The 288,358-nt window shown below is 36.8% G+C and overlaps 11 protein-coding genes across 18 annotated transcripts in view; 8 read left to right on the top strand and 3 right to left on the bottom strand.

Annotated features, from left to right (window-relative positions):
- The window catches only part of LOC137020139 (uncharacterized), a 9,652-nt gene extending 8,910 nt beyond the window's left edge, over positions 1 to 742 (top strand). Inside the window, exon 3 of the mRNA XM_067385363.1 lies at positions 658 to 742. The gene's annotated coding sequence lies outside the window, so the exon portion shown is untranslated. The remainder of the gene's footprint in view (positions 1 to 657) is intronic.
- Positions 743 to 31,619: 30,877 nt separating this feature from the next.
- On the top strand, positions 31,620 to 33,564 carry c5h2orf50 (chromosome 5 C2orf50 homolog). Its single transcript, XM_067385362.1, has 3 exons — positions 31,620 to 31,852; positions 32,192 to 32,231; positions 33,367 to 33,564. Exons 1-3 carry the CDS (start codon positions 31,620 to 31,622, stop codon positions 33,562 to 33,564), a joined length of 471 nt encoding a protein of 156 aa, XP_067241463.1.
- Positions 33,565 to 35,685: 2,121 nt separating this feature from the next.
- rock2a (rho-associated, coiled-coil containing protein kinase 2a) lies at positions 35,686 to 86,345 on the top strand. Of its 4 annotated transcripts, none has more exons than XM_067386518.1 (31): positions 35,686 to 36,523; positions 59,592 to 59,673; positions 61,032 to 61,132; positions 65,238 to 65,375; positions 66,686 to 66,946; positions 68,686 to 68,830; positions 68,926 to 69,064; positions 69,183 to 69,274; positions 70,137 to 70,296; positions 70,429 to 70,489; positions 70,695 to 70,706; positions 70,813 to 70,941; positions 71,029 to 71,256; positions 73,075 to 73,321; positions 73,405 to 73,511; positions 73,743 to 73,902; positions 74,472 to 74,632; positions 74,757 to 74,941; positions 75,064 to 75,133; positions 75,416 to 75,519; positions 75,707 to 75,893; positions 76,001 to 76,094; positions 76,562 to 76,656; positions 76,768 to 76,959; positions 77,049 to 77,217; positions 77,535 to 77,605; positions 79,322 to 79,410; positions 79,543 to 79,621; positions 79,740 to 79,998; positions 80,883 to 81,096; positions 85,066 to 86,345. In XM_067386518.1, exons 1-31 carry the CDS (start codon positions 36,425 to 36,427, stop codon positions 85,067 to 85,069), a joined length of 4,134 nt encoding a protein of 1,377 aa, XP_067242619.1. In that variant the 5' UTR covers positions 35,686 to 36,424; the 3' UTR covers positions 85,070 to 86,345. The 4 variants fall into 4 exon arrangements, with proteins under 4 accessions (XP_067242619.1, XP_067242618.1, XP_067242617.1 ...); XM_067386517.1 differs by lacking the exon at positions 85,066 to 86,345 and adding an exon at positions 84,680 to 85,059; XM_067386516.1 differs by lacking the exon at positions 85,066 to 86,345 and adding an exon at positions 83,418 to 84,655.
- Positions 86,346 to 87,199: 854 nt separating this feature from the next.
- Positions 87,200 to 92,225, bottom strand: slc66a3 (solute carrier family 66 member 3). The gene is made up of 7 exons (XM_067386521.1): positions 91,978 to 92,225; positions 91,324 to 91,406; positions 91,174 to 91,243; positions 90,980 to 91,037; positions 88,775 to 88,895; positions 88,647 to 88,688; positions 87,200 to 88,569 (listed from the first exon to the last, which is right to left on the bottom strand). Exons 1-7 carry the CDS (start codon positions 92,121 to 92,123, stop codon positions 88,478 to 88,480), a joined length of 612 nt encoding a protein of 203 aa, XP_067242622.1. The 5' UTR covers positions 92,124 to 92,225; the 3' UTR covers positions 87,200 to 88,477.
- An 8,540-nt stretch (positions 92,226 to 100,765) lies between these two features.
- sobpa (sine oculis binding protein homolog (Drosophila) a) lies at positions 100,766 to 149,758 on the bottom strand. 2 transcript variants are annotated; one of them, XM_067385360.1, is made up of 9 exons: positions 149,422 to 149,758; positions 141,544 to 141,615; positions 139,435 to 139,570; positions 134,670 to 134,867; positions 128,309 to 128,460; positions 127,371 to 127,394; positions 110,228 to 110,311; positions 102,065 to 104,131; positions 100,766 to 100,939 (listed from the first exon to the last, which is right to left on the bottom strand). In XM_067385360.1, exons 1-8 carry the CDS (start codon positions 149,515 to 149,517, stop codon positions 102,077 to 102,079), a joined length of 2,817 nt encoding a protein of 938 aa, XP_067241461.1. In that variant the 5' UTR covers positions 149,518 to 149,758; the 3' UTR covers positions 100,766 to 100,939; positions 102,065 to 102,076. The 2 variants fall into 2 exon arrangements, with proteins under 2 accessions (XP_067241461.1, XP_067241462.1); XM_067385361.1 differs by lacking the exon at positions 127,371 to 127,394.
- Positions 149,759 to 158,519: 8,761 nt separating this feature from the next.
- Positions 158,520 to 200,867, top strand: pdss2 (prenyl (decaprenyl) diphosphate synthase, subunit 2). The gene is made up of 8 exons (XM_067385359.1): positions 158,520 to 159,069; positions 173,640 to 173,774; positions 183,114 to 183,312; positions 192,425 to 192,499; positions 195,151 to 195,312; positions 195,468 to 195,596; positions 197,399 to 197,434; positions 200,285 to 200,867. Exons 1-8 carry the CDS (start codon positions 158,843 to 158,845, stop codon positions 200,438 to 200,440), a joined length of 1,119 nt encoding a protein of 372 aa, XP_067241460.1. The 5' UTR covers positions 158,520 to 158,842; the 3' UTR covers positions 200,441 to 200,867.
- Positions 200,868 to 213,903: 13,036 nt separating this feature from the next.
- Positions 213,904 to 218,886, top strand: bend3 (BEN domain containing 3). 3 transcript variants are annotated; one of them, XM_067386514.1, is made up of 5 exons: positions 213,904 to 214,311; positions 214,516 to 214,988; positions 215,068 to 215,122; positions 216,285 to 216,439; positions 216,623 to 218,886. In XM_067386514.1, the coding sequence occupies exons 3-5, from the start codon at positions 215,071 to 215,073 to the stop codon at positions 218,882 to 218,884; spliced, it is 2,469 nt and encodes an 822-aa protein (XP_067242615.1). In that variant the 5' UTR covers positions 213,904 to 214,311; positions 214,516 to 214,988; positions 215,068 to 215,070; the 3' UTR covers positions 218,885 to 218,886. The 3 variants fall into 3 exon arrangements, with proteins under 3 accessions (XP_067242615.1, XP_067242614.1, XP_067242613.1); XM_067386513.1 differs by lacking the exon at positions 214,516 to 214,988 and having other exon boundaries at positions 213,905 to 214,311; XM_067386512.1 differs by having other exon boundaries at positions 213,905 to 214,311; positions 214,516 to 215,122.
- A 1,287-nt stretch (positions 218,887 to 220,173) lies between these two features.
- mtres1 (mitochondrial transcription rescue factor 1) lies at positions 220,174 to 223,437 on the bottom strand. The gene is made up of 4 exons (XM_067386515.1): positions 223,348 to 223,437; positions 220,927 to 221,363; positions 220,569 to 220,641; positions 220,174 to 220,356 (listed from the first exon to the last, which is right to left on the bottom strand). Exons 2-4 carry the CDS (start codon positions 221,352 to 221,354, stop codon positions 220,174 to 220,176), a joined length of 684 nt encoding a protein of 227 aa, XP_067242616.1. The 5' UTR covers positions 221,355 to 221,363; positions 223,348 to 223,437.
- A 490-nt stretch (positions 223,438 to 223,927) lies between these two features.
- Positions 223,928 to 228,280, top strand: matn3b (matrilin 3b). The gene is made up of 6 exons (XM_067385358.1): positions 223,928 to 224,099; positions 225,113 to 225,466; positions 226,609 to 227,184; positions 227,387 to 227,518; positions 227,953 to 228,054; positions 228,231 to 228,280. Exons 1-6 carry the CDS (start codon positions 223,928 to 223,930, stop codon positions 228,278 to 228,280), a joined length of 1,386 nt encoding a protein of 461 aa, XP_067241459.1.
- Positions 228,281 to 229,240: 960 nt separating this feature from the next.
- wdr35 (WD repeat domain 35) lies at positions 229,241 to 260,479 on the top strand. 2 transcript variants are annotated; one of them, XM_067385356.1, is made up of 29 exons: positions 229,241 to 229,470; positions 229,661 to 229,778; positions 229,935 to 230,006; positions 230,110 to 230,202; positions 230,588 to 230,716; positions 230,940 to 231,073; positions 231,760 to 231,925; positions 232,074 to 232,222; positions 234,330 to 234,455; positions 234,534 to 234,719; positions 234,862 to 234,894; positions 235,237 to 235,293; positions 235,399 to 235,459; positions 237,159 to 237,303; positions 239,033 to 239,102; positions 239,420 to 239,473; positions 239,555 to 239,664; positions 239,763 to 239,979; positions 242,044 to 242,124; positions 242,387 to 242,523; positions 244,780 to 244,983; positions 245,889 to 246,035; positions 246,498 to 246,630; positions 246,765 to 246,875; positions 247,814 to 247,978; positions 256,073 to 256,213; positions 256,503 to 256,659; positions 257,744 to 257,984; positions 259,959 to 260,479. In XM_067385356.1, the coding sequence occupies exons 1-29, from the start codon at positions 229,447 to 229,449 to the stop codon at positions 260,107 to 260,109; spliced, it is 3,612 nt and encodes a 1,203-aa protein (XP_067241457.1). In that variant the 5' UTR covers positions 229,241 to 229,446; the 3' UTR covers positions 260,110 to 260,479. The 2 variants fall into 2 exon arrangements, with proteins under 2 accessions (XP_067241457.1, XP_067241458.1); XM_067385357.1 differs by lacking the exon at positions 235,237 to 235,293.
- Positions 260,480 to 261,633: 1,154 nt separating this feature from the next.
- kcns3a (potassium voltage-gated channel, delayed-rectifier, subfamily S, member 3a) lies at positions 261,634 to 264,961 on the top strand. Its single transcript, XM_067385354.1, has 3 exons — positions 261,634 to 261,756; positions 262,728 to 262,780; positions 262,868 to 264,961. Exon 3 carries the CDS (start codon positions 262,958 to 262,960, stop codon positions 264,464 to 264,466), a length of 1,509 nt encoding a protein of 502 aa, XP_067241455.1. The 5' UTR covers positions 261,634 to 261,756; positions 262,728 to 262,780; positions 262,868 to 262,957; the 3' UTR covers positions 264,467 to 264,961.
- Positions 264,962 to 288,358: the final 23,397 nt, after the last annotated feature.

Genomic DNA, 288,358 nt, shown 5'->3' with positions numbered 1-288,358 from the left:
ATTTTTTTTCTTACAGTGCATTTGACAATAAATGCATACTGTTTACGTATTTAGTCAAAAATTAATTTTACCCCATAATCTGATGTAATGTTGTTTTAGAGGAAAATATATTTTGTTAAAGATTACAGAGACCATTCTGTTTAGATTAGCATGAACTGTGTATAAAAAAGTTCTGATAAGTTCTATGATAATCTTTACTTTGCAATGGATGATGCACATGCACTCTCTTGTTTTCTCTCTCACCCTCCATGTTGTTTGTTTCACATGATCTGTTAGAGGACAGCAGGTGAAACTGGATGGCTATTATATTTTGACCTTTACATGTCCTCATTCCCACCTCTGTCAGAATCTCCCTCTCTCCGTCTATAACAATATCCTTCACTCTCCTTCCCTTCTACCCTGCCTCTCTTTCCATTTAATTCCTCTGTTCAACAGCCTGGTGGCATTTGGAGTTTCCTGCTGGGCTGAGGAAAATGGAAAATGTTCAGAAAAGAGCTTTTCCCCCCCCTTTTCTTTCTTTCTTTCCTTTTTTTATTTTGAGAAAGGGTCTATATTTTGTGGCCTGTGCACTTTACATTGATCAATAATCCATGGGCTCAGTGGAGAGGTTGCTGAGTGTTTCAGTGAGAAAGATAACGGCTGAATTTTCCCTTGCAGATGGACGTGGGGAACAGCGGGAAGCCTTCTGCCAGTCCACTCAACCTTGGCACAATAATTTCTCTGTCTCACAGACAGATCCAGACGACTCAATTTACATGTTTTTAATATTTAGTGAGAGTTTACAGAGATATGCTGGTGGTTGCTGCAGCTTTTATAACATAACATGTACAGCAATGCTCTTAGCAGATGCATTCCTACTCAAATGTGCCTCTGTCATGTTTGTGAATATTGTGTGTGTTATGTTTTGGAAACACTCTGCAGGTCCAGTACTAAGAGTAAAACGTCCATGCTTATTTAGCTGATATACAATAGAAATAATAATAATAATAATAATGACATTTGCACTTGTTTACATTTTAGGAGACAATGGTATTTGAATTTATCTAAACTATGCACATTCCTGTATCTGCATGGCAGATTTCAACACACACACAAAAAAAATGTAAAAAATAAATTAATAAAAAAAATAAGTGTCAAGTTTTCCAGCTTGTGTTATTTAGCATTTTTTATTAGTTGTGACTAATTTATATTATACAGAATACAGATACTAAATATTAATTATTTGCAATTTATTGTGTTTTTCAATTATTTCAGTATCATATGGAAATGCAATTTATTTATTTGAGGCAAAAGAAGATTGAAACAACAATTGAAATTGCACTGCACTTCAACCGCGTCTGCTTACAGATCTAAAAAAAACAAAAACAAAATAACGACTTTTCAACAATATCTAGTGATGGCCGATTTCAAAACACTGCTTCGGAGCTTTACGAATCGAATCAGTGGTTTGGAGCACCAAAGTCACATGATTTCAGCAGTTTAGCAGTTTGATACGTGATCCTAATCTCTGAATTGAAACAAAAGATTAGTAAAGCTCAGAAGCAGCGTTTTGAAATTGGCCATCACTATATATGAAAAGTCGTTATTTTGGGGTTTTTATGGCACACAAAAAGTATTCTCGTCGCTTTATACAGATACAAACAGTAACAAAACACAGTACACCCCTCACATTTTTGTAAATATTTTATTATATCTTTTAATGTGACAACACTGAAGAAATTACACTTTGCTAAAGTAGTAATGTAGTGAGTGTACAGCTTGTATAACTGTGTAAATTTGTCCTCAACACACAGCCATTAATGTCTAAACCGCTGGCCACAAAAGTGAGTACACCCCTAAGTTAAAATGTCCAAATTGTGCCCAATTAGCCATTTTTTTAGCCCGGTGTCATGTGACTCGTTAGTGTTACAAGGTCTCAGGTGTGAATGGGGAGCAGATCTGTTAAATTAGATGTTATCGCTCTCACTCTCTTATACTTGTCTTTGGAAGTTCAACATGGCACCTCATGGCAAAGAACTCTCTGAGGATCTGAAAAAAGAATTGTTGCTCTACATAAAGATGGCGTAGGCTATAAGAAGATTGCCAAGACCCTGAAACTGAGCTGCAGCACAGTGGCCAAGACCATACAGCGGTTTAACAAGACAGTTAACCAAATAAGTTGAGTGCACATGTTCATCGTCATATCCAGAGGTTGTGTTTGGGAAATAGATGTATGAGTGCCCACAAACAGTTTGCTGAAGACAAGCAAACTAACGAGATGGATAACTGGAACCCTGTGCTGTGGTTTGATGAGACCAAAATAAACTTATTTGGTTCAGATGGTGTCAAGCGTGTGTGGCGGCAACCAGATGAGGAGTACAAAGACAAGTGTGTCTTGCCTACAGTCAAGCATGGTGGTGGGAGTGTCATGGTCTGGGGCTGCATGAGTGCTGCTGGCACATGGGGAGCTACAGTTCATTGAGGGAACCATGAATGAGCAGAGCATGATCCCCTCCCTTTGGAGACTGGGCCGCAGGGCAGTATTCCAACATCATAACGATCCCAAACACACCTCCAAGATGATCCACTGCCTTGCTAAAGAAACTGAGGGTAAAGCCGATGGACTGGCCAAGCATGTCTCCAGACCTAAACCCTACTGAGCATCTGGGGGGCATCCTCAAACAGAAGGTGGAGGAGTGCAAGGTCTATAACATCAACCAGCTCCGTAATGTCATCATGGAGGATTGGAAGAGGACTCCAGTGGGAACCTGTGAAGCTCTGGTGAACTCCATGCCCAAGAGGGTTAAGGCAGTGCTGGAAAATAATGGTGGCTACACAAAATATTGACACTTTGGGCCCAATTTGGACATTTTTACTTAGGGGTGTACTCACTTTTGTGGCCAGCGATTTAGACATTAATGGCTGTGTGTTGAGGACAGCAAATTTACACTGATATACAAGCTGTACACTCACTACTTTACATTGTAGTGAAGTGTCATTTCTTCAGTGTTGTCACATGAAAAGATATAATAAAATATTTACAAAAATGTAAGGGGTGTACTCACTTCTGTGAGATAATGTACATATTAAGGTAGAACCACTGAACTCACATGAACTGTTTTAAATATGTTCTTAGTACCTTTATGGATCTTGTGAGGGATTTAGTGACATTGATGTCAATGCAGGCCTCACTGAGCCATCAGATTTCATCAAAAATATCTTAATTTGTGTTCTGAAGATGAACGAAGGTCTTACAGGTGTGGAACGGCATGAGGGTGAGTAATTAATGACAGAATTTTCATTTTTGGGTTAACTTACCCTTTAACCCATTGCTGTTCTTTTACCTCATCCTGTGTTTTCCTCTCTTTCTGTTATCGCTGCCTAATCAGGTTGTTCCGATACTGACCTTGCTGCTGCCACAGTCCACAGCACAATCATCAATGGACACGAATCAGTAATTAAAGCACATAAACACAAACGGAAACGGCATCATTTAATGCTTATTAAACTTTTATGTGCGACATTCGTGATGTGGAAAGAGGACAAGAAATGAAGAGTACTGCTTACCGTCTCTCTCACACACGCACACACACACACCACACACCACACACACACACACACACACACACACACACACACACACACACACACACACACACACACACACACACACACACACACACACACACACACACACACACACAGAGACACAGAGTCAGAGTGGGAGGTGAATGACTCAACATCATATCAGACAGCTGTGACTTCAGAGGTCTGTAGTCATGTTGCTTTACTTGGCAGGGAGGTGATTTTTCAGCCCTCAATTATTACACAATAAAGGAGAGCTTATTACCATCCATTTTTTCATCCCTTCACCTTTAAGCTGCGGAGACCAGAATAGATGTAAATGGGGTTCAGAAGTCTGAGAGCACTGAAAACGCTTGTATTTTCCATTCTTCTATTACATATTTTTACATTTTAAATTAAAGTTACCAATTACCGTGAATGTCAGAATGTCTCAGTATGTTTTGTCCCTCTTTTGCTTTAATGACAGCAACACTCAATCTGCATGAACTCCACAAGTTAGAGTAAAATCTGATAATCATGTTCACCAGCATGATTTTACAATCATCCAAAGAGCATCTTGAGCTTCAATGGAAGCAAAAACCTTCTGTATAAAGAAAAAAGATATATTTTGTATAAAGAAGTTCACACAATTGAGCCGTCTATGACAAATGTGCAAAAACAAATGTTTTGCTTTTCAATTCATTTACAAAAAAAAAAAATTGTATTCCTATTCCTTTTTTTTTTTTTTAAATAAAAAACAAATCACATTTTCAGTGTTCTCTCAGACTTTTGGACACTATGAATAAAACACTGAGTGAAAGATTGTATGAATCAATGGATGCTTGAGGATAAAGATAAAAGTGTGTGAGAGAGAGAGAACACCAGAGCATTTAATAAGACTGTCTATTTTCAGTGAGCCTCAGTGAAGAAGAAGGTCTGCATGGTGAGAGGTTAATGAAGGAAGGGAAGACTTGTCTAAATTATTCACACCATCCCCACTCCTCTTTTTCATCAATATATCACTGACCTCTACCTCTCCTCCAACTGCCCACAGGTATTAATGCCTTCAACTGAAGAGTGGATGAGACTGCTTACTTTTTTTCATAATAGATGCTACTTGATTTCTCTTTGGTATAGAGTTTGTTCACTGCTTTTGTCTGTCAATTCAAATAAAACAAAGATGAGCGCTTCATGTTCAGTGTTCCATTTACAAGCTTAAAGTTTATTTTTAAACAAACAGGCCAAGTTTCAAGGGGAGATGAGATCTTTGAGCTGTGAGATTTGGGTGTGTAGATGGTGCATGTGTATTGAATCTGCTCTTCACAGATACTGATGTGCTTTTTCGAGCAGATTTTGTCCATATTTCCTGGAGTTTATAGACATTTATATGCCAGAGAAACAAGCACATACTTAGCAATCTTTAGAATTTTTAGAATACCGAACAAAACATGATGAGAGCAGTGCTGAAAAGGGGCAGGATAAGGTTTTTATGCCCCTTTTTGTAATATAAGTCACAGGTGTCCCCAGAATGTGTCTGTGAAGTTTTTTAGCTCAAAATACCACACAGATAATTTATTATACCATTTACACCGTTGTAAATGCCCATTTTTAAGTGAAAGGAAAAACAAGCTGTCTTTGTGCATGTATCTTTAAATGCAAATGAGCTGCTGCTCCCCAAAAAGGAGCTGAAACGTGTTTTTGAAATCATGCTGAGGAACGTTGTGGCTCGTGTCTTCAGACATGCGCGTCAATCTATCGCTTACTCTTCTTTCCAGGGAATGCACAAAATGCACACAAACATGTCCCTGCTCTTGATATACAAACATTAATGAACTTCTTTAAACTTAACGAGAAAAAGAAAACTATATGAGGGCAGATCTGAACCCATGAATATTAGAGCACGGCTGAACCTCTGACTCTATTAACAAAAATTCTACCACAAGACCATTAGAAAATACGAATACTAAGTGCGGATTTATCTATAATATAATAAAATATGGATGTAATGGGGCCTATGCATCTTGTATTAAACTGGTTTATCTTTGCACTTCAACTGTCAAATGCACACAAAGTTGGTTATGTCTGTGAAGCAGGGAAATCGCATATGTATAATAGATTAAAGTGAAAGCAGTGTCATATACAGTACCTACTGCTGTAAATGCTGTTAATATGAACCAAACAACAAAAGAAAAACAGAAAATCACTCACTGCTATTGACTGAATCATTTTAGTAGCTTTAATAAGAATACATTTCTTACTTGAATGCTGCTGTTAAATGCTCTGGCGAGGAGATAAACATAGTGGACTGTGTACAGCTCGCTGAGGGCAGGGTCTATGCTAATGGGCAGATTCCCTCAGTCACAGTTAATGTTCTTATGCAACAGCAGGGGGAAATAGACTCGCTCCTTTAGATATATTGATGATTTGTGGGGATTATAAAAAAAAGTAGTGGGTAGATCTTTACCTGGTTGTTTACACACATTGTGGACACACATCTGTGTTCAAACAACTTGTAAAAGTGAATTTTGCATATTAGGTCCTCTTTAAATACTCTTTCCTTTTAGATAACATAGGTACAATGGATAGCAGACTTCCTAATCTAGTGCCTACGTTTTATTATAATGTTATGTTTTCCCCTTTTTGTCCTCTTATAACTTTAGAGAATTTTACGTGCCACAATTGCATTTAAAGGTGCCCTAGATTCAAAAACTGAATTTACCTCGGCATAGTTAAATAACAAGAGTTCAGTACATGGAAAAGACATACAGTGAGTCTCAAACTCCATTGTTTCCTCCTTCTTATGTAAATCTCATTTGTTTAAAAGACCTCCGAAGAACAGGCGAATCTCAACATAACACGTAACAGTCGGGGTGTACGCCCCCAATATTTGCATAATGCCAGCCCATGTTCCCAACATTATGAAAGGCATTAAACAAGGGCAGCCAGTATTAACGTCTGGATCTGTGCACAGCTGAATCAACAGAATATGTAAGCAAGCAATAGGCGGATCTTTTGTGACGTAATTGTTTATGTTTGTCGCGTTGCATCATGGGAGTCGTGTGGCAAGAAACACCGCTAGATACCTGTAATTTGATTGTTTTGCACGTTTGGAGGAGGATTTAGAGAAGAGGATGGTTCACTCTTGCTGTGTGGTCGATTGTACGGCTCGTTGGGGACCTGATAAAAAGTTTTTGAATTCCCTCCGAAAAGGATAGCGAAAAACGAAAGAAATGGTTGCGTGCAATTAGGTGACTGAACCTGGACGCTCCGAATAAACCTGGATTCCTGCAGCTTCTGATCGAGTTTGTGAGGCACATTTTGTTCATGGTAAGTCTTAGTGACTATGTATTTATAGAAGATTAAATAAAAATAAATAAAAGAGTCAAATCAACCGAGTCATATGTTTACTCGTTCTGATTCAGGTGAATCAATTGAATTGGTACAACAGTCACTACATTTTCAATAAATAAGTAAATAAGAACACTGATCAATGAAGACTTACCCGGCTTTGCAGTCGCAGTAAGCAGTGATTATTTCGCCGTTCTCTTTGGCGATCGCCCACGGGAGATGCGAATCACGCTGTGATTCTGCTTGGCCAGGTCTAACCTCTGCTTTTAGCACGATCACTGCTTTCTGTTTGGCAGAAAAGATCGGTCCAACTTTGCGAGAAACAAAATAATCATAGGCCTCCAGACTTTTGAAAGCCTTTAATCTTTCATGAGTGAAGGGTCCAGGGGCGAGAGACACGGGCGAGTCGGACCAACGTTTTTTGTTATCCCAGATCTCATATGGGCTTTGAATAACTTAAATTTTGTCACCAATACAAATTTTGAGCTTCTCTCCAAACCTCCTCCGGTCTTCAGATGTTAAAGTGCTTATATATTGTGGATTTCGCCCACTAACTCTCTTGAAAGTGCTCGTCGCGTCTTTACAGCCCGCCATACTGTTTGTTTTGTTGCCACACAACCACTCCGCGCATGCGTACAAAGATGTCAACAAAGATCCTCCTATAACAGTAGCGGAAAATGGCAGATGGAGCGATAATAACTGACATGATCCATGATATCATGATATTTTTAGTGATATTTGTAAATTGTCTTTCTAAATGTTTCACTAGCATGTTGCTAATGTACTGTTAAATGTGGTTAAAGTTACCATCGTTTCTTACTGTATTCACGGAGACAAAACTGTTGTTATTTTCATTTTTAAACACTTGCAGTCTGTATAATTCATAAACACAACTTCATTCTTTATAAATCTCTCCAACAGTGTAGCATTAGCCGTTAGCCACAGAGCACAGCCTCAAACTCATTCAGAATCAATGTAAACATCAAAATAAACACTGTACTTACACGATTAGACATGCTGCATGACGAACACTTTGTAAAGATCCATTTTGAGGGTTACATTAGCTGTTTGAACTTTTTTTATGTTGTTTAAGGCAAGCACGAGCTCTTGGGGCGTGGAGCACCAGATTTAAAGGGCCACACACCCTGAATCGGCTCATTTCTAATTATGCCCCAAAATAGTACAAAAAATGAATAAAATGAATAAAAAAAAATCTATTGGGTATTTTGAGCTGAAACTTCACAGACACATTCAGGGGACACCTTAGACTTATATTACATCTTTTAAAAAAAGACGTTCTACGGCACCTTTAAAGGGTTAGTTCACCCAAAATAAATTATCATTAATTACTCACCCTCATGTCATTCCACACCCGTAAGACTGGTGTGGCTGCAGTGGTTCAACCTTAATGTTATGAAAGCGATGAGAATACTTACTTAATAACAACTTTATTCAACATTTTTTTTCTTTTGTGTCATTAATCTCATACTCTGTTTACGTCCAGCGCTTCCAGGTTCTGCGTCAGAATGCCAGCTCAGTATTTAACAATGTCTTCAGTATTTCTGGACCTTAAAAGTGACCTTAAATTGCTGTCTATGGACGAGTCAGATACCTCTCGGATTTCATCAAAAACATCTTCATTTGTGTTCTGAAGATGAATGAAGGTCTTTTAGATGTGGAACGACATGAGGGTGAGTAATTAATGCCAGAATGTTCATTTTTGGGTGAACTAACACTAATTCTTCATGACAGTTTCTCACCCTCTCTTTGACCTTTTTATTCAGCAAGGAAGCATTAAAATGATCAAAAGTGGCAGTAAAGAAATGTATAATGTCGCAAAAGATTTCTATTTCTTTTATAATTTAGGTTTTAAAGTTAAAAGGTTTCCACAAAAAAATTTTTTCAACATTGAAAATAAAAATGTTTCTTGAGCACCAAATCAGTATATTAATGATTTCTGAAGGATCACGTAACACTGACAATTCACCTTTGCCATCACAGGAATAAATTATATGTTAAAATATATTAAAACTGAAGAAAAGTTCTTCAGTTGCCTTTACTTGCCACTGAACTTGCATTAATTTTCCATCTTTTCTGGCTTCCTATAGTGCCTAGTTGACATTTGCCTTTTAACAGCATAAGTGACTTCTGAAAGGCAACACTGAAAATAACAGTTCACTTCTCAGCAGTAAGCTTCTAAATAGCTCTATTTAAGGGCTTCTGGAGTCAGACTGTGGTGCGAGTGAAGACCACATGTCTTTGTGCTACTTTGAGGAGTTTCCTTCAATCCATCTTTCTAAACATTGTTCCTGCAGTTTATAAGGGCACCTCTACACTTCAGTCATGGATATATTGCTCATAAACTAGTGCAGTCCCTTAGGCAGAAGTGGGAACATTTCAGGAAGGGTCTTTAAAGTTCCACTTTTCTTTACATTAAAAGGTAGTTTTGACTTTCACTTGACATGAAATCAATTCTGGTTTAGATTTCAGGTGTGAAATATAGCCTTGACAGCACCTACAGAAAAAAAACTGATTTATATAATATATCTAAATATAAAAATATATCAAATTACAGTAATTGAAAGTCTAGGCATATGCAATTACATCAGTGGCGTGCGGTCCATATAAGCTGCGAATGCTCTGCATACCCAAGCCATTTGTGGACTCTGCAATTAATATTAACATTATAAAAATTACTATTAAATTCCTTGTTTGAGGTGTACCATAAAGCCTATGTAGGGGAATTTTACAGTTAAAGACCCAAAAGACCATATATGATGAATATAGACCCAGAGTCAGAGTTTAAAAAAATAAATTGAAGAAAGTTTTACTGAAGAATAGTGTGCAGTTTCATCAGCAGAAGCCAGCTTCAAGTCTCACAACACTGTAAAAAAACAAATTCAGTGGTTTTTACAAAATTATTTTGGCAGCTGTGGTTGCCAGAACACATTTACAGAACAAACTGTAAATTTTACAGTATAAAACTGTAATTTACAAACAAGAAAATTTGAATGTAAACCAGTAAATTCAACAATGCACACTATACTAAAATCTGTTTTGTATGTTTAACATATACAGACAACCACCATTATAATGCAGGTGGTAAAAGAGAAAGCCACATAAAGAATCAGAGTTCATAACAAGTATAGCTTTTCATTGAGCTGAAGTATATTAAATTCAATTCAATTCACATTTATTTGTATAGCGCTTTTCACGATACATATCATTTCAAAGCAGCTTTACAGCGAATGCATGTTAACATTACAATTTAAAGAATGCAGTTAGCAAATAATGTAATAATTTAGACAATGAATTTACAATCACTGTTAGCAGTTTAACTGAAAGTAGAAGCAATGAGCTCCTGGAAAAATGAATTACATATTAACAATAATTATGATATATAGAAATTTGGGATTGTGCATGTTGATCCAGATGATTGCATCTTCTGAAGTCCTCGCAGGAGTTGGCACCGTCTCTTCATAGGTGTTGGTCATCTGAGGTCTTCTTAAGAGGCTGGATCCAAACTGAAGCTGATGTACTATCTATAGTCACCTTGGGACACCTGTCCTGAGGTAAAACAGAAAAGTAAATGGAGAAAAATTAGCGTAGCTGCTGTTCATAACATTAAGCAAAGATAGCCATGTGCAATTGATCTGGTATGAGATGCATTATGTGAATGCTTGGCTAAAGAGATGTGTCTTTAATCTAGATTTAAACTGGGTGAGCGAGTCTGAGCCCCGAACATTATCAGGAAGGCTATTCCAGAGTTTCAGAGCCAAATGTGAAAACGTTTTCCCTCCTTACTCCTCCAATACTTTATAATGGATACAGAACTTAATGGGTAACCAGTGTAGAGATGATAAAATTGGTGTTATATGATCATATTTTCTTGACCTGGTAAGAACTCTAGCAGCTGCATTTTGTACTAATTGTAGCTTATTTATTGCAGAAGCAGGACAACCAGCTAATAATGCATTACAGTAATCTAGTCGAGACGTCATGAAAGCATGAACTAACTTTTCTGCATCAGAAATAGATAACATATTCTGTATCTTAGCAATGTTTCTGAGGTGGAAGAAGGCTGTTTTTGTAACATATGAAATATGATTTTCAAAGGTTAAGTTGCTGTCTAATATAACACCCAGGTCTTTAACTGTCGAGGATGGAGTAACAGTACATCCATCTAAATGCAGATTGTAATCTGAAAGATTCTGTGTACAAGTTTTTGGCCCAATAAGTAATACTTCAGTCTTATATACTAATATAAAGAAGGTGCACAGAGTGATTCACGCAAACGCAAAACACCACCGTAACCACAACACGTTACATTCAACAACAGAAGATATAACATAAAACCATAAGAAACATGATTATTTAAACAAAATACTTTCAAATGTGGAGTGTCATACAAGGAATTGTGGGAACATCAGTTTACAGTTTTTGACTGTAGATTATACGTTGATTTGTTGTTTTTTACTTCGGTAAAATGTAAAAATGACATAAAATGTGTGGTAATATCTTTTACAGTTTTTCCCTCTATATAGTACTGGAACTTACTGTTAACCTATTTACAGATTTTTTCTGTTTTTACAATATTTTACCGTTAAAATCACATTCACATTCAAGGAGTTTGTAGGCTGCTCTGCGTACATTCATATTTCCACAATAGTTATACTCTAACAGAGTCAACTAACTACATCATTACTTCATGTTGAATGATTCTGATTGGCTAAGAAAAATAGACAAATTTGGTAATCTTCCACACATAGACAGATAGTCAGAAGCATATCTCCATTCGTCAGGATGGGAATAGGTACTGGATGTCCTTTTGGGGTCATAACATGGCATCTGTCTGTTCAGAGTGCCAGTTGTCCACCAGTACAAAGGTCCTGCACAAAACACTTAGCGCACATACACAGATACACATGATTCACAGCTTCTTCAAGGTTGAAGTTGATCTGAGCTCTGCTCTGAGCAGAAAACGTTCCCAAAACATACTGATAACATGTTCTTTTCTCTCAGTGAGAGGTACAGACTATATTCAAAATTTATTTTCTAGTGTTTGAAAAGAAAAAAAAGTCATTCAAATAATTTAACAGAAGGATAAATGTTGATTAATAACTTTCCAGAATCCACCTGCATGATTGCTCTCTGTAATTTATTCACTTGCCAAACAAGTGTGATTTTCTTTAAATCTGCCTGTTACGGAGACTTCCAGGTAAGCTGATCTACAGCAGCTTTTATTTGATTTAGATCTGTGTCCCAAACTGATACGTTTTAAGGTGAAGTATGTTGTTTGTGTGACACTAGCAGACTTACAAAAATACAGCTTATTTTTGCAAACGCACTTTCGCATGTTGCGCCTCTTATTTTATTGATGTTATGTTGATTCTTCAGTGCTGCTGTGGTTTTTGCGGTCCCTGAATGATATGTTAATTTATTTTATCATTGCATATATTTTTCCCTGCAGACAAGTGAAATCATGTTGAAAACAGAGCTTGATCTTATGGCCACTGGAACAAATGCTATATTTTGAAAGTGATTTCTAGACATCATTCATTCATTCATTCATTCATTCATTCATTCATTCATTCATTCATTCATTCATTCACTCACTCAAGTGAGAAGGCTCAATGCAGTAGGGAAAACAAAATATTAAAAAGGCTTTCTCACTTCTTTACAATATTATTATCCTAAAATCCCAAATTTATCTAATTTACTAAAACCTTTTCACTCTCTCTTCTTTCTCTGTGGTACATGAGGCTGTTGTGCAGCTTTCTAGGATTTGCAGCATAAGATCCTTGTGGTGATTAAAGTGATAAGTCTTGCTCTGAAATTGATTAACCTCAGTACCGTGCCCAGGGACAGCACACATTACACCATAAAAGTGCCGGCCGGGGACCAGGAGAACATGGATTAGAACGGATCAATACTAACAGAGATAAACTCACTTAAGAATAAAACATGAACTTCCAGCATGCTGCATTCATGCAGTCTTAGATAATCATGGGAGATTCTTCAGGGACCATGTATGAAGCTAGCAGATTGGGAAATAATATCAATTTCTTAACAGTTGCTCCTAGAATAACAACAATGCAGACTCGGACAGAAGAGAAAAAGAAAACCTTCAGGGAAAATTACCTTCTATAGGGAGTCTTTTACAAGATTTCAGTGGGTTGCATGCAGACAGTGCTGGGTTCAAGGTCAGAATAATTTAAGAGGAAATGACAAGTGTGAAACAGCCCCCAAAGTGATCATTAGGAAAAAGAGAGAGAGAAAGGAAACACATTCTTTGTGAACCCAGAGGAGATAACAGAGGTGAAAGAGGAGTTCTGTGCCTCTGGAGGCAGGGATGCTGTCACAGTAAGCTTTAAAGTGTTTGTTTATCCTTAGTAAATACACATCAGACTTCAGCTTCATGCAGCCAGACTGTAAGATCATAGTTTCTGGCAAGACTTAACATGACAAATTAGCATAGAAAGCAGTGAAGTGAAAAATCACTGCATGTTGAACTCTGCTTCTTTGTCTGCGTTTCATGTTTTTTTTTCTTCAATAGACTGAAAATTAAGACTACTGAAGCATAATAACTGATCATAATCATAATCAGTTGACTGATCACTGTTAGTTAATGCATTAACTAACATTAAAGGGTTAGTTCAGCCAAAAATGAATCTTCTGTCATTAATTACTCACCCTCATGTCGTTCCACACCTGTAAAACCTTTGTTTGTCTTCAGAACACAAATTAAGATATTTTCAATGAAATCTGAGAGGCATCTGACTCGTCCAGACAGCAATTTAACAAACACTTTCAAGGTCCAGAAAGGCACCAAGACATTGTTAAAACAGTCAACGTGACTGCAGTGGCTCAACTTTAAATTTATGAAGAGATGAGAATGCATTTTGAGCACAAAAACAAAACAAAAATAACGACTTTATTCAACTATTTCTTCTCTTCCCTGTCATTATCCTTACATAGTTGCTGCAGTAAGCATAGTGAAGGCTTCAGTGTTTACGTCCGAATGCTGGCTCAGTATTGGCCAAAGCTGATCACATGAGCAGCGCAACCCATGCGTGTGATGATGACGCAAGGAGCCGGCCAATAATGAGTCGGCGTTCTGATGTAGAACCTGGAAGTGCTGAATGTAAACAGTGTAGGAGAATGACACAGAAGAGAAGATATTGTTGAATAAAGTTGTTATTTTTGTTTTGTTTTTGTGCACAAAAGTATTCTCGTCGCTTCATAAAATTAAGGTTGAACCACTGCAGTCACATCGACCGTTTTAACGATGTCTTTAGTACCTTGTGAAAAAGGTGGTGAATATATTGTTGTCTACGGACGAGTCAGATACCTCTCGGATTTCATCAAAAATATCTTAATTTGTGTTCCAAAGATGAACGAAGGTCTTAGGTTTGGAACGACTTGAGGGTGAGTAATTAATGACAGAAGTTTCATTTTTGGGTGAACTAACCATTTAAATAAATGAACCTTATTGTAAAATGTTACCCAAATTATATTTGTAAGTCTCAAACTACTTAAAGAAAGGAATAGTTTAGAAAAACAAACTCATTTAACTCTGTTCCCCACACAGCGTATCAAAATATTTAAAGGTGCCCTAGATTCAAAAATTGAATTTACCTCGGCATAGTTGAATTACAAGAGTTCAGTACATGGAAATGACATACAGTGAGTCTCAAACTCCATTGTTTCCTCCTTCTTATATAAATCTCATTTGTTTAAACGACCTCCGAAGAACAGGCGAATCTCAACATAACACCGACTGTTACGTAACAGTCGGGATCATTAATATGTATGACCCCAATATTTGCATATGCCAGCCCATGTTCAAGGCATTAGAAAAGGGCAGCCAGTATTAATGTCTGGATGTGCACAGAATATTCAGACTAGGTAAGCAAGCAAGGAAAACAGCGAAAAATGGCAGATGGAGCGATTAATAACTGACATGATCCATGATATCATGATATTTTTAGTGATATTTGTAAATTGTCTTTCTAAATGTTTCGTTAGCATGTTGCTAATGTACTATTAAATGTGGTTAAAGTTACCATTGTTTCTTACTGTATTCATGGAGACAAGACTGTCATTATTTTCATTTTCTAAACACTTGCAGACTGTATAATTCATAAACACAACTTCATTCTTTATAAATCTCTCCAACAGTGTGTAATGTTAGCTTTAGCCATGGAGCACTATCAAACTCATTCAGAATCAAATGTAAACATCCAAATAAATACAATACTTACACGATTAGACATGTTACACGACGAACACTTTGTAAAGATCCATTTTGAGGGTTATATTAGCTGTGTGAACTTTATTTATGGTGTTTAAGGCAAGCGCGAGCTCTTGGGGCGTGGAGCACGAGATTTAAAGGGCCACACACCCTGAATCAACGCATTTATAATGATAGGCAGTTAAAAAAATGAATAAAAAAACCTATGGGGTATTTTGAGCCGAAACTTCACAGACACATTCAGAGGACACTTAAGATTTATATTACATCTTTTAAAAACATGTTCTTCGGCACCTTTAAAATATAATCATATGGACCACTGTAGGCTTTAAGGTGTATGCTTTGTAGGCTACATTAAGGTGTAGCCTACAGATGATGACAGTAGTTTAATTTTTCATATTTTTCTATTTCTTTTAATAAAGCAGATATACTCACTTCTGTGGCTTTTCCATTAGTACCTCACCTGTCAGTGGGAGTGTGTTACCCGCTTACTGCACCATAGGTCCTCTGTCTGCAGCTATACGGTCTGGATGAGTATCCTGAATGAATCAGACACTGATTCACCGATGCGAGCTGAACAGAAATGGGCATTCACAGAAAAACAGAGAATCACAATCAAAGATTATCAAGCATTTCTCATGATTCACAACATTTTTCAGACTGAAAGTGCAGATGACTTGTTCCCTTTTTGTTCCTGAGCTTTAAATAACAGCTCTTTACAAAGAGGTACGTGTATGGCTGCAGAGAGAGGGGTTGGGGGCCGTGTTGCCTGGACAACGCCATTTGAGGAGCCGTCACACGTCATTTTGGAGTGATTATACTCCTGCTGATTGTCAGTTAGATGCTGTGATTGGAGGAAAGAAGCAAGGTGGAGAATTTCTCCTCTGTTGTCTGGACAAAGTGCTCCCCTGTTCAGCTGTTTACAGCAAAGCTGGGTTAATTATATAAGTTCATGTGAGTTCGATAAACATCCTTAGGCAGAGAAATACTGTAGAATGTTTACACTTTTTAAAATAACTTAATATTATATTTAATATTGCATTTATACTTAATATTGCATTTTTGCAATATTTTCCTTTTAATAGACTAAGTTTTTAGACATCTGTCAAAAGTTTTACGCTCACCAATACACTTGTACTGAAGTCCTCTGAGGCCATTTTACTATGGTTGATAATTGCTTTGAGTTGCAATTAGTTTTTCTAAGTTGTGGTATGTGTGCTCAGCTGTGCAATACTGATCGCATATACTGCTCATGCCGTGTTTAACCAATCAAAATAAAGTTGTTGTTTTTTTTTTTAGTTATAGTATTATTATATTTTATTGGTTTATTTATAACTGATCATTTTAGCTCCTCCATCCATGGGCAAAATATAAAAAAATATACTTAAACAGAACCGAGAAAATATGTATCTGCAGATCTTCACTCTGAAGATGTTGTTCTCATTAAAGTTAGATGTGCTGCCTAGACGGAATTTACCAGAAGCTTCCCAGGTCCTATCAGGTCCTTGAAAGTTTTGCTCAGATAGACAGGCTTCTAAAATATTCTAAATAAAATAAAGAAATAAATACATCTGAGCAAAAACTGTAAACACAAATTCAGCTTGATAGCATCAAGAACAACATAAAAAGGTGCCCTCGAATGAAAAATTGAATTTATCTTGGCATAGTCAAATAACAAGAGTTCAGTACATGGAAATGACATACAGTGAGTCTCAAACTCCATTGTTTCCTCCTTCTTATGTAAATCTCATTTGTTTAAAAGACCTCAGAAGAACAGGCGAATCTCAACATAACACCGACTGTTACGTAACAGTCGGGGTGTACGCCCCCAATATTTGCATATGCCAGTCCATGTTCCCAACATTATGAAAGGCATTACACAAGAGCAGCCAGTATTAACGTCTGGATCTGTGCACAGCTGAATCATCAGACTAGGTAAGCAAGCAAGAACAATAGCGAAAAATGGCAGATGGAGCAATAATAACTGACATGATCCATGATATCATGATATTTTTAGTGATATTTGTAAACTGTCTTTCTAAATGTATCGTTAGCATGTTGCTAATGTACTGTTAAATGTGGTTAAAGTTACCATCGTTTCTTACTGTATTCACAGAGACAAGAGCCGTCGCTATTTTCATTTTTAAACACTTGCAGTCTGTATAATTCATAAACACAACTTCATTCTTTATAAACCTCTCCAACAGTGTAGCATTAGCCATTAGCCACGGAGCACAGCCTCAAATTCATTCAGAATCAAATGTAAACAATATAACAGTATACAATACTCACATAATCCGGCATGCATGACGAACACTTTGTAAAGATCCATTTGAGGGTTATATTAGCTGTGTAAACTTTGTTTATGCACTGTTCAAGGCAAGCGCGAGCTCCGTGGGCGGAGAGCACGAGAATTAAAGGGCCAGTATCTGAATCGGCTCATTTATAATGATGCCCCAAAATAGGCAGTTAAAAAAATGAATAAAAAAAATCTATGGGGTGTTTTGAGCTGAAACTTCACAGACACATTCAGGGGACACCTTAGACTTATATTACATCTTTTAAAAAAAAAAGTTCTAGGGTACCTTTAACATATTCAAAAAGTGTAATACTTAAAAAAAAAAAAGATTTTCAGATTTGTTAATTAAAAGATTACCGGATTATGTTTTACAAGAAAATACTATTTCAGTCTTTTTACTTTAAGGGTATGTTTACATAACACCATGTTCACACGGATCCGCAAAAACGATTAAAAATGCTGTATTATTCTGCCAGGCCAGTGGTTGGTGAACACACTTTGTAAGGAAACACTACACGCCTATAAACTCAACACGAAATATTACATTTACAACACGAAATATTTACATTTTTGTAGTTTACATAGAGACAACAATGGTATATTGTTTTCCCCCAAATCTCTGTTGACATGTAAATGAACAGCCAAACCGCATAAAAAGTTTTGTTTTTAGTTGAAAACGGTGTCATGTAAATGGCTCCTAATTCAATGACTTACTTGCTGTTTCCTTGTAATTATTAGTGAAATTTACTAGCAATTTCTGAGTGACATTTGTTTCAAAGCCATTTTTTTTTTCTTTTTTTTCATTTTTTCTTCTTTTAAATATTGAGAGACTAGAAGCCTTAGGAAGTTAGGAACAAACTTTCAGACTGTAGAGTAACAAGTTGTTGTTGTTCCAGGGCCTCCTGTGTGCAGAACAAAGCATGTAATGAATCTCAGACCTGTCAAGAGTTCTGGTTCACATCCTGCAGTTCACACATTCTGTCATCAGCCTGTCCAACACAGTATTTTAACAGTGTCCCATAATCAATGTACGTGGCGCTTGATAAGAATATCTGATGCATGAGATCAATTTATCAAACATGCTGACAGAAAGAGGTTTGTTGTGACACTGAACGGCATCTGGCAGTGCTGATACTCCCACAGGCCCTGTTCTTCAGGCTGCGCTGAGAGTGCTCTGCCAGGCTCTCTTGGAACATTTGCATACAAAATAATCGGCAGCGGGAAAGAAGTGGGAACTTTCTGAGCGACACACATTCAAACAGACCTTCTCTAAGAGAGCAAAAATTCCAGGGGCCTCATTTATAAAATGTGCGCCAAAGTTCGTATTTATAAAAACTTAGTGCCAAGTCGGGTTCTGAGCAGACGTACACGCTTTTCCTTGTGGCAGAGAGTTGGAGTACTGCAGGTATTATGAAATCTAATAATGATTGTTTTTGGGACAGTATAGTGACTCAGTGTTGCCATGTTGGGATCTTCAAACACACAGAGCATTGTTTTGAAAACACCATATGTTTACACTTTTCGGCGAACCAGTTACTTTATTTATTTATTTATTTTTGTAATTGTATGTGCTTTTTTCATTTTTATTTTTACTTTTTTCAGTTTAAGTTTTATTAATGTATTTTGGTTTCAAATTCAGTTCAATTTTAAGTTTTTCATCTAATATTTATATTTTATTTAATTGTAATCTTTATTTCATTTACTGAAAATAGCTTTAATCATACAACTTCATAAAAATGTAAAAATGTAAAAAAACAAACACACACACACACACACACACACAAAGAAAAAACCCATATGCTTTAAAATACTTCTAAAATACAAAATGTTTCAATAAGAGATTCATATATTTTTGTCCTATTGTTTTTCTGATGGGGAGTTTATAGTAACCATGTTGCCTCCCTCAGGAATCACATCTTTGACAGATTGTGCATTTTCCTGTATATTCCTCAAACACCTGCTTTGCTTATTTCAGTGAGAATCTCCACAGTCAGAATTACATAATCTTTCATGTTGTCCTGACCCACATAAACAAGCCCTCAAAATGTCCTTCAAGCCTATTGCTCTAAACAGCTCATAAAAAAAAAAAACCATTCCCTCGCTCCTCAGAATATTCTTTGTAAGTTTACTGTTCTGTTATCCTTCCATCTACAATCAGAACATCGCTTGCTTTCTCTTGTGGGTTAATCTGTTTGCTCTGTGTCTTGGGAAAGATTCTCTGTGTTTTGGAGAGATGGAGCCGAGCAGGGTCTGGTGTGGAGGTGATAACTCTAAAAGGATTAAATTCACAGAGACTGAGAGAGGAGAAAGAGACAGAGAGACAAGAGAGAGTGGGAGAGTCAGAAGAGAGCGATGAGAACTGGCCCGAGAGAATTAAACTGGCAATGTTAGAATAAGTCAAGGACAGTCTGGCTAGTTACTGGGCTGCTCAAATATACACAAACACCATATTATCAGAGTTAATTACATCTTTCTGTGCGCCAGAGCTCATGTGCCCCCTCTTTAACATGGAAAAACCCCATTTACTCCCAGTCTAGTCTGTAGTGCTTCTTTTCATTGGTGTATACAACAGTGAAGACGTTAGCAATTTTTGAGCACAATCAAGCATCCTGGCTTTTGTAATTATACCCTATCCATGAATGAAACTCAGTTTGTACAAATGCATATTCTTTTTGTTTCCACATTCATCTTATGTTGTTTTTCATTGACATTTTCCATCTTCTTAGTAGTGCCCTTGGGCAGTAACTAGTTACAATATTAATATTACTTTTTGCAGTAACTAGTAGTGTAGCTAATTACTAATAGGATTTCAGTAATAATATTACCATCCATAAAACAGCTCATTACGTTACTTTTGATGCCTCAACCCCAACTGATTTGAAATCCAACAATCCAATAATTCCTAGATTTATTTTCATAATTTTCATGACTCGCACAGGCAAATGAAGTCACCAGTGCAGAAAGCAAGCATGGAATATGGAAAAGCTTACATTCAGCAGAAGGAAATTTTGCCATTACATTGATTTTGTCAGGAGAAAAGAGAGGTTCTGTCACCTCGGCCTAGTGTGTTTCTTGGTTTTGTGACAGAGTCCTGACACTCCTGTATTCTCAAGTCTGTTCTTTGTTCTGTGTAAGCTCATGGCTAGTGATTGGTTATCACTGGTCATGTGCTTGTGTGTGATTTCATGTTTGATGTGAGCGCATGGCTTGTCTTGTTATGCTTTTCTGTGCCATGTGCTCTCCTGTCAAATGTCTTCTTATGTAAATCTCATTTGTTTAAAAGACCTCCGAAGAACAGGCGAATCTCAACATAACACCGACTGTTACGTAACAGTCGGGATCATTAATATGTACAACCCCAATATTTGCATATGCCAACTCATGTTCAAAGCATTAGACAAGGGCAGGACGTCTGGATCTGCACAGGTGAATCAACAGACTAGGTAAGCAAGCAAGAACAACAGCAAAAAATGGCAGATGGAACAATAATAACTGACATGATCCATGATATCATGATATTTTTAGTGATATTTGTAAATTGTCTTTCTAAATGTTTCGTTAGCATGTTGCTAATGTACTGTTAAATGTGTTTAAAGTTACCATCGTTTCTTACTGTATTCACGGAGACCAGAGCCGTCACTATTTTCATTTTTAAACACTTGCAGTCTGTATAATGCATAAACACAACTTCATCCTTTATAAATCTCTCCAACAGTGTAGCATTAGCCGTTAGCCACGGAGCATAGCCTAAAACACATTCAGAATCAATGTAAACATCCAAATAAACACTATACTTACACGATTAGACATGCTGCATGACGAACATTTTGTAAAGATCCATTTTGAGGGTTATATAAGCTGTTTGAACTTTTTTTATGTTGTTTAAGGCAAGCGCGAGCTCTTGGGGCGTGGAGCACCAGATTTAAAGGGCCACACACCCTGAATCGGCTCATTTCTAATTATGCCCCAAAATAGGCAGTTAAAAAAATGAATTAAAAAAAATCTATGGGGTGTTTTGAGCTGAAACTTCACAGACACATTCAGGGGACACCTTAGACTTATATTACATCTTTTAAAAAAACGTTCTAGGGCACCTTTAACTAGTTTTCTGAGTTATTTCCATGAAATAATCAGTATACTTATTACTTTTGGTACACTTTTTAATGTTTATAATAATAGGAAAAATTATGTGGTGGGATCTTTTGATTCCTTTTTTGATCAATATGACCATCTTTATTTGCGTTTTGAGTTTGACATTTCTACAGATCTTTGTTTTTATTTTATCTTTGAATCTATTTAAGTCTTTTCAGTACAACTGCTCATGTTTGGTAGCCACTTAAGATGTCAGTCAGACGGCCTCTATCTAAGCGGGAGATTCTCAGCCAGAATAAGCTGCAATAAGGACTATAGACCTCAAGCTGCACATCAAAAGTCTGGCTTTGTGAGATGAAGGTCAAACTCTCTCAGACTGGGACAGTGAACAGTGTTTCTTATAAAGGTGATTCATTGAATATAGATCTGATGTCTTGTTCCATTATTTCTGTTTCTTGAGAGTCAGGTGTACTGTACAGGATGCACAAGGAAAAGAAAAATGTTCAAACAAACAATCCTCAGGTCAACAAGATCCTTCAGACTGGAGCTCTTTTAGTTCGACTGCTTACTAATTAACTAAATAAATACCCTGGATGCATCTCATTTGGACAGATTAGCACCGTAATTAAGGATTTGGAACAGAAAATTAAGCTTTGTTTGTTCCATCTGAGGTGCCATAACTCTATGCCAATTTCCTAAAATAAGAGCACTGCTCTTCTGTGATGCATGACTTAATTCAGTAGCGTGAATGATTGGCGGTGTATTACCTTTGTGAGGCGATATGCAGCTTTATGGAAGGTTTATTTTTGCTCTATTATGGGGAAATAATGTTTATGTGATGTTGATTGAAGTATGAAAACTGGCTGGTCAGTGTGAGTGTTCCTTGCTATTACATGTGCATTTGAATGTTCTTATGATTTTGTTTTGGTTGCCTTGACGTCATCACTTCCCTAATTTTAGAGCGTAGTTGGTATGTTGTTGCTTGGTTACCAAGTCGTATGCTCAAGCTTCCTGTCGCCTGAAGAAACTTGAGGCGTTGGGAGAAAAATAAGGAGGAAAAACACAACACAGAGGCACAAAGGTAGAGAAAAAGAAAGCACTTAACGTATGACAATCTCTTTAAACAAAAGACAGTCTATAGTGCTTTTAAAGCGTTATACTGTCATTCTTATTGAAATCAAGGGGCTGCCCCTGTCTCTGTCATTGTCATCTCTCTCTTTCTCTCTGAAACTGGTTTTTAATTACTGTCTTCAACCATGTAAAAGCCCATAAATGCTGAATACAAACAGAGGCCCATGTAATTAAATGGCTGATTAGTTGTATCTAAGGGAAACCGTGAGGCAAGGGCTCAATTCAACTGCCACAAGTTATCAAACTGTACTTACAAACACACCCACACTAATACTTGCATCAATATGGGCACACACACCCTTCCATCTTTCACGTACACACAAATATATTTCATATTCAGTGGCTTTGCAAAAGTAATTGGTGAAATGTGTGAGCAAAGAATAAGAAAGGTACAGAATAAAACAGAAAGGGAATAAAAAACACCATTTCCTCTGCCAGGCGGGCAGCAGCCGTTTGTCTGCCCGTTTTGTCTGCTTTGCGGCAGGATAATTACAGTCATCATGCCTCCATCTCTCTGTGAAAAGGATGCAGGGAAAAATAGCAATTATATAACAGCTTTAGAGAGGGTCATTGGACTGTAACCCCGAGAGACGAGTTTGCTGTAAAAAGTAACCACGGAAGCCATCCCTGGTTCATTATCAGTCAGGGGTCAGCATGTTGTGCAGTGGAAGCCCCCCATTTTGTGGATGCGAAGAAGAATTAAGTAAAAATAAAAGGAAGAATGTCCTTATTTGACCCCTTTATCTGTGTTTTGACATTTCTGGGATTATTTTAAAGAGTTTCTTCTATTATTATTTGTGATTGTTGAGCACAGACCTTTGAAGGATATTTTTAGTTTTTTTTGTCTAGTGTAACTTGTCTGAATCTTTTCTGTAGTTTTTCTTGCTTGGAAGCCTTCTGTGCGCCTGGGCTTCATCAGAGATGAAGCGGAAAAGCGTTTGTGCTGCTAAAAAAAGCCAAGTGATTTCCAGTCAAGTGAGTTCTTGATTGCGAGACGATTTGTGTCAGTCTTTTGCACTTTCTCCTCATAGTTTAGCATTCTTGAAGGGCAAAAAGCAAGAATCTTGGATGGAACTGGAATCACTTGGTAGAATTTGTGTTCTTTGTGCAACTTTGAATAGAATATCTAAAGAAAACATGCATGCCATTGTTATTATCATTTACTGCGTATTATATTTTGGAAGACTGGGGCTAGTTTTCACATGAGGAACTTGTCAGGAGGGCTCTATTTCTGTAACTGTAAGGTTTTGAATCAAAAGTCAAATATGTGTTTCTTTAGCTGTGGTTTAATATATTGGTTAAAATTATCTAGTTCAAAATGTTCAGTGAATTCTTTCATTCAGACTAAAATTTTAATATCACATTCTTGATGGTAAATCAATAAACACAGTAAAACCACAGTTGCATACCGCAGGGTCAACTATAAGAGATTGAGGTTCTGTGTTCTCAGAAATAAACTGCCTTTCATAAAAGTCAGGTTGTAGCAATATAATTTATTAATTACTATATTTGTTTGCCAAAACAGTCTTTTGATATTTTTATGGTACCTTTTTTTAAAAAAAACATTTTTTTATTAGGTTCATAATTCTTTTACATTTAAATTATAACTATAATAAGCTATTCAGTGGCATTTATCCCATATACTGCGTCAACATGCCATTTATGCATGTTAAATGAACTACAGTGGGTAGCCTACGGAAAGTATTCAGACCCCTTAAATTTTTCACTTTTTGTTATATTGCAGCCATTTGCTAAAATCATTTAAGTTCATTTTTTTTCCTCATTAATGTACACACAGCACCCCATATTGACAGAAAAACACAGAATTGTTGAAATTTTTGCAGATTTATTATATTGCAGATTTTGCAGATTTATTATATTGAAATATCACATGGTCCTAAGTATAGAGAGTATGCACGTGACGTCACCGTCGACCGTTACGACTGCGGTCACGGCCACTGAGTGGCAAAAGACTGAAGGGGCTCGCACACCAAACGCGAAGCTCAGCGCCTCGCCACGTCCGAACGCATTGTTATGAGTGTACGCACACTGGCGGCGACATTCGGCGCCTGTCCACGGCGCCCAGCTACGACTCAGAAAAAAGTATAAAACAATGTGTTCAAATTTGAAAGACGTGTCGCGGCGCTGAGCTCCTTGAGCGGCAGCATTGGTTTTCAGCGTGAATGTCGCGAAAAATACACAAAACACATCCAAAACGGGAAAGAGCTTTGTGATTGACTGTACAAATAGCTTTGACACAAACCCTGAGGTATATATTTTAAAAAATGCAGAAAGCAACAGAAAAAAAGCAAATGGATCACTGCAATTCACAGAAACAGCTGGACTCCAGGCAGAGAAACATGGATTTGCAGTTATCATTTTGTGTCAAAATGTTGGATTTTGAGGTACCTGTCTATATAAGACCTTACAGCTCACAGTGCATGTCAGAGCAAATGAGAATCATGAGGTCAAAGAAACTGCCTGAAGAGCTCAGAGACAGAATTGTGGCAAGGCACAGATCTGGCCAAGGTTACAAAAAAATATCTGCTGCACTTAAGGTTCCTAAGAGCACAGTGGCCTCCATAATCCTTAAATGGAAGACGTTTGGGATGACCAGAACCCTTCCTAGAGCTGGCCGTCCGGCCAAACTGAGCTATCGGGGGAGAAGAGCCTTGGTGAGACAGGTAAAGAAGAACCCAAAGATCACTGTGGCTGAGCTCCAGAGATGCTGTCGGGAGAAGGGAGAAAGTTGTAGAAAGTCAACCATCACTGCAGCCCTCCACCAGTCGGGGCTTTATGGCAGAGTGGCCCGACGGAAACCTCTCCTCAGTGCAAGACACATGAAAGCCCGCCTGAAGGACTTCAAGATTGTGAGAAATAAGATCCTCTGGTCTGATGAGACCAAGATAGAACTTTTTGGTGTGGAGAAAACCAGGCACTGCTCATCACCTGTCCAATACAGTCCCAACAGTGAAGCATGGTGGTGGCAGCATCATGCTGTGGGGGTGTTTTTCAGCTGCAGGACAGGACGACTGGTTGCAATCGAGGGAAGATGAATGCGGCCAAGTACAGGGATATCCTGGATTAAAACCTTCTCCAGAGTGCTCAGGACCTCAGACTGTGCTGAAGGTTTACCTTCCAACAAGACAATGACCCTAAGCACACAGCTAAAATAACAAAGGAGTGGCTTCACAACAACTCTGTGACTGTTCTTGAATGGTCCAGCCAGAGCCCTGACTTAAACCCAATTGAGCATCTCTGGACAGACCTAAATATGGCTGTCCACCAACGTTTACCATCCGACCTGACAGAACTGGAGAGGATCTGCAAGGAGGAATGGCAAAGGATCCCCAAATCCAGGTGTGAAAAACTTGTTGCATCTTTCCCAAAAAGACTCATGGCTGTATTAGATCAAAAGGGGGCTTCTACTGTTTTTCTGTCAATATGGGGTGCTGTGTGTACATTCATGAGGAAAAAAAATGAACTTAAATGATTTTAGCAAATGGCTGCAATATAACAAAGAGTGAAAAATTTAAGATGGCTTAAGGGTGAGTAAATCATGGGATAATTTTCATTTTTAGGTGAACTATCCCTTTAAGATCACTTAAAATGTATTTGTAAACTGGTTCTTTCAGTCGAGAGCTTCCATTATCTTTTATGTTTGCATTTTACAGCAAAAAGTGACACTGCACCTTTTGTTGAGTTTTACATCTCTATAATTCACTGATTGTTGTAGCTAGTGTAATTTAATCAACAGGATGACTGACTGCTGTCAGATGTCATCACACTACAGGAAAAGAACCTGTGGGAGAATAACACAAAATCAAATGCAAACACGTAATTTTTGTGTATTCAATAGTAAACATCAGATTTATAAGTATAGATGATTTAATGAAAAGAAACACTGAAGTAGAATATATGAATAAAGTTTTTCTTAAGATCATTCAGGCATATACGGTTCATTAAAATGTGGTTATATGTAGGACTGTTTATGTCAGGTGTTGCCCTGGGACACAGTGTAATGTTTAATTAAAATTTCTGGGATATTAATGATACCAACAAAAACCACATCTCCCTCTAAACACCCACATGCAATTTCTCATGCCAGTGAACATTTCTTAGGCATATATATTTAAGTCTGTACACACACACACACACACACACACACTCACACACACACACACACACACACACACAAACTGACTCACTTGTAGATCATGCACACACACATATAGTACTCCATATACCTGTTTGCCTGCCTTTTTATGCAGATTTTTCTTTCTCACTGCCTCTCACAAATACCCTGGTCTGATACAGTGGGCATTAACATGATGTTTTCTCACCATCTGATAAAAATAAAGTCACTTTGTCAATGTGTAGGAGGTCCTTTGAGGAAATAGGGATAAACTCTTTCTAAGTTAATTAGCAGTCTCGAAAGACCAGATCAGAGAAGCAAAGCCCTGCTAGAACCGTGGATCTGCCAGTTTGAATTAAAGAAATAACAGTTTTTGATTGGTAAAACTGAAATCCTGAAATAGTCGTGTACCATTTAAGGAGGGATTTCATTTCCCTCACTCACTCTCTTGCTCTTCACCTTTTCCAACAATTTTGTCACCTTGAGTTAGGCTGATGGGAATGAGTGTGTGGGCGTCGTGCGTCAGGAATCGGATATCTATCCATAGGAAAAATTGCCTCTAATCGTTTCATTAAATGCGTTCATGGTGAAAGGCAGTAATTGGTTGGGGGTGATGAGTAAGCCTTGCTTAAAATGGGCGAAGATGATAGCACCCCACCAGGCTCTTGCAAATCAATATGGAGGTTGGTAGGATGTTTAAAACCTGAAATGTACGGACATCTCCCCCTGCTGTGGGTGTGACCATCTGACATGCCTGGGGTACCCATAACATTTTCGATAATGGTTATGAGATGCTGAGAATATATCAGTATTACACTTACACAAAAGGTCAAAACATTAAAAACTCATTTTCTATGAATAACTTAATATGTCTGACAGTTTCAGATATTAAATTACAATATTTCTAATCTTATACATCATATATCATCATATTATCAAGTTACTTTTTGTGGCGCGTTTTGTAATTGTGTGATATGCATTCAGTGTCTAATTTCTTCTAAATCTACTGTTTGTGTTTGCATGAATTTGCATGTATTTGTGTTTGTTTTTTACTAATAAATGCACATGACAGCACTGTGTAAACCCAATCATATTAAGATTCAGTTCCATTGAGTCAAGCAGCAGAGAAAACAACACTCTTCAAATGAATTCAGATGGGCTGCTCATGCTGGCTATACTGCTATGACACAAAGTTGGACATTCCTTTTACTGAATTAGATAAATTACCAGATATATGGTAAAGATCTGTATTATTCAAGTCCTGCCCAATGTGATGTTCTCTATCTGATGTGGACACTCTCATTTCCATTAGGTGTGCAGAACCGGACCTGTCTGACTTGCAGGTACAACATCATCTGCACCCCAAAAGCTGAAGTCAGAAGTACTGTCACAGTGAATCACAGGCTTTACTGGACTCAGCTAAATTATTTAATGCCGTGACATGTTATGTGAACTCCGTTCAGCCCACAGCCGAGAAAGAGAAATGCAGAAATTGCTCTCTAAGAATATGTCAGGAGAAACTGTTAAACTCATAGCATTTAATTATGGACTCAAAATTAAAATTATGCTTAAATTGTTCTTTTTACTTTCCTCTCTCTCTTTCATTTACATCTTTGTGATTAACCTGCTGCTGCTTATAAGTTGGCAAGCAAAATCTGGAGTATACTGCCCCCTTGGGGGCTACAGGAGAACAAGAAAAAACAGTCAAAGACTTCATAGTCATCCAAACAGACAGCTCCAATAATATTAAAGAAACATTCTGTAGTACTGAATATATTTTTAATACATTTATAATATTTTTCAGACACCAGATTTAAGCACCACACCCTCACACAAGAATCTCAGGAACTATGTCTGTACTTTGTAGGTCCATTTTTGGGTCCAGGCTGGTCAATAATCTCAGGTCAGGTGACTTTGTATAAAAACTATAGCATAAACTTAAGCTATAAGTAACATGACTGTGTGCTGGGAGCATAATTTGGGTCAAATATGAAACCAACCCAACCACTGGATTAAAATTTTTAATTAAATTTTTAACCCAGCATTTTTTTTTTTTTTTATTAAAATTTTAAACCAGTGGTTGGGTTTGTCCATATTTGGCTGAAATTTAGGTTGAAAACCTAGCATTTTTTGCTTTAAACTATACAACAATGAAAAATGTTGCCTTTGCAACTAGCTGAAATAAAACAAGTTTAAGTTTTTATATTTTATTTCCATTAATGTTTATTTCAATTAATGAAATTTTTTTTATGGTTTAGGTTTTAGTTAACAATAATTACCCTACAGGTTAAAGACATAGGCTTATTTTATGTTAAAAGTTTAGTTCACCGAAAAAAAAAAAAAAAAAAAATTCTGTCATTGATTACTGTAAGACCTTCGTTCATCTTCAGAACACAAATTAAGATATTTTTTGATGAAATCTGGAGGTATATGCTTTGTCCATAGGCAGCATTATAATCAACACTTTCATGGTCCAGAAAGGTACTAAAGACATTGTTAAAGGTGCCCTAGAATTAAAAATTGAATTTATCTTGGCATAGTTAAATTACAAGAGTTCAGTACATGGAAATGACATACAGTGAGTCACAAACTCCATTGTTTCCTCCTTCTTATATAAATCTCATTTGTTTAAAAGACCTCAGAAGAACAGGCGAATCTCAACATAACACCGACTGTTACGTAACAGTCGGGATCATTAATATGTATGCCCTCAATATTATATATATATTATGCCATATGCCAGCCCATGTTCTCAACATTATGAAAGGGATTACACATCTGGATCTGTGCACAGCTGAATCAACAGACTAGGTGAGCAAGCAAGAACAATAGCGAAAAATGGCAGATGGAGCGATAATAATTGACATGATCCATGATAACATGATATTTTTAGTGATATTTGTAAATTGTCTTTCTAAATGTTTCGTTAGCATGTTGCTAATGTACTGTTAAATGTGGTTAAAGTTACCATCGTTTCTTACTGTATTCACGGAGAGAAGAGCGGTCGATATTTTCATTATTAAACACTTGCAGTCTGTTTAATTCATAAACACAACTTTATTCTTTATAAATCTCTCCAACAGTGTAGCATTAGCCATTAGCCACGGAGCACAGCCTCAAATTCATTCAGAATCAAACGTAAACATCCAAATAAATACTGCACTCACATAATCCGACGCATGGATGCCGCATGCATGACGAAGACTTTGTAAAGATCCATTTTGAGGGTTATATTAGCAGTGTAAACTTTGTTTATGCACTGTTTAAGGCAAGCGCGAGCATTTAAAGGGCCGCAACCTGAATCGGCGCATTTCTAATTATGCCCCAAAATAGGCAGTTAAAAAAATGAATAAAAAAAAATCTATGGGGTATTTTGAGCTGAAACTTCACAGACACATTCAGGGGAAACCTTAGACTTATATTACATCTTGTAAAAAAAACGTTTGATGGCACCTTTAAAACAGTTGACATGACTGCAGTGATTCAACCTTTAATGTTATGAAGAGACGAGAATATATTTTGCGCACAAATCAATATAAAATATTCAACAATCTCTTCTCTTCCCTGTCATTATCCTTACGCAGGTGATGCAGTAAGCACAGTGAAGGCTTCCTTGTTTACGTCCGAACGCCAGCTCAGTATTGGCCAAAGCTGATCACGTGAGCAGCACGACCCATGCGTGTGATGATGACGCAGGAGCCGGCCAATAATGAGTCGGCGTTCTGATGTAGAACCTGGAAGTGCTGAATGTAAACAGTGTAGGAGAATGACACAGAAGAGAAGAAATTGTTGAATAAAGTTATTTTTGTTTTGTTTTTGTGCACAAAAGTATTCTCGTCGCTTCATAAATTTAAGGTTGAACCACTGCTGTCACGTTGACGATTTTAATGATGTCTTTAGTATCTTTCTGGACCTTGAAAGTGGTGAATATATTGGATTTCATCAAAAATATCTTAATTTGTTTTCTGAAGATGGTCTTATGGTCTTATGGGTTTTGAACGACATGAGGGTGAGTAATTAATGACAGATTTTTCATTTTTGGGTGAACTAACCCTTTAACAGAGTAGGATTGTGATCTAGTAACCTCTCAATTAGAGGTCAAATGTCACAATGAAACAATTAATTTTTGTTTGGAAAAAAGATTTTAAGAATCACTCGTCTCTAACCTCAGTGCAAATAAATCTTCTCTAAAGTCATACATTTTCAATAATAAGGCCTACATGTTTGTTCTCATATGCAGTTACCTGTCCAAAACTGCAGCTTTTGGATGAATTAACTACTGCCACAAACTTCATCAGGTTAGACTATTGTTTGCCGCATGTAATGGAGGATGTTATATAATAGTATAACAATGTGTTTTTCCCTTAAATGTTCTTATTTGAAGTTTTGGCTTAATAGCAGTGCTCTTTTATAGGCCTAGCCTACAGTACATGCACTGTTATGTCACCAACCTGTCAGTCTTTTGTTATACTCATTTGCTCTCATTGCCGCAGCGGATGTCTCGCCTCCTCGTGAATTAACAAAAGCGTTGAGAGGGTATCCCTGCATCGCCCTGCTGTCTCCCGGGGAAACGTCCCGGGTAAACAAGAGCGAATCTCCGCGCAACCGGGCGGCAGCAGCAGCAGCCCTCGTGTTGTGATTGCTGAAACTGGCGCGCGCGACACGTCCATCCACCTCAGAGCAAGACAGAGCGGCTTTCTAAAAAGAAAATCTCTTACATTGAGTAATCATTTTAAGTCAAGTGTCTAAATAGGTTAAATGAACTTTACAGTGGCTTAAAATATATTTGTGTTTGACTGACGAGCTCAAGGGGTGTGATGGATAGAAAAGGAAACATGCGGCGCGCCACTTCGGCTGGGTACCGTTTACCGGACCGACCCAATGGTCCTCTCGCCTCTCAGTCCTCGGTCTCAGTGTTCAGGCATTCAGTGAACAGGACACGGAACACCGGTGAGACACCGGCGCAAGACGATGATACCCGAGATCCGGTAAAGCAAGACCAGGTTTGGAAAGAGTTTGTGCGCGCGGAGCGAACCGGTATGAAAGAATGGTAAGAAAGAGAATTGAATTCACTTTCAGTGGAGTTAACTGTTTGTTACTCACTTTCCCTGTGGAGTTAAGTTACTAATCTTTTCGTTCCCCTCTTAAATGTGCCATTGTTTGACCCGTTATTTGATACGGGATGGATTGTGGTTGACCAAGCGCCCCCTGGACGGTGTGCGTTACGGTTACTCATCCTCTTTACCAACTAAATATACAGCCGTGGTTACTGTACACAGAACCTCCATCATTTAACAAAATGATGACGGCTTCGCGTCTAAATAATTTATTGCATCGTATCGTCTGGAGAATATCGCGTTGTAAATGCTTCATGGTTGTTTTATAACAGGGAGAAGAACTGGAGTTTCCTGATGAACTTTGACCAGCTGGTAAGAATCCCTCTTATCAGTGAGGCTCTTTGCCAACAACCTAGATCTGGTGCTGATAAGTCTTCTTAGAATATTGTTAAAATGTGAATATAATTTACTCTAGTTTTCAAAAGTGAGTAAGAATTTTAGAAAAAACAAATAGTCTGGATTAATTAATAAGGATGCATTAAATTGATCTAATATGACAGTAGGCCTATAAACATTTATGTTGCAGACGATTTCTATTTTAAAAAATGCTGTTCTTTTAAACTTTTATCCATTAAAAAATCTTGGAAAAATTCTATCACTTTTCCCACAAATGTAGGCTATTATGCAGCACGATGTTTTCAACATTTTCTGAGCACCAAATCAGCACATAACTGTTTTAACTGTAAAAAAATGCAGCTTTGGTGAGCATGAGAGACTTTCAAAAACATTAAACATCATACTGACCTCAAACTTTTGAGGTGGGATACGGGTAAGGTTAGGGAAATTTTGGTGGTATGGGTAGGTTTAAGATTAGGGTTAAGGGTCAAGGGATGGGTCAACAGTGTAATTATGAATGTAATTACAGAAATTAATTACAGATGTCATTACATGCAGGTGTTTTTAAAATATAAGTACAATGTAAAAACATGTATGTACACAATAAGTGCATTGTATCAAATGATTAATGTAAATGTAAGTACATAGTAGTTAAAGCCACTTAATATAAAGTGGGACCGTATCATTTATAATATGTATTAAAAGTATTTGCATCTCAATGTAGAAAAAGTTATTGCACTTTCTTATAAATTGTTACTTTGTGAACCAAACCAAATACTTTTGAGAAATATCATTAAAATGAGATGAAGGTCGAATATAACAGGCTTATTTTGTATGAAGCTTAATGTTCATGTGGCTAGCCTTATGCAATTCATGTTACTACTACTGATAATAACAATAATGATGAAAATACATTTATTTATAGTGCTTTCAGTCCATTCTCATTCTCAAGGTGCTTTACAAAGCATTTCATATTTTGTATATTAAATATATTATTTTTATTGACGCCATCATTTATCATTTATCGGTTTCATGATGGACATAAAGCCGCATTACTAGGCCTAAATGTTGTTGTTGTTAATTTGTTGTATTACCCTTGTCACTCTCACAGGGTCATCAGCGTACAGAAACTCCTCTCCCCAGCTCCGTGTCTTTATATTCAGATAGAGTCCCAAACACTAGTAACCAAATGATCGGCAGCGGCCTGTACTCTGAGCTGGGCAAGGAGATGATTCGCCTGGACAACCTGCTAATCCTGACAGCGAACCACCGCAAGGCCAAAAGGAATCCAGAGATGCAACCCTGCTGAGGTTTAACATGCACAGGATGTGTTAAAAACACTCTCTAGTGTATTAGCAGAGATTTGTTCTCTTCTCTAGAGACGTTCCCTTTGGATCTTGCTTCTCTTTTAACTCGAGAGTGTTCAGTGGGTAATAGATTGTTTTTTGGATGTATTTTTTTTCCTTTGGACAGCCCAAATCCCCGCTGCCAATCTGTGTATGTGTGTGTGTCTTTGCTGTATGTTTTGGCAGTGTATTGAGAGCTTTTGTTTTTATATTAGACCTTGTGTTGACATTAATACACATCTTTTAGAGTACTGTAATATGCAGGTGGAGGCAGTAAAGATGACCCTGTTTTTTAGAATAGACTATTTGCATATTCATTTTTTTAAGATGAGCACAAGTACTCTTCAGCGTATAAATGGAAATTAGCTACAGATTTGAATTAAAACTATTTTATCAGAGCTCTCTGGTATATTTTTCTGTACTTGTTGAAAGGGTTCGTTTTTGAAAGATTTGTTTGCATCTTAAGTGAAAAGAGGGATTAGATGTGTAAGTTTACATATAACCCTAGCCAATTGAGACATTTTATCCATGAAACATTAGGAGGAATAGAACTGGAATATTTTGCCAAGACCTATTACATTTATAATGTTTTTAAAAAGCTTGCCAAATTATATCCCAATAAAGTTTTTCTCCTTTTAAACAGGTATGTGTGCTTCTTTTTGGCTCTGGATGTGCAGTCTAAATAGATTCATATATTTTTTATTTTTTCCATTGAATTTTGAGAGAAAGAGGGGTGGAAATGGGATTGGGAAATGACAAAGGCCAGATCACTGCAGCTCCAAACAGTTTTTAAACTTTTATTTTTATTTTATGTGATGTGTAATAATTGTAACTGAGTTGAAATATGAGGGAGGTTATAGGCATGCAGAAAACATGGGGTGGGTTTAATCATGCTTGTGAGACCAAATACATATCAGGAAATATTAATAGAGTCAGGTTATTTCTTATGTATGTGCCATTAGAGATAAAACGCGCCCTCTAGTGGAAGAATTTGCTCTCAAACAATATCAACAAGTGAACATTTACTTCATGTAGTTGCACCGAAAAGAGGTCGCTGTTGCACCCCTTCATTGGGAAGTTAAGCTTCTTCAGTGTTTTCTCGCGCTACTTAAAATTATATTTAATTTAATAGCCTATTAATTTAATTTTAATTTTTAACATTTAAATATAATTTGAGACTAAATTCATAAAGGACTCCACCATTTTGCTAGAAAGATGGTTATTATGAATAACTCATTTTGTGAATAAACCATTAGGCCAGTAATGTAGACCAACAATGCATGTTAATTTAATTTGAAACCAGAATTCGGCTACCATATGCAATTCTTTCTCATATTCACAGAATAAATAAAAGGCCTAAATTTTAATGCATTAACTACGTGTACATCACTTTGCAGCAACATGATTCATTGTGGGTTTCAACATCCATCGTGTGTTCAGTCATCTCACATTTTGTTGGCCTAGGGCCTATTTAAAAATACTTTTGTTCAAACTGACGATTATAACAGCATAAACTTTATTCACACTCATTGTTTAGAAATTATGTTGAAGAAAACATTGCGACTAAAAGCCGAGTGACATGAACTGTGATTCCTCTGTAATAGGTGGTGGGTGTGAGAATGATAACCGCCGGAGGATATTTGCATTTCTCCCGTGTGCTGCTTCGTGGGCGAGACAGATACAATAGGGGCTTATGGGTAAAGACTGCTGTTATCGTCGACGTTGGTGATGGATTCATTTCAGCGGCGCGGCTCTTTTGAACAACTCATTCCAAAGAATCGTATACAAAAACGATTCAGCTATTCTTTCACGCCATGACGCAATTGCGCCATCACGTGCTCCTTGATATCCTACCACGGCATATTGCGTACTGTAAAACCTTTTTATAAAGCTATATTTAGGCACGTTTTAATGTTTACTTTTTAATTCAGTAATTCAAAACTTAAATGAATTCATTAATAGCTAATTTGAGAACCGTTCATGCGAATCGTTCTTGTGAGTCGGATCGAACGATTCATTTAAAAGATCCGAGTCAAAGGAACGATTCGCTCACGGATCGGACATCGCTAGTGGATGTCAGAAAAACGAACTCGAGGCTCGAGCTACCTGCTGGAATACCGAGGAACCGATCCGCGGAACTGGCATGAGCGACCTAATCCACTGGCGACATGCGGAGACACTTCATGAAAGCGCTTGGGAGTAACTTAAAATAATTAACTTTATCAGAAATATAGTAGGCTGAACATTAAACGCACTGGTTCCGTTTCACGTCGCAGTTAAGTGTGTTGCAGGAATGCGTTGGAGTTTTTGGTCTGGTCGACTCCAACAGATGCTCGCCTTTGAACAACAGCAGCGTTGTTTATGAACTGGGGAAGATTTGAAGTCAGGCTCAGCCAGTCCTGAGCGCCCGGGAGAGGGGGAGAGGAGACGAGGGGAGGGAGGAGAGAGGCGGGGAGGAGAGGAGAGGGGCGCCCAGAAAACGCCCTGCTGCTGAATCCTCTCAAAATTAAAACTTTATCGCGCCATTGACGGTACGCTCGCATGAAAGGATGGGAAGTTTGACCCCTCTCCGTTGTTTAAAGTAAACTCTTAATAGATTGTTTTGAGGGGGAAGTTTGGAAAGCCTCAGTCGTTCCCATTGGATTATTTTTTTTCTTGCTTTATTCTGGACAAGCCCGGGGTACTTTTTGGAGGGCGGCGAGTCGGAGGCTGTCTAGGCCCGCTGCTCGACAACTTGAAAGAAGATCTTATATCTTTATGTGAACCAGAAAAGTTGTGCAGATCGCTCTTCATTGCTCATACTGGCGCCAGGACAAGGTAAAAATGTCGCTAGGAGCGGAGAGAAGGATGGAAAACCGGCTGAGACAACTGGAAGCCATGATCAAAGAGCCGCGGTCTGCGATCAACTTGGAAAGTTTGCTGGTAAGTTCACCGTCATTTTTCATGAATACTTAATGCGCCTCGAAGATCCGTTTCCTAGTGACACGAAGGGGGGAAAGAAATAGCACGCGAACAGCTTAACCGCGATGATGCATTGCAGAAATGAGCGTTACAATGAAGACTGAGGAAGCTCAGGGTGCACGTTGATGTCTCTTTTAATATGCTCGGCATTCGTACACAAACATCGCCCCCACTTCCTACTTTCCTTGTCAGCTACTTGCGGGTAACCTCAAGTCCCAGTCTCCGCGTATAAAACTATTCTCATGTACACTTGCCATATTTGAATAACTCCGCTGCGTCAAGTTCTGAGTTCATCTGTTGCCTCGCTCCAAATATAGTAATATTGTTGGCCTGCAACATGACAATTTCGTAATTCCCCCTTCCTGCTGTTGAAGGGTTGTTTGGTTCTGGAAGTAGACTCTGCTATTAACTGGCCTACAGGTGAAGGTATTGGACACAAATTTGGAGAGCAGGGATATTCACTGGTTGATCTAATCTTTCCAAATCGAATGGGTTTTTGTCAACTGATAGATGTCTGATGTGTGTTTGTGTGTTTGTGGGCACATGTACAGCTCGACTAAGCATCAGAACAGTTGGAGCCAAATGATAATATCTGGCGAGCCTGTCAGTAGGTTTATTTCTGATTTAGCTTTTGCCGAAAAGTATTGCCTCCTTTTGGGGACATTATTATACAGAAAAGTACTTTTACATTACAAACAAATTATATATGTTCTGTAAATGAAAATTATTCAAAAAAGGTTCTTTATTTGCAAACAATAGAAGTCAATTGTAATGCTGTACTAATATTTTTATTTCAATGACTGACACTGTTAGAGCGTTACATGTTTATTTTATATATATATATATATATGTATATATGTGTATATGTGTATATATATATATATATATATATATATATATATATATATATATATATATATATATATAATATGTATGTATAGGAAGACTTCAGATGCAAAAGCCTCTAAGTGCCGTCTGAAATTTTCTTCTAAAATAAGCATTTTTATCAAGCTTGTATGTTTATGTTCAGTTATTTCACTTTAATGCTTATATTCATGCTATATAATATATATATATATATATATATATATATATATATATATATATATATATATATTGCGCACACACATTTTGGGGGTAGTAATGTTTTTTGAAAGAAATTAATACTTTTATTCAGCAAGGACATTAAATTGATCAAAAGTGACAGTAAAGACATTTATAAGTGGCAGAAGAGTTCAAATAAATGGTCTAATTTGAACTTTCTATTCATAAAAGAACCCTGAAAAAAATGTATCAGTTCACGCAAAAATATTATGCAGCAAAATGGTTTCGAACTTGATAATAAGAAATGTTTCTTGAGCACCAAATCAGCATATTAGAATGATTTCTGAAGGATCATGTGACACTGAAGACTGGAGTAATGATGCTGAAAATTCAGCGTTGTCATAAATTACATTTTAAAATATATGAAAATAGAAAAGTCATTTTAAATGTGAATAATATTTCACAGTTTTACTGTATTTCTGGTCAAATAAATGCTGCCTAGGTAAGCATTAGAGACTTCTTTAAAAAAATAAAAAAATAAAATAAAATTACCAGCCATTCATATTATCCTACTGAATGGTAGCAATATCAATTCACAAAAAAACAACAACAACCCCCCCCCCCTCCCCCAAAAAAATAAATATATATTGACAAAACTGGTTATTTGCTGATGCCAAACAGACACACAGAAAAGAAAAAGAAAAAGACACTCCTGTTCATCAACCATTGGTTGGACCAACAGATAGTCTTGGGCTGGTTGCGATGCATAAACTAAACTAGTCACAATTTGATAGCACAACAGTGTTCCCTGTTCAGGGAAACCAACCTTCTAATAGCTTACTTATTATTTTGGATAAGAGAATCTATTTGCATGCATAAAAGAAAGTATTTTAACATTAAAAAAAAAAATGAAATTAGCCTTAAGTATACGTATGCATGTTTGAACATCATAGCAGATGCATCAAGTTGGTGTAAAACTGACTGCTCATAGTAAGTGAAGTGATTCATATGAGGCAGTCGGGAGGCTGTTCTTTTGGTACTGGATGTTCTTGCATGTGTAAACTGTATGTAAAATGGCATGTCAGATCTGTTTGACTGATTAAAGTTAATCTGGTCCAAAACCAAACAAAACTCAGCAGATGCTTGATGAAGCATGATTTGACTCACCGTATCTGGGCCAGAGTTTGGTCTAAACTCTGAGAAGCTGTCTGAGAGAAAGATATGGGTCATTTTTTCTGAGGGAATCGGTGTGTGTTTATCAAGGAGGTGTGTGTGTGTGCTGTCCATTCTGTGAGTGTTGGTGACAGAGTTTCTCCACAGCTGAAGAATGTCTGTGTTTCCTGAGGAGGAGATGAGCAGAGGAGAAGTGGGAAGCAGTGAGTGGGAGTGAACAGGCCTCACTCTCTCTCTCTCTCTCTCTTTCTGTCTTTCTCTCTGCCATTTATAGCTCAAGTCCCTCTCTGGTTTAGCTCAGGGCAGGAGATAGCTCTGTGTGAGAGTGTTTAGCTGTAAGGAGATGCTTCTAGAAAATGCATCGCGCAGATATTTTTGTTTCTTCTTTCTCTCTTTTTGCTCTCACCCCCTCATGAACTCTTTAACTTGTCATTAATTCTAGCTCAAGCTGATTACTGTCAGTTATCCAGCATAATGCGATTGATTTCAGGCCTTTAAAACAAGCATTTCAGCCTGAGATTATACCTGCTTTGGCCAGTCTGTGTGTGTTTGGCGTAGTGCTGCCAAGTGAATCCATCAGGAATTTTCCAGGTATGGTTCCAAAGTAGTGTTGTCAGAAGTACCGAACACGATAATTCGGTACTGAGATTTTAAAAATGTGACACTTCGAGCTCTGTTGTTGAGCAGATTCATAAACACCTTCGATTGGCCTTTGTGTTCACGCGCTCATCAGATATGTCTGTGATTGGCTACAACGATCAATGCGTGAGAGTGTTTGAAAGCACATGGAAGTGTTTGAATTTGAAAGCATTTTGAAAGCGGGAGCATTCGAAATCAGTGCTCCTCTGTGCATTAGTGTAAACGCTCTGTGAAGAGCGTCATTGATGTCTATTTACAACATGTTTTTGAAGCGTTGATCATTGTAGCCAATCACAAACACATCTGATGAGTGCGTCAACACAAAGGCGGTCAACAACAGCGCTCAAAGCATCACATTTTTAAAATTTCAGTACAAACTTGGTATCGCGGTCGGTACTTTTGACAACACTATTCCCAAGGCACTTCTTCATATTTATGGTGTAATCTATGGATGCTCTGATCTGATTGGTGTCAGCCAATACTCATGTTCAACTCGTTCGGTAATCACTAAATTGAATTTGTAATCTCACGCACCGATCGCAATTTGATGACGTGAAACCGTAAAAAGTTGCTGCCTACGTGCATGTAAACAGTATACAGATGAGGCTTTTGCGCCACATTCTGTTTTGTAACTTTGTGAAACATTAGTAAGCCATAGTAAATCGCATATCTTTATTTAGAGCAGCTTGTCTCGATTCAAATGAGACAAACACACAATGTAACATGATGGATAGATCTTTAAAAAATCCTCACTGAGTAACTGAGCTATAGGACTTCCGGGATTTGTTGTTTTCCAACGTCATTTGAAAGTTCAACCAATGGAAAGCGATGTGTCGAGACCAATCAGTCAGACACTAATTTACAACTGGAGCACACTTGGATCGGATCGAACTCTTGGATTGACAGGTCTTGATTTACCAGGTGCCATAGAAACAGCGTTGCAAGATCAAACAGGATCCTGTTACTTGTTACGTATTCTATGTAATTATAAATATTTTTATGCTTTGTGGCATTTTCACATGCTAGTTCTTATGTTCAGTAAAACACTCAGAACACATGTTTTGAGATGTTTTTGGACTTTGTTTCAAATGACATAACTATTAATTGCTGTGAGATATCAACTCAAAATTTGGCCCAGAATGCAGTTGACATGATTGTGAACAAGCCCAAACTTGATTTTATGCCCTGTCATATATACTTTCTAATGGTCAGCATGAATAATAACAACCTAAATCAATAAATTGTATCACTTCTTCTGGGGGTTTCTTCTCAGCAGTGTTGTAACATAAGAATCTTCAAACATAATGAAAATATATTTTCTTTTAAAGATTTTCTATCAAATGAGACCATGTACTTGAATGATACCTTGATTCTGTAGAGTTATAAGCCATTACTTTTAAGTATGCCACTTGAAATCATGTGAAATCATTAAAAATGGGTGCAAGGCTTTAACAGTGACAGTCAACAGAGCTTACATATCACTTATATTAAACTTGAAAGATTGGGATCGGTATCAATCATGATGACAAGAAATTGGTTGCAAAATCCTGCAAAAATCCTGAATGGAGCCTCCCTATTGTAAGCTAAACCTCCTTTTTTACTGTGATTATTACATTGTAATAGTGCCACTTTGGCTCATTTTCACCCTGAACTTCAGTCCCACAAACCTGCTCCCAAATGATGGCTCCAAAACTTCTTGAATCAACCTGATTGCAGTCAGAATATAAGCATGTTATATACATACATAGGACTGCGCATGCGGATTGGCTGGTTCATCCAAATACAGCTCAATTTTTTGTCATGATGAGCATTTAGAAAAAAAAATGTATGAAACAGTTGTCAGATTTCATTAGTGATTTCAAATATGAAATTTATTCATAAACTTGGTGGAGCTTTGGAGAATTTGCTGTTTGCCCATTCAAAGAGATAGATGTACTTGCATGACTGAAGCCTCTCGTGGAGCTGGGTTTCAAAGATGGCCGCTGAGCGAAATGACTTTCCTTATAGAGACTTTGATATAGCGCAGTGCAGTTTGAAATCAAGGATTTAAACGTAACTTTCAAAGACTTGTTTAAATGATATAAATGCATATTTGCTGAATGGCGGCAATGTATGAAAAAGTGTGATAGCATTTGCATTGTAATTAGATGACACTTATCAGCCAAACAGAAATATCTATCTGCTCGTGCTGATAATTTGAAGTCTCAATGTTACGGAAGTAGCGACAGATCTTTTATTCTGTATTGTGATGTAGTGTAATGGATTCAACTGTAAAGGTATATCGAAAAGAAAAACAAACGTAGGGTGAGGTCTTTGTTCTATTCATCGTTGTTGATCGGATGGAGCCAGATCTGAATGCGAGCTTGCAGTGGATTGTACAGAAAGGGCGGGGTTTATGCTGACAAATTGATTGGAGAAGTCCAGCTAGAGTCACTACAGTGAAGTATGTAATTTCACTGGAAGATCAAGTAATGATATTTTGATAAAAATGATAAAGAAAAAATAAAAATAAACTTGTGCATGAACGAGAATCGTTCATTCACAATAAGATCAATACATTTAATTACGAATTATTATTTTAGTCTGACGGAAATCAAACTTTTAACATGCATTCAAACACAGTATTCTAATCCAAATGTGGTCTGTTGAAATGAAAATTCAGAAATGGCGTCTGCTCCTACATTCCAGAGAGCAGATTTCTCCACTCTACCTGAAGGTGATGTAATATTCCTGCTAAATTTAGAGGGCAGCAGTTGGACATGCAAACTTAGGTCACCAGTTAAACAGACCCACTATCTCTAGATGGATAAACTAATACTGACTTGAAGGTTTGCCACAATTTAACTCTTACATGTTTTAACTAGGGCTGTCAATCGATTAAAAATTTTAATCTAATTAATTACATACTCTGTGATTAATTAATCTAAATTAATCGCATACATAATTTTTGCTGTGAAAGTATTAAATATTTTAATTTAAATGAATCAATGCAGGGTTTTTCCTGGGTCAAAAATGGTCTTTAATGGTGACAGACATGGTCATCCACACAAACAGTAAAAAGTGCCCTACCCACGTGATCTGTGAGCCCGATTCAGACAATAAAGTACCCGTCACTCTCACTGTAATTCTTTCTTGCCCTCTTTGCAAAAAAAAAAGAATAAAAAAGTGATTTTATAGCTTTTGAGCTTTTATAATGCTTTTTTGCTAAACCTGAAAAGTATTAAAAAGTAGAATTTAGAAGTTATATTAACTAATATAATTTTCTACCATATACAATTGAATGCACCTAGCTAACAACAACTTGCTTTGTTCTGGTTTCACCTCACTTCAGTCTAAACTAACTGATTTTATAAGTAGGCCTAATTTACTACACATTGTCATTTAAATAACCTGAAAATATTGTGGATTATTAAGGCTAATTTTACTAACCACTCTTGCTAAATGGGGTAAGCACACTTATGTTCTCATTTCAGAGTTGTTCGAGTAAACGATTCATTATAGACCGTGTGGACAGATCAGTTGTTGTCATGATTCATTAAAATGAATCTGTTCAAATGTCATTCGGTCGCGAATCGGACATTAGCGGACGTTGACACGTTGCGTGCGAATCGCGACTGTTATTAGGACATATCAAAAGATTTGTCAACACAGAAAACACTTCACCACTTGATAGGATTTTCTTTTTATTAACTGAAAGTGTGGTTTATGTCAGCTGCACGTGCAGGGCGCCTGTCAGAGAAGATGAGGTGACGTTCTTTTGAGCACTATTCACACCCAGCGGATATTTAGGAAAAACATTCTCCGAATGTGCCTCGTGAAACATGGATTCGGTCTCACAAACTTTTAGCATTGTGTCAGTTGATTTAGATTATTATGTGTGAGGTAGAGAGAGTGCAAAGACGGTGCTTACTTTGAAGACAGAGAGAGTGGCTCCAGGTTCAAAGGTCAATACGGAATGGATTAATCTGCGTTATTTTTTTTTAACACGTTATTTGTTCTCAGATTAATTAATCGAAATTAACGCGTTATTTTGACAGCCCTAGTTTTAACAAATTATATTTCATACAGCAGCATGGTGGATGATTATTAAGCTGGTTCTATTGTACAGTTAAAATTGCTTCTTTAAGATAGCCAGGTGGCAGTGTGGTCTGAGAGAAAGGGCAAAGGTCAGGCTCAGCAGAGAAGGTTAATGAATAACCTGTCTGTCATTTATTTAGTGGCTGTCAGAGAGGCAACACTTACAAAATAATTGTAGCACACACAGTCCTGGGTTAACTGTAAAACCAGACTGCTATTCTTTATTCCTAGATACCAGGTCTCGTGTCATTTTGGATTGGGTCAAAGTGGAATGTTTCAGTTGCGGGTGTTTTTTTTAGACACTTAGTTTGCAACCCTGAGCTAAGATAACCGGCAGTCACGCTGTAGGCTGGAATGTTGATGGGCCTTATCTCTGTTCCCTTCTTTCCTTGAGGTGTGTGGATAGCATCTGCTTGTGTGTGTTTGTGTGGTTACAGTGGGTAGGAGATGCTGACCACAGTGTGCAAATTCCACTTTTGTTCCGCACATGCACATTAGACCTGTGTTTTGTAACTCAAAACTTGAATATAAGCAATTTTTTGTATGAACATTCCCTTTAATTAAAATTTCTCATGTTTGGAAATGTCCCAGGGATTTATTAGATTTCAAGATATTTATAGATTTTTCTTTTTGTTATAAAGATCATGTTAAAACTTTCTTGGAAGCTTTTCTTTATCATGCCTTCAATTTTCTCCCCTAAAATTTTAATTCCCTTTTATGTTTAGATTTTGTGTAACATTTTATCAGTCTTTACATCTTTCAAACTGTAACCCTAATAAAGTTTTATCAAAAATTAGTGTACTTGTTTACAACAGTGAACAGCAGTGTCAGCTTAAAGAGCTTGAGATGAAATATGAGACACGATGTGTGAAGAAAATCAAGAGAAATCAAAGTAAATATCACTTGTGATGAACCAATTGTTTTTTTATTGTGCATCCTTCTGTCATTTTAGCTGTATTTCTGCCAAATAATTATGCAAAAGGTTTGACAATATTGCATTTAGGATTCATATTGACAATGCTAATTTATTTTATTGCACAAAAATTTTATTCCAAAATGTCATTTCCATCACTGTCATTTCCACCACAAAATGCTATTGAACACAATGCATGTTTATGGAATTTTCATGACAAAAATGACAGAATTGTCCCTTGATACAAACTAAAACTATAGAGAGCATGACAAGTGTGGTTTTTTGTGTGTTCACACGACCAAAAGTACCATAGTTGAAGAAACACACCCATAACTTCCTGTTCAAAAAAAAAAGAAGACATATTTTGATGAATCTTCACATAGATTTTTTCCGTGCATATTCAAAAAAAAAAAAAAAAAAAAAAAAGTTTGTGGGTGTCAGTTAGCTTTTTTTAAGAGATAAATATGAATACTTTACTTCAGCAAGGATGGTTTAAATGCTGATCCTGAAATGTATCACAGTTTCCACCAAAATATTAAGGTGGCAACTCTTTTTTTTTTTTTTTTTTTTAATATTGATAATAAAATTAGATGTTTCTTGAGCACCAAATCAGTTTATTAGGATGATTTCTGTGACACTGAAGACTGGAGTAATGATGATGAAAATTCAGCTTTGCCATCACAGGAATAAATGACATTTAAAAATATATTGACATAGAAAATAATTATTTTAAATTGTAATATATATTTCACATTATTATTGTTTTTACTTTGGTGAGCATTAAAGGTGCCCTAGAATGTATCTGGGAAGTTTCAGCTCAAAATACCCCATAGATTTTTTTTAAATTCTTTTTTTTTAACTGCCTATTTTAGGGCATAATTAGAAATGAGCCGATTCAGGGTGTGTGGCCCTTTAAATCTGGTGCTCCATGCCCCAAGAGCTCGCGCTTGCCTTAAACAACATAAAAAAAGTTCAAACAGCTAATGTAACCCTCAAAATGGATCTTTACAAAGTGTTCGTCATGCAGCATGTCTATCGCGTAAGTGAAGTGTTTATTTTGATGTTTACATTTGATTCTGAATGAGTTTTGGGCTATGCTCCGTGGCCAACGGCTAATGCTACACTGTTGGAGAGATTTATAAATGGTAACTTTAACCACATTTAACAGTACATTAGCAACATGCTAACAAAACATTTAGAAAGACAATTTACAAATATCACTAAAAATATCATGATATCATGGATCATGTCAGTTATTATCGCTCCATCTGCCATTTTTTGCTATTGTTCTTGCTTGCTTACCTAGTCTGATGATTCAGCTCTGCACAGATCCAGACGTTCTGCCCTTGTCTAATGCCTTTCATCCAGACGTTAATACTGGCTGCCCTTGTGTAATGCCTCAATCATGGGCTGGCATATGCAAATATTGGGGGTGTACACCCCGACTGTTACGTAACAGTCTGTGTTATGCTGAGATTTGCCTGTTCTTCGGAGGTCTTTTAAACAAATGAGATTTATGTAAGGAGGAAACAATGGAATTTGAGACTCACTGTATGTCATTTCCATGTACTGAACTCTTGTTATTCAACTATGCCGAGGTATATTCAATTTTTGAATCTAGGGCACCTTTAAAAAAAGTTTACCGACCCCAAACATTTGAATGGTAGCGTAGGTTTAGAACAACATATTCTTTTAAAAAGCAAACCAGGCACCTCCAGTCTGAAACAGAAAGACATCTCTGAATCCTCACTATTACTGTAACTGTATCTATGTCTAACTGATCTCAGCTCCTGTACCTTACAGTAGTGTTACCCCTGGCACGTCTTCCACACTGAAGCAAAAACAGAGCTATAGTACAGATGGCGGCTCATCACTGTGACACAAGCACACACTCCTGTGAAAGCTGTTGTGTTTGTAAAGTTTATCCAGGAACATCTGGGATAAGCAGGAGTCCAGCTGGACCCTGATGCTGTTATTGTTTGCTGTCATTGTTGGATCTTATCACTCCGCAGCAGGTTTAATCTCATAAGGAGAAGATCTGTTTTGCAGTAGGAGAGATGTGATTTCATGGGGCTAACATCCATACCTGTCCTGTGATTTCCCCTGTATGCTCGGTATGGAATTTCATTGGATACTGTGCTGATGAGGCCTCCCCATATACTTGTAAACATTTTGTGTCTTGTATTGGTTGAGCTAGATATCGTATTGCTTTTGTCAACGCCATCAGCAGGTGCTACTGTTTTGCAGGAGAATCAGAGAAGTTCTGCTTCTGTTGTGTGTGTGTGTGTGTGTGTGTCTGGAGGCAAATGGAAAATGTCTCCGGAAGAGGGATTCATCCTCCTTAAAGTTTCTCTTTTTAGATCCGAAACTAGTCTCAAGAATGATCAGGTTTCTCTGACACCTGATATTGTAACATGTGGTATAATTTTACTATTATAAAACATTTAAAGGGATAGTGCACACAAATCGAATCAGCTGATCTGCTTTTCGATAAGTTGTTTGACTCACTGACAACTTATTTTGGTCTTTTCATTACACAATTGTACCAAAAAAATCTTAAATGTGTGATCCACTCATATGGACCACATTTTTGATTAATTTTATGATGATTTTGGATGCTTTTTGAAGCTTCACAGCCCTAGTCTTTTTCACTTTCATTAAGACTGAGACAGAGAAATTCTTTTTGGTTTGGAACAACAAGGATGAGTAAATGATGACAGAATTTTAATCTTTGGGTGAACTAATTTTTTTAATGAAAATCAACTTGTTCTAGTTTCTGAAATATGGTTTCTGTGAAAATATTGGGTTGTCAAAATGTCTCTCTGGACACCTCCTTCCTAGAACAGAAATGGTGACTGAAATGAAAGGTTTGGCCAGTGTGGTTTCTTTATACCCGACCTGTTGGTATATAACACCAGAATGCATCAACCACATCGAAAACTGCCCAGCAGTGGTTTCAGAAGTGATTTAAGGGGAAATGGTGCTTCAGAGCAAGCTGTATTTAATGCAGAGCTTCACAACCGGACAGCAAGATGCACAGTGACTGAACCTTGTTTTCTCTCTCTCATGTTTGTTAGGACCACAGCGTTATTTGTTTGTTTTTTTATGGCATGGTATTGTGCTGCTGAGAAGTTCCACACCCTTGTTGTGCATTGTCATTACGTTTCTGATCTGATTGCCGTGGTGGACGTGAGATGTGTCATCTTCAGGTGGTGTGTGTTTTGAAGGCCTCTTTCTAGCAGTGTTGAGAGAAAACCTTTATTATATAATTATTAAATTGTTTTCAAAAACTGTAAAATTTTGGGTCGGTAAGATTTTTTTTTTTTTCTTTTCTTTTCTTTTGAAACGTCACCGGCTGCATTTAATCAAAAATACAATAAGAACAGTAAATGGTAATATTTAACAGTAAAATATTACTAATATTTTTCTATTCTTTGATGCAAAGCTAGTCATTACTCCAGTCTTCAGTGTCACATGATTCTTCAGAAATCATCCTAATATGCAGATTTGGTGCTCAAGAAACATTTATTATTATCAATGTTGAAAACATAATTTTTCATGTTTTTTCAGGTTTCTTTGGTTAATAAAATGTTCAAAAGAACAGCAGTTGATTGAAATAGAAAGCTTTTGTAACATAAAGACTTTACTGTCTCTTTTGATCAATTTAATGCATCCTAGCTGAATAAAAGCATAATTTTCTTAACAAAACCGTCATGTATGTATACAGTATTTTGTAGATAATTGAGGTAACTGGTGTTGTCTGATCTGGTTTATTGAATCGTTTATTAAATGGTTTATTGATTGTTTATTAAATTTCACAAGCTGTTTCCCATTTTGACTTTGATTGTTATCAGTGTGATTTCTGAACAGATGTTTCCACTGAAATATTGTGCTTGTGGTCACGCACTCTGTGCGTTCACTTAATCTTGTCTCTGTGTGCGTTCAAGTAAGAGACGCGTTTTAACTGGACTAGTGGCATTAGCAAATTTGGCTAATTAAAACGTCTGACTATCTCATGAAGAATGCTGTTGAACACGCTTCAGCAATCTGTCAGGGCTGGTAAGTGATGCAGACCAACTTCTTGCTGTTGAGTTTACAGTTTCTTGGGAATCGGATATGATTCATGTTGTTTATTGCACTGGAAAACCACTGCTCTTCAGAAAGGAGCCTGCTGCATTAAATGTGTGTGTTAGGTGTCTTTAAAAAGCAGTGACCTATCATCACATTTCTATCAAGCCTGTGTACTTTGTATTCTGATATCTGAATCTTAGGGACGGGGCCTCTGCTGACTCCTGTAATCCAGCTTTAAATTGTTGATAAGCAGCTGTTTCTATAAATAATGAATAATTTTTTAGGAGTTACTGGATCTCTGCAGGGAAATGTGGCATCTCATTGGCTCTGTTCCAAAACCTCGTGAGTCACCTTTCTGTCTAGTGTCTACATAGGCTGCTGGCTTACGTCATATAGGATGCAACTTTTTGAATGGAAGAAAACAGGAAAAAATATATTATCATTTAAGACGCGCATCGATTTTCACTTGCACGTATCAGAGGATTACAGAGACAGCTGACGTTAATGTAGGAATTTGCAGCTTTACTCGCAAACTACAATTCTTGTTCATCAAAGGTGAGAATCAGACCCATTATAAACCCAAATACACTTGAATTAATTACATTAATTGAAAAGTGTTCTATCAAAGTAGTAATAAAGATGTTTGCCGTCGTAATGATGACAGCAGCGCACACAAAAGTAGTAGCTGTTCCGTGCTCTGGTACGGTTAGCGCTCACACTGCATGCGGTTCAGAGCACCTAGTGTGAGTACCATTACTTTAGCATGTACAAAATTTCTAAGCTAACAACTAGGGCTGACCGATATATCGCATGCGATTGTCACGCGCATCGTCAGTAAAGCCGGTTCCCTGATTACCGCTAAATCGCCATCACCTGCTTTCAAATGGAGCGGCATTTAATAGACAGAGCCGTAGATCACTGACAAGCTACGCAATATCGCGTTCATTATCGAAGGCGATTCATCTGCGATATGAACGCAATACTCTCACATATTAAATTTTTTAATAAATTTCCATTTGTCTTGTTTATTAAAGGGTTAGTTCACCCAAAAATGAAAATTCTGTCATTTATTACTTACCCTAATGCTGTTCCACACCCGTAAGACCTTCATTAATCTTCGGAACACAAATTAAGATATTTTAGTTGAAATCCGATGGCTCAGTGAGGCCTGCATAGGGAACAATGACACTTCCTCTCTCACAATCCATAAAGGTACTAAAAACATATTTAAATCAGTTCATGTGAGTACAGTGGTTAAATATTAATATTATAAAGCGACAAGAATATTTTTGGAGCGCCAAAAAAAACAAAATAAGACTTATTTAGTGATGGCCAATTTCAAAACACTGCTTCAGGAAGCATTGGAGCATAAATCATTGTTATCCTGTTATCATTTAAGACGCGCATCGATTTTCACTTGCAGGTATCGGAGGATTACAGAGACAGCAGTGTATTGAATCAGAGTGCCAAAGTCACGTGATTTCAGCCATTGGCAGTTTGACGCGCGATCCGAATCATGATTCGACACACTGATTCATATGTGCTCCGATGCTTCATGAAGCAGTGTTTTGAAATCGGCCATCACTAAATAAGTCGTTATTTTGTTTTTTTTGGCACACCAAAAATATTCTTGTCGCTTTATAATATTAATATTGAACCACTGAACTCACATGAACTGATTTAAATATGTTTTTAGTACCTTTATGGATCTTGAGAGAGGAAGTGTCATTGCTCCCAATAGAGGCCTCACTGAGCCATTGGATTTCAACAAAAATATCTTAATTTGTGTTCAGAAGATTAATGAAGGTCTTACGGGTGTGGAACGGCATGAGAGTGAGTAATAAATGACAGAATTTTCATTTTTGGGTGAACTAGCCCTTTAATGGACTAATCAACATCGTCATATTTTTTTTTTTTTTTTTTTAACTGAGCTGGTCGCACTACATTATGTGATTTGCTTTCCTAGATGGCTATATGATTTTTTTTTTTTTTTTTTTTTGTGATAAAAATTTAGATTTTTGTAAAAAGTATGTTTCACAGTAAAATAAAATAATAAAGTAATAAAGAAAATAAGAGTAACCCCCCCCCAAATACAACTGTGAAATTGCAATATTTATGTCTTAATTTCTTCATTTTCAAAAAATAAAATCAACAAGCTTTGGTGGATTTGGTGAAAAACTGCATGGAGATCATAAAGCATCTCTTTATAGGCGCTTCTCTTTGCAAGTTTTGGAAGATGGTTAGTGCAACAACAAAAACATTGTTTTTCACAGGTGGATATACTGGACTTCTCTTGTCATCGATTTGTGTCTGCGTGCATTCATTAGCCAAAGTGAGGAGCAGGAGCACTCTGTTCAATTCATCATCAGTACGTTTTAATCCACTAAATAGCCGCTACAGGATAGATCGTTTGATAGATGAGTGGAACACTTTATTTTTTTTTTTCAAGAGAAACCCCAAGTAGAAATACAAATAGTTTGCTCGACAATTACCAGATTACACTTCAAAGGCATGAGTTACAAAAAACATTTGTAGTTTTTGTGCTTGGAGAACAACTCTGACTTTGACGGATAGGAATGTGTATGGTCTGTTTTGACAGGTCACTTTGAAATCAAGTGGGAATGAAGCAGATTAAATTGTCATTGCATTGGTCAATGGATGCCTATATGAGAGAGATGCAGAGTAAACTAGTTAAGCTATCTAATTCATGAAAAAGCTTTGACATGGTTTGCACTTGCAGATTCTAAGACAGGTAAACCATTACACTGGTGTTTTACTGTGTATTGTACGTCATGTGTATGTGTCTCCAATGAGAAGGTGAATATATAGTTTTTAATTCTTTCCAGAGCTTATCAGGTCCCTCCCTCCTTTCATTTGCTCTCTCTCTCTCTCTCTCTGTGGGCAGATAGGAGAAACACTGCCATATAAGGTGGTGTGATAGTGGCCTTGTCCATTTTTACTCGGGAACAGCAGCTGTTCCTCTCGCCCCCTCAGTCAAAACAACCAGGAAACCTTTTCCCAACACTGTCTAAATGTTACAGAAATCTTGCCCTCTGACACTTTCTCTGTCGTCTATAGTTATTGACCAGGTCCATGAAATTGCCTTAGCATGGTAAAATCACTGCAATGCATGGTTTCTTGTGTTCTTTTTAAAACTGCATCAACATTATCTATAAATTTTATAACTTTGTTAAATTGTTAAATTTATTAATCAGAATAATCAGAATAAAACAATTTTGATTTTGTCATAAAGCTTTGAGGTTTTGATTTTAGCGTTGATCTTTTTGAGAAACGTGTTACAGGTTTCAGGAAATGAGACTTAGCAAGTGTGAAAAACTGTAAAAGCCTGTGGTGATACTGACACATTGACGTGTCTGTAAGACCGATTAAAAAAGCCTATTTTTTTTTTTTTTCATTTTGAGATTATCTGCATTGAAAAATGCTTGGTGGATTTACAGAAGTAGTTCCCTTTTTGTCTGTTGTAAAATAAACAAAATTAACTACAAAAACTTGAGAAAATGTTTTTTATGAGTAAATATTGTGCAACGTTGTGTCTCATTTGTTAATTGTTATCATAAAAGTTTATTTTGTATAAACATTGATTTTTATATCAGCCATCTGCCACCTTCTTATATAGATACTGGCATCAGCATCAGTACATTTGGAAGTGTTTTGACTTCCTTAACAGCTCTTGACTAAATACAACAGGATGTGCAACGGTGAGGAAGGATTACTGCAAAAGGTTGTTTAGATGCGACCAATTTCTCATTTCTACAAAAACAACATGCCAATTCTACAACACGCCAATGAACTTACCAAGTTGTCCCATTTATTCGGGCATGTTGTCAAATATTTTACATGATGTGATGTCACTAGGTGTGTTAAATGAATTGTTTCCTTTTTTCTGGGCAATAATGTTAGAAATATTCAACATATTCCACTTTCCTTAATATTTTATTTTATATATATCTTTATTTTCTCCCCATATTTTTGAGAGAATTTTTCAGGAAAACCTGGACTCAGTTGTTCAGACATCAGATTATCATATTGGCTGATGCTTATTTCAAATTGCTAAATATCTGTCAGCTAATCAACTTGTTATATCAGTGTACAACTAATTGTTACACACAGCTAATAAACTTAGGTTTTCAGCAACATGAGGGTGAAGGTGTGAGAATGAAAAGGAGTGTCAGAGCGAGAGGATGTCTGCGGGTTTAACTGAAGCGTGGATAATCATTTGTCATTATTGCAGTTAGTGTTGGAGGTTGTGTGTGTGTGTAGTTGGGAGTGACTCACAGTTTGTGTGTGTATGAGGTAATGTTAAAATGCAGAGATGCAGTATTTTTTAACTCCCACTCATGTTTCAGTGTTTTCATTTGTCTTTTGCATTCACTTAGGCATTTCATGCATCTTTCATAACAACCATGTTTTTTTTTTGTTTTTTCATTAATGTCTTAAAGTCTCTCATCTCAAAATGATAAACAGTATAATAAACAATAGGCCAATTCTAGAATTTTTATAATGTTTGCTCAGTGTAATAATGACAAAATCTTAAAGAAATTTATAAGAAGGGGTGCACAGATTCAAAAATAGTGATGTTAAAGGGTCATGAAACCCCAGAACACATTTTTTAAAGCTGTGAACAAATATGTTTAGGCTGCACATCATTGAAAACACTAAAGGTACTCATTAATTTTATTTAAGTTAAAATGTGTTATTTTTGCATTTTTCAGAGCGATTTTCTATGTTCTGGTTTGAAAAGCAAAGTCGGAGCAACGTTACAAAATCTGACGTCATTGTGTACCACCGGCAGGATTCGGAGTGCTGATTGGCTCCAAGTATGGGCTGGTCGAACATGCTGATGTCAACAGTTTCTGTATTTATTCTAAAGCTCATTCAGTCCAATCAGTGCACTGTAGTATGCATAAGATTATAATTGCTGTTTTATACATCAAGTATCACTTCTCTCGCCTCTGTCTCTTGTCATTCAGAGACATATCGTTGGTGTTCGTTACCTCAGTGCTACAACACAATGTGTTTTCCTGTGACGCGACCAGAGCAGAGGTTTGGGTGCATGTGGATTGTTTTTCTGTAATCTACCAGCACAAATGGAAAATATGTTCGCATGAGATCGCATTACAGCGGAGAATTCAAATTTAAAAAAATTGCGCCTCATTTACCTCTGCGTTCGGACACGCGAGCAGTGTGCATGTTTCCCCCAGCACAGCAGCACATGAGTGTTGTTAATATTTTGCCCACGATGCGTTATGATATACAGGCGTAGCGCGCATATGATCGGTTTCAGTGCGGAGCTTCGCGATGAGTTTAACAACACTAGCCACGTGGCTCATAGCTCATTCAGAATAAAGTATCCGTGTTTAAGGTTTCTATTTCACACATTCTCCTGCACCAAACATTAACCAGCACGGTGTACATATTTCATCAAGTCTTCTTCAAATGAATTATATGTGCAAACTGGACAATGATACAGTGGTGTAGCCTATCTGAACGCAACAACACGATTATTCTAATAGACAAGACTGATTTTGAGTGCAGTGCTTGTAAACGTAATCAATGTAGCCTATTATTAGCCCTATTAAATATTCTTTCTTGGAATTTCTTGGGAGTTTGTTGTCATTCTCTCTGTGCTCATATATTAATATTCATTATTCTGTATAATGAGTGTGTTCTATGTCTGTGTTTCATTGGTTGTTCTCTCCCCTCTTCCCCCCCTCTACACTCCCACTTTTCAAGAGCTTTACACGCCCATTTTTACAGACTTTTTTGAGCTTTGAGGTGTGAACGACCAGGGTAAAACAAGGGGGTTTCATGACCCTTTAAAGCAGGCTATGTTTGACCCTATAAATGACCTGTAGTTCAAGCCAGGTTTGGCAGGTTCGCACTTTTTCCCTACACCAAACATTAATTGTAGCGCGCCTCCAATCCAATAATCGCAAAAGGCTCTGTGCTTTGTTACTTCTGATAAGAAACAAACCCTCATCTTTCAAATTCTGTCAATTTTATGAAATGCAAACAATAAATGGCAATTTGATGCCGTTAAATGTGACTCTGTAGCGGCTCAGTCCAAGCCGCATTGTGGCTTTAATACAAGTTATAGCACAAAAAACATGCATGAACATCAAAAGGTATGTTGAAAGATAAAGTATAACATAACATGAGAAATGTGTTTTATCTGCAGAAAGATTTCAATAAAACAGCTTGTGAACAATGTCACTTAACTTTTCATTTCCCTCAGAAAAGTTATCCAATGTTCACAGTTCATTAGTTAGCTATAAAAACACTAGAGAGGAGCGCATTTACTAGGGGTGTAACGATTCTCTGTAAAAAATCAAACTGTACCATTCTCTACCCACGGTTCAGCATGCACTTGCACCGCGGTTAATCTCAAATCTGATCTATATTATGATTTGTTGAAAAAGACAACAATGCATAACACAGACTGTTAACGCATGTTTCTGTCGGACACGCTCTGCATGCGTGTCGCTGATATCACAGTTCCTCACGTGTTGCAGTTCAGCAAGGCAACCGGAGGAGACAAGCTACTGTTAGAGCCACTGCGTGCATCATATAAATCTCCTGTCTGGCTCTGGGAACATTCTGGCTTCCAAACACATTACAACAGGGATGTTCAAAGCGTCATTCTCTTGTAACTCTTTGTAAACTTTGTTCGTTGCCGTATGCTTTAATATGACCAGTCATTTATGGCGTTATGACCTGGGTGTTGATAGCACACAATCGCAGGTGAGACCAAAACAACACACGTTGCCTTCTGTGTTTAAACAGGCACTCAGTGCTAATTTAGACAGGCACAAAACAATAACGAAAGTGCTGGCCAGGGCTTGACAATAAGGACTGACCGATGGCCCAGGGCCAGCATGAAAAACTGTGATACAAGCCAAACCATGAGTAATGTGAACTGTTATACATCCTTAGTACTGTTAATTATATATAATACATTTGTCACGAAGACAAGTGTTTATGAAAACTACCTTATGTGCAAATGAGTTGTATACAAACATTTCAGTTTTTATTTGAATGTAATTATTATACCTGAAAATAAATAGCAGTTGTATTTAAAAGCACTGTTGTTAATTTTAACCTTTTAATATTATAGTAATGTACAAAAGGAGATGGTTCCCTGTATAGTTTACAGCATTAGTTAGGAGCGAAAATATATATAAATATATAAATATATATATTTATATATAATATATAATATATATATATTTTTTTCCCCCCTTAAGAACAACTGAGTATCAGTATCAGCTGAAAAAATTAGTAACAGGGCATCTCTATTTATATGTCAGTTGAACACTTCATTCATGGAGGAGAAGCAATCTTCACATCTCTGAATGACACAGCAAGGGTTTTCCCCACCGTCTCGGCAGGTCGTTTTTGGGCAACTCTCAAATACTTCAATGGTGCTTAGAACTGCAGGAAAACTATTGTGTTGCGCACACACTTACTATTATAAATAAATAATTGTGTAAGCTTAAACTTAATTAAACTTAATTTCTTTTATTTTGAATTGCCTGCACCCACTGGCCTCTGATTCTGGAATGACTGAGTGTATAGTAATAACAGAATTAATTCTTTTAAAGTCAACATAAAATAGTCTGTGCAACCCATATTGCTTTCAAAATTATTTTTATATTTTATTTTATCTTTTGCCCAGCCTGTGGACCTGAAATAAGATGTGGAGGCTGAAGGTCAAGTTTAACCTTTTTGCATGTCAAGTGGTTTGTTCAGCTCTGTAATAACTTTCAGTTAAAGGTTAGTGTTAAAATGCTTGTCTCAGGTTAATGTGCAAAATGGCACATGAGCGGTGCAAAAATGACACACATTCAGGTTAAAATTTAAGCAATGCAGAGAGTTGAAACTCTTCATGTATTGGATTGAAAATGGAGCTGCAGTGTTAACCTGAAGATCCAGTGTGGTTGACGTATGTTGGTGTTTGTACAGGTGGTCTACATGTGTGTTCATAGGTCATCTAGTAACGGTGGCCCCTTGTATTTCTGGACTGAGGAGTGGGATTTTCAGCACACCTCAGACCATCCTTATGTTTTAATGTTTACTTTGGCGTGTTTTGGTATGTTCTGTTTTATGTCTCTGATGGCTGTTTGGAGAGGGGGGCACAGGAATAAATGATGTCATCTCTAAACTGCACTGTGACACTACAGCAGTTTCACTAGAGCCTCTGGTGGCAGGTGTCATTTCCTGTCTGTGTGTGCTTAGAGATAAACAGTGTGTTTTTCCTTTAAATAGAAGTTTTATATTTGAACTAAGTAAATGCCCTATATCGTGAAACAGGGTGTTGATATAGTATGGTATAGTATGTTGATTTCGTATGGTTAGGTTCAAGGGTGAAGGGTAAACAGTGTAATTATTAATGTAATTACAGATTTAATTATATACAGGTACTATTTAAAAATAAGTACGATGTAAAAACTAGGGCTGCACCCTAATAGTCGGCCAAATGATAGTCTACAAGAAGAGACTTAGCCAATCAAATTTTAATTAGTTGGTTGGTTATAGAAAATAAAATAAAAAAAACTCCACAGGAATTGGCGAAGTCATGCATTTCCTGAAGGACAGATTGTTAACACGGCTGGTCAACTGATAACGTTTACAGTTTTTTTTTTTTTTTTTTTGTCCTCATGATCGGCCAATACCAATCCTGATTGCAATCATTCAAGCTTTATATAACTAAGTAATAATTAAAGGGTTAGTTCACCCTAAAATGAAAATTCTGTCATTATTTACTCACCCTCATGTCGTTCCAAACTTGTAAGACTTTCATTCATCTTCGGAACACAAATGAAGATCTTTGTGATGAAATCTTAGAGATGTCTGTTTCTTTATTGACTGCCTTTGCAAATGACAATTTGACGCATTAAAGAGATCGGAAAACTAATCCATTTGAATTCAGTGGTTTAGTCCAAATTTTCTGAAAAAATTTGATCGCTTTATATTACAAATAGATTTAATTTCGGCTTTTTTCACATGTAAACATTGATCAGCAAACATAAGCAGAAGCTCAACCGAATCTAAATGACGCACAAGAACAAACCTCTTCCGGAAGCTCAAACATACCGCATAACACACGAGAATGAACCTCAATGGTTACGCAGCACTTTTGAGCTTCCAGAAGAGGTTTGTTCTTGTGCATCATTCAGGTTAGGTTGAGCTTATCTGAGGACAAAAATAAACACTGCAACTGCTAAATGAACAAAATGAGAGTAGTCTGATACACAAAAGTGCTGAGTATCTGTGTCCTTCCTTCCTTCCTACAACCTACTTAAGTAGGAAAGGTGAGATTCTCTTTATAAATTTGAGCTTTTCTGCATTTTCGGGAGATAGTCTGTTCTTTTCATCCCAAACCTATGCGGCTGTACTGAATAGTCACTCATCATCAACGCTTGAGTGCTCAACTTTAAGAACTAGAAGTAGAAATACCACATAAATTGTATAAAGTAATCAAATTAGCGCAGTGATGTCATTTTTGCCTTGTGCACCTTCACGTTTGTGCGGACATGACGAGTATAAACCAAGCTTCAGGGAGCTTTCACACTTGGTTTGATTGGCTGGTCCGACCCAGAGTTCAATTGTGTGAGGACACACATAAACACAATTTTATCAAATCATACGGCATCAGGAGTGGTTCACTTCCCCGATTTAGTACGATTGCATTGAATCAGCAGCAAACCCTACTGGAGTTCACATGAACCGTACCCATGACTACCTTTTTAGGCAGACTTGGGTACGGATAACAGCATTCACATCATTCAAACAAACAAACTCTAAACCCGGGTGCGCACTAAAAGTGCTAGTGTGAAAGCACGCTTATTATGCTGGTACTCACAAATCATGACATGGAGCAAAATTGCGTACTGGTGCAGACTTTATGCGACTTAATGGCCTGATTTAAAAAGTGCACTAAAATTATCGCCATGTTCACAGTGTTGGTAATATCTGATATAGTACTAAAGAGTGAACTGAGAGAACCGATGCACTTAAGAAGAAAAAGAGATGTCCATAAGATTTCATACTCTGCAGTAAGGAGTAGAGAAATTTTGGAAGTTGAAGGCAGGGCAGGAGAGAGAGTGAAAATGGAGAGGAGGGGGAGAGGTGTGGCTGCTGGACATTCCGACTGCTTTTCCGGTAAGGGTTTCCAGCGAGACCATGCCTGGTATGTCGGTCACAACAGACCTGGTCTTGCTTCAAATCACTTTACAAGCACAGCAGTGCAGTAACCACCGGCCGTCACCTCAGCATGTGCAGGAACAAATCTATGGGCCTGGTGGTCTCAGCGTCTGCTTAATTGTTTTAAATGCATTTCCGTTCATTATATGCTACATTCCCTCAGGACAGGACATCATCCAGATGCCCAAAAAAGGTGAAGTGTATTCTGGGTAACAAAGGCAGTAATAATAAAAAAAGATGAATGACTTGTCAGGCTTCGTCAGCAGAAGTGAATGTTCTTTTATTATCTACTGACTTTTTGTAAAGCCTTGCTGAGTAATCAATGTTAAGATTACTTAAGGCTAGAAGTTCTGCCTTGCCATTTAACTTCCCGTCCTTGAAGTATGCGTGTTGCTCATTCCACTCAGGGCTTAAATAAGAGATATCTTTCGATAGCTCGATTGTTTTTGCCCATGTCTTTTCAGACTGATAGACATTTACAAAGCAGAAACCAGATGGGGTTAGTTTCCTAAATTGTTAATGTTGTACAGTTGTTGTTTTTTTTTTTTTTTTTATATATATATATATATATAATAAAATGCCTGTCATATTATGTACCAATTCTGATTCTGTATGAGATGCCAAGAGCACATGAACCACTATCTTTTGTGCTTCCACGAAAACTGGCCAAATGGCCTAAATCTATAACGGAGGTGCATCAGGTAGCAAGCAACAATTTTAGCATTATGTATGGTCAAAATAAATGAGTAGCATTGTGAAAATGAATGGAATCCATGAATGGAAATGTATAATTTCTAAGAAAAACAGACATGTTCACTTTGTATGAATACTTTTTGAATGGAGACCATTATTTTAATGTTTTACTCAGTGTTTGTATTTCTGTTTCAGGACTCCATGAATGCCCTGGTTTTAGATCTGGACTTTCCGGCCTTACGTAAAAATAAGAACATCGAGACCTTCTTGAACAGATGTGAGTATCTGCTTTTAAGAGATTGCAGATTTTGTTCTGTGTTATTCTGTGGTAAAAGGAAATACTTAATGGTAGCATCTTGTTTTACACTGAGACTGCTTCCTGCTACAATGTCAACAGCATTTATCTGAACTGAATTGTTTTGAGTGGCTCTTCCTAATTTGGTCCCCTCACTTTAAAACACAAGCTCATCACATAAATAATGAACTGTCAGCACATACAATGAAAACTTTTTCGTGTCTTTGGTCTGAAGAAATGGCATGCATGTGATGTCATGGTCATGGAGGACTTTAATGCAGTTTAATACAGGACACTTTTAGGAAATGTTTCTTGTTGTGGTTCATTTATAATGTAATGGTAAAATAATGTAATTTGTAATTATCTGCCAACATTGAGCTTATGGCTTTACAATCATGAGCCTTTTCTTGTAAGCTGAAGGTTTGGCTTGGTTAGTATTTTGATTGGAGACTGTCTGGAAATACTAGTTGCTGTAAGTTTAGCTCTGCCATGGACTGGCTATCCAGTCTTCCTGTCTACAGACCAATAAACCTTGGTTAGGCTTCAACATCCCTTCATCCATACATAGAACATGGATGATGGATGGTTTATCTAATTTGATAATTGTGGCTAATAATTTAATATTCAGTTTGTTGTCATAAGTGGTCTTTGATATTTGTTTAAATTCAGTGCTTTTGTGAATGCATCTGTGACTGTGTGCTCTATTCATGCGCTATTAAAGTTTTGACTAATTATCACATTCTGTCCCGATTTTGTTCCTGATTCTGCTTGTTGTCATGGAGACCATAGGGCTGTACGGACATTATAATGTGCGGTTTGGACGAGAGAGTGTGACTCAACAGTCCTCTCATCCAGACTGTGAACCCTCTCTACTGGCCTTTGATAATTGTCATTCCTGATGTTGATGTTCTCAATATTTTAATGAATAACTACAAAGCTTTACAGTATATACCGAAGATTTGTTAGGGTTTTTTTTTTTGTTGACAATGACAATGGAGCATTGTTTAGTAGTGGTACACCATTATGGGTTTTTCAGTTGCCAGAAGCTATGTCTTGAAAGCATTATGGTTATAGGCCAATTATAATGCAAATATGTTTGTGTATATGATAACATATAAATAATACAGATAATATATAGTACAATTTAATGATAGCAAATGAGATGTACACAGAATTTACTCAAAAATATTTGAAAACACTTCAGTTACTTTGACATGGATGCATATATATGGTAACCATCATTACCATTTACAGACCTGAGAGATCACCAGAAAGCAAATTCTAGTTCATCAATCATGATATGACCAAGGAAATGTGATTTTGATTTGTTTTGTGTATAGATGAGAAGGTTATGGGCCATATAAGGGAGCTCCAGATGAAGCCAGAGGATTTTGACCGAGTGAAGGTGATCGGTAGAGGAGCATTCGGAGAAGTCCAGTTGGTGAGTGTGTTTGTGTGAGATAACTTCAGGATAATATGTATGTATGAAATCAAAATTGACCCCATTTACTAGTGCACATTACTAGTCTTGTGGTAAACAATTCATCTGTGCAAGTTGATTCACAAAAACAACTTTTTTTGTCTTTGTAATCTTTGATCAAAATCTAAAAATATACTTTCCCTCTGGAATGGCCTTCCTTCTTTGATGATGTCAGTTTGACGACATGAGTAGAACATCCCCTCCAACGGTCAGCCTGCTGCGAACTTTGACAGCGAGCTGAATGGAATGCCCACTTTTTTAGATCCAATCAGTGGTTAATGGAAAAAAAAGTCACATCCTGTATTTTTCTCATTCAATATTCCATTTCACTTGGAATATATGTTAAATGTTGTTCAATTTAATAGTAATCCATTGACCTTATTTGACATCTAGCTGTATCTTTTTGTTCTGTTTGGTGTCATAATATTTTAGCTATTTTTATGACTACATAAATGCTAGGAGATCAGACCTAGATGGGACTTTTAACGGAAGTAAAACAGTGTCCCTGTGGGTCTTTTAAAAGTCTTAAAGGTCTTTGCGCACTGTGTCAGAAATTTCCGAACGTTAAAAAATAAATACGACCTCACGTTGTGTCAATAATGTTTACACACTGCCTCTGAAACTTTCATCCGTCATGAGAAATTTCGGATCAGGTTCAATTTTCTGCATTTTTCGCATCCGTGGCAAACATTTTGAGAGACGTTTTGACAATTCAGAGCCACCGTACAAGCTAACACCAAAATCCAGAGTGCCATCTGACAAGTTATTCATGTCGTCTTCAGCACAAAGCAGTAGCACTGTATGACAAACAAAGTGCGGAATACAAAGAGACAAAATATAAAGACAGATTGTGCCAGTATCTCTAGCAAATTGTCAATCTGAGCCACTGACATCCTGAAGTAAACTTTGAAACACTCGGGATAATCACTCAGCTCCTTGACGAGGTGGAACTCTCCTTCCTCTCTCTCTCTCTCTACGCAATCTCGGGATTGGATGGACCCACTATTTTCTATTTTTAAGAAGAGATGACAATTAAATCATTATAACTGCTTGAAGACTCCATTTTGTATTGTTTTGCAAATTTTTGTCGCAACAGAATCATTAATACACATCGGACTCAGTGTGCAAGGTCTCTGTGCATGATTAATTTTTTAGGATCAAGATTACGAAAAAAAAGCATACGGAAATTTCGGACTCAGTGTGCAAAGGCCTTAAGTCTTAAATTCAGATTGATCAAATTTAAGGCCTTAAAAAGTCTTAAATATCTTGGGTGGTATAAGAAGTATAATAATAAATTATTTAAAGAAGTCATGAGGTCTTAAATTTGATGATGAAAAAACAGGAATCACGATATGGCTTAATGTGATTATTAAATTTCCAAAGGCTATGATTTAATTAAATGTGAGTGCTGCATGTTCAAAGTAAATACATGTCGCTGTTGCGCGTTCTACAAGCGGTTTGCATTTGGTGGTGTTCTTAACTGGTGGATCGAAAAGAAGCAAATGTGCATTCTGAGGTTTATCATTTTACAAAACTTTGTTTCTGTCCAAACCTGTACTTGAACTGTAAAGTTGTTTGAATCATGGCTTTTACAGTCATTTTATGGTTTTTACCATAAACATGGTCCTACTCTGCTCATACGGCATTAATTTTATTTGTGCAGATCTTAAAAAAAGGTCTTAAAAGCCTTAAATTTGATTTTAATAACCCTGCAGATACTCTGGTAAAAGACATTCAAGAGTCTTTGTATGATGCAATTAAATTATCAAAGCTCAGTCATTGTATAATAGCACACATGAGTTACACAGTTAAATCAATTTGCAGCATTAATAGGACGTTGTATGGCCCTGAATGCATCACTTTTTGAAAGCACAAAATACATATTAAGGCAAATATGTGTAATTAAATACACAAGTGATATTAATTGCAATTACAAACCCGATCCCCAAAAAGTTGGGACACTGTACAAATTGTGAATAAAACAGAATGCAATGATGTTTCAAATTTCAATATTTTATTCAGAATACAACATAGATGACATATCAAATGTTTAAACTGAGAAAATGTATCATTTTAAGGGAAAAATAAGTTGATTTTTAAATTTCATGGCATCAACACATCTCAAAAAAGTTGGGACAAGGCCATGTTTACCACTGTGTGGCATCCCCTCTTCTTTTTATACAGTCTGCAAATGTCTGGGGACTGAGGAGACAAGTTGCTCAAGTTTAGGAATAGGAATGTTGTCCCATTCTTGTCTAATACAGGCTTCTAGTTGCTCAACTGTCTTAGGTTTTCTTTGTCGCATCTTCCTCTTTATGATGCGCCAAATGTTTTCTACGGGTGAAAAATCTGGACTGCAGGCTGGCCATTTCAGTACCCAGATCCTCCTTCTATGCAGCCATGATGTTGTAATTGATGCAGTATGTGGTCTGGCATTGTAATGTTGGAAAATGCAAGGTCTTCCCTGAAAGAGATGACGTCTGGATGGGAGAATATGTTGTTCTAGAACTTGGATATACCTTTCAGCATTGATGGTGCCTTTCCAGATGTGTAAGCTGCCCATGCCACACGCACTCATGCAACACCATACCATCAAAGATGTAGGCTTCTGAACTGAGTGCTGATAACAACTTGTGTTGTCCTTGTCCTCTTTAATCTGGATGACATGGCATCCCAGTTTTCCAAAAAGAACTTCAAATTTTGATTTGTCTGACCACAGAACAGTTTTCCACTTTGCCACAGTCCATTTTAAATGAGCCTTGGCCCAGAGAAAACTCCTGCGCTTCTGGATCACGTTTAGATATGGCTTCTTTTTTGACCTATAGAGTTTTAGCCGGCAACGGTGAACGGCACGGTGGATTGTGTTCACCGACAATGTTTTCTGGAAGTATTCCTGAGCCCATGTTGTGATTTCCATTACAGTAGCATTTGTGTATGTGATGCAGTGCCGTCTAAGGGCCCGAAAATCACGGGTATCCAGTATGGTTTTCCGGCCTTGACCCTTACGCACAGAGATTGTTCCAGATTCTCTGAAACTTTGGATGATATTATGCACTGTAGATGATGATAACTTCAAACTCTTTGCCATTTTTCTCTGAGAAACTCCTTTCTGATATTGCTCCACTATTTTTCGCCGCAGCATTGGGGGAATTGGTGATCCTCTGCCCATCTTGACTTCTGAGAGACACTGCCACTCTGATAGGCTCTTTTTATACCCGGTCATGTTGCCAATTGACCTAATAAGTTGCAAATTTGTCCTCCAGCTGTTCTTTATATGTACATTTAACTTTTCTGGCCTCTTATTGCTACCTGTCCCAACTTTTTTGGAATGTGTAGCTCTCATGAAATCCAAAATAAGCCAATATTTGGCATGACATTTCAAAATGTCTCACTTTCAACATTTGATATGTTATCTATATTCTATTGTGAATAAAATATAAGTTTATAAGATTTGTAAATTATTCCTTTTTTATTCACAATTTGTACAATGTCCCAACTTTTTTGGAATCTGGTTTGTATTTTAATCTATTTACAGACACACTTTAAATAAATGTAATGTGTAATTGTCTGTATGTATGTGTTGAGTGTGTACAGTTATACCAAGAGCTGCAAGCAGTTCTGTGTGCTTCCTCTTTAATGACCCCATATAATTGTATATTTACATGTCAGATGTATAAAAGATGGAGAGACCGTGTGTAGTTTTGTATTGTCGTCACTCTGGGTGTGTGTTCGTGATAGTCAGGGGAGAGATGCAGTGGGATGAGTCTGAACAAGCCTGCAGACAAAAACAACATGATTACCCAGTATTCTCTTCTGTCAGTTGTCTGACAGGGACGTGTGTGGGTGCGTTGCACCTAAAGCACAACAACAGAGGGTGCTTTAAAATGTGGCCATGTCTGTATTGAAGGCAAAACAGCCTCTCATAGAGTGTTCACTGATGTTATTTTTTAAATCGTTTTGGGAGTGAGGCACAAGAAATTGAAAATGTGGTTTGTGAGTGTTTTAGTAATGAATTAAGTCTCACAAAAGGTGTGTGATGTGGATTTGTTGTGATGTGTTTTTGTAGGTTAGGCATAAGGCCTCTCAGAAGGTGTATGCAATGAAGGTGCTCAGTAAGTTTGAAATGATCAAACGCTCAGATTCTGCCTTCTTCTGGGAGGAACGTGACATCATGGCATTTGCCGACAGCCCATGGGTCGTACAGGTAAGATGTGCCGACATAGCCCCCCCAAATCCACAAACATGTCTTGTGTGTGTACACATCCCTTGCATGTACAGCATTTGTTATTCACATACAAATAGCTGCTATGGTTTGATACGAGTAAAACGAATATGCTCTTTCCAGACATTAAATATCACATGACTATCTGTTTTTTTTTTTTTTTTTTTTTTTTAACTTTAATTCAGTAATTATGCATTAAATTGTTTAAAAGTGACAGTAAAGACTTTTACATTGTTACAAAGAATCCTAAAAAATGCATCATAGTTTCCACAAAACAAAAAATGTTTAAAACTGTTTTAAACATTGATGTTAATAAGAAATGTTTATTGAACACCACATTAGCATATTGGAAAGATCATGTAACATGAAGAAAATTCAGCTTTGCTTTCACAGTAATAAATTTCACTTTAAAATATATTAAAATAGAAAATAGTTATTTTAAATTTTGATAATTTCCCCAACATTATTTTTATTTTATTTTTTTACTGTATTTTATTCAAATATAGGCAGCCATGTTGAGCATAAGAGGCTTCTTTCAAAAACAAAAACAAAATTATTGACCCCAAACGGTAGTGGATTTTTTTTTTCTATTATGATTATTATGATCACATTTAAATAATAATGAAATGGGATGCTTTTAGTTTTTCAGCAAATTTAAAAACTCAAAAAAATGTAAAAATCGGTGACATTCAGATTTTAAACTTTTAAAGGGGTGGTTCAGTGTTTTTTTTTCTAGGCTTGAGTGCGTTTTTGGGGAGCAGTTTAACATGTCTTAATGCTTCGTTTTTTTTTTTTTTTTAATATATATATTTGACCTTTTATTCTACACCTCTGTTTCCATTGTCATTCGAACGGTTCTTTGACTTCCTGGTTCTATGAAGCCACTCCGCAATGTGCTCAGATTGGTTAGCTGGCCCAGTGTATTGTGATTCGCTGAAGCGTCCGGAAATGCCACGCCCCTTACCATTTGTTATTACATGTGCTTAGCAGATAACAGAACTATACATTTAAAAGACATGTACAAACAATATATACATGTATGTGTATATGTATGTATATATATATATATATATATTATATATATATTTATTATTGTTATTAATACTTATTATATATATATATATATTTTTTATTTTTTTTTTAAGTTCAATTATTTGTCATCTTTACTGGACCAGAAATATTATATCAGTGCATCGTTTAGAACATACACAATATCAGACTACAGAGATAAAAAACCTAAATATTCTCTTTTTTCCCCCTCTTTTCTTGATTCTTTCTCATCTTCTCCTCAGCTGTGCTGTGCTTTCCAGGATGATCGTTCTCTTTTCATGGTAATGGAATACATGCCAGGAGGAGATCTAGTCAATCTCACTAGCACATATGATGTTCCAGAGAAGTGGGCAAAGTTCTACACTGCTGAGGTTGTGTTGGCTTTGGACGCTATTCACTCCATGGGCTTTATTCACCGAGACGTCAAACCCGACAATATGCTGCTGGACCGCTATGGACACCTCAAACTTGCCGACTTTGGGACCTGCATGAAAATGGATGGGGTGAGGGGTCAAACAGTTATTGCAATACAAAAATTTCAGTTGTTCACAGGCTTTTGTCAAAACTGCAGGCTCTCTTTCTGAGCACAGGGATTTTTAGCTCACCATGGATGTAATTGCATGATAAATACCTTGAACACATGCCAGTTCTTGTCCAAAAAAAAAAAAAACCTCAGCCTTCCTTTCATTCCTTTAACTCTGAATGAGGAAGAGCTCAGGTGGGTTCAGAGGTCATAGGGTCATACTAGAGCTAAGAAGCTGTTGTATTTTAAAAACGGTCAGTTTGTGTTGATTAAAGATTAATTGTGGCAAGATCGACTTTTTCCTAATCTGCTCTAGTGTTATAGGTTGTCACTGATTTAAAATGGTAGCTCACTTGTATTTGCTGCATTGAAGGTAACTTTATGATCCTATTCTGTATGTTTTCTGCTATTGCTGTAATATGTGGTGATTATAGAGCATTAACTGTCAAATCTTTGTTTCAAGGGTCTTGGGATACTTAGACAAATGTTTTTTCTTAAACAACATTTTTGACTTGAAGGCTGCCTAATATCAATATTCAAATCCCCCCTATATAGGCTATAAATAAGGAAAATATTTTGGTAACAATTTATTTTGATAGTCCACTTTAGACATTCAGCTAACTACAACTAACTTTGCAACAACAAATCATTAAAGTATTAGTAGAGTGTCTGCTTAATATCTCCTAACACTTTATTTTGATGCTCCCCAACAGACATTCCACTGACTATAAGTAACTTTGCAACTCAAATTATTCTACTACTAACCCAAACCTAACAGCCTACTAATACTCACTCTATTGAGAGTTAGTTGACAAGTACTTTAAAAGTTATAGTTAGTAGAGTGTCTAAAGTGGACTATTAAAATGGTGTAACCAATATTTTGTTAGCATTTTAATTTAGAGTTCGATAATTTATTATTAATATATTAAAATAACTTTTTTAATAACTTGGAAGTTTGCTGAGCCCTCTTAGAACCACTGTCCTAAACTACCACCACATCAAATACAAAGGTAATCTTAAATGTGCAGAATATTAAAATTATATGATATAATAATTAAACACTTTGCTTGGGTACATTTGAAATAATTATCTGGTTGTTCTGGTAGTCTGCAGTTCTCTGTTGTCTATCAGCAGTGGATTTTGATTTATTTGCTGTATTAATTTTTAGATTATTGTTCACCTTTTGTGTTTTCATGGCTGGTTTTAGCTGTTTTTTTTTGTTTTTTTGTCTTTTAAATATAAACATGAGATATTACCACATTACGCATTAGTTATGTATTCAACATCAATGACCTCTGAGATTGTAGATACTTCATAGCTACTGTGTCTGCAGGGGCACTGAACTCAAAACTGCCACAATCCAGCCAATGAATCAAGGCATACTGCTTGTGGTATTACAGTGCCATCTAGAGTAGAGTAGCAGAACTACACACAGGAAATTTTTTTATTATTTTTAAATTGAAATATTTTTTTTAAAATTAGTGCCAGAATCAGTATGTGTGTTAAAACAGGTTGATACTTTCCAGATATAATGCATTGTTCTCTTCAGCATGAATAAATAAAATCAAAACAATTGATTTAAAATACAAAAATAATTTTTAAATAGTTCTATAAATTCACTTGGGTTCAGTGTAGACACACTGTGTGTACATTGTGTATATTGCTGTCTGATGTTTTTAGATATAACTTTACCTCATGGATTGGTTGATTTGATTATAGACGGGGATGGTTCATTGTGACACTGCGGTTGGAACCCCTGATTACATCTCGCCGGAGGTTCTCAAGTCTCAGGGAGGGGACGGATACTACGGGCGCGAGTGTGACTGGTGGTCGGTCGGAGTATTTATCTACGAGATGTTGGTTGGTGAGTCAGGAATATGTGTGTGTGTGTTTGTCTAAATTATATGTTTGTGGTATTAGTTTATTAAATGAGATAAATGTTTGTGTGTACGTGTATAGGTGATACACCATTCTACGCTGATTCTCTGGTGGGGACCTACAGTAAGATTATGGACCATAAGAACTCTCTTAACTTCCCTGATGACGTTGAGATCTCTCAAGAAGCCAAAAACATCATCTGCGCCTTCCTTACTGACAGGTGAGCTTTTACATCCACAGATAGACATACATGTAGTCCTCTGGTCCATATGGATGTTTAACAGGGTTCACATGTTTGACAATGTGTTTTTGTGTTTGTGAATGTTTACATTTGACAGGGAGGTTCGCCTGGGCCGAAATGGCGTAGAAGAAATTAAAAGACATCCTTTCTTTAGAAACGACCAGTGGACCTTCAGCACCATTAGAGAGAGTGAGTAAAACACCTGCTTCCCCCACCTCATTTCTGAAGATTTTAGAATTCAAATACATGATATAGACATTTCAATAGAAATGACATTAAAGTATATTTTAGTTTACAATATATGCTTCTCAGTACATTCAACAGTACAGTTTAACCATATTAAGTAATTAAGTATATTATTTGAAAGCAGGACTTGACATTAACTCTTTTGCTCACCAGCCACTGTAACTAGTGGATTTCCAAAGTTACTAGCCACTCAACATTTTCACAATTTTAACATTGATACCATGGAAAAAAATTGCCACATAGATGTTTTTAATATTATCTTATAATTTAAACTTTAAGAACTGACGCATCGATCCATTATACAGTTACACATGCGTTTTCTTTCTCAACTGTTTACATTCACTTAAAACATAACTGTTTACGTGAATATTCGCCAAGACCAGCATTTTGACATTATTTTGTGTCTATTTGACTGTGTAACAATATGAGCAGCGGAAAATAACTCAATTTAGTACTGAGAGGTGGCTTTATGTGTGCGCACTTTGGGTGTAAGCACACGGAAAATGAGTGTTGGAAACAATTCAGATATTTCAGTATCGATATGTATCACAAAATCAATATTTTTGACTACACTACATTGCTACAGTTTATATATAAAATAAAATATAAATGTTCCATAAATATAAAAACAGTGTTCATTACACATTCATATTTCTAGTATTGCTCAACCAAAACAAGCCAGTAAGCTGGACATAAATTTGTGAGCATTGTTACCTTCATCTCTACTATCAGTTCCCTTTACCTCAGCTGTTACAAATGTTACAAACATGCATAGTGAACCGTTTTTGTCCCGTTCTCTCCCCAGCTGCAGCCCCTGTCGTTCCAGAGCTGAGCAGTGACATAGACACCAGTAATTTTGATGAGATAGAAGAGGATAAAGGAGAAGTGGAGACCTTTCCTACACCCAAAGCCTTTGTTGGCAATCAGCTGCCCTTTGTGGGGTTCACCTACTTTAAAGAAGACCAGTAAGACATTTCTTTTTTGTCAATTCTGTACACTAAATTATTTCTGCTACTTTATTGGATTACCACTTGATGTTCTGAAGCAAAACCAGTTGATTACTACCGTGACACATAATCTGGTGTGTTTTTGTGCAGGTTGTTGAATGCTGTTAATAGTTCAGCAATGAAAAATGATCTCCCAGTATCTAAGAGAGAGGTATGGCACAGATACGCTTCTAATTTCGTATGCTTATATTTTAAATTTAACTGCTTTATGCTCTTTAGAGACCTCATACAGTAGTAGACCCTGTTTAGAGACTTCATATGAGCTTTTCAGAAGCAGGGCTAAACTGATTAGTGCTTCTTGCAACATTGGTTGTAACTAATCTCTTCATTCTTTTCTCTTTTTTTTTTACCCACAGGACAATTTAGCAGTAAGTGTTCACACTCTTAATAATGCTTAATACACAGCTTATTAGGTAGTTTATTATTTTAAGAGATTGATGACATTAAATGAAGATCGCTTTTTTTCCCACTCAGCTCCAGAAGAAACTACATTCCCTAGAAGAGCAGCTCAATATTGAAATGCAGGCCAAAGATGAGCTGGAGCAAAAATACAGAAGCAACTGTACCCGCCTAGAAAAGATCACCAAAGAGCTCGATGAAGAGGTGAGGGGGTGTTTCATCTTTGGAACTTCAGCAAAGTTGTGTGTAGGAATATACAGTGATCTTACCTGTTTGCACATGTGTTAATAGATAAATGGCAGAAAAGTGTTGGAGACGTCTCTGAGACAGCTAGAGAGAGAGAAAGCTCTCCTGCAGCACAAGAGCGTAGAGAGTCACCGCAGAGCGGAGAGTGAAGCCGACCGCAAACGCTGCCTGGAGAATGAAGTGAATAGTCTGAGGGATCAGCTGGATGAAATGAAGAAGAAAAACCAGAACTCTCACATCTCCAATGAGAAGAACATCCACTTGCAGAAACAGGTTTGTGGGTTGTGGGAAAACTTGCTATGTCTGTCGTTCAGGTTCATAATTGAATGTCAGGTAGATTTTAATTCAAGGACATATGGTCTTGATTATCCAATTTTTTGAAGACCATCAGAGGGGCTTCATTAGTTAAAGCGCTATAACGTGGATTTGATTAAGGTGTGTAAATCTCTTCACAACTACCAATGTCATGAGAAATGTAACAAATCATGTAAAGATTTATTTTTTGGAAAATTAAACATTTTATCAAACGTTGATAATTGCCTTAATCTTTTAAACAACTGAGAAGATAATGATCAAACTTCCCGAATCTATGCTTATGAGAGTCAATTATGTATTATGCATTAGGTACGTTATCATCTCTGACAGACAGCATGTTGAAGCCGCACAGGCATTTTCACCCTCTTCTCGAAAAAACGATGATGAAGTAGTCAAAACATCTGGTAGTGTGGGTTTTCCAGGAAATGCGTGTACTCCCTGGACCTCTGCTTCTCGTAAATACTACCATGTATTGTGCACGTTATTTTTTTGACAGACATCGATTTCGTGAAATTCAAATGATGTGGATTTGAAAACAGATGGATTGCAAGGTAATAATTATTTCTTAGCTGGCAAGTATTCAGTGGAGTGATTGATGTCCACGAGTGTGTTATGTCGATAATATTAGTTCTAATATTCCAACTGACAGCCAGCCTTAGTTTTTGACGGACGTGATAACGTGCATTAGGGGTGAACTTTGTTTGATTTTGGGGCCATTTTAAACGTGCTGGAGACGTTCAAAATGCTTTTTGCATAGTTCATTTTACTTATTTTACAGAATGAAGTTTATTTTGTGGCTTAAATCAAGATGCTGTTTTTTTTTTTTTTTTTTTTTTTTTTTTTTTTAACCAGGAATGGAGTGGTTTTAAAGTTTCTTATAAAGTTTCTTCTGTCTCTTATAAAAAAAAATCTTTTATTTAAACCCACAAAAATGCAGATCCTGTTTTTGGCTGTTCAAATAAGTTCTTTTTATAATTTTTTTCTTTTAAAGACATTAATACTGTTATTGAATAAAGATGTATTAATTTGATCAAAAGCAACAGTGAAGACATTTATGACACAAAATATTTCTTTTTCTAATATTCTTCTTTCATTCAGCAACATTTGTTTTTTCTTCATAAAAATATTAAGCAGTACAACTGTTTTTAGTATTGATAAAAAAAATACTTAAGCACCAAATCAGCATATTAGAATGATTTCTGAAGAATCATGTGACACTGAAGACAGGAGATGAAAATTCAGCTTTGCCATCATAGAAATAAATTACATTTTAAAATATTGTATAGAGAACAGTTATTTAAATATTAAACTAGTATATAAAAATAGAAGTTATTTTAAATTGTAATTATATTTCACAATATTACTCTTTTTACTGTATTTTTGATTAAATAAATGCAGCCTGCAAGACTTCTCAAAAACATTTTTAAAACATTTTTCACTTTCAGTGTATATAGTAAATACATTATGTGTGTTATATGCATAAATATTTATTTATTTGTTTATTTTTTTATGGTTTGACTGGCAAGTAAATAATTCAAGTATTTATGTAAATATTTTATACTGTTGCAACATTTTGTTGCAAAGTCTTAAATCAGAATAATACAGTGTCTGTTAAAAGCAACATTTAGTTTTCTTAAAAGTAAATTCCAAGAATTATGAGTCTGTATTTCTGGAGAAACCTGTGGCTATGTCTTTCTTATGTGTTATAAATGAACAGAATGATCGTAGTAGCATATTTTCATTTCCCTATGACAATCCCATGTCTCTCTCTGGCAGCTTGATGAGGCCAATGCATTACTGCGGGCAGAATCTGATGCGGCTACGCGGCTGCGTAAAGCTCAGACAGAGGCCTCAAAACAGCTGCAGCAGCTGGAGGCTCATGCAAGAGAACTGCAGGACAAATGCTGCATGCTGGAGAACAGCAAGCTCACACTGGAGAGGGAGAACATCACCCTGCAGGCAGCGCTGGACACAGAGAAACGAGAGCAAACCCAGGGCTCTGAGACTATCTCTGATCTACAGGGTAAGTGTGTATTCCTTCTTTTGGAAGTATCATATCAGTTCACAAGCAACAGTGTTCATCCACATTCTACCTCTTATCCATAGCACGAATCTCTGGTTTGGAGGAAGAAGTGAAACAGGTGAGACAAGCCCTATCTAAAGCTGAGACAGAGAAGAGGCAACTTCAGGAAAAGCTAACAGACCTGGAGAAGGTAAACAAATACTTTCTTTCTCATACTCATTCCCTCCCTTGTTGTGACATGCTTATATGCTATGGTTGTACCTTCCTCATTCCTAGCATTCACTGCTGAAGAAATGTACTCAGATGGCTATTAGAAAGCTACGAAGTTGATGTACAGGTGGTGTTTACTCTCTGTTTATTGCATTTTATGTCCAGCCCATCTTCTAATGTCCCACCCACTGTGTGTGTGTATGCCCAATAGGAGAAGAGCAATAACCAGATTGACATGACCTATAAGCTGAAGGTGTTGCAGCAGGGTTTGGAGCAGGAGGAGGCGGCACACAAGGCCACAAAAGCTCGACTTGCCGACAAGAACAAGATCAGCGAGTCCATTGAAGGAGCAAAATCTGAGGCTGTGAAGGGTATGAGAGCTAAGTGATTAAATATCATATGAAACGCACATTTTGAATGCAGTTTTCTTTCCTGTTTTGGCATATTTATTATTATAACAGGTAGTTTACGTAAATTAAATTCCTCAAAACTAACAGAAGTGGGCTAAAATCCACAAAACTCCCCCCCCCAAATTTTTTTTTGTCGATAGCCTTGTGGGCAGCGAGTCGACACATAGCGCGAGCTTTGGGCGACCTGAGATCAAGTCCTGGCTCGTGGACCTTCCCCCCTCTCTCTCCCAATTCGCTTCCTGTCAACTAACTGTCCTATCTCAATAAAAAAAGGCAAAAATGCCAAAAAAATCTTAAAAAGGGGAAAACTCAAATTTTTATTTCATTTTAAAAATAGAAAGCTACGAAGTTGATGACAGTGAAGTGCATTCTAAAGGTTGCAGTGGAGAACATGTTGGCTTAGATTAGGGCAGACAAGACAGAGCCCAGAGTTACATAGCAGAATTGATAAAAGGGTACATTTCTGGTTTTTGTAAACATAACAGGATTTTATTGCGTGTTAACATGTCTGTTTTTGTGTGTTCATCTAGAGCTGGAACAAAAGCTGCAGGAGGAACGTTCCTCTAAACTGCGTGTAGAGAACAGGTTGTTAGAACTTGAGAAGAAGAACTCCATGCTTGACTGTGATTATAAACAGTCATTGCAGAAACTAGAGGAACTGCGGCGACATAAGGAGAGACTCACAGAAGAAGTATGTGTAGTTTATAAATGTATTTTTGCTACACTAAAGCCAATCAGCAATATTAAAATGATTTCACATCACAGGAATAAAGCACACAGATCTACAGATTCTCCTGATCTTTCTCTTTGTCTAGGTGAAGAATCTGAGTCTGAAGATCGAGCAAGAAGTTCAGAAACGCACTTTGACTCAGAATGACCTGAAAGTTCAAAACCAGCAGCTCAGCACCCTCCGAACATCAGAGAAACAACTCAAACAGGAGATCAACCACCTGCTGGAAATCAAACGCAGCCTGGAAAAACAAAACGTGGAGCTGCGCAAGTATGCAACACACATGCAAATGAACTCATTGAATATAACACATCTTAATAGCTTTAAATTCTTTTTTTTTTTTCAAAAATATTCAAATCATTCATGTATTGGATAATTTTCTGTGTTTCTAGGGATCGTCAGGATTCGGATGGACAGATGAAGGAACTGCAGGATCAGTTGGAGGCAGAGCAGTATTTCTCTGTAAGAAGTCTAAACTCTTTCCCTTGCAGAAACAAATCGAACACTCAAGTCTAACAAGATTGTGTGTTCTTGGTAAACCCTACGTTATGGGGACAAATCATACAGAATTATGTTTTTTGAAAATGAAACAATGCAAGAAAATGTAAGAGTTTTCTGTGAGGATTGTGTTTAGGGGTATAGGGTTAGGGTATAGAATATACAGTTTGTACAATATAAAATCATTATGTCTATTGAAAGTTCCTATAATGGAAACCCAATGTGTGTATGCATGTGTGTGTGTAGACGCTGTATAAGACACAGGTGCGGGAGCTGAAGGAAGAGTGTGAGGAGAAAAATAAACTCTATAAAGACGTACAGCAGAGTCTACAAGAGCTACAGGAGGAAAGGTGAGATATAAAATAAGAGGTTTAGCCCACTGAATTACCAAAAAATGCATTACAACATTTTTATGTCATATATAAAACATTTCTGGGTCATAATCTCATACTGCAAATTTAAAGTCTAAATGTGTATATGTTTATATGTATATGTTTAATTTCTGTGTACCTTTTTTTTCTCTTGTCCCTTTTTTAGGGATTCTCTTGCAGCCCAGTTAGAGATCACACTAACGAAAGCTGACTCCGAGCAACTGGCACGCTCGATTGCAGAGGAGCAGTATTCTGACCTGGAGAAGGAGAAGATCATGAAGGAGCTGGAGATCAAAGAGATGATGGCCAGACACAGACAGGAGCTTGCTGAAAAAGACACCACCATCACCTCAGTGAGTTACATTGCATTTCAGCTATAAGCCAGAATCACAGAGATCACATTTAGTTTTGAAGCAGTCTTGAGGAACTTGTTGGGTTTAATTGTCCTGTCTCTATACAGTTAGAGGAAGCTAATCGCACATTGACAAATGATGTTGCAAACCTGGCCAATGAGAAGGAAGAACTCAACAACAAGCTAAAGGAGGCACAAGACTGTAAGTGGCTAAATATATTGACCTCAATATATATGTGTATTTATATTACATTACATTATATTATGTTATATTACTTATAGAACTTGTTCAAAATAACTATATTTTCAAAAATAAGTTAACAAATAAATTATTAAATAAATAAATTAACATTTTCAGAGCTGTTCACACAGGGATAATTTATTATCACAGCTTCAGTTGATATTCAGTACACATTCCAATTAATTTATCTCTGATTATTGAAATTCCAAGCTCTTTTCTACCTATTTTAATATGCCATCTGCATGGAACTTTTTTACAGCTTAGAACAAGCATTGACCCACAGTATCCTTAGCAAACTCATGATAATCAGAGGAAAACTGTTGGGGATTTTTCTGTAACTCCTGTTTCTAGCTGAGTAATAGGTCTCACAGTGGCTGCGAGTTTGGCTTTTTGTCTCTGTTAATACTGCGAGCATTTTGGATTTACAGACCTGCAGAATCTAAAGAATGAAGAGCAGTCCATCACTCAAGTGAAACTGGCCCTTGAGAAACAGCTGCAGTCAGAGAGAACTCTCAAAACACAGGTACACCATAACATTTTCCTTTGAGCAAATGAATAAATCAAACTCCCTTTGAGTCAGATTTGCTACATTATTTATTTTTCTCTTTTCTCTTGGCTCTTTTCCATCTATCAGGCAGTGAACAAGCTGGCAGAGATCATGAACAGAAAGGAGGTCAGAGGTGGTGGCAGTCGCCGTGGAAATGATACAGACGTGAGGAGGAAGGAGAAAGAAAACAGGAAGTTACAGCTGGAGCTTCGTTCTGAGAAGGAGAAGCTCAACAGCACCATCATCAAATACCAGAGAGAAATCAACGACATGCAAGCAGTATGACCGCTAATCAGTGTCTGAAGAATGCCACACTGCTCCACAGGTAGCCAGAATACTCGTTTCTTACTCTTGTTTATTTCCTGCAGCAATTGGCGGACGAGTCTCAGGTGCGTATCGAGCTGCAGATGGCCCTCGACAGTAAAGACAGCGATATTGAGCAGCTCCGCGGCCTACTGAACTCTCTCAACATCCAGTCGCTTGACTCGGCCAGTATGAGCAGCGGCCCTGACATGGACACTGACGAGTCACTACCAGGTACTGTTAAGTTCTTTTCCAATCTAAACTTTCATAACGTTTTCTTTTATTCACTTTCTTCTTTTTGTCTTTTTCCACATCGTTCTGCATCACCCTCCCTTCTTTCTGCTTAGTTTTGCTCCGATTTTCAGTTCAACTTTCACCCTTCACTTCACTGCAGAGCCTGACTGCACAGGTGACCTGCATGGCGTTCAGTGCATGACCTTTTGACCTCTTAAGTCTTGACTGGACATCATGCCTTCCCATAACAGGCTGTTTTCTGGTGTATTTTTATAAAGCTGCTCTGTTTTATTATACATGTCTTTTCTGTTGTACAGAAACAAGACTGGAGGGTTGGCTGTCTTTACCAGTGAGGAACAACACCAAACGCTTTGGGTGGGAAAGGAAGGTATGTATTTAGACAAGCATATTGCATTTTTTTTTTAAGTAAGCCATTAGCTAAGGATGCTGCGATGACATGTTTTTAAAAAATGCTATTAACATCAACATGACATCAAAATGGGCCAATCAATTAATCAGTGTTTCATTTTTTTCCCCAGATTATTCAAAACAAACGTCAAAGAAAATAAGTAAACTACAAAGAAACAAGTTATATATATAAAAAAAAACATAATAATAGTAGAACCAAGATGCTAATGAAGTAAACAGTGTACTGTAACTTATTGCTGTAGTTTTCATTGTATTAGCATTTAATTTAGATCTTATTAAATAGTATACTGATATGACATCAGGGTTGGATGTAAATGTGAATGTAAATTTAGTAGGGGTGTGACGAGACAGGTAGCTCACGAGACGAGACACGAGATTGAGTTCACGAGACAAGATTTTTACACACTGTTTTTAAGAAATCCTCCGATGAAATACATGATTAGAAAAATAATCTGCAGGTGTATTTGAAATGTTTTAACTAATCATCTTGTAATGAATGTCATTTCACTTCTACTTTCTGAGTGTGAATTATCATATGCAGTAAAAGACAACAATACTCAATCACTGAAAAACGTTTTCCACAAACTGGCTTCTCTCCTGTATGATTTCATACGAGTCTCTTCAGACCTTACTGTACGTGTTTTATGAGCTTCTACAACTTTTGACCTCCTAACTGAACTCCTTTCCACAAACTGATCATAGAAATAAAAACAGTATAAATAAAAATGGTAAAACTTTACAATAAGGTCTCATTTATTAATATTAATGTATTAACCAACATCAATAATGAGCAATATCTTTGCTACAGTATTTATTAATCTTTGTTAATGTTAGTTAAACATAAAAACAGTCATTCATGGTTAGTTCATGATAGTGCATTAAGTAATGTTAACAAATACAACTTTTGATTTTAACAATGTATTAGTAAATGTTGAAATTAGCATGAACTAAAATGGTGTGGAAATATTGGTCTTCCTTAGTTCAAGTAAAGTTAGCTAACGTTAACTAATGAAACCTTATTGTAAAGTGTTACCATAAAAATAAATAACAGTTTTCTTTTAGTCTTAAGTGAAATCAATAAGTGCAACGATGATGAAAGTACTCTCTCAATATTATCCAAGTTATCCAACGGAATTAAATGGTTTTTTATTTCTATAAAAAGCAAAATGACAGTGGAGGCATAATGTAAACGTAGCGATGGCATATTCTTTCCTAATTTCACCCTCACACTATCACGAGACTGCTTTTCGCCTAGAAATCTCGTCACAATTTAATCTTGCGAGATCTCATGACACGAGATCTCGTCACACCCCTAAAATTTAGTTTTTATTAAGCTCATTAAATGTGTGGTCAGCATTATTATCATTATCTAAAACTGTTAAAAAAAAACATTTTCAGTAATTGAAATAAATCTGAAATAATAGTGAGTAAATAAAATAAACCTGTTAAATTTGAATAATTAACCAATCTCATGTTGCATGTCTGCAACTACATGACAAATACTAATTACCAGGACTAGACCTCAAATGACTTTACAAACAAGAGCTAAAACACTAGAGCTGCGGCACTAGATAGTAGAGTCACATACAGTACCATGATACTTCTTTATCTGAAATCCCATCCAACTCCGTCATGCAGGATTCAGTGAGTCTTTTGTTTCTTTTCTCTCCTCTAGTATGTTGTGGTGAGCAGCAAGAAGATTCTCTTTTACAACAGCGAACAGGACAAAGAGCTTTCCAATCCCTACATGGTGTTGGACATAGAGTAAGTCCTTTCACCCTTCAAATCCATTTCTTTAAAACGAATAAGCTGGTCCCAGTGTTGTCCTGTATCATTTTTACTGACTTGTATCATCTGTCATCTTCTCTTTATCTTAATTTCTCTGGTATTCTCTAGTAAACTTTTCCATGTGCGTTCGGTAACTCAGACGGACGTTTATCGTGCTGACGCCAAAGAGATCCCCAGAATATTCCAGGTATAATGGCACACCACAGATAACAGGCAGGGTATCAGGGTACTTTGAAACTTGAAACCTGTGGAAGTTTTATAAGGCATTAGGATGACGGCTTATCACTTGTCATTGGTTCCTCCAGATCTTGTACGCAAATGAGGGTGAGAGCAAGAAAGAGCAAGAGCTGGAACCTCTTCCTGGGGACAAGTCCAGCTACATTTGCCATAAGGGTCATGAGTTCATCCCAACCCTGTACCACTTTCCCACTAACTGTGAAGCCTGTACCAAACCCCTGTGGAACATGTTCAAACCACCTCCAGCCCTCGAATGCAGACGATGCCACATCAAGTGCCACAAAGACCACATGGACAAGAAAGAGGAGGTCGTCGCCCCCTGCAGAGGTGAGAAGAGGCTTTTTTTATTACTACCTTAATGGTTTTAAGGTCATTTTAAATACATCTTGTGTTAAAATGTTCAGGAATTTTTTTTACATACATGTGTTTCTGTGTGCTTAGCATTAAAAAAAGTTCCCTGGGTCCTGGAAAACCTGGGAATATATTTTCAGTTCTAAAGTAATTACACAGGAAGAAATTAGCTATTGAGAGAGCTAAAGTACTATGAAATGGTGTAAAAAACAAAACAAAAAAACAACTATGTATTTGTACATATTGTTTTTTTTTTGTCCTTTATTCATCACACATTACTGGAAAAGTCATGGAAAAAAGTGGAAGGAATTTAATACTTTTCAGCAAGGACACATAACATTACTCAAAAGTGACAGTATAACATTTATAATGTTAAGAAAGGTTTCCATTTCAAATAAATTCAGTTCTTTTGAACTCTTTATTCATCAAAGAATCCTGGATAAAAAAGCATCATGTTTTCCACATAAGCTGTTTGCAACATTAATGATAACAATAAAAAATATTTCTTGAGCACCAAATAAGCATATTAGAATGATTTCTTAAGGATCATGTGACACTGAAGACTGGAGTAATGATGCTGAAAATTTAGCTTTGCATCACAGGAATAAATAACATAATGGCATGACAAAAATATATTAAAAGAAAGTTTTAAATTGTAATCATATTTTGTAACATTACTGTTTTACTGTATTTTTGATCAAATAAATGCATGCTTGGTGAGTATTAGAGAGACCATTTCAAAAGCATCAAAAACAATTCTTACCAACCCCAAATTTTTAGAACGGTATTATATATTTGAACTGATTTGTCCCATTCACTTGTTTGATTGACACTTCTGTGCTTACTGTCTCCATCCCCAGTGAACTACGACGTGTCCACAGCTAAAAATCTGCTGCTGTTAGCCTCGTCTCAGGAGGACCAGCAGAAGTGGGTTAGTCGGCTCATGAAGAAGATCCCCAAAAAACCTCCCGCGCCAGATGCCCCTCACCGCTCCTCTCCCAGAGTTCCTTCTAAAGTACAAAGCAGTCAATCCATGAGGAGACCCAGCCGACAAATACCTTCCGGCAAACCCAGGTGAGGAATAAGCCTTGACATGCTCATTTTTATGAAAAATTCTGTGCAGCTCTATCTTGTATCTTCATGTGAAGGTTTATGCTGTCAGTTCAAATACATTGCCCAGATTGTTATTCATCAGTGTCTGTCTCTAGAGTAAGAGGATTCAATAAAGGCCTGGTTTACATTCACTCCTGACCAGATCCTTTCAGACCAGTTTGTTCAAAAATGAAAACTGTCATCATTTACTCAACCTCACATCATTCCTGTGTCACAAAAGGAGAAGTTTAGCAGAATGCCCAATCCACTCATACATACACTACAAAACTATTGTATTTCTGTAGCATGATTAAAAACAGAACAGAGCACTTTCGAAGTGGTTTTGGAATTAATTTATTGTAAACACTTTAAAATTTATTCATTTTTACATGAATTTTAAATTATGTTTTGTTAACAGCATTTTGTTGTGGAAATTAAAAAAAAATGTTTTTTTTTTTTTTTTTTTTGTACTTTATTATTGGTACTTTTTTGTCGTTTTGGTTCGATATAATGTTTATGCAAATAATGCTGTGTTTGAGTGTTGCAGACCGTCGCACTGATGCCAGTGACAACCAAACAGATGAACGCTGCCATTTCTGTTGCATATGAGAAACATTAAACAGCGTATGTGCCAAAAGCGCAACGAAACAGAGCTGCTCGTTTGAACCGCGCCACACAAAAAGCAAATCAAATGCATTTACTTGCATCTCATTCACCTGACCACTAAACAATGCTGTGAGATCCAGTGAAATGCGCTCAAGTTCAATGCAAAGTTCTCCCATACAAACCAAAAATCAAATTCCTCGTGATTTAAACTAGTTTGCCAGATGAAACAGAAAACAGAAAACGGGAGAAACATTGAGCCACATCGATACATTCAGAAGGTTTTTCAATCCACAAGTCGCCAACATGATTTACTGTAGTAACACTAACTGAAACCATGGGATTGTGGCAGAAATGTAGGATATTCATATAGAATTTTATTATATTATTAATGTAGACGTTAAATGTATTAAAGGAGTAATGGAATACATTTACAGTATTTTTTGTTATTAAACTATAGCAGTTTTTGTGCATTTGTATTATACTAAATGTCTTTAGGCTATTTTTTTTTTTTTTTCATAACAAATACCATAGAAACAATATAGTTACTTTTTTACCATGGTAGTGAGGTGCAATGCTTGGTTTTACTTGTGGCTAACATGATCCAAATACTATGGAAGACCAAATTTTACCCTATAAAACAGTCATACTTGGGCATTTTGTAAAATATCTTCTTTTTGTGTTGCATGAAAGAAACAAAAGAATAGGTGAATGATGACAATTTACTTTCATTTTTGTTTGAACTGTATCCTTAACATCTTGTTATGTAAAGTCTGATTCCAAGATGGCTGTGCACAAAGTCAATGCAGAAGCTTTGGCACCGGTTACACACTAGAGTGCTACTCTATATGATACACAGGTTTGTGCACAACGTAAAGGAACCAACAGCATGTGCGGAGAAATCTGGCTTCGTCTACCACAAGGGTCATGAGTTTATCCCTTTGTTCTACCACTTCCCTGCCAACTGTGCCGCCTGTACCAAACCCCTGTGGAACATGTTCAAACCTCCTCTGGCTCTGGAATGCCAGAGATGTCAGATCAAATGCCACAAAGAGCACATGGACAAGAGAGATGAAGGTCTCAGACCCTGTGCTCCAGACCACTTCAACCCCCAGTTCAACGCTGGGTGAGAGGAGAACACAACCGACCTGGAAGTTGGATGGAGAAAGTATTGATGTTTATTGCAGACATGCTTCAGAAACATCATTCAAGAGCATTCACTGTTTAAATTGCGGTGCTTAAGTAGCACAGTAATATTTATGGTGGCTAGCCAGATGAAAAGCTTGAACAGTGTTGCGCTGGGCTACTTTTTTCAACTTGGGATGCAAGGTGACAGCTTGGGCATTAACAAGGCACTTTTTCTCTTTTGTATCTCAACTCAGGTATTTAATTGTGAATAGTAACATTGAATTTAAAGGCTAAATACTAAAAGTATTCATCAGAAGATTTCAAACTTCTCAAATAGAGAATATATATCTTCAACTTCATTGCACATTTAGCACCAAACTCAAAGATGCATAAAGATGGTTTCAAAGCTTCAGCAGTCATTGATCAGTCTTTCTTTTAGGGTAAAGTGGTTTAGTTCAGTTATAGTAATTACCTCTAATATGCCAAGATCTAGTTAGAGATCAACTTAGCAAACTACCTCACTGTAGGGAGACTGGTGAAGCTTGGCTGAATGCTCTCTCCTCCACCTGCAGGCCTCTGGATTTGGAGCTTCAGGACTGGCACTGGGCTCTGGATGACGTGGATGATGTAGATTATAACCATACGTTTAATTTCTGAGGAGCGTGTGTAGGGTTGAAACAGGGTAACCGCTTACATAGGGGCTCTGTTCCAAAACCTTGTAAGCCCCCTTGGTAGGCTGTATGTAGATTATTTGAGATGATCTAATACACACACTAAGGTAATCTTTAAAATCATTATTGATTTTATAAGATTAGAATGATCTTATAATGTGTATTATAATGTTGTGATGCCTTTTAATTTATTTAAACAAAATAATATAAAAATTTAATATCAAACATTTACCAGTAAAAAAGCACTATTATTCAAAAGTTTGTTTTTGAAAGAAGCTGCATTTATTTAATCAAAAATATAGTGAAAACAGTAATACTGTGATATATTATTACAATTTAAAATCACCTTTAAAAAAAAAAAAAATAATTAAAATGCAATTTATTCCTCTGATGGCAAATCTGAATTTTCAGAAAATATTACTCTTCAGAATCACATGATATGCTAATTTGGTGCTTTAGAAAATTTTTTTGTTATTGTTGAAAATGGTGGTGCTGCTTAAAAGCTGAAAAGACCAGCATTTATTTCAAAAAGATATCTTTTGTAACATTATAAATGCCTTTATTGTCACTTTTGATCAATTTAATGCTTTCTTGGTAAATAAAAATAGTAATTTCCTTAAAAAAACAAATAGTACTACCCTCAAACTTTTGAATGGTAGTATATGCCTAAAATAGTCAAAATCAAAAATGAGATGAATTATAAATGTCAGTGTTATTCATTATTAAATCTTATCAATGAAAACAGTTACATGAAATTAAAAATGGATTATTTTTTCCAATATTTGTATTTTTGTGATCTTTAGAGTATCGGGTCATTAATAAAGTGCTACACTAAACTCTAGGCTGCTCACTAGGTTTTGGAACAGTCGGAGTGCAGTGGGATTTGTTTGGTGTTGAAGCAAATTTAATCATGTTTGAGTGTGTTCATTCTTATTGGTGTGAAAGATTTGGCCAAGATAGGTTATGGCAAATTCTCCATATCCCATCAGAAGATTCTGTACCAATTCCTCTGCTCATAAACACCCTCTCCACCCTCCAAACCCACAGCTGAATAGTTTCTCCAATCCTTTCTCGTTTACTATCGAAGGAGAGGATGTTTGTTCAGAGAATTGGTATTTGGCCTGCTTGTGTTTCTTATTTGACATTTGACCCTCTTGCCCTAGTCCCCCTCGACTGGACACTCCAAAGATGAGGCGAGAAGACTCCACCAACAGCATTCTGAACAAATGAGTCCGTTGGCTTGCCGTGTTTACAAACTGTTTCTCAAAAAGACATTTCAACTGTACTGTAAACGGAAAAAGAATGAGAGAATGTGCATTAAAACAGTATTTTTATTTTAGGTCTTTGTTCCCTTTTGCAATAAAAGTTTGCAACTGTTGTGTGTGTTTGCAGGTGTATTAATCTGCTTCTCTTGAGCATGATGGCATGTACGCTGTGGTGCAGTTTTTATTATTACCGAAGGATTTTTTTCTGTCCTCTTGGGTTAGAATGTGGTGAAACTAACTTTCTCTTTGTCTTTCTCTTTCTCGATTTCTCCCTCTTTCTCTAGTTAACCTTATATTGGGAATCTGGTGCTGCTACATGGTGATTTGGGGTTCTTCCTGTCACATCAACAAAAGACCTTTGTCGTAACTTTTCGCACATTTTGGCAAATCCAAAAAAAAGTGAGAGATGCACAAATGTTGATGAAGGCTTTGCTGTCGTGATATGGCTTTTATTTTCTGGGCATGCGGTTGCTTCGACTTCAAGAGCACAACAGATCTACACAGAACTGAAGGGTCAGAGTCACACCAAACTTCTTATTCATTCAAGGCCAGAGTTGACCTGAACGCTAAGACTGAACCGGCCAGAGAATGTGGACGACAGCTGGGTCTGACCGTAGTTTTTTTTGTTTTTGTTTTTTTTTTTGGGGGGGGGGGGGTTGACTTTTTAATGGCTGAATATAGACAGTAGTACAACACACCACATACACGGCTAGAAAACACCACTACATATGTTTCTCATTCCTTCAGAAATGCAAGTGCAAGTGTTTATTGTAGAGTGTTTTTATCTTTGTTTACCCCACTGTGTGGTCAAAGTGTGATTTAACCCTCTTTGATCATGAATACATCCCATAATGCTCTCCTGGACACCTGTGCTGCTCACTCCCTAGTATGAGTTGATGGTAATCTGAGGAGGAACCTTTATTAACGAGTATGATTAACAGTGATCATCATCTAGATGTGAGCTGTGCATGTGGGCAGGAGTTTCTAAAATGTTTCCAGATTTGAAATTGATCTGCAGTCTGTTTTTGGCTGGCCTTATGAGTTTGATCATCAGCTGTTAAAAGTTGAGATTTTGAGTTTCATGCTATGACTTAAGACTAAAACTGATTCACCTTGCAAGCACATAACTGAAATGTTCATCAGATGGCGGAATGTCTAAAAACCATGTTTAAATTCACTAAAGAAATATTTCTTAGAATTTTTTTTTTTCGTGATTTGAAGTGGTCGATGTTTGTTTTTTGTGTATCTTCATCTTAGCAAACAGTGTGTCTCTGGGTGTGCTGTGAATGCATATCCGTGTTCTTTTACACGTTATAAAAATGAATATACAGCGTATATTTGACCTGCCATCTTACCAGTTGGTTTGCTATTTATACAGGTCTGGGCACTTTTTTTATTTTAAAGCGCTGCCTCCAGATTTGCATGTTTTATATTGATGTACTGTTTGACCATAAAATGAAAAGCATATGTAGCCGTGTTGTTTGGAGACCTTGTATAACATTTGCTTATTTTTGTAAACAATAGTAGTCAGTTAAATCAGTATATAGCTGTGAATGTAGTAAAAGGAAGTAAAGTTTTAATATAAACAATGTGTCATTCCTTTGTCTGCTTTCATCACAGGAATAATATATATACTTCATACAACTATGACATCTTTACTGATAGTTATTGCCTACACAACAATGATGCTTTTGTTTAAAGAAAAAAAAAAAGATTAAATTTCGAGAAAATGTTGTCATTAAATTAAGTCATTAAATTACGAGAACATATTTGTTATGAGAAAAATGTCGTTAAATTTCAAGAAAAAAGTTGAGATAAAATGTTGAGAATAAAGTCATTAAATGATGAGGAAAAAAGTTGTTAAATTACTCTCATAATTTAACGACTTTTTTCTTGTAATTTAATGACTTTATTAACATTTTATCTCGACTTTTTTCTCAAAATTTAACGACATTTTTCTCATAATTTAACAAATTTGTTAACGTAATGACTTTTTTCTCAACATTTTATCTCGACTTTTCTCTAAATTTAACGACTTTTTCTCATAATTAACATTTGTTCTCGTAATTTTACGACTTTTTTCTCGTAATTTAATGACTTTATTCTCAACATTTTATCTCGACTTTTCTCTAAATTTAACGACTTTATTCTCAACATTTTATCGACTTTTCTCTAAATTTAACAACTTTATTCTCAACATTTTATCGACTTTTCTCTAAATTTAACAACTTTTTTTTCTCATAATTAACAAATTTGTTCTCGTAATTTAACAACTTTTTTCTCGAAATTTAACACATTTTTTCTCGAAATGTAACTCTAATCTCAAGATGGTTTTTATTTTTTTATTATTGCTTGGCCCTAATCCTCTTCCGTAGATTACCACAAAAGAATGGCTCTGAAAATTATTTTTAAAAATGATCATTTTTATTTTCTAAATATGTAATTAAAAAAAAACATTTCCACATAAAAGGAATGTTTATTGATTTATAAAATACAAAAGACCTATTAAAGTACTCAGGAAAGAGACCGTTGTGCTTTAGATATTGAAATCTTCATGAACATTTTCTTAGTAATCTTGTACTTGAACATTGCTTGATCTGAGTGACCAGAAGAGTCCTGTTTTTTCTTCTTCAATAATATTATAAAGTGAATAAGCTTAACACAACATCAGTAATATATGAAAGGTATCCAGTTCAGAAAACCCTGCCTTCATTATATCAGCATATGATACAGCTCAATATAAAACATTGCATATTTCAGCGTATGTAAACATCATCCCTGTGTGAACTACAGTAAACAGTCTGATCAGCAGCCTGATATCATTGATCAATTTTAACATTTCTTTAGCTGAAAACTGGTCACAAACTATTTGCCTTTCTGTGAAGAAAAAGAAAATGACCAAACTACTAACTTAAAAAACCATAACAGTATATCTGTAACATGTACAAGTGAAGGAACTTGAAACAACAGTTCATGGAAGAAACCTCACTGGAATTCTAAGGAACAGTGCAAGAATGAGGGGAGGATACTAGGAATGTATGTTTCATAACAATTTGGTCAAACATCTGATGTGACAAATGTAATTCATGAATTTAGGTTCCACAACATTCACATCTGAGATTCAAAGCAATTGAGAGTAGAAAACTTCTCTATCCTACATCTCAAAACACAAGATTCACATATCCTGAATAAAATACCAATGCTTGCAAGGCAGCAAAATAAATGTGTAGAAAATTTTAAAGTTTAAGATATGTCAAGGTGGCTAAAAATGATGCAAGGAAGACGAGACCAATCACAATTCAGTATTCAAATAGATTTATAAAAAAAAAAAAAAAAAAAAAAAAAATTGCAATTCAGTATGCAAAAATTATCACTGTTGCATTTGGAATTGAAGATTTTCAGAATGTAATAAATTTCTTAAGTACTAAATCTACAAAAAAATAGATTAGCACACCTTATATTAAAATTCTCTGCAAAAAAAGTATGAATGGTGCCTTGCAAGCACTAATTAAATCATATGGAAAGCATTGTGATAAAAAGGTTTTTGGCTGTAGTCAGTATATCTCAACATCTTTTACATTGCAATATAGAAAGTGCTACATCCAATAGCAACTGACCTGAATCCAGTTCATTTCTTTAAAAAAAAACTCCACACTTTACACATAAAATGTATTCTCTAGATGTGGGGTTGAAGTCTTAGTCCCGTTTTACTGCATGGGGTTTGTAGTAGATCACTGTAACCGTAACCCACAAGTTCAGAACGGTCATGATGACAAACCGAATGAGGACTGGAGAGAAAAAAAAAAGAGAGGAAAGGTAAAGATGACATCTTAACCAAACAATCAACACTTGAGCTCTTACTGACCTTGTGTGTCTCCTGTGGTGACGACGGTGGTGAAGATCCGTGCTGAGAAAGAGAGCAAACACTCAATATCAACATGACAGACTGGAGAAGTGCATTGTGTTCCTTTTGTGTGTGTGTGTGTCACTTACCCAGGCATGTGTATGTGGCCAGACCCCAGGTAAGACTGCTGACCTGTCTAGAGTCCTTTGAGCGCCACAGACACTGAAGCTGTGCCAGTTTACTGCTGGCGCTGATGAATGTGCACAGACTCTGAGAGAGAATGGCAAAAATCATATTTTTTAATATTAATGCCATTCAAAAGTTTTGGTTCAGTAAGATTTTAAAGAAATTGCAAGGATGCATTAAATTGATCAAGCGTGACAGTAAAGACATTTATAATGTTTTTAAAAAATTCTATTTCAAATAAATGCTGTTCTTTTGAACTATTCATCAAAGAATTCGGAAATGTATCATGGTTTACAAAAAAACAAAAAATTAAGCAGCAACTGTTTAAGCATTAATAATGTTTCATGAGCACCGAATCCACATATTAAAATGATAAAGGATTATGAGACACTGAGGACCGCTGAAAATTTAGCTGTCATCACAGGAATATTATTAGATTTTAAAATATATTCAAATAAAAAAATTATAACAGAATTATAATTATATATATTTTTTTATAATATTTCACAAAATTACTGTTTTTACTGCATTATCAAATAAATGTAGCCTCTGTGAGTATAAGACACTTCTTTTAAAAAAACATTAAGAAACCGACCCCAAACCTTTAAATTGTAGTGTATCTAAAATATTTAATAATCAAATTGAGCAGTGTATAATTTCTGTACCACTAAATGTTCTCTTTCTCTCTCCCTCTTTTTATTTATTTATTTTTTAGCATGACTGGGCTAGACAACATTGGCTCGAACAATGGTGCGAGTTTGGGGCATGACCGAAAACAGAATTTTTCTCAATTCTGTTCAAACAAATAAAGTGAAAGTGACATGACATGCAGCCAAGTATGGTGTCCCATACTCGAAACTTGGGCAGCCATTTTTGCTGTGGTGCCCGGGGAGTGATTAGGGGTTAAAGGTGCAATATGTAAGAATTTTGCAGTAAAATATCCAAAAACCACAAGGCCAGTGTAATATATTTTGTTCACTTGAGTACTTATAACATCTAAACTATTTGTAAATAGTGAGAAAATTGCAATTTTAACCAAGACTCCGGGACGTTTGAGGAGTCGCCTGTCAATTGCGTCATACCCGCGTTACTCTCGGTTTCTGGTTTTATTTTGTAGAAACCATGGAAACACCAAAGATGCTTTAATATAATACATGTTTTAATAGACAAGGGAACAACTTTTTTGATATATTTATAGACAGAAAACTAATTATTGTTATATAGCTCAACACGTTTAGTCTTATTGTTTAAATCTATTTTCTTGATTTTTTGCGAGTACCATGCTTTACCATGCCTCAGAGAAAAACACTATTTTGTCAAGTAGCTAACATAGCATAATCAGATTTAGTAATACAGAATTTTCTTTATCATACAATACGTTTTAAAATTAATTCCATGCCATTTATCAACACAAGCCATCCAGCATTTAATATGATATTCTAAAATCGATCTAGCTTACTGCAGTTTGCAACATGTCTCACAGCAGCCACCGAGCAAACGCACAGAGTAACATTATAACATAATTTACAAAACACTCAAATGTATCTAATATGATAAACAGAGCTGCGTTACCTCATACTCATGACCGGAAAAGCGGAAACGGCGCCGGTGACTGCGGCATAATAAAAGTTACGCTGATCACGGCGTGTGTTGCGCAAATGCTCCAGCGTTCAGCTCCAACAACACTCGGTCCTGCTCTGCTTTATACTACAGTAACGTTAATAATTGCGTTCATGGACATGATTTCTGCCCGAGTCCTATCCCGATTCTTTTCCACCGGCCGTTGAGGTGAAGACTACATGCCCCAAGATTCGGCGCTCAAACTTGGCGTGATCAAGCTAAGCTTTTGTATTGAATAGGCCTCTAGCAGACAGAAAATATTACATATTGCACCTTTAAGTGCCTTGTTCAAGGGCACCTCAGTTTTGTGTAATGAGAGTGGAAGATAGCGCTGTTCATTCACTCCCCTACATGTCCTGCTGGTACTGAGACAGTACTTTGGGTTACAAGTCTGACTCTCTAACCATTAGGCCCCCCCATATAATGTTAAATAATATAAATAATGTTGCAAAAAGACACTTTAATCTCAATCTATTATGTTCAAAATAGGATCAAATAACTGTAAATTTGACACTAATGCAAAAAGAACAGTAATGGCATGTTCTCACCATGGCCAGATCAATCACCCACTTCTGTACTGTAAGCAGCTGCCATCCACCCACAAACCTGATTCTTGCAGTAAAGGAGATGGAAAACTATCATATTTTCAAAACTATCAATATTTTTTGTTTTATTGGGCTTTTTTTTTTTACTCTGTGCCCAGAAAAATAGCATAACCTGACATCATGGGCTTGAAGGATACAGTGCTGCATATATGAGGCTGTGCTTCAGGTTTCTGTTGTAGTGCAGGATCAACAGGAGCACAATGACATCTGTGGACACACAAGGCTTGAACATAAACCCTCAGAATCCAAAGTGTCACTCGTGATTAAGCGTCAGAATGTCGTCTCACCTTGTGCAATGAGGATGGGATACTCCAGGTATGTGAGGGGCGGGTAGTCATAGTACATCTGATAGGACATAAACACTAGAAACCTACACACAGGGAGAAGAGGAAGAACAGAGTTGGAAACTTTTTGCCATTCATATAAAAAACACATACATTTGATATTGAACACCAGAGTCCAAAGATTATTGTTTGATCCTAAAAATCTGATACAGAGTTGAGTATCATCATCAATATTATAGTTTTTTCTAATATTTTGAATGATATTTTCTGTTTTAACTCATTTTAGTTAAATTTTAAGTAAATTTTTGACACGTCTACCTAGTTTTATGAAATTTTATTTATAATTTTTAGTATTTACTTCAAAGTTATACCGGATGAAAATGAGAAATGGTGGCAGCTAGCTGAAATAAAATATGTTGCATTTGATAGATACAATATAATTTGACTTAAATGCATGGTGAAAAGTGAAAATTAATCTACAGTATACAAGGCAACACCCGAACATATCAATCACTTCTTCATATGCATCCATGCATGCACGAACGTCATGTCAGTGCCACTTTGATGCAGCTCATTCCGGATGTCTGCATCTAGCCTTTCATGTGGCAGTCGTTAAAAGATTAATTTCAATTAATGTGAAAGCAGTGAAGTTCTTACCCGACCAGCTCCAGCAGCAGACTGTTCAGACTGACTCCAGCGGTCGCTCTGGCCCGCATCAGCACGAATATCTGCGGGAACTTCAGCACCATACACACGAAGAGAGTGCTGAAGTTGGCCAAATTTAGCGTCAAATTACCGTCCATCTCTGTACACTTTTGGTCCTATAATTACCCTCTATGAGCCACTTCAGCGTTCCTGGAACGAAGCGTCTCCAGTTGTTAATATCTGATGGAGTAGCACTTCCGCACACATCAGCCCGCGAGATTTGACCCTCCACAGCGCCCGTAGCTCACAGCTTCAGCTTTGCTCTTGAGTGATGGAGTGCCATTACCAGGACATCGTGAGCCAGGTCATTCGCAATACATTTATATAGTATCAGTACATATAAAGCAATTGTTACATTACACATTTTATACATTCCCTAGATGTAAATTTTTCTGAAACAAATGTTTTTTTGACAGTATTCACTGGAAGAGAGCATGGTTACTCCCTGAAAAATATTGTAGACTTCCAAATTTTACATAATGTTTACCCAACCAACTCCCAAATTGCCTATTTTGTTGATTTCTCTGACTTAAGTGTATTTTGCAAAGTTGAGGAAGAAACTTTGCTTCACTTATTCTACCATTGCAATCATGTTAAATCTCTTTGGGAAAACTTAGGTTATCTTTCTCCTTTTATCAAATGTGATTTAAACTTTTCTTTGAAGGATATATTCCTTTATTTTTCTAGGAGTGACTATGCTATTGATCTTGTTGTTAATTTCTTTGTGTTGCATTGTACATTTTTTATTCACAAAAACAAATTTCTTAAGACTTTGCCTAGATTTGATGTCTACATTGCTGAGATTTCCTGTTAAATCTCTTAAACTCATTGATAACAAGAACAGCAAGTTTCTTAAGAACTATGACCATATTTTCCTTACTGGTTGAAGTGCCATTATTTGTCTGTATGTCCCCCCATTTATGTTAATGTATTTAACACAGTGCTGTTTGTTTTCTTACAATAATATATATAGATGCAAAAAGCCTCTAAGTGCCGTCTGAAATTTTCTATCAAGAATTTTCTCTGTTTAGGTTCAGTAATTCCACTTTAATGGCAATTAATAGGTCCTTTTCATTGCCATTAAAGTGAAATAACTTTTAGAAGAACATTTCAGATGGTACTTAGAGGCTTTTGCATCTGAAATCTGAAATCTTCATATATATATATAATATACACACACAGGTGCTGGTCATATAATTAGAATATCATCAAAAAGTTGATTTATTTCACTAATTCCATTCAAAAAGTGAAACTTGTATATTATATTCATTCATTACACACAGACTGATATATTTCAAATGTTTATTTCTTTTAATTTTGATGATTATAACTGACAACTAAGGAAAATCCCAAATTCAGTATCTCAGAAAATTAGAATATTGTGAAAAGGTTCAATATTGAAGACACCTGGTGCCACACTCTAATCAGCTAATTAACTCAAAACACCTGCAAAGGCCTTTAAATGGTCTCTCAGTCTAGTTCTGTAGGATACACAATCATGGGGAAGACTGCTGACTTGACAGTTGTCCAAAAGACGACCACTGACACCTTGCACAAGGATGGCAAGACACAAAAGGTCATTGCAAACCTGTTGCAAACCTGTTGGCTGTTCACAGAGCTCTGTGTCCAAGCACATTAATAGAGAGGCGAAGGGAAGGAAAAGATGTGGTAGAAAAAATTGTACAAGCAATAGGGATAACCGCACCCTGGAGAGGATTGTGAAACAAAACCCATTCAAAAATGTGGGGGAGATTCACAAAGAGTGGACTGCAGCTGGAGTCAGTGCTTCAAGAACCACTACGCATAGACGTATGAAAGACATGGGTTTCAGCTGTCGCATTCCTTGTGTCAAGCCACTCTTGAACAACAGACAGCGTCAGAAGCGTCTCGCCTGGGCTAAAGACAAAAAGGACTGGACTGCTGCTGAGTGGTCCAAAGTTATGTTTTCTGATGAAAGTAAATGCTGCATTTCCTTTGGAAATCAGGGTCCCAGAGTCTGGAGGAAGAGAGGAGAGGCACACAATCCACATTGCTTGAGGTCCAGTGTAAAGTTCCCACAGTCAGTGATGGTTTGGGGTGCCATGACATCTGCTGGTGTTGGTCCACTGTGTTTTCTGAGGTCCAAGGTCAACGCACCCGTATACCAGGAAGTTTTAGAGCACTTCATGCTTCCTGCTGCTGACCAACTTTATGGAGATGCAGATTTCATTTTCCAACAGGACTTGGCACCTGCACACAATGCCAAAGCTACCAGTACCTGGTTTAAGGACCATGGTATCCCTGTTCTTAATTGGCCAGCAAACTCGCCTGACCTTAACCCCATAGAAAATCTATGGGGTATTGTGAAGAGGAAGATGCGATATGCCAGACCCAACAATGCAGAAGAGCTGAAGGCCACTATCAGAGCAACCTGGGCTCTCATAACACCTGAGCAGTGCCACAGACTGATCGACTCCATGCCGCATTGCTGCAGTAATTCAGGCAAAAGGAGCCCCAACTAAGTATTGAGTGCTGTACATGCTCATACTTTTCATGTTCATACTTTTCAGTTGGCCAAGATTTCTAAAAATCCTTTCTTTGTATTGGTCTTAAGTAATATTCTAATTTTCTGAGATACTGAATTTGGGATTTTCCTTAGTTGTCAGTTCTAATCATCAAAATGAAAAGAAATAAACATTTGAAATATATCAGTCTGTGTGTAATGAATGAATATAATATACAAGTTTCACTTTTTGAATGGAATTAGTGAAATAAATCAACTTTTTGATGATATTCTAATTATATGACCAGCACCTGTCATTTCTGTCATTTTTGTTACACTTTCATTGGTGTTACATCACAAAATGTTGACTTTCTGACTTTTAAAATTAGTTCTATTTCAGTTCATGTTTGTGTTATTGAATTAAAATTAATTAATGGTATATTGTATTGATTTTAGTCTGCTCTGTGGTGTTTTGAAATGTTATTGTTGCCATCTATTTTTCAAGTTAGAAAGCCAACATTGTTTGAGAATGACCCAACTACAAATGAATTAATTAAGCAATCAGAATAAAAATGAAGAGCATTCTTGGAGAAATGAGAATTGGAGTGTGCCTCTATTTATTTGTTTTTAATAAGCAATTCACTGGGTTAAACAAATACTGTTACAACACAAAAATGATACATTTTAAAGCAACAAGTTTTATAACAACTTCATAATCAAAAGACAAGTTTATCTTTTTTCTTTTCTCTTTCCATGTCCTTCCTTAATTTAAAAAAACAAAAAAACAAAATCAGACATACTTTTCATTGAGCAGCTTTGCTGCCTCTTGCTACCCTGTTCAAAGAACCATCTCTCTTGCTTTTTATTATTTGCAAATGCAAAGGCTTGCCAGTAATAAATAATACTATAAAATGTTCTGCAAGTACACAAAAAAGATTGAGAAACAACAACAAGCGTAAATGTACAAGGTTTCAGGGTGATGGGGTGGGACGAGTGGGCAAATTTAGCAAAATCTCAGATTCATACAGGACAGACAAAGCATCTATACATCCATACTAGCCAGATAACAAAGTTGATTTTATTATTCATGTGTGTGTGTTTTTACAAAGTGGGTTTTTTTTTTTTTTTTTAAACAAGCAGGCGTCGTTAATTACAGAGCACAAAGAATTAAGGCAGCTCAAATGTTCACCTCAAAAAAGTTTAAACATTAGATCCTTAAAAACTGCAGTTTGCTCTTGTTATTTTACACAGACATAGTGCCTCTCACACAGAGTGTAGAAATAAGAATTTGTTGTTGCATAATTCTGGCTGTTGACAAAACCATCCTCTTAATACCACCAACAGGAATGATGGGGAAACATTTTTTTTAAATGGCTACAGGAGAGTTATTGTGATATTACTGACCCCTTTGTCACATACTGTATAAGATGAAAACTCACAACTAAGCTGCCTCTCAGCTTTTCCAGTTTTCTTGATTTTACATCATTACAATAGAGCTGACATTGCTGCGATTGTTGTTTTGTTTGAGTTGTTTAACACTGCTCGATGTGGGATGCACTGATTGATTGGTTTTGCTGGTATTTTAGTTAGGGTGTATGAGTTTCTGCGTCTCCGTATTGTAACTGTGCATGTGGCTGATCTTTCACCACAGCAGTGCTTATGTTCCCCCGTCTGATTAATCAGAAGCCCTCCAAACATTTCAAACTTACTAATTTTGGTGAATGAAAAAGCCAAATGCTCTTTCTGTACCCAGCCTCAGGGCTGAAAGACAATTTGGCCACTAAAACAGGCGCCTCTCTAGTAAATCCTTTGAAATGCTCTTGGATTACAGTATTGCACTCAAGCTCTACGGTTTGTTATTTCAGTTCATTTTAACTCCTTGGGTCTCTCATCTGTCCTGCTTTGCGCTTGCTGACAGAGCACACAATTCATGTCCCTCTAGTGGACCAATGTTGCTATGTCCTTAAGAAATGTTTCTTGAGCACCAAATCAGCATATTAGAATGATTTCTGAAGAATCATGTGACACTTAAAACTGCAGTAATGATGCTGAAAATCCAGCTTTGCCCTCACAGGAATGAATTACATTTTAAACCGACCTCAAACCTTTGAACGGTAGTGTATTTTGGAGAGATATGTTGCTTATTTTGGGCTTGTTTTATCAGACCAGCTTGAGTTTTTTAAAAAGATCTGGACACACTGTAATGGACACTGGATATTTCTCACTGTGGAAATTCAGGATCGCCATCATGTCATTTAGAAAGCACAGGAAAATGGTTAAATACATTTTTTTTAACTACTTTTTGTGACCATTTATAATTTTACAGTATTTACCATACGTGCGGTGACTATCTCTTCCATACATTGTACACATACACACACAGTGTCTCCCTGCTGTTGTCAAGGACAGCTTAATCTGCTATGTCCCACACACACACACACACACGCACGCACACACGCGTTTTTGCTGGTGTCATTGTCTTGTCTGCGTGGGACCGCAGACACTACAACAGTGTTGAGTTTCAGGGCTATATCTGTCCCAGCCCAGTCTGTGCTGCTCTGGTTACAACAGCAAGGTCACACACGCACACATACACAGGGAAGTGATCAAAAAAATCATATTTCATGTCTGTGAGATAAGCAGTAATGGGTGTTTGGTTGGTGTGTGCAGCTATATGAAGAGTGATTTCTTTAAGATGTGACCTTAAAATGTCCTTCATATACCCTATCAATCAACATCTGTAACAGCTTCTTTTAAGAGCAAATCATTATAGAAGTAAATTTGAAAATGGGAATAAAATTGTATAGGTCAGAGTGAATAATTTAATCAGCCTTTAGGACATCTGGACATCGGAATAAAAAAATAAAAAGGTAATTGCAACTTTCTGAAATTTTAAATCTTGTAGTGTGACTATACTGTATCTTGCCATTGCAACTTTGGTTTTGCTAAATTGTTACAACATTATGCAAATCACGTTTTTCCTTTGGGTTTTTCACGTACAGACGTTCACAGGGATCCGCGAAAACGACTAAAAATGCTGTATTATTCATGCCAGGCCAGTAGTTGGCGATGTCACTTTGTAAAGAAAAACTGTAGATTGAACATGTAATGCGCATGGCGTCACCGTTTTCACAAATTGCATTTTGAAACCCGTTTTCAAAAGTTTGTCTTTTCAGACCCCCAAAATGCCATTGTTGTGTAAATGAACGATCAAAAGTTTTCAATTTTTTTCAGTTGAAAAAGTTGTCGTGTAAATGGCCCTCAATCTTGCAAATCTCATAATTGTAACTTTATATCTCACAGTGTGACTTAATTTCTCACAATGTGATTTATGTTCTTATTTTAAACTTTATCGCACAATTAATTTTTTAATTGTGAAAACAGGCTTCCATAGGTAGAGTATTTGAAATACTAACTTAGAGAAGTAAAAGAAAACAAATAAGGAGGGAGAAGTAAAAGGGCTAAGTATGAAAGAGGAGGAGGAGGAGGAGAGAGAGAGAGAGAGAGAGGGAAAAAGCGAGGAAATTTGAGTCAATAATGAGAGCGACATATGATGCTGTTGCTGGCTCCTCACGACCAATCCAGACATGTAATGTACATTTGGTTACACCGCACACACAGTATCAAGAATCTCAGATCAACACTGAGATTCACTGTTTCTCCTTTGCACTCATATAAACACACCAAACACAGTGACTGAACGTGTACTTTGGGTGTGTGTGTGTGTGTTTGTGCTTTTTGCCCTTTTATCAATCTGTTCTCTGTAACACCTCAATCCAGACGGAGGGTCAGCCAGCCGTATCAGGACTGACAAAATAAATCTGACACAGGAATGTGTGTGTGTTTAAATCTGACACTGGAATGAGACTCCGCCACATACAAACCCCAGAGAGAAATCAAGTCCTTACTCTAACCAGTCACAATTAGACCTCTGAGCCTACTCTTAAAAAAAATATACCACTGTGAAACTGAATCCTGCAGCAAAAAGTACAGAGGGATAGGGTAGGATTGCACTCCTCTTTGTACATCGTCCAAGAGCAGAGAGGAAAAAAAGAGGGGGGAAAAGAGCAAGAGAGGAGTGGTAAAGGTTGAAGGCAAGAGAGGGGATATTTGGGTCAGTGTTTGACAGTTAAAATCAAAAAGAACAAAAAAGCAAACAAAAAACAAACAAAAGAAGAAAAACTAAATAAAAACAGAAAACAAACGAAACAAAGATAAAAAGAAAATAAAACAAAAAATAAACAAAAGCAAAACAGAAAAGGTAAATAAACAGTAAAAAAGGCAAAGAAAAAACAAACAAAACAACTGTCTTATCTTAAATTCAGCTCTCAAAAAAAAAAAAAAAAATAGTTTGAATGGAAAAGGAAATGGTTAGGTCTAATTCCTCTTTTCATGTATAACTGAAATTTCTGGCATTCATAGTGTATTCATCAGTATTTTCAAATCACCCATCTGGGTCATTTGTTATTTTATCCTCATTGTGATTTCTATCACCTTGCAGGACAAATTTTTGACTTGAATTTTAGAACTTCTCCCAAAATAAATTGGCAAACTTGAATGTTTTGTCAAACTGAACTCTGTTTTGGCCAGAAATATGATACATCTTCACACACACATACACACAAACACACACACACATGCATGGCTTTAAGGTTCACTCCGCCACTTTAGTCAAAACAAATAACCTGTGCACTCAGGTGCTTAACCCTGCATTCAGATCTTACAGTACTCTATGTAACTAAAATCATTTTGGCTCTACGTCCATCTAGCCAACTCAAAATGTTCTTGGCATCTGGTGTAAGTGAACTCAACTCTGAGGCAGCTTGGAACTAACTGCAACTGTTCCTGTAACCGTAGCTGGAAAGGAAGTGATGAACATAATTTAGCACTGATTGGGATTTGGCAAAAAATAAAGCATAAAAAACACGAATGAACCTCAGGAATGCACCCTTGACACCAGCTCACACTGCTGGCCGAAACACTTACTGACCTCTCCACTGGTTTTGATTGTACTCTGATAGGAAACCCAGGGGGGATTTTTCTTAAATAAGAGCACCGCAATAAGATGGATAATGATATAAATAATGAGAAATCCAACCCAAATGCCCCTGTGGACACATATTTCAATCCAGCCATCTGATACGTCAGGATAGTGTGTATACAACCCACCAGCAGTGTTAGACAAGACTCTTGGTTGAGCCATGAAGCATGGCAATGAGCGCGTGTGATTGAACAGACTGGGTGGGACAGTCTCCAAGCCAATGGCCACAAAGCTAGCAGCCACTTTAACAGTTCGCCAAAATGCTTGGTGAGGCCTGTACCCTGTAATCCTCAAGTCAAATCGGTGAGTAAATGAATTTTCATTGCACAATAAACCAGCAAACAATCCATCAACACTTTTCTCCAGTAGCGCAGACTACTTATCTTCGAGTTTTCTTCTCCAACGGTGGATGAGTTTCCAGCATCTTCCCAGGGATGAAATGAAAGTTCACTCCATCCTTCTGTTTTTGTGCTCCCGCTGTGATTTTTGTACACCCTCCAGGTTGTGTACATTTCTCTCTTCCTGTCTTTTTTTGGTGTCCAGTTCCAGAACACCTCTCCATCAGAAAGGAGAGAAAGGAAAGAGGTTAAGAAAGACTACAGAGTGTTTTGCTGGTGTTGCAGATACTGATACACATAGTCAGAGGAAGTGAGGGGGAGAGCGAGAGAAATATTTGAGTGGAGAGACTATTCAGAGAGATTTCTGTCCATCTTTTAAAGCGGCTCTGCATCTGTATTAGTCTTTCTAACTGAAGCTATTGAATCGCTAGCATCAGACCACAAACGTACAGACAGATTAAACCGAGCTTCTTTGAATGCACACACAAAGCAGAAAACTGGTCCATCCATCTGTGGCAGGATTTGTCTGGCCCTGTTCCAATTTCAGTTATTCATGAGCTTGTTTGATTGGCAGCCTGGTAGACCTATTGTGTTTGGATTAAGCTCCGCCTTCTTGGAAATCTGTATATGTACACCATAGACTTGCACTGCGATACCGCCTCCAACCAGTAGGGGGAAAGTCCTCTCAACAACAAGACATAGATGGAGGGGTCGAGTGAAGAGGATAGGAAATATCTCTTTCATCAACAAGTTGACTGAGAACAGACTATGCCTGAAGACATCGTAAGTGAGGTCAAACATCACAGCCGATCTACTTCTCAGATTAACACTTTGTGTCAGTCTTTGTTTAGCCGAAAGGGGTGGAGATAGAACTGGCTTCTGCCCAATCCGGATGATCTGTGTGCATATTAAGTCAGAACGTGTATGTGCGGGTTTGGAAGGGTTGAGAAAACAAGACTGACATCTTGATTGGCTGGATTGTGGAGTCTGTGGACAGCTGATGGTCTCTGCTGTAGTGCAGTCCTCTTTATCCCTTTGGTGAGATGTTAATATCTATGAAAGAGAGGTGGGGGAAAATGAAGAGAAAAGAAGTGGGAGTAATGGGTAAATTATTGCATACAGCCTTGTTGGTCTTCTTGGATCAGTTTGAATGGTTCATGGGGCTAAAGGAACAATTCATAGATATATTTATCATGAGTTATCTGTGTATTATAGGGATAGAGTATTAAACAATGAATTGGTTGATCCAATTTAAAAACCAGACTAAATGCCATTCATGAATCTGACTGATCCACTTCTTGGGTTCAACTCACCGAATCCATGTTGGAGACACAGCAGTTAACCCACTTGAGTGGAATATTTCCCATGTATTGTATAATAATGTCGTTGTTATTGTACAAGACTATATATACTGCACAATATACTACTATTCAAAAGTCAGTAATTTTTTTTTTTTTTTTTTTTTGAAGGAAATCACATGGATAAATTACATATTAGATATTAAAACAGAAAATGGTTGTTTTAAATTGTAATAATATTTTACAATATTACTGGTAAGCATAAGAGACTTATTTTTCAAAAAAACATGAAAAAAAAAATCTTTACTGACCTCAAAATTTTGAGGGGTAGTGTATGACAAATTTATTTTAATATTTTATATATGTGCTGCATCCGAAATCACATGAGTAGGTACTATTTTAAATAAGTAATTACTTTGTGGCCACTAAAAAAGTATGTTCTATATAATATAAACATATAGTATACCCCAGTTGCGTCGCATCACTACCATTTACAAATCCTCTCCCGTGGCCTCATGGGATAGTAAAGTTTCCATCGCATGCGCACTTCAAAATCTTGCCGGAAGAAGAGGGTCATCCGGGTACTTTTTGCCTACTCTTTTATGAGTACTGTGAATTCTTACTTCTTTTGTGACATACTGTTTTTCGCGTGCTACTGTATAAAGTAGGGAAGTATGCGATTTCGGATGTAGCCATGGACTCTCCTGTTTGCATCTATATGAAAGGACCAGTTCCTTGTTTAGTTGCATGGAATAAGTGATAAACTACATCTACTACAAAACCAAGCACAGAAATATCTGTAATGCTTAAAGTAATCATAGTGTGAAAGAAGACCTAAATCTTGTGATTACTAAGAAAGTTGACAAAATCTGATTCTCACCTGTCCTCCATTTCACTTGTTCTGATTGCGGATACGCAGACACCTTCTCTTCAGCGGAGGCTCCATTTCCATTGGAACGGTTCCTGTTAATGGGGCTGTCAAGCCACAGGGCAAGATGGCAACAGTTTTGTCAGCAGGTTTGGGCACGGGCTGAATGACACAGCCAGGTTTGGGCATTAGGGGCAGGGCATAAGCATGGTCCTCACCAGATGGGGCGTCTTCAGGGCTCTGAGGTTTGTCCTCCCCTGTTCCAGCGGTAATGGCAGACTGGTCATTTGAGCTTCTCTTACCTGCCAAGTCTCTTTCTGTGGCCAAGCAGCTGTTCTCTTTCAGGTCCTCTCCTTCTAGATCTGCCCCCGCAGGCTCGTCGCACACAGCAGCAGTCCTGCGGCAGGGGTCCACCAGAGGGCGCGGCTCTAACGGGGGCGTTCTGATCGAACTCTCTGCTGGAGGCACATTACAGCTCCCATTAACGATCACATTGCAGGGAGTAGCAGAGCCAGGCTCAGTTTTAGCTGTGGTAGTGTTGCTAGAAATAGTGGAGGTGCTGCACGTGATTGGCTGAGAAAGTGGCGGCGTGCCACTGCAGTAGGACGGGTCAGCACAAGGCAGAGCCACACTAGCCAATGGGCTTTCAACATGTCTGTCTCTGTTGTTATCTTCTATCGTACCTATACTAGTACCAGCTGACCCATCCACCTCAGTTTCACTTAAAAGTGCAGGTGGTGGGCTTAAACCGGGCTCTGCTTTTACCTGCACACAGGATACAGCCCTCTGGATCACTAGCTGTTGCCGGGAACGACGACTGGTCGTTAGATCAATGACTCCATCTGCTGGTGTGTCTTTATGGGAGTGTCCATAGCTTTTGTTACCAGAGTTTTCTGTTTTAACCAACAAATCCGCCATGTTTGTCCTGCCCTGGTCCATCTGTTTGGAAAATCTTGGCGAGAGTGTATTTGAGGTGGGAGGGTCTTGGTGAAAGTCCCTCTCTTCCCCTCTGGAGGAGCTGGGAGAAAATGACGGCGGTGCTTTTGAATCGCTTCGCTCGCTCGCAGCATTCGGAAGCATTCCATCATTTCCTGGTCTGTCACCTGATGCCTGCGGACTGAACGGTATGGGCACCGGAATGGGAATGGGGACTGGTAATGGCACAATCACTGGATAGGGCACTAATAATGTTGGTGGTGGCACTAGGGGGGCCAGGGAAGGCATGCCAATATTCATAATGGGTGGAACTGGGATGTGTCCAGCTGGCATCATGTTAACTGGGGGGAAAGGCAAGGCTGGCATGTGGCTGCCGGGGTGAGGGGGCATCATACCTGGAGGGTTCCCAGGAAGGGTTGGGGTGGAGGACGGGTGTATGTGGGGGGAAAGGAGGGGGCGGTGCATGGGGCTTGATGGAGGGCCCAAAGTCCGAGGAGGTAGTGGCGGTCCAATGCCAGGAATCATGGGATTGGAATGAGGGCTGTTGGGTCCTTGGGGACGTAGGAACGGAGGACGAATCTGCTGCATCATCTGGTGCTCCATAAATAGAGGGAGAGGGACCGGGCCACGGGGTGTCATGACCATTGGCGGGCTGCCAGGTGGCACACCCAGAGCTGGATGTAAACCTGCTATAGGTGGTGGAGGAGGTGGTGGTAACGCAGGGCTTTCATGTGGCCGTGGTGTGGGGATTTTCGTTGATGATGATGACGAGGATGACGAGGACGAGGAGGAACACACAGTTCCGGCTTCAGATGGTGACCCTGATGTGGATCCAGAAGGTCCGGCTACAGTGGTGGCACCCCCTGGTGAAGGTACCTTGCGACTGCGGAGCTCGTTTAGAGGTGCACTCCAGGACTCAGGTGTAAGGAGCTGTACACCTGTTCCACTCTCTGATTTTGTATCACTCGTGGGGTGAGGAGGGTTACACAGACCCCCTGGCAGTGCGGCCTGAGTCTCTTTATAGAATATGTCCATCTTATATTGGTTCAGACACTTTGCACTGCAGAATTGGAGCCGCCTCTCACCCGCTCCAAAATCCAGGTATTCCTTAGTGTGGCGGATGTGTTTGCACCAATCGCAGACCTGCAACATGAACAACCACAAAGTGAACAATATAAACTAGAGCTTAATTCTTCAAATGTCTATTTTAAGTATACAAATTCTAATCCAAACACTCTCTGTGGACTAAGACCTCATTAAAAGAGTATGGCTTATCCTTCTTTATGACTTAGAGAGCCATCTAACACACAGTATGCAGAGTGAGTTAGTGTGTGTGTGTGTGTGTGTGTGTGTGTGTGTGTGTGTGTGTGTGTGTGTTGTAACGTGTCAGATCTATGTAAGATTATAGGGTTTATGGGATAAAAGAATTAGCATTAAATATAACAATCCAAGTGTGAAGAGAAATGTGGTTTATGTCATGAAATATTAAAATCAAACAAAGCCCTCAGATTATAAAAAATATATGAATAATAATACTATAATAAAACATAATCATAATGAAATTAAATATTTAAATGATAAATATAAGAATAAAATACAATAATAAATACAAAAATGCTAAAGGTGAGTGTAATTTTTTAAATTATTTCTTCTGTACGTTCTCTAACTCTTCCTAACACATTGTCTCTCTGTATTTTTAACACACACATCCTCACACACACAGACACACTCATTACAAGATGTCAGGAGTCAGCTGCCCAAGGCAAGCTGCAGGGTCAAACTGACAGCCACGACTAAAAGGTTTTCCCTTCAAGGGGCAATTATGCATGTGGATTCTGAGTGTGAGTGTGTGTGTGTGTGTGTGTGTGTGTATCTGTGGCACAGCAGGTGACACTAACTGAGGAAGACAGTGACAACAGACTGAGATAGACAGGAACGAGGGGCTCAGACCTGGTTTGCGTGTGCACGTATAAGCACGACAGAATAGTAAGCGAGAGGGAACTTTGAGTAATTAAAGGATATGACGTGTTCTGATAAGACAAAGAATAGAGTAATTTAACGGGGGATAGACAGGCCAAACATGTTTTGTGCCACAGATAAACATATCCATGAATATCCTATAAGAAAGAAATACTACTAAATGATTAAACACTTGTTCTGTCTCTCTTTTTTTTTTCTGACACTCTTTCTGCCAGGATAGTCCTGTCTGTCTAACCACTCAACAAAAGTGTTGATAAGGCTGTCAATCTCCAGAGAGGAGGTCAGTCGAAGTAGTTGAGTGCAGATAGAGAAAAATTTGCCTCAGGCCTGGAGAGTAGAGTACATAGAAAGAGATTTTCAAACATTGGCTTGTCAAAAAGACAGACAAGTAGACACAGACAGGCCTGGCAACACAACTAACTGCAGACAGAAGAGGGAATTCACAGGAAATTAATTGCGTAGTTTATTTGTAGGCCTGCACAACGATTAATCGCGATTAATCGTTTGCAAATTAAAAGTCTGTGTTACGTAATATATGTGTGTGTTCTGTGTATAATAATTATGTATATATATATAAATACATGCACATACATGTATATATTTAAGAAAAAAATTATATTTATATATAAAATATTTATATGTAATATAAAATATATATAAATATGTATATTTATTTATTTATACATGTATATATTTCTTAAATTTATACATGTATGTGCATGTATTTATATATACATAATTATTATACACAGAACACACACATATATTATGTAACACAGACTTTTATTTTGCAAAAGATTAATCGCGATTAATCGTTGTGCAGCCCTATTTATTTGCATGCACTTTTTGAGAGGCTTTAGCTCCCAATTCACTAAAAGATTTTTGCAAGTGTCACGAACGTAGGCCTGTAAGAGCTGTATGTGTAAACCTCACTCTGCTGATCTCAAGAGGCACTTTAGCGACAGACTGACTCCTTGTTAGAGTGCTCGACTCCCATGCCGGTGGACCCAAGTTCGAGTCCCGCTTGGAGAAGGGTTACACAAATTAAGTAATGGTGCAAACACACCCCAATACCTGAAATTCTCCATCTTGTGAGTCGATTCTGAGTGCTAGATTGTTGTATCTATAATTATTATTATTATTATTATAGCTACCCATAACAAGCCTAATTATTATAAAAAGAGGCATGTTTTGCATTAAAATATGCTAAAGTGCTGCAATGGTAAATCTGCCCCAAAATCAGGTAGAAACAAAATTATTCTTCTTAATCTCATGCCATAACTACACATATACTGAACACAATGGAAATTTAATAGCTATAAACTCCTATGCCTGCTTATTTTGATATATGTTGTGTTCAAAGGTGTTTACTGTTTACTAATGCATTGGCAACCTTAAACCTTTGATTTTAAAACCAACAATGCTTTTTTTTTTTAATAAAAATGTGAATATGATTTGCCTCAGGCCTGCCTGAGAAATCTGCAGAGACAGAGATTTCTCTTAAGACTAGTGAATTGACTGCCAAAGCCAGAGTTCCACTGAAGATAATGAAGGCATTTATCATATGCCACTATTGTCAATGATGGACATTCATCACATGGATAAAGAGAGAGAGAGAGAGAGAGAGAAGGAAGGAAGTTAGGAAGGATGCAAGAACTGGATCATGTGAAATCACTGGCTTGGAGTAGACATGCTCACATATTCACACAGACTACTTCCATCCCCTAAAATATTTTCATAATCCAGTAAAAAAAAAAAAAAAAAAAAAAAAAAAACCATACTTAAAACAAAATTAATTTACTGCTTAATATAAGATTCATTTTCCCAATTCGAAATAAAGTTTTTTTTTTCTTTTCTTGTTGTATGCACAGCTCTGCTTTATTTTATGAGTTTTATTAAGTGTTAACAATGAGATTATGTGGTTTTTATAATCAATTAACTGCTTTTTTCATTTTTTACAAGTTGGACAAAATTTGTCACCAAAAAAGTCATTCGGTTTAACCAAAATTTTGGTTAAGACACTTTTGGTTATACTGAATGATATTTTCAAACAATGCTAACAGGCTGATATTTAACCAGCTAGCTAGTTAGCTTGCTAGCTACCTAGCAAAAGGACAATCGAACATTTTATATTTAGTACAAGTTTTTAAAATATTACAACATTTTCCATGTTTTATAGCGGTTGTCCCGATTGACCTGATTTTTTCAGGACATGCGTATGAGCAAGTGAAAGCATGAATTTTTCAAAGAGTTAAAAGAGAGTTCTTCATGACCATGTGGTTCTTTGCAGGTATCTGAATGATGTCCCATCCTGTCACATGATATTGACTGCATAACTTAAACGGACATTCTTTCTCATTCTTTTCACAAAGCAATGACTTCTAAGGATAATTGTAATACCATTTTGCTCTGTGTTGATAAATAATGTTATAAAATCAGAGTAAAAAAATATATAAATTTATTACATTTTAAGATATTTTATTCACAAAATAAAATGGCTGTATTGACCTTTAGACGGTTAAACCGAATGACCTTTTGACACTTCAAAATATTTAAAATACCTTTACATGTAGCAAAATATAATTACAACCTTTTGGATTCTAGATCTAGTTGTACTGCCTTACATACTTTGGATGTAATATCTTTGTTTTTTAATATTATTAAGGCCTTTGGACAAAAAAAATGACCCGTCATGTCTTTGACCCTTTATGCAATGAGGTTTTTGCTTAAAATAAATTGGGTAACTTCAAGATACATTCTTTGAAAAGTCTTATTATATTACTTTAGCTTTTTGACAACATTATTTATAGTTTTAAGGATTTTTAGGTGTTTTTTTCTGTAAAATACATTATTTTTAGTTGAAATTTTTTGTATAAGAATCCATTTAGAACAAATACATTTTAGCACGACATACAGCAACTGAGGAGATCAAATCAGTATGAATCATTAGACAATCAATAATCCAATCTTATTTGAATTGGCTCGATATGAAAGAAGCTGGCTCCCGCAGGATGATGGCTGACAGATGCCACTCATTCATGAATCGATGTGATTTTCTAATGATGTTTTAAGTTTTAAATATGGAAGCTCTAACCATGCCAGTTAACAAGCACAAACCAGCTCGAGGCGAGCCTGGATATTCTCAATTATAAATGATTTTCATATTTCCTGAGTTTAAAAAGCGAGACAGATGGAGACCACTTAACGAGTCACGGCTCTCTAAGAGAAATTTTACTGCACATTACCCTAATGGACTTCTTTTCTCTCTCTCTCTCTCTTTCTCTCAATCCACTGTATCTCACTTTCTCTTAATCTTTCACTCACCCATATTTTCCTTTGCTCTCTCTCTCTAACATGGTTGAGAGGTAATTACTGTCATTTACTTCTGCTGTAGCCGTTAAGCCGATGTCCGTGACCATGCTGCGAGTAGCTGTACGCTCTTTTACTGTAATTACCTGCTAACGTATGGCTGCCAACTCAATGTTAGAATAGAAGATCTGTGCTAATGCTTTTCTTTTCCCATCACACACACCCTCTGTCCCCAAAATGTGTCTGTTCTCGACCAGCCATATGCTGATTTTATACACACACTCACACACACACACGCACATATCCCACTTGTCCATTCATGTGGCAAACAGTAGCATACAATGCAGATTGACAATGTTTAAATAAAAACATGAAAAATGGAATGTCAGAAATGTATAACAAACTGTTTTTACAGCTAATAAAATAGAAAAGCAGAACACCTCATGACCTAGTCTTGAGTTAACAGAGCATGTGTGATTTGACCAGTCTGGTGTCAAGTGCTAAGTCTTAAACAACAGAAGCTAAAACAATTTTGCAATGTTGTTTTTGCACTATAAAATAATGGCAAGGAATTTCTGGGTCATATTTCACTCCAAAAAAAAAAAAAAAACCACAATAACATTGACATTAGTCTCATCACTGTAATGCAAAAAATATAAACAAATAAAAAAATTTAACTGACAAAGATTTGTTTTTATTATACTGATAATTAGCATAAAACTTAGGGATATACACTGTAAAACTTAACGCTCAAAAATAATCAATTGGTTTGAATAGGGCAAACTCAAACGAAACAAATTTGTTCAGTTAAATTAACTTTTCTGAGCATTTAGAACTTTCTTGTTCTTTTGAGTTCACAAAACTGACATATTTTTAGTAATCTGAATTGTTTCACTGTTTGAGTTTTATGAACTGCAGTCTGAGATTTTTCCTCTTTGTCGCCATCTCTGTTTGAAACCTGCAATTGCAGTCATATGCAGAACAGTTATCTGTACGTGCGTTACGGACTGCAACTTTAATTTAGACAAACTTAAATTTACCTGAAACTGGGCTGGGATTTCTATTTCTCATGAGCAGTGCGCCGACATATAGCGCCATTGTGCTTTGGGCAACCCGAGTAAAAAATAAATCTGCCAGTTCTGCTTACTTAAACATTGATTTTCTTAACTGAAGGAATTTGATGTAACTGATTACCTCAATTACCTCATTTGTTACAGTATATATTAATCTTTGTTAATGTTAGTTAATAAAAATCCAGCTGTTCATTGTTTGTTCATGTTAGTTCACAGTGCATTAACTAATGTTAACAAATACAACATTTGTATATTTATTGTAAATTCTTAGTTCATGTTAACTAAAGTAGCTAACTAATGTTAACTAATGAAACCTTATTGTAAAGTGTTACCAAGTTAATATTTATTAAAGATAACCATTAAAAACACTTATTTAATCATTTAATATCACTGCAAAATATACCTTTTAAAATACTGTATATAGTCATACGGTGTGTATATATATATATATATATAAAATCGCTAAATTCATCTGTCTTGATTTTAGTTAAAATCTTACAGATTTTAGTTTTTAGTGCTTTTTTTCATACATTTCTTTATGGAATTTTTATATCGACCATTAACGGTTTATCAGCCATAACATAAAAATAATTTTTGGTTTATCAGTATCGGTTAGGATTTAAATATTGCTGCATACCTAATAAAAATAATGTCACAATACAAAAAAAAGTGCTTCCAAAACATATTAACAACAACAACAAAAAACTATAATAAACAGGTCAAAAGTTTTGTTCACACCATATTTCAGAATTAAGACTTAAGACTTTCAGACATGGTCACAATCACACCATTCTTCTAAAATCTAAATCATTTAATCAATATGCATATGCTGTTTCTACATCTCTAATTTTGGGGTGTTAAATGGTTTATATCTTACAAGCACATCGCTGTTTGTCTTGAGGACAAGTCTGGGCGTGTCTTTGGACAAGCTGTGGTGTGGAACGCCCTCCTCCTCTCTGGCCTAAAGGAAAAACATAATGTCCCTTTTTATGCATGGCCAAAACTGAAAATAAACACATACATAACAGATGTAGAAAAGAAAGAAAGAATGATGTGAACGAGGGAATGAAGTGAGAGAATAAAAACAACATGTGCTGACCTGAAGAGACACATATAGAGAAAAGAGACATTCTGTGTGTGAGTGTGTGCTTGTGTGTGTACAAAATCTGTCTGTAATCCAAGGTTATACTGTGTAATAGTATGGCAGATTGAAACTAGAATTCTTTTCAATTATATAATGTACTTGAACACCTTGAAATATAGCAAAAGCAGAAAAAAAAAATGAATTCAGAAATATTCTAGAAAATTGGGGGGAAAGCAGTGCTACAACACAACACTATTGAATAAAATAAAATTTACTGTCATAAAATAACACTGAAAACTGATCTTAAAAGAAAACAATGTGGTTTACTGTGTATCCTTCATATTCTCAATGATTTATTCTCTCTGAGCTGTCTGAGTATCAATGCCACTGCTGACAAACACCTCACACACAAAAACATCAGTCTGCGCATACACACACTTGTGCCATCTTCAGGCTTTATTTTATGTAGTAGTGTCTGTGACCCCTCTGGACTTGAGCCAACTCATTTACATATAGCACTAATGAGGCTGCATACTCTTTCTCACACACACACACACACACACACACACACACACACACACACACACACACACACACACACACACACACACACACACACACACACACACACACACACACACACACACAGGAATGGCATATCCGCAGTCTTAATGACTTGAGGCATGATGTTGCTCCAAGAAATAACCACACACAGCATTCATTTACACTCTGAAGCCTCTTTCATACACACAATCACACTGATAAAGCCACATGCAGACACACAAAACTCAGTGTACCTGACGTCTTACTAAGTAACTAAAACTGCAGAGCTGCAGAGATGGATAGTATAGACAACTCTGTGTCTCCATATTGTAAAACATGCCCCAAATTGTAGCAGTTTGTGTGTGTTATGCCACCTGGGCTTTAGCATTTCAACCACATCTCTGCCAGCCACCATCTGGGCATCACATAACCCAGCCCAGGTGTGTGTGTGAGAGAGAGTTTTGCACATTGCTAGGTAGAATGTACTTCTCCAAGGAAATGGACGGGAACACATATGAGGCACATTCTGGAACGCAAATTAACACACATTGGGTTTTTGGGTTTTAGGAGGAGTTTTATTCTGAACATATCAATCAATCAATCAGTCAGTCAGTCTATCAATCAATCAATCAATCAGTCTATCTATCTGTCTATCTGTCTGTCTGTCTGGTCACAGTGGTTTTGGCAAGTATCACTTGAAAAAAATGTTGTTTTTTACTTTTACTGTTGTTAGTTTCATTCAATGTATCCTTGTTCACATTACTTAAAAACTCATGTAACTACATGAACTTTATTTAACTGAGTTGTTTCTACTAAAAATTAGTATTGTCAGCATTGTTCAGTGAACTTAACATTGCTGAGTAAAACGCACAAATGAATGTTGACATAACTAACTGGGCAGTGGATCAGTAGTTGCCAGCATGCTTTGCAAGGGACTGGGAGAGTAAATTTAGAGATTAAAGTGTAATTTTATGTGTTTTACAGTAAGGGAAAGATGTTGTTAGTTTAAGTTAGTGTTTAATGTTTAATTATGTTGGACATTGAGTTTCTGTAATATTTTTGAATTTTGTGGTTATGCAGAAGAGTGGTGCCTGTGTTTTGGCTGTGAGTACTTATATACATGTTTATAGGATGGTATTCCTGCTCTCAATTAAATTGAGTTTGTTCAACGAGTTACTTTTTGAGTGCATTTTGTAGAGAAAATAGTTAATTTAATTAAGTTAATTAAGTCAATGTGTAAACTGCACATATAAATATTATGTGACAAATTCAAATGATTTGTATTTACTCAAAGAATTGTTGTCAGCTTTACTTGAATTTCTTTTGTTCATACAACTAAATTGTTATTTGTACAAACTCGATTTAGTTGTATGTAACAATTTAACGCTGCTTTTTCAAGTAAATCAAAACAATTAATTTTTTTTTTTTTTTGTGTAAGACATGTTTCGAGATCAACATCTTTTGTCAAAAATCACACTTATCCCTACCCATAACTTATCCTTAAAATCAGAGAGAAATGATAGGTGAAATAGAATGGTGTAGAAGCACCTAACCCTTGTTGTAAGACTGTCCCTCAAATCTGATTGGTTGATTGGAATGTTGTTCCAGGATCGACACAGATGTTCTATTTGGTGAAATCACATTCACTCTATCGGTCTGTCTGTCTATCTATCTGGTTTTACTATGTTATATTGGTAAAGCAATGCATTTGGCAGTTAACTCCTTAACTCTATATAAGCATTTCTCCACTGCTCTGACATGTTGCCCAGGGTGCGTCCACTAATACGTCCACTAATATGTGTAAGTCTATGGATGAGTGTGAGAGTGATTTCAGAGAGTGTCTGTTTGTTCTCTTGGCTAGCAGCTATGAAATAATCACCCTGCACCATGAGTCACAACGCCATGGCAACAAGACCTCAGGAAGCAGAGGCCCAACAGCTTCCAACACGCACACACAGACACATTGTTAAAGAGTTTGTTTCAGAGACAGAGAAATTGTATTCCAATGTTCAAAACCACTGAACATTTGTTAGTCCTGCAGTAACTACGTTAATGGTTATAGATGCATGTTCGCATTTGTTATGAGTGTAGTAATGAGATCTGTGAATATAAATCAACATCATCGTTTACTGGCTGATAATTTACGCTCTGTCAGATTTTAACACTGTAATCAAATTTAACATTTAAAAGAGTTAGAATTTCTCTAACACCTGACACACACAGGCACACACCGAAGGATAAAAGCACAGGCAGAATGAAGCATGAATGGATCAGATGAAGAACACAATGAGAAACTCAAGAAAGGGATGTTGTGGATTTAGAATAAATTAACCGGTAAAAATGCAGACAACAAACACAATGAATTGTTTCTATATTGACCTAATGATATTTTGTGTCCCATAAATGAAAGACCTAACACTCACACAAACGTTTTGCATTTTTATACTTTTATAAAGACATTATGTTTTCGACACTGACTGTTCCCACAATGTAGATAATTCTATCCTTCTTCAGGTTTTACTATCTTTCATATTCCCAGTGTTTTGTTCTCTCTTTATCTGAGCTTAACATCTTTCTGTATGCTGACACACACACACACGTTTGTTTTTGTGAATTGTGGGGACTTTCCATAGGCTGCAATGCATTTTATACTGTACAAACCGTACTTTCTATCCTCCTACCCTACCCCTAACCCTTAACCTAACCATCACAGGAAACTGTGCACACCTTTATTTTCTCACAAAAACATCATTTAGTATATTTTTAAATTAATTTACAATGTGGGGACCGGTGGCTGGTCCCCACGATGTAGGTGAACTCAGGTTTATATTACATCGTGGGGACATTTGGTGTCACACACACACGTTTGTTTTTGTGAATTGTGGGCGTAATGGTTTTTATACTGTACAAACCGTATTTTCTATCCCCCTACCTCTAAACCTACCCATCACAGGAAACTGCACATTTTTACTTTCTCAAAAAAACTCATTCTGTATGATTTAGAAGCCTTTTGAAAATGGGGACATGGGGTAATGTCCTCATAAGTCACCCTCTCCTTGTAATACCTATGTGATACCCATGTCATTATACAAATTAGTGTCCTGATATGTCACAAAAACACACACAGACAGAGCATATGGTCATTCAGTCTACATCTTTTCTCTTGCTCTTATTGGCAGAGCTGCATTTAATTCTGTTTTATGGCATGAAGCACAAACTGGTCTGACTGTCTATCTGTGAGTCCATCTGCTAGGCTGTTTGAAAAGGGTAGTTTTGCCCAGATGTTCAAGTTCATTTGTACATGTTTTCTTTAATGACTCTTTCTCTCTTTAACACTAACATTTACATGTCTACACTAATGATAACACCGTATTTTTGAAAACAATGTATTTTGATTTATACAATGATACTTAATTATTACCATTATCATTTACTTAAGCAAAAAGCAACTCAAGGCCATGTATTATAGTGATTGTACTATGGGTAAAGGATTCCTAAATGGTAAAGTCACTGTAATGCAGCTTGTTTTTATAAAATGGTGCCAACTGCATTATGATAAAAGACTCCAATGTTTAGTAAATAGTTTAATTTAGAGCTTACAACGCCTAGTTTTACTGTGCATTATGTCATCTGCATATCATTTCCATGCATATTCCCATTCATGTGACACCATATTTAACATTAGGAAAATATGACAATAAATTTTGTCACATTACATTGCTAAAAATCATTCACTATCCTTGTCTTGTTCTACAAAAAAATAATAAGAATTGTATAAAATACTGTTCAGAGAAAGTTTTCAATGAAGTTTTAAACAAATCAAATTTATGCAATTTTGCCTATAAGGAAAACATATATTTTAGGATGTTTATATATTTTTAATATAGGATAGGCCTTATTTTGCCATGTAAATAATTGTCTGACTCAGCGTGTCACTGACAAAACATTTTAAAAATAAAACGTGCATATCTTACTGTTTCCTTCAAAATCTATCCTTCAAATACACAGGTATTTTTCATAATATTGGAAAGACCACAAAAAGTGTTATCTTTAGGCTACTGTCTGTCTGTGCACGAGACCAACAGCACAACTGTGTTCAGCAGAGGTTGTACAGTACTGTGTACAGTAGCTACTGAGTGATCCCTGAGTGTCTGTCATTATGCCATGATGTAGCTAAGCTATCTGCTTAGACAAAGTGCACATCATTGATCATTATTCATGTGAAAATATTTTCTGTGGCTGCTATTGAGTTCTACATGAGTTCTGCTATTTAGAACATAATTTAAAGCAGAATTACAGTGCACCAAGCAATCCTTGCTGTAGTTAAAACATTAAAACACAGCATGCCATTAAGGAGAGTGGCACAAATGTGGAAATTGAGATGTTCAAATGGAAAACATGGAAATCATTCTACTTCATAACTTCACTCACTCCAGTAAAAGAGTGCGTACGCATGGTCTAGAGATCCCGTACGGTGAGCACATATTTATGCTAAGTATATTTTTTATAAATCCCAATATGTGCGTGGAAAATCGCAACGTTTCGTACACAACGTTTATACATCAGGCCCTATAGGTACATCACAACTATTGCATGTCTGCAAACTGTAGTAACTCACCCAAAACATTTAATTTAATTGCTTCTAAACCTAGTTATTGTTTCAGAATATTGACCAATGCCACCAAAATGAATTTTTTTTTTATGTCATCGTGTGAGCCGTACTGTTCAAAATGTTTTTTTTTCACCATGTCAGTCCTGGAAATACTAAAAGTGTGAAAAATTAGGTACAAGTTTCATCTTTGTTTTATTTATTTATTTATTTTGATGTCACTGACTGTCAGTTTTGTCTAGCTGAATGTTCTGGTGTATAACTATGAGTTATTTAGATACAGATTTCAAGAAGGTTTACTAGGAAAAATCAATAGTTCACAGGAAATGCACATTTATATAAAGTACATTTATTTCTGTAGCAATGTGTTACATTAGTGTAAACAGAAAACTTTACATGCCATAAATATTTATGGAATATACATATGTCTGACAGATTTTGATAACTGAATGATCATTTTGCATGTGCTGGCTCACAGGATGAAATTATATTTATAAGTTGTGAAGAGTATGACAATCTCACTGAGAATCAACAGCAGTTTTCATCAGCAAGCCAATGAACTTACTATTTTGTGCACGTGCCAAACAAAAAAACAAACAAACAAACATAAAATGTGCAATTTGCTTAACCAAATAAGAAATTCAAATCTTGTGTGAACAAGAAACAAAATGTTTGGAGATCTGAACTTAGTGTTTTGAGAAAAAAAAAATCAAATTTGAGAATTGATCCAAAGAGGTTCAGCAAAACTTTAATAAGAAATGCTCCTTAAAGTGTTAGTTCACCCAAAAATGCAATTTCTGTCATTATTTACTCATCTTCATGTCATTCCACACTCGTAAGACTTTCATTTATCTTCGGAACACAAATTAAGATTTTTGATGAAATCTGAGAGGTTTCTTATCCCCATAGAAAGCAACGTAATTACCACATTCAAGGTACAGAAAAGTAGTAAAGACATCATTAAAATAGTCCACATGACTACAGTGGTTAAACCTTAAGGGGAGACGCTACAGGCAAAAACACTTTTTTCAGACACCTGCAATTTTGAGATTTTGCACTTTTTGGCTTTTCATAAAGTGTTTTTTCAGACTGGTGGAAAGAAAACATCCAAAATACACTTTTAAGTGTATATTTTATAGCACTTTATCTATTTGCATCTATAGATTTCAATTACAGTAAATATCTTTAAAGGCCGTTTTCTCAAAATGAGTTTTTTTCTCCTGGTCTGAGTCAGAAATGTCCACTTCAGCAGAACTTATATACACCAAACTTTACAGTTTTATTCCTATTTATATTCTGAAGGTTTTTACAGAGGGATTTGTTGATATATAATTTGCCTGATTTTATACAACATTTTACTCCTGGCTGTTGATAGTATTTTCTAATTTATGGAGTGATAAAAAGAGATATCCAAAATTCCCTCTGTAAAAACCTTTGAATTTATTATGTCCAAAAAATTAAACAAGAATTTTGAACCTGACGTCGTCCAATATTCAGATTTTTGTTCTAGAAATGTATGCAAATGAGCACATATTTAATTAGATAATGCCTCATTTGCATATTTAAACATTACATTTTAGAAAACTTGAAATACAAAAAATGTTTGCAATTTTTAATGTAATCAATCACCTGGGGTAGTATGGTGATATCTATTATTCATTTTTTTCTATTCACATGGGGTGTCTCGCCTTAATGTTATGAAGCGACGAGAATACTTTTTGTGCGCAAAAACAAAACAAAAATAACAACTTAATTGAGTCGCCGTTCTGATTTAGAAGCCGGCATTCTGGAAGCGCTGCAATGTGTCTACAATGTAAACAGCATAGGAGACTGACAGGGAAGAGAAGAAATTGTTGAACAGAATCAGAAACCTCTCAGATTTCATCAAAAATATCCTTAATTGTGTTCTGAAGATGAACGAAGGTCTTACAGGTGTGGAACGACATGAGTACATAATGACAGAAATTTCATTTTTGGGTTAACTAACACTTAAAGCACCAAAACATAATAATAGAATAATTTCTGAAGGATCATGTGACACTGAAGTCTGGAGTAATGATGCTGAAAATTTTCAAATTCCATTAAATTCATTAATTCTGTTAAATTCCATCAAATTAATAATTACATTTTAAAATATATTAAAATAATTAATAAATTGTAATAATATTTAATAACATTACAGTTTATTTGGTCAAATAAATGCAGCCTTGGTGAGCATGAGAGACATCTTTCAAAAACATTTAACATATATATTTTTTACAATATATAAAGCGTGGCTTCAAACACATTATTGCTTTTACAACGACAACAAAAAGGCTACTCCAATAAAATATTAAGGACACAAATGTTTATTAAAATGTATTTTAATTAGTGAATTTGTAAAGTCTGAACTGTTTTATAAAATGGTATTTTACATGGTACTTCAAAGTCCTGTACTTAAAAATACCAAGTTCAAAAGTCACTACAATTGTGATTTCCTAATGCCAAATGCCACTGAAGATCTACAAGAAATGCTATCTGCAACCGAGTTAGAGTGACCAAAGTTCTTTCTACTTATTCAGCCTTGTTTCCTTGTTTCAGTCCAGAACAAATCACCATATATGGACACACTTCTCTGTATTCCAAATATTCTGTTACTCTAAGGTTTCATGAGGCTAAAAATATCTTGTCAAAATTCATTAGCTCAGCACCTACACACACACACGCACACAAATCTGAGGATTTGGGCACCGTAAAATGAGCCCATCGTCTGACACAATAAACACAATACAGTAACAATACTGTTTTTGTGTGCGTGTCTGACAGAGGTTTACCACATTTCCTCTGAGGAGGTCACTCCTTATTCACATACAAAACAAACACACACGCACCTTTAATGGGGTGGAATTATAATCACCTGAAGCAGCTGGTGTGAGGATGTTTCACTACCCAAGGTGGGCCGGTGGGAGGATAGAGAATAAAGATACGTATGCACGTGTAATATGCTTTCTCTTTTTCCGTTTTGAGTTTTGCAGATGTAGCAGCTGCAGGTATTCACTGCAGTAACATCAGACCCACCGCCCCACAGCCCCTCCCAGTGTCTCATTTCACACACACATACTCAACACCGCTTATCTTTGCAGCTGACCTTGTGGTGGAAATGACAAAATGGAAAGAGAAAATGTTTATATAATCTTAGAGCGTAATAAAGTTCCCCCACCTAATGAATTATAGAAATAAAGGTGGAGTCGCAGTGGTGGCAGAACGCCAGGAGAACCGTCAAAGGAGCGAAGTAAACAGCTTTATGATTGGTGGGATGAAATGAACGTGCTCCTGCCAGACGTTCGTTTGGCATTCCACAGACGTGTCTCCTCAGAGAACCAGATACGGCATCCAAATGTCTACAGACGTGCCAAAACGACCTCACAGTTTACACTATAATAATCACAGGCTACACTGATCGTATCACATGATGTCATCCGGCACTCACTGTTCTCTTCGTTATATGCGAGTAAATAAATGACGGAAATCTGGACTCTAATAACATTTAATGACTCTAAGAAATCTAATAACATTTTTCTGATAAAAACACAGACAATGAAAATTAGAAAGCAGATCACACATCAACCCGTTCAGGTGAATCTCACAAAAACATGTCCAGGCCACATTCCTCCAATGACTTCCTCTACAGAAGTTGAAAGAGTTTGCACGAACTGTTGACTATGTAAATGTATAAAAGGATGAATCTCTTAAAGGTGGGGTAAGCCATATTTCAAAAACACTGATTGGAAGTTAGCCAATCAGCATTAGGGGGCGTATGACGATAACGAGCAAGAGGGAGATTTGAAGAAAGGCTGCAGAAAGAGAGATGAGACAATACAAAACAGCTCACAACGAACTCTTGTTTGTGTTTACTCTTGTGTACTGTACATTCAATTTTTGTGTTTGCCTGTCATTCGTTCATCATCTGCGCTTTATTTATCGTGAAGCGTTATTTCGTTGCGCGACAGCTGTGATAAACAGACATCCACTGGCATTGCGTGTGTAACAGTGGCCAGATAGTGAGAGTTTTGCTGTTAACCCACTGTACACTGACGACCGCTAGAGAATGAGGTGTTTAGCGCCATTGTTAGTGCACTTGCCTCGCATGCCAGCAGCGATCGGGGTTTGAGACTACCTGTGTCCCAATTCAGGGGCCGCGCACTTTGAAGTGCATGAAAGAGGTGGGGTTTTGGCAGAGGTGGGTAGAGTATCCAAAAACTGTACTCAAGTAAAAGTACAAGTACTTATAGAAATATTTACTCAAAGTAAAAGTGAAAGTAATAATCCTAATAGTTACTTGAGTAAGAGTAAAAAAGTATCCAATAAAAATCTTACTCAAGTAGCTTGTTAGTTACTTTTATTATATATATATATGGGTCAATATATAATTGAGGGAGTTTTCATGTCCATGAGATTTATCTCGCAAACATGATTATTAAAATAAAATTTTAAAAGTCTTCAGTGTTCTTCATGATCTTGTCTTTACAAATTTCATAGTTAATTATTATGGAAATAATCATATATTTATAAAAATTTACTAGATATCCCTAAAATGTCAACTAAATAACCGTCCGAAATGAATTACAACCACAATCTCATTACCTAAAAAAACATTTAAAAAACTTATTTAAAAACAGTTTTAATTATATTATTTACATTAAGTTGAAGTAATTGTGAACAATGTGTCTTTTTGGGCAATATGTCACATTTTCAATAGAAATTGACAAATTGAATATATGTCCGAGAAGTCGCTGTCATCTAAGTTACCCATAGCAAATACACCCCTCAAGGAAGAGTGTGCTTTCCAAATCACATGACCTGCTCCACATGATGTCATTTCCTCCTGAAAAGAAAACTAGCAAGACTCCAAGGTATGTTCTCCCTCCACATTTTCAGTTATTTCACCTAAAGTAGTGCTTAGGGCAAATGTGTACTTATCATATGTCAACAATGTTACTACAATGAATTCATAAATAACTTTGAATTTCAATTCAACTCAGTTGTACATATACTATTTAGAAGAACCTCTCTGTAAAATGCCATGTGGTGTCTGGTGCTAGGCAACCATTTTGATTTTATCCCTAAAAACAGCAAAAATGTCAACTAGGTTACCAGTCACCTATGTTACTCTGCAAAGGTAACTTAGTTGACCAAGAGTAACATAGTTGACATTCATGACATGTTCTTATAGTTTTCAGGAGTTCATTTAATATTCTAATTGTACAGTAACTATAAAATACTTTGCAATAAATATTATAAAAGTAAACTTGTTTTCAGGCAAATGCCACGATTATCTGCTGCAGAAAAGATGTGCTCAGGTTGATTCCTGCCCCACAGCACGTGACAGCATGTCATGTTGAAATAAAAAGAGATGTGTGGGAAGATATTGCCAAATCATATCTTACAGTTTTTCTCCATTGGTTTGGCTCATTTCTTGAAACAGAAATTACATTCTCAAAACTACATGGACAAACCTCTAAACCACTTGGCAATTGTTCACAACAGAATTGAATTTCTCATTCATTTTGCAAATTGCAAATGTCTAAGTACATGTCTCAATGTCTCACTACATCTTTGGGAATGATTAAGTACAGGTAGCCTACATTTAGCACAATTTCCAAGTGAATAGATCTTGTTGATCTAAACTGATTGTCGATTCTCAGTCTAATGGTTGTTTGCTCCAAAACGTGTCAGCGTCATTTCATTGTATAAGTCATCACACGCACAATAGTTTGTTCAATTGTCAAAATTAGTCAAGAACATAATACCATGAATACCATATATGAATCCTTGGAACATTTGATAAATTATTACAGCAATTGACAATCAGGTGAAACTAGAACTTGACTAACATGTAACATGTAAGTCAGTTACTGGTTGTCCATCATTATAACTTTTTTACAATTAAGCAGTTGTTCCCAAACTTGTTTGGCTTCAGTACCCACTTTACCTCATTTGTGTATCCAGGTAATCCAGGTATGAAAGTATTTGACTTATCTGACTTCAACATTTTGCCTAAAAACTGCAGCTTACTGTATGATGCAATTATCATTATAATCCTTATTTTGAAGAATATAACATACAATAAGAAAAAGGGTCAAAGAGCTGCAATTAGTGCCTCCCATGTAAATCTAATACTCTGGGTTTTACTGTAACATTTCAGTAAGTCTAGTCATTGATGATTTTCCCCCTCCCCTTTCTGTCAAATACCCCCTGTAGTACCTCTGCATAGGGGTACATGTACCCCAGGTTTGGAACCACTGGAGTAGTGGCCAGTAGTATAATGAAGTTGTGGAGAACATAGAACATTCCTATGTAATTGTCTGTAATGTAGTGTATGACTCTTCTGTATGACTGATTTGATGTTTTCTTTTTTTACGCTATTGTAGAGAATAATGGCATTGGAAGGAAACGAGCGACCAGTGAAGAACTGTTAGTTGTGAAACTCCAGCTTTATTTACAGCACTATAGGCTGCATATAATTTTCATTATTTTTTGTTTGTGTGTTTATATTACAGTATATTATGCTGTATACATTTTCCTTTTACTCTGATGTATGGAAGTTACTTTATGTGTGTGAATGATAATGGTTACAATTTCCTTGGCAGTATGAGTGCAATATATGATGTCAAACCTTGGAGGCTACTCTTACCCTAAAATCCTGTCTTTTTTCAGTTTTACACACAATTGTATTCCGTTAGCTAGACAAAAACTGTACAGTAACCATTGTCAGTGAAGGACTGGACTAAGACTGAAAGGTGGACATGAGGGATATTTGCCATAGTGACAAAACATCTAAACATTTTGACTTGCAGTGCTTACACAATGCCAAAGGAACTAAGCATTTTGGGGGCACTGACTGTTTAAATGAGAAGGAAATTTAGTTTTGACACAAACAGTTTAAACTGATGTGCGTCTGTATTTCTCCTTTATGTCATGAAATATTCAACAGGTCTTGATTAAATGCAATAAAAGATTAGCTAACATATAATAATTGATATAGTTTAGGATTGTGTTTGTTAAATACATCATCCTACTTTGTCATGTCCAGTCAACTATGTTACTTTTGTCAACTATGATACTGGGCTGTCAATTAAGTTACCATTATGTTTTTTTAAAAAATATATGTATTTCAATGGTTCCCTAATCTCCAAGTAAATATTTAGAAACTGAGTAGCTGTCAAATATATACCTCAGCCTAATTTAATCAAGAAAATTATCATGAATCAAGCAGTTTGGAAACAAAATATACAGACTGGTTACTTCAGTACTTGAAATTTGGGGTTTCAATTGAACAAAATGTGTATTTTCTTAATTAATTGGGTATTTTAATTGAAAAGGTAGGTAAATAGACACATATTCTTCCAAGAGTAATGATTTTTTTAAATGTCTGCCATTTACATAAAGTTAAAACTTATAGGTTTTGTCCGTAACATAGTTGACCAAATAATGAGTAAACTTCTTGTTTTTAAAACTAAATATCTGAAATCAATTATGCCTGAGCTTGGCAATTACTAAAAACAAAATATTTCAGGGATAATTTATCAGGGAAGATAATAATATTTTGTAAATAAATATATTTTTTCCCAGAATTATTCAAACTCAAAATCTCCCACAATTATATATTGACCCATATATATATATATATATATATATATATATATATATATATATATATATATATATATATATATATATATATATATATATATATATATATATATATATACACACAATAGCATGTTATTATTTAATGTTTATTATTTAAATATTTAATTTATCATAATTAGATATCTTTGCAACAAACAAACATAGAAGAGATAAGCATTATTTCTAGCATCTGTAACCCGAATGTATCGTTACTATAGCTATTAATAACGTATACAGCTAACATTACATTTTAAAGAAGAGAGAAAACTCTTTACATGTGCTCGCGCTCATATCTGAACTTGACACAAACAATGATCAAATACACATCGACGGATCTTCTTCGGTCTGTTCTCCAAAATGTAATCAAATGTATGTTTCAGCAGGCGCGTGTAAACTGCTTAACTGTGTCAACGCAAAGCGTTCATTTTCAAGATGAACAGGTCGCTGGCGCCGCCATTGCGCAATAGTATATGTATAAATTAATGTATAAATTAAGATATATGCCCATAAAAACGGTAAAGAAATACTACATACTTTTGTTATAGTGACGTAATAATCTGTTTGGTTATAAAGTGTCGGCTATTGGCTGTATCATGAAGTAAAATCAAATGAAATCGATAGGCCTAACGTTACCTGTGGAATTGTTCACAGACAGCATACGCAGCTCAACTAATAAAGGTCTTCATCATTGGCAAACAATTGGACCCATTTGCAGATTTGCTTTTAGTTGACTGTAGGTCCACTGCCACTTCATCCGCTCCGAGTGAGAAACCGCTTCAAACGATTGAGAGCGTGCAGGAACTGAACAAATCATTCAAACTGATTCGCGAATCAATTTAGACAGCTTTACCAACTTGTTTGATCAAGTCTTTAAACAGAGTCGACTCAAAATAGTGATTCATTTGTGAATGGGGCATCGTTCATGAAAAAGAGACAGCGCGCTTAGAATAAACTACGCATTTCTTAACATTTACAGTATTGAATTAAAATAAAGTAACGGAACGTTGCCCATTGTAGCGAAGTAAAAGTACAGATTTTTCATTACAAATGTACTCAAGTTAAAGCAAAAGTACCCACATTTTAATCTACTCTAAAAAGTACAAATTTTCCAAAAAAACTACTCAAGTACATGTAACGAGGTAAATGTACTTAGTTACTACCCACCTCTGGGTTTTGGAGTGGAGGGTTGCCAGGTCTGCGCAACAAAACAATCCCAAAAGTAGTGTAATCACAGCACAAGTGCAAAAGTAGAGACAGATAGAGACAGTTGACGTTGATGTGTGCATTTTAAAGTTTATGACTTTCTATTGGGTTTTGACATGCTTCACTGCCGGCGACGACGGGACACTGAACCAAAATATGTATGGTTAAACTATGTAATGTTAGTTTTATATCGTTAGCAACTAGTTAACCTTGTTTGTTTGTTTATTATGTTAAATTTATGTTAACTGTGAAAATATATACATTCATATTTATACATTTACTCTGTATTTAAGTCTGAATTTAAAGTACAGTACTTTAGGATTTTATTCAACTGCACTCCATCTCAGTTGTTGTTTATGATGTTCAACCTAAGTTCTGTTGTAAATGGTTGTAAAGATACTTTATGTAATGTATAGAACGATGTATTTTAATGTAAAAAATATTTAATTTACATGATGAAAAAATGATTGTATATGTTGCATATGTATAATGTTTCATGTAAAATTATAAGTTGCATAAAAGAAATAAACAATGAACAGAACAATTCTTTTATTTACAATAAATTTAAAATGAATTATCGAACAGAAATTATAGTAACAGAAATTACTCTGGCTCATTTACAAATAAAGTACCTTACAAATATAATGTATACAACTTATGCATTTCATTTTTAACTTACATCACAAAAATAAGCTGTACAGAAATTAGGCTGTTTCATTGACAAAGTGACATTTAAATAATATTTATATCGACACATTTTATGCACTATTCTGTTCTTGAGAAAAGTGGGGGAAAGCAGCCTTTGAAGTGCGATTCACCGCGGCGCGAGGAGGGATGACGTAATTCGAGAGCGACTTCAAGCGCACCCTCTCCGTTTCCCAGTGGAATGAAGCGCCGATTTCAAGACACTTCGCGGTCTACACTATCCCACAATACATTACGCGCCAGTGACGACAGGAGTTCTGTGTGAATTCACATAAATGTAAGCAATGCCCCGTGTTCACCAATATCTAAATCAAACTGTAATATCTGTTTTTCATAAATACAATATTTGTCTCTAAGATGGAGTGCAGTTGAATAAAATCCTAAAGTACTGTACTTTAAATTCAGACTTAAATACAGAATAAATGTATAAATATGAATGTATATATTTTCACAGTTAATATAAATTTAACATAAAAACAAACAAACAAGGTTAACTAGTTGCTAACGATATAAAACTAACATTACATAGTTTAACCATACATATTTTGGTTCAGTGTCCTGTCGTCGCTGGCAGTGGAGCATGTCAAAACCCAATAGAAAGTCATAAAGCTTTAAAATGCACAAATCAACTGTCTCTGTCTGTCACACAGCCACTAGACATGTAATGACGCTCAGCTCATTGTTGCCATGTCTGGGATTGGGATACTTTTACACTTTGCTGTGATTACGCTACTTTTGGGATGGTTTTGTTGCGCAGACCTGGCAACCTTCCACTCCAAAACCCCACCCCTTTCATGCATTTCGCAGTGAGCGGCCCCTGATTTGGGACACAGCTACTGACTCGGAACAGGGTGGTTAGGATTGGAGGGTGCATTTTGGAGGCGGAGCAATGAAGAGAGAGGTGTGTTTGTTTGGGTTGATTTCAAATATCAACAATGTCCAACAGCGTTTTTGAAATATTGCTTACCCCACCTTTAAAGCCCAGGTTACATTCCACCACAAAATCAACAACAAAATAAATAAACAAAAAAAATCATACTGATATTTTTTTTTTCATTACATGTTAGCACATTTTCCCCACAAAAATCTGTTTCCCATAATATGTCCAGGTATTTTTGGGTAAATTTCATTAGATTATCATTATTGATGTACAATGAATTCAAGGCATAAATACTACCATGATGTATAAATATTTTACAGTTTAAATGAATTGTTTTACAATGAGAATGAGACTTTTTTCACTATGGTAATTATCATAATTGGGGTGCTTAATTACTGCTCAACTGTCATAAAATGTCAGAATTAATGGTTAATTAAAATAGATTTCATTTTTTAGGACCATTAATTTTTCAACAACAAAAAAATCTTTTATTTATTTTTTTATTTTGGGATGAAATATAACCCAAAACTATGAAAATGGCTTTACTGTTGTTGTTGTTGTTGTTGTGAATTCATGGAATTCAAAGTCCTTTTGTGTTTGTGTACATTTTTTCCTGCACTTTTACTTACTTCTGTCTGTCTCTCTTTCATTTTCTGACTGTTTTATTTCTTTTTTAAAGCAAGGAGGTGGTTTTCAGTAACACAATATATGTGTACATATACATCTCTGTCTGTAAAAGTCATGTTTTAAATTCAGCTGTGTGAATGATATGTCTTTTACACATTTCACGCAGTGTAATATTAACATAGACGTCTATGGTTTGTACAGTCAAGAAAAATTTGTTTTGCAGATCTATGAGTCTCTATGTCCCTGGGCTTCTACACTGCTCAACAATTCATATAAATTGTTTGTGTCTGTTTTGTGTATTCACCTGTTTTTGTGTGTATGCATTGTGTGTGGTAGCGTCAGTGAAGCTCTGGTCATGTTTGCTCTTCATGCTGTCCACTCTATCCTCAAACACACCACACACTAAGCGAGGGGTGGCTGTGAACAAACATGCATGCATGTGGGAGTGTGTACGCATGCATGTGAGACTCTTGTGTGTGTACGTATGCATTATAGTGTATTTGTGTGTATGCTTTTCTATGCATGTGTTATAGTGTATTTGTGTGTATGCTTTTCAATGCATGTGTATGTGCATAATAATATGTAAGTCCGGGAGTGTGTTTTCATGCGTCCATGATATTATGAGTTCCATCAGTGTGTGAATAAGAGAGTCTCTAACACACACGAGGAGAGGAGAAATCCAAACACAGTATACTTACACTGCAATTCCTCACATATCCAAGCTTAGATAGAAAAGAAAACACACAATCAATATCCGTCTCACTCTGATGGCACAAGGTCTAAATCTAAATGAGGTTCATTGCTGTTATGCTGTACTTTGCTATACTTTTTCAGCTCTGTAATAAAAAAGACAATATTCTTGTGTTGTACTTTAAGTAAATCAGACTTTCAGAAATATGCTCTGGTAAATTTCAGGCACTTACACATTATTAATCATAGCTTAATTATTAACAGAATTGCAAGAAAATTAACAGGATGGACTTAAAGTTAGCAATTGCTCTGTGAGGGATTGAGAGTTAGTTTATTATTTCTGTAATTTTATCAAACAGGGTGAAGTGATGTGGTGTTGGTGTTGTTTTTCCACCCAAAATTATTGCATTTTCTTAGTTAAAAGTAATATATTCTGTAAATAATGTAAAAAACTAAAACGATGTAAAGTGACATATGATAAAAGAAAACTAACCAATATCTCCATCTTTAAAATTGTGAGATTAATATGCAGTTATGTTTGATGGGGACATTAAAATGTACTAGGAATAACCCATGCCATCAGCTTGTCTTCGTGAGCCAACCATGTTCAAAAGTATCAGTGAAGTACAAATACTAATAAATGAAAAAAAAAAACATATTTAGTGTACCATCTGATCAGAAAAATAACCTAATAAAACATAGGCTAGTGGAAAAATTATTAGAACTGTTATGAGTGAGCAGCTGTGTCTCTGATTACTAAAGATATGTGTGTAAAATCTACAGGAAAAAAAAATGTCTCATTTAACAGAGTAAGAGTTATTTAAAATTTTGAGCCAAAGAATTTAGTAACACTGAACAAGGTTAAGGCAGAACAAAAGAAGTGACATCAGACAAAAGGAGCCTGATTGGCTGAGGGGACAGGAAGAGGCGGAGACTGGTCATTTACCTTGTTGCGTTTGAAGTAGGCACGTCGACAGGCAGCGAAGCATTTCTCACTACAGAAACTCTTCAGTTCAGAGCCCATACTGAGAGAATAACGCTTCACTCCCACCTTCTGACACCATGCACACATTATCTGAACATTAGAAGTGTCCTCCTCTGAGAGAGAGAGAGAGAGAGAGAAATAAATAAAATATAAGGATCTGTTTGAAACATAGTCAAATGTTAGATAGCCTACAACATACATTGATGTTGACTGAATCACAGAATTTGTTTTCTTTCTGTTTTTATGCAACTAAATATACCACAAATTTAAGTACATCACACTCTAAAAAATGCTGGGTTAAAAACAACCCATGTTGGTTTGAAAATGGACAAACCCAGTGATTGGGTTGTTTTGACCCAGTGGTTGGGTTAAATGTTTGCCCAACGTGCTGGGTAGTTTTATTTAACTCAACTGTTGTATAAAAATTACTGTATTGCTTGCTTAAAATGAACCCAAAATATGCTGGAAATTAATATTTATTAATATGTTTAATAAGTGAGCATTTATTAATAAGATAATGAATAATAAACAATAAACATTTATTAAATTGCTTATTAATAAATGTACACCTTTTGATTATTATTGTTGCCTCTAGTAATTATGTGTCTGATTTTTAATTTCTCACCTATTTTGGATTCATTTTAAGCCAGCCGTATAGTCATTTTTAATCGGGTTAAATAAAACTACCCAGCACGTTGGGCAAACATTTAACCCAACCACTGGGTTAAAACAACCCAATTGCTGGGTTTGTCCATTTTCAACCCAACTTGGGTTGTTTTTAACCAAATATTTTTTAGAGTGTAGTAATTATGTGTCTGATTTTTAATTTCCAACCTATTTTGGGTTCATTTTAAGTCAGCCATATAGTGATTTTTAAACAATAGTCGAGTTAAGTAAAACTACCCAGCACGTTGGGCAAACATTTAACCCAACTGCTGGGTTAAAATAACCCAATCGCTGAGTTTGTCCATTTTCAACCCAACATGGGTTATTTTTAACTCAGCATTTTTTAGAGTGCAGTATATGTGAAATACATATTGACCTCTTTTTGCGAAAAACAAAGCCAAAGCATTAACTTTATATATACATAGAGACAGACATTTACACAGAAGCACCTAAAAACATTTATTGTTTATTATGATGATAATTTATATTTTATATTATGATGATAATTAAGTGAGATAGACTTCATACTCAATAGAGAAGTGTGAAATCATATACCAGATAATCTCTTCAACAACAATTTAATTTCCCAGCCTTACACAATTAGACACTAATTCATCCACACAGTTTCTCAAAGGCTTTTTTTATATTGCAGACAGGCAGTATATAATGCAGATGCCCATATACTCAATAGGGACTGTGCTTAACCCCGGGTTATCGTCATTATAAACCCCGCTTTTAACCCTGGGTAAAGTGTGTTTAATGACCAAAGGCAAGCTTTCCCTCACCAATCCACAAGGGGTTAAGAGAAAGCTGTCATCATGCATCACCCCACACACATCAAGAACATATACATGTTCTTTGGCGTGTGTGCATCAGTCAATCTGCCTACATCACATTCATGCCACAAGATATTAGATCTTTCCCATCGTGCTCCAATAACAACCAGAGGCTTGCGGGCACGAGTGTTCAGGTTTGGATGTTTGAAATGTGTTGCATGCATTTGTGTGTGTTTGGGAATGGGAGTGAGCGAGATTCTAGGGACCACAAAGACATATATAACTGACCCTGCCACAACAGAAAACTGCTTTTTTGTTTTCAGTCTTCTGAGATGACTCCCAACATCAGATTCAGATTCAGTATGTGATCATTTTGATGCATCTGCCCGTGTCAAATTATTTCTCCTCAGAGATCTTTTACACTCTCACCCTCTAGCAGCTGCTTAATGATCAGATAAATCTAAGTGTGTGGAGAGAAAATGTCTGCCCATTAGACTTAACCTTTCCTTTCACCCCCTCTCTCTTTTTCTCCTCTGTCTTTTGTAATGAGTGTATAGAGCGAATTATATTTTAAGATAGAAATTAATTCAGAATTATGTTAAACATTTCTCCATAGGCTAAACTCTGAACATAAAATGTACTTCAGTAATCAGATCCACTCCACTTCTGACCAACCAAGTCAAACTAATCAGTGCAAGGGGAAGAGAGAAGAGTCAGACCACAACATTTTTTTCTTAGTGATTTATGTATCCCTAGTGGCAAAAAAATTATTTCAGTCTGTTTGAGCATCCCACCTAGGTCGAAACTAGGTCACCTAGGTCGAACTAGGTCGAAACTGCAGCATTCGCTCAACCAGTGGCATGAGCTGGGGACAGGGATCTATTTGAGTCTTTGACTAACTTACTGTTTGAAATTTACAACAAGTAATTCATGATTTAAAGGAATTTAATAGAACCAGGGCCTAAAACTAACTTTTTGCCACAATGCATTACAATATTGCGTTACGCCCTAAAAAAGAAACTAATTGCATTAGTTACATTTTATGAAAAGTAATGTTACATTACTTTTGCTTTACTTTTTCTCACCTGGGCTGAGCTTGCTTGTTTGTTTTTTAAAAACAACAAAAAAGTTCTATTTTTGGTGAATGTTGAGGCCCTTTAACACCAAAAGTGAAATGAATAAGCCTTGGGCTGAAAGAAACGCATTTTTACACCTGTACAGTAGAGGGCGCAGCTCAAACAACTCTTTCAGATGTGCTGCCATTCTGCATTAAAGAAGAATAGGATACAGGAGAAGAACGTTCAACACTCTTATTTCTAAATCTAATCTAATTTTTGCTTATTAGTATGATTGAGTTAGATAATTGAAATTCAGCAGCAAAGACATTGGTTAATAAAGTGAGATTAAATGAATAAAGTATATTTGTGTAATTTAATATAATTAATTATTACAGGTTTGCGTAAAATTCTGAGATTGCATTTCACTGTTTTTATTCATTTTTAAGAACACTGAATGTTTTTGTGCAAGTTCACATTTAGTACTACAATAACCATCATGTTCGCACTTTATTTCTCTCAACATGGGGACATGAGAGCTGTCAGTCAATAAATGTGAAAAAGTAACTTGCGTTACTTATTTGAAAAAAGTTACTTAGATATTTTGTTGTAAATTGAAAAAGTAATGCATTACTTTACTAGTTACTTAAAAAAGTAATCTGATTGCGTAGCTTAAGTTACTTGTAATGCGTGACCCCCAACCCTGCTAAAGACATAACCGACTATGTTTAGGACACTTTGTGTGAATTTGTCTTTTCAAGCACAAGAAGACGTGAAAGAGAGCTCAATTCAGTATTCACGTACCGTCTGAAATGCGGCTTTCTGGGCACGTGCTTCGGATGTTTGTGCACAGAAATCTTCCCACAGCGTGCAAGTAATGAGCTGAGTTCCCTTTTGCATCTTCTTGCACTTGAATATTTAAATTGGCAAGGCTTAAACTCTTGGCTTAACCCTGTCAACTGCCCTGAGTGTCGGTCATGTTTGTCAAGTTCATGTTCTTACAATATTGCATGGATAGAATTCACAAAAAAGTTACCGGCCAACTGGCAATTGACGCCCTTTCATATTCTTGCCAATCAATGCTGATTTTTACTCACATTTGGCACTTGGTGAGTGTTAAGTTTAGGCCTTGGATAGAACAAACAAAAATGAAAATTCTGTAATCACTATACCCTTGTGTCATTCCAAACTAATTGTCTTTCTTCTATGGAATACAAAAGGAGTTATTTTGCAGTGTGGACCAAATTACCTGAATTTACCCACTGTTATAGTGCATTTTTGACATGTTTGATGTTCTTCCCCACCCCATTTAAAAGAGCTGCAGATGCACAGGAGAACATTCTTCAAAAAAAAAAAAAAAAACAACAAACACCTTTTTTGTTCCACAGAAGAAAGTCATTTGCGTTTAGAACAGAACAAGTAAATGATAAATATATATATATATATATATATATATATATATATATATATATATATATATATATATATATATTATGAACTATTCCTTTATTATTCCAAAATTTAGACTAAGCTGTATATTATTCAAGCTTAAAAAAAAACTACACTACATCTATACTAATTCTAATGTACTTTTTGTAAAGAAAAAGCAATAGAAGCTTAGATTCAGCAGGCTGGAAACAGTATATAAAAAGATTTAGATAGAAAGAGCTTGCCTAACAAACTGTATCATACAGAGCAACAAAGACTCAAAGTGTTCCTCTACAACCCTGAAAATACAAACATCCTAATATAAAACGGTTGCCATGGCACTTCTGTTTGTTTTTCCTCAGCACAGCCTCATTGCTCCAACCGAATCCTGAATTTAAGAGAGACTGTGCAAATGTGTGTGTGTTTGTGGAACATCCAGTGGTAGAGCAGCACATACCTGCACTTCAAAAGCCCTCTGTCACTATGCGCATGCTCATGAATTATTCAAGAGGGCCACAGGCAAGGGGCGGGGATGGGGAGGGGGGAGTTGGCTTCTGTTGCCGTGGTAGTTAGCGAGTCTACACCATCTGTTTCTCACCACATCACACACATTAACGCACACATAAATACAAGCGCACATACATAGGCAGGCTCACACACACACACAAATACACCAGTGCACAGTACACTGGTTTAGGGATGCACCTCATCATGGTGCCGCCCCATTAGACAACAGGACTTTGGTCTGCTGAGCTACAACACACACTCTCAACCAACAATGAAAGTGGAGATTAATTCAATGAAAGATTCAGCAGAACGATTCAAGCCTGTAACAATGGGCTGCGTCTGAAATCACATACTCTCTGAGTAGGTACTTCTTTCGAATAAGTAATTACTTTGCAACAGTTAAAAAGGTATGTTCTATAAAATGTGTGTAGTAATCCAGATGTACTACATTCGTCATGTTATCATTGTCATGTGACCTACCAGCGTTAGTTGCATCACTTCACTGCCATTCAAAAATCCTCTCCTGTGGCCTCATGGGATTGTAAAGTGGTCATTGGATGCACACTTCAAAATCTCACTGGAAATAGTAGGTCAGGGGTGTCCAATCCTGCTCCTGGAAGGCCACTATCCTGCAGTGTTGAGCTCCAACCCCAATTAAACACACCCGAACCAGCTAATCAAAGTCTTACTAACCATATTAGAAACATCCAGGCAGGTGTTGAGGCAAGTTGGAGCTAAACTCTGCTGGACAGTGGCCCTCCAAGACCGAGTTTGGACACACAACTCGTATTTACCACTGGGAAGCTCAGGGATAATCCTGATACCCAAGTTCCGAGTTGGGCGTGCCATACATTTTAAACATGGCGGAGGGGAGAACAATTGCTGCTGTGACTGGTATTCTTTATTAGTTTGTTCCACAACAGCTACATCTTCTTGTCTTGTGGTTAAAGCAGTGCATATTTACATATATGAATAATCATTTGAAGCGTATTGTATGTTTTATACACAATGAAAATAGCCTGTATTTGACGAAAATTCCAGAATTGTCAGCATAGTTGGTATATGGTTGTCAATGAATGGGACGCTAAATATAATTTAATAAGATTTTCCCAATAAATGGGCAAGAATAAACCTGGTGTCCTCTATGATTCATGCTCTTTCTGACAACAAAGCACTTGAATGCGAAAGGTACTTTTTGCCTACAGTTTCCTGAATACCATGAATTCAGACGTACTACTCTTTTCACATACAGTTTTTCACCTTCTTTAGAAAAATGTGTGTATATTATGATGAAGTCTTTTTGAACGATTTATTAAAAGACTAAAAAAAAAAGTTGCCTATTTGTGAATCGGAATACACTGGTTCCATTGTTTGTTTTCAATTCACTAAAAAAGAACAGACTCATTAGAGTCATTTGTTTATGAATTGAACTACACTATCAGAGCTGGATATGTTTGTTTTTCTGTTCAGCCAGTGGACAAATCAATACGTGTTTTCTTGCCATCGGAATATGGTAATTTTTCAAATTCAATTTAGACTGCAAACTCACATTCACAGCTCGGGTAGCAGCGGTGTTATAAAAAAACTAATGTTATATTTGTTGATATTTGTACAATCGCATAAACTTTCATGTGTTTAGTGTTTGTTTGTTTGTTTGTTTCAGAAGATATACATGGTGACATTTACACAAATGGTCAAGCAACGCTGTTAGCCTCATAAATATGCAATTAAAAACTTTAACACACAGTTCACAAATGTACAGTGTGAATTCTCAACACCTGATGGACAAAGTATGTAACGCGGGATTACATTTACCCAGCATTAAATGTATGTTCTGTACAGTTGTATGTGTGTGTTTAAGTTGGATGTCTGCGCACTAGTGTTTCTTACCTGCTGGTGCTTTGATCAGAGGGGGCGGGATTAAGGGCACTATGATTGGCAGGCCTCCGTGCTCTTTAGAGGAGGAGGGGTTTACAGACGCTTCGCTTGTCACTCCGTTCCGTGATGTCGGAGTAGAGCTAGAGCTGTTGGCGTGTGGAGGAGAACCACTGCTGTTCTCCACTGTGGATGCTTTTGGCAAAGAGTTCTCTAGAGAGGAGAAAGTGATAATGGCGACTCGTTTATGTCTCACAAACCAGTCACAGTGTGAAATACATGAGGTCAATGGGATCTATGCTATTTGACTTTCATCAAATTCAAATTGTCATGATCCTTTCATTGTAGTCAATAAGAAATAATAAATGATCCTATTTATATTCTAAAAAAAGTTTAGAAAAAAACCATGTTATTCCAAATTTAAAAAAAAGAAAAGAAAAGAAAAAAAAAAGAATTGTCTTATAACCTTCAGTCAAGCTAGCTAGCAGTGTTAGCAATGTTTAAAAATATCGTCATTCGGTGTAACCAAAAGTGTCATTTGGTAAAACTGAAATTTAGTTTAAACTGAATTACTTTTTTGGTGACAAATTTTGCCCATCTTGTAAAAAATGACAAAAGCAGTGTTAATTGATTATAAAAATCACATAATCTAATTGTTAACACTTAATAAAACTAAAAAATTAATTATATCTCCATTATGTTTTTTTTTTTTTATTACACTTTTAAACACCTTATTCGTCAATGACCCATATATATATATATATATATATATATATATATATATATATATATATATATATATATATATATATATATCCCAGATAGCACACGTACGTCTGCAAGATGTCTGTTAAAGATCACTTCATCTGGAAAGCATCTGCTGTTTACAAACATCTAATAGACATCTTTAAGATGTCAGTTTTACATACATTCTAAATCATAAACATCTTAAAAGACATCTTGTAAACGTCTATTTGACATCTGACAGTATTGCAGATGAGCAAACACTCTAAAAAATACGTCTTCCAGATGAAAACACACACATCAAATAGACGTCTCCGAGATGTACATGTGCTTTCAGGGATATATATAATTATTATTTACCATTTTCCTGTTAAATATGCTGTTTTACTGAGAAATATTACATTACAGAAGTAATAAAAATTGCAAACAATGTTTCATACTGACTAAAGGCTTGGCATGCGTTCAATATTTACTGTGTTAAAACACAACATCTTTCTTCATGGTCAGTGCTTCATTTTTAAATTCACAAGTCATTAACAACTAGCGATATCTCAAATGCACACCTCATATGATATTACTGTTTTGACCAGTAAGACACTCTTATAAGACATTCCCATACTACACATCCACCTGCAGCAAATAAGACAAGATTCAACAAGAGCACCCAAACAGATTACTGGTAGATAGCAGAAAAGCCCATTTGTAACTCTAACTGCTCGTTTAGAGACGATCACGGCTAAATGAGTTAATTAAGTCTGATTGTCCTTCGCCTAATCTCTCCACTTCCAGCAACGTCAACTAACAATAGTGAAATATCGTAATCTGTGGCTGTGGATTTGTCTGACGGCAGAAAGTAATTAAGGCGATCGTCACATGGCAGGCGTGGTAGGTTGGAGAAATGTGGCTGAGTGCACGCTAGCTGGGAACTGTCTAACGCCTAAATCACCATTTTCTTTAATGGAGGCTGGAGTATGGACTTAGCAAGGAATTAGCCAGCTCATTGTTTCGGCATCTCTTTCTCTGTCCCCACAGGGCTGCAGAAAAAATGGGTGACAGTTTAAGACTCTCTAATGCTCTGGCACGGAGGCCGGCCAGGAGACAGCATGGAGGGTGCAAAGATAAAGCTGTGAGTTAATCGGAGTGCTCTCGGGGGAACGACAGAGGAAGTTCAGGAATTTAACTGTGCGTTCTTTTTTTAACAACATTTAAAATCTGACAGTCCTTGTTTTGTGTCCTGTCCTTGTCAGGATTTTGTGTCTTATTACATCCCAGAATTCTGTCTAGGCTCTTTCTGGTGGCAAACAGGTTTGTGAAATTAACCTGCTACAAAGAACCTATGGGGAATTAAGGGATGATTATAATAAGATAAAAAATTAATGCAAGTTCTGCATATTAGTGTCAAGTGTTCAGAGGGTCCAGAAGGTATAGTTAGATACTGAAACTTTCTCTGAATACATAAGTGTGCAGAGTACTAGGCTGCAGAGCAAGAAGAGAGTTTAGTCACCCATGGTGCCTAAATAATCAAATTGTCTAGACAGCAAAAGGCAGCCACACACTATGAGATAATCGGGATGATTTTGGGCTCAATTCTCCCCTTCCGACAATCCTAGGTAAAGTTCCATTTACCTTAATGGTTCTACAGATTATCTTATCAGATTTTCCTGTGGTGTGATATGTTAAGAGCAGTGTTGGGGAAACTTACTTTTAAAAGTAATGCATTACAATATTGCGTTACTCCCTAAAAAATTAACTAGTTGCGTTACTTTTTATTAAAGTAATGCGTTACATTACTTTTGCGTTACTTTTTCTCACATGAGCTGGGCTTGCTTGATTGTTTTTTAATAACAACATAAAAAGTTATATTTTTGGCGAATATTAAAGGGTTAGTTCACTTTCAAATGAAAATTAGCCCAAGCTTTACTCACCCTCAAGCCATCCTAGGTGTATATGATTTTCTTCTTTCTGATGAACATAATTGAAGAAATATTAATAAATATCCTGACGCATCTGAGCGTTGTAATGTCATTGAATAGGGTTCACGAGTATGAGCTTTGTGCAAGAGTTTTACACTTTCTGAATACGGAAGGCGGTCTGGCGGAAGCTCGATATTTGACTTCATAACTTGTTTAAATATGGATGTTTTTTACACAAACGCATCGCTTCGCTTCAGAAGGCCTTTACTAACCCCCCGGAGCTGTGAGGAGTACACGTTTATGATGGATGTATGTGGATGGAAGCTTTTTCTTCAGCTCATACTGGTGAACCCTAATCACTGACATTACAACCCTCGGATACGTCAGGATATTTATTAATATTTCTTCAATTATGTTTATCAGAAAGTAGAAAGTCATATACACCTAATTTTCATTTGAAAGTGAACTAATCCTTTAATATTCGCCAAAAATAGAACTTTTTTTGCTGTTATTAAAAAACAATCAAGCAAGCAGGATGGCTAAAGCTTGGGCTAATTGTCATTTGAAAGTGAACTAATCCTTTAAGGCCCTATAGTAGAAGGCGCAGCTCAAACAAACCTATCAGATGTGCTGCTGAAAGTTCTTGTTGTAAATTGAAAAAGTAATGTGTTACTTTACTAGTTACTTGGAAAAGTAATCTGATTACGTAACTCAAGGTACTTGTAATGCGTTACCCCCAACACTGGTTAAGAGTGATTGAATCTGCTCGGAAGAATGTCTGCCGCAATGATCTCAAATCGTAAATATTCAACATGTTGGATATTTACGATTTGAGATCATTGCGGCCCCAACATTCTTCCAAGTAATCAGTAATCCTGTTGTCTGATGGGAAGCCCGAGGACAAACGCGCACAAACTCTGTAGATTGTTACGTGGAAATTATTTTCTTTTTTTCTGTGAATTTTCTTTACTCTAAAGTCACGTTTGACCATGACAGATTTCCCATGTTCACAGTCGGGACTCTGTGGTGTGGTGTGCTGTCTTGGTCACATTGCGGCACTTCGCATACAAACAAAACTGTTAAAGGATTAGTCCACTTTCAAATAAAAACTTCAAAAAGCTTAGGCTGTATGTCCTACACCTTCCCTATTCAACTTATGGAACAAATGCGGCATCAGTTACGTTTTTTACATAAGTAGAATAAGGAAGGTGTAGGACATACAGCCTAAGATTTTTGAAGAATACGGAAGGCGGTTTGGCGGAAGCCCTTGTGAGGCGATCATTTGTGTTTATAAAGCATATATATTTTTAGTATTTTTTTTTAGAATTTTTTTTAAAAAGACCCTTATTCCTTGTCTGGTATCTGGCCCTTTGAAGCGGCACTGAAACATCATTTTAACCTTCAACTGTTTGGGGCCAATTGAAGTCCACTATATAGAGAATAATCCAGGATATCCATATTATCCATATTATCCATATAATCCATATTTTTATCAAAAACCTTAATTTCTTTTCGACTGAAGAAAGAAGGACATGAACATCTTGGATGGCATGGGGGTGAGTAAATTATCAGGAAAATTTTTATTTGAAAGTGAACTAATCCTTTAAATCTTTTTTTTTTTTTTTTAATCATGTTTGCGGTCTCTCTCATTTTGAAAATCTGATAAGATAAGTGTAGGCCAGCCTTAATAAAAATTACACTATCATTCAAATGTTTGGGGTTGGTAAGATTTTTTTTAAACAATTTTGTGCTCACCAAGGCTGCATTTATTTGATCAAAAATACAGTAAATATATTACTGCTGTGAAGTTTCATTACAACTTAAAATAACTTTTCAGGATTCTTTGATTAATAGAAAGTTTTTTTAAAAAAAGTGTTTATTTGAGATAAAAAAATCTTTTGTTGAATTATAAACATGACTTTTGTTCAATTTAATGTTTCTTTGCAGAATAGTATTAATTTCTTTCAAAAATAATAACAATAAAAAAAATCTTACTGACCCCTAACTTGAATGTGTACTTTCATCCATGTGTACTAGCTTTTGAGACCAACTATATGTTGTGTATAAATCTTATTTTGCCTGCCTGTCCAGGGTTGTGAAGGCCTATCTGTGTCAGATCTCACCTTTCAGGACAGAGATGTGTTGCCGCATTTCTCCATCAGGGTAGTTGCGTATCTCTATGTCATCTGAGTCTCGTAACTCCACTTTGTCATATCCGTACCATCCAAGCAACTCGTTCATGGTGTTTTCTGCAAAACTCTGCAGAGAGAGAGAGAGAGAGAGAGAGAGGGAACCATTTAAAAAGCAATTTGCAATTTTAATTTATATCTATTTTTTATCTGTAAGAATTAAACTAATTTATGACATTGCAGATACTGCTTATGAATCATAGGTTAAATCTACTCTACTATCTACTTACTGAACATGCCTACACAGAGAGAGAGAGAGAGAGAGAGAATCTGAAAGAGCGAATAATTGCAGTCTGTTTGGGAGGTGTACTGCACTGAGACAATCAATGTAAAAAGAAAAAACTCTGAGTGGCAGATTTTGCAATGCGGATAAACAAAAATCTCCACAGGGAATCTTATGTTTGTGTGGCTACTGTGAACAAGGGCCAAAAGTAGTTTCATCCAAGAAATCCTCTAGCTCAACGATAGACAAAATCTGACTGAAAATATCTTCAAACGTTTCAGCTCCATAACGCTTTAAGAACCAAATCTGGAGAGGCTAGTATAGACTGACCTGGGCATCAAACAAACATCTTGCAAATAACACTTAAGCCAGACAACCAGAGAGCAAAGAAGGAAGAAGCATTATTAACAAATCAGAGCTGACCAGACCAGAGCAGAATCCATGTAGCTTCAACATGCTAGACAAAAAACATAAGCCATACTTTGAGTATAGATTTCAATACCCATTTGCTTTATTTAAATCTTCAAAGCTCACTAATTTTAAAGCATCTCCTCAAAAAAGTAGTTATACATGTCAAATATCTTTACTTTTTAGACTTCTAACTATAAGTAACTTTGCAACTACATGTCAACTAACTCTCATTAGAGTATTAGTAGACTTTTAGTAGGTTAGGGTTAGGTGTTAGGGTTCAGATTAATAGAGTAATTTGACATGTAGTTGCAAATTTGCAATAGTTAGTTGAATGTCTGTTGGGTGACCATCAAAATTAAGTGTTAGCTGATATTAAAGGGTTAGTTCACCCAAAAATGAAAATTCTTTCATTTATTACTCACCCTCATGTCGTTCCACACCCATAAGACTTTCGTTAATCTTCGGAACACAAATTAAGATATTTTTGTTGAAATCCGATGGCTCCGTGAGGCCTCCATAGGGAGCAATGACACTTCTTCTCTCAAGATCCATAAAGGTACTAAAAACATATTTAAATCGGTTCATGTGAGTTTAGTGGTTCAATATTTATATTATAAAGTGATGAGAATATTTTTGGTGCGCCTAAAAAAACAAAATAACGACTTATTTAGTGATGGCCAATTTAAAAACACTGCTTAATGAATCAGCGTATCAAATCATGATTCGGATCGCATGTCAAACCGCCAAACTGATGAAATCACGTGACTTTGGCGCTCCGAACAGCTGATCCGACACGCTGATTCATTTGTGCTCCGATGCTTCCTGAAGCAGTGTTTTGAAATCGGCCATCACTATATACGTCGTTATTTTGGCGCACTAAAAATATTCTCGTCGCTTTATAACATTAATATTGAACCACTGTACTCACATTAACTGATTTAGATATGTTTTTAGTACTTTTTTTTTTTTAGTTTTTGCTCCCTATGCAGGCCTCACGGAGCCATCGGATTTCAACTTTTAACTCTTATGGGTGTGGAACGGCATGAGGGTAAAGTAATAAATGACAGAAATTTCATTTTTGGGTGAACTAACCCTTTAAGTAGACAGTCTACTGAGAGTCTAATGAGAGTTAGTTGACAAGGAGTTACAGAGTTACTAGTTATTATGTAACTGTAAGTGGACCGTTGAAACAAAGTGTTACCAAATCAAATTATATTAGGTATACAATTATATTAAATATATAAATTATATTAAATAATAATTTTATTTGTTTTAAAATCTCAATGTATTCATCTCTAAGACATACAGTAAATGAGCATCTAAACATTCAGATATTTATTTATTTCCATATATGTATTATTTATTTTTGTCATTTTTTCTGTTTTAGTCAATCTGAGGGAGGCTCTCACCATCAAGTAGGGCGAGTTGCCATGGAGATTGCCTGCCTGCCCCGCCCCTGGGAGGGGCCGATTGGACGGGACCTGATGAGACACGAGTCAACAACTGTCAATCAAACATAGAAACTGTCAGTCAATCGCATTAACTGTCAAGCAGCATATTATTGTTCTGTGTTGTCGGATACATACATACTCATTTAATGTGGGTTGGATGGGCCTTGACATTTACCATAGTAAATCACTACATCGTACAATAACAATGTTACTCTCCAGCGCAAACTACAGCACTACAATAATAAACATACACAGACATATATGTTGTACAACCCATTTAAAAATACACAGAACATGTACGTTTCCAGTACAAACTGTTGAACAGCTCTTCTCCACTCCTTCCCTGCACTTCCTCTGTACGGCCACCAGGTGTCTGTCCTGCCCCTGCCTCTGGTCTGTAAGGTGAGGCTTCTGTTTTAGGATCGAGTTCACAAGGTCAGTCAGTCACAATGCAGTAATCACACCCTGTCCACAGGAAAACCTACTAGACTGTATCAGCACAGCACGGATCAATCTAGAATCACCTGAGATCCGCTCTAAAGTGTTTTGGGCACTTCAGAAGTCCTGATTGTCTGGGAACACCAGCTGAGCTGAGTTTAGAGGTGCCTAGAATTTCCTTAAGAGGGCTGACCTGACTTACAGTGTTAACAAGGGGTCATACATACTCATTAAAGGGGCAAAAGTGAGGCCACATACTGTAGGCTTCGGGACAGTGATTCTTTATTATAAAAATAAGAGTGGAATATACACTCTAAAAATGAATTCAGGAGACCCAAAAATATATTGTTGTGAAATAAAAAATCAAGTTCTGAAATGCTGTTAGACTTTTTACTTGTAATTGTTATTTTATTGAGTTCGGATGACACACAAATTATGCCTATTGATTCGATATACTATCATGACTTTTCATAGTTTAACATTTTCAGTTAATCAAAACTGTATTTAATTTTAAGTTCCGTTAATGTAAAATACAATCTGATGACGTGTAAATGTGTTTCAGTGTTTTGAGTTGTATGAGCACTTCTTTTAATTTAGACGAATTTAAGTTAAGTGAAACTGGGCTGGGATTTATATTTCCCATCATGCTTTGCCCATGGCACTTGAAAGGGAGAGTAAATGCTAAAATCAAGTGTTATATAATTTTTTTTGCACAAGATTAATGGTAAGGGAGATTTAGCAGTAATTAGTGTTTTGTTATGCTAATTTAGAAGAGTTTCTGTTAATGTGTTTTTTTGGAGATTTACCATCATGGTGACAAGCGGTGCTTGGTAAGTGTTACCAAGCATGTTACTTGTTACTTAGAAATGCGTTTTATTGTGTCCAAAAAGCGTCTTCACCTTACTTAAAACATTATGTTGGATCAACTTAAATAGTTGCATTCATGTTGACAATTTTTAAGTACATGTTAATTGGAAATGTGTTTTTATTGTGGCAAAAAAGCGTCTTCACCTTATTTAAAACATTATGTTGGATCAACTCAGAATATTGCTTTGAATTAATTTAATTCTCCCAATTGGCTTAAGGTAAAAATTCTAGTGGAAAATGTTAACATATATATATATATATTTTTTTTTTTTTGAACCAATGTTTTATTTTTTAGAGTGTACAATAGATAGATAGATAGATAGATAGATAGATAGATAGATATATAGATAGATAGATAGATAGATAGATAGATAGATAGATAGATAGATAGATAGATAGATAGATAGATAGATAGATAGATAGATAGATAGATAGATAGATAGTACTGTGCAAAAGCCACCATTAGATGTTGTTTTAGCAATAGTATAATGACCATATAGAATTATTTCTCAGTCTCTTTATTAGAATATAACCAGAAAATACAGGAAATTTTATGCAGTATTAAAAAAAATCAGAAAAATGGCTTCTATAGGCTAAAGTGGTAAGTATTTAGTGACCTCCCCTTATACTTGAGCAATAGCAGGAACTGGCTATCTTAAACCTAAATGGAATGGAAAAGGACTGGAAGGTCAAGAAAACTTTCAAAATCTGATAAGAAGTTTCTCAGAGTTTCTTCTTTGAGAAACTGGAAGAAGTCCAGGAGGTCACACTAAATACTGATGTTTGCTTAAAGAAGCTATTTTGTTCTGAATGTTTTTTTTCCCCCTGTATTTTCTGTTTGTATCTTAATAAAGAGAGAGAAATATAAATATAAATATATATATATAATATATATATATATATATATATATATATATATATATAAATATAAATATATATATATAATATATATATATATTTATAATTCATTTTGAAAATGTATAAAATTATATAATTAAAGGGAGTTAAAAATATAGAGAAATAAATCATTTCTGAACAAACCGAACATTTAAACACTCTTAAATATGGAGAAAAAGCTATTAATGTGGCATCATAAAAATTCTATTCTTTAAAACTAGAATGTTTTTAAGCATTTTTTAATCATCCAATCCCATAGACAAATCTATATGTACAATGTGTCCAATACAAAACAAACACGTTTAGAAAATGTTGTTAGAAAGCACAGAGGGAAAACTGACAATTTAAAATGTCCTTTTGTGTTTGTCTTTTTTAAGTGCTGCAGATCAGCATGATTTCTGTCAAATGTCACTCCATACTTAATTGCAAACTGAAATTCCCCGCACTCCTCCCCTCTGAAGGCCGCCCAATAATTACACATGCTCTGATAAAACGAAAAACCAAAAAATCCCTATGAAAAAAAAAAAAAATAGAGAGAGAGAGAGAAAAAAAGAAAAATATTTCCTCCCCTACAGAGACAAAATCAAATCAGACATGTTTGGAGAGAACTCTTTTCACGGCAGACTGAAAGATCAGCGAGAAAAGTTACAAGATACGAAGCAGCAAATCTCATTCCCTCTCTGCCGCCTTGCCTCTCTGTTTGCCGTGATTGTGACGGCGGGGGGAATCGGACACCCTGCGCGCAGTAACAAGAGTAGGTCACTGTACACCATGATAAAATTCCCTCCTCCCTTCACCAACTTTCCTTCTGACCAACCTCTCTTTCCCCGTCTCGCTCTCTCTCTCTCTCTCCTCTCCTCCCAACCCACACTTTTCCATTCCCTTCTTGCTTTTTTCTCTTGTCCCTCTCTCATACTGAATATCACTTTCTTTTTCTCTCTTCCATACTCTCTCTCTCTCTCTCTTTCTCCCCCACCACTACACTCTGCTTTCATTTCCATCTACCTTCCTTGATATTCGATCTGGCCTGTATTCTCAGCTTTCAGTTTTTACAGCTTAGGCTGCCTATTGCTGTATACATTCCTTTCTCTTCTCCCTCTCTCTCTCTCTCTCATCCCCCTCTCCATCGGGGCAATCACCAGCACGGGGCTTATTTTACCATGCTGCACATGAAAGCAGACGGAGATGAAGGCAACACTGTCAGACGTCTCTTCTCTGTATCTCTCTCGGAGGTATAATCCTCTACAAGGCCACATTGTGTACAATCATCCCTATCTCTCTTCTTTCCTTTTGCCATTTTTCTTTTGTCTCATTCTTCTTGGAAGTAAGAGAAAAATTAAACAAAGAATTGTTTTAAACCGCACCAAAGCGAGGGACTCCTCATAGGCAGGGTTTGTGTGTGTGTGTGTTGGTGGAAATCTGATACATGAGAGGGAGAAATTCATAATGCTCAGGTCTCAAGTTCTCACTGAGGCAATAAGAGAGAAGTGCAGCGTAAAACGCAGATTATATTTGTACACACACGCTCTTTAAGTGTTACAGTATGCTTTGTTTGTGCATGTCACGAGTTATTTACATACGGTACTGACCGTCAAATAGGAAGTGACTGTAAGAATACACACTTTTCCTCCACCTTTAAAGAAAAAGCAACCGGATTTCCTAAAGCTCACAGTGGAAAGCATGAACTCAATGAGTTTGGGAAAGGGAATGAACGAAAAATGAGTGAAAGCCGCTAGACGCATTTTGATAATGCAGATGGGATGGAAGTATTCAGCCTCGCTGTGATTTGCGACACCTGTTCGCGCATGTATCTCAAACCCCTCAAACAGACCCTTGCTCTAAACCCTCCTCTGGTTACTCTACACCGCATATCAAATTTAGCTTTGATTCCACAGAACCTGATCTGTGTGTCTGTTGACGCAAATGTTTGGGGAAAAGTTTTGTTTTGTCTCCATGGCTTTGCTGTTTCCTGTTTTTCATGTTACATGGGGCGTGACACACGCACATTGTTCATCGGCGCTGTTTGCATATGCATGGGACCACCGCCCTCAGCTGTGGCGGTGTCTCTGTGGGCTTTCTGCCGGGGTATCTGCATGGGGTATCTAGGGCACCTGCATGTGTCTGGTGAAGACGTATATGGGATGTTGTTGTACGGATGTAACCGTGTATTCTGGATTAGGGAAACAAAGAATAATTTATGAAATAGTATTTTAAAAAATTATATTGATTTTGTATATTGCTTTTTTGAATTCTAGGTCCCACTTAATGTCTAAGTGGTTACAGCCCTGCATTTATAGCAGAATCTTTATAGATGTAGAGTATTTTTATCAAAAGCTTTCACTGGGGCGGTACCCAATTTAAAAAGGTACAACTTTGTACCTTATTTACCAACCTGATCTCACAGCAATTCATATATATTTTACGAGGTGGCTAATTCGTACGAGTGAGGTCGTATGAATTTGTATGAATTAGCCACCTCGTAAAATATGTATGTACATTTTATGCTAAATCATACTTATTTTACGAGTTGCCAAATTCGTATGAGTTCGTACGAATGACCTACCCCTAACCCCGCCCCTAAACCTACCCGTCAATGAGGTTTAGACAAATCGAATGAATTCGTACGAGTGAGGTCATTAGCCACTTTGTAAAATACGTTGGTCGTGAGATAGCGTTGTTATTTACCCCTAAAGGGTGCATATTAGTACCTAAATAGTACATATTAGTAAAGGCACCACCGCAGTGACAGCTTTTGTACCATTATTTCTGAGAGCGTATGATCTTTTAAATTATTTTTCAGGCTAAAACTCTGTAACAGAACAGAAAAACATAACATTTAAATGATGCAAGTGGCCGGACATTACAAGCATTAGTGTATAAGATCAGAGCCAATCTCTTACTTCATCACTTACTCTTCATTATTCGTTTTTGCAGAGAGGCATTTAACTTGTGGAATCCTATCAGAGAGAACACAGGGTGAGAAGGTTTTTTGTGGGTGGTTGTCTCTGAAAAACACCTGTGTGTTTCAGGATAGCTGAGGGAATTATAGGTAAAAAATTCTGTGAGAAGTTCCTATGATGATAAAGCATATCAGCTAGCTAGTACACTATAAATGACAAATGTGATAGGCTGTATCTCAGACTTTATTTGTTTTAAATGTGTGTGTGTATATATATATACATATATATACAGTAGCACCACCCATTACCCAGCAGACTCAGCTGATTTGCTGATAAATTGACATGTGTGTTACTAAAGAACCTGATCACCATTTATGTTTTGTCATGGTGTGTGACCATGTTATACATTTTATATTATGTATATATTCATCCCACATATCTAAGGTGAATTGCTAACATGCTGTTGGATGCTGGATGACCTCAGGCACTTTAATGGTCTACTCTCTGTCAAAATGCAAGGCAGAGATCAGCTTTTTCCACAGCCCTGTGGTCAAAATGACAACTCGACGGATGAAATGACAGATTTGTGCCTGACTTGTACACACAACACCGCTGACAAGGCCAACACTCACCACAGAGCTTTGGAGATGCGTATAGTGCAGAAAATTTGTTACAGATTTGAAGTATTGGGAGAAATCACTGAATTGTGCACTATGGACTGCGGACAAGAGCAGCGTATAAGGAAAAAAGATTTGTAATGTGGAAGCCACAGTCTTTACATTGAATTCTAAAGGAAATAAAAACGCTATCTACTTCACTCAGGTGCCAATTCTTACAGCATCTGCGGTCCAACTCCCAATATATATACTTTTAGTACAATATCAAGGAATGTATAATGGAAAGCAAGCAATTTTGACAAATGGAAGATTCACACCATTTGAGCAGCAAGATATTTGTTCCAATTCCTTAGTGTCAAAAACTGATCGTACAAATATTGATTCCTTATTAAAGGAAAGGTCAGCAGTGTGAAAGCTTGATTTATTTCACTTAGCTCACTTATAAAAAGAAGATGGAAAAAGTCCTTAAAACACACACACACACACACACACACACACACACAAAAAATCATGTTCACAGGTCAAAGATGTGACTTTTTTTGTCTAGATGGATCTATTAAGTTTTTCCAAATTAATTACAAATGCAATTCATACAGATAGTACATACACCAGTTTTATGATGAACAGTTTTCCGTTTCTGAATTAAAATTAATTTTGATATTCCAAAACATCTAAGTGGTGTAATTGTCAGAGGACTGTAAAGTCAGTGTGATTTAACCAGCATGCATGCAGCGGTTTTGCTGTCATTTGACATAAACAGCAATTGATATCAGAGGGGTTTAGACCCCTCAAACCCCCAATAATTCACTTCACAGCTCCAGAATAAGTCAGCAAGGGCAGCATTGCTCTGTGTGTGTGTCTGTGTCTGTGTGTGTGTGTGTGTGTGTGTGTGGGAGAGAGAGAGAGAGTTATGTCAAACTGAAAGATCGGTGGCTTTAAAGGAGACCGGGGAGACGCACGCGTGTATCTCCGCTACAAGTCGATCAATATCTGTCAAATTTAGAGCCCCGGTGGACCGGTGAGCCTCGCGCAGGTTCCGTCAAATAATCACTGACAAGAAAGAACGCGAACGGAGCAAAATCACCAAAGCCACACACACACAGTGACCTAAACACATGATCAGATTAATAAAAAGCTAATAGTAATTAAAGGCGTCCCTGTATACCAGGATGTTGCTATCAGAATGAATGTAGCTTGATCTGATAAAGAGCACAGATCATTTCTGGCGTTTCCAAAACATTAGGCTGCATGGCAGCTGATGCAAACGCTTCAGACAATGAGCACCACACAACCAGGAGACAAAGCGCCTGTGTGCGCCTTCAAATCATACAAACACACGGCTCTGCTCAAACAGAACAAAAAAAGTGAAAGAGTCTCCTAGATCTTGAATAAACGAAACCATGATTGCATATGGCAAATACCCCCAAAAGGGTTTTGAAATGTGCATTTGTCACGAGCAGACAGCGCTCAGTCAGTGTTGAGCAGATGCACATCTGGAGTGACCGGCGCTTCCCATCAGAACAGCTGGACAGATGCACCATTCCAGCATGCTTTCCGTTTCATTATTGAGTTTTTACTCTGTTCTGATGTTTCTGTGTTGTTTAGCAGAGTGATAGTAACGCGCTAGTAGTAGTAGTAACGCAGCAGTTTGACGCGGAGACTGACGCACTGGATTTTCCATCAACTACACTGGAGCCAACAAGGGGATTTCACTCTAAACCATCTCGTGATGTGACTGGGAATATATATTATATTATATTTTACGTGCAAATGATTTAGAAACTCATACAGATATGTGTTTAAATAAAATCCATAATTCAGTATAAACAAAATAGATCTCAAGCACTGGAAAGCGAGACCAGAGTGGTCTGGAAGGTGATTGAATTAAGCTCAAAAAAGAAACGGGAGGAAAATAATGCCGACCTGTTCTGCAACCAGAAAAAAAAAAAAAAAAAAAAAAAATCAAAGTTTGCTGATTAACCCCAAACACACAGCGCTTGAATGAATCGGTTCTCTATATTCAGTCCGAGGGCGGAGCGGCGGTGCGCTCAACGCATCCAAAAATGACAAGCCTTTATGGGCGCCAGTGAGAGAGAGAGAGCGCACGCACAACCTACCTTCATCTCTGCGTTAATTTCCCTCTTCACGGGGTGAGCTGGCTTTCTGCTCCTCTTGTTTTCCGGAGGTCTTCCCTCTTTCTCCATCTCAGCCATGTTTTCTTTAAATCTCTGTCAATATTTGGGGGTAAAAACCCCGCGGGCGCACGGCACGGAGCGAGGCGGGGCCGTTTCAGAGTTGCGGAGTGGCAGCGAATGGCAGGCGCGCGAGAAGCCCTAGTGAAGTTGATGCTGCTGCTGGTGGTGGTGGTACTGCTGCTGCTGCTGCTGCTGTTGCGGGCTCACTGTGCCCGGTCGAGTCAGCCATCTTCTGCCTGCTATTTCTCAGCGGTCTGAGCGTGAGCAGGATCGAGCCCTCTCGGAAAGCCAACCAAGAGGTTGAGAAAAAAGAGCGAGCCAGACAGGGGGAGGGGCCTCCACCGTAACTCTATACGGCCACGCTGATCCCGGGAAGGCTATTTCCTCCCCAATTTTCCACAGATCGGTTTTCACTCAGGACTCCACGCGTGGCGGAGGTTGTCGCGCGATAGGAGTGAATAGGTGCCGTTGTCTGATGTGTTATCATTCACCCCGCGCGCGTTATCAGCTCTCCGCAGGGGGTGCTTGATATTGTTGTACGAGACAATTAATGGAAATGAAACAGTCAAGGGGTCCTAATCATTTCCTTTTAATTACACATCTTTGAACGGGTGCAATGGGTGGTGTTTATGAGACAGATATCTGCAGGTAATTAAAACCCACTCTGGAGGTGCGTTTGAGTTACAGACAAAGACTTTACAGGGGCCAAACAAATGTGTTACAAACAAGAGAGTGAGATATATAAGATATATGACACTAAAAAACACTAAATTTTGCTTAATTTAACTTGTCTAAAGTATTTTTCAATCTCACTCACACACACATTTAGTCAAAAGTGTCAGATCTGCACTGAAGCTTGAGATTAGTGAACAAATAAAAAGAATCAGACATTTTTTTTTTTATTTCCATGAAAGGTCCAACAATAAGCAAACATGGCAAAACATGACAGATGAATTTGTAAAAAGTAGAAACATGGAACAAATACATGGGCTAGATGTAGACTTTGCAGCAAAATATATTAAAACATTTTTTTGAGTGACATGATTTTGATGCTAAAAGATGTGGGCCGTTTTTATTTTGCTATGCAAATTCCTGCATGATTGCATGGTGAGTTGCATTTTATTATGTGTGTTCAACATTATTTTTTTTTTTTACCTGCAGTCCTGCAGCCTTATCAGACCTGTGACCCATTTTTTATGCTCGCAACCTATTTAAAGCTGCAGTCCGCAACGTTTTTGTGTTAAAAATGTACAAAAATGATATAATGAGAATATACAACATGAATCCATTTTCCAAACCGTGTTTTTGTCTTATCCTGAATCATTATGGTACACTTATAATAAGTGTTTATATTCGGACTATTTCAGGCCGGACTGGTAGGACCCGCCGCAGAGTATCACAGAAACTGTGTGACTCGCCATAGACATACACAGAGAAAAGTAGCTCCGGCTAGAATGTTCCTCCGCAAAATGCATGCAGTTCTGTTTATTAACCGCTTGCGGAAAGCAGCTTTAAGAACCACTTTGGAGGGCATCTTAGGCCCTGTTCACACCTGGTATTAAGATGCGTTTTGGTCGGTCAGATCACAAGTAGACGAAGAAGACATTTTCTGTTTACACATGGTGTTTTAATCCATCTCTTTTGTCCACTTTCTACCACTTCTGTCCTGATTTCTTCGAGGGGAGGGTCTATGGGTGGGTAAACGTATAGGCTTTTACAGATCTTTCAATCAAATGGATGAATAAGCTCACACAATTTACATATGAACGTGAAAGGAGATAAGCAGCAGCTTTTGTTTGCAAGACCACGGCGGATGCGGTGAGTGAGTGTTAGAAATTAGGAATGGTGAGAGAACATTGTGCTTGGTACATTTTTTCGTCTTCAAACTAAACTTGGGTCTTCATCCAACAAAAGTTAAAAAAAGGCTAGCATGATTCCCATAATGTTTATGCGTTAGGTCAGTAGGCGGAGAGTAGGTGGTCTTTTGTGGCACATTCGACCACATGAGCGTCTACACTACGAAAGCAATCCTGTTGAATGCGTTTCCAATGACCTCTAGTTGAGTGGTGGTTGAAAATGGACAAGCTTAAAGCGTTTTAGACCCCGTTTACACCTGTATTTAGCGTCGTCCACTTGTGATAGGACTGACGAAAACTCTTAAATCTTAATAACAGGTGTAAACAGGGCCTTAAAGTGCAAAAAGGTCCACCTGCAACAAACAACTCACGCTGTAAACCTCTTTATCACTTTTATTTCAATATGGTAAGACTGATCTCTTACAGACCCCAATCAACAACATGCCTAAAACTTTGGACAGAAAGAGTTAATGGACTGTAAAGATGGAGATGAAAGTCACATAGACATTTTTTTTTTGTTTGTCTTGATATAAAAGAAAGAAAAATCTAAATGTTTAACCAAAAATACATCATTCTTTCTCGTTTTATTCATCTCCAGTCCACCGGTGAATTCGCTCTCAAGCATGGCACATAGGATACGGTGGCACGAGACCTCCTCTCTCCTCTGGATCGGACCAGAGGCCGTCGTCCTTGAAAGCGTATCGACGTCCCGTCCCAGATCACTAGCAGATGCGCGATGGCCTGAATGAGTGCATTGTTTAGCACACACAGCTCTGGCAGCCCCTGCCGAACACTAGCCCATGATAAACAGTTACATTCTAGCAGGGATACTGTTACCCCTCTTGATACTAGAGGAGGTGCTTCAGCCCGATTTCTAACAGGCTAAACTGTGTTTTCTCCAGCGTGGATTGGCTTTCACTCCGATTCGATTCCATAGCTCTTAGTCCTGTGTATCAAGTGCAGAGGAATATGGTTTGTAAACACAAGTAAGGCCCTAATATGCAATGACAAATAAGATTAGAGGATGGAATTTACGTCTCTTGGGAAACGCCTGGTGGAAAAAGTGTGGTCATGAGACAACATCAGCTTTTTCTGTTCTCATTGTAATCCCTGCTTGTTTATATTGTGTGTGCATTGTGTCCGCTGAAGTGTGTGTGTGAGAGTGCGTGTGTTAGTGTGTCTCCATTTCAAAAAGATGCTTATGGGATTTCTACAAGAGGGAAGTATTACAAAAGGAATTAAAAGTAGATGTAAAACAGCTGGATGCCGAATACATCACTGCTTCGTGAAAAATAAACATTCGTTTTACAATCACAGGGACAGATGAAGCTTTGAAAAGATGTCTGTACAGCAGTCTCATCTGCCGAACTGAACTGAATTCCTCCCTTCATTTAAAGGCACAAACTCACCTTATATTATCTTTTTTAATGGGACTCAGATCACCCGCAGGGTCTATGCTAAATACAGCTTTCCACTGAAACACGCAGCAGCCGTCAGATGAGGGTCAACCTTGCTTTTTCAGGAATTCAAAAAGTACAAAAACAGCTGTTTGAAAAGTACATGCTAGTGCAGATTGTTTTCAGTTGTTTAATAAGGCGATTTTCATTTTACCTTGGATGAATTTTTTGTTTCTTTAAATTAAGAGAACTGCTCTGCAATGAAATGGCGGTCAGGTCTTTGTGAAGGAAATTCTGTTCTCCATATCAAGCATGGAAGCATGGAGTTTTTAAATTGGCATATAAAAAGCCAAACATGTTTCTACTGTAACCAGCTTATTTTCTGTAATATTTGTCCACAAATCCCTCTTGATGCAGAGGTTATACCAGATACTAACAGGAACTTTCAAACCAAGCTATCTCCAGTCCCATAGAAGACAACTCTACAGAAAGACAAATGTTGCTTGTGAAGTTTAGTTTGATTAAATTATTTCATGGAGCTAAACAGACCTCTTAATTATGTGATGATTACAGCTTTAATTTGTTAATTAATCATAAGTGACAACAATTGAAAGAATGACAAAGATTGGATCGAAGAGACAAATTAAGCCATGAGCAAACACTGTACTGCAGCAAATAAAGAACGACAGGTGAATTGAATATAGATGCCCAAAAGGCAGAGCTACTGCAGGAATCATGTAGCAGATGGTTGATTATTTAGGTGTTTGTTTGGTAGTGTAATTTCATAGAGTGCCATTAGTGGAGGATTTGTAGATGCAGTAAACATCAATGTTTTTGAACTTGTAGAGATGTCTGTTGGCAAATGAGCAGAAGTGTTTATGCTAAACATGAAGGTTCTGAACAAAATAGGGCAGTTGACGTATCAGATATGTAATAACAGTTTCTGAGGCTTTAGTTCCTGCTTTATGCACCAAGTTGCTTCAGTCTGGTCAGATATCGAAAACTCAGAGACAGCATGAAGTGGGTGTGGTGTGGAATGATCTGGAATCTCTTTAGAAGCCCAAACAGAAGGACATTTTCATTGATCTACTGTTAAGAAATGTTTAATGTTTATATGCGCCATTATATCAATGGTGATGATGAGGGCATCTACCAGAGTTACCATATAGTTTTTTGGTAAATAACTTCTGAGACAGTTCACTGTAAAATAGCTGAGTGGGGAATCTGATATTCATGTGCCATGTGTTGTTGATTAAAGTAATGAAACCTAGTCTTAAATAGAAGGTCGAATTTATTGAATTTCAAAGGCAGAGGAGAGCAGAGAGGCCCTTAATTTCTTCTCTTTCTATCAGTCTCTCTCTATGCCCCAAGCAGCATGTGTGAATGTGTAATCACATTAGAAGTTCACTGCTAAACAGTTTATGCATCTTCCTGCTTTTAAAAGTGCCTCTCTCAATATTTTCTAACCTATAGGTTCTTTTTTCATGTCTGCAAGTAGGTGGTGTGGCATTGTGGTTAACATTGTCAGAAAATTGCCAGTTCCTGCAAGAAGCAAGCCTCGAGTTTGCATTAATCCCAAGTTAAGGGGATCCACATATACAGCAAGAAATATATTTACACTCTCAGAAAAAAAGGTACAGAAGCTGCCAATGGGGTGGCTCCCTTTCAAAAGGTACACCTTTGTACCCAAAGAGTGCTTATTAGTACCTCAAAGGTACATACTGGTACCAAAAGTGTATATTAGTACCTAAATGGTACATTTTAGAACCTTTTTAAAGGGTAGCATCCAAGTGACAGCATATACTAAATGTCACTAATGTAAAAATATAAAAAAAAAAAAAAAAAAAAAAATATATATATATATATATATATATATATATATATATATATATATATATATATATACATATACCTAAAATATATTTTCTTGCACTTCAAAGTACATTTTGTATATTTTGACATTTGAAGCTTTAAACGAAATATATTTATTTATATATATAGGCTATGCACTGATGTATCGGTTAAAAATCGGTATCGGCCAATAATAGCTATGATCTTAAAAACAGTTGATGATCAGGGACAATTATATCCTGCCGATTATGTACTGTTCAGACTGCAACTTATACTGTGTGTTAAGAAAATCTCTCTTGTGTTGAATTTAATTAATGTGACAATAACGCATTAACAGTTCAAAAAAAGCAAGCTCTATTTGACCCTATGAATCACCCGTAGTCCAAGAAAGGGTTGCCAGGTCTGCATTTTTTTTTTACTTATTTTTTTTTTTTTTATAGCACCTCCCATCCAATAATTCGCAAAGAGCTTTATTTTTACTTAAATGTGACGTGACAGATCGCTGTAGCGCCTCAATTCAAGCAGCAGCGGGGAGCGTGAGTCTTTTCTTCCACATTAATAAAAGTTATATCTCAAAAAACATGCATGAACATAAAAATGTATCATGTCTCATGTAATCACTTAATCTGTGTTTAAATTTTGTGGAAAGAAGTCAATAAAACAGCTTGTGAAAAATAAGTCACACAGGCCTATTTTCAAGTTTTCCAATGTTCACAGTTCCTTAGTTGGCTATATATACAGTGCACAGCATAAATGAGTACATCCTCTCTCTGAAACTTCTGAAAGTCAGCAATTACTCAATTACTTAGAAGACATGTTAGGGTTCGAATCCGCTGTTCGGAGCGCCAAAGTCACGTGATTTCAGCCGTTGGCAGTTTGACACATGATCTGAATCATGATTCGATACACTGATTCATTATGCTCCGATGCTTCCTGAAGCAGTGTTTTGAAATCGGCAGTCACTAAATAAGTCGTTGTTTTGTTTTTTTTGGCACACCACAAATATTCTCGTCACTTTATAATATTAATATTGAACCACTGTACTCGCATAAATGATTTAAATATGTTTTTAGTACATTTATGCATCTTGAGAGAGGAAATATCATTGCTGGCTATGCAGGCCTCACTGAGCCATCGGATTTCAACTAAAATATCTTGTGTTCTGAGGATTAACAAAGGTCTTACAGGTGTGGAACGGCATGAGGGTGAGTAATGACAGAATTTTCATTTTTGGGTGAAATAACCCTTTAATGCTGACAACAATGGAACCAATGGAACTGTCAGGAAACTTATTTCTTAGCACAAAAGAAGACAGTGGTGCAAGAGGATTTACAAATCATTATTTTAAGTGTGAAAATATAGCAAAAGTAACACAGAATTTCAAAAAACAATGGACTTGTGACAAGGCCCCTAAAATAATCAGGCCTTCATTTTAAGCTTTCATTTAGTGATGAGGGATTTTTTTGCTAGACAAAGAGCAGGAGAAATACCAAGCGAGTGTCTCAGAGCCAGCAAAAGCTATGAAAAGAGTGACTGTTTATCTCACAGAGTAAGATGCAGCCTGCAGAAATGACATGCATGGTTGTTGTCCTCACTGGAGCTACTTGTAGCCAAAGCACATTAAAGTCTGTTAGCCATTTCCAAAGCCCATCTTTACAAAATATAGATTCTGGGAATCAATACTCATGAGACGAAATCAATCATTTTGGAGCATCCAAAATGTTATGGTGTTGCTAGAGGAGGAGTACAGTGAGAAGTGCCTGGTTCCCACAGTAAAGTTCAGTGGTAGTAAAGCTCTTATATAGGGATGTATGAGTGCTGAAGGTGTGAGGGAGTTGTGCTTTATCAATGCTGTCATGAATTCCCACACCACTGTGTAATTTAATACACAAACTTAAAAACAGAAGATGTTACCCTTTCCTCATTCCCAGCATTGTTGGGCATTTTTTCTACATGACAATGAGGAATTGCATTCTCCCAAGGTGAAAAACCTTCTGTGGACAGGTATTGCACTCAGTCTTAAAACTCTTGAGCGCCTGTGGGGGATTCTGTAGAGACGAGTTGAGCAACACTCCCCATTAAAGATCAGGGCATTTAAGGAGCTCATCATCCAGGAGTTAAACAGGACAGATGTGACAATTTGTCATGAACTTGTACACTCCGTGCCAAGAAGGGTCAGAGCAGTATATTCAAAATTATGGAGGGCATACTAAGTACTAGAATATTATACATTTGTTGAATTAAATCTAGGGTGTACTCATTTCAGCAATCCTTAATTTAAACCAAATCGGCTAATTTACCTATTTTATTGCTGTTAATGACATATATTTCTCAGTTTTTATTATGTATATGTTTAATGCTTTTTAGTTTTGCCATCTTTCCATGAATTCAATTGTATTAGTGATCATAAAGAAAATACTGCTTTTGTATTTGTTCAGAGGGGGTGCACTCATTTATTGTACACTGTATATATATATATATATATATATATATATATATATATATATATATATATATATATATATATATATATATATATATATATATATATATATATATATATATATATGTGTGTGTGTGTGTATATATATATATATATATATAATTTGATTTTTCTTAAGGAAAAAAATTATCTTCCAAATAATGCTGCAAAGAGGTAACCCTCTCATTTGGTACACTATAATATTAGAGGTTTTTTATTAATAATACAGATTCTTGATCAGCTTCGAAAAGACTAAATGAAAGATGTCCTGCAATAGAGCCACATAGGACAGCAAAAATTGATCAGATAACATATTCATTTGACCCAAGGCATCAGTTTACCAGACTGAACTGTGCTAATGATCTTAATCTTTTAATGTCATTGTCTATGTTATAGCATGAAAGTCCATAGTTTAGTTTAATTGAACACTAGATAATTTTAAAAACATCTTCATAATAAAATGCATAATAGAATAACGTTCATTGTCAGCTCCTTTCTGCTTCAAACACAGTAACCCTGAAAACTAACTTTTGTCTGAGTGGTAACATTGTGGCCATACAAAAGTGTCACCATCTGTGATAGGTTGAGCAAAAACGTGAATTTCCCAACAAAGGCTGCAGTGTCCAAATAAATACAATGTCCTTCAATTACACAATTCAGGTTGTGTAAAAAGTAACTTTTGACATCATTAATGTTCTTGCGCTTAAGTGAAATTTCCTCCTGGCTTTTAACAGATGATACAGCTGAAGTTGTTATCCCATGGGATTCAATTGACTGGCATGATCTCAATATGGGGATTATCACAAATCCAGAATAATCACTCTACGACATGCAATACGGTGTTTCTCAATCGGGTGGGTCACAACTCAAAAATGGGTCGCAAGTGTTCTAATAGGGTCATGCAGGCTTGAAACAAATAATAAAATCCAACTAACCATATAATAACACATGGTTTGTATGTCTTATCAACCTTTAAAAGGAAGGAAAAAAACTCCATAATTTTGATTGTTTTTATTAAAGGATGTGCGGGTAGCTAATCAACAAGTGCAGTATTTTGGTGCAAATGTAACGGTCACACAAGGCAGATATAAAAATAGACTGTTTAAACAAAACTAATCTAAAAAAAATAAAAAAAGATATAATCCAAACTACATTAAACAGTTTTGGTACTCTGGTGGGTTGCCCCTTAAGGTCCATTGTAAAATCAAAAACACTTTAATTAATAATTAATATAATAATTAATATTAAAACCTTGAAATGATTGCTGTTTCAATCGACTGAGAAAATGAAAATTATGGACAATTATTTATTATTATTATAATTATTTAGTATTATTTTCTTTTTTCTTTGATCAGATAGTGTTAAACTGGGTTGTGGTGACGAATGTGTTAATCGCGCAGTGTTTACGACAGACCGTAAACTGATTCGTAGAAGATGGCGACCCGGTGCAGCTGTCAAAACGGGAGAGTTTAATTTCGTAGAAGCGGACACTCGATGACCAGCACAGACTATCTGTTTGGACAAATGTACTTGTATTAACCAGATACCTTCGCTCGATCAGCGGAGGCGACTTCTGTGTTGAAGAAGATGATGTTTTCTTCCATAAGGAGGTGACATTGGGAGGACAGAGGCTGCTGGATTTGACACTCAAAAAGTGAAAGACAGTGTCACATTTCTGATGTGAACTTTTCTGAAATACCAATGAACATTTATGCATTTACATAATAACTGGTCTATTAGTTTTATTTGTTTTTAAAATGGCTTGGAGGTCATGGCTGTCTTACATTGGACGGAGGCATCTGAGTATTTTCTCCAACCCGTCTCCCTCTAACTGGACTAAAGTGGTGTCTGATGCGGAAAAGATCGTAGGATATCCAACTTCATTCATGAGTTTACGCTGTTTGCTTAGTGACGAGCTCAGCAACGTGGCCATGCATGTTAGGAAGCTGGTGGGAACGAAACATCCCCTGCTAAACACCGCCAGGTACTGTGTTTACTGTCTTCTGCAGATATGATGATGATGATGGAAATAATATGCTTTCGACGTTGACAATTTTTTAACATTTATATGAAACAGAGCTGGTTGTAATGAATAGCATTGATTACAACGTACAATGTTTCTTAAACACTAAATCAGCTTATCAGAATGATTTCTGAAGGATCATGTGTGCAGACTATTTCACAGCAAACTGGAGTAATGGCTGCTGTAAATTCAGCTTTGCCATCACCAGAATAAATTACACTTTAAAATATATTGATATATTTATTTTTGAAATGTATTCATTTAAATTAAAGAATATCTATATAGCTCCATTAGCAATAGGAAAAGGCTGTAATTACACCACTTTTTAAATCAGGGGATTCCAGCCTGATTTCCAGTTATCGTTTACAATAAATCTTACAGGTTATGTCAAAGATCATGGAGATTGTTGTAGCAGGACAATTAAGTGTAATAACCTCTTCCACCAACATCAGTTTGGCTTTAGACCACAACATTCAGAAACAGTGAATTGTTATTTTTGTGAAAAAATGAGGCAATCTTTGGATCAGGGATATGTTTTGAGAGCAGTGTTCATTGTCTTGAAAAAGGCATTTGATACAGTTAGCCATACTATTCTTGTATCTAAATTAGGTGCATTCAATTTTACTAAACATACAATTGAGTGGTTTGCCTAGAATCTAAATCTAAGAGAGCAATGTGTGAAAATTGAGGAGGTAAAGACATTGTTCATGAACCACAAAATGGGCATACCTCAAGATTCAATATCAGGGAATATCAGTTGTTGACTTGGGTAAAGTTGGTTTTATATTCGCATATTCGGACATCCGTATTCAATAGCCTTGTTAATCACACTACATTGGACATTCAGTGGACATTAACAAGTAAATATGCCATTAAAAATACTTGCCTATTTTGATCGACTGTGAAAAATGTTGTAAGTTGACAATCGTTGGTTGTCAATATCATGTCGCTGCTTAAAATTTGCAAACATTAATTTATTGCACATTTATTGGAAAGCCTGAATTTATCAGAAGTCCGAATGTGCGATTATAAAACCAACTTTACCAAAGTCAGTTGTTGCCCAGATGTTGAATGTCAACTTTATGCTGATGATACGTCTGCCAAAGTTCCTGCAATTTTAAATGCTCAGATGGAGAGATATCTATGTGGCTCCAGGAAAATCACCAAACTTTAAATGTTAAGAAAACAGTCTAATTCATTTTTCTAATAGAAAAAAAAGACAAAATAAAAATAGGGCAAAAAATGGAAGAAATGGAGGACTAGTTTTCGGTACTGTTTTAGATTCGCAACTTAAATTTGATAAACATAAAAAAAATAAAAAATGGTTAAGGATTATCCTATCTATTGTTAAGGATTAACCTAAATAGTTTTAAACTAGACAGTATACATTATCTCAAATCAGGCAGCTCATCTTTTTATGGATGCAATGATCTTGTCCCATATTTCTTACTGTATTACAGTTGGGACTCTGTAATCAAAAACCTTAAGATGTTGTAAAATTAGATGGATTGTAATAATTAGATTATATTAGATGGCTCTAAAATAATGGATAAAAAACCAAAACGATGGCATCATTGCAATATGCTTTTTATATATATAGCTATATATATATATATATATATATATATATATATATATAATATAATATAATATAATATAATATAATATAATATAATATAATATAATATAATATTATATATATATATATATATATATATAATATTATATATTTTTATGAATTTCATAAAAACTGATAAAGAGAGACATGATGATAGAACCACCAGGAGTACAGCAGGTGGAAATTTTAGGATTTTGACTATCGCAGATAGTCGCTTTTTCTGTAAAGGGCTCCCAACTTTGGAACATGTTGACAATTAAAATTAAAGCAGTACATGATAAAGACTTTCACAATGATGGTTAAGGTCTTGTTTACAACAAACAAGAGCTGTATGCATATTTAAATTATATATATATATAAATATTTTTTTTTTTATCCATTTATCTATATGTTGCTAGGGTTGGAATCATCCTTAAAATAGGTATCTGGTGTTTTTTTAGGTGTGTATATGCATGCACGCATTTAAAATATTTAACTTAAGGTAAGCAGGGTTGGTAGTTTTTGTTTTTTTTTCTAAGGAAAGCCTCAATAAAGACTTGAGATGCAATAAGCATAAGCTATACTCTTTATGTTCAATGCATATTTTTCAGCTTTTGGCTGTAATCATGTTTTTTGTACTGTCCCTATTAAAATAAACTAGTGTGAGCATAAGAAATTGCTTTCAAAAATGTAACAAAAAATCTTAATGACCCCAAATTTTTGAATGGCAGCCGGGATAGGGTCTTTGACAGTTTTATCAACATGCATATGGAATAGAGTTGGTTGTAATAGCATTTTATTGCAACATGCAAAACCTTTTGAACTAAGATATTTGTTGGAGTGGTTTAGTAAATGCACAAAAAAAAAATCTGAAATGGGACACAAATTATGATCAACTTTATAGTGCAAAGTTTTTAGAGCATGTAAATATGCCACGCTAGTGTCAGGACTGCATAATGACGTAATTGCGCCCAACATAAAAAATAAAAAAAAATCACTGAATTGTTTTGTTAGAATGGACCAGTTCATTAAATCAGACTTCGCCTATCATGCATTGATGTCTTCTAGCTGTCATGGGGCCAGTTTATCAACCCTTTATATGTAAATACAGGTTAGTTCATGAATATTGATTAGGTTACCCTAACGTTCCTTGGTTACCTTATTGGAATGGTCACACAATTAATGTTAATGAACCAATAGTAGCGCTGCTCAACTTAATTCCCAACCTGTGCCAATTTGCTATCGTATGCAATTCAGCAAATCAGTTGTGAGTATAACGCAACAGGGTTAATATACATGAGCCAAGCCTCCAGTTTAGTAGGATTCATAATTTCTCTGCTTGGCACAATGAACCGATACTCATGAAAGGTCATAATGTGTAAAGAAGCCCCTGATGTGCATTCAAATGACAAACTGATTTACAGACTGGAGTATTACCTAAAATATAGTGGTTAAAGATGCAGGTCATTAGCACAAGTGGCTCTTGGCTCTCGGAGGACAAATTAAAAGGCTTCATAAGAGTTTTACACCCTGCTGACCTGTTCAGTTTGCTCATTGAGAAGCAATCCAAGTCTACTAGTCATTTCTTCTGTAAATCAATAGGCTGGTTGACGTTTTCTTGTGATTCCTCACTAAAGTCCTGTGCTATTGAATCATTTAGTACACATACAGCGGTTTTATTGGTTAAAGAATGGAATTGAAACTACAAATCATATGTCAAATAATTGTATTTTTCAGGCTAGTCCATTTAAAGCACGTTCATTGAGTGAGGAAGGCTTAATAAATGAGACTTTTGTCCTCTCCTGGGTCTACAGGTGAACGTTACCTAATGGTTTTGCTTCTTGACTGCAGAAGTCACAGGTTCAGTTCCGGTTAGGGGTGAATTAGAAATGGGAGAGTTATTGAATCCACTTGAGCAAGGCACTTAACCTCTAGGTTAAGGAGATAGACCCTGGAAGTACACTTAAAAGTCACTATCAAGTAGCCATGGCCAAATTAAAGCTGGCTCCCCCCAGTGGCTGCCATTTGCAGTTCCAGTGATTTTGTTCAACTTTGAGACAGACTGCCTACTCTGTGATACCATAGATCAGGTTTGTTTTGAGAATTTTCTTTATTATAGCACTCTGTCTGCTTTTTTTACACTGCTGTGAGCTTCATTCTGTCACTATATTCATTAATTTAGTCTGTGATGTGTGTAAAAATTAAGTTTCTGTTTTTTTTTGTGTAATAAGTTCATATTCTGGTCAGTTTTTAGTGGCAAGGGACGTAGCTGGACTTTGAATCTGAACCATGATTTACTACAAAATATTTTTAAAAAAGAAACAAGAAAATTCTGAAAAAGAGATAATTCACAAAAAAATTAACATTTTGTCCTAATTTGTTCAACCTGTTGTAACTGTGTGAACCTGTATGACTTTAGTTCTTCTGTGGAACACAAAAGAAGATATTTTGGTTAACATTGACTTCCATTGTATGGACAAAAAGCACATAGACATCTTCTTTTATGTCCCACAGAAGAGAGAAAGTCATACAGGTTTGGAACTAGTAAATGATGACAGAATTTTTATTTTTTTTTAACTATCCCTTGAACTTTTTTCACCTGAATGCTGTCCAACCGAATGACATACAGAAAGTTTGTGTGTGCGCGTGCTTGGTTTTAGAGGGAGAGAGAGTTGGGGAACTCAATCCGGCCCATCCAGACGACAGAGCTGGAAACAGTAGCCCAAGGGTGTAATAACCTATACACCTAAATCTGATATGACAATCCATTTGGGAGGGGACCCTGTCTTCTCTCCTCAGCATCAGTGCAGATTCAGCCGTCTCCTAAGACGCGCCAAAGATATTTTTATGCACAATTGCAGGCTGGCGAGTCGGGCAATGCCAGCTCACGTTCCGCTTCGCTTTTCGGTTCATTCTTAAAAAAAACACAGACCTCAGCGAAGTTCAGAGCAGTTTGCGGTTGCGGCAAGAGCTTGCGGAGATGTCCGTGACACGTCAGGGGAAGACCTTCACAGTTCTACACACAGATGTGTTTTTTTTCCACATACACACACACTGTGACAGGGGGGTCTCACTGAGTTCTTCTATGGCAGGGGTTTTCAATCTTTTATGGACCCCCAAAATATGATCATTCTCATGCAAGTGACCCCCATCCTAAAATTTAAAAGGCATCTATATAGGTTTTTAGATTTTATACTATGAAAAATTTATATTCTAAATATGTATAAAATATTATATGGAAAATATTTAGTTTATTTTAGGTCACATTATTAAATTTTTTTCCCTAATCATTATAGTGCTGTACTGTTATTAATATATTTTTACACTGTTTTTCTATAAACATTTCTACGGATCCCATTCCCAAAACCCCTGCTCTTCGGGTACTTATTTAGCCCACCCCCCAAAAAATGGTCCCAGTCTCCATGTAATAAAGCAACGGCCCTGTTGCATACACACATAATATTCCAGACAAACGGAGTGCAGTGATGTAATGTCACATTTTCCCAATGACATCATTCGCTGTGGCGTTTATGCTGGATATTTACTGCAGTTTTCTTTTTTAGCTGTTAGGTGTCGTTCACACACACCAATGGTAATAGCAGCTAGACGAAAGCATTAAAAAACGACTTGTATTATTTTCTACACACTATTGTCTAGTGCATCTCAACCCTGCACCCCCTGTTTTTCACAATATAGGAAGGCCCCCACTCACAATTTCTAGCCAATAAAATATTTTAGAGCTTGGAAATGAGAATGACACATATTCCTTATAAAAGTAATGAAATACTTTGTTTTTTTTTAGTTTTAACTTACACATTTTCTCTTATTTTAAATCAATTTAAGTCATCTTGTGGCCCCCTTTTGTTAAGTTTGTAAGTTTGTTAAGAGAACCTAGTGAGCCCCGGACTCTAATTGAGAACCACTGGTCTGTAGACTTGTAAATATGCTTATAAATATGTACATTATGGTCATCCCGCCCCCAGATTCATCTGATTGGTCCATTGTTGTATGACTGACATTTATCCTCTGTGACACATGTAACAAATGAGATTTATCTTGACATAGTATCTTAACAATGAATTGCTCATTGATGTGGAAAAACCAGAAAGATTCACTATAGGAGCCAAATACATCCATCCAGCTCATGTTTTCATTGGCTAACCAAAAAATAGAGTCCTGTGTGAACAGCCCCTTAAAATGTTTCACACATATTAAATTTACTTCACTGCACAACACTCCTTATTTGCGAGGGTCATAAACACTTTCCAGCTGCTCTGTAACGTTCCATCACTCTTTCATTCCCTCTTTCCAATCATTTCTTATCACCACTCGTCTTGTTTTAATGACTCCCTGCTCCTCACTTTGCAGTAGAGGGAGTTTGTGATTTAATGACGTGTGTTTGTGTGCATGTTTTGAGATGCAGTTTCTGTCTGATTGAGTGATGGTGTGTGTGTTTCTGGGTGGTGGATGTGACCAGATTATTTCAGACTGCTCTAGACTGTGACCTTTGTGTCAGTATGTCTTTAAAATGTTAGCTAAAGGCAACGCGGCTGGTGGACAGGAAGATGTTAAAAACCTGTGATTGTTCAAAGCGATGGTCTTTCACATCTTAGGATGTGACCTTGTGTGTGAGCTTTGCTTGAATAAGGCTTTGCTTTAAAAAAAAACACCATTTAGTATGTGAAAAACAATAATCACTGTAATAATGATCCAATCATAGACTCTTAAGCATTTGCCTATTTAAATCCAAACAACGACTTTTTTTTGTAAGATGCGATTAATCTATAGATCTTAGCGCTGTCAAATCAATTAATCACATCTAACATAAAAGTTTGTAAATGTGTGTGTGTGTGTACATTTAAACAAAAATTAAACTAATAAAAATAAAATGAAAATACGCAATTAAAAGCTAAAATATTAACACTGGCCACTCCGAATGCTGAAAACTGAGTAGTGGGTGTGTGCTGATCGGGTTTCACTTAAACCATTTATGACCTTTATCTGATAAAAGAATACAGTTTAAGATGATTACATGACCTACACAGTATTGGGTTATTATTAAGCATAATCTATGTAAGATGATATATGTAACCGCACTCATTGATTCTCCTTCTACAAGCCACTTTTCTGTATTTCTATTCCTCGTTTGTACCTTAAATGTCTCCAGTCTCTCCTTTATTCATTCATTCTGTCTTGATATATCCTGCCCACCACTCTCTCTCTCTCTTTCTCTCTCTCTGGGCTTTTTGGTAGTGGGCGTGTCTGGGTGTCATCTCATCTCGATTACCACAGTTGTGATTCATGACAAGTGACTCTCTGCCTGGAGACGGGATTACAGCCCTTGTCGTCACAGGAACTGCATTATGCCTCATTGCCCGGCAACCAGAGTCGATTGGAACCCCAGGTGGAAAAAAAGTACATTATAGAAATGTACTTAAAGTGCTCTATTTTCGTGCACTAAAAATTCTTCTTTAGTACTTAAGATAATCTTAAGAACATCTAAGTGTACTCAACTGTGCTATTTTTAAACACCATAAAATGTGCTTTTAATATACTATCTCTGTATTTGAAAAATATTTTTAGATATCACTTATAGTACATTTGAACCCACAGTGTCCTAATTAAATACATTTTTTAAATACAGAGATAGTATATTAAAAGCACATTTTAGTTCATATTTCATGGTGTCTGAAAAATAGCACAGCTGAGTATGCTTAGATGTTCTTAATATTATCTTAAGAAGTATAAAGAAGAATTTTTAGTATTTTAAGTGTGAAATTAGTGCACGAAAATAGAACACTTTAAGTATATTATAGAAGTGTACTTTTTTTCTTTTTTTTTTCACCTGTGACGCTTGTGATATGTACATCCACATGACCGTGCACACTACATCAGACTACATCAGATTAATAACAGTCTGGATTTAAACTTTATTGATTTGTCCTTAATAACTGCTCACAAAAACAAACCTACAGCACAAGATTCAGCCCAATTATGTACATCCACATGACCATTCACACTACATCAGACTACATCAGATTAATAACAGTCTGGATTTAAACTTTCTATTGAGTTGTCCTTAATAACTGCACACAAAAACAAACCTACAGCACTAGATTCAGCCCAATTTGCCAATGAAACTCTCCTCTGTTGAACTGATGGACTGAATGACTCGTACTGAATTCACTTCGTCACTGATCCGGCTCAGATGCCTTGTTCACTCACTGAACAGCAGGTTATCATAGAACTATTAGGGGCTGTTCACAGAGAATGCATTTTTGCATTGCTTTTCTATTGTTTTTCTACATTCACCGACCACTGTGTTAGGTACACCTTGCTTGAACCCCTTTTGCCTTCATAACTGCCTTAATTCTTCATGGCATAGATTCAGCAAGGTGCTGGAAACTTTGCTCTTGGATTTTGGTCCATATTGATATGATAGCATCACACAGTTGCTGCAGATTTGTCGGCTGCACATCCACTATGCGAATGATTCCACCACATCCCAAAGATGCTCTATTGGATTGAGATCTGGTGACTGTGAAGGTGATTTGAGTAAAGTGAGCTCATTGTCTTGTTCAAGAAACCAGTTTGAGATGATTTGTGACGGCACGTTATCCTGCTGGAAGTAGCAATCAGAAGATACACTGAAGGGTACACTGATCATAAAGTTTACATAAGTTATAAGAAACGGTATAAGTTATTTCGTTTTTTAAAGTCGCCTTTTATAGCGGTTTGCGTCTGCTGATACTACCTGCTTACCTTTTTGACTTGGTTAAATATTCACATTCTTCATGCTATCGTTTGCAGGGAGGAGAAGATATTTTATCCTATTCAGTTATAATTTGGTATTTTCACTTCAGTTTTTTTGTATTCTGTTCACAATGTTGATCTGGTTACCATGAGAACAGTCATGGTAGATCAACATGGTAGAAAATGTCCAAATAAAATAAATGTGTTCAACAAGCTGACAGAAGTCGATCTATTTATTTGTTGGAAGCGTGTAAATGTAACTAGTTTTAATGTTGTTTTTGTAAATATTCACTTTCCCATATGACCACGGAGGAGAATCGGAGGGTCACGTTCAGGACACAGACACGCTGTATTTTTGTATTTATTTCAACAAATGACAACCAAAATCAAAACCATAGAAGCTCGTGAACAGTTTTGAAGTGGCTGTGAGCAAGTTATAATCATTCACAAGCCGAGTGATCATACTCTAAACCATAATGTTAATTATTACACAAAAAAACTAATACAAAACTCAGCAAGGTATGTGATTATTTTGAGTGAAAGGCAGTGGGTTTATTTAGTGAGATTATTACATTTGCTAGTCGTCTTCCCTCTCAACCAAGGCGAAAATTGTATTACTGTCCATTTTTTTTCCACGAATGATATCGTGAGTTCCTATTACAATTCTCGATTCAGCATAAATGACCTACAATGGCGACATTTTTCACAATCACGACAGAAAATCAAAATACTGCTCTAACTTCACTAGTAGAAAGGCAGTGCGATATAAACAAACACAGACTAGAACTGAACGCGGCGTGACAGCAGCTTCACATCCTCTATATCTGTCTCCTCGATGGCAGGAAAGTCTTTTAATTCAGCGGAAAAGTCGCTCCTCTTCAGAACATAAGGATCGTGTCCAACATATGTTGTGATTTTCTGTTTATACCTTTCTAAACCAGCAAAGAAAGGACTTTTCCCCATCTCTTCCATTCTAATATTCACTGCTTGCCCTCCACCGGAATTTCGCGCGTCACCAGAACCACGTGATTTCAAACAACCTATTGGTACTAAGGGGGCCAAAGTGTGCCAAGAAAATATCTCCCACACCATTAAAGCATCACCAGCAGCCTGAACCGATTATACAAGGCAGGATGGATTCATGCTTTCATGTTGTTTATGCCAAATTCTGACTCTACCATCTGAATGTCACAACAGAAATCAAGACTCATCAGACCAGGCAACGTTTTTCCAATCTTTATATTGTCCAATTTTGGTGAGCTCGTGCAAATTTTAGCCTCAGTTTCCTGTTCTTAGCTGACAGGAGTGGCACCCGGTGTGGTCTTCTGCTGCTGTAGCCCATCTGCTTCAAGGTTCAATGTGGTTCATTGTGCGTTCAGAGATGCTTTTCTGCAGACCTCGGTTGTAATGAGTGGTTATTTGAGTTACAGTTGCCTGTCTATCAGCTCAAACCAGTCATTCAGGCCATTCTCCTCTGACCTCTGGCATTAACAAGGCATTTTTGCCCACAGAACTGCCACTCGCTGGATATTTTCTCTTTTTCGGACCATTCTATGTAAACCCTAGAGATGGTTGTGCATGAAAATCCCAGTAGATCAACAGTTTCTGAAATGCCACGTTCAAAGTCACTTAAAGGGGTGGTTGCATGCGATTTCTCTTTTTTAACTTTAGTTAATGTGTAATGTTGCTGCTTGAGCATAAACAGTATCTGCAAAGTTACAGCGCTGAAAGTTCAATGCACACGGAGATATTGTCTTTTAAAGTTATGGCAGTTTATTGCCTACAAAAACAGGCAGTTTGGACTACAACGAGCTTCTTCCCGGGTTGGTGACATCATAAACCCTTGCTATTAACATAAACACTGCCCCCGGGAACACGCAACAAAGTGGGCGAGGCCATGTGGCACAGCATAATGAAAGCGGAAGAGTTGTTTACACCGAACGCGAGCTGTGCGACGCGACGCATCAAAAGATATAGAACCCATTATAATCTGTGATATTTTCTACACTGGATGCGGCGCTGAAGACAGATTCCTGAATCTACACGAGTTTAATGCTGGATTTACACAAAGACTTTAACTGAAAGATGAAGCAGTTCCCACTTTAAAAGCAGAAGCTGCTGTTTATCAGCCCCAAACTGTAAGTACGTTTTATTGTTTGTCTTTTAAACGTAATGTTATAGTTCTGTTGCTATTTTTAATGCATCTAGGACGTATACAAAGAGCAACTCGTTTTTGCTAGCCAGTTAGCTAAATTCTAGTGCAACAAACACCAACAAACTTCTATGTTCATAGACAAACAGTTGTTCATGCTATAAATTAAACGCTACCTTTACAAAAATGCGACTACTCAGGCATGTATTTACTACAGGAAAGCTTTAATCAGGATAAAACTGTATATTGAAAGCTAACAAACAGCAGTGACAGCTTATCTAAACACTTTGACACAAATACTAAATGAAATACCATTCATAAACATCCTTCAAAAGCCGCGATTGCAGAGGTTCTACTTTTTCCTCTTCATCTGGGTCTGATTCGGCTCAATTTGATACAGCAATGTAGGCGCTATTATTTACTTTCCACCTAAGCGCGTAACTACGAATGGTAAGGGCCGTGGCGTTTCCGGACGCTTCAGCGAATCATGACAGACTGGGCCAGTAACCAACCTGCTGACCAATCTGAGCACATTGCGTATGTCGGAGGGAGTGGCTTCATAGAAGCAGGAAGTCAAACGAGCCGTTCATATGACAGTGGAAACAGAGGTGTAGAATTAAGATAAAATATATGAAAAATACAGCATTTTAAAAAAAACCCGAAGCATTAAGACATGTTAAACTGTGCCCCCAAAACACAATCAAGCCTAGAAAAAAAACATGTAACCACCCCTTTAAAATCACCTTTCTTCCCCATTCTGATGCTCAGTTTGAACTTCAGCAGATCGTCTTGGCCATGTCTATAAGTTGCTGCCATGTGATTTGGCTGACTAGCAGGGATGGATTAAAATGTGCATCTACAACAGTTTCAACAGAGTTATTAATACTGTATATTACGTGTTTTCTGACAAGTTTACTTTAAAAAAGGAACTGGGATTTAAAAAAAGTTTGTTTAAACAAGGTGTGTCGGTTGAAATTGAAAGATTTATTAATAAGTGTCTCTAAATGATCAAAATGCAGAATCTTTGTCTCTGAGGAAAGAGGCCTTTGGCCATTTGTGCTATCGTGTCCTTAGAAGGCAATTATAAGAAAGTTATTTGTATTATGTATGTTTTAAACAGATAATGGAGCCGAGTAAAGGGTCGGTGGGGTTGGACGCCTTTGCACAGAACCAGCCACCAGCCGTCATAGAGATGCAAATTAATCATGATGTTGAAAGGCAGACCAGCTCATAACAGTGATGACCTCTGCCTTCAAGACCCCCTCGTGGAACTGTGATTAACAAGCCTGAGAGTGTCTTTGTGTGTCTGTTTCCTCCTCCGAAGAGAGAGAGAGAGAGACAGTGAAAGATGGAGAGATGGGAGGTGAAAAGAGCATTGTATTGTATTCTGTATTGGAACGACATGCTGGCTCATTAGTTTGACACCATGCATTTCATTTTAACACAATTAGGATATGGTGAGGCCCGACTTCACACACAGTCGCATACTGCGAACTTATATTTTCATAATGCTCCCAGGTGACAGTATTAGTCCAATGCATTTTTACATTCCACACAGCATTGCTTTTCTGTTGTTTCTCTATGTAAACATGATCTAAATGTATGTGTTTGATTGTTGCACTTGCGTCTCATGTGTGATACAGCGTTCTAAAAACATTTGTTCAACTTTTAAAAAAAAAAACGAATGTAGACCTTGCTTTTTTTCTTCTTTCATTCCATTACCCTTCATCTCGCTTTCATATCATTTCTCGCTCCCTTCATATCAAACTAGATTTTTTTTGTTTACATTTCATGAAGAAAATGTAAGTGGTTTATAATTCTTGCATGTGAAAAAGTCAGTATCATAAGTCACCATGTTGTGTTTGCTAGGGCTTTGCTATGTGGTTGCTAAGGTGTAAGATGATTTTTGTGTGTGTGTGTGTTGGTATTTATAACCTTAATTGGTCCAAGTCTCAATCTGGTTTTAGGTGATTTATGATTCTGTTCACACACAGTATATAGTTATGAATGACATTTTATATGCTAACTGAATTTAAGTTTTCATGGCCAAATTTTGGTGGAATTTGGTTTACCCTTTTATGTTTTATTTTTGATAAGAGATATATGGCAAAGTTTGATATAACAACATATAAATAAAAAATTGCTATTTTTTTTTCTTTTTTGTGGCTGTTCCTATATGCCTTGAGTGCAGGTATGATTTCAGTGATTCAGTGTGTCCCTTCAGGAGGGAGCAGAACACTGCTTTAGAGCAGATCCTGGAGGAATCGGCAGTCTGGCTGCTTTTGTTGATGAATCACATTTCTGCTCTTCATTGTACTATTAGTTCTCATTTTGAGGGGAGCCACGGCATTCAGCACAGAGTTAGTCTGGCACAGTCTGCCTGACTTATTAATGGATCTCGCATAATGGGTCTCATTCATGAAACACGAGCAGAACGAATTTTTGTGTAAAGCGTGTGTAAAGTGGTTCTGGCGTAAATTTTCGGATTCATTAAAATGTTCGTATTTTCCAAATGTTAGTTGGTACGAAAGAAATCTACACCTGCTCCCAGCCACGCGTAAATAGTGCGTTTAACATCCGAACGTTTTGCTCATTAATAAGGCTGCATTTTAATTCACCTTAATAAGGTACATATTTACACAGCATTTTGAAAAAATTTTATATATAGTAATTACGTAAGTTTTTTTTCTTTTTACTTTTATTGTGAGAGCCAGTAATAGCATCTGCAAACAGAGCACTTTAATCAAATAATTAATTGATTTCAATAGGGCTGGGCAAACTAATGGCCCCAGATGGCCAAAATCCTTCGTTTGGTGTCATAACATGATGCCCATATATAGTTGTCAGTCGGATTTAATGGGCGGGATTTATGGTAATTGAGAATGAGCGTGCACGCGCGTCCCATTTAAGACTGATTGGAATTCATTAACACACATACACATTTCACTATCACTTCTGACGTTTACGAAGTATTTGTGAATCAGGAGAAGAGTTTTCGGGAAGGTCTCTTTACGCGCAAATCACTCACATATTTACTCGTATATTTACGAATGTTTCATGAATGAGACCCATTATGTGCAGTTGACTCTTTTGAACACTTTGGGGGGGAAAAAAAACTACAGGAAATAGTTATTGTTTTGTTCTTTTTAAAAAACTGCCTTTGCACTTATGAAAAAGTACCATTATGGTAACGCCATAATTTTTGGACATGTGCCATGGTATTTTTCTATATTTAAAATTTATAATAATAATCATAAAATTACATTTATATTTTGAGGATACACACTACTGTCTAAAAGTTTGGGGTCAGTAAGATTTTTTTTTATTGCAAGGATGCAATAAATTGATCTAAAGTGGCAAAAAATGACTATTATCATGTCACAAAGGATTTCTATTATATTTATATAGGATTTATATTCTATTAAATAAATGGTGTTCTTTTGAATTTTCTATTCATCAAAGCATCCTGAAAAAAAAGTATCATCCCCCCCTCCCCAAAAAAGCATCACAACTGTTTTCAACAATTTGATATTAATATGAAATGTTTCTTGAGCATCAAATTATCATTTTAGAATGATTTCTGAAGGATCATGTGACACTGAAGACAGGAGTAATGATGCTGAAAATTCAGCTTTGCCAACACAGGAATAAATGACATTTTATTATGTATTGAAATAGATAACGGTTATTTCAAATTGTAATATTTCACAATATTACTGTTTTTCACTGTGTTTTTGATCAAATAAATGCTGACTTGTTGAGCATAAGAGACTTCTTTTTTTTGTATTTATTAAATTATTTTAAAAATGCATAAATATGAAATAATTTCATGGGTTTTTAATTGAGATTTTATTTTATTTTAAATGATCAGACTGATCAGGGATGGCTAGCAGACCTCTGTTTCATTCACTCTGTCAGTTTCATTGGGTTTCTGCATGGAATTTATGATAAAAATATGAGATGTATTATTATATGTGTTATGTAATCTTTGTTTGTTTGTTTGTTTGTTTGTTTGTTTGTTTTACATAGAGGATTTGTGTTCGACAGCCGGAATAATCTACAGATGCGAGGTCTTGTGGTGCTGCTAATGTCCAAAGCAGCCGGTCCAAGTTCCAGTACCAGCGACCTTATTCATGACAGTATGGTCAGCGGCATCTACCCCAGGTAAAGAGATACCTTTCTCTCTTAGGGCTATGGGGATCCTAACTGCTTCTAGCTTTGAGAAATGATTGCTACCACACACAGGCTCAGAGAAAGTGAGAGAGGGAAGGGGAACATACAGAAAGATGTGTGAAAGACAAAAGAAAAAGTATATGGAGAGGGAAAAGAATTGTTTGTTAAGTGTGGACATTTCTAGTTTACATAACATGTTCACCATATTTAACCCTAATAAGCCTATTGTATCATACAGTGCACAGCATAAATGAATACACTCCCTCTGAACAAATACAAACAATGTATTTTCTTTATGATCACTAATACAATTCATGGAAAGATGGCAAAACTAAAATGCATAAAATAAGTAAATTAGCCAATTTGGTTTAAATTAAGGATTGCAGTACACCCTAGATTTAATTCAACAAATGTATAATATTCTAGTACTTAGTATGCCCTCCATAATTTTGAATATACTGCTCTGACCCTTCTTGGCACGGAGTGTACAAGTTCATGACAAATTGTCACATCTGTCCTGTTTAACTACTGGATGATGAGCTCATGAGTGCAATACATGTCCACAGAAGGTTTTTCACCTTGGGAGAATGCATAACCTCATTGTCATGTAAAAAAAAATGCCCAACAATACTGGGAATGAGGAAAGGGTAACATCTTCTGTTTCAAGTTTGTGTATTAAATTACACAGTGGTGTGGGAATTCATGACAGCATTGATAAAGCACAACTCCCTCACATCTTCAGCACTCATACATCCCTATATAAGAGCTTTACTACCACTGAACTTTACTGTGGGAACCAGGCACTTCTCACTGTACTCCTCCTCTAGCAACACCATAACATTTTGGATGCTCCAAAATGATTGATTTCGTCTCATGAGTATTGATTCCCAGAATCTATATTTTGTAAAGATGGGCTTTGGAAATGGCTAACAGACTTTATTGTGCTTTGGCTACAAGTAGCTCCAGTGAGGACAACAACCATGCATGTCATTTCTGCAGGCTGCATAAACAGTCACTCTTTTCATAGCTTTTGCTGGCTCTGAGACACTCGCTTGGTATTTCTCCTGCTCTTTGTCTAGCAAAAAAATCCCTCATCACTAAATGAAAGCTTAAAATGAAGGCCTGATTATTTCAGGGGCCTTGTCACAAGTCCATTGTTTTTGAATTTCTGTGTTACTTTTGTTGTATTTTCAGACTTAAAACAATGATTTTTGTTCTGTCCTCTTCTGTGCTAAGAAATAAGGTTCCTGACAGTTCTCTCCCAAGTGCTTCCATTGTTGTCAGCATTAAGTCTGAGAATGATTCAGTGGGCTATATAACACTTTTAATTGTCAAGAAATTACTTCTCTTTAAATGTTTTGGTTCATCATTCTTACCTGTTGGTCAAACATTGCCTTAAACTTCCATTTTATTTAGTAACTTTTAAGAGGGTGTACTTATTTTTGCTACACAATATTTTATAACCATTTTCCTGAATAATTTTGACATGCTTCTTTGGTAATTGATTAAGCAGACTTGCTGGAACATTATATCTCTAAAGAACCCTAACATGTCGTCTAAGTAATTGAGTAATTCTTGACTTTCAGAAGTTTCAGAGGGGGTGTATTCATTTATGCTGTGCACTGTATTTGATATGGTAATTTCCAAGTCCTCTAAGTATATTTCGAAAAATGCTCACCTTCAGATTGTGGTGTCTTTTTATAAAGTAAATGTAATAATAACTTTTATATTGTTAGTAATATTTTAAGATGGACATTTACTGGACTAAAGCCACCTTTGTAACTTGTAACTCCAAACATCTTTAAAAAAAAAACATGTTAAAATATTTGTATTAAATATTATACAACAGGCTTTTGAGGCATTTAAGTTCTCTTTAATCATTGTATTGTGTTACATTGCATGCTTTGCCCCCCACAATTAAAACTACAGAGCATAAATCTAAGAATTTTAAATATCTTACAAAGACGTATTTTTGGGAGCGATAGAGGGACAACTAATATTCATATGCATTTAATGTAAGTAGTCTGCTATACTGTTACAAACATCTCATTGATTTACATTACAAGCTATTAGAATTTCATCTTTCGTTTTGGCCCTGTAAATAACAACATCTGCACAAAATTGCATATTTTGTTAAGTTTGGGCCTCTGAATGAACTTGATGTATTTTTTCCTCCTTGAGTGTAAGCTCCATATTCTCACTATATCATACTAAATGACCCATAATAACCCAATGTCTCAAATATGATATAAAACATAAAACAGATTAAAGAGTTTCAATGACTTTTATTTCATATTTCAGGCTTCTGTAGATAATTTTAAATGGTCTGATGTTGTGAAAAATGCATTATTAAAAGTACCAATATTCCATGCAGTCTCTCAAGGTCATGAAAGGTCATAGTAATTACAAAAGAATTGGAAAAAGTTGTTTAAGCAATCAAAACATATGTAGTAACCTCCTCTGCTGTTCGGTGGAGAAGCCTTTGCAGTCTCTGGAACAACTCTAACACACTCGTGGGTATTATATTACAGCAGACACTGTTTGTTCAAGTTGTCTTCAACTCTTTAAATAAAGTTTGCCTGCTGAAATCCACACCCTGATGAAGGATCTTCAAGCCGCAATGCACTGGTTGTGGCTTTTAATGTTGTAGCTCTATTTTAATGTAGACGTTTTAATATCATACCCCAGTTGTCTTGTTTTTCAGACCACTGTCTACTGTAGTTTTAGATATACTAAAGCATGTCAGTTTTAGAAGTATAGCATGTCAACTTCCCAAAAGTATTTCATATCAGCATATAAGTGGTCGCATGTGTGTGTTCGTTGGTGCGAAAGGTGGAGAGACATTAATAATCATTTTTAAAAATCATGATGTAGTCTTGACTGGTGTCTGGGCATCAGGTTTAGAGAAGTTTTTCATTTAGACACCTTGAAAGCTGCAGGCTCCAGAAGATTTGATTTCTGAGACGACGAGGTTCACATTTCACCTGAGGCCAATTAGAAATGTAGCCGTTTTCTCTTTCCAGAAGTGAAAGTGAAAAAAGATGACATTTGTTTTAAAAACATAGCATTGAATTTGGAGAGAACAAGGTTTAATGGAAAACAAGGTCTATGGTAACCACGTTGTTGCATGCGTGTGTGTGTGTAATAGACAGATCATCGGAAACAGGATATGAAAGTGTGCGGGGTAAATTATGTCCAGTTAAGGACACGAAATTGACACACATGCAGCACACACACTCGTGCAACTACTTCCACCGCTGCGCCTCTGAAGGACGCTTGCTCTAAACAGGCTGGTGTGTGTGTGTGTGCGAGTCCTTTGGCTGCAGTGCCAGGGAGTTACCAGAAACGGCTGTTGTACTTGGCAGCATGTGTGTGTGTGTATGTGTGTGTAAGCAGTCTGAATGAACTCTTTCTCTCTCACCGAGTGGGGAAAGAGAGTGTCAAAGCAAGTGAGAGGAGGGACCGGCACTAATCGCTACACTCCTATATTTTTTCGCCCTGGTTCTCTTGGTTCTACAACCCCATGTTTTCCTCCAAACAGGAAGTGACCTCATAGTTCCACAGCTGGGAGGTGGGTGTCATGGAAACAAGATGGTGATGTAGTTGTCCTGAGACTTGTAAGACTCAGGGTTGACCCATTGTTTGTGTGTGTGTGTGTGTGTGTGTGTGTGTGTGTGTGTGTGTGTGTGTGTGTGTGTGTGTGTGTGTGTGTGTGTGTGTGTGTTTGAAAAAGGGTGAGGTGAGTGTTGGTGAACACATAAATGCACAAATACAATTTAAAGAGAAAGTTCACCCAATAAAAATGTCATTATTTATTCCAATGACTTCATTCTTCTGTGGAACACAAGAAGTGAATTTTGGAAAAAAAAAAAAAAACCATAAAATTATGCATATGATATGGACAATGAGTTGTCCATATGATCAAATACTATAGATTATGGCTGCATCCGAAAACTTAGACAGCTGACTTGGTGTTTACGCATGAAGGGTCCTCACGAAACTGATTTCGGACAGACTTCTGAGGCAGCGTAACAGTTTAAAGACCTAAAGCAAAATAACAAAAGCTTTGATGATAACTAAGCAAATATTTAATTACTGTAGTAGTAATTTCTCACTAAAAATTGCATCAAAATGGGAAAACAATGGTCAAAAACTTACATTTACGCACAAACTGATCGTCAACTGCAATTTTTAGGTGCCATCTTTATTTTTAGCTCAACTGTCACAGAATATAAAGCACAGGATTGTGGGATATCAACAACAGCAATGGATACATCAATGCTGCCTTCAAAAAATGTATTAGATGAAGGCATCTCTTGATACAGGAAGTAAAGCTAACGTTAGATTCGGATGTACCTTGATGCCTTCCTACCTCGGAAAGCTCCTCCAAAGATGGTTCACTCCTATTACTTATGGGCGAAACTGCAACACGCAAAATTGCGGATTACGTCCCGCCTTCTAAGTAAAAGAGTCATTAGAAGCCATTAGAAGCTCTAGTTCCCATAGAAACCTGAAGACTCGTGCTTAGGAATGCATGTGCGTTCATGACAGATTTTGTTGCTGATTCGAAATATGTTATTTAATTGTGAGTTCGGCAGGCAGTTTTTAAGATTTTAGCATTCCCCCATTCAAATAGATAGGACTTGGTCTTAATGCCCTGAAGCGTTGCAAAGATTGCCACTGAGTGACCAGATTTTCCTTGAAAGAAACTTTGATATGACTTACATTCCAAAACTTCAGAAATTGTATGATAATTTTATGCGACAAATAGACCGAAATCATAGAGTGAAAAGTAGTGCTGATTTGTACATGAATCGTAATTTTGAATCTGATCTTTGCAACAACTCAACTGATCTGGTTCACAATGAATGATTCTGAATGATTGAACTGTTCAACCAAATTTATCTATAGGAAGACGGTGCACTCCTATTACTTACGAATGGGAGAGTGTGCAACAACCAATATGGCGAATAAGCCCCACCTTCTAAATGATGGAGCCAATCATTGATTGGTAAAATCATTGCGTCACTGCAGCTACAGTTAGAAGCTCTGGTTACTATAGAAACAGGCAGCGTCCTCAGACTCGCGTTCATGACTGTGCATGCGCATTGGCTGTTCTAGCATGAAAAACAAGCCGTTTTAAACAATATTTGAACATAAGAAACAAGCTTTATTAGACTTTTGTTGTCAGATTTCATTGGTGTTTTCAAATATGAAATTTAATCGCAAGCTTAGTTAACAGTTTTGGAGAATTTGATGTTTCCCCATTCAAAGAGCTGCACTTGAATGCCAGAGAGGCGTTTCAAAGATGGCCCCCGAGTGAAACGACTTGTCTTAAAGGGACTTTGGTTCAACTCTATGAATCAGTGATTCTGTTAACGGTTCACTGGAGAGGACTTTAAATATGATGCACGTCATCTGTGCCACTGTTTTGATACTTTTACGGACCAGAAAAAAAAATCTTTTTGTGTTCAGCAGAAAAATGGTCAAAAAGTCACATGGTTTGAAATGGGTGAGTAAAGAATAAACATGTCTGTGGTAGTTACCTCTTTCTCGCATACATGTACCCAGAGCTTTTTCTCTCTCCCCCTTTCTGTTCTGAATCTGTTCTCTTTCTTTGTCAGTCGTCTCTTTTTCCTTTCAACTTCCCCCCCCTTCTCTCCCTCCTCCGATGACACCTTTCGCTCTCTTGTTCCTGGTTAGAGGTGTGTTTGATGGTGGTGATGGATGAATTGCTGTGCTGCTCTCCTCCTCCTTGACATGCAGCATTTGTAAAATGTCCCTTCGAGTCACTTTCTCTCTCACACACACAGTGTTGTGTGGTTGTGTGTGCATGTCAGGTGGATGGTAAGTGTGTGTGTTCTCTTTTGACAGAAATGCTCATGGTTAGTGGGTGTGTGTTTGATCGCATACGTGCACAAGTGCATCTTGCTGAGAGAGACATCTGTTTGAATGATTGTGCGACATTGCTTTTAAAGGTATGTTGGGGAACATGAGTGTGACATTCAGCAGACTTTGGCTGTGTCCGAAAGCTGAAAAATAAGCATTGTAGTCACTAAATGTTTGCTTGGTTAAGGTTTCTTGAATTTGTTTTAGATCATTAGACATAGCGTCCTGAAAGCCTGTCTGGTTCTTTAGGTGGTTCTGTCATATGCAAAACACTAGCTGGGTTTCCATGAACATATTTTAATGTACATTTTGGAATTCCACATAAAAATGCTGGATGGAAAGATCAAGATATGAATGAAATTTACAAAACGTGATGATCTTTAAAGGATCATCATGTGACACTGAAGACTGGAGTAATGATGCTGAAAATTCAGCTCTGCCATCACAGGAATAAATTACATTTTAAAATACATTAAAATAGAAAATGGTTATTTAATATTTTAACAATATTACTGTTTTTACTGTATTCTTGATCAGATAAGTGCAACCTAGGTGAGCATGAGAGACTTCTTTCAAAAACTTTGAAAATTCTTACTGACCCCAATCTTCTAAACACACACACACACACACACACACACACATATATCACATGCACATGCCGAATAGAGCAGGCCGAACTGTCTTACTGAGTCTTATTTAGTGCTAGGGGTTTTATATGGGTGTTTTCTGTGTTGTGTGTGTGTCAAGAGGTGAACTCGCATCATAACGAGTTTAGAAGAAAAACAATCTTTCATGATCTTTCATTAAAACATCATCTGCTGAGATACTGTGTGACAGGTTTAGTGATGCTTTTGGTCAACTGACATCATGACCTCTAAGGTGATCTGCTGTGAGCTTGCAGGCACACGCTTGACTGTGCTTCAGGGTTAAATTGGCAGAGAAAATAGAGCAAGCAGAGAAAGGGGGCGTGTCAGGGGGCGGAACCCCTCTGCGCCATGGCATCGGTTGCTATGCAACTGAGTTCTGAGGCTATTTATACTCCCTGTGCTGCCCCTCCCACTGACTTCAAAAAAACATAGATGGCATAGCTGCAGATTTGGGGGAAAATTAGATTTCGATTCAACTCTGTCTGTCTGCACACTGCCAAAACACTGCAGACAGTCCAAGGATGAAGGAGACAAAGACTATGTATATATATATATTAAAAAAAAAATCATTTCGGGACAGAAAACTGTTCGAAAATACTGTTTACAAATATCATCACTATTACTAATGAGTATCAAATCAGCAACTCGATACTGGAAGCCACAGGGGACTGAGAAGGACACACACACACACACCTTGGCTACATTTACACTGCAGCTGAATGTGGCCCAGATCTTTTTTTTTTTTTTTAAAGGTATTAACATGTGGCATTAAAATAGTCAAACTTAGCATGTTAATCTGAATTAAATAAATGGAGGCAATCATTATGAACCTGATGTTCTGTGGAGGCTGCGGTGAAATTACACATCAATTAAGAACGGGGGCAAGGAGGCGGAAAAGGGCCGAAATTCTATTATTGGCATTCTGTGGACTCATTGTCTTCCACCTTAATAGAAATGAAGCATGCCAATGATGAGGAATAATTATGAATGATAAAACCCACATTAATTCAGACTGTTAATGCTGTATATTTAATTATTTTTTTTACAGTGACAAATCTACGGAAGAGGATTAGGGCCAAGCAATAATAAAAAAATAAAACCATCTTGAGATTAAAGTTGTTAAATTTCGAGAAAAAAGTCAAAATAAAATGTTGAGAATAAACTCATTAAATTACGAGAAAAAAGTCATAATTTAACGAATTTGTTCTCGTAATTTAACAACTTTTTCCTTGTAATTTAATGACTTTATTCTCAACATTTTATCTTGATTTTTTTTTTTCTCGAAATTTAATTACTTTTTTCTTGTAATTTAATGACTTTATTCTCAACATTTTATCTCGACTTTTTTCCTCGAAATTTAACGAGTTTTTTTCTTGTAATTTAACGAGTTTTTTTTTTTAATTTAACAAGTTTATTCTCAACATTTTATCTCGACTTTTTTCTCGTAATTTAATGTTTATTCTCAACATTTTATCTCAACTTTTTTCTCGTAATTTAACGAGTTTATTCTCAACATTTTATTTCGACTTTTTTCTCGAAATTTAACGGGTTTTTCCTCATAATTTAACAACTTTAATCTTGAGATGGTTTTATTTTTTTATAATTGCTTGGCCCTAATCCTCTTCCATACAAATCAGAATTAAACTGTCACATTTAATACATTTTTGGCTGTTTACATTATATTTTTATTTCTTTTCTTTTTTATTTGTTACATTTTTTATTTGTTACTTTTAATTATTTGTTGTTTTATTTAATGTTAATTTTTAATTTTAATTAATTTAATTAATTAATTAATTTAATTTTTGGGCTGTTCACATTGCATTTTCAATTCTTTATTTTTTAATCTAGTCTTTAATTTTTGAGATGCAATTTACTACACACTTTACTTCCATAATCACATGCATTTCTGAGGTAAACAGGATATTCATTCAGAAAAAATGTAGGGTTAATTGTATAAATCAGAATTGAATAGGTTTTTATAAGTGGTCATTTTGCATTCACCAATATAAAAAAGACAAGTAGAACTCTACAACTCTTGACCTGAGATGTTGGATGCATACAATTACACTTCTTTAAAGTGTGTTTGAGTTTCCCCAGTCATCCTTATCCATTGTAAATCACATCAACATTTCAGATCAGTATTTACTCAGCACATGCGCCCGTGTCAGCTGAAGTGAAACTGACTGGGATCAGTGGACGCATGGACATGAGAGCTCTGCACAATAGGGATGATTGAGCTCAGGAGATGGTCCATTAATGAACAGCATTTAATGACAACAAGAATTATTGCAGTGCATTGTAATTACCCAAGCACTAGCGCGTGTGTGTGTGAGAGCAGAAGCGGCAACAGCGCTCCTCTCATACTGCCAAACTGAAGAGAATCCCTTCATCAAAAACGTTTTTTCTTCATTCTCTCACCCTCTTTTCTTCCCATGTCTCCCGCTCTGAAGGAGGGGTAAGTGGTCATCAGCGCTAACGTCTCTCTCTTGTGTCTGGAAGGTGGTTATCGCTGAGACCTCAATGGTTCAAGCTGATTATGGTCCTGAACCCAAATCAACATTTGATTATAACGTCTGTGTGATGGCGTTGTGATAATCTGGCTCGTCTGATAATCAGTGGCAGTTGGTAGTTTGTGAAGTGCATTATGGTCACCAGGACGCTTCACACGCTCTCTGGGTTATTTGTTCTGCAGAAGAACATTTGGGCTAAAATCAATCCTTTCTGTATAAACTGTGCTATAGAATCTATATTCCTTCTCAGAATCTTAATATTCCTCTTTTTCTCTCTCTTTCAGTCAGCGGAACTTGGCTGAGATCACGGAGCTGATTCACACGGCCTTCCTGGTGCATCGTGGGATTGTTAATCTGAAGGAGTGGACGAACTCGGACGGCCCTCTCAAAGACATGCAGTTTGGGAACAAGATGGCTGTTCTGAGCGGTGATTTCCTGTTGGCGAACGCCTGCACTGGATTAGCCCAGCTCAATGACACCAAGGTACTAAATATGATCTGTAAATAGTCCTCTCCAGGTTTTTTCCATTGCTTACGCCATGCTAAGTAAGGAAAGAAACTCTACTCAGAGTTCGCTCCATTATAAAAAAAAAATGCATAAATAAATAGTACAGCCATTAAAAAGTTTGGGGTCAGTAAGATTTCTTTTTAAAATAAAGTAATACTTTTATTCAGCAAGGATGCATTCAATTGATCAAAAGTGGCAGTGGTGAAATTTATAATGTTACAAAAGAATTGTATTTCAAATAAACACTGCTCTTTTGAATCCTCAAAAAATTGCATCATGATTTCCAAAAAAATATTAAGCTGTACAATTGCTTTCAACCTTGATGATAATAAATGTTTCTTGAGCATTAGAATGATTTCTGAAGGATCATGTGACACTGAAGACTGGAGTAATGATGCTGAAAATTCACCTTTGACATCAGGAATAAATTACATTTTAAAATATATTCAAATAGAAATAGTTTTTCTAAATTGCAATAATATTTCACAGTATCACTGCTGTATATTGATCAAATAAATGCACCCTTGGCAAGCATAAAAGACTGCTTTAAAATTTTTAAAATATTAATTTTAAAAATCTTACCCACCCCAATCTTTTGAATAGTAGTGTAGATCAGGACATGGCATAGATTTAAAAAAATAAATAAATAAATAAATATATATATATATTATAAACTAACCACTAACCCTGACAGAAAAGGGAAGGAAGGTGTTTCTTTTATTTTTTTTATTGCATTTTCAGGATTAAAAATATATTCAGACATCCCCAAATAGAGGTTTTGTCAGATTTTGCTTATTTCTGGTATTAATAAACAGACATCTCTTCATGCTGGAGGTATAGGCTACTTTTTCATCACATTTGTGTTTTTATGCAAAGCATTGAAAGAAAAAAAATCATGTCATCGGCTTCTGACTTCAGTCCTCAAAGACTTTGTTCACCATGCTGTACGCCGTGTCCTCTCTTGCTAATTTCCATACACTTGCATTCTCCCACATTCTCTTGCGCTCTTAATGTGTGTGTGTGCGTGAGTGTGTGTGTGTGTGTGTGTGTGTGTGTGTGTGTGTGTGTGTGTGTGTGTGTGTGTGTGTGTGTGTGTGTGTGTGTGTGTGAGCATATGTCTCCTACACCCCTCATTAAGTGTCAGTGTTCTCCTCCAGCTCTAATTAGAGTCGCAGTCAAAGCACCGTCTAACTGCATGCGGCCAGCAGCCCCACTGCCTCTCTCGACTCAGGGTTACAGCATCTCACTAGAACATCTTTATGAATATCATATAACATTATGAATGGCCAGTTCAGATGTAAAGTGATGGTATAATACATCAGGACATTTTAGAGCTTCGTTTCCCAACCTATTTTGTCTTATGTACCCTATTGATATAGCTCAAATAACCCTGAAGTGAGTTACTTTTAACTCATAGGCAGGCTCTGTTCTAGTGGCTCGAACTGAAATCAACCCTCATAAGTTACTGATTTAAAATGCTATACATAGGCAACAATTCCATGCATTATACAAATAGCACTCTATATCTGAAGCACAGAGGAGCACAATTGCATTGTAAAAGTTGTAACTTCTTCCCGCGTCTCTCCATCAGTGTCCGACTCCGGTTTGAACAATGTAAGGCTGAACAGGTTACTGACAACCGTCATTTTGGCTGCGTGAGATTCTCCAGCTTTGTTGGTTTTGAGCAACCGAAGCGTGAGCTGTTGAAGCTCCACCCTCTTTTGGAAAGCGGGCCAGGAGCAGTAGCTCATTTGCATTTAAAGGGACAGACACAAAAACCTGTTTTTGCTCACACCCAAATTGGAGCAAATTTGACAAGCTATAATAAATGATCTGTAGGGTATTTTGAGCTGAAACTTCACAGACATATTCTGGAGACACCAGAGACTTCTATTACATCTTGTAAAAGGGGCATTATAGGTCCCCTTTAATACATTTTAAAATCATTCCAGTGATGGCAAAGCTGAATTTTCAGCAGACATTACACTCAAAAAAATAACTTGTTGGTCTAACTTAATTCAATTATGACACCTATTTCCACACAGTTGAACTGATTTATTTGAACTTAAGCTAGGTTAATTGTACTAATGAGTGAAATTCATCCTAATTGAATGAGATCACACCAGTTTCATTTGACGTATTCTGTGTATGTTTCCTGAACATAATTCATTCTTGTTGATCCAACCAGTGCTTTTTTTTTTTTTTTTTTTTGTTACCATCATGGTGAAGATGTGCGCTTGTGCTTAGGTTTTGAGTAGCTGTTGTACACAGACATACATGTTTCATTACCATTGAGAGGGGAAAAGCTGATGACCATATGTAGACTGTGTAAAATTCGTGCTGGCCCTCCAAGTAATTTATTTATATTTCTATAAAAACTAAACTAAAATAACACTTATTCATATGCTAAGTAACATTTATAGCATGCAAGTAATGATCAGATAAAGAACTTCTCATTACTGGCTTGAGCACAGTTAATGCTCGTTGAAAACAATATAAATTTGTTTTACATAGCCACCTAGAGCCTAACCACAAGGTCTACACTTCAGCATAATGGTAACCTCAAAAAATCGACATAACATAAACTCTTTTAAATGTCAAATATAACTGAACTTCAAACTTTAAAAGGTATTTCCCTTTACTAAAAAACACATTAAACAGCACTTAAGTTCAACATTTACTGTCCCAATCTTTCCTTATGCAAAGCATGCTGGGAACTAGAAATCCACTGCCCAGGTTCAATCAATGCAACATAAATGATTCATGTAGTCCCAACACAAATGGTTTAGGTTGACCTAACATTTTGCAAATTTAATTTCATTTAACATAATACAATTGAGTGCGAATGCCAATTAAGTAAAAAACTAAAGATTTGTGTTGGTTCAGCTTATTTTATTTAAATAAACTGAACAAGCAGCTAGAATCATTTTTTTGAGTGTACTCCAGTCTTCAGTGTCACATGATCCTCCAGAAATCATTCCAATATGCTGATTTGGTGCTCAAGACACAATTCTTATTATTATCAATGTTATCTTAATATTTTTGTGGAAACTGTGATAGTTTTTTTTTTTTTTTTAATGAATAGAAAGTTTGAAAGAACTGAATTTATTTGAAATATTTTTGGTTAAAAAATTCAATATAAAAGTCTTTACTGATAAATTTAATGCATCAAAACAACAACAACAAACTACTGACCCTAAACTTTTGAACGCTATTCTCTCATATTGTTTGCCATTTGTTCGGTGCATTATGGGATTGCATTCTCTGTGAAGGATGTGATGCTGCCTTAGAATTTGGTCAAAAGTATTTATATTAGAAAGCAACATAATTGTGCTATTATCTTCATGCCTATGGTCCCTTGAAATGCTGCCTATGAAGAAAGCTCACATGGGATTTGGTTTATCCAATTTTTATACTGAGCCATAGTATTTAATTATTTCATTTTTGTTTTAATTCATTAATTTATATAATTATTTAAATAATTAGTCCAATGAAAATGATGTCATTAATGACTCACCCTCATGTCGTTCCAAACCCGTAAGACCTCCGTTCATCTTCAGAACACAGTTTAAGATTTTTTAGATTTAGTCCGAGAGCTTTCTGTCCCTCCATTGAAAATGTACGGTAGACTGTCCATGTCCAGAAAGGTAATAAAAACATCATCAAAGTAGTCCATGTGACATCAGTGGGTTAGTTAGAAGTTTTTGAAGCATCGAAAATACATTTTGGTCCAAAAATAACAAAAACTACGACTTTATTCAGCATTGTCTTCTCTTCCGGAATCCTTTCCATTGAATTGACTCCATTGAATCCTTGATTAGGACATCTGCGACATGCACACTTACACACCATTTTAAAAAATATAGAAAAACCAAAATACAAACAATGTAGAATAGCTTTAATACAGCATGCGTCTCCCTCAGACTGTAAACGAAACTCGGGCGCACCGGATAACACGTCAGCAGCGACACTGCGGAGTCGTGAACCACACTCCGGAGCAGAATGGGGCAGTAATGCACCAATAAGCTGGATGCCAACTGCCGTAAAACGGGTAAGAAGAAGAAGAAGCGGAGTCGTGAACGCGGATTGACAACAGACCCGGAAGAGAAGACAATGCTGAATAAAGTCGTAGATTTTGTTATTTTTGGACCAAAATGTATTTTCGATGCTTCAAAAACTTCTAACTAACTCACTGATGTCACATGGACTACTTTGATGATGTTTTTATTACCTTTCTTGACATGGACAGTCTACCGTACAAACACTTTCAATGGAGGGACAGAAAGCTCTCGGACTAAATCTAAAATATCTTAAACTGTGTTCTGAAGATGAACGGAGGTGTTACGGGTTTGGAACGACATGAGGGAGAGTCATTAATGACATCATTTTCATTTTTGGGTGAACTAACCCTTTAACCTTTTTAAGTATTTTGTTTTCTGTATTATAGATTTTTAACAAGGCAAAAGCAAAAAAAAGTACCCAAGACCTAATTAAGTACACGTACCCCTGTTTGGGATTCACTGTTTTTGAGGATATCGCTTGTCATATCATAATATTAACAGACGAAGTAAAAAGGGATTTGCACTAGGAAACCCAAACATTTCATCTCTCTGTGTCTCTCTAATACACACAGACACACTCAGATGCACTAAGCAGCAGTACGTTGACAGGATCTGTCACCAAGTGCGGCTCTAGTATGCAGCTCTCCCCATGGAGGAAAACAAACTCTTTTCCTTCTGCGTATAGCCTCAGACACACGCACGCACACTCGAGCTCACTTTAATGTGTGCTTGAGCGGACATGGAAATGACTGCAGGGGATTGAGATGATCAGCAGATTGTGGTGACTAATATAAAGAACAGATTCTGTGTTTTTTCTCAAGAGGAGCTCAGCATTCAGACAGCCAGACATCTTATAATCAGGACTCACACCTGATTTTGTGTCTATGTGTTTAATACACACTCTCTTTAGGTAGATAATGTGGTGTAATACAGTTTGTATTGGCGTATTCCATAGCACCTCCTGGTGGCCGAAATTGGAAATTCCTCACCTGTTTAGAGGACAAGTGTGTTTTTTGATGCCTCAATTCTAGTGTAAGGATTTGAGTTAGAGAGTTAGGCTTATAAAGTTAGAGATGGATAGTTACAACTCTGTAAAAATTTGTTTTATTTTGAAATAAACATCTAATTTGTTTTGTTATTGCTGTTGGTGACAGACAGAGTATAGACAGATGGCGACACGTACACTAAAGTTTCCAAAGTTTGGGGTTTATTTTACATGTAAGACTGCATATAATGGTAAATGCATTTATAATGTTATAAAATATTTCTATTTCAAATAAATGCGGTTCTTTTGAACTTTCTATTCATCAAATAATCTGAAAAAAATGTATGTATTGTAAAAAAAAATATATAAATGTATGTACAAATAGTTTCAACATATATAACATTTCTTATTATGATCAATAAAGCATAAAATAAAAAAAGAGAACAGTAGAAAATGTGGCCTTGGTGAGCATAAGAGACTACTTTCAAAAATATTAAGATATCTTAACCAACCACAAACATTTGAACAGTCCTGTATATGACTAATATGCACAAACTGCTAAATCTTATTATTAACTATTAAGAACAAAATTTGTCTTTTGAATAAAAAATACCAATGCAAAATGTTGTTTCATTGTCAGTAAGAAATATATATGCTAATTTTCTCATTTTACTTGCCATTGGCAGCTGTGGACAGAATGTCATTTTGAGCGCTCGTTTTTAGTGGACACACACACACACACGTTCGTTTTTGTGAATTGTGGGACATTCCATAGGCGTAATGGTTTTTATACTGTACAAACCGTATTTTCTATCCCCCTACACTACCCCTACTCCTAAACACTCCTGAACCTAACTCCTAAACACACACACACACACACACATGTTTGTTTTTGTGAATTGTGGGGACTTTCCATAGACTTCAATGCATTTTACACTGAACAAACTGTACATTCTATCCCCCTACCCTGCCCCTACCCCTAAACCTAACCCTCACAGGAAACTGTGCAAACTTTTACTTTTTCACAAAAACTCATTCTATATGATTTATAAACCCATTTACATTGTGGGGACCGCTGGTTGGTCCCCACGATGTAGGTGAACTCAGGTTTATATTACATCATGGGGACATTTGGTCCCCACAATGTAATATAAACAAAAGCACACACACACACACACACACACACACACACACACACACACACAGAGAAGAGTGTGAGTAAAATCCTTTTTTGTGTGAAACTGAACCTGTTGTGCAGCGAACCGGGATTAAAGTCACACACGCTCTGTTCTGACTCACTGAAGTAGTGCCTGACTGACAGGATGTCCAGCCAATCAGAGATCAGACTCTGTAGCTGCAGGTAAAACTTACATAGATGTATTTACAATTAGCTAAAGTGATTAAAAATATATATATTAAGTGTTCAGTTTTCTCATAGTCCCTTGATGTAACTGACATTCACCCAGCCGGAACCATCCGAACGCATCTCACTCTCAAACTGCCATCTATGTAAATGAGGGCGAGGCCCCATTGCATTAGCGGTTCAGTTAGCGTGAGAGCATTAGCGGTGGAAATCAGACGTTCCCTCTCCGCAGCAAAGCGCTTTTTCCCCCTGATTGATCTGTATTATGTATCGCGGCCTTGAGTGGGATCCTGACTTAGTAGACTCTGTGTGAGTGTGTGTGTGTGTGTGTGAGAGAGAGTGAGTGGGATTCTGGCTCGACACTAGTATAAACGGTAAAGGGATCCGCGAGCGGCTGTCTCCTCTTTCTTCTCCTCACAGACCTGTCGGCGAAACACGACTCCGGCTGGATTTGGGAATGAGACGAGACGGAGGGAGGGCAGCTTATCTGATACTTTCCAAAAAAAGCCCCCCCACTTCTCTCTCTCTCTCTCACACACACACACACACAAACTCACACGAAAGACATAGACGTACACAAACACACAGTTCAAACACACATTCATTCTCGTGCATACACACACACACACACACACACACGCTTTAATTTCTCCGTGTGGAGTGTGTGAAGCCGCACATCTGGCTGCGCTATAGGGGCTCTCTGTCTTCTCTGGGCTCTGGGTAGAGGAGTCAAGTTCCTCACTGTTTCCTCAAAGATCTGGTTACTCAGAGGGCAAAGAGAGGGAGAGAGAAGGAAAGAGTGAGAAAAACAAAGTTTGAGAGAGAAAGTTTGGGGAATGGAGAGAAGTAACATAATATTAAATTTGAGGAATAGCTGAGGAATAGCAGTGTCTGGATAGAAGGCCTCTGCTATTCTAGTTCCCTGGATATTCTGCTGTGGTCTTATGATTCAACAGGCAGGTCTTTCGGGAAAAGAGGGGAAAAGAACAACGGAGGGTGAAAAAAAGGTGGAGTATGTAGCCTAGGGCGACGGATGGAAGGGATACTGAAGCATGTGATTAGATGAAAGACAGAGCTGTCAGTGACTTACTCCAGCTGACTGTTGTGGAGTAGCTGTAACGGAGTAGCGCCCCCCTCAGGAACATTGTAGGCACTGCACGATCAAGATTTATTTATTTATTTATTTCTTCTTTTTTCCCCCCAAAATAAAAATGATTTATTATTTATTTATTCAACCTCATGTCAACTTTTGGTCTTCTATGGAATACAAAAAAAATAAATTCTGAAGTATTGTACTAGCTATTTTTATTTACAATCAATGGGAAAGGATGATTTCAAAGATGCAAACCATGCATAATTTAAAGCAGTTCAGTTTTAAATTCATGTAACTTTTAAGTTAAGTTGTCTAATCATTGAGAAAAGTATAACAAATCATGTTGATTCTTTTTATATTCTACATTATTTTGCTTTTATACTGTATGTATATGTGTGGTTTTATAATTGGAGATACATTTTGCATTTCAAAAAGTTAAGGGAAAAAAATGTTCACTAACAGAAATTCTTTCCCTTATCTTATTGAGAACATATTCAATTTTAATAATTGATTGCTTGCCAAACACAAGCAATTTTCCTTTTTTAACTTTTAACGAAAAGACAGATTTCTTTAAAGTATTGTTTGCCAACTCTGTCAATTTTGTCACATACTGTCAGCATTGTTACTCTACCTTGGTAACAGAGTTTAACGGTAACAGAATTGATAATTTAAAACTTTTTAGCCAAAAACTCCACTTGTTGGCATAAATGCTAAGCGCACATGGCACTAATGAAATCATGATTAAATGACTTTTTCACAACCCACTGTGTGATCCGTGATCAATTCTGTTTTCCTTTTGATATTGTGGTAACAATTTTCAAAATAACTCTTTGTGTAAGAACTTTTTAGATTAAAATATTTTCTCAGCGAGAGCACACACCTTTCAGTGCTTACATAGCTGTGGGAGAAAATTCCACCAATTTAAAGGCAAAGTATGGTACTGTAACAGAATTGACGCAAGATTTATGGACACACATTTTTATAAGACAAAAGTTATTTTTAAACAACAATGTTTTACAATTAGGAAAATGACTATTTGTGCCTGTTTGTTTGAATTCTCTCAGAAAATCAATCCTTTGGGATTGGCTTTCTTATTCTTGAGATGTCTTATTGAATTTCTGTAGAATTTTGTGACTAGGGATTTTTATGTGTTATTTTGCATGGATATTTTTGTAGTTCAAGAGAACTGCCCAATCAACACTCAAATATCAGATGATTTTCTGTAGGTGTTGAATAACTTTGTGCTATATAGCAGTTTTGTGCTTGTGTGTTTTGAACTGAATCAATAAGCTTGTGCAGATGTCAGAGTCCTCATTAAGCTCTGTATCCTCTGGACATTGCACTGTTTTGACTGGCCATCTGTTTAATAACTGAAGTGATGGTTATTCTATCTGTCCCTCAGATGCTCTTTTAGACTGAGTGGACTGGAAAAAAGTCTTCCCCTATTCCCAAACAGCTCATGTCCTAATAAATACTAATTTCAGAACAGATGGGGCTGATATCAACACTCTTATTCTTAGAGTCTTCATTTATGTGGAAAATATTTTTCTGCCCTAAGTGTTCTAATGTATCTATGTTTGTTATAGGTGGTGGAGCTGATCTCCAGTGCTATCGGAGATGTGGTGCAAGGAATCTATCACGAGAGCTCCAGTTCTGCAGAGGTGCAATATTCAGCCCACTGCACTTACCACATATAGCCACCAGGGGCACGCTATGAGACACAAACTAAACTACTTTGTACTATCTTATTAACGGCTGCTGAAAATTTAAATATATATTTTATACTGTAATAATATTTCACAATATTAGTGTTTTTACTGTATTTTTAATCAAACAAATGCAGCCTTGGTGAGCAAAAATCATTCAGAAACATTAAAAAAAATCAAACGGACCTCCAAATTTTTCAATGGTAATGTGCCTGTTGATGAAACATTGTCTTTTATTATATTCCTGCTGTGTTGCCTATTTTATGAAAGCAACCAGTCAAAGCTATATGTAAATGACTGTAAGGTTCTGTGGTTTATTTCTGTTTCTACATTCTATGAGATGTGATATCTTTCATTGCTAAGCTTTATTTTTCTCATAAATTAATTATATTTGAGTAGCAGAGGAATCTTTTTAGTGTTTAATGTTTCATATTCAAAGCTTTCAAACAGAGCTAACGACTGAACAAGCAAAACATCTCCAAACAGAGTGAAACACAGGCTGACTTAAAACATCTGCAAACCACTAGTAAATAATGAATGTCAAAGTTTCCTGTGTGAGGCGAGAAACAGGAAAAGTGATGGAGAGGACCACATTTATGTGAGAGAAATGCAACAAGGGAAGGGAGGGAGAGAGAGAGAGATTCAAGTTTCTTTTACCCTTTTTAGAGGAGACGTTTCCGAGCAGATGTTTGCATCAACTTTCCTTCCTTCGGTTACACCCCCCCCCCCACCCTCATACCATCAGTTTTTTGTTTACTATTTAATTTTTTTTTAAGTTACATACTTAAAGTTTCCTGCAATATTCTGTTTGTTTGGGAATTTAAATTAATTTGACTCAAAGTTTTCTTTTGGTTGTGGTCTTCAAGGGCTTGTTTTTATGATATATTCTAGCCATTACTAAGCCATTACTCCAGTCTTCAGTGTCACATGATCCTTCAGAAACCATTCTAATATGCTGATTTGGTGTTTAATATACATTTCTTCTTATTAATGTTTAAAACAGCTGTGCTGCTTAATATTTTTATGGAAACTGTAATGCTTTTCTTTCAAGATTCTATGATAAAAGGAACGTTTTTGAATAAAATGAAAACTAAAAGACTTTCAAATCACGAGCCAATATTTTATTTACAATAGAACATAAATAACATAACATGTGTTTAAACTGAGAAATTTTACACTTTTATCCACTAAATGAACTCATTTCAAATTTGATACCGGTTTCAAAAAAGTTGGCACATGGGCTGAAAAAGCAAGAAATTTTGAAAAGATTCAGTTGGGAGAACATCTAGCAACTAAGTTAATCATGTTACAGACCTGATATCAATTAGCTATAAAAAGGGATGTTTTAGAGAGGCAGAGTCTCTCAGAAGTTAAGATGGGCAATCTGTAAAAGAGTACGTAAAAAGATTGTGGAATACTTTAAAAACAATGTTCCCCAACGTCAAATTGTAAAGGCTTTGCAAATCTCATCATCTACAGTGCATAACATTATCAAAAGATTCAGAGAAACTGGAGAAACTTGCGTAAGCGACAAGGCCAAAGACCTTTATTGGATGCCCATGGTTTTCTGGCCCTCAGACGACACTGCATCACTCATCAGCATGATTGTGTCAGTGACATTACTAAATGGGCCCAGGAATACTTCCAGAAATCATTGTCAGTAAACACAATCCGCCGTGCCATCTGCAGATGCCAACTAAAGCTCTACCATGCAAAAAGGAAGCCATATGTGAACATGGTCCAGAAGCGCCGTTGTGTCCTGTGGGTCAAGGATCATTTAAAATGGACTGTTTCAAAGTGGAAAAGTATTCTATGGTCCAAATTTGACATTCTTGTTGGAAATCACAGACTGTGTGTCCTCCGGGCTAAAGAGGAGGGAGACCTTCCAGCGTGTTATCAGTGTTCAGTTCAAAAGCCAGCATCTCTGATGGTATGGGGGTGCATAAGTGCATATGGTATGGGCAGCTTGCATGTTTTGGAAGGCACTATGAATGCTGAAAGATATATATATATATAGGTTTTAGAGCAACATATACTCCCCTCCAGACAATGTCTATTTCAGGGAAGGCCTTGTGTATTTCAAAAGAACAACGCAAAACCACTTACTGTAGCTATTACAACAGCATGGCTTCATTGTAGAAGAGTCCGGGTGCTGAATTGGCCTGCCTGCAGTCCAGATCTTTCACCTATAGAGAACATTTGGCACATCATTTAAACAAAAGACAACCACAAACTCTTCAGCAGCTGGAAACCTATATCAGGCAAGAATGGGACCAAATTACAACACCAAAACTCCAGAAACTCATAACCTCGATTCCCAGATGTCTTCAAACTGTCTTGAAAAGAAACTACATGCTACACCATGGTAAACATGGTCCTAACTATTTTGAGACCTGTAGCAGGCATCAAATTTGAAATGAGCTCATTTTGTGCATAAAATTGTAAAATTTCTCAGTTTAAACATTTGTTATGTCATCTATGTTCTATTGTGAATAAAATAATGGCTCGTGTGATTTGAAAGTCCTTTAGTTATCATTATCATTTCCGGAATTTGGGTTGTATAAAACATTAATGTTTGTTTGATTGAGTTTTTCTGTATTCTGAAGGAGGGAAGTCTAACAGTTGCTTCCTGGGAAGACCAGACATTCCTCTGTCATGGTGCTTTGCTTGCCAAGAGTTGTCAAGCAGCGATGAAGCTGGCCAGACACGGTACCGAGGCTCAGAATTTGGCTTTCCAGTACGGAAAACATCTCGCTCTCGGACACAAGGTGTGTATGCACAGTCGCACACGTGCATTGTGAGAACAAGCTGTTTCTCTATACCTCCTCTCTACTTGTTTCATTCTCCTGTTTTCTCTATAGAAAACTCAAACTGTTCACACGGTGTTTCATAACATTCATGGATATATGTGTGTGTTTTGTAGCTAAACTCTGATCTACAGCCGTTTGTGAAGAGCGGGTCAGAGCCAGCTGTGTTTAGTTTGGATTCGGCTCCTGTTGTCTTCCACAGACAGATCGTAGGACCTGATAGATGGCGGCACCAGCTAAAACAGGTATCAGACAACCACATCAAAATGGTAGAAGCCGGCAAGGTAACACACTGGTAGCAAAGTAAAATCTGTAAAAACAAAATGCCATTGACGCAAGTGTGATGCTTCAAAGACTCTCTATAAAGTAACATGCTGTAAGTTTTTTCAGCATATACTAATAAAAAATACAACATACACTACCATTTAAAAATTTAGGGTCAGTAAGATTTAAAAAAAAAAAAAAAGGATGAGTTAAATTGATCAACAGTAACTGTAAAGGCATTTATAATTTTTTAAAAAGATTTCCATTTCAAATATATGCTGTTCTTTTGAACTTTCTATTTATCACAGAATCCTGAAAAGAAAAAAAAAATGAATCACTGTTTCCACAAAAATTTTGCAGCACTGTTTTCAACATTGATAATAATAAAAAATGTTTCTTTTTGAAAATCAACATATAAAGGGTATGCACTAACGTCACTTTCCCGTCGGAACACGCTCCCTGGACTGAGTGACAAAAGAACCTGCTGCGTGACTGGATTTAATAGGGGAAACTGCGAAAACGCACGTAAAACAAACGGTTACACTAAAGGTTGGCCTCGAAAGAAAACCTCAAAGACACCTAATCCACTGATATTGACATGCAGCCAGGAATTGTGTTTCCTGACATTTATAGGTGCCTGTTTTCGATGCCAGGGAAATACATAAAGCAAATCTGCCTACGAACACTTTATATAACAACAATATAGGTAGGTCTAAATCCGAGTGATCACTTATATCAATGTTATTTATATCGTCAAATCATCTAGCACTAAAACTTGTATAGTTTTTGTCAGTGTTTATTTAAAAACAATTATGCAGAATATAAGATGGTAAATGTTTAATTGATGAGTTGTCAACACAATATATAACAATGCAATATATAGGGTATGATTTTTACCCCAAAATCCAACATTTTGACACAAAATGATAACTGCAAATCCATGTTTCTCTGCCTGGAATCCAGTCATATTTGTGTGTATTGCAGCAATCCATTTGCCTCTTTTTTTTTTTTGTAACTTTCAGTCTGTAAACATATACCTCAGCTTTTGTGTCAAATCTATTTGTACAGTCAGTTGCAAAGCTCTTTCCCATTTTGGATTAGTTTTGTGTGTTTTTCATGGCATTCGCACTGAAAACCAATGCTGCCACTCAGTCTTTTTGCCACTCAATGGGTGTAACTGCAGTCATAATGGCCGACGGTGACGTCACGTGCATACCCTTTATTAGAATGATTTTTGAAGGATCATGTGACACTGAAGACAGGAGTAATGATGCTGAAAATTCAGCTTTGCTATCACAGGAATAAATTCAGTTTTAAATGTATTAAAATAGAAAACAGTTAATTTAAATTGTAATAAAATTTCAAAATATTACTGTTTTTACTGTATTTATGATCAAATAAATGCAGCTGAGGTGAGCATAAGAGACTTCTTTCCCAAACATTAAAAAACCTTATACCGACACAAACTTTTGAACGGTAACAGTTCATGGAGTATATAATACCATGATATTTGAATACATTTATTCACATTACAGTGGTAAAAAAGTCATGTGAGATGTCATTTATATGAGCTATGTGATGTCTCAATGCAGCTAGCAGACAGTCAAGCCAGTTTTACTGGAGTATAATTGATAATGTAACTGAGGAGACAGTATTTGTCATTAATAGAAGTGATTCAATAAGATTTTAGCCTCTAGACTGGTGGCAAAACACCATTACAGCTCAGATTTCATTGTGTCAGCATGACGTTCTCTGGATTCACATTTTTCTCTCTTCATTTCAGGCCCAGAATATGGCTAGACAGATTGATTACACAAAGGTAAGCGACTCTTATTTTCTGATTAAGGAAGAGAGAAAACAAAGTAACGACAGCCTCATTTTAGTGTCTTCCTGTTCAGAAAACTTCATGTTCATGTGTTTTACTTTATAAACCACTAAATCATTTGATTATTTTCATTCAGCCAATGAATAAGTGATATTGTCTATCGAATTCAAGAGAAATCAATCCTCCTGGTCAAACCACTAATCAATGAATCCAGCCACAATACTTCTGATGAAACATTCATAGAGTTATGATACAGATCGATTTCCCAGGAGTCAGTCATGAAATCATTCCCAGGCTCCCAGCGTGTGTCAATGTTTACAAACAAACAAAAAGAAAAGTTAATTAATATCTAATTAATAACCAAAATTGAAGTTGTTCATGCTTAATTATATATATATATATATATAGATAAACCTGAAATTACCTATTATTGTGACAACCAACCGTGAGGAAAAGAGGTTGATAAACATACTAAATAATTTCTTGATGAAAGTCTAAGATGCAAAAGAAAAAAAGGTTAGATTTAGGGTTAGGGGGTTGAAAACATCACTGCACCAGGATATCAAAACCAATATTTTTGTGAGTTCAAGAATGTAATCAAATATTTATATTTGTGAGTTCAAGAATGTAATCAAATATTTATATTTGAGTTGTATTCAAGTAAAAGTTTAAGAATCGGTCATTGAAAGCGCATATTGATCGACTGATGCTGTGAATATTGGTGGATACGGACCTGAGAGAACTGATAGGAGGTGTTTGTTCTCTGTAACTGATAGCAAGTTCAGAAATTTGATTTCCAAAGTCAGAAGGAGAAGACAGACAGAAAGAAAGAAGGGGAGAAAGATAGAGGCAGCAATGAGGTGGGGAGGGGGCAGGAAGAGGAGGAGGAGGGCACAAGCAGCTCGGGTCGCTGTAGAAACAGGATATAAGGAGATAGAGTGGCAGGTTTATTTGTAGAGGAGACAGAGAGACGGTTTGACAGCAACATCACACAAGATTCTCCTTCAACAGGACACAGACAGACAGATCACACCCTCACACACACACACATCACATATCTCTGTTATCAGCACAGAAATGTGACATTAATCTCTCCAGTATTCACTGTCTGATTGTTTTTTTTTATGTGTGTGTATGTGTGTAAAAGTGTCTCGGGTGGGTCATGACTTATGAGGTCATCTCTCTGTCTGTCAAACTGAAAATATTAGTTTTTTTTGCATAAATACATTCTAAGGAAACTGTAGCCATACAAACAACAGTGAGAAATCGGTCGCCAGTTGATGTCATCATCTATGTCTCTCTCTTTGGCTTTCTCTCGCTCACATTAGTGAAAGCAGGTCTCTTCTGCTGTTTTTAACTCCAGGCCCCCAAGGGCTTCTTAGCACAACACATCCCAGAATTCATTTGGTAAAATGGCCTCCAGCAAAACATGTTTGTAGAGAACAGTGAAGGACTATTTGAGTGATGGAAAGTGTGGAGTATTCTGGCTTTAAATTTAATTCTTATTTATATGTTTAATAATAATAATAACATATAAAATTGTTCAAAAGTTTGGGGTCAGTAAGATTTTTTTTTTTTTTTTACTTTTATTCAACAAAGATGCATTAAATTAATCAAAACTGACAGTAAAGACTACATACATTAGTAATGTACATTTTTAGAAATGTTAATTTTAATTGTAGGAAGATTTCACAATATTACGGATTTTACTGTATTTTTGATCAAATGAATACAGCCTTGGTGAGCATAAGAGAGTTTTGTAATAACATTAAAATATCATACTGACCTCAAACTTTTGAACAGTAGTGTATTACTTCTACTGTATTATATTTGTTAACATTAGTTTATGCATTAGGGATCATGAACTAACACTGAACAAATAAATATACTTTTGTTCAGTTAATTTGTGTTCATATATACTACATTAATGTTAATTCATACAATTTGAAGTGTTATTTAAAATGTATTATATGTAGAAATTAACATTCAACCAAGATTAAAGCTGCAGTCTTGTTTAAAAATGATCCAAAATCAATTTTTGAGCTAGTATATAACCAGCAGCCAGTGTTCAAAACTATCTCCTTACCTAATTCGAGTGGTACTGGTGGGTACGTGCCGCTGTTCATTACGTCACGTGAGTTTACATAAAGAAGGAGTCCCACCTAGTAGCTATATCACGTGAGGATGCTGCAGGTGGCGGATCATTTATAGCCTTTTCTCACAGCAGCTGGAATAATTAAACTTATCATTTTGATGGGGATGGTATGATTAACTTTAGAGATTAGACTGTACAGAAATTGAAATCTACAGATAAACACTAATACACACTAAATACACAGTCACTCAATGCTGATAACATTAACTGTTAACATTAACAATTTGAGAACAAAGTATAATTCTGAAGTACAGTATTCACCGGTGCGGTGACTGAGAGCTACACATTCTCCTCAAAACATTAGATTCATCCGCACTGAGAAGCTGTGCCGATGCACAACACGCGCAAAGATGATAATTCCGCAAATAACTGCAATTGCAGGTTTCAAACTGAGATGGTGACAAATAGGCAAAACTTACAGACTGCAGCTTTAATAAAAGCTGTAAAAGTATTGTTCATTGTTAGTTCATGACACCAAACACATTAAAGTTTACAAATTGTCCCTTATAAGGTGTTCCTTTTATTTATTTATTTATTTTTCCAAGTATATCCTGTTAATCTGTAGAAATTGCCATGATTTGATTTTCCTTGCCTTTAAATTCAGTTAAAAAGAATATTAATTTTACTGTTTGTTTCATTAGTTTGATGGAGTGATATTAAAATTTCTCCTCATTCTTTGTGTTCTGCAGCTCCGGGGCGTGATAAAGATGGAAAGAGGCGTGAGCCAGGCGCTTGACCTGTGCAGTTACCATGGCAACAAGGCCTTAGAGGCCATGAAGTGCTTCCCACCCTCAGAGGCTCGATCGGCACTGGAAAACATGGCCTGTGCGGTCACCAAGTTCTAAAGATGTTTTCAGTCTGGATACATATATAAATTTGATTCAGTTTGATGCAGCTGATTAATGCTGAAACTGAGCCAACTGGAGTTTTTTTTTTTTTTTTTTTTTTTTGTGCTTTTTTAAAAAGACTTTCTTTGGAATGTTTGTGGTTCTGACCTGCTCTACAGATGATTATGATGATCATGATATGGAAATGACGAGTGTTGATTACTGGACTCGTACACACTGTGCATTTGATCACCAAATCAGATTTATCTTTTAAAATAAAATGAGATGTCTTTTCGAAAAAATCACTAACTATTGTCTCTTTTTATTCTAAAATTCCTGATTCCCTGTGATATTTAATGGAGGTCAATATTTTTTTACAGCACTTTAAAAAAGACAAACAAACATTATTTCTATGACCATTATTTCTAAGATATGGCCATAGAGAAACTTATTGGTATGATAGGGGGCAGCATTAACCAAAATGTTGGTCCGAAAAATGATGACTGTGTGTGTGTGTGTGTTGTTGTTGTGTGTGTGTGTGTTGTGGGTGCCCGGGGTGCTCCAGCAGCAGTGTTGGCAGTAATAATTAATGAGGTGAGTGTGTGACCTGAGTGAATGGGCAGGAAATGCTGCAGTATTGATCAGCTCAGCGAGAGTGCTGGCGCCAGCTTGGGCAGCCTGCGGTTTCCCGGGTGACCACGGGGGGGACGACTAGGGTGTGAAGTGGGGCGTAGGGGAGTGACGGTCACCGCCGCCAGCCGCTGGACCACACACACACACACTTGAATTGCCTGAAGGACAGAGAAAGAAGGGAGGAACATTTATGCAGGGACATCAGTAGCTTAGAGCTCCTACCATGTCTCTAGCCTCAGATTGTTGGCAGGGTATTACACTAAGTTTGCTCGGTAGGAGCGAGACAGCCCTCCGGTCATACATGAAAAATTCATTTTGGCCTAAAGCAGACCTGAGAAAACACACAGTGGAAACTATAAGGACGGAAAGAACAAGCAACTCTTCCTGACACAACACCACCCTGTCAGAGGCAAACTATTGTGCTGTCTTGTCCTGATCAGAGTTTGTTCAGACTTTATTATTAGAATTACTGTGACACGAATTCCTTATCATAGATCTAAATATCAAATTAAGTGTTGAAGAACGGTATTAAAAGTCATAAGAGGTTAATTCGAAGTGCAGTAACTAATGTTAACAGATAGAACTTTTGATCTTAAAAATATTTTTGTAAATGTTGAGATTAACATTAGCTATGAAAGAAATGCTGTAGAAATATTGTTCATCATCAGTTAATGTTAACTAATGTAGTTAACTATGTTAACTAATGAAACCTTATTATAAAGTGTTACCAATATCTGGGTTAAGTTGTCCGATATTACTGTGTGTTCTTGTGTTCATTGGAAAGGTTATATATACACTATATTGCCAAGTATTGGGACACCCCTCCAAATCATTGAATTCAGATGTATAAAATCAAGCACCAAGGCATGCAGACTGCTTCTACGAACATTTGTGAACGAATGGGTCACTCTCAGGAGCTCAGTGAATTCAAGCGTGATAGGTTGCCACCTGTGCAATAAGACCAATCGTGAAATTTCATCACTACTAAATATTCCATGGTAAACTGTTAGTGGTATAAAGTGGAAGCAACTGGTGGGCAAGTGGTAGGCCACGTAAAATCACAGAGCGGGGTCAGCACATGCTGAGGCTCAGTGCGCAGAAGTCGCCAACTTTCTGTAGAGTCAATAGCTACAGACCTCCAAACTTCATGTGGCATTCAGATTAGCTCAAGAACAGTGCGTATATGGAATGTGTTTCCATGGCCGAGCAACTGCATCCAAGCCTTACATCACCAAGTGCAATGCAAAGCGTCAGATGCAGTGGTGTAAAGCACACCGCCACTGGACTCTAGAGCAGTGGAGACGTGTTCTCTGGAGTGACGAATCACACTTCTCTGTCTGGCAATCTGATGGACGAGTCTGGGTTTGGTGGTTGCCAGGAGAACGGTACTTGCCTGACTGCATTGTGCCAAGTGTAAAGTTTGTTGGAGGAGGATTATGGTGTGGGGTTGTTTTTCAGAGGTTGCGCTTGGCCCCTTAGTTCCAGTGAAAGGAACTCTTAATGCTTCAGCATACCAAGACATTTTGGACAATTTCATGCTCCCAACTTTGTGGGAACAGTTTGGGTATGGCCCCTTCCTGTTCCAACATGACTGCACACCAGTGCACAACGCAAGGTTCATAAAGACATGGATGAGCCAGTTTGGTGTGGAGGAACTTGACTGGCCTGCACAGAGTCCTGTCCTCAACCCGATAGAACACCTTTTGGGATGAATTAGAGCGGAGACTGCAAGCCAGGCATTCTCGCCAACATCACTGCCTGACCTCACAAATGCATTTCTAGAAGAATGGTCAAAAATTCCCATAAACACACTCCTAAACCTTGTGGAAAGCCTTCCCAGAGGAGTTGAGGCTGTTATAGCAGCAAAGGGTGGGCCAACTCCATATTAAACCTTATGGGTTAAGAATGGGATGTCATTAAAGTTCATGTGCATGTAAAGGCAGGCATCCCAAAACTTTTGGAAATAGAGTATATATATATATATATATATATATATATATATATATATATATATATATATATATATATATATATATATATATATATATATATATTGATACTCAAAACCATGATCAGCAATGCAGTGATTGGCTGGTGTCAAACAGAAACATACATCATACTGTATAATTGAAAAAAAAAAAGAAAAAAGGAAACAGCCAAGCAGGCAAAATGACATAAACGTTCTAATAGATAAATGATATGTGTAAATGTTTGTTACACAATTGCCAATTATTTCCATTTGTTTTTTTACTTTTTTTTTTTAAAGTGCCAAGATTAGCCTATAAGCAATTCATGTGATTTTACATGTTACATGTGCTTTCTAAGGGTCAATAACATATTTCTAATATTTCACAGCAGACAATTTTTTTTTACGTTGCGTTATTTAAAAAAAAAAAAAAAAAAAAAGTTATCTGCATCAAGCCAACCATATAATAGTTGTTTCACTAACTATGTAATGTGTGTAAGGCTCTAATAAAATTATTAGATAATTATTCCCTCACGAATAAATCTCTTAATGAGTAAACTGGCTTAGTCCATTACAGACTACACAACATTATAATTATTTTTTGATTAATTTTAAAATTATCATGTATATAAAAAAAAACATTTTTCAATTTGTTTTTTAATTATTAATTTCCATGGTTCAAATGGGTGCTCTTGTAAGAAAGTAGCAATGGCTGACACAGACTTTTACCTTTAAAAAGACACAGTCAAATCTATGTGAAATATAAAAGTTCTGTCGTGAAACTCTAGATGGCGCAGGCTGATAGGTCCTTAACTCAATCTACTTGCAAACACAGCATTCTCTATAGGGCACAGCTGATTGGTTCCTGCTGTATCAGTAGCCAATGAGCTTGCTGCTCAACCTTCAAATACTTGGTCAGCATTTGCTGTAGCAGATGCAGTGCACTCTCAGAAACCCTCCACCTTCCCCAGCTCCACCTGGCTACAGATATGCTAATTCAAGTATGCTATTTTGTAAAGCAGCAGCATGTCTTACTTGCTCACAGCAGTGTGTTGTGTATTGGCAGAAGCAAGTCCCGTACTTGCTCTGCAGCAGCAGCAGATCTATTCCGCCAAGACCAAACATAGCAACATTGTCATATCCATTTCCATGCTAAACACTCTGAGAGTTGTCATGACAGAAATAAGCCTGCTCCTGAGCAGGTCTGAGCTTACGAACTTATTGCGATGACAGCAACTCCAGGATGAGCTTTGAAGTACCTAACAATTCTGGATCATGTTAAATCTGCAATAGTAAAATCCAGATAACTGAGTAAGGGGCCGTTCACTTATTTAAAATAGCTCAAGTTCACTATTTTAAATGTAGGCGAGCGGCAAGCATGCTCAAAATAGAAGCGACACACATGTGGACGCACATGCCAACAATCTTGATGAAAAATTCTCAACTTTTCAGAATGCCAAAAGTGCACCGCAGGTCATGTGACAGACGCCACGGGAGCGCATGCGCTTTGGAAAGAAGGAGAAAGGGGCGCGCCACGCTTTCCATGCGTGTTTAGACACGACATGCAAACGGCCCCTAATCCACATATGAAGAACGGGCCCCTAGTCTGAAAAAATAAGCCCAAATTAAGCAACCCCTAGTTTCTTAAAGAACTGTTTTATTATTTAAAAAATGCATTACTGTTTCATCAAAAGCAGCTTGTAATTAAACGTGCTTTAATCAAATTACTTCTTATGTCAAAATGGACAGGTAACAAAAGTTACAGTCAGTTTGTGGGAACAGACAGAGAAACATCACACACAAAATAAAGACAAAGTGGCCATACATTTTATCCTATGGCTGCCAACCACTAACAGGCCCAAATACTCAACTGTATTCTGGAAATAAGCCCCTGATACAAAACTAGCACAAACACCAAAACTCAAAATATACAACTCAAATCACTATACAGTAGCCTAATATATAAACATAGTCTGTTTTCATAAATAAAATAATTTTACCTTAAGATTGTTACAGGCTTAAGATCTTGTTGGTGTGTTTACACACACCGCCTCATAATGCGATTATAGGATTTTTTTGGCAATATTGCGATTAAACTTTACCTCATGTAAATGCAATACTTTGATTAAACTAATGCGATTAAGCTCATAATCATAGTAATCGCATTAAACAAGGTGTATGCCGATTTTAATCGCAATACACAGGCATGTAAACACCTCAAGCTTTATTCCCGCTCTGACCAATGTGCGCATGTGCTCGATACACCGATGCTGTTGTTTACACAACTTCATGAATGAACTCCGTGACATTATTCTGAAGTTTTCTCTTCACCAAATCACTAAACTCTGTCAGCACAACTTCCTGCGCAGTCTCTGAATCCGTATCTTCAGATGGCGTGAGAACGCGACGGCAGCGCAGGCAAACCCGGCATTGCGATGTTCATCACGGCACCGAATAATATCCAATGTATTTTGAATATGATGTGATTAAAACAATGGCCAGTAAGATAAATCGTCTACTGTGTGCCTATCAGAGTGTAATATATAACCATACTTATAAGTGAATAAACAGAGTAGGCCTAATGAAAATTGCTTGTAAACTAAAGTGGAGAGTTCTGCTGGTGTCATAATGCGATTAGGACCTTTAATTGCTTTATTGGTGCACATGTAAATGTAGTCAATTGTGATAAATGTTTGCACACAGGCCCCTACCAGTGAGCGCAGTTTTATCAGTGGTTGAATATAAATTAGTTTTTTTCTGAGTTTTTCAGTCAAATATAATTTATTAGATAGGCCATATGTCAAACCTTTAACGGTTTCAAAAGTAGCGCAATTGCGCGGGAAAACCCGTCTGCTATTGGTTGCACAAACCGATAGTCCCGCCCCAAATCTCACGCCATTGGTTCTGGTCAGAATGCTCAAACAGACAGTTACAGCGCCAACTTGAGGGTTTAAGCAAGTTCTTTCGCTTTTCTTTTCTTTTTTGGACAGATAATGACCATTCATTTTTTTCAACCAGTTTGTATTTTGGACATTCAAAAAAAAAAAAAAAAAAAAAAAAAGTGTGTCTGTGTGTGGGTTTTAGTTCTTTTTTTTTTTTTTACATTCTATGGTTTTAGATGGCTAAAGTCAGACATAGGCATACACGCAGACTTGCAGTGTGAGTTTATGGCCGTCAGTATCATCACTCTGGTAACCTGATATTGTCTCTGTTTTTGCGCATGGAAATGATTTTTGTGGTTTGGCGATTCGTGGCAATCTGAGCCCCTGATAACATGGTGGCTGGATTCACACAGGGAGAGCAAGCGAGAGAGAGAGAGAGAGAGAGAGAGAGAGAGAGAAATGGATTGCAAGTGTAGATGATTTTCAGCAAAGCTCAAAGCTACGATAATTTATTACAGACAGGCAACTCTCCGCCTCCTTTATGTGTTTGGGTCAGAAATGGGACAGGAGGAGGCTGGTTTGAGATCAGTCACCTGTGCATCGAAAACACTTTTTAATGTGACACATGCTTTTTTAAGGTCTTAGTAGCATATAGCCTAATAAAATGAGTAAGAAGTGCTATTAAGTAAAACTGTTTTGCTTGTTACTCTTGCAATTGTGCTTATAGACTTTAGCTTATAAAGCAGTGGTAGGCCTATACTGTGATGTTTCCTTCACAACCTCATACTCACACATCCCCATAAGCACTACCACACCCGCTAATGCATATAGTATGTATCTGATCTAGTTATACAGATCTCTCCAGTTAAGATCTACATTTAGCCTTATGTTATATGAATATGGTCTCTGGATCATAGGTTTTATCAGCAGGCAAGTTTCAATGCACATTTAAGAGTTAAAGTTGCAACTATTATTACAAAATGCTGGGTTAAAAACAACCCAAGTTGGGTTGAAAATGGACCCAGCGGTTGGGTTAAATGTTTGCCCAACATGCTGTTTATTTAACCCAACTGTTGTGTAAAAATGGCTGTATTGCTTGCTTAAAATGAACCCAAAATATGTTGGAAATCTAATATAATAAATTATTTACAATATAATAATTCAACAATAAACATTTATTAAATTGTTTATTAATAAATGATCACATTTGATTATTATTGTTGCCTCTGGTAATTGTCTGATTTTTAACTTCCAACCATTTTGGGTTCATTTTGGCCAGCCACAGTCATTTTTACACAATAGTTGAGTTAAATAAAACTGCCCAGCACCTTGCAACCCAAGTGCTGGGTTAAAACAACCCAATCGTTGGGTTTGTCCATTCTCAACCCAACTTGGGTTGCTTTTAACCCAGCATTTTTAGAGTGTAACAATAATGGAAAGCTGAGGATTATCTCACAATATCACCCCGTTTGGACTTTGTTTTCTGTTTTGCACCATTCCCTGCCAATCTGTCATCATAGTTATACATTTCAATTCACTAACTTGAAATTCGATTCAATATCAATTATTTTGGATATACTGTAAAGTCAGTACATGGCAAAATTTCTCAAGAAAAAAAATATCTCAACTATGCTGTAAAATATACATCATTAGGCTACATTAATATTAAGGTTAAAATAAACTGATTTCCATACAAACTTAAACTACACTTAAGGAAATTTTTGTAATAATAAAGTTATAATAGGCCTACTCACTTTAAAATAATTTCTACTCCAATTCGTTTTTTGAAATATAAAACATTTAAATGGTGGCTGTCAACTTAGATTTATTCAAACATGCATTAGGCTATATTGAAGAACATTAAAAAAAATTAAATTAATATGTAATATGGTGCATATTTAGCTAAATACTCCTCTCCATATTTATCATACCTTCAGATGTTCATTCATGTTTATTTCGCGCTGTAACTGGTATTAAAGCGTAAGAGAGAATCAGTTCACGTGCACTTCACGCTGCCGCTTCTCTTGAACTGATGAGGCGCTACAGCGGCCACGACACATTAAAGAGCGCCAAAACGGTATAAATACATTTTTGTTTATTATTACGTAGTAAAATGGGCAGAATTTGAAATATGAGACTTTGTTTCATGTGAAAAACAACAAACCACAAATCTTATTGTGATTTATTGGATGGTTACGTATCCTCGTGCTTTTTTAAGTGTGTAGCATACGGAAATCCTTGAACATTCCTAGTGGGTATACGGCGTATACCTGCGTATCACGTAGACTACACCACTGCTTTAAAGCCAGTCTGCGAGGATGATGGATGTCTTGTGCTCTAGTCTGTAAAAACTCATCTCCAGCACCATTCTCGCACCACCTCAATGTTTTCTGTTCCTGTTGCATTCATCTCTCCAAGTGTGAAGACAAATATGAATGTCACCAATGCTGCACGAGAACTTCAGGCAAAGGCAAAATTAACAAGATGTTGTTTTCTATGGAATGCCAAGTCTCCCGAAATTAAAAATAAATAAATACGTAAATAAATATACAAAGAAATGTAAAAAAGCAAACATATTTATTTCCACATGTATTTATTTTTTCTTTTATTTATTTATACATTTATTCATTTCATATTTTTTATTTCCACATTTATTTATTTATGTATTTATTTCCATATTTGTTAATTTCCACATTTATTCATTTCTACATTTCTTTGTCCATAAGAAAAGAGGGCGTGGTTTACCTCAGACATAGCAATCGAGTTCAGAGTAGGCGAGGGCGAAGCGTTGAGGCCACAGTGACACCTTGTGGTGTGGCTGAAATACAAGAAGTGTAGCCTACTGACGTTGATACTGGGATGAATGACTTGGATGGAAAGTATGGCCAAAATCTTATATCATGGGTTAAGTCATATAACATCACCCTAACTGTACTGTGTGACATGGATAGGCTACTCTATTCGGACATGGCCGTAGAACATCGTTGGATCTGGACTTGTAAAATGTCCTGGGCTGGAAAACATGAACAGCAACATCTTCAACAGATCTGATAAATCAATTAGATAAATCAAAATGTGCCCATGGAAACGGAGCTAGTGAAACACACACGCCATGCATTAAACACGCACAGATGCATCATGCTCTCCCAGGTGAAAAAAAGTACATTTATAATGTACTCAAAGTGCTCTATTTTCGTGCACTAATTTTGTACTTAAAAAGTGCTAAAGAAGAATTTTTAGTATATTAAGATAATCTTAAGAACATCTAAGTGTACTCAACTGTGCTATTTTGAGACACCATGAAATATGAATGTGCTTTTAAATAGTACTATCTCTGCATTTTAAAAAAATTATTTAAATATTACTTATAGTACATTTGAACCTATAGTGTACAAGTGGTAACTAAATACATGTTAAAAGCACATTTTAGTTAATATTTCATGGTGTCTCAAAATAGCACAGTTGAGAATGCTTAGATGTTCTTAAGATTATCTTAAAGGTGCTAAAGAGGATGTTTTGTTTTATACATTTTTGCAATATTACTTGAAACTGTCTTTACTAACTGATAAAAGACTATTTATTAGGTGCACTAAAAGGAATAATATTAATATACATCATCTGTGCACGAGGTAGGGCCTTAAAAACATCAGCCAATCGTTTACGCGATCATCATGTAAACGATTGGCCCTCTGGCTTGTCAATCACTGCCGTGACGTTCCTCGTGAGAGACGAGTGCGGCTGCGCGCTCCAGTAACTTTCCACACTCCACAGGCGCTGCATGCAATGTTTTTGTCAGGAGTAACAACTGCAGATTATGAGTTACCCGCGGTGAGTCCGACATAATGAATCCACTAACACGACACAGCGAATGCCGGTGGTAAACACTCGTGTTCCAATACTCGTGCACGAGTTTTGGGAGGCGTTCCCTCAAAATGAGCTGTGAAGGAGGGGGGTTGTTCTTACGCATGCGTTCATTTAAAAAACTCACTAACAGTCTTTGGTTTCTCAGTCGACGAAAAGATCCTCTTTAGCACCTTTAAGAAGTATAAAGAAGAATTTTTAGTATATTAAGTACAAATTAGTGCATGAAATTAGAGCACTTTAAGTACATTATTGAAATGTACTTTTTTATCACCTGGGTTTTCAAACAGCACCTGTCGCATGCCTTCATATTTTTAAGCGAACTGCATTTTAATGTAACTTCCAAAAACAATACTGACAGCAACAGAAACAAACTTATTTTCTATTAAGCGGTGGGAGTCTTTAGCCTACCCCTGTAAACTAATGTCCAGGGGCAACCTTATTAAATGTATGAATGCCACTTTCATTCCAATCGATAAATTCAGTTATATGATAAGGCTGTAGGGCAGGTACCAGTAAAATCCAATCAGTGTCAGCAATCAAAGCTTCATCAGGAGACATGAATGCATTTACACAGCAGTTAGCCTACAAGTGCATAAAAATGTTATGAGATAAAATGTTTTACATTTTGAAGACAGAAATATGACATGATGGAATCAATGAAATGATACATTTAATATGAAACTAAAACAGACAGCAGGTGGCAGGTGGTCTTAACGAGTCCATTCGTTTGATTCCTTCAAATACGCTGATTCGAAAACAACACCATGTGTTGCAGCGGTTCAGCTAGATTTGTTTCTGTGATAATTCCTAATGCGTTATTTAAATAAATAAATAAATAAATAAAAATACATGACCAAATGTTCAAAAAGGTGGCAGAGAGGGGACATGTTCGGGGGAACAACATAATTGTTGACAGGCTATTTCTCGTGGCCATGAGTTTAATGCACAAACATACATGACCATATAGCAACTATGGCTATTCAGAAATGGAAATTACGAATGCATTAATAATTTGTTTTGAATTTCAGAAAATGCAGAATAGAGGAATTATTATATTAACCTAAACTCAGGGTGTGATTTGTTGGGGGGGATTACCCCCTTCTGGTCTGTGTATCCCTGCATCTGCTGAATTATTGTCATGGTTAACACATAGACTGTAAAAAGGGTTAACACACCCTTTTTTTTTTTAAATAAAAAAACCTGAAGATGAATATTTACAGGTTTGTATCTTGTTATTCTTTTCAGAATATCAATAAATAGAAAAGGAATTATTAGTGGTCATTGGCATGTATGTTTCACTAGCTCCGTTAGAATTTCCAGTTGATAACTTGAGATTAATAAAATGAGATTAATAATAAGACCTTACCAAGAGAACCCATTATAACCAGTGATGCTCTGACTGTCACTTCTTGTATTTCAGCCACACCAAAAAGTGTCACTGTGTCAACGCTTCGCCCTCGCCTACTCTGAACTCGATTGCTATGTCTGAGGTAAACCACGCCCTCCTCATTACCCTACGGACAAAGAAATGTAGAAATACATTAAAGGTGCTCTAAGTGATCCTGGGTGGATGTAACTTCCTGTTGACGTTCGAAGTGTTGTCAAACAAAACAGAGGCTAGCTAGACCCTCCCTCCTCCTCCCCTCCCCTCCGTGCTTCCTGAAACAGTCATGAACGTGCATTTAAAATCGTTTTTGTCAGTTATTGGCTGGAGCATGTTTATTATGTTTCGTGGTCCAGGCTGCACCAGTTTGTTTTTATTGCCATTTTCGGAGCTTGTGGCAACTACAGAGAACGCGTTTTTTTACAGTGTGTTCAGGGGACAGGTAGCTAGCGGATAGTGAGGAGATGTTTGCTGTATGTGACAAAAAATGTTTTGGCCTAAAAACGCGTGACATCGCTTAGAGCACCTTTAATGTAAAAATAAATAAATGTAGAAATAAAGAAATTAATAAATATGGAAATTCATACATGCATAAATAAATAAATGTGGAAATAAATAAAAATTGAAATGATGTATAAATAAAATAAAAAATAAATAAATGTATATATATATATATATATATATATATATATATATATATATATATATATATATATATATATATATATATATATATTGCTTTTCTATGTATATTTATTGATATATTTATTTATTTTTGCTTTTTTACGTTACTTTGTATATTTATTTAAGTATTTACTTTTAATTTCGGCAGACTTGGCATTCCATAGGAGTTTATTAAATTGAAAGTGGTAAATGTAAGAGATCACTTTTTACTCCATTGAATATTGGGCTATAGTGAATTTAAAGCTACAGGCCTACAATCACATTTAACTGTCAGTTGACTAAAATTCAGAGAAAAAAAAAAAAACTTTTTAAAATATGAAACAACAACAACAAAAACCCAGTAAAAAAGCATTCTACTACAACAACAAGCCAAGGTCTGTTTTAAAAAAATGTAGGCTATAGGCATTTACATAATTTTTAATAGCCTATAAAACAAAACTGAAATAAGCAGTTAACTCTTGTCTGCCAGTTTGATATTATTTTCCCCATGTGTTTATCCAACATCTTATTTTAAAAATAGGATGTATTCGTTTTAAAGAGTCTTTTGAAGTAGCCTGTTTGAAATGTGTTCTTATTGTATTACTCTTCTTTATCTTGGCACTAAAATATTCTCTCTCCATTTGACGGATGTAATTCTTTCTCTCATGAGATAAAAAATGAGATGAGCGCATGCTGAAATGAGTCTTTAACGAGCAGCGCGAGACTCTCGTTCACTGCGCGCGCGTCCCGTAGAACAGAGGCGCGAGCGTCTTTGCATGAGCGCGTGATGGATCAAACAGCCCACATTACCTGAATAATGACCGGCGTCTCATCACACCCACATCTCAAAGAGCCACGGCTCCGTGACTTAATGCAGACATCACTAATGCAGACATTACTAATGCGCGTTACGGGACATTGGCCACATCGGGTGCAACTGATGAGTGTCTGAGAACATAGTCTCAGTCAGAGGTGTGCGTTTGCGTACGAGCACGAGTACAGCAGTGAACTTATTTCACCTCTTTGCTAGCATAGTGCGAAATTCTACAGCTGCAGTATGTTGTTTTGTGGTTTGGGTTTGTAACAGACAATATAAATAGATCATCACCGTATAAAGTTTAATTAGACCTATGGATTTTTTTTTTTTTGGGGGGGGGGGACTGTTTTGCTTCCAATATGTTAATATATAAAATAAATAAATGCAGTTTTTATTAATATCTAACAACAACGACACATAAAATAGAATTTAAAAAGATTATTTGACAGCAAAACAGCCCTGCAGTACTTGTCGTATCCACTAGACGGCAGTTCACTGTTAAACTGGCAGTAAACAACATGAAAGCGCTGAGTCTGGCACAGTTTATTAATATGCAGTTCGCTATTGTAGGCCTATAAATATCATGAACAAGACTGAAAAGTTCACATAACCCCATTTATGCGCTGATAAAGTTAAAATATGTGCAAACCAGTTTTATTCAAAATCCGGCTCTGGGTTTGCATCTATGTGAAATGCGCCATCAACTATTTTGGTCCGTTCAAACTCAAAATAAATTTTCCTGAATGTTACAGATACGATTACATTTATTTTTTGGGCAACATTTAGTTTTATAAAAACAAACAAACAAACAACAACAAAAAACCGCAATAGCCTACTTGTGAGTCGAGTCCCATACTAATCTATGAAGACATGCTTCTTCAAATAATTCCTTAGTAAATGAATAATTAAAAAAATAAAACCTGTAGGGAATTGAAAACCAAATATAAAATGTAAAATCGTCAGTGAGGACAAAGTGCACCCAAACAATTCGTGGTAGCCTATCGTTTGGTTTTCTTGGTGTTGCTTACATTTCCAATCTCTTTACTCAGAATTTGCAGAACGTCATTTATTTAACTGCACCACCTTCAAATCAATGTTTTAGAATAAAACAACAGAATGCACTATTAGCACTACATGCACAAAATAAAACAGTATTTCGCGCAATAGAGAGAATAGCTATCTTATATTCACATTCATTATTAATTCTGAAGCCATTATATACGCTGAAGTGCAAAATGAGCTGTTTTAGCCTACATAAACCATAGTTTTTAAAAGTTTCCTAAAACAAATCCCCTTATATAGGCTAGGTTACTGTGAGGTAAATTTGTGTTGTCACGCTGGTCTATGACGCGGGCGATTCTACACTCGTGGGGCCTCCTGAAATGACTGCGAGTCACGAGAAGTCCCACGCCACAGCGCGCACTTCGCGTATTACACGGCCACGGCGTCGCAGCTCAGGGATTCACGTGGGGTGGGCTGGCAAAAACCCACAGCAAACCCACAGCTGTGCGGAAATGACACAGTACCGTCACGTCACGCGAGAGGGCACTGACTAGAGAAAAAAAGCAGCGGAGAGAAACACGGACAACAGTTACCCGTGGACAAATCCACTTGATTTAAAGACGCAACCATGACTGATGCCTCCTAACCTACTGCACACAGCTGCCCGGCGTCGCAAAGGTGAGTTTGTTTTCAGCCGCGCAGGTAGTTTGTGCGCGCCGTGCTGCGGGAGACGGAGCGAAAACTCATCGGTGGATGTTTTTCTTGCCGCGTCACGCAAGAGGGAGAGTTGCGCACGGGGAGGGAGGGATTGGAAACACGAGAGAGAAGGGCAGGTCTCCGTATTACTGCAAAAAAACATAAAGTGTACATTATTTCCTTAAGGCGAATGCAGTCCAAAGAAGGACCGCAGCAGGGAGCCGCTTGTCTGTCTGTATCCCCGGTTGTACCGATCCGTGGGGTTTCCACTGGAAGAATGAGGAAGTGGAGCCGGTGGACGGGGGTCGGTACGGAGAAGCAGCGCCTCTCCGGTGCTCTGGCGAGACTTCACGGTGCAAGACATGAAAAACAAACAGGAAAACAATCTCACAGAACTTCAACGTGGAGAAAATTCACTCTGGGAATGTGAAGTTTAAGACGCACCATCATTTTCTCACGCTTGCCATGACATTTGTGATCAGTCGTGTGTAATGCTGACTTCACTGTCTTTCAGCAGGCCAAATGCTTCCACTTTATTTAAAAAAACAAACATTATACAGAAAGATTTTTTGTCAATATGTTAGTGAGATATTCATAAACTTTCATTCCCTGAACAGCTGCTGTGACTGACAAGTGTAAAGGAAACGTGCAAGAGAAATGTATGTGGTCAGATTAGATGTGTGATTATCACAGAATATCAGTAATAATCAGTCATGGGTCTTGTGTGTCTTTTCCCAGGATATGAGCTCTTCTGTGTGCATGGTTAATGCAGAAGGACAAGTGCCTGATAAAAGTATGTAAAAATAACGATTCACACTAAAAGCCCCTTGAGAACTTTCACTGAACATAATTTTATCTGTGTACTAACATGCATCACATCAAAATAAACAGCCCAAATCAAAAGATCCAGTGAAATGTACTGACTTGCCTTGGCATCAAATGGAGATGTTGCATTGAAAGTGTACTTGGTATTAAGATCACTGGTGACTGGATCACCTGAAACAGAAATCAAGTATACAGTAGTAAACACAGGTATAATCAAAAACATTTGGCAGAGTTAGAAAATCAGATGTAGTCAAAAAGACATGACATTGCGATTTATTATAAATGTATCCATGCATATCATCATTTCTTTTTAAAATCCAAGCGCCTGATAAAGAAAATGTAAATTCAAATGGTCAAAGGAGATGCATGTTACTACCAGCTGTAAATGTTCATCTGTCTCCAGATCACTTGAGACCGATCTTAAAACCTGGTGTAAATAAGTGTCCTTTCACCTTAATAAAGGATTAGTTCACTTTAAAATGAAATTTACCTCAAGCTTTACTCACCCTCAAGCCATCCTAGGTGTATATGACTTTCTTCTTTCTGATGAACACAATCAGAGTTATATTAATAAATATCCTGACCGCCTTCCGTATTCAACTTATGAAGAAAGTGTAATGCCTCTCGCAAATCAAAATGCTTACGCTACGCCCTATGCCTTACGTATCCAACTTACGAAAAAGGCATAACTGATGTGTGACGTCAGTTACGCTTAGTTCGTAAGCTGAATACGGAAGGCGGTCTGGTGGATGCTAGATATTTTACTTTATAACTTATATTAAATATGGATATTTTTCTTACACAAATGCATCGCTTTGCTTCAGAAGGCCTTTATTAACCCCCCGGAGCCGTGTGGACTATGTTTATGATGGATGGATGCACTTTCTTGAGCTTGAAACTCATTGCCCCTGTTCACTCCCATTATAAAGCTTGGACGCATCAGGATATTTGTTAATATAACTTAGATTGTGTTCATCAGAAATAAGAAAGTCATAGGATGACATAAGGGTGAGTAAATCTTGGGGTAATTTTCATTTCAAAGTAAACTAATCCTTTAAAGTTGTGCAGAGTTGTGAGAGAATGTCTATTAGCATTTATAAATAGTTATGAAAACTTGGGTTTTTCTTCAGAAGTTAAAGTCGAGAAAGATGCAGAAGACATTATTGAAAACTCAGAGGGAAAGATGGAGAGCTTCTTTAAGCGCATTACAAAACGTTCAGCAGCACATGCAGGCCCTGAGGTGGAACAGCTCACTAGTGGGAAGAGGGTCAAGGTGACAACACAGGTAAGAAGAAACGGCTGTAATGAAAAGGAAGATTTGTTACAATCACAACTTCAGCTCTTCTACAGGTTAAACATTGTATTTGGGATATAATTTGTCAAGACTTGTTAAAGAACAGGCTATGTCTGGTCTGACGTTTCTTCTGGTGCAAACTATTAACAGCCAAATTTCACACTTACTTTCCAGGTAGGAGAACATCTTGATGGCAGTTCAGATGATGGAAGCAGGTCATGCTCTCACAGTCACAGATTATCTCCTCAGGAGCAGATTTCCATCTCTTCATACAGGAAACCACTCTACAGCATCACACATCGTATTTCTGAACGTAAAGCTGCATCCAATCTGGACCAGCACGGAGCCCACAATGGAGTCAGAGCGAGCCATAATGGTGTCCACTTCCAAAAACTGGGCAATTCTAGAAAGCATCACATGTTTAAGGCCTCCCCTAGTGTGGGGGTCACGGGGTCTCCTGCTGCCTTGGATTCTCACCTCTACCCGCTCATCGAGAAGATGTTCTTCCTCCTCAACACACTGAATTCCAGTATGACCCAGCTGCACAGTAAGGTGGACTTGCTCTCGCTGGAAGTGACCCGCATTAAAAAGCAGATGAAGCCCTCTGAGATGGTCATGGAATTTCAACCTCCTCCTGAATACCAGTTGACTAGTGATGAGCTCACCCAGCTGATGGAGCAAACGTCCAGTGCGGGCGAACTTGGGTGCAGACTCCTCGTTCAACTGTTCCCAGAACTTTTCACAGCAAAGGAATGCACACACGGCTGCAGCACATGCAGCCTTACAACTAAACGGACATTAGATTCATTGCACCTTCAGTTAATACGTAACTATGTGGAAGTCTGCTACCCCCTGGTGAAAAATGAAAATGTCTGGCAGACGGAGTGCTTGCTGCAGATCAATGATTTCTTGAATCGTTTCTGGGCTCAGAAGGACATGGAGAGCGGTCAGATGTGTGACAAACAGGCTCAGATGATTGTCGGGTTTGACATGGAACCGAATCACGCTTTCCATTTTATCAGTGAAGATGCCCAGGATGAGAGTCTTTCCCTCAACTCTGGAGATAACAATGATGTTCATCCCAATAACGTCAGCTCAGATATATTGTTCGACCCCCACGAGGCTGCTGGTGACGACTCTGAAGACTTAACTTCCCCTGAGGAGCTTGTCGTGTTTTTGTTGAACAGACTCTTCCCAGAGGTTTTTGAGGAGGGCAAGTTGCCAGAGGGCCACAACAGCATTGGACAGTTGATCATTGATTCGGACAGACTGGAAATTATAAGAAAATACATGGAGGCCAATTTCCCTGATATCCCAGAGGAAACCTGGCTGCAGTTGTGTGTACAACGAATGGAGGAAGCACTGGAGAACACTTCAGTAAATGGCAGTGGTCGCGACAACCGAGAGATGTATGATACCACCCGTCTCCCTGATAACATCTCCATTGTTAAGATCAGTGACCTGTGTGATTATGAGAAACCAAATCGCAGGTCTAAAAAATCATGGCTTGAGCCTGTAGATTTCGATAAACTACAGATCCCTCCTCCAGACTTTGATGTTCCACAGGAGTTTTTACTTACTAAGGAACAGCTAAAAAGCAACTACGAATGCAGTTTATCAATTGGGAACTTTGCATCTCGTCTCCTGGTTCTCATGTTCCCTGAGCTCTTCACTTACGAGAATGCACGAAAATACTACAACTGCAGCGGATCTCTAGGAAAGAAACAGCTGGATCCTATACGAATCAATCTCATCCGACATTACGTCCAGCTACTCTACCCGCAAGCTAAGAATGACCGTGTGTGGACTCTTGAGTTTGTCGGCAAACTTGATGAGCGTTGCAGGCGACGGGATACTGACCAACGACGTACATACCAGCAACAACGGAAGGCCTGTTCGCCTGACCAAGAGCCTGACCCTAAAGACTCTCTGCTAACTGCTGGCCAAATCAATGTTCTCACTTCCGATCGTGTGAAAGAGGACTCTGAAGTCCTGTCTTCACCCCTGGAGAAAAGCAGCAAAGACTTCTGCAAGATTCCTCTTGAGGACCTTTCAGTGTCCACCCCAGACTTCCCAGTGCCTTCTGACTACCTGCTCACAGATGCTGAAGTGAGGGAGATTGTCCAACAGAGTCTGTCTGTGGGAAATTTTGCTGCCCGCCTTCTTGTCCGTCTCTTTCCGGAGCTTTTTACGCAGGAAAATTTACGGCTGCAGTACAACCACTCTGGGGCCTGCAACAAGAAACAGCTAGACCCTGTGCGCCTTAGACTTATTCGTCATTACGTGGAGGCCGTCTACCCTGTTGACAAAATGGAGGAGGTGTGGCACTATGAATGTGTGCCAAGCATTGACGAGCGCTGCAGGCGCCCCAATCGCAAAAAATGTGACATTCTAAAGAAGGCAAAGAGATCAAACAACACTGTGACTTATTCATAAACAATGTTACTGCAAAGTGCAGACCTGTTTTCCTATATTTTACACAACATACCTGTTATTTGCACAAGTCCATAAGCTGAAGCATATTGAAACTTGTCCTTGTTTGAGGTCCAGTTCATGTCCATGGCCTTCAAACAGGATAGGATAGTAGGTGACAGAAAAGTTTGTGATTGAAGCCACTATCACGTGACAGATATTAGTGTTACTATTTATATGCCAAAATATTATTGATGTTATTCTAATGATTAATAGATAAGCTAAAGTTAGCCTTAAATCAACTTAATGTAAACATTTAGTTCTTTAAAATAATAATAGGTCACTTTAGTTTGGGATGAGGGCAGAGAAGATATATATATTGTTTTAAGTTGTAGCAATGTTTAAGCACTGGCTTTTTCTAATTATCAACATATTGAAGTATGTCCTGCCTTATAGGAAGTCAATCTTATTCACCTGTACTAAACTATAGCACCAGGTTATATGTTATATATTTTTAAATAAAAAAGTAACTTCCTAGCCGAGATGGGTTTCATGATCCTTTTATTATAATTCATATACACAAGTCAGGGTCAGTGGGAGCCCTTTATCCTCAGAGAAAACCATAAAAAACTAAGGTAAGACAAATAAGTTTATCTTTGATGTTTATCAAGATCAAATTTGTGTTTTTTGCACATTCCACCTCTGGTCATCATAATGAAGAAAAAAGTAAGCAATACAGTTTTGGAACCTGTATTTGTTTGGGTTTGGACTCATTTTTGAATAATCCGCAAACATGCTGTGCAAAACATTTCTTTTTTAATCTGGCTCTGTTAAGTAGAGTTGTATGCAGAGGCTCTCTGTACCTTTCCTGAAAACTGCTCACTGAAAATCTACCAATGTCATAAAGACAATGGTATAAGCTAAATAAGCTATAAACAGGGGATCAAAAATCCTGAAAATATTTGATATCCCAAACGCTATCTGATCTATCTCACAATGGTATTTTTGTGAAACTAGTAAATACTAAATAAAAATACAAAAAAAATGTATATAACCCAAACCACCTCTTAACATTAGGATGTGTTTGTGTTTCATTTGTGACCTGTAAAGTTCATAAAAACATCAAGTAGTATGAGAACATGAGAACTAACTAGTATGAGAACTACTGTCAAGTGAACAGATGTGAGAAAGACCTTCAGTTTTTGTTGTGCAGAGAAAACACTGAATCAAACGGCTGGAGATTGAAATAGGAAATACCACTCTTGTCCCAGTTTCTGACCTTTCACCTATCTAACACATAATACAATTGGTCTTCACTGCTTGTACACATCCTTTCTGGGAAGTTGTAGGTGTTTCCAGCTTCTTAGAATGACTCTCTGCTTTTCTGCATCTTTTGTCTCTCCAACCACCTTTTTTAAGATCACTCTTTTCAGCAAGACTGTGTCCATTTCCTTGTCCTCATTTAGTATCAGATCCAGCGTATCCCCCACTTTAACCTGTAGGAGGCAGCAGACCATGGACTGTTATTTTAAGGTGCCATTTTTGCTTATACTAATCACTACTCAGATAAATTTAGTTAAGCCAGTAATGGGAAGCCTACCACAAGAAGGGTAAGTTTCTTTATTGTGTCCATAATTTGTTCAGCTGATGTTGCTTATTTTATAAGTAAAGTTTGTTCTGATTATACCACTAGGGGGCGTTGACTCACCATTTTGCTCTTTTTTGAGAGCTTCTGACCATTCAGTCTCAATTTAAGGCTATAAAAAGCATCCTCCACACCACTGTAAAAGAGATAAATGGTGTGTGTTAGTCACTGCCTCTGGCCAAAACACCACACACTAAAAGTGCAGAAAAAATAAGAGCATATTGAATGTATACAAAATTCATCCGTTCTCTGAAGAGGTTCTATGAGGTAAAACAAAAAGTTGTCCAAATAACAAAAAGCTGATCTGTTCCAAAGTGTAAATATAGATTAAACTACATCATCACAGCTGCAGTTGGAACTGAAAACTACTTTGCAACTGTCAGAATTAATCTCTGAACATGATGAGCGTTTTCTGACTTACTGTCGTGCAATGTCCAATCCAGCCTTCAAAACCAGATCGAAACGTAGAGACTGGACGGTTTTCTCATGGTCTTTGTAGTCTTTTGGCAGGCCTGGGTCATCTTGAAGCTCGTCCTCATAATCACTAGCCTCTGAAGCTTCCTGTTCCTCCTCCTCTTCCTCCTGCTGCATTACTTTCTGCTTCCCTTTTTTTCTTGTGCTCTTGAGCCGTGTTTGATGAAGCAACCAGCTTTGCCGAGCATCCCACGATCTTTGCCACATAGCTGTCCGGTGCGTCTGTGGAGTGGCTGAACCCCACAGCTGACGAGCATGTAACGTTCGTGGGCACCACATGCTGAGGCCGGAGCCATGGCACGGCGAGAGCAGCTGCAGGGAATTCAGCCTGCCCAGCTGCCGCAGAGCCAGTGCCTGCACGGACAGACTCTGCATACTGTTACACTGAACACAGACACAAGGGGAAAAGATCATGGAAATAGGGTAACATTAAAAATGCAGATTAATCGTAAAAAAAATCAGCTGGCAAAATCACTCTGGAGTCTGGACCCCTCACATTAATTGAATTGTTGCCGTTTAGTTGATGAAAGCACCAGAACAGCCAGGCACAAGAAAGTTTCATTCCTCAGGCCATCTATGCACCATACAAAATTTACATTAATACAAGTCACCAAACTTTGCCTAGATTTCACTCTAAATATGCTGGAAATTCTCTAAATCTTAATGAGGTGCATCCTAAAATGTATTTTACCAAAGAAGCTTTCATGTACATTATATATATATTTATTAGGGATGCAACAATACAGTTAGCCCACGGTTCAATACCTACCTCGGTTTTTTAACTACAGTTTTCGGTTCGGATCTGATGGCTTTACACGTAAGAGTGTTTTTTTGTTATTCTATGCTTAGGCAATAGGAACAGTAAGAGGTTAAGAAGAAAAATCCACTAGTTCCTAGTGTATTGTATAATGTAAAATAATTTTTTATTTTAAAATTAACACTGAAATCTCACAGCTGCTGGTAGCCCATGTACAAACTGGGGAACACATAAATTCTTAAATTTTGAATATAAACATATATGTGAAGTTAGTAAACATAAATTGACCATTACAAATAAACATACTTATTTAAACGTAAAACCAAAAAAAACGCAATTCACAAGCGCGTATTGAACAGTGGATGTCGTACCAAACGGTTCAATATTATATTGAGAATTGTGTGTGTGTGTGTGTGTGTGTGTGCATATATATATATATATATATATATATATATATATATATATATGGCATCATGGCAGTGACTGACAAGCCAGAGGGCCAATCCACGCACGTCTCTCATAAGGAACGTCACGGCAGTGATTGACAAGCCAGAGGGCCAATCGTTTACGCGATGATGTTTTTAAGGCCCTACCTTGTGCACAGATGATGTATATATTATTCCTTTCAGTGCACCTAATAAATAGTCTTTTATCAGTTAGTAAACACAGTTTCAAGTAATATTGCAAAAATGTATAAAACAAAACATCCTCTTTAGCACCTTTAAGTAAAATAGTTGAGAATCGTCTTTATACAATGTTTGGTTAAAGAAAATCCTGAAACCTAAAAATGGATTGGTGAATGAAAAAAAAAAGTTTTTTTTTTTTGCCTATACATGTCTATTCATGCCTTATTTTTTGAAAAAAAAAAAGAAGAAACGGACTCACAACAGTGGACATTGCATAACATATGAATAAAATATCTTTTTTTTTGCAGCTAATGCAGTTTCTATGCTCCAAACAACAAATAACAATAAAAAAACACTAAATTCCTTTTTAGTTTTAAATTATTTAAATTCTTTAAATTCTGCATTCTTTTACTTTCCCCCCCTGGGTCTCAGCAGGATATAGCAACAAATATATACATCAATAAGAAGACATGCAGTAGTAATGCTGATATTTTTAATGTTAAAATCCAAGTCTAGAGTGTGTATTTTGTACAGGTTTTGGAGCAGTTTGTAGTTTGTATTTAACATTATACATTACATTACAATACACACAAAATGTCAAATGTCGTATTGAAATGAATCTCGGCTGAATTTCTACACATAAATTTGAGTTAATGTGACAGACATGCAGCTGACAGCACTGACAACTGATGACATGGCTTTCATGTTAACTAAACTTCTTATATAATGCCAAACAACTTGTCCGTACACTTAAATAAATAAATAATTATTTTGAAGTGCGAACTGAAATGATATTCACTATACTTACATAAGGAACAGCATGATATAATTTGTAAAAATCTGATTCACTTTCATGACAACAAGCAACTCATAGCTTCTAGCACACACCACTGGTCAAGCCAATACTATACTGAGAAAACGTCACCATCAACAAATGCAAAAATAACACTTTTGAGTTTAACAACGACATAAAGAAGAAATGTACCTATTGAGTGAGTTGAGTGATCTCCCGTTGACTCTCTAATCTCGAACTGACCAACGAGCACAGTAAAAACATACCAGCAGTCGTTGCTGCTGTAGTAGTGCACTTATTACAGCGCCCTCTAGAGTCGGGATGAATTATTATACACAATGCAGAATAAAATTAAATGGACAAGGTGATATATCATAATTTAAAGTTATATAATAAATACATTAGCTATAATATATACATTAGCTAATAAACATTAGTATATATATATATATATATATATATATATATATATATATATATATATATATATATATATATATATATATATATATTTTTTTTTTTTTTTACCAGAATTTCCAGAATTCTTTGCGCACTTTTTGTACTATCTTTGCCGTTCTAGTGTATTCTGCATTATAGAAGACCAGACGCCCGCCCAGTCAAACGCACTTGTTTCTCTGGATTGGTGGCTGGAGGTGGACGTCTGGGGGTCAGCGGCTTTAAAACATCATGTGAGCGCCTCCTCCAGTCAAAACTCTCACAGTGAGGCGGAATACACACAAGGACGGACACTTCTGCATCCATCTTCATCAACATGACATTCTTAATTTGCATTTTTGTATTTTGTCTGTCTGCATTTTTAAAGGAGGTGCAGGGCACGTATGGCCCTTACGCACGGAACCAGAACCAGTTGTACCCGAACCAGCAGAGATCTCACTTCTCCCCTAATAATGTGCCTGGACACGGCAACTCCATCAACTTTGGAGGTAATTATTTTATTACTATTGTTATTATTGTTATTATAAAAAAAAGTACGCTTGTATTTATTTATTTCAAATCCTTGATTTAAATTGATATTTTAAATATATAAGCACCGCCACCGAGTATTATAAACAAAAAAAAAAAAAAAAAACGAGTGAGTGAAATTTTTTAGAGGTATTTGAGAAATAGAATTAAATTGCATCAGTGTTCTAAAAAAAAAAAAAAAAAAAAAAAAAAAAACAGCCTACTGTAGTCCAATGAAATTATGTAATCTACACATAGCTGGACATTCCATTTTACAGTAGGCTTATTATTAGCTATTTTTTTTTTTTTGTTTGTTCTCATTAAGCAAGTGCTTAGTGACGGATCAGAGACCTTAGACTTCTGAAACTGTGAGCAGTGGTTCTACTGACTATTTTACAGGAATAATTGAAATATCAAAACCACTTTTCCTTGTTTTTTTATTGTTTATTAAAAATCATATTTATGAATGTATTTATTTATTTTCAGTTTTTCTCTCACAAACTTTTGGATCACAATCTACATGATTTGTAGATATATTTCTATATATATGATATCAAAGTTGCACTTACATTTCTGACTGTGTCATACCTTTTTAATCTAGTGATGTGTTCAATGTAATCTATTTCTATCCCCTAAATAAAAATATTTTGTTTCATATGAGAAGTGGATCTGGTGCTACAGCATGTTTCTCCTTCAGGTTGACAGGATATTTTCACAGAGAACTTCTGAACAGGCCGCTGACTTTGCTCATGCTTTTGCTTACAATCAAAGAGTGTCTTCACAAACCCACATCAATATCATATTGCTTTAGACCGTCAGCGTATCGGCTTACTTTAATGCATCTCTCCCTCCCTCTCTTTCTGAAACTGTCTCTATTTTTTCTTTTCATCTGTCTATGGATTCATTTTCTCTCTCTCTCTCCTCCTCCTATGTATTTCTATGTATCTGTTCACCCTCTCTCTCTCTCTCTCTCTCTCTCTCTAACCAAACAAAGCTCATGGCTTTAATCACAGGTTTTACAGCTATCATCATCGCAACCCTCATCAACATCATCACCAGCGGCCGCCCTGGAAGGGGCCTCCCTTTATCTACCACCGTCCTGTCTTACCTGTCTGGCCCATCTCACCTGTCCAGCCTGTTCGGACAGTTGTGCCCACACCGCCCAGAATGCCAGTGGTGTCACCTGCCCCTACAGTGCCCATGCCACTCATCACGGTAGCCACCCTCCCCCCGCCACCTCCAACACAGACTACAACCACTACAGCCACTACAACCACTACAACCACTCCACAGCCGGTCAGTACCCCTCGTGGCACAACTGCCCCTGCCGAACCTCCCACTGACCCAGGTAGACCAATCCCACCCCATCGGGTGCAGATGACCCGTCCGGTCCTCTTCAGTCCCTCTTAATAATTTTCTCCTCTTTCTGTCTCTCTTCAAGGAAAATTCATGAAAAAATTAGGTCGATTAGCTTTAAATAAGCAGAATTGTGGAATATTGCAACTCAAATAGCATTAATTAGGCCTTTCCCCCCACTAATTTAGCTTTAGTATAACTGGCCCGTTCACACTAAAGAACTGTAACTATAACGATAACCATTAGCATCCAAAACAAACAATAAAGTTCTGTTTATTGTAAGCACACACTGTAATTATGTCACCTGCTGCTTTAAATACTCTAACTGTATAAAGCAGGATGGATTCTGATTGGCTGTCAATGTTTTTATTGTTCATCAACAATAAATCATCAACATTATTATCGTTGTAGTTGTAGTGTGGACTCTGTGATGTTTTTTAAATTCAGAATGATTTTTAAAACATCTTTAATGCTATTTGTGTATATTGTGCTCATATTCTGCTTTTTGTTCACATAAGCACAATTTTAACTTTGCTTAGCACAAATGTGACCATGGACCACAAAACCAGTCATAAGTCACACGGGTCAAAATGATTGATTTTTCTTTTATGCCAAAAATCATCAGGTTATTAAGAAAATATCATGTTCCATGAAGATATTTTGTACATTTCATACCATAAATATATCAAAAATGTATTTTTGTGAGTGGATATGCATTTCTAAGGACTTCATTTGGACAACTTTAAAGGCGATTTTCTCAATATTTAGATTTTTTTTTGCACCCTCGGATTCCAGATTTTCAAATAGTTGTATCTTGACCAATATTGTCCTATCATAACAAACAATACATCAATAGAAAGCTTATATATTCGGCTTTCAGATGATGTATAACTCTCAGTTTCAAAATGACTGGTTTTGTGGTCCAGGGTCACAAATGAGATTAACGGAATCAGTTTCTTTCCATTTTTCAGTCACAGTGCTGCATTGCTAACCAAGGATCCTTTCATTTTCATAAACAACATTTTTACATATTAATCTCTTTCAGCATCACACTTTGCACTTTTAAAAAAAATAATTTTTAATGATAATAATGTGACTAATTTTCAGTATTCATGAATTATTTCTCTTTCACAGCTCCAGCAGAGCTTTGCAAGAGCCGTCCTCTAGACCTGGTTTTTATCATCGACAGTTCTCGAAGTGTCCGTCCTGCAGAATTTGAGAAGGTCAAAATCTTCCTCTCTGAAATGGTCAACTCTCTAGATATCGGATCTGACGCCACACGAGTCGCCCTGGTCAACTACGCCAGCACCGTCAACATTGAGTTCCTTCTGAAAAAGTACTTTAGTAAGGCTGAAGTCAAGCAGGCCTTCTCCCGTATCGATCCGCTATCAACGGGAACCATGACTGGCCTGGCCATCAAAACCGCCATGGAGCAGGTTTTTACAGAGACTGCTGGAGCCCGGCCACTGAAAAAGAATATCGGTAAGGTGGCCATTATTGTGACCGATGGAAGGCCGCAAGATAAAGTTGAAGACGTTGCAGCAGCAGCAAGGGCTTCTGGGATTGAAATATACGCCGTTGGAGTGGACCGAGCAGATATACGGTCTCTTAAACTGATGGCCAGTCAGCCTCTTGATGACCACGTGTTCTATGTGGAAACATATGGTGTGATTGAGAAACTCACATCCAAGTTCAGGGAGACACTCTGTGGTAAGAAAAAACAATCAAAATAATCAAAATAAAAAGACATATATATATATATATATATATATATATATATATATATATATATATATATATATATATATATATATATATATATAGATATGAGAGAGAGAGAGAGAGAGAGAGAGAGAGAAGATTTTGGTGATTAAGATGATCATATTTTTGCTCATTCAGTTGATTTTTCCAGGTTTCGACGCTTGTGCACTTGGGCACAACTGCGAACATATTTGTGTCAACAACAATGCTTCTTATATCTGCAAGTGCAGAGAGGGATATGTTATCAACTCTGACAAGAAAACATGCTCTAAGCAGATCAACGGTTTGTCATAAAAATATGCATCAAATTATTTGAAAGATTTGATGCATGTAAAGAATTTGATGCATTCTAAAGAAATGCATCGAGATCATTTTTGTAGAACTTATTTTTGGCTCAGTATAAATACCATAAAAATAATAAAATCAGACATCAAATCATGTAAATAAGTATGTTTAATGAGATGAGATGTGTGTTTTGGAATGTTTATGGTGATAGTTTGTTTATTCAATTCTCATTATACATGCAGTAATATTATTTGTATCAATGATGTAATTTGATGTTATATATATATATATATGTATATATATATATATATATATATATATATATATATATATATATATATATATATATATATATATATATATATATATATATAGTGAAGGAAAGATCTTCAGCATTAAGTATACAGTAAAACATGTCTGTTTCTCTTCCAGAAGAGGCAAGAGGAGATCTGACTGAGAATGCCTGCATGTGTGAGGCTCAAATCGCATTTCAGAGGAAGGTTCACAACAGCATACAGGCGCTCACCAGCAGACATATCCTTTCAGATTAATACAGCATTTGTTTATCACCTATCACCTAACATTCACATAATGATTACAATGTATGTCTTTTATTTGCTCTTTATTGTTTTCTGTCCAAAGATTGGCTTATTCAGGAAACGAACCCTGATGATCATGATGTGTGATGCGTTTTCCTTAACTGTTCTTACTGGATGACATCACAAACAGAGTGCAGCAGTTTGATCTCCGTCATGCCTAGAGTGAAGAATGGGATTTAAAACAGCTTGATCCAGAAAACAACAACAACAGCATCTTTATTTAATATTTCATTGTAGCATTCTTCACTATGTGTATTTAATCTGTTAAATGTGTTATTACATATTGTGCTTATTATTTTAGGTTTCATTATGTTCTGAGTATGATTTTTGAGTTATCAGCATATATCATATTGACTTTGTTGACAAAGTGTTAAATGCAGAATAAATTTCCTTTTATTTTTGGAACAAATAGTAAAAGTAAATAAGTAAGTAAAGGTAATATGTAAAGTATATGCACATTATTTTATATTTTTCTTTATTTTGGATACATGTACAAATATATATATATATATATATATATATATATATATATATATATATATATATATATATATATATGAAGAAATAAAATATTCTTTGACGCCATTTTCTGTGATGTCTTTATATTATATGATGGGTTTGTTGAAAGACTATAAGACAAGTAATATGTATATTCAAATACACATGAGTGCAGCATAGGGATATACATGAGTTGATGCAAACAATGCTAATTATCAAAATTAAATCTTAAGCTATTATTTATAAAGGTAAGTGTATATTTTAGAGTCTTTTTTTAAATTACTACTTTACTAGTCCCTGTAATTAATATGTTCATATTGAACATATTGAATAGGCCTATCACTGAATAACTAGAAAAATGTTGTTTAAATACTTTGAGATGGAGTTTAGCAGGTCGGACTGCAGGAAATGTCAGCTTTTCAAACTGTCAGTTTTCCAAAACCAATAATTATAACTACGCTTAGAATCTATTAAAATCATTTTATAATTAATTTGACAATAATTTACAATAATATTATCAAAAACGATGCACCATAATGCCATGAGTAGAGAATTACTATAAGAACTACACATACCATGAACGCTCTGATCAAACACCATTTCCGGGATTTGGTTACCTAGAAACCAAGCAAACCGTTTTACAGCAGCGCACACGCCTGGAAAATACACAAGAATTTCAAATGCCTTGAAGAACGGATTTATTATACAGTTCTTTTAAATGAAGACAGCGCTGAAATCACCCAAAGTAATCGGGACCAAAAAACTTAATTAGCATCCAAAAACAGTCCATAAACGCTGTGGCAGGCTAGCAAGCTAAGCTAAAGCAAAGATGTTTATTTATCTCAGTAAGAAGGTAAGCGCGACATGCTGTATGAATAGTGTTATTATTGTTATGTGAATATTCTCTGATTAAACACGGGTTTATTAGCAGTTTTCAGTTATTTTTATTAAAAAGCCGTTTCTTTGCTGATAATGCAGCTGTTTCTGCATAAATGACCTGTTTTTATCAGGGCTGTTGGCTTTGCTGTTTGTTGTGTCCTCAGATTGCGATTCCAAATAATACGGTTTTGAAGTGTGTGTCTTGGAACAAAGATCAGGGTTTCATCGCTTGTGGAGGAGAGGATGGGCTTTTAAAAGTCCTCAAACTTGAGACTTACACAGGTGGGAACCTGGAACTACCAGTATTTCTATATATAGACAGACAAAATGTGAGAACATTGTGAATTGTTTATTTCTATACATTCAACATAGAATACTTGAAGGAAATGCGTCAGTCAACCAATAATGAATTATTAAATTACGTTTATTTTTCTCCAGATGATGCCAAACTGAAAGGCTTGGCTGCTCCCAGCAACCTCTCTATGAATCAGACACTGGAGGGCCACAGTGGTAAGAAAGAGGAGACATGTGATGTATGTACAGTGTCTGTGTGTTTTGTATTAGCCTCTTTTTTGTGTGTGCTGATTCTCTGAGCTTTGATTTGGTTATGCAGGTGCAGTGCAGGTTGTGACTTGGAATGAACAGTATCAGAAACTGACCACCAGTGACCAGAATGGTCTCATCATTGTCTGGATGCTTTACAAAGGTGCACAGTCCTATAACCAAACATTAAGAAAGTACTGTAATATTTGTTAAAGTATCTTACTTGCATCTTAAAGTTTATATAAAACAAAAAGAAAAAGAAAATGTTGTCACTATTTACTCACCCTCATGTTGTTCAAAACCTGAATGACTTTCTTTCTTCTCTGGAACATAAAATAAGATATTTTGATAAATGTTTTGTTGTTGTTGTTCATACAATGGAAGTCAGTGGTCACCAAAATTATTTAATATTCTTCAAAATGTCTTGCATGTTTCACAGAAGAATAAAAGTTATACAGTTTTCGAACAACATGATGAGGGTGAGTAAATGATGATACATTTTTCTAATTAATATGCAGCCTTTAGTTTTGACTTTGTGTGTCAAACAGGTTCATGGTATGAAGAAATGATTAATAACAGGAATAAATCTGTGGTGAGGAGCATGAGCTGGAACGCTGATGGTCTGAAGATCTGCATTGTGTATGAGGATGGTGCTGTGATCGTGGGCTCGGTGGATGGTGAGCACAGATATACTTTCACTAATGGACCTTTTATTATTTTTTTGTTTAATTTTTATGTATTTAAAATTTAAGTAATTTTATTATATTACTAAATTATTATAATTTTCTTAAAAAGCAACAAAGCCATCAAGATGTAGATGTTGTTGTTTTATTATATAGTTTTAAATTTTCACGCAATAACATTTTATTTGTGTGATTTTTTAACTGTGTGATCTCACAGGGAACAGGATCTGGGGTAAAGAACTGAAGGGGACCCAGTTGGCACATGTGGCCTGGTCTCCAGACAGTAAGATCTTGCTGTTTGGGATGGCCAATGGAGAGATCCACATTTATGACAACCAGGGAAACTTCATTGTGAGTGCTGACAGCCTGGAAATACACTTAAGAGCTTTTCAAACTTGAAATATTAATCCCTGGATCATTCTAAACCATGGGTAAATGGAATCCTGGATTATCTGGCTTCACGTTTTACACTGATCATAATTTACCCAGGGTTAACAAGGGTATTCATAAGCTGCCGTTTCTGATTGAATCCAGTACTTGCATTTGCTTTAGCACTGTGCATCCTCATATTATACATTTGTTGACTAATATCATAAAGGTAAGAATAAAACAGTCTCTTCTTTGCTCCAATTGATGTTATGTCACAATTTGACATTTTTCCCCTCAAACACTTACCAGAGCATGTGAATATGAGGCACGTGGTTCTGCTAAGCACGTAGTTGTAACATTCTAACACTGCATTGTTTCACACTGCACAAGCAATGCAGGGTGATAATCCCTCCAGAGAAGGGTGTCATAACCCTGGTAAAAATGTCTCTACCTAGGGTTAAATGTGAGATTTAGAATGACGATAATAACCCGAGGTTACGTGCAGTGTGAATAGTGCTTTGGTAAATAAATGTATTTTCATTCATCTACTTAAGCAATTTTCATTTATGGGTCTTGAGGATGCTTTTTACTTTTATTCAGTCAGTTTGAGAATTACTGCTAAAAAACAGAGATTTCCTCTGTGTGTGTGTTTGTGTGTCTATGCCTAGATGAAGATGACCTTGAGTTGTTTGGCGAATGTAACAGGTGCCCTCAGTATAGCAGGTATCCACTGGTATCCGGGCACAGAGGGGTATCTGGAGCCAGACTGCCCCTGCCTGGCTGTTTGCTTTACTAATGGGAACTGCCAAGTGATGCGGCATGAGAGTGATGACAGTGAGTTTATGTATTTTTCAGTAACTCTTTATCTGTCTGTGTATTCCAATTTTCTTTCTCCTTCACTTTCATACTCAGAACTGTACTACCATTCTAGTGAATGGTAGTGAAGGAGAAAGAAAATTTGAATTATTGATTGTGTGTGTAGGTCCTGTGACCATTGAGACGTGTATGTGGCATGTGGCCAGTATCCAGTGGAATCACTGTGGCAGTGTTCTAGCTATAGCAGGATCAGTCAGAAACAGCGGAGGAGATAAAGATGTAAATGTTGTTCACTTCTACACTCCATTTGGAGAGGTGGGTACAGATCACACACATGTATTGTACGTACGTTGCATACACTACTGTTCAAAAGTTTGGGGTTGGTAAGATTTTTGTAATATTTTTTAACATTATAATTGCCTTTACTGTCTTTACTTTTGATCAGTTTGATCCATCCTTGCTGAATAAGTGTATGTGTGTGTGTGTGTGTGTGTATATATATTATTGTGCAAAAGTCTTAGGCACGTCAGTATTTTCACCACCCAAAAAAGGTTTTAAGCCAGTTATTAATATCTTTTGCTGTAGGGTGTCAATAGGAAATATCCGTTCACATTTCCAAACATTCGTTTTGCCATTAATTGTAATAATCCAGTGAGATTTTTGAATACACAAGGAGTCTGACAACAGCCGGTGCTCCACACAGTGATCTGATCTAACCATCATTGAATCCGTCTGTGATTACATGAAGAAACAGATGAAACCGAGACAAACCAAATCCAGGAAAACTGTGGCCGTGTCTTCAAGATGCTTGAAGAAACCTGCCTGCAAAGATACAGTACTGTGAAGAGTTTTAGGCACTTGTGTAAAAATGCTGTAATGTGAGGATGCTATTAAAAAATACTGTTAATAACTTATATTAACTAAATCAAAACAATATTTTGCGTGACCACCCTTTGCATTTAAAACCGCTCTTGTCCAGGTACACTTGGGCATCATTTTTCAGGTAGCTTTGGAGGCAGGTTTCTCTTGGAGACATCTTTGAAAATCTTCTCTTGGAAAATCTCTTGGAGACACGGCCACAGTTCTTCTGGATTTGGTTTGTCTCAGTTTCATATGTTTCTTTATGTAATCAGATGGATTTGATGATGGTGAGCTTTGATTAGAGCCTGGACTCAACCCGACCCCGATATTTCCCGCCACCGTCCTCGGGCCGGGCCCTTGATAAAGCACGTCACGTGTCATGCGCAGCGTCTTGTCATGGGAAGTGACAACATATGTGTTGGCTTTGTCTCGTGCATTAAATGCGGCACTTGTCGTATTATTCATTAAGATAATAATTAATAAATGCACGCACAATTATGAACTTGATAAATGTTACAGATATGTTTTACTATGCACAAACAAATGCCATTCAACTTACATGTGCAAAATTCAGAATTAAATGAAAGTGCTGCAATTTGCAGAAAAAGAGGCCTACGTGTTTTAGCCATTAAATAAGCACATTTAGTTTCAAGTTTATTTTCTTTAAAGTGAATTTCATTTAGTATAAATTGTATCTTAATTTTAATACAACCAAATGCCTGGATTTAATACATAAAAAGCAATATAGCAGACAGTATAGTAATGACATGGATGCGCCGGCGCGCCGCGGTCACACTTACACACCATTTGAAACTCGTAACACACGCTGTCACCGAATTTACAAATGCACATCTTGCTTGTTGCTCACACACATATTATGTTGAAATAACAATATGTTGAAGTAACATTATTAATAATAATTCATCTTTAAGCATATTTGATTGAATGCTGAATGTTGTTCTTGTTCAATTTAATAAAATTAAAACTCTAATTATGATAATTAAAATAATTGAATATTTAATATTGAGTGGTCAATTTTTCTCATTTATTAATAGTATTTATATAATATATATATATATAACTTCACAGCTCCCCCCTGTAACCTAAATGATCTAGCACAGCAGCACCTGTGTTAAAAAAAAAAAATCTGGCGCCGCCCCTGGTTATAACGGCCCACATATTAAAAATAGTTGGGTTTAAATTGGGCTCGGGCTCATAATTACAGTGAATGTGTCGGGCCGGGCTCGGACACAACGTGCTCAGGTAGGGTCGGCCTTGATTTGTTGGGCCCGATCTAAGCTCTAGCTCTGATCTCCATATGTGGAGCACCGGCTGTTATCAGTCTTATTGTGTATTCAAAAATCTCAATGGATTATTACAATTAATGGCTAAATGAATGTTTGGAAATGTGAACGGATATTTCCTATTGACACACTACAGCAAAAGATGAAAATACTGACGTGCCTAAGACTTTTGCACAGTACTGTAATATATATATATATATATTACACCCCAAATATTTTAATGTTCCTGTTGATAACTGATGTCACCATGTGTCTAGCACTTGCGGACTCTGAAGGTTCCGGGAAAGCAGATGACTGCTGTATCATGGGAAGGTGGAGGACTCCGAATTGGCCTGGCTGTAGATTCCTACATTTACTTTGCCAACATTCGGCCAGATTACAAAGTAATTTAGCTGTAGATAATGGTTATAAGTCAGTTTTGTAAAGTGTCTCTGAGCTAATATCCTGCTCTGTCTCTATAGTGGGGTTATTGCTGTAACACGGTGGTGTATGCATACACACGGCCTGATAGGCTGGAGTACAGTGTGGTGTTCTGGGACACTAAGAATAATGAGAAGTTTGTAAAATATGTCAAGAGTCTAATGTCTATCACCACCTGTGGAGATTATTGCATCTTGGCAACCAAAGCGGACGACACACATCCACAGGTACTAAAACTGCAATCTCTTAAGTTTAACAACAGAGAATATTGTTTTAAATCAAATCATTTTTGATTTAATGCATTAACTATTCATATGTGTGATGTGTGTTGCACCAAATGCTTTAATGTTTTTATCATTTCACAAACAGGAGGACACTGAGGCTGAGGCTGGATCAGCTATGGTAAAGTCACCTATCAAATTCCAGTGTAATAAAAAGCTGTGAAAATGATACCTTGTGCATTCTGATCATGGACAGCAGAAAGTTACAGTCAGGAGAGAGTTAACAGTACAACATGACTGTAGCCATTTTCAAAGATGATGAGAAACCTGATCAAACTTACAGATGTTACTATATAATGATGTTTTGTAAAGTAAAGACTAAACGACTAATAGCAGCTCCGAACCAGGGTTTCATTCAGTAGGACAGAGAACAGTATACAGTAGAAAGACATAATATTTTAATATAGTATTTCATTAAATTGAACTTTGAGAAAGCTGTTCTTAAGTGACCACTTTACCACAGGCATTTAATGAGCTGTCCAATCAAAACACCTCAATGGATCGGTCTAGCAGAAGAAAGGTATTATAAACATCTGCAAAAGAAGCCTTTCAGATATTTCCTTGATGCTGTTTAGTGAAGTGTACCCATAGAGTAAAGAGATGACTGTCTGTCCTCTGTCCACAGTATGTTCTGGTGTTGTGTAACTCCATTGGAACACCACAGGACTCCAAATATATTGACATCGGTGAGTTAAGCAATATGACACACTCACTGATTCTATACATAAGAGATCATGCATAGTCATCCAGTTATTATTGCAAAATAAACTCCAGTCCAGGACCATTGGGACTCTAAAATGTTTTCAGTTTGTAACACATTGTGGTTTGAGAGCAGACATTGACTAATCAGAAAGTATTCCAGAGAGATGTGTAGATGTGACTTAAAGGTGCCGTAGAACGTCTTTTTAAAAGATGTAATATAAGTCTAAGGTTTCCCCTGAATGTGTCTGTGAAGTTTCAGCTCACAATACTCCATAGATTTTTTTTATTCATTTTTTTAATTGCCTATTTTGGGGCATCATTAAATATGCGCCGATTCAGGCTGCGCGGCCCCTTTAAATCTCGTGCTCCCCTCCCCCAGAGCTCACGCTTGCCTCAAACAGCATAAAAAAAGTTCACACAGCTAATATAACCCTCAAAATGGATCTTTATAAAGTGTTCGTCATGCAACATGTCTAATCGCTTAAGTATGGTGTTTATTTGGATGTTTACATTGGATTCTGAATGAGTTTGATAGTGCTCCATGGCTAAAGCTAACATTACACACTGTTGGAGAGATATATAAAGAATAAGTTGTGTTTATGAATTATACAGACTGCAAGTGTTTAAAAATGAAAATAGCGACGGCTCTTGTCTCCGTGAATACAGTAAGAAACGATGGTAACTTTAACCACATTTAACAGTACATTAGCAACATGCTAACGAAACATTTAGAAAGACAATTTACAAATATCACTAAAAATATCATGTTATCATGGATCATGTCAGTTATTATCGCTCCATCTGCCATTTTTCGCTGTTGTCCTTGCTTGCTTACCTAGTCTGATGATTCAGCTGTGCACAGATCCAGACGTTACTCGCTACCCTTGTCTAATGCCTTGAACATGTGCTGACATATGCAAATATTGGGGGCGTACATATTAATGATCCCGACTGTTACGTAACAGTCGGTGTTATGTTGAGATTCGCCTGTTCTTCTGAGGTCTTTTAAACATGAGATTTACACAAGAAGGAGGAAACAATGGAGTTTGAGACTCACTGTATGTCATTTCCATGTACTGAATTCTTGTTATTTAACTATGCCAAGATAAATTCAATTTTTAATTCTAGGGCACCTTTAAATGATCTTATTAGGCTAAGGTTTGAGGTATATTTAACATATTTAATTCAGAACTGTTGCTTTGATGATAAGCAAGCGGACGGCTTGAGGTTGTAATGATATAACACTGACATACACTACACAGTGTGAAAGCTGCGGTGGGAATCCCGGCTCCTTTCCTCTCACTCTCGCAGGTATTCCGCTAAATTCCTCCCCTGGCTGGGAGAGCAGATCTGTGGGAGGGATAGACATTCACCCTGATCTCTCTGTGGACAGATTCCAGAGCCTGAACAGCAGCACACAACAGAATCTGTAGTTACTCATTGAAAAACACATTTTTAGGTGAAATCTGATTGATATACATTGTCCCTGAATCAACAGCCTCCGAAATTGCAGAAACCTTCAACAGTCAGCTTTGATGTGTAGATGTGCTATTGTCACCTGATTCTTTTTATAATGATGTAACAGTTAAAGGAATTTCTCTTCTTCCACACTCCCTAAAATGTGTGAAATGAATTCTAGATGTTCTTTCCCAAATGTTTTAGTTAACTTTTCTTCTGTCACAGACCCTCTGTTTGTCACTATGACGAAAACTCACGTGATTGCCGCATCTAAGGAGGCGTTTTACGTTTGGCAGTATCGTGTGGCTAAGAAACTCACTGCTCTTGAGATCAACCAGGTCGCCAAAACAAGAAAGGAAGGCCGGGAGAGGTGAGGGTCAAAGGTCACCTGTCATACAAAAAATTGACAAAGCTTCAAAAAGGTGTTTTTAAAAAATCTTTTTAAAACTGATGTAGTGCATATTTTTGAGTCATGAATAATGTGTTTAAACAAGTTTCAGTTGTTAAATAACATTTCATTTTTTTTTTTACAACCAAATAGTTGCATGAATATACTATAGATGAACCACCTGACATGGTATACCAACCTACACATGCTTGAAATTAGCAGTTTTTACCAATATTTGAGAGAGATCTACAAACCTTTTTACTCTGCCACAAGGATCAGTGTGGTCCTCTGGATGATGCGTTATCATGTTTACTGTTATTGCCTTGTCAATTCATAATAAAAGATCCATGTATGCAGTTGTGCCACCCTGACATTTGAAAATATACAATTTGCTGGACTAAAGTTTTTCAATTATCTCAACCGCTTTAAAAAAACTACTGATATTTATAAAGTTTGTTTATGTGAAAGGTTTCAAACATAAAATGATGCCATAATATTTAGTTTATAATTGTTCATTATTAAGACACCATTTTAAATAGTTTTCTTAGTCTGTTCATTTGTTTGGATAGTTGCACCACCTGAAATTTTGGTGGTGTATGATAACAAAACATAAAATAATGTGTATTACTTAAATGTACTATAAATTAATTCAAACTAAATAAGTTTTATAGAAGTGAGAAAATATTTTAAAAGGAAATAATAGAATTGGACACAAAAATATGCATGTCATGTCATTGACCCATACAATACCGTTCAAAAGTTTGGGGTCAGTAAATTTTTTTTTTTTTTTTTAATGTTTTCGAAAGAAGTCTCTTATGATCTCCAAGGCTGCATTTAAACAGTAATATTGTGAAATATTATTTACATGTAAATAACCGCTTCCTATTTGAATATCTTTTAAAAAGTAATTTATTCCTGTGATGGCAAAGCTGAAATTTCAGCATCATTACTCTAGTCTTCAGTGTCACATGATTCTTCAAAAATCATTCTAATATGCTGATTTGGTGCTCAAAAAAATTCTTATTATTATCAATGTTGAAACAGTTCTGTTGCTTAATATTTCTGTGGGTACATTTTTTCATTATTCTTCAATGAATAAAAAGTTCAAAAGAATAGAATGTATTTGAAATATAAATCTTTTGTAACATTATAAATGCTTAACTGTCACTTTTGATAAATTTAATGTGTCCTTTATTTTCTGGTCAGTATCAAGTGAGGGCACAGTGCCAATGTCATTTTAATACAATTAAGAGAAATTTAATAAAATTGTACGTTTGTGATAAGAATGTTCAAGTAACAATCTCAGATTAATTTCAAAGTGAAAATGTAGCTTCTTCAAAAGCAAAGTTGTAGGACATGCTTTGTCCCATGTCTCAGACTCATTGACTGAATAAAAAGTAACAGATCTGTGTAATATGTAAGCTTTCATCGGCTCAAGCGGTGTTCCTTATTAATGCGTACAGTCTGTGGGCAGGCCTGTCTGCCTGTCTGTCTATCGATGCGGTGTGAGGGTATGCTCGCTGACGGCAGCAGTTTAGCAAAGTTCCGTTCATGGTTGTGTGATGAAATCCTGCGACCCACAGACCAGGAGTGGACCCAGTGTTCTGTTTCCCTTCCACATGATAGAAATACACTGAGGCAATACCTCTCTTGCTCCACTTCACCCACACACTGTCTCTTTTCACTCTGTCTTGCTGACTCTCTTCTCTAGGGTTTATCACATCGATGACAGTCCAAGCGGAACATCGGATGGGACACTGAACTTCGCCAAAGCCTTCACAGTGAGTACACTCATCACATACACTCACCTGTGGCTCTCTCAGCATCTTGTTAGAGGATTAGTGGGGAAAAGTGTCATAACACTGCTCAGTTCAGTCGGTTTATGAATTATTTTGTACTTTTGTTGTATTTTCTTTATCTGCTTCATTTGTATGTATCAGAAACTCTTCTAAGGGACCCAAATATCAGAAAATATGTCTTTGCACTATGTTTGGAGACTGCAACTCACCTTTTTAATATCATCCTAGCCCAATACATTCAAGCAACGGCCCTGAGAAAGGGTCATGAGAGTGAGACATGTTTGTTTTGTTTGTTTCAGGCCACCAGAGATCCGATCTGCTGCATCACAGCATCAGACAAGATGCTTCTAGTGGTAAATCTAATTTGCACAAGAACACATGCTTTCTCAACCCAAAGTTTCTGTGTGATTGACATGTGGTTGTGATGCCTTTAGGGTCGTGAGTCTGGTATCTTACAGAGATACAGCCTGCCCAATATCAACCTCCTGCAGAAATATGCTCTCACATCCAGACCATATCAGCTGTCCCTGAATTGTAACTCCAGGTCTGATTTCTCCCTGTCTTCTTTTTTCCTCTCTCCAGACCATATCATTGATTAATCACTCCTTTTTGTTTTAACTTGTTTGTATTTTATGTTTCCAGCCGACTGGCTATAATTGACATTACGGGCTTGTTGACGTTTTTGGATGTGGAGACACGGGCTTCGCAAGGGGATGCAGAGGGTGTGTCCACAGCCGGAGACCCATCTAAATTCGAGCGCAAGGATGTCTGGGATATGAAATGGGCTAATGATAACCCAGATCTGTTCTCCATGATGGAGAAAACAAGAATGTATGTCTTCAGAAACCTGGACCCTGAGGTGAGACATAGACGCTGCGTCCCAATTCACATCTATCCATCCTAAATAGTATTCAAAATAAGAATTAGTCTGTCCCAAATCGTAGAATGTTGAAATGAGCATTCAAAGATATCTGAATGGTCTATTTTTTCCAGTTAGAATCCGAAGTGCAGATCCGTGCACACTCTGCGCTGTTGCGCTGCTCACTCCATTGCTACAATCACGAATAAAATGTTGTAAAAAACTACAAACATGACGGATGTGCTAGACTGATGGTTAAGCAGAGCGGTTAAGATAAAGGGGTTTGAGTGATTAATAACAAAGTCCCTTTAAGACAAGTCATTTCACTCGGCGGCCATCTTTGAAACGCCTCTCGGGCATCCTGGGCATCATGCAATCTCTTTGAATGGGGAAACATCAAGTTCTCCAAAACTGTTCGCCAACCTTACGATTAAATTTCATATTTGAAATCACTAATGAAATCTAACAACAAGCGGCTCATAAATTTAGCTTCTAAACGCTCGAATCATGACAAAAAAAACTATTTTTTCAGGCTGGATCAAGCTAATGCGCATGCGCAGACCTAAATGCGCGTCTCTTTGGAGGCGCGCGTCTGTCTGTTTCTATAGAAACCGGTGATCCTAACGGCCGCTGAAGTGACGCGATGACTTTACCAGTCGGCGATTGGCTCTTATTTGGAAGGCGGGACTTATTCCGCCATATTGCGCGTTACACTTTCTCCCATTCAAAACAATAAGAGTGACACGTCTTGTGCTATTCTATAGTCTTTGTTAATAATCAGTATCTAACTTGATGAAAATATATTTATTAAATATTATCCACATTATATTTCATCTGCAACAGCATTGTGAACTTTTATAATGATGCGTTTGGTCATTACCTTTTAAATGCATTATCATGCAAACATTAGTCGAGTTCTCCACATGAAAGATCAACATGTGACTATATTTCTCTCTGAAACTAAGCGACATAGCATCCGTTAAAGATGTAATTATGACGGTAGTATGTCCCAAAAGCTTGCATACTCTCCTGCTACACACTCAAAAGTATGTACTTTTTCTTCACATAAACAGTACATACTTTTAGGGCATAGTATAAGTAGGCGAATTGGGACGCAGCACAATAGAGAAATGAGTTACACATTCATACCTGTGCATATACAGTATTGTGGCATGAGAAAATAGGTTCACTGAAATAAACACATAAATGGAAAGAAAGAAATAGTGAGAGTTTTGTCAAAGTGTACCCTTATGTATACAGGGTTCAGAAAGTGCTGCCGTTTTCAATTAAACACACACACATACTTGTATGTGTGGTTTGCCGTGTGCATAAGGGTTTTTATACTATACAAACTGTATATTCTATCCCCTTACTCTAACCCCACCCCTAAACCTACCCATCACAGAAAACCTTTGCCATTTTTTTTATTTCAAAAACACACTGTTTAGTTGTTGTTGTTGTTTTTTAAGCCATTTGGTTTACGAGGACACAGGAAGTTGTCATGATACACACTTGTAAACCATATATACAGAAACACACACCAGTCTCAGTAAATCACAGCGCACATGGCCTGTAGATCAGACCACCCACTGCAGAGATTTAACAGATCCTTTTTCTTCTTGCACAGAAAGAAGGTAAGTAGTAGCACTTACCTTGACTTATATTCTTCTCCTATCTGTGTATTTATTTATTTAAAAAAAAAAAAAAAAAAAAAATTTCGCTATGAGCACTTTACTGACATAACTGTGACTTCACTCAGCACTTACATACTGTTGTTCTCATGTTGATTTAATTGATTCTACTACTCTCATTTGTAAGTCGCTTTGGATAAAAGCGTCTGCTAAATGACTAAATGTAAATGTAAATGTAAAAAAAAGCAGGAAATGTGGTTTACTGGTTCCATTCACACATTATACACAATATTCACACTAATATTATACGTGTATTCTCATAAATAATCAGTATGAACTTAAATAAAATAAATCAAATTTTTTAATTTACAGTAGTACTAGTGTGAGTATTCACTCCTGACAAGCTCATTTTTGTGTTGTGTTTTGATTACAGGAACCAATTCAAACATCTGGCTTCATCTGCCACTTTGAAGATCTGGAGATCAAATCTGTTCTTTTGGATGAGATTATGAAGGTTGGTTGGAATATGTGTTTAATTTGTTGTGTTGATTATGAATTTATTTCAACCTGTGAATATCTGTGAATTTTTAAAATTGAGATTTCCAGGACTAAAAAAAAAGTTATGGAAAATGTGAGTGAATATTTGCTCTAACATATTTCTTTTTAAAATAAGTATAGATAATCTTTATAAAATGTTTTTTTTTTTTTTTTTTTAAATAAATCCTCTTAATTTGTCTAAAGTTGTGTGAACCCTGAATATAATTTTTTTTTTTTAGAATCCAGAGGTTCCAAATAAAGATTATTTAATGAACTTTGAGATCCGCTCACTGAGGGACAGCAGGGCACTGATTGAGAAAGTTGGAATTGAAGATGCTTCTCAGTTTATTGAGGACAATCCCCATCCGCGCCTCTGGTGAGAGACGCACACATTCCACACAATAAATGGGGCAGTTTGGTTATTTATTCAAGCAAACCTGCACACACAAAGAGGAATACGTTAATAAAAGCGTAGTTGGGTAGTACGGAAGAGTGTGCTAAAACATGCTGTGTGTGTTTGTTATACATTTTAGAGATTTGAGTCGTGTTTGTGTCCTGGAAGTGGAAAGTATGGGCTCCAGTTTTATAGTCTGAATGAAGTGTGAAGTACAGTTTTATGATCTGAATGATGATCCTGGCACTGGCAGAACAAGATAAAACCATTAAGCATTTTCCTAGTGTATCTGCCTGACCATTGAGAAGGAAATCTGTTAAAAATGAAATAACATAAACTGTAATATAAAAAGGCACTTTTGCGTGCAGTTATTTATGGTTCAATTAAAAAAAACAAAAACAAAAAAATCTAAGACAAAGTTGAGAAAGAGAGAGATGTTACCCCCAAAACCATAAAGTTTTGGAGCAGCTCTATTGATTTAGGAGCCCTGTGGAGTTTTAGTGGCTCTGTCAGTTCTCACAGCACAAGGAGGAATTTCAGATTGGATTCTTGCTACAGAAATGGGTTGGCAAACCCTAGTGTCATGTTAGCTTATGTTTAATGTTCTTTACCAGTGCTTCAAAGCACTGTACCTTCATCTAACATACATTATTGACAGGACACACAGTGGAATGAAGAATTCACTGAAAACACAAAGTGAGTCTCTATTCTCTCTGCCATCTCTGATGTAATCAGTCTGGTTTTCTGTACATTAGCGCTGTTTTGGACTGATTGTTTGAATGAATTTGCTTACTTGATCTTTGGACTGAACCTTCCCGGAGCTTAGTGGCTGAAAATGAACTGATCATGAACAGAGAATCATTTATAAGTGAATCTGGAAAACTGTCAAGAGTTCAGATCACATTTGACCCCATACTCTAGAATATTTAACTTTATTATATTTTTCAAATACTCTTTATATTTAGAATTTATCTCATTTAGAATCTCTTATATTCAGAATTTAAGAATTGGTAACACTTTATTTCGATAGTCTACTTTAGACATTGTACTAACTACAAGTAACTTTGCAACTACATTTCAACAAACTCTCATTAGAGTATTATTAGACTGTTAGATTAGGGTTAGTTGAATAAGTTGACATGTACTTGCAAAGTTACTTATAGTCAGTAGAATGTCTGTTGGGTGGCCATCAAAATAAAGTGTCTGCAGATATTAAGCAGACAGTCTACTAATACTTTAATGATTTGTAGTTGACGTACAGTACTTGCAAAGTTACTTATATTCGAATATCTAATGTGGACTATCAAAATAAAGTGTTACCCAAGAATTTATATATCATTTTATTTAAGTATTTGTATATCAGTATTTGCTATGCTGCCTTTAATTTATACAGATTTAAATAAAAATGACAATCCACATTTGAAAAAAAAAATTTTTCTTTGTTTTTGGGGTGAAATATAGGCAGTACATTAACACTGGGCAGTACATTTAGTAAAGTTGTTGTTAATACTGCCAGACAGGAACTGGAGAAGGAATCCTATAGGAATATAGTGTCAAGAAAGCAAGAGCCATCTGTCAGCTCTCTTTTTTTCAGTCTTTGTGTGTTTGCTAGGATGCAAGTGTGTGAGTTCAGAAGCTCTGTTGTTTGATTTTGCTCATCCTTAACATGCCAATGTGTCAGAGGTCAAAGGTTTTCTTAGCTTTCCATGAGCACATAAAAAGATCCCAGAGAGACTCGCTTCAGCCTCTTTGTCCACTTTCTGTGACTCTTTAAAACTGTCAGTCTAAAGTGTCTTCAGTGAAATAGATCTATTTATATGCAGCTGAAAGATTATCAGTGTCATTTTACTTTCCTGTAGCTCAGTAGTTAGAGCATTGCACTAGCAATGCCAAGGTCATGGGTTCAATCCCAAGGATTGCACATACTCCGATACAAATGTATAGTATAATGCAATGTAAGTCGCTTTGGATAAAAGCATCTGCAAAATGCATAAATGTAAATGTAAATTTTGTCCACATTTTGATGCTCTTTATGCTTGCAATTTTAAGTGTGAGGAAAATCTTTTTTGAGATCAAATACTGTACAAATATATATATTTTAAATTAATAATTTCATCAGAGCTAATGTGTCAGACTCTGGAAATATGGGGATTTGAGGTCTATTTGAGGTCAAATTTCGGACCTTCTGGACTTGACAGTTGAGAATTCAGTCAGTTGTATGTATGTGTGCACTTCCAGGCGTCTGTTGGCAGAAGCGGCACTGCAGAAGCTGGATTTGAAGATGGCTGAACAGGCGTTTGTGCGCTGTAGGGACTACCAGGGCATTGAATTTGTGAAGAGACTGAGCAACCTGCAGAGTGAAGCCATGAAACAGGCTGAGGTAGCTGCTTACTTCAGCAGGTTCGAGGAGGCAGAGAGGATGTACCTGGACATGGACCGCAGGTACACACAGGAGATGATAAATTAAGTCCTTATGCTGTGTGGAATCTCTGTGGACAAGTGTGCTTCACTCCAAAAATAGTGATGCACTTTGTAAGTACACATACTGTAGAATAGTGTACTTACCCAAGAATGTACTGGTAAGAATAAGGTAACTACATGGGTTAAGGTTAGGTTTAGGGGTAGGTTCAGGGTTAGTACCTAGTTATAACCCAGTTATTGTAATTGGTATAATAAGTACATAGTATGTACATGTGGAACAGGACTGTAAAATAAAGTGCTACCATGAATTTAATTCAATTGAGAAAAACTTCAATTTAAACTAAGCCTTTTCAACATTAAATTTGAGCTGATTTGTTCTAATTTTGTTATACAAACCATATACAGTTGTTATCGAAATATTTAGTTGTTATTGTAAAGTAAAACTATTAGAAAAACTAATATAAAGTAACACACTAATATAGTACAGAAATAATTCTAACTCACATGTACTACCATGCAACATATACAGTGTGCACTACTTATGCTTTGTTGATGAAGTCTCTGTTTGAACACTGTATTACAAATGTAACTAACTTATATTTCTACATTACACATTACATCCTTTTTTATGATTTTTGGCTTTTTACCAAACAATAGCCATTTGTATTTTTTCCTGGCATACAAAAAAGAAATTACCATAACTTAATTTAATGGAGTAGTAAATTAAATAAGCTACATAGATGGATGATTTTTAGATTAAAAAAAAGACACTCAAATTAATTTCCAAATGTGTCTCTGTTGTTTCTGCTCTGGATTTTTGTTTATGTGGTTATGGCCAACATTTGAATTAACTAAATTGAAAAAGCAACAAAAATCAATTATTTTTGAATGTTCATCTTTCTTTTTCCCCCCTCTGGTCTCTTTAGGGATTTGGCGATCAGTTTGCGTATAAAACTCGGTGATTGGTTCAGGGTTCTGCAGTTGCTGAAGACAGGATCAGGTGACTCAGATGATTCTCTTCTGGAGCAGGCCTACAACGCCATTGGAGACTACTTTGCAGACAGACAGAAATGGTAGGTGTTTTCAGATGTGCATATGAGTTTATGTATATGTATGTGCTTTGTGTGTTTGTCCAGGCAAAGCCATGCAGCTGAATGTCTGTTGTACAATATATGTTTCAGTGTCATACTCTCATTTATATTTGCAATAGTCTTTTCTTCTCTATTGTGATGGCAAACACGTCATCAGAGAAGAGATGTTGCTGCAAGAAAGAGGGGAAGTTATATTGAGTAAAGAAATTATGTGCACAGATAAATCATTTATAATGAATACTGCAGTATTCCATAAAAAACAACAGTTGTGAATTTTGATTTCATGCTCAGGTTACGCATACAGTAAGCCAGTAAATCAAAACATTTTAAAGATATGAAACATTTAAGTGTGTCCAAATTTTGTCAGACTGGTTGTGTACTTACTGTTAAATGGTGTTTCATTTGATTGTTGACACAGAGACTTGATGTTTGTTTGTTCCACAGGTTGAATGCAGTCCAGTATTACCTGCAGGGTCGTAATCAGGAACGTCTGGCTGAATGTTATTATATGTTGGAGGATTATGATGGTCTGGAGAGACTTGCAAACTCTCTACCAGAAAACCATAAACTGCTACCAGTGGGTGCTCTCTTTTTTTATCTCTCTTTCTGTCCCTCTTCCTTATGTTTTCTCAGCAGACCAATCAGCAATGTTTGGTTCAGATTATCTTAAAATGGCTTGAACTGTGCTTCATTGTTTGTTTGTGTGTGTAGGACATTGGTCAGATGTTTGTTACCGTGGGAATGTGTGAGCAGGCCGTCAGTGCATTTCTGAAATGTAACCAGCCCAAAGCAGCTGTGGATGCCTGTGTGCATCTAAACCAGGTGAGAGTTCATACACAAACCTATATAACTTTAGCTTGTCGTATGGTTTTGATATTTTATTAATGATATTATATTAATATTATATTAATTGCATTAATTATATTGATATTACAGTATATTAGGGATGTCAATTGATTAAATTATATTTCTGATTAATCTAATGTAGTTAATGTATTTGGATCCTTTTTAAAGAAAAATAAAGGACACAAAACAAAGATTTCTCATTTGCAAAAAAACAGATTATATATTTCTCACACTAAACTCAAAATAATAAAATAATATTAAACAATATTGTAAGTTTCTGAACACTTTTATGGATTTATTCATGCATATTTATCTAAGAGGTTTTTGCAGATGGTCTTCTCATTCACGCTTGTATTCACTTGATATTTAATACTTGAATTCCACTGTACAAAGTCTGCATAGAACTTTATAGTTGATAAACATCTCTAAATTTCATATATAAATAAATGATCTTTTAAAGAAGGTATTTTCTCTGTTATTTACTGATCTGATAAACAATGCACACACATACACACACTTGTGCTGCTTCTCTTGCAACAGTTACAATTAACCTTTAGAAATCACACGGAAAATAATTAAATTTTAATTTTGAATTGAATATAAATGTGTTATCGGTATTAAAAAAAATTGAGACTTTGACAGCACTATTCAATATGCATTTCTCAAAAGACATCCTTTTTCTTCCTCTCTTCACTGAATACATTCTGACTCACTGCCTTTTCTTGAGAGATAATGATACTTCTGTCATTAGTTTAAATGATAGGTTCAGAGAGATCACAGTGCTCATCATCAGTTCTGCTGAAAGATCCAGTTGCAGCTGTTACATCATCACACTCATTTGTTCATGAAACCTGTCTGTGATGAATGTTTAGATATTTGATAAAAACAAATGAGCAATTGTGTGCATTTTTCAGTGGAACAAAGCTGTGGAACTTGCCAAAAACCACAGTATGAAGGAAATTGGACCTCTTCTGTCAAAATACGCCTCACATCTGCTGGAGAAAAACAAAACTCTAGAGGCTGTAGAGCTCTACAGAAAAGCCCATCACTTTCTGGATGCTGCCAAACTCATGTTTAAGGTATGTCTGTATCTATCAGCTCATGTAAGAAAAAAAATGTCTTTGGGGATCCTCCGGTTTTGAAACCAGTGATGACAGTAATTTAAAGTGGAAAAGAAAGTTATTTTACTATTTTACATTGTAGCAGCACCTCTCTTCCCAGTCTGTCAGTAATGCTCTGTTTAGTTCTTAGCACTATTAAAGGGATAGTTCGTCCAAAAATTTAAATTTGCTGTTAATTTACTCACCCTCAGGCCATCCAAGATGTAGGTGAAACCATGGTCCTCTGTGATTCATATAATGGAAGTGAATGCATGCCATCACTTTGAGATTCAGACAAACATATGCAGACAAAACAAAATGAATACCCACAGCTCCTGGCAGTACATTGAGGTCTTAAGAAGCGAAACAATCAGTCTATGCAAAAAAATGAACATTGTTTACAACATTATTACCTCTAATCCACAGCCTTGGCAAACGGTCCTGAGCGTGATCATGACAGTCTGGTGCGCAAGCATCCTGCAGCATAATGACGTATGTGCAGGAGCAAACTCACACGTGAGCTAATGCTGTGTTTGTTTACAACAGAGAGGGAAGATGCTTTTGTTGTATTGTTCATCAAAGTGGTACTTACTTGTGCTTATCCTGAATGCTGCAACCTATATATAAAAATTAAGATTTCGTTTGCTTGCGCGATCTCAGGCCGGGAAGATTGACTTCACAGATTCCCAACGTTTGAGCTCATACGCCATTATGCTACCGGAAGCGCGCGCACCAGACTGTTGTGAACTCGCTCAGGACCGTTTGATTAAGCTGTGAATTACAGGTAATAATGTTCAGTTTCTTGCATAGACCAATTGTTTAGCTTTTCAGAACGATTTACAACAAAGTGACGGCACCTTTTGACTTCAATTATATGAATCACGAGGACCACGGTTTCAGCTCCTGTTGACGTTCGAAGTGTTGTCAAACAAAACAGAGGCTAGCTAGACCCTCCCTCCTCCTCCTCCTCCTCCTCCCCCTCCCCTCCGTGCTTCCTGAAACAGTCATGAACGTGCATTTAAAATCATTCTTGTCGGTTATTGGCTGGAGCATGTTTATTATGTTTTGTGGTCCAGGCTGCACCAGTTTGTTTTTATTGCCGTTTTCGGAGCTTGTGGCGACTACAGAGACCGTGTTTTTTTACAGTGTGTTCAGGGGACAGGCAGCTAGTGGATAGTGAGGAGATGTTTGCTGTATGTGACAAAAAATGTTTTGGCCTAAAAACACGTGACATCACTTAGAGCACCTTTAACAGCAAATTTTCAATTTTGGGTGAACTATCCCTTTAAGCCCTCCTTCCTAAAAATGCAATGTGATTGGTCGGCTCGATTGATCAACAAATTCGAGCGTGTTTTGGAAATGTCACTCCCTTTACCATTGTAACGTCTGGACCAATCAGCCACACAATTATTCATTGTATTTAATGAATTACCCATAAACTCACTCTCCCTATCAAAGTTCTCTAAACTCATCCCCCTAAAACTGTAACCAGCATCCCAATGTTGCTAGCACACAGGCCAACCTAGGTGTCCTGTTACAGTTATATGGTACTTTTATGATCCAGAAGAATTCTGGAGAGACTAGTGACTCATTCTTCCTGAGAAGGACAAATAAACTCTCTTAATCCTATGTATTCTCTATATAACCACTTGGGAAATGTATAAACATGTATCCAAGTTTCCCATCTCATGACTTTCCTTTTATAGGCTTTATTCTATGTATTAATTCTCTCTTTTGAACTATTTTGGTATTAATGTTCCATAGTTGCAAATGTATAGTTAACTGAGATCACATTGGCAGCATGCTTGGTATCTACGGACTCCAACTTTCATTTCCTATTTGGTAATTTATGTCACATGTTACTAACTCTGTGACACATTAGTATTATAAGAATCTAGAAGGTTATTCTCTCATTCATCCAATCCAGTGTCTTATGCTAATATCTTGCTACAGAACAAAGACTCGTAAAACTTCCCTCTGAAAGGGGAACTCCTTATTGGCTCAGACACCTCAAGAGGGTGTGACATCTTCACCCCTTATATTCACTGATCACAAGGAACCCCCTCTCTTCCTGCTCTTCCTCCTCTTCTTCTCTTTTACTGATGAATGCTGACGTCAAGATGATGCTTTAAGAAGCTAGAAGCTTCTAAGGAACCCCAAGCTTGTGCCAGGCCTCGGCCTAGACCTTCCATTCACCAAAGATCCTCTGAATCCAGCCGGTTCTCTTTCGTCAAGAAAATATCAGCAAAGATTCAACGGGAGCCTCCACAAATTGCATCAGGACAGTTTTAATTCAACTTGGAGAGACATGCAAGTATCAAACTTAGTCTCATTATCGGATACATTGAGTATCCTTACCCCTTTTAAAGAAGGGCCTGTTAAAACTAAACTGATGGTTTGCTCAAGGCTGTTGATCTGCTGAATGTCCAACAATGCTATAACTTCTTGCTTCCTGTACTCTGCTTTCTCTCTCTCTCTTGGTAAACTGTATGCATGTATGTGTGTGAATGTTAGAGTAGTTTAAGTGTTTAGTCTAGTTAATAAAGTCTTGTTCATGTCACACGTAAGGTTGTCTGTGTTTTGCGCTCATGTACTGGAGTCCCTATTCATGTCGGTCCTGACTACAGGCTTTTAGTAGAATAAGATTGTTATTTCCCATAACCTGGAAATGAACATTTCTTAGTTAATAAACAATTAACACTGTGTGTTCATTGAACAACAGGTTAATTGATTGTAATATTAATTTTATTACATTAAGTTAATTTTATTGACTGATTAAAATATTAATAATTAATTATAACTAGTTATGATTAATTATTCATATTTATTTTGAGCTAATTTGCTACAAATGGTGGAGAATGCGGGCATGAATAAACAAATGGTGGAGAATTCGGGGCATGAATAAACAAAGGTTATGAGCTTAAACCACTGTCAATTTAAAAGCGTGCATTTGATAATTCCAGTCAGAATATGTCAGACGATGCGCATTTTGGTCACTAATTGCTGGCTTGTTAGATGCTGATAAAGTGATGGCTTGAATTGACATCTCTACTGTAACTGAAAGAGTCTACTCTTGACACATTTTAGCATATGTTCAAATGGTATCAGTGTAAAGTTAATCTGATTTTAGCGAAGAAATCCTAATCTCAGTATTAGAGCGTAAGCCTGTGTTGACGAAGGAATCTCAGCTCAGCGGCATGTAAACTGTACCAGAATTGATTATTCTGCTTTGGTTGGAGAAATACCAATTGCAGTATTGCTTAACCTGTTTCTGATGAATGAATCTCAGTACAGTGTTATATAAATGTAGATTTGGGTAATGTTCCACTGTTATAGTTAAGATTGATGTCATTCATCTAAACTTTGCCTGCACCTACAAGCATAGCTATCTTTTGACCAAAACTGTGTTTCACTCGCTGAAAGGAATATCAGTATTCATGCACAAGACGGACTTAACTATATATGCTTAAACAAGCTTTGACTTACAGCAAACTGTGTAAATTACCCTTTAAACAAGTACAAGACGTTGTTTAAAGTAGAGAGAAGAGTTTACATGAGTAAAATTTGCAAATGGCAAAACATATTTGCATTTTACTGAATGTAAAATCAAGTTTTTGAAAATCTGAAAGTATAAGCGTCACATTTTAACTCTATACGTAACTTGTTTGAAATGAGCAGACAGTCTCAATAAACTGTTTGAATTGCTCAGATGTGCATTGGTTCCCATGACAACGACTTGTCACAGGAAGTGCTAACTCATCACCCTGTGATGCCATATTGTAAACAAACCAGGCTAGGTGGCTAAGCTAACCTCACCTAACAGCCCTGCACCTCAGGCTAAGCTAAATAATAGCTTCTACAGTTAGTGGTTAGCATCATTTATGTGAAGCCTTTAACTACAGCTTGTGTGTATGCAGTGTGAACTGATCTAAACCCATTCTGCTGTTTTAGTCACTTCTTTAAATCTTTTTATTGATTTTAATTATAATAGCAGTCAGCTATTAATTTTTACTAGTATTATTTCTTTCATCTTTGTGATTTACTTACATCTTCCTTTTTTTCTTCTGTGGTTTAATTTCCCAATATAACCACAAGCAACTAGACATACTCTCCTTCTTGATTTTGTTTATTTACAACAGTTGCTTCAATTTTATGAGCCAGTTACAAAGGAATCTGAATGATTGCTATGGCATAATTTTGAGCACCACTAATAAGCACAATCTAATAGGAAAAGCTCTCCTCTTCCTCTCTCTTTCTCTTTTCCATTTGTTCAGAGGTCAAGCCTGTTGTGAGCCATCAGTAAGAAATACTAAGAAATAATTTGACCACAAGAACCATCTTAAGTCATTTATTAAACCTAGCTGTATTTTATACACCTGGCTGCTCACTGTGCCTTTAGCCCTAAATTCTGTTTGATCTTGCAGTAGTCTCTTGCCCTTACTCTCACCACAAGCGTGCCTAAATGTTGCAGATGCTCAGCCTAACTGCCCAGATGGCAGACCAAAAGGACTGGCTATGTGTCGTGAGGAACACCCTCCTAACCAGTGCTGCTGAGCAATTACGGCACCAGAGCCAAAAGCAACTGGACAAAGATGGAAGAGAAGTAAAGGCAGATGACTCAAACCAGAGGTGTGATCACAATGATCTGACTGAAGTCAACTTTTTCTTGGCCCACATCCTCGCTGTTTTGAAACAGGAGGTGGACAACCTCAAACTCCAGATCACAGAGACTCACAAGGAGCTGATGCATGCTAAAAGCCACATAGACCAGCTAGAGATGGAGGCTCGGGACAGACACAAGGACCTGACAGAATAGAGACACAGAAGAAAAGAGAACTGAGACTCTCTTACCTGCAGCAAACAGAACCACTGCAGGAGAAACGTCTCACTTCACCGCATGGAGTCAGCAGAAGAACCTCCCCCAGCCAAGCACAGAGGTACAGAGGGGGAGGCCAAAGCCTTCTGCTTGACACCTTATCAGCCATTTTCCTGAAATCCTCTGCAGCTGCAGAAGGAGAAGGATTAATTCAGACAGACCCAGGTACCAGACCTACCACAGGGAGAAGCCAGGGATGGGAGCATCCTCTTCCTGCAGACACAGCAGGATCTCCAACAGCAGGCAGCACAAGGACGACTGGACACGCCTGCATCGGACCTGCAGGAGCTTCTTACGCTAGTAAGATAGCTCCTTGAACAGTTCTTACCTGAGGAGTACTCAGCAGTACAAGCTTCTGACCACTCACACAACACCAGCTCAGAGACCTGAGCTTGTCTACTGTCTACATCAACCGCAATGGAACGACCACCACTCCAGGAGACACATACAACCAGAGCCCATCACAGCCTTCCAGCCTTGTGTGCTAGTGGTGTGTCTGATCTTTCTACACCTTCAACGTCGCTCGCTGGTGTCCATAGAAAGAACAACAACGACCGAAAGGGGGGATGTAACGTCTGGACCAATCAGCCACACAATTATTCATTGTATTTAATGAATTACCCATAAACTCACTCTCCCTATCAAAGTTCTCTAAACTCATCCCCCTAAAACTGTAACCAGCATCCCAATGTTGCTAGCACACAGGCCAACCTAGGTGTCCTGTTACAGTTATATGGTACTTTTATTATCAGAAGAATTCTGGAGAGACTAGTGACTCATTCTTCCTGAGAAGGACAAATAAACTCTCTTAATCCTATGTATTCTCTATATAACCACTTGGGAAATGTATAAACATGTATCCAAGTTTCCCATCTCATGACTTTCCTTTTATAGGCTTTATTCTATGTATTAATTCTCTCTTTTGAACTATTTTGGTATTAATGTTCCATAGTTGCAAATGTATAGTTAACTGAGATCACATTGGCAGCATGCTTGGTATCTACGGACTCCAACTTTCATTTCCTATTTGGTAATTTATGTCACATGTTACTAACTCTGTGACACATTAGTATTATAAGAATCTAGAAGGTTATTCTCTCATTCATCCAATCCAGTGTCTTATGCTAATATCTTGCTACAGAACAAAGACTCGTAAAACTTCCCTCTGAAAGGGGAACTCCTTATTGGCTCAGACACCTCAAGAGGGTGTGACATCTTCACCCCTTATATTCACTGATCACAAGGAACCCCCTCTCTTCCTGCTCTTCCTCCTCTTCTTCTCTTTTACTGATGAATGCTGACGTCAAGATGATGCTTTAAGAAGCTAGAAGCTTCTAAGGAACCCCAAGCTTGTGCCAGGCCTCGGCCTAGACCTTCCATTCACCAAAGATCCTCTGAATCCAGCCGGTTCTCTTTCGTCAAGAAAATATCAGCAAAGATTCAACGGGAGCCTCCACAAATTGCATCAGGACAGTTTTAATTCAACTTGGAGAGACATGCAAGTATCAAACTTAGTCTCATTATCGGATACATTGAGTATCCTTACCCCTTTTAAAGAAGGGCCTGTTAAAACTAAACTGATGGTTTGCTCAAGGCTGTTGATCTGCTGAATGTCCAACAATGCTATAACTTCTTGCTTCCTGTACTCTGCTTTCTCTCTCTCTCTTGGTAAACTGTATGCATGTATGTGTGTGAATGTTAGAGTAGTTTAAGTGTTTAGTCTAGTTAATAAAGTCTTGTTCATGTCACACGTAAGGTTGTCTGTGTTTTGCGCTCATGTACTGGAGTCCCTATTCATGTCGGTCCTGACTACAGGCTTTTAGTAGAATAAGATTGTTATTTCCCATAACCTGGAAATGAACATTTCTTAGTTAATAAACAATTAACACTGTGTGTTCATTGAACAACAGGTTAATTGATTGTAATATTAATTTTATTACATTAAGTTAATTTTATTGACTGATTAAAATATTAATAATTAATTATAACTAGTTATGATTAATTATTCATATTTATTTTGAGCTAATTTGCTACACCATAGCCATGAAACACACTACTAACGCAACTTAACAAGGTCTCGACCCCTTTTTTTGCATACATCTTTGATGGTAATTATTTAAATGCAGAATATTGTGATGTGTTCATTCCAGGAAAAAAAACTTTTTAGGGAGTTCAGAAACAGTGCTTACTGATATAGAGAACACTTCCCTTCAGAGTGGACTTTGTGCTTTGCAAATTTGCAGACCTTTTTCATGCTCAAACAGACACATAACACACTAAAGAAAGCTTATGTAAAAAAGAATAATAGGTCCTCTTTTAAGGTAATGTTCAATTTTTGCTCCACTAGACAGAATTGCAAAAATTATGATGAAATAATGACAAAAAATGGTGTTGTGTTTCTGTTAAACCAATTTTGTTATGCCCAACCCATTTGTGAGATTTCCATTTCTGTTAGTGGAATAGAAATAACACACTTAACAATTAAAGTCAGGATGCTTTTGTAACTAAAATATTTTTCGATGACACACTCTAGGGCTTTTCACCCTGCGCTTAACCCCGGGTTATAGTTGTTCTAAACACTGCATTTAACCCCGGGCAAAGAAACGTTTCACACCCGTAATTTAGAAGCGGGGTTAGCACTGCCTTTGCAGTGTTAACCTCGTATTGTGGTGCCAAACTTGTGCAGTGTGAAACGACGCGGTGCTAAAATGTTATGACTGTTATAACCAATAATTTAGACAGTCACAGAAACACTGTGGATTGTATATAAACTGTAAATTCGGTGTTTGAGAGGAAAATGTCAAATGCTGACAGAAAACGCAACAATTTGAGTGAAGCAGAGGCCGTTTCATTCTTACATTTATAGTCCAAAATGTCCATTCAGTATAAATTCGATTGTACAGTCGGCAATACAAGGATGTGCAATGCTAAAGCTATGTAAACAGGTTGCGTGTTGCGTTTATCCAGTCAATGACACTGACACCGCAAATATGTAAATAAGAACGCTAACCCAGGGTTTAGGAATGTACAGTGTGAAACGTCAGCTTATGAATACCCAGGATTAATTGTTAACCCCAGGTAAATTATGAGCAGTGTGAAACTTGAAGCATGATAACCCAGGATTTCATTTACCTGGAGTTTAGAATGACCCAGGGTTCACTATTTCAAGTGTGAAAAGCCCTTTTGTTTCACCTTAGATTGCTGAAGATGAGGCAAAAAAGAGAACGAGACCATTGCGAGTGAAGAAGCTGTATGTGCTTGCCGCCTTGCTGGTGGAAGACTTCCACACCCAGATCAAAACCTCACAGCAAAGCAAAACCAAGGGCAAGAAATCAGAGGTATTTTAACATTGTAAACACATGTTTTCGCTTTCCAAAAGCTCTGCTTGCTGGATGTAGTTTAGATTTAGTAAAGGGCTAACCTACTACATGTTTATTATCATTTGCGATTTTTCTATTTTCTATTCTGCAAAAAGCTGTGGTAGTTGTTAAGTTACTTTCAGTGCCGTGGTCTGCAGCTGCAGCCTGACTCAGAGTCCGACAGCATCAGAGGGGCAGGAAATCAGTTGTGATGAAGGGCTCATTTACAGCCTAGTGGTGGGTAATTTGTGTGTGTGATTTATTTCAGGCCACCAGTGCATTAGCAGGGCTGTTAGAGGAAGATGAGACGTCTTCAGACAGCCGTATCCTGGATGACGCCTGGCGTGGGGCAGAGGCCTATCATTTCTTCCTGCTTGCGCAGAGACAGCTGTATGATGGCAAGGTGGACGCCGCCATGAGGACAGGTGACACATAAAAACCCAATGAGTTGTGATAGCCTATGCACACTTAATGTTTACATTATTTAGTGGCTTTGGGGCACAATCTGTTTAGGTTTGTCGACTGGTAACCTAATGTTCACTGTCTTTAAAACACTAGGGCTGTGTCCAAAATCGACCCCTATACCCTTAAATAGGTCACAATTTGAGGGGCAAACATTTGCTACACAATAACGAGTTAACAACTAATAGCAAACAAATAACTGTGAAACAAAGTCCTACGTACTGTATATGAACAAATTCATCACCTCCTACACTATTTGGGCGTTTGTATCAGACCACAGTAATGATGTCCATATAAATATTCTGAGTATTGTAAAAGTGTGTGTGTGTGTGTGTGTGTGTGTGTGTGTGTGTGTGTGTGTGTGTGTGTGTGTGTGTGTGTGTGTGTGTGTGTGTGAATGCATGCATGGTATGTCTGGCCTTGTCTGTGCGCATAAAGTGTTAAATCGCTCACCTGAACAGAGAAAACAAACTCAAAGTGAAGTCTTTACAGCATTCAATCCACACATACACTCTTGCAAAAGATGTTTGCTTACATGAAAGTCTAGACAAAATGTGTAAACCACAGATTACATCATATCCAGGACCACCTGGAAAAGAGGTGTGCATGCTTGTATGTGTGTGGGTTCATGTTTTTGTCTTTCAGCTGTGCTTTCAATGCATACTTCTATTAAAGTCTTTAAAATTATCTATGTAAAATGCTTAGAGTTGCACTGATATTACAATTCTGATAATATTTATTAAGCTGATAATTCTTTTTATGTTATGACAGATAACCAATAAATGGCCAATTTTAAAATTATATTCAATTTTGCCTAAGTATATTAAAAATATAAAAGCGAATTGTGAAAAGTGCATTTAGTCATCATAGCATTATACAGTATAAAAAATATGTATTCATTTTGTGACTTAATAAAAATTCAATTCAAAATTCAGTTATTTTCCTTTTAGTGAGCTTTAGATGGTGGTGGCCGTGAAATCTCTTATTAAAATCTTTTGTTCTTCAAGTGTACAGCAATTCAATAATTACTTTATTCTTCATTTCTAGCTCTCCATCTCCGTGATTATGAGGATATTATCCCTTCTGTGGAGATTTACTCTCTGCTAGCCATCTGCTCATCTGCTAATTGTGCATTTGGTACGTGTTCCCGTGCCTTTATTAAGCTGGAATCTCTGGAAACACTGACTCCAGATCAGAAGCAGTTTTATGAAGACCTGGCCCTGGAGATCTTCACTAAACACAGCCCTCGAGACACCCGGCAAAGCCAGCGAGACAGTCTCACTGATGGGTAAGGCAGGCCAGATGTGCTATATAACCTCACTGAGCGTACAACCGCTGGAAACGATAATTGAGGCGGATCCTTTGTTATGGCTTGTGAGGTCAGAGTGACGCAAGTGTGAAATAGTGTGAGATAGTGGCGTAAGGGTCAGCGTGTATGACTTAGGCTTGTATTGCTGCGGTGTGCTGGGCAACTGGAAATTTCCAGACCATTCAGATTATTACATCAGCACAGTTCTCCCTGTAAACTGTAGTAAAACAGTGGGAATGTTAGTAAATGTACACTACCATTCAAAAGTCAGTTTTGGAGTCGGTAAGATTTTTTGTTTCATGTTTTTGAATAACGTTAAGTCTCTTATGCTCATGAAGGCTGCATTTATTTGATTAAAAATACAGTAAAAACAGTAATATTTTGAAATATTATTGCAATGAAAAAAATCTGTTTTCTATTTTAATGTATTTTAAAATGTAATTTATTCCTGTGATGCAAAGCTGAATTTTTAGCATCATTACTTCAGTCTTTAGTGTCACATGATCCTTCAGAAATCATTCTAATGTGCTGATCTGCTGCTCAAGAAACATTTCTTATTATCATCAGTGTTGGTATCATACGGAAGAGGATTAGGGCCAAGCAATAATAAAAAAATAAAACCATCTCGAGATTAAAGTTGTTAAATTTCGAGAAAAAAAAACGTTAAATATCGAAAAAAAACTCATTAAATTACGAGAAAAAGGTCATTAAATTTCGAGAAAAAAGTCGAGATAAATGTTGAGAATAAAGTTATAAAATTTCGAGAAAAAAGTTGTTAAATTACGAGAACAAATTCGTTAAATTATGAGAAAAATGTCGAGATAAAATGTTAAGAATAGTCATTAAATTATGAGAAAAAAGTTGTTAAATTATGAGAACAAATTCGTAATTGAACTTTTTTCTCGAAATTTAACGACATTTTTCTCATAATTTAACGAATTTGTTCTCGTAATTTAACAACTTTTTTCTCATAATTTAATGACTTTATTCTCAACATTTTATCTCGACTTTTTTCTCGAAATTTAACGATTTTTGCAGGGTTTTTTTTGATGAATACAATGTTCAGAAGAGCTTAAAATAGATTTGTAACAATGTAAAAGTCTTTACTTTCACTTTTGATGATTTATGGCATTCTTTAAAAAAATAAAAAAATAAATAAAATAAAATAAAAATCTTACTGACTCCAAACTTTAGTCTTTTTTTTTTTTTTTTTTTTTCATTTCATTTATGCATTTGGCAGACGCTTTTATCCAAAGCGACTTACATTGCATTATACTATACATTTTTTTGTATCCAAGTATGTGCAATCCCTGGGATCGAACCCATGACCTTGGCATTGCTAGTGCCATGCTCTAACCACTGAGCTACAGGAAATATTTTTCCTTAGTGAAGCTGTCCTTTAGTATTCTTTAGTACATTATTCCATTAATTAATTCAATGCATTACATTTGTTTATGCTCGCAAAGTTCTTCTGTTTCTGCCTATTTCAGCCTAATGTGATGAGAATATGAGTTAAAAAAAAAAAGCTTGTTCACACCAAGAACAATAACTAATAATAATACCTATAAAGTACCTATAAATATAGTTCTAAAAATCATTCTAAATATAATAGAAAAGCAGAGTCCACACCACAACTATTACGATAACGACAAAGAGGAAAGATATTGTTGGAATCACTATTTTTTTCAAGCTGATGAACGATAAAAGTATTGACAGCCAATTAGAATCCATCCTGCTTTAAAGAGCTCAAGCATTTAAAACGGCAGAGGACAAACCTGCAGAACAATAAACAGAACATCGCTCCCTAGTGTGGATGCTAATGCCGTCTTTATAGTTATCTTTATAGTTATCGTTCTTGGTGTGAAAGGGCCTTTAATCAGCACAAAACAGGTTAGCATGTGTGATGATGCATTCTGACTTGATGAATGAACCTCTCTCTCATGTTTTTCTCAGGCCAGAGGGCAAGTTGCCCACCTGTATAGTGACAGGAAGAATGATATCTGAGTACCAGTTCTGGATGTGCAGTGTGTGTAAGCACTGTGCTTTGGAGCAAGAGGTCACACAACACAACTTCTGTCCTCTCTGTCACTCCCCAGTGGGATAAATTGTTCCTATCTCCTTCCCAAGCTCAGCTTTTGCTCCATCAAATGTCAGTCTTTTTGATGTATCTAAGGACACAAGCCACAGGGATAGAAAGCTTAAAACAAATGTGATTTGAATGTTCAAACAAATTAACATATATATTTGTACATTGAATCTCTTTTTATATATCTTTTATATACATTATTTTCACTTGAAATAAGTTTATACACAAATTTCCCTGTGAAACATTCTTATGTAAATCATACTCAATTCAATTTATGTAAAAGTGGGTTTTAACTGTTTGAAAAGATACTGTATGATACTGTATGCATGTATATGTGACATTTTTTTAGGTAAGAAATGAAAAAAGAGCATTTCCTATTATTTTAGCATTAATCAAGCAATAGAACAACAATTTGTCTGTTAATCTAAAATAAACTTTCCTATATTTATGATAAAAATACATTAATTTTAAACTTGTTTACTTGTGTCCATTCTGATATGAATTAAGCATGTGCAAATTTAATTTTAGGCATTGAAACTTTTACAGAAAAATAATGAATTCGGAATCGCTTACTATTTCTAATTTTAAAATCTCTTTCTGTGGTAGAAATGGTGAGAGTACTATGCTGTCTCTCCTTGCCTGATCGTCATCTTGTACTGAATGTCACGCAATGCTGCCCTCTACAGTCGGTCTACCCTACCCTCTAAGTTCTGACGCTTGAGTTTTGTCGCTGAGCATAAGTAACGACATTGTTCTTTATTGGACAATAATAGTTTATTTGTCCTTGTACTTGATTAACCTAGTTGGTGGCATTGAGAAATGTAAAAACACATGTTTAAAGAGCAATATTAAAGAGGCGTCTGCGTGTACTCGTGACGGCCTCTAGAGGGCATCATCTGTCAATTCTTCTCTGCACGTGCGACAGGTGCTGCGCGAGGGAGAAAATTACCTGCTTGTGAGGAAAGTGAACGTGTTGACAAATCACACGCTTTTTACATGGTAAAATGACTCCACACTTCTTAAACTAACTGCAGTATGTCCATTCTCTTATTCATTTGTGTTGTTATTATTTTTAAATCTCAAAATTACACACTTGATGCTCATCAAAACCGCGAGATGACGATTGATCCTTTCCCCTCAAACTTTTCTGTATAGCTTTTATTTTCTTCAAACGAACCTCTGTTGTCTTTCTCATTAAACTCGAGGGATCTTTAATCTCAGTCTTTTATTAGTTTTCTAATCCTTTTATCTGCCCTTCACGGGTGGTCGAAGTATCAGTCTCTAGCCTTGCTTTCATCCCGCTGTGCTCCCATTAGTTTTCACTAGTTATCGTTGTCCCTCCCGTTTCACCTCTAATGCTTAAGGGGAAAAGCCGCACTGTGGAGCTTGAGAGGCGCGTCCTCAAACGCAAAGCGCAAGCGCGCACTAGTTGCCACAGGCCAGTGACGCACGGACGCGCAGCTGCCCCGAGGCACCGCGAGTGCATTAGCGGCACACTATGTGCCAACTGTCCCACCTGACACAGTCCGCTGCGGGACATGGGGCAAATACTGCGTACGAGCGCACACCGGGCAAGGCTTGACCAAGGAAGGCGCTGGAGGATGGCAATATCTACACCAAACGTCTTTGCAGTCCATTGATGCCATAAGAAAATAAAGGAAAGAGGTAAAATGTGATATTTGCTTCTGTGTAGTTTGTGTTACGCAGTGTTGTTTTGAAACTTGGAGCTGGAGTTGCTGTCTTCAAGAAACTTCTTAACAAATATCTATATGTCAATCAGAAATTTGATGTTGTACCCAAATTTAACCGTTTTAAATGTTTTAGGTCGAGTGTGTGGTTGCTGTTTATCTGTTGCAATCAAATATTCTTTACGTTTTAGTACAAATTTGAATTATTACTATACACAGTGAGGTCCAAAAGAATGAACCATTTAAAATTAAGAATAAGATGTGAAAAAATTTAAAACATCAGTATCAAATAATAGTGCATTTGTGACATTAATCATGTCAGTCTTTGTACAAACGGACATACGATTTTGCTTCCATATGATTCTCAAATCATGCTGGAGAACATAATCATACACAAACTTGTGGAGCTCATGCAGCAAGAGTGATGAACCTAATAGTTTTTGAAAAGTGTTTGAAAAGACTTTGAAATTCATGTCACTTTAATGTCACTTTTTAATGCAAAATTATTTTAAAAATCACTCAAATTGATTTTGACATGATAAAATACACGTTTTCATTAGGGGACAGACATTTAGACGCCACTGTAAATGTTTCATCATCTCAAAATAATATTTTCCAAACCTTATAAAAGCACTGCACGTCAGAACTGTCAAGTGTTCACTGAATGTCCTGAGATTCTGATTTGATTTTGCTGAAGTGCCCAGCAGTATTGCTGTCTGGGAGAAAAAGTCAGTGTTCGTGTTAAAATGCTTATAATGATCACTGAGGATTTGTTTATGACACTGTACAGAATCAATATCCATTAGCAGCTCTAAAGGCTGATTTGGGCTCCAGAATGCTTTTATCCCATCACAGTTTTACAGTTAGAAGCAGTGTATAATATATTAGCTATCTGTCCGTCTGTGTCTCTGTCTGCGTATTTAAACCTGATTTTGTCTTGTCATACAGTTGAGTACACTACAATATGGCGAGAAGTGCTGAAAAAAAGATACCATTTTTGGGTGAGCAGGACTTTGTTGTTTCGATGGCAACAGGTCATCTTTTTCTTCCTAGAGTACTAATCAGACTTTCCTTTTCCTCTGTTATAGGCATGGAGCCATAGCTGATCACTCTTAGTCTCTCTCCAAACCTGCTAAGCCCAACTGTCCCACTTACTCCTTCATGTTCTGGCATCCATCATGCTGTATGGGCAGGTCCTGCACCGCCGAGGGCCAGAGGAGAGCTTCATCAACCTCAACGTTGGCGGCTTTAAGCAGCAAGTGGAACGGGTGGTCCTCCAACGCTTCCCACACACTCGGCTGGCCCGACTGCTCTACTGCAGCTCAGAGGCCGCTATTCTCCAGCTTTGCGACGACTACGCTGCGGCCGACCGCGAGTACTATTTCGATCGCAATCCATGTTTTTTCCGCTACGTGCTGAACTTCTACCATACTGGAAAGATCCACCTGATGGAACAGTTGTGTGTGTTTAGTTTTAGCCAGGAGTTGGAATACTGGGGCATTAAGGAGCTTCACCTGGACGCTTGCTGCAGCAACAGATTTCAAGAACAGAAAGAATTCGTTGGAGATCCCGACTGGGGAAATGATGATGATGCACAGAACCAGCTGCCGGACAGCTTAGACTCATCCATGGAGGAGCTATCGGCATATGACAAAGACCTGGAAATGTTCGAGGGCACTTGGTGCTCCGAAAAGCGCAAGCAACTCTGGTTGCGACTGGAAAACCCTGGATACTCGTGCACTGCGAAAATAATAGCGGTGTTTTCCCTGAGTGTGGTACTGATAAGTATCGCCGCCATGTGCGTTCATAGCATGCCTGAGTTCCACAAGATGGATGATAATGACAAGGAGGTGGAGGACCCAGTGTTGGCTGGATTCGAGACTTTTTGCGTCCTCTGGTTCTCCATCGAGTTCATCCTACGATTAGCTGTCACACCATGTTTGCGCAAATTCCTGTGCAATGCGCTAAACATCATTGACTTTGCCTCTATTGTTCCGTTTTACGCAACGTTGGCCTTCGAAACCGTCTATGCTGAGGAAAGCGAGGAGCTTGTGAACATGGGAAGGGTTGTGCAGATCCTGCGCCTCATGCGAATCTTTCGCATCCTCAAACTGGCGCGCCATTCGGTCGGGCTGCGTTCGCTCGGGGCAACTCTCCGTCACAGCTACCACGAGGTCGGACTCCTCATCCTCTTTCTCTCTGTGGGAATCTCTATTTTCTCAGTGCTCATATATTTTGTAGAGAAAGAGGATGAGGAGTCAGAAATACAGACCATACCGGTGGGCTGGTGGTGGGCGACGATCAGCATGACCACAGTGGGATATGGCGACACGTATCCTGTCACGCTGGCTGGGAAACTCGTCGCCACCTTGTGCATCATCTGCGGTCTGCTTGTAGTCGCCCTTCCTATTTCCATCATCTTCAACAAGTTCTCCAAGTACTATCAGAGACAGAAAGCCCTGGTGGAGTCCGACCAGCTCCAGCCAGAGGATGAAAAACAGCCACATCTCAGCATGCCTTTTCTTCATATAGGAGACCTCTACGGCCAAAAGATAAATTCTCTGGCGCGCAGCGCATCCTCCAAGAGTAGCGTAGGGAGCGAGGGAGACTCCACTGATGCTTCCAGCATTCAAGATGTTGAAATTGCCTGCCCTGCTGGGATGCCACAGGCTGACAAAGCGACATAAAAGCCAATATGCACAACCCCAAATGAATGGAGTGAGAAGAAACGAGAAGAAACTTACTCTGTCAGATCTGTAGCACATGTCGAGGAAAGACTCTCGTTTCTTACTGGGAAACTCCTGGACTTTCTATCAACAGCACTTTTTCTCTTTAGTTCTCAGGGTGAAAATGTCTCAAGCTTTCCATTATTTATGGATCAGAACCTGTTATGGAACTTGTATCTTAACAACAGCCCAGTGCTAAAAGTAGCATTGATCCTCTATACCCAATTAATAGCACTGATTGACAGGTGTGTTTTTTTTATCCTTTGGGCAAGCTGTGCATTTAATTACAAGACTTTTTGCAGTGCCTGTGGGAAAAGAACTATGCTTAAATGTTTTATAGGCAGTGACAGCATCTAAAGTGCTGGACTTCAGATGGCATGTTGGTGTACACCGTCCTCCCTAATGTGTCCATCAGAGAGGGAAGGATGGAAAGATTGCATGCATATTTCAACGAGAGAGGGGAGAGGCCACAAGAGAAAAGAGGAGAGAAGAAAGCAGGGAAGAGATGTTACAGTTGAATAAAGTGTTGATGTAAAGCATATTTGAGTCCCTACGCTTCATTCTGAAATCACTGCATGGATTCATTGAGAGATGAAGGATCTTAAAGGGATAGTTCACCAAAAATTGAAAATTGTTCTTTTTTACACCGCCTCTTGTAGTGCACTATTCTCCAAAGACTGAAAACAAACAGGGTGACATTTTTTTCATTTTTTCACTCCAGTGAACTATTAATTTGAGAACCTCTGCAGAATTGATGTCAGTGAGTTGAATGCTGTTTTGTGAATGAATGTATAGAAACGAATTCTACAAATTCTTGTGATTGAAATTGAATTAACTGACTCAAAAGAATGATTCATCCATTGATCCGACTCACTGACTCAATGATTCTGAAAAGACCTGCAAGAAAATTCTTCAAAATATCTTTTGTCTTTTTTTTCCACAGAGGAAAGAAAGTCATGTGGCTTTGGAATGATATAAGGGTGAGTAAACGATGACAAAATCTTCATTTTTGGATGAACTCTCCATTAATCTTTTTCAAGTGCTTCTTCACAGTCGGGTTTCTCTTATGTCTATTGAGTATGCATTATGCATTATTGCATTATCAATAATCCCTTATGAGAGCATCAGGTTCACCTATCCTCTGTCCTTTGCACGGAGGGAACATGTTCTCTCTCCATCTTGCTGTCTCTCTCATTTTTTGGATGACTTACGTCAGTAGGCTGTATTAGCAGCAGGAAAAGAGGTCTAAATGTTAGGGCTGTCTGCCATGGGTGGATGTATTACTGCTGAAACGGCATCCGTTTGGCAAGTGGCTTTAACTTGGATAGATCGGCCTCTGTTTGAGACATGCCCATTGATCAATGTGACACGCTTGTGTGCTCAAGTGTTTAAGGGCAGACGTGAATGCCTAGTGACTTACACAAATGGTGCAGCTGAACCTTTTCAGCTTCAGCAAACTCAGAGATTTCGGGAACATGACTAGGAATATAAAAAATGTCTTTCATTTCACTTCTCCTACAAATGCTTACATTTATTAAGCATTTGTAAGAGATTTTTAGTGATTGTAGAACTGGAGTGCTTGAAAAATGCTTGAGAGAAAGGTAATTATAGAAGGAAAAAGTTTAAAGAAATAATTTCCTTTCAGAGATTGATTATATGCCATGTACTGTTGCAGGGTGGCTTTCTCTCTTTTGCCAGAAATATGAGGCCACCACAAAGAGTCAAATTTCTTGTTCAAAGCTTTTGTTTGGGCAACTTGCACAAATCTAAGCATGTTTTTTTATTTATTTATTTTTTTACAAAAATATATGCAATCACAGCACTGTCTTATAACATGAGCTGGTGGTTTAGGATGTGGTTTTTAACCTAGGGGAAAGCAGTAAGTTCCCACATCTCTATGAGTACGGCACTTAAGCCTGAAGTACTTTGTAAAGTACTTAAGTAAATTTCCAACACTCCCTGTTCTATTATTTGGAGAACGAGTATTTGTTTGCTGTTATAAGTAATACTTTTTGTCTTGTGCCAGAAATATACTGCTGTTCAAAAGTTTGGGGTTGGTAGGATATAATACTTTTATTCAGCAAAAATGCCTTAAATTGATCAAAAGTGACAGTAAAGGCTTATAAACATTCTGTTTCAAATAAATGCCATTTTTTGAACTTTCTATTTATTAAAAAATCCTGAAATATGTATCAAAATGTATCCAAAATATTAAGCAGTGCAAGTGTTTTCAGCATAGATATAATAAGAAATGTTTCCTGCACATCAAATCAGTATATTAGAATGATTTCTGAAGGATCATGTGACAAATTCAGCTTTGCTATCACAAGAATAAATTAAATTTTAAACTATTTTAAAATTAACTATATAAAAAATGTATAATATTAAATTGTGATCATATTTCACAATATTTCTTTCAAATCTCGGCAGTTTCACAACCAGAAGCATAGCGTTGTGGCATCATTGATTCCAAAGACTATAGAATAGCACAAGACGCGTCACTCGTATTGTTTTGAATGGGAGAAAGTGCTGGAATAAGTCCCGCCTTCTAGATAAGAGCAAGTCGCCGATTGGTAAAGTCATCGCGTCACTGCAGCTTACTATAGAGGGTATGTATCGACGTCACTTTTCCTAAGCAAATTTCACATTCACAAATGCAAATTCTCCAATTGTAAACCTATCTTCGCTGTTTTCCTAAAAGAAATGGAAAATTATTTAAATGTAATCTCAGTATCTACTAACAAGAAAGCCATAAGGACTGTTAGGACTTGCTCTGCCTTTTGATCTCTTTATGTGATCATGTTTAGTTGATAGCCCTTCTTTTATTTTTTATTTACTCTATTATTTTTCTTATTTAATTTTATATTGTTTTTATTTAATTTATTTTTTGTGCTTTGTTTCCTTTATATTTCTGTGGTTGTGATGTATGCCTATTCTTCTGTTCTGTATGTTCTGTGCGTTCCATGCAATAAAAAAAAAAAAAAAAAAAAAAAAAGTATCGACGTCACTTTACCGCCGAAAACGCGCTCCTTCAGCTGGACTGAGTGGCAAAAGAACCTGCTGCATGACTGGATTAATTAGGGGAAACTGCGAAAACTCGATTAAAACAAATTATTACACTAAAGGTCGGAACTGAAAGTGTTTCTTACAACTTGTCCCATATGGAAAAGTTTTGTTAAAAACATATGTGATTCTTATATGTTCTAACAGAATATTACAAGGGACATATATGCTGCAAAAAACGCATATACACATTGCATAATATTTATGTATTTTCAATCCTATATGTCATATATGTCCAAGATATAACTAAAGTCTTACAGATTGTCATGATGTAAAAACAGGTAATACAAATTTAATGGGCCTATTAATGTCCACCATATCTCTTAAGATGTGTATAATAGTGCATCAGTATAAGGCTGTACTTTACTCATGTCCTCGCTCTTATCTTGTCCTAAGTCGAGTCCTGCGCCTGTCAATCACAGTCATATAATGTATAATCATAGACTTTCAATCTCAGATGAAACACATATAAACTACACGCAAGCACATATATTAATTACAAAATTAACATTTTAATTACAAAACTAATTAATTAAATTAACATTTTAACGTGGGATGACACTTGGTGACTTTAGTCGCATTAGCTAGCCTATGTGAACACAAAAATCATGGACATGATTCAGATATGTTAAAGGGCCAGGGGAAAAAGTCACACTTGGCTCCTTTGTGGTTAAAAATGACCACCATAGGAAATTAATGGAAATACGAAAACACACAAAAACTCTGAGAATCTTTTGGTGGTACAAACTACAAATCAACCATTGTGCAGAAAAGGTGCACAGCAATGAAGGGGTCACGCTCTAAAATATCAAGAGTGCAAAACAGACACATTACACTATGTGACTATAAAACAGAGCAAGTTTTTGCAAATGTGAAATATGAAGAAAATCAAGAATTCAGCCACTATGCAGGAAAAAACAGCAAGGAAGAAGTTTACAAGCACAAATGAACTACACTCTAAAAAATGCTGGGTTAAAAACAACCCAAGTTGGGTTGAAAATGGATAAACCCAGCGGTAGGGTTAAATGTTTGCCCAACCAGCTGGGTAGTTTTATTTAACTCAACTATTGTTTAAAAATGACTGGGTTAATTTTAATTAAGCAATACAAAGTATGTTGGAAATGAACATTTATTAATGTTCAATTAATAATTATTAAACAATAAACATTTATTAAATTGCTTAATACATTTATATTAATAAACTATTAAACTATTAAATTTATATTAATAAAATATTAAAGCTTATTAATAAACATTCACCTTTTGTCTATTATTGTTGTCTCTAATTGCATCTGGTTTTTAATTTCCCAACTATTTTGGGTTCATTTTAAGCTAGCCATATAGCAATTTTTAAATAATAGTTGGTTAATTGATGTAACACGGCTCTGACCTATGCTACCAGCAAAGAGAAAAAAGTTAAGAAAAGGAAAAAAAATCTAGAAGAAAAAGAAATTCATCCAATCACTGATCGTGCTGCAGTGAGAGACACCCCTAAGAGCCAATAGTAGCGGCGCATTCATAAGTCCCGCCCACTGGTCGCGCCGGCGCTGTTTTCAGCGTGAGCAGATGAGAGCGATTCAGAGCAGATCAGCACAGACGGACCAGACAGTTTCTCCAGAACATCCACTGATCTAACTGGAAATGTGATTGAGTTCACTAAAAGTGGAGCTTTTGAAGTCGATGCGTCAGCCTGAAGTGTTGTCGCCGGAGACAGAGAAGAGAGAGACGGAGCGGATCCCAGCGTGTTGAAGCACTGTGAGTAATCTTCCTCGTGTGAATAAAGATATGATTCTGTTCAGCTTTAGGGAGTTAAATTCCAGATATTAATCCGAATATAATGTAAATAACATGTCGAAGTTTATAAAATGATTAATTCTGAGACGTTTTGAGTAAGTTACGGTAAGCCGCGTGCACACAGCGCGAGCTGAACTGATTAGCACATGGGCTACAGCTAACACGAGTAACTGTTAAACGTGATAATTGTGTCGTGATGAAATGAGATAAAGAGTAATATGAGTGTCGGTGTGTTTAATTTGATTGTGTCACTTTGAGATATTCATATGATTAATGGTAATGTCTTAATCAAAAATAATATATGGTTTGCTAAATAATGACTGACGGGCGTTTACTGTTCATTCAGTTAATCTTTAATTACTAGCTTATTTTTGTTTGTTTTTTCATGAATGTGGATCCTTCAAATGTTTAATAAATCTTAAATAATGGCTAATATGCCCTTACTAGCCTGTATGTTAAGTTAATCATTAATTACTAGTGTATGTGCATAACACATGCATAATTGTGGATCCTTTGAGATCTGCCTCCCTCCCCTTCAGGTACAGTCATTTTATATATTCATCTGTTTACATTTATTGAGGCAAGAAGACAAATATCTAAGAAAATTAATGCATATAATTTCCACCTCTTGTTTCTTGACAGACTCAAAGGAAAAGGACATGAAGGAAAAGAGAAATGAATGTTTGTTGATGAGTATCAAGCACAACCTCAACAGAGACTCAGAAGAGGCTGAAATAATGGAGGAAAACGAATAAATTGAAAAATGACAACAAAAAAGTAAGAAAAAATGCACGTATTAGTTATTTTACTGTTTGGTGAATCAGCAGCCAGCTATCAAACTGTTTGGTGGTTTATTTTAGTAGTTTTATTTCTGTCTTTACAGTTAAAACTTTTAAATTATTGTAGAACTGCTATTGTTTCAATATTATTATTCAACTTGCTATGTAAAGTTAAGACAAAGAACTTAATAATTATTGGTAATTAATTACATTATCAAATATATGACAAGAAACCTGAAAGTTATCCAACCTCTAACATCTGGCATGATGGCTTTGCAAAATGCATCATTAACATTAAATTCATCAGCTTAGATGACCATATGTACACATAGGAGGCAGTCGAGTTGGTAAATAGGTTCAAGAGATTGCTTTATCATTTATTTTGCTATATTTTTGATGCTAGAGCTACCAAATCTGATAAATGAAGTGAAGATGGCCCTGAAGTCTGTGTTCGTCAGCATCAGTCACATGACTTGGAAAATGAGGCAGGATTTGCCACAGAGTAATTACAGAGCCCTTCCAACAGAACAGGTAGTGTACTCGTTTATCTAGTCAATGTAGTGCTGAAACCCTGTTGTTAATACTATATTCAAAGTGATCCAGTTGGAGTTAAGTTTAGGTTAAAGGATTAGTTGTTTGAAATGAAAATTGGCCCAAGCTTTACTCACCCTCAAGCTGTCCTAGGTGTATATAACTTTCTTCTTTCTGATAAACATAATCTGAGAAATATTAATAAATATCCTGACGCATCGAAGCTTTATAATGGCAGTGAATGGGATCAATGAGTATAAGGCTGAAGAAAGTGTCTCCATCCATCATAAACGTACTCCACATGGCTCCAGGGAGCTTAATAAACGCCTTCTGAATCGAAGCAATGCATTTGTGTAGGAAAAATATATTTAACAAGTTATGAAGTAAAATATTTAGCTTCCGCCAGACCACAATCCATATTCAAGTTACGAAGAAAGTGTAAATTGTGATCATGTCAGTTACACTTTTTCCGTAAGTTTAATAGGGAAGGTGTTGGAAGTCCAGATCCCCAAACATGCTGCTGTTGATTTGTCTAACTTGATATGTAGTCATGGACTGTGGGCCACTTTGCTTCCTAACAATAGCAATGTTTTGCCTTTTATTTGTTTGTCTCACAGGAGCAATGTTGCAGAAAGTGTTCTCGTGGTGCCCACCAGCATTGGTACAGCAATTAATGCCAAACTTACTGAAATTTAAGGGAAGAAAACACAAAAATATCTGAAAACCTTAATGGTGTTTGATGATTGATAGCCATGACCGTGTGTTCAAGGTATTTTGTTGTTGCTGTTGTTGGGGTGTGTGTGTTGTCTTCACAAAGTTCAGTTTGATATCAAGTTTTAATTATAAATTACTCTTGTGGAGTATAATTTGATTGTCTTGTTGATTGTGTTGAAATAAAAGTATTTCTAATGTAAATCTGTGCAAGTAATTGACTGACTGAAATCTTATATGATTTGTAGATGCAGAGATATTGTAATATTTACTGAAATCATGTAAGATAATTATATGTAGAGATATGAGGAATTAGGTGGAAACATATAAAATCTGTATAAAATTCATATGAGCAAATGATGCAAAATTTAAATAAATCCTATATGACTCGCATATGATCCGATCAAGAATTTTAAATGATTTGTATAGCAAATTTACTGACATTCATACACATTTTCTACTAAAATCATATACTGTTACATACTGTTGTCATGTAAAACTCGTATAAGAATTTTGCAGTATTCATATATGACCTAAAAATCCCATACAAATTTTATGTGTGCTTTTTAGTGTGAAAGTGGCCATAATCTGTCTGATTTTGTATATGACATGTATTGGACTTATATGAAACACTTAAGGAAATGCTGGCTGATTTGAGTAAGGAAGATATACGGTTGCTGTATATGAAACATACAGATTTTTTTTCATATGGGGTCAAATAAACCTAATCCATGGATATTGACATGCTTGGAATCGTGTTTCCTGACATTTATATATGCCTGATTTCGACGGCGGGGAAATACATAAAGCAAATCTGCCTGTGAATATTTTATATAACTACAATATAGGTAGGTTTAAATCTGCGTAATCATTTATATCAATGTTATATCGTCATATTGCCCAGCCCTAAAACATATATAGTTTTATAGTATAGCTTTTGTCAGTGTTGTTTTTAAAAACACCCAATTATGCAGACACATAATATATAACAATACAATATATACGGTATGATTGTACCTCAAAATCCAACAATTTGACAAAACGATAACTGCAAATCCATGTTTCTCTGCCTGGAGTCCAGCTGTTTCTGTGAATTGCAGTGATCCATTTGCTTTTTTTTCTGTTGCTTCTGCAGTTTTTAAATATTTACCTCAGGGTTTGTGTCAAAGCTATTTGTACAGTCAGTCACAAAGCTCTTTACCGTTTTGGATGTGTTTTGTGTTTTTCGCGGCATTCACGCTGAAAACCAATGCTGCCACTCGGGGCATGACCGCAGTCATAACGGTCGACGGTGACGTCACGTGCATATCTTCTATAGAGACTGCACATGCGCATTAACTTGATCCAGCCTGAAAAATACATTTTTTATTTTTTTTTTTGTCATGATTTAAGCGTTTAGAAACAATTTATGAGACAGTTGTTATCAGATTTCATTGGTGATTTCTAATATGAAATTTAATCGAAAACCTAACAAACAGCTTTGGAGAATTTGATGTTTCCCCATTCAAAAAGGTAGGAGCTGCACTTGAATGCCCAAGAGGTGTTTCAAAGGTAGCCGTCGAGTGAATTGTCTTAAAGGGATTTGATTGATTCTTACTGTAAGTGACAACATGCTGACCATTCTAAGATGGCGGGCCGACGTGTCTGGAACTGTCGAATCTGGCATCTACACATACAAATCTATGGCTTTTGCATTCTCTTGCAAAAGTTGTGCATTCCGCAGAGAGAAACTTTGTGTTGTCCCCTTTAGGGGCTCCATAGTAATGAGATGTGCATACACATGTGATAGTCACATTGTTTCGGTGATAAACCTGCTCATCAATAACAAATTTCCAGTTAAACCAAATTTTTAACAGAAGATTAGGCATGACTGCTGCATAAATCGCCAGCCAAATGACAGTGTAACCGTTGAGTTTGGAAGCATGACATCTTCATCACTAAAGTCCTGTCTCAAACAATTTGCCACCTCCTCTACATGGGTCAGTACACATCCTACTCACCATCACACTGTCTCTCTTTCCATTTCTCCCTCTGTGTCTTTCTGTCTCTCGCTTACCCTCCTTTTCTCTCTTACCTCACACATAGGAAATTGGATGTAATCTTCTGTCAGTGGCTCAAAATAGAGTAAAAAGGCTGTGAAAAGAAGTGACTGAAGCTTTAGGTTTGGAAGCCTTATTTTTTTATTTTTTTTTTTTTTTTGTGAAGTTTTGAGGTGCTTCTGTGTGAACAAGCCGACAGTTTCTCTATAGTGAACCTGACTCACTAACCATTTGGAAAAGTGATGTTGTCATTTTTACAATGATTCACAAAAGAAATCATTATATATTTAGACACTGGCATAATAATGATCAAAAACACACATATAATTGATTATAATTGATAAACCAGACAAACATTTTTATGTTTAAGCTGATTTTTACGTTTTATCATTTTTATCTGTTTTGCACTGATAAACTAAACTGAATGATTCAATAAACGTGACATGACAAAATCAATAGCTACCCTGAAAGCGACCTTCCCAATCTTCTTGTTGATCAATGAAACTGGTACAATGATGGCATTCCAGCCCTCACTGAAGCTGTAAGTACTTCCAGCTCACAACAGTCCAGTTTCTCACAATCTGAAGATTGCCTGTCAACTGTCAGACCACTTTACTAAACCCAAACCCATCCGTTCTGCAGGGCTGATATGGATGTTATGGATCTCTAGCTGGGTTGGTGTGATGTCGTGTTCAATCACCCGGAGTTTTGGAATTAAATTGCGAATGTTGAAGAGGTCACATGCTTGGCCGGTGTTCCATCTCCCCCTTTGGCCTTCGGCTGGGCGGTTCTACACTTCACACAATTCTCATCAACTGGAGGTCACCCTCTCACAATGTATGTATACATATATTGATTTTTATTTCCTTGTTTGAACAAGAAATAATTCTCAAAAATAATTAATCATTCACTCATCCTATAGCATCATTCCGACCCTGTATCATTCTCTTTCTCCTGTTAAACACAAAAAATGTTATACAAAATGTTTGATTTGATTTTCATACAACAAAAGTGGATGGATATTTATACATTCCATGCTGATTTGGTGTGGAAGAAACATTTTTCTTTTACACTTTATTTTAAGGTGTCCGTATTACAGTGTAATTATATATTTAAGTACTGAATAATAACAATTAACTGCACTGCCCTCCTAAAGTTTGGAAACACCCCTGGCAAAGTGTGGTTTTGGATGATATCAGCATAAATCCTTATCATTTTGTTTGGTGCAAATACATTAAAGTAACTTGACATAATCATTGAAGACCTGCAATAATAATTTTAATTTTGATTAATGGCAATATATACATGTCAAAGTCAGACATGCCCCTTTGCCAGCTGTGATGCCTGGTTACTGGTTTAAACTTGGCCCAGGTTTGTAAAAGATTTTTGGCTCAGCACACCTTAATAGCTTCAACAATTAATTGCCAATTAAGTTTAGAATACAATGAACCAATTAGAACCCAGTTTAGGTCAGATAGCTGCTAATGGTGGATATTTTGAGGAATCGAAAATGTACGTTTTTTCTATGTATAAACTGTTTATGTAATTCAATATGTTTTCGTAGTTTGTGTTTTCCCTTATCAGTGCAAAATTATCACAAATTAAAAAGGATTCATGCCAATATTGTCCAAAACCCCAATTTTCTAGGGTGTTTCCAAACTTTTGAAGTGCAGTGTACATGCACTTACTATAGGGTTGGGGTTGGTTTAGGTTAATTTCATGTAATTATGCATAAACATGTAATATGTGTAATAAGGACACTGTAAAATAAAGTATTACCCAGTCTTCTTATTATTTATGGTAAAAAAGTGTTGTGGAAAAATGATACCTTTTTTCAGGATTCTTTGATTAATACACATTTATTTGAAATAGAAATCTTTTGTAAATGTCTTTAATGTCGATTTTGATCAATTTAATGTTCATGCTGAATAAAATTAATTTCCTACTGAAACTTTTGAACAGTGTGTGTCTATATGTGAACATTAATAAAGAAAGAAAGAAAAAACATGTATAAATGAATTATGAATATATTACAAAAATCCCTAATAGTGTTTCTGTAGATAAGACAGATCTGCAGGTCATTAAATAGGAGTTTCGTGCTCACACTGTGCCTTTCCTGCTGTTTTAGTGAAGGTGAGGAAGATGATGGCATCAGAATCCAATATTTGCTTTATCAGCAGCTTGTGCTTGTTTATCTGAGTCAAAGATCAGAGAACGGCCAATCACAGCCAAACATCACAATGTCAGCCAATATCTGATAAGAAGAACATGGCAGAGGACACAGCAAAGAACTTACTGACACAAACACCCAAAAGCAGCGGCGGGTGTGTGTATCGAATCAATGGCGCGCAAAACAGGAGTTCCTGAAGAGATTCACACTCTGAAAGGTGAGACCTGGGCAACTGAACTAACTACACCTTGTTTTACAAAGTGAGAATTAGGAAACGTGTGTCTGTGAGACACCAGGCTGCACATGTTCACACTTTAACTTTCTGTCTCCTTCAAAGAAATATTCCAGAGTTTCCTTTGTAACCTTCAGAAAAAGAATGTATGATGAGGAATGATGTTGAGAGAGGGAGAGAGAGAGAGAACGGGCCAACCCAGCAGATGGAGGTTAGGCTTCTCCAGATTATTTCATTTCAAACAGGTAATGGGCTGTGAAATGAATACACAGTAAGCATTTTTCTTCAATGTGAAGGCCTTTTCATTCAACATATGGACACGGAAATGAGTGTGTATACGTGTGTTAGTCTCTTGCATCTGTCAGCATGTGTGTGAGAGCGATATTATTAATTAATCACCTTGAGTCTTTCACACACTCACAGTACGGCCTGAAAATGACATATTGTTTTAAAGGTGCACATTAAATGTCACGAGTTTGATATAATTATGCTAGTATGTGTTTGCGCATGCGAGTTAGGACACAAGGTCATTGGTTTTCACGAATGATAAGCTCACACACCGTCCCATTGCGGGCCATATGCATACAGTATGCTTCTCACAACTCTCACTCTTTCTTTCCCTTGCCCTCCTCTGATCAATTCTCATTTAATTGGGGTCTGAAAGTTGTTAACACTGCACACACATGTGAAATGGTTCCTGATGACTAAAGCTTTCTGTTTCTTTATGGGCGCGTCCCTTCTGCAGCTGCTGGCATTATTGGAGCCTGCACGATCTGCGAGGTGTTTCATAATGCTATGTTACTCGGATGACTTGACTTTAATTAAGAGCACAAATCATGTCTCTAGAGATGAAACGCTCTATGGATCTCGTAGATCTTTGCTTGTGTTGCTTTTTACATGTGTGGATGCTTTAGGAAAGTCGTTTTCCTTTTGTAAATATTCCTTGCTGTGTGAAGCAAAGAACAAAACACTATAGAAACTAAAAGTACTCCTGCAAGAATGGTATATTGTTCTGTAACACTTTATTTAAATGGTCCACTTAAGACATTTACTGTACAAGTAACTTTGCAACTATTTCATTCTATATAGCCACAGTTTTCCTATTTTTTTTTTTTTAATAAGTAGGCTACAGTACCGATCAAATGTCTAAATGTTTTGTAACATTATAAATGTCTTCATAATCAATTTAATTCAATGCGTCCTTGCTGAATAAATATATAATTGTTATCGGCTGATAAAAGCTATTATTTTCTCTATAATGGCCATCGGCAAATAGCCGATGATCAGGCCGATTCCTGTCAATCAAAAGGGTGCGGGAAAACATGTCAGACTGCAACTCATGTGTTTGAAGAAAATCTCTCTTGAGTTGAATTAAGGACAAGTTAACGCAACAATAACGCATTAACGGTTTAAAAATAGCTCCATAAAAGCAGGCTCTATTTGACCTTATGAATCACCCGTAGTTCAATCCAGGGTTGCCAGGTCTGCGGTTTTTCCATACACCAAACATTATTTGTAGCACGCCTCCCATCCAATAATCTCAAAGAGCTTTGTGCTTTGTTACTTCTGATAAGAAACAAACCATCATCTTTAAAATTATGCCCATTTTATCACGAAATTTAATCCATAAATGGCGTTTTTACGCTCTTAAATGTGACGTGACAGATCGCTGTAGTGCCTCAATTCAATCGGCAGCGTGGAGCGCAAATCTTTTCCCCCCACTTTAATACAAGTTATACCTTGTTGAAAAACATGCATGAATATCATGAAGTATGGTTAAAGATACAATACAACTCAATCTGTGTTTCAACCGTGGAAAGATGTAGGCCTGTCACTTAAAGGTGCAATATGTAAGAATTTTGCAGTAAAATATCCAAAAACCACTAGGCCAGTGTTATATATTTTATTCACTTGAGTACTTACAATATCCCAAATGTTTGCAACTATTTGTAAATCGGGAGAAAATTGCAATTTTAACCAAGGCTCCGGGACGTGTGAGGAGTCGCCTGTCAATTGTGTCATACCCGTGTTACCCTCGGTTTCCGGTTTTATTTTGTAGAAACCATGGAAACACCAAAGATGCTTTAATATATTACATGTTTTAATAGACAAGGGAACAACTGTTTTGATATATTTATAGACAGAAAACTAATTATTGTTATATAGCTCAACACGTTTAGTCTAATTGTTTAAATCTAATTTTCTTGATTTTTTTTTTTTTGCGAGTACCATGCTTTACCATGCCTCAGAGAAAAACACTATTTTGTGAAGTAGCTAACATAGCATAATCAGATGCAGCTTTATTTTTAGTAACAGTAATACAGCATTTTCTCCATCATACAATATGTTTTAAAATGAATTGCATGCCATTTACCAACACAAGCCATCCAGCTTTTAATATGATATTCTAAAATCTTACTGCAGCGTGTCTCAAACAAGTGTCTCACAGCAGCCACCGAGCGAATGCACAGAGGAACATTATAACATCATTTTCAACATTGTCAAATGTATCTAATATGATAAACAGAGCTGCGTTACCTCATACTCATGACCGGAAAAGTGGAAGCGGCGTCAGCGACTGTGGCATAACAAAAGTTACGCTGCTCGTGAGTCGTGTGTTGCTCAATTGCTCCAGCGGCCTCGTTCAGCTCCCATAACACTCAGTCCTGCTCTGCTTTACTACAGTAAGATTAATAATCGTGTTCATGGACATGATTTCTACCCGAGTCCTATCCCTATTCTTTTGCACTGTCCGTTGAGGTGAAGACTACATGTCCCAAGATTCGGCGCTCAAACTTGACATCAAGCTACGCCTTTGTTTTGAATAGGCCTTTAGCGACCTCTAGCAGACAGAATTCTTACATACTGCACCTTTAACGTTGCATTTAGGCTACCTCAGCAGTTATCCAATGTTTACAGCTTGTTGGTTAGCTATAAAAACACTAGAGAGGAGCTTATTTACTGTTGATTATATGTATGTTTGAATACATTTGCCATGACGACAAGTGCTTATAAAAACTACCTTATTTTTTATTGGAGTAAAGGTTTTTTTTTTATAAAGTACAATGAAAGTTACATTTTCCTTCCATCTCTTTTTTTTAAACATTTTAGTTTTATCTGAAATTAGCAGTTGAGTAGCCTATAATACAGCTGTTGTTAATTGTTAGTTGTAAATGAGAGGGTTTCCTGTATAGTTGGCAGCATTATTTTGGAGAGATTGTTTTCCTAAAATCTAACTATTGGCATCGGCAGATATCATTCTGAATAATCAGCTATCAGTATTGGTGGAGAAATTAAGTATCGGTGCATCTCTAAAAAAAATCGTAATGACCCAAATTTTTTAACGATAGCATATAATGCACACAATTAATTTTTCCTAACATTTTAATTATAAACCAGATTAGTGTATAGAAAATATGTGTAATACTATACCTTATACACAATCATTATATGGACAAAAACAGCTGAAGCAATCTTCGTTTGTGTTCTGCAGATGAAAAAGTTGGGAGCAGCATGCATGAGAAGAAAAATGTAAAAGTCAGTAGTTGTATTCCACAGAATTGTCACGCTTCCAGATTGAATTCTGTTTTACAAAATTCCCCCCCCTAAGTTTTAGATTCAGCAGAATGCTGTCTTTCTCTTGTTCCCATGAGGATATAAAATTTGGCAGCCAAACTTTGCATTACTTTGCGTAAACTGTTCAGGTAGGCAGGTGAGTATAACAGCAGTCAGCACGACTCACTGCAGAATAAATCGAAGGCTGTGCCAATCTCACATAAGCGTGACATTACTTTGTCAGCGTGTTTTGTCTCTGTCTTTCTTGGTAGTCAGGATGAGTCATGGGCAAATGATGGCTAGGTCAATCCAGATGCATCCCAACAGTGTTGAGTTCAACCTTGCACTACTGTGATGAGCATATGAAAAGGTTAGTGAGAGTTTTGTCACTCTATAAAACGACACAAACCCTCTGTACTTTAGGGCTTACACTTGCAAACAAACACTTCCAAGCTGAGTGGATATACTGTATACGTCTCTAACTAAATTGGACATGAGGCTAAATGACCTCCTGCATGAGTGATGCTGTACTGGTGGTCCAGCAGCTCTATAAATCAGACTTTTACCTTCGGGAGCAAATAAACGCTGACGGCACACAAAACAGCTGCTCTGCACTTGTGTTCGGCATGTTATCTGCATAGAGCAGCTCAGTGTGTGATTTTATCACAATATATTTTGGAGGAGCTGGATGTGTGTTTTGCTGCTCTATGCCACTATTGTTCATCAGTTTGTGTTCTTTAGGTGTGATTTATTCTGATCAGTAATGCTGAATATTGGAGGCTGTTTGTTGCAGTCGTATCCACATAGTTCAGAATCAGAGGACACATTCAATAACAATTCACTGAGTCAACAGAGGTTGATGCATGCCAGAATTGCAAATTGAAAATCCATTTTCGCAAAAACTCCCATATATCGCATGAGGGGGTTTTTCAGACAATATGAAAAAGAAGTATTTCGCAAAACTGCAATGGAAACTGTTTTTTCGCATTTACAGGTCACCTGGCTTATGTAAAAGTCAATAATTCTTTAAAGATGGTGCAGTTTGGACAGAAGACAAGACAGAGTTCCTTATTAAACTCATAAATGACAAAAGAATTACGGGAATACTGGATTCTAAACAACAATGAGATGCCACAATTTATCAAGACGTCGAAGCAGATAAGAGGGAGAAACATCCAGAATCACCTCATACGTGGCCGCTCCCAAGTATAAGGTGCTTTCCTTGACATTAATGCTTGGATAACATGCCTGCATCTCCTTCGATTAAAAATAATGTCTAGTTCAGTGGCTGCCATATACTTAAACCTACTAACATCCTTTGCCATGATTTTTGAAATGACTTATTGCGAGAGGAAAAAAAAAAAATGTTTTAGCCACATAACATCAGTTAATGGAAATGGCACCATTTCGCAGTAGTTTTTAATCGACATTTAGAAAATATTGCAAACATTTTATGCAAATATCCCAGTCATCTTTTTCTTAAAGGGTTAGTTCACTCCAAAATCAAAATTATGTCATTAATTAATTACTCACCCTCATGTCTTTCCAAACTCGTAAGACTTTCATTCATCTTCGGAGCACAAATTAAGATATTTTTGATGAAATCTGAGAGTATTCTTGAATCTATGAATCTTGAGCAATTTGAGCTACAGTAGCTCATCTGTTGGATTGTACCACACTGGCCAGCCTTCGCTCCCAACATGCATCAATGAGCCATGACCCTGTCGCCGGTTCACCACTGTTCCTTCCTTGGAGCACTTTTGATAGATACTGACCACTGCAGACCAGGAACACCCCACAAGAGCTGCAGTTTTGGAGATGCTCTGACCTAGTCGTCTAGCCATCACAATTTTGCCCTTGTCAAACTCACTCAAATCCTTATGCTTGCCTGTTTTTCCTGCTTCTAACACATCAACTTTGAGAACAAAATGTTCAGTTGCTGCCTAATATATCCCACCTACTAACAGGTGCCGTGATGAAGAGATAATCAGTGTTATTCACTTTACCTGTCAGTGGTCATAATGATATGCCTGATCGATTTATTTCATTGAGAAAAAAAAAAATACACTGAGTGTACCTTTTAAAATTGAGGTTTCAGGGAAGTGAAATTTTGGATTTATGGTGGGTATTGTAAATAGCTGTCTGTCAAGAAAGTAATGTTCAGATAAAACACAACAGCAAGACTCATCTCAAGGACCTGTGCCAGAAACACTCTCTCACACACACTTTCTTATGAGAGGGTGACTGATGTAATTACTTGCTGTTCTGTTGTGTTTGTTCTGATGAGCACAGGAGAGATGGTCATCAGGAATTCAATTCTAAAGCCTCAAGAGATCGGAAAACACACTCTGAAATTAGCATTTTCTGTCTTACACACTAACACAGCACTCACTCAACGCCATTAGGATTCTGTCTTTGAAACACTCACCGTCAAACTGTCAACCTCATTACCACACATTGCATGTGCATTCGCAGCCTGACAAATAGACCTGCCTGAGCATACCATCTAAAACATGACTGGACTATAAGGGACTGGATTAACACTGGATACAATCAGAGTGAACCAAAAACAGGAAGGGATCAGGCTCATCTGTGTAAATAGCTTCTTCTTAGGTTTCAGATTAAGGCCTTAGTAATAGAGTGAACACCGGTGAAGAAGAATCGGCAGGACTATTACGCACACACACTTTTCAAAGGCAGCAAAAAGATTTCTTGTCTAAGCTTTGCCAGGAATTTGAGAGAAGTTTGTTTCAAGATATATGAATGTCTGAGTTTATCCAAATTGAGTGGTTTGATAGTTAGCCAGTAAGCGATGTCAAAGATGTACTGAAAGGACAGACTAATCGATTTCTGCTTTATCAGCTGAATGAAGGTTCTGCCAAATCGTTATGAAGCAAATGTTGTCAGTTTCCTATGAATCTTCCTCAAGGGGGTGCAATTTTTCTTTAAGCTGCAAGTTTGCTTTAGATTTATTAATTCAAATTACGGAAACTTGAGATACAAATGGCAGTCTGTCTATGCAATCTCAAGAAAATGATTAAATAAAAGGCTGTATCCTGTAATCACAAACGAAAGTGATTGCTTCATCCAGTCTAAACCAATTATACTGCTGAAAGGGAAAAGTCTCATTGCCCATGCATGGAAACTCTCTCTCTCTCTCTCTCTCTCTCTCTCTCTCTCTAGTATACTATATGTTGTTATCATCCCTTTGGCCAGGTGCCAGTGTGTCTCCAGCACTTCATACATGCATTAGTGTCACTTCCTCTAACTGCTGTAGGTCTATCAGTCATAAATCTACTGAAGCATGTGTATGTATGTGGATATAATATTCCAATTATTTGTTTTGAATTTATTTGTTATACAATTATGCATTGTTTAATCACAAATTCACAGGGCATAGATTTGGTAAGGTTGGTAAGATTTTTTTTTTTTTTTTTAATTTTTTGAAAAAAGTATCTTATACTCACCAAGGCTGCATTTTATTTGACCAAACATACAGTAAAAACAGTAATACTGTGCAATATTTTAAAAATTTAAAACAAACGTTTTCAGTTTTATTATATTTTCAAATGCAATTTATTCCTTTGATGGCAAAGGCAAGTATTCAGTGTCACATGATCCTTTAGAAATCATTCTAACATACTAATTTTGTCCTCAAAAAACATTTTTTATTATCATCAATGTTGCTTAATATTTTGTGGAAACCAACATTTTTTTTTTCAGGATTCTTTGATGCATGGACAGTTCAAAAGAATAGCATTTATTTGAAATAGTTTTTTTGTGATATTAATCTTTTTGATCAATTTATTGTGTCCATGATGAATAAAAGATAAAATCTTACTGACCAAAAACAGATTTATTTCTGATCTGCCATTTACTTGGTAGATTTAAAGTTAAAACAATTGTTATCTAGTTTCTTGCACATATTTTTGAATGAAATACAGATTTATCATATCTGACAGGATGATCACAAGTCAGTCATGTCCAACTCCCAATTCTTTGCAGGCCTGTGATTGTATAGTGAATTAAGTTCATTGAGACTCAATTTCTACATTGTTTAGACTAAAATGCAATGCAAAGGACATCAGCACTCAAAGAAATCTTTTGTGTTTAATATCAAGCTTGCCAAATGTAAAGCATAGCACAGTAGAATGCAATATAGTTGAGTGCTCTACGTTTTGAGATGCATTGCATTTCATCCTGGCTTGAATTCAGCATTGGATTGTATAAAAACAAATCATGCACATTGGTTGTTTTTTTTGTTTTTGTTTTGTTTTTTACTGATATCAAAAATGCTCAACGCCATTAAAAAGTTATTTGTGACAGCTTTGCTTTTCATTGTGACCAGATTTCCACAGATTAATGATGATAATTTTTAATGGCGCACAAATTCTGTTCCATACCGGCCAGTTTGTGTCTCAGAATTGCAGAATCGTGCAGATTGTAAATGTTGCAATGTCGTAATCTTTTAAATGTTTAATTGATGGTGTTAGCAGAAAATGGTTTGCTGAATAAACTGATCTCAGATCAGCAATCAGCGCTGAAATACGGTTATTTGCCCAGTGGGGAATGAGCCTGTTTCTGAGTCAGCGAGGCGGAAGAGAGACACTGCCCAGTGTAATTAGCAGCTACTCATGTAATGCACTCCCATGAAGTTTAATGATGTTACTCAGCATTTCAGCTGTACTGATGGGCTACACTTTCTCAGTAAAAGCTTTAGATTGTGATTGGTCAGTCGTATTCAGGGATTGCTGCAATGCAGTAGTGGTAAGAGCAAACGCACACACATGCGCTCACTATTCCCTCAGAGTGATCACTTTTATGTTCATAGATGCCTCTGGCTGCTCTGTAATGATGAAAGAATCCATTCTGAAGCCACAGATAACTTTTAGATGTGGTTTAGTGGTTTCATCATAGATTATTGGATTTTTCCATAATGTATTGTACTAAGAGTTGCTGTATTCAATCAAGAGCAATGTTATTGCATTTTGGCAAAGTAGAAATGTTGTTAGCTATCATATTGCAGCTCTAAAAGAACCTGTTTATGTCTTTAAACAATCAATTGCAATCCCAAATTTTTCCTTCATTTGACCAATGATGGCCAAGTCAGTTCATAACCCTGAAGCACCAGCTACAGAATTGAACATCAGTAACCTATAACCTACTTGATATAGAGGGCTTACAGTAAGACTGTGGATTTCAAATTAGGACTTCATTCTGTGAAACCGCCAAAAAATGATCTTTGCTTCAATCTGACCAGTATTCTCTTATAATTGTGTTTGCTCATGGTTGACTGTGTAATGAGCTGAGAACAGGAGGATGTGTAAAACTGAGATAAAAATGAAGACCTTATGTTGTACTTACATACTGAACAATATGCTATGTTCACTCCATTTAGTAATTACCATAGTCTTGAAATGACAACATGTGACGTTCTGTCCAGAGCCTTTCACATCCTCGGACTTGAAATTATGCTTTTCTGTGGCAACACTCTGCAGTGGTCAGGTGGCACAGCGGTCACGTAGTACAAGTAGGAGCTCTCAGAAAGTTGGCATTTTACAAGCTGTAATTACGAGCTCTACGAGGATGTGAATGTTTTTTACAAGTCGAAATCTCGTAATTATAGCAATTACAACATGGTGTGAATGCCCCTGTATTATAGCCAGGTTTTAACATGAATGTTTTTGCTCACCAGCCACTGTGGCTTGTGGTTTACCAAAGTTACTAACCATTTTAGCATTTTCATTGGCCACAGTTTTGACTTTGATATCATGGGGAAAAACAGCTATATAGATATTTTTAACCTTTTGAGCAGTGCGGTCCCACATATAGGATTTTTATTTCTGTGCCCCTGAGAATACTATCCCACATACGGGATTTAGAACGTTCAGTGACGTCACATAACTGCCAGATTCAAACTGTGCTTTCACGCTTTGGCTGGGAGATGGACGCGCGCAGCTCTTGTCATGTATCACAACTATACAGCGTTTTCAGCCACGTAATGTTTTTTTTTTTTTTTTTACATTTCAGACATTTAAACACACATAAGCACCAATAAAACGATAAATTTAGAGTTTGTAAAATACACACTGATGTCAGACATCAGTGTAAGCAGCAACAACAATCCATTCAAATATAATTTGCCGTCGTTTATTCATATCAGACACACATAGTGGGCCTACGTAACTATAAAGTTTATTCTAGTATTCCTCCAGCTCACCAGCCACTTACTTGCATGTATTTCTGGAGAAACTGATGAATTCACATGTTGTAAATCCAACTGACAGGACTCTGCGAACTGCGGCGCAAACTAAGATGGCGGCGCCTATCTTGCGTTATAGATCAAGATGAAGATCATTTATAAAAACAATAAAACACACTCACTTACACATATTTGAGAATCAGATAGTATATCAGATAGTTGATGACATGGTAAGCAAGTTTGTGAATATTTAAAAATAAAGGAAAAACAAAATAATAGTGATACATCTGTCATACGGTGTGTTATGTGACAAGCATGATGTGTCACCATGGAAACAATAAGGGCAAACGTTCTAAAATAATGGTCGCCTTAAAGCGGAACTCAGTAAGATTTGCGAAGCTCCCCCTACAGGTTCCTTCAGTGAATCACAAGGCGTTTCTCAATGTCAAAGATACTTCCTTGGCAGGACTGGTCCTTCCAAGTCACTTCCTTCAGAGGCTAGAGGTGCATCCCAATTCGCGTACTTGTGCACTATTCTATGACGTTTTTAAGTATAAATAGTGCGAGTAGTGCGTTCACACAGAAAATTCCAAAAAGAAAAAGTGCACTTTAAATACCCGGATGATGCACTAAATTAACGGAAAAAACGAAGTGTGGAATGTTGGACACTTCATGCACTCAACTGTCGCAGCTTTAATTACGTAGTGGATGGGAAGGGAAGATCGGACTCCGTTGTTAAATGACAAAATAACCGTATACAATTCACGCACTACATGGATGAGTGCATAGTGCACAAGTGCATAGTGTATAGTGTGTCATTTGGGATGCAACTTAGATGAGGCTCCTCTTTAGCATTCGGAGAACATCGTAAATAGAACAGACTAGCAAGTATAATGTAAATATACTTACATTTGAAAGCATATTGCCCGCTAACGTCCGACATTTTTTTTTTTTTGAACAAGATTGAAAAGCTGCGCGCATAGAATTGTGGGTTATTTTAGAGCGCGAAGGCTACACATATGCATCCTTTCCGGTATATGGGATATTTTTCGAACGAAGGACTCAGTCCTTGTTTGAAATTCCGAGGATCCTCGACATTGGAACAGTCCTTCGACGGATGTCGATGACGTAGCATCCTCGAAATTCTGGCTTCTGAGGATCCTTCCTTGACATTGAGAAACGCCTACACTGTCGTAAATACTCCAAGTGCAGCTCTGGACTACAACGCTCACCAGCGCAGTAGTTTTGCAAATACAGTACAAGAAAGAGGAGGTCGGTAATTTGCAAATACAGTACACTCGATTGAGGTGGGTAATTTTCGAAACTGTCTTATAAAGTCATAATATATACATTGTTTTTGAATTACCGTATAGCATTTTGTCACTCTCATGTGAACGTGAACATGAGGCGAGATTGTGTCAGGTCGGTGCAGCTCAACTTGCAAGTGCTGTATTCTGGCGTAGACGTGTCAGAGGGGGTTAGTGCTCGCCTCAAACACACCACTACAAGTTATTTAACCATCATAAGGACTTAGAAAACTATTTATGAAGGTAATAAATGTTACTTAGTTCTGCTTTTAAAAAACTCAATCTGGGGGGTCAGCTAGAATATTTTAAATTCACACTTGAAAGAGTTAATATTATCTCATAATTTGGCAGCATGAATATTAGGCTGCTGTCACTTTAAGAACTGACGCACGGATCCATTATACTGTTACACATGCGTTTTCTTTCTCAACTGTTTACGTTTACTTAAAACATGTCTGACTGTATTTACATGAATTCTTGCCAAGACAGGCATTTTGAATTCTTTTGTGTATTTAAGTGCAATAAGCAGTGAAAAATAACTCAGTTTAGTACTGAGAGTCGGCTTTAAGTGTGCACAAAATCTGCAGAATGAGTAAAATCGTGCACAATACACGCTATCCCACGCCGAAATTCAAGCCCTATAACACCAACAATATTCATCCGGAGCAAATGAAACAAGCGAGTGAGGGGAGGCAGGTTTGTCAACTCGCTGTTGGAGAGATGAGGGAGCGAGAAAGCGCAGCTGGTGTCGTGTATATATTCTGTGGAAAATGAGTATTGGAAGCGTTTCAGATATTTCAGTATCAATATTTTTGACAACACTACATTGCACTTTGTTTATTTCAGAAGCCTTTTTAAAAAAACAAAAAAATTACAATTGAAAAATTAATATATTATATATAAAGTTCAACCCGCCAAAGAAGCTAGTAGGAGTGACTGCGTTACACGCCACTGCAGAAATTCATCCGCATTTGGCGGGTGTTAATGTCAAGCTCTGATTATAGCACTATTCAGATGGGATTCATTTTCCAAAATGACCTTTTACTAAGTTATTAATAGAGGATGTCTGTGTTACATGTCCCCTGTTTGTTTGGACTTTTATGTTGCATTCTAGTTCTTGTTTCCTGTGCCACATGTTGTTCTGTTACATTTTCCTTGTTTGTTTGGACTTCTGTGTTGTAATTCTAGTTTCTTGTGCTACTTATTGTAGTCCTGTGTATTTTTTCTCTGCTAATTAGTCCTTGATTGTTCCCTGGTGTCTTGTCAACTTGGTACCCTGTCTGTATTTTAACCCCAGAGTTTCCTGTGTTCATTGTCAGGTCTTGTCTTTCCATGGATGTTATGTTGCGGTTCTCAGTTCTGGTTTGGCTGGTTTTAAACCTTTTTTTCAATTAGATCCTACTCTCCCTCATCTCTGAAATCACCCTGTCATTTCATATGTTGATTCAGATTTTAAGTAAAAAGAAAGTA

This window comes from Chanodichthys erythropterus, chromosome 5 (genome assembly GCF_024489055.1).
Source record: "Chanodichthys erythropterus isolate Z2021 chromosome 5, ASM2448905v1, whole genome shotgun sequence".
NCBI classification, from domain to species: domain Eukaryota; kingdom Metazoa; phylum Chordata; class Actinopteri; order Cypriniformes; family Xenocyprididae; genus Chanodichthys; species Chanodichthys erythropterus.
This window is presented reverse-complemented; position numbering and strand designations above follow the sequence as displayed.

Bases quoted from the DNA above. Each gene is read 5' to 3' on its own strand.
- c5h2orf50 (XM_067385362.1), top strand. From the start codon at position 31,620: ATGGATAGAAAAGGAAACATGCGGCGCGCCACTTCGGCTGGGTACCGT. The intron at 31,853-32,191 runs GTAAGAAAGAGA...GTTTTATAACAG, and splicing joins CGAACCGGTATGAAAGAATG to GGAGAAGAACTGGAGTTTCC. The intron at 32,232-33,366 runs GTAAGAATCCCT...TCACTCTCACAG, and splicing joins TGATGAACTTTGACCAGCTG to GGTCATCAGCGTACAGAAAC.
- rock2a (XM_067386519.1), top strand. From the start codon at position 36,425: ATGTCGCTAGGAGCGGAGAGAAGGATGGAAAACCGGCTGAGACAACTG. The intron at 36,524-59,591 runs GTAAGTTCACCG...TTTCTGTTTCAG, and splicing joins TCAACTTGGAAAGTTTGCTG to GACTCCATGAATGCCCTGGT. The intron at 66,947-68,685 runs GTGAGGGGTCAA...ATTTGATTATAG, and splicing joins CCTGCATGAAAATGGATGGG to ACGGGGATGGTTCATTGTGA.
- slc66a3 (XM_067386521.1), bottom strand. From the start codon at position 92,123: ATGGACGGTAATTTGACGCTAAATTTGGCCAACTTCAGCACTCTCTTC. The intron at 91,407-91,977 runs GTAAGAACTTCA...CCCTGTGTGTAG, and splicing joins CTGCTGCTGGAGCTGGTCGG to GTTTCTAGTGTTTATGTCCT. The intron at 88,896-90,979 runs GTGAGAACATGC...ATTCTCTCTCAG, and splicing joins GGGTGATTGATCTGGCCATG to AGTCTGTGCACATTCATCAG.
- sobpa (XM_067385360.1), bottom strand. From the start codon at position 149,517: ATGGCTGAGATGGAGAAAGAGGGAAGACCTCCGGAAAACAAGAGGAGC. The intron at 141,616-149,421 runs GTAGGTTGTGCG...GTGTCTCATCAG, and splicing joins AAATTAACGCAGAGATGAAG to GTCCCGTCCAATCGGCCCCT. The intron at 110,312-127,370 runs GTAAGTATACTG...TTTTTCCTTTAG, and splicing joins GATATGTGAGGAATTGCAGT to GCCAGAGAGGAGGAGGGCGT.
- pdss2 (XM_067385359.1), top strand. From the start codon at position 158,843: ATGGCTTGGAGGTCATGGCTGTCTTACATTGGACGGAGGCATCTGAGT. The intron at 159,070-173,639 runs GTACTGTGTTTA...TGTTTTACATAG, and splicing joins CCCCTGCTAAACACCGCCAG to AGGATTTGTGTTCGACAGCC. The intron at 195,597-197,398 runs GTATCAGACAAC...TCTTCATTTCAG, and splicing joins GGCGGCACCAGCTAAAACAG to GCCCAGAATATGGCTAGACA.
- bend3 (XM_067386514.1), top strand. From the start codon at position 215,071: ATGAGCTCTTCTGTGTGCATGGTTAATGCAGAAGGACAAGTGCCTGAT. The intron at 215,123-216,284 runs GTATGTAAAAAT...GTTTTTCTTCAG, and splicing joins AGGACAAGTGCCTGATAAAA to AAGTTAAAGTCGAGAAAGAT. The intron at 216,440-216,622 runs GTAAGAAGAAAC...CTTACTTTCCAG, and splicing joins GGGTCAAGGTGACAACACAG to GTAGGAGAACATCTTGATGG.
- mtres1 (XM_067386515.1), bottom strand. From the start codon at position 221,354: ATGCAGAGTCTGTCCGTGCAGGCACTGGCTCTGCGGCAGCTGGGCAGG. The intron at 220,642-220,926 runs GTAAGTCAGAAA...TCTCTTTTACAG, and splicing joins GGATTGGACATTGCACGACA to TGGTGTGGAGGATGCTTTTT. The intron at 220,357-220,568 runs GTGAGTCAACGC...TGCCTCCTACAG, and splicing joins TCTCAAAAAAGAGCAAAATG to GTTAAAGTGGGGGATACGCT.
- matn3b (XM_067385358.1), top strand. From the start codon at position 223,928: ATGACATTCTTAATTTGCATTTTTGTATTTTGTCTGTCTGCATTTTTA. The intron at 227,519-227,952 runs GTTTGTCATAAA...TTTCTCTTCCAG, and splicing joins ATGCTCTAAGCAGATCAACG to AAGAGGCAAGAGGAGATCTG. The intron at 228,055-228,230 runs ATATCCTTTCAG...AACTGTTCTTAC, and splicing joins ACAGGCGCTCACCAGCAGAC to TGGATGACATCACAAACAGA.
- wdr35 (XM_067385356.1), top strand. From the start codon at position 229,447: ATGTTTATTTATCTCAGTAAGAAG. The intron at 229,471-229,660 runs GTAAGCGCGACA...TTGTGTCCTCAG, and splicing joins TTATTTATCTCAGTAAGAAG to ATTGCGATTCCAAATAATAC. The intron at 229,779-229,934 runs GTGGGAACCTGG...ATTTTTCTCCAG, and splicing joins CAAACTTGAGACTTACACAG to ATGATGCCAAACTGAAAGGC.
- kcns3a (XM_067385354.1), top strand. From the start codon at position 262,958: ATGCTGTATGGGCAGGTCCTGCACCGCCGAGGGCCAGAGGAGAGCTTC.